Source organism: Tiliqua scincoides, chromosome 5, assembly GCF_035046505.1.
Source record: "Tiliqua scincoides isolate rTilSci1 chromosome 5, rTilSci1.hap2, whole genome shotgun sequence".
Lineage (NCBI taxonomy): Eukaryota > Metazoa > Chordata > Lepidosauria > Squamata > Scincidae > Tiliqua > Tiliqua scincoides.
This window is the reverse complement of record NC_089825.1, coordinates 76,736,363-76,961,690: the sequence shown is the minus strand read 5'-3', so window position 1 is coordinate 76,961,690 and position 225,328 is coordinate 76,736,363. Positions and strand designations below refer to the sequence as shown.

At 45.1% G+C, this 225,328-nt stretch overlaps 11 protein-coding genes and 2 pseudogenes across 15 annotated transcripts; 4 read left to right on the top strand and 9 right to left on the bottom strand.

Moving 5' to 3' along the window:
* Positions 1 to 337: 337 nt before the first annotated feature.
* Positions 338 to 9,459, bottom strand: LOC136651861 (amine oxidase [copper-containing] 3-like). Of its 2 annotated transcripts, XM_066628584.1 has the most exons (5): positions 8,841 to 8,996; positions 7,818 to 7,980; positions 3,459 to 3,744; positions 2,227 to 2,356; positions 338 to 728 (listed from the first exon to the last, which is right to left on the bottom strand). In XM_066628584.1, exons 1-5 carry the CDS (start codon positions 8,892 to 8,894, stop codon positions 444 to 446), a joined length of 918 nt encoding a protein of 305 aa, XP_066484681.1. In that variant the 5' UTR covers positions 8,895 to 8,996; the 3' UTR covers positions 338 to 443. The 2 variants fall into 2 exon arrangements, with proteins under 2 accessions (XP_066484681.1, XP_066484680.1); XM_066628583.1 differs by having other exon boundaries at positions 7,818 to 9,459.
* LOC136655055 (5S ribosomal RNA) lies at positions 7,523 to 7,642 on the top strand (annotated as a pseudogene).
* Positions 9,460 to 11,409: 1,950 nt separating the features above from the next.
* LOC136651402 (amine oxidase [copper-containing] 3-like) lies at positions 11,410 to 26,779 on the bottom strand. 2 transcript variants are annotated; one of them, XM_066627749.1, is made up of 5 exons: positions 25,178 to 26,779; positions 17,268 to 17,553; positions 16,916 to 17,045; positions 11,836 to 12,147; positions 11,410 to 11,605 (listed from the first exon to the last, which is right to left on the bottom strand). In XM_066627749.1, the coding sequence occupies exons 1-4, from the start codon at positions 26,748 to 26,750 to the stop codon at positions 11,863 to 11,865; spliced, it is 2,274 nt and encodes a 757-aa protein (XP_066483846.1). In that variant the 5' UTR covers positions 26,751 to 26,779; the 3' UTR covers positions 11,410 to 11,605; positions 11,836 to 11,862. The 2 variants fall into 2 exon arrangements, with proteins under 2 accessions (XP_066483846.1, XP_066483845.1); XM_066627748.1 differs by having other exon boundaries at positions 11,410 to 12,147.
* Positions 26,780 to 28,699: 1,920 nt separating this feature from the next.
* On the bottom strand, positions 28,700 to 31,243 carry LOC136652289 (amine oxidase [copper-containing] 3 pseudogene; annotated as a pseudogene).
* Positions 31,244 to 45,988: 14,745 nt separating this feature from the next.
* On the bottom strand, positions 45,989 to 60,887 carry PSME3 (proteasome activator subunit 3). The gene is made up of 11 exons (XM_066628852.1): positions 60,706 to 60,887; positions 54,830 to 54,862; positions 54,480 to 54,542; positions 54,195 to 54,299; positions 53,922 to 53,970; positions 52,093 to 52,205; positions 51,302 to 51,370; positions 50,187 to 50,254; positions 49,984 to 50,038; positions 48,901 to 48,987; positions 45,989 to 47,497 (listed from the first exon to the last, which is right to left on the bottom strand). Exons 1-11 carry the CDS (start codon positions 60,745 to 60,747, stop codon positions 47,417 to 47,419), a joined length of 765 nt encoding a protein of 254 aa, XP_066484949.1. The 5' UTR covers positions 60,748 to 60,887; the 3' UTR covers positions 45,989 to 47,416.
* A 4,456-nt stretch (positions 60,888 to 65,343) lies between these two features.
* Positions 65,344 to 80,712, top strand: BECN1 (beclin 1). Its single transcript, XM_066626871.1, has 12 exons — positions 65,344 to 65,551; positions 66,451 to 66,579; positions 66,880 to 66,947; positions 67,663 to 67,721; positions 68,681 to 68,771; positions 68,988 to 69,124; positions 69,441 to 69,635; positions 71,544 to 71,690; positions 72,556 to 72,705; positions 72,802 to 72,862; positions 73,962 to 74,104; positions 75,398 to 80,712. The coding sequence occupies exons 2-12, from the start codon at positions 66,453 to 66,455 to the stop codon at positions 75,564 to 75,566; spliced, it is 1,347 nt and encodes a 448-aa protein (XP_066482968.1). The 5' UTR covers positions 65,344 to 65,551; positions 66,451 to 66,452; the 3' UTR covers positions 75,567 to 80,712.
* CNTD1 (cyclin N-terminal domain containing 1) lies at positions 76,018 to 86,330 on the bottom strand. Of its 3 annotated transcripts, none has more exons than XM_066626873.1 (8): positions 86,231 to 86,330; positions 84,422 to 84,603; positions 84,257 to 84,332; positions 82,660 to 82,816; positions 82,117 to 82,279; positions 79,344 to 79,488; positions 77,286 to 77,382; positions 76,018 to 76,565 (listed from the first exon to the last, which is right to left on the bottom strand). In XM_066626873.1, exons 2-8 carry the CDS (start codon positions 84,591 to 84,593, stop codon positions 76,458 to 76,460), a joined length of 918 nt encoding a protein of 305 aa, XP_066482970.1. In that variant the 5' UTR covers positions 84,594 to 84,603; positions 86,231 to 86,330; the 3' UTR covers positions 76,018 to 76,457. The 3 variants fall into 3 exon arrangements, with proteins under 3 accessions (XP_066482970.1, XP_066482969.1, XP_066482971.1); XM_066626872.1 differs by lacking the exon at positions 86,231 to 86,330 and adding an exon at positions 86,142 to 86,193; XM_066626874.1 differs by lacking the exon at positions 86,231 to 86,330 and adding an exon at positions 85,461 to 85,544.
* Positions 85,922 to 89,881, top strand: COA3 (cytochrome c oxidase assembly factor 3). Its single transcript, XM_066629217.1, has 3 exons — positions 85,922 to 86,020; positions 86,130 to 86,562; positions 89,529 to 89,881. The coding sequence occupies exons 1-3, from the start codon at positions 85,922 to 85,924 to the stop codon at positions 89,636 to 89,638; spliced, it is 642 nt and encodes a 213-aa protein (XP_066485314.1). The 3' UTR covers positions 89,639 to 89,881.
* Positions 89,882 to 93,880: 3,999 nt separating this feature from the next.
* WNK4 (WNK lysine deficient protein kinase 4) lies at positions 93,881 to 128,967 on the bottom strand. The gene is made up of 20 exons (XM_066629215.1): positions 128,446 to 128,967; positions 113,378 to 113,550; positions 112,531 to 112,751; positions 112,069 to 112,226; positions 110,458 to 110,546; positions 109,258 to 109,477; positions 108,204 to 108,537; positions 107,375 to 107,484; positions 107,190 to 107,254; positions 106,610 to 106,751; positions 104,117 to 104,233; positions 103,853 to 104,029; positions 103,110 to 103,167; positions 102,458 to 102,610; positions 100,252 to 100,745; positions 99,800 to 99,899; positions 98,424 to 98,724; positions 98,111 to 98,316; positions 95,434 to 95,531; positions 93,881 to 94,802 (listed from the first exon to the last, which is right to left on the bottom strand). Exons 1-20 carry the CDS (start codon positions 128,965 to 128,967, stop codon positions 94,800 to 94,802), a joined length of 3,741 nt encoding a protein of 1,246 aa, XP_066485312.1. The 3' UTR covers positions 93,881 to 94,799.
* A 20,087-nt stretch (positions 128,968 to 149,054) lies between these two features.
* On the bottom strand, positions 149,055 to 156,848 carry VPS25 (vacuolar protein sorting 25 homolog). The gene is made up of 6 exons (XM_066628033.1): positions 156,734 to 156,848; positions 153,844 to 153,989; positions 152,907 to 152,960; positions 151,967 to 152,055; positions 151,400 to 151,475; positions 149,055 to 149,599 (listed from the first exon to the last, which is right to left on the bottom strand). The coding sequence occupies exons 1-6, from the start codon at positions 156,781 to 156,783 to the stop codon at positions 149,487 to 149,489; spliced, it is 528 nt and encodes a 175-aa protein (XP_066484130.1). The 5' UTR covers positions 156,784 to 156,848; the 3' UTR covers positions 149,055 to 149,486.
* A 6,821-nt stretch (positions 156,849 to 163,669) lies between these two features.
* Positions 163,670 to 172,157, bottom strand: RAMP2 (receptor activity modifying protein 2). Its single transcript, XM_066631187.1, has 4 exons — positions 171,987 to 172,157; positions 169,045 to 169,170; positions 166,863 to 166,965; positions 163,670 to 165,842 (listed from the first exon to the last, which is right to left on the bottom strand). Exons 1-4 carry the CDS (start codon positions 172,033 to 172,035, stop codon positions 165,590 to 165,592), a joined length of 531 nt encoding a protein of 176 aa, XP_066487284.1. The 5' UTR covers positions 172,036 to 172,157; the 3' UTR covers positions 163,670 to 165,589.
* A 15,358-nt stretch (positions 172,158 to 187,515) lies between these two features.
* Positions 187,516 to 197,360, bottom strand: LOC136652286 (receptor activity-modifying protein 1-like). The gene is made up of 5 exons (XM_066629214.1): positions 197,349 to 197,360; positions 191,550 to 191,628; positions 190,345 to 190,371; positions 189,334 to 189,475; positions 187,516 to 187,753 (listed from the first exon to the last, which is right to left on the bottom strand). The coding sequence occupies exons 1-5, from the start codon at positions 197,358 to 197,360 to the stop codon at positions 187,516 to 187,518; spliced, it is 498 nt and encodes a 165-aa protein (XP_066485311.1).
* A 417-nt stretch (positions 197,361 to 197,777) lies between these two features.
* On the top strand, positions 197,778 to 221,295 carry EZH1 (enhancer of zeste 1 polycomb repressive complex 2 subunit). The gene is made up of 20 exons (XM_066630967.1): positions 197,778 to 197,839; positions 199,466 to 199,586; positions 200,129 to 200,257; positions 200,960 to 201,079; positions 203,442 to 203,562; positions 203,846 to 204,019; positions 205,449 to 205,551; positions 206,205 to 206,368; positions 207,645 to 207,736; positions 210,957 to 211,140; positions 211,925 to 212,121; positions 212,258 to 212,349; positions 212,739 to 212,779; positions 213,236 to 213,361; positions 213,502 to 213,680; positions 214,521 to 214,616; positions 215,355 to 215,436; positions 215,631 to 215,711; positions 217,527 to 217,611; positions 217,764 to 221,295. The coding sequence occupies exons 1-20, from the start codon at positions 197,778 to 197,780 to the stop codon at positions 217,822 to 217,824; spliced, it is 2,310 nt and encodes a 769-aa protein (XP_066487064.1). The 3' UTR covers positions 217,825 to 221,295.
* The last annotated feature ends 4,033 nt before the right edge of the window (positions 221,296 to 225,328 follow it).

The window sequence follows — 225,328 nt, the reverse complement described above, 5'->3', positions numbered from 1 at the left end:
CAGCTCCCCCATCAATTGCCTCTTCCCCCCCCCCCTCAATCACTCAGTAAACCACAGGGATGCCTACCAGGCAATGGGAGGGAGGAGCAGCCAGCCTAGTGGATGGAGCTTTCCATCATACTGCCATAGCAGTAGTACAAAGAAGGATTCTCCTGCATCTCTTGCCAGTTTCTGGGCAGACAGACAGAAAGGTAGCTAGCCCGTGTGCATGCATATCAAGGAAAGGCATAGGGCTTGTGCCTGAGAGTGCCCAGAAAGCTGATACTGGACATGACTGAGAGAGCAGAAATAGGTAAGGGAGCAGACAAAGAATGGATAACACGCAGCACTGGGGGAATTCCGGTCAAGCACAGCTTGATCTCAGCAATATCATCATTCAGCTAAAACTGGTGAGTCATATTTGGGCAAACTGAAAAGGGTTGACATGCAGCCTCTCCTTCTAGTTAGGGACCTGTCAAATTATGGAAACCACTATAAGTGAAGGGAGAGAGGTTAGGGGAACATGAGGCAGCCTCTTGGAAGCAGGCAGCACGGTTGATATTGCATTTGTTTGCATCTTGGTCAGCTGTGAAGTAGACGGCATCTGGGGAGTTGACTGAGGGGTCAGAGTCAAAGTAGTTGTAGGGCCGAAGAAAAAAGCCCACGCCATTGCCGACTGTCACAGTGTTGGGGATGTCCTCTGCATGTGGCACATGTAAGAAGCCAACTGAGATCCAGGCCACAAGATCCTGAGGTGGGGCAGAAGATGAAGCAACAGAAAACAAAGAGAAAACAGACATGTCAGTCACAAAGTGAAAAAGGCATCCTATCTTGTCATGAGTGCAACTTGCCTTGATAATAAAGGTGTGGAAGATGGCCCCAGCACACTCAAGTTCACAGTATGCTTAACTCCAGATGTGTCCATTGCACTTGGTGGGTCAGCTGAGAACTAACTGCATGTAAATGACACTCAACCAATCCTGATGGTCTGCAACCATATTGTGGCTCATGAATACACCAGACTTTGCACTGGTGCACAATTAACTCTGGGCATATGACAGCAAGAGAGCATTGGAGCCCAGTGAATTTGCGCAGGTTCCTGGAATGAAACGGAATGGTGTCTCCATGCCTCAGAAAAGTGTGCTGTCCCTGCTTCCTACACTACAAAATAGATCAATACCTCAAAAACAACAGTCTTGTGGCACCTTAAAGGCTAGCATTTTTTTTCAGCATGTGGATCACAGTTGACTCCACTAATGTCCACAGATTAACTTGGCTACAACTTTGGAGGCTCAGTACTACAGCAGATAATGCAAATGCAGTACTATTTCACCTCTCCTGTTTCTTTGTCTTCTAATATTTTTAACCTATCCTCGTACCCCTCAAGTCTCATGGGCAGCATACAAAAAAAGCATCAACAATTAAACTATCTAAAACAACCATTCAATTCACATTAAGGGCAGCAATAAAACCAACCAGTACAAAAGGAAACCAGTCAGATTCCAAGCACTTTCTGAAACAGGGTGTTAGCTTCCTAAAACCATGGAGGGCCTGATTCTGGGAAGCCACTAAGGCAAAGAGTTTGGCATGCACAAAGCCATCACCAAAAGACTCTGCTCCTTAAAAATGAAATAACTAACCCCTAACAGCAACAACAACCCAAGCAGAGCATTTTCAGTAGGTTTAAGTTACATCTGGGAGAGGGGATGCCCTGGACTCAGGTTATTTTGATTGTTATCACTATTCCTGGCCTCTGCTTCCTGGGCAGCCCCCTCTATCCTTCCTTTCAGACACTTTCTCTCTGGAGACAACACAGGAAACCCTTTGCCATCTCCAACTGACCATTGTCCCTCCTTTGTAGCTGCCAACCACTATTCAATGGATTTGGAGTGTTTGGTTCTTGCTTTCCAGTTGGCTCAACCATTTCCCAGCTTTCGCCTCCTAGGCAGCCCTTCCTTGGCTAGTTCACCTGACATGTTGGGCAATGTTGCAACTACTATGGATTCCTTCTTGCTCCCTCTGCCTCTCCAACATGTACAGCAGTTGGGAGCTGGGTCACCCCATATGGTTGTGCAGATTGTGCATCACGTCTAAGGGGGCACCATTCTGACATCTGAATGGAGGGAAGGTGGAGGATGCAGGTGGAACGTCACTTCTGGCAGGGAGAAAGAACTGCCCTTTTCTACAGTGAACAAAGGCATTGCATGGGCTAAGAGCAGTCCTGATTGAGAGTATCTCAGCGCTCACCTCACTGGTGATAGTCTCGTTGTTTATAAAGTCGGCAAAGACCACCAAGGGATCCCAAGGATCATTCTGATTATAGATACAGGTGCTGGTCGGTTCTTCCTCTTTCCGCTTGGTGACAGCCAGCTTGTACCTGGAGAATACAGGCAATGAAGGAGATGGAAAAGAGCATGAACATGTGGGGGAGAAACATAGCAGGATCAACATACTATTCTTAAATTATACAGGTATGTCCTGCATTCCTGCTGCTTTATGCTCTGACTCTCCAGTGACATGTAGTGCAATCCTATCTTGCGCTGGAACAGGCAGACCAGGAAGCCTGCACTGTATCCAGTGCAAGATAGGGGCCCAAAGAAACTCTTCCCCTTACCCCCAGGTAAGCCGCCGCAGCTCCAATGGAACTCCTCGGACTTTTGCCACCTCAGGAGATGGCATAAGTCTGAGAAGAGCGGAGAGGCTTGCAGCCACTCTGCACTGCTCAGGAATGGGGGCTAGAAACTGGCATATCTGCCAGGTCCCAGCCCTGCCTCCCACTCCCCGCCCTCCCCTGGGACCGCCCTCCCCGATCCTGAAACGCTTCCCTCCTGCCTCCTCCCCACCCACCCCAGACCCTTATGTTGATCAAGCTTGGCCAACACAACCCTCCCCATTAGAGTCAGCGTGGATCCGCGGGCCAGTGCACGTCCCTGCACCGGCCCAGTCAACTCTAGAGGAGGCGCAAACATGCTTTAAGGGCCAGCTCTAGGGACTTGGGCAGGCCCAAGGCGCACTTAGGATTGCACCCTTATTTTATAGCAGGGGTGGGTCAAACTGTGGCTCATGAACCACGTGCAGCTCTTTGACATATAATGTGCAGCTTTCTGAAATACGCAGATCAAGTTTCCTTTTGCATAATAATTAATATAAAAAGTAAACAAGACATTTTCAAGCTTTATAATTATTTACTGGGTATAAATTGAGAGTCCACTGGACTAAAACACGTTTTAGTTTTGCTTGTACAGTATGGATTAAAACACAAGTTTAATGTTCAAGATGAGTAAATATATTTAAGAATTTAAATGCTTCTTAAATACTGTATTGTAGCTCTCAAACATCTGAAGTTCATCATACGTAGCTCTTAAATTAAGCACATTTGGACACCCTGTCCTGTAGCAAGGTAGTCCCCATCTCCCTCTCCCCAGCAGCCATCCCTGAAATCAGACATTTCTGAGCACAGGATCACAGAAGCCACTTACCTGCCCCAACTGACAGACCTCTCCATGGTGCTAGCTTCGGGTAGGTGCTCGCCTGCAAAGCTGACAATCTGGATGCGATAGCTACGTTTGTGACCCCAGTGGTTCTCACGGCTGGTGGTAAAGTGCAGGTACCGAGGAACTTTGTCATCAAGTAGAAAGGCAGCTTTTTCCTCCTTGTCCAGGAGTTGCCTTGTGAGCACTGGCCGCTGGATTTGGTGCTCTGGGCTCCAAGGGGCCTGCACAGACTCATATGTCATATCAAGAGCTTCCAAGGAGTTCTTGGTTCCTAACAAAAGCAAAGACTGAAAGAATGTGCTCTCCTGGTACAGCCCCTCACCTAAGCAAATAAATTCTTACATCTCCTAGGAGAAACACCAAAACACTTACCTTGTACCTGAGAGATGTAGGTTGAAGTTCCACATCTCTGCCACTGACGTGCCATGTGATTTTTCACAGGTCAGCATCTCTCAAGCCCTCTTCAGATATTATAGCAACTGTGGACATTGTCTGTGTTTACAGCCAGACAGAGCATGCCCTGCCACTAGGCCAGCATGCTCCATAGCCATGCTCCCACTCTCGCTAGGTAGAGCAGAACATGCTGGTGTGGGATTGGTGTGTGCTGGCATGCTCCTGTTTTGCTGTGACTATGAATCATATCCATGGTTACCAGAACTTCTGAAGAGGGTTCTCCTCTGGAAAATGGGAATAATGGTGGCCCACTCACAGGCTTCTTGCAATATCTCATCTTAGGGACCACCTTCCTCCTTATGTTTCATTGCCAACATCGAAATGTGCCAAGAAAGAGAGCACCTAGAGAGGCCTTTGCAGTGGCTGCCCACAAGCTGCAGAACTCCCTCTTGCCAAAACTGCAGTGCTTAACATTTGTCAGACTCAGGATCACTATTTCGGTTTGCTTGTTCTTCTGTGGGCAGCCTCATATCCTTGCCTTAGACGGAGGCACCATGAGGGTGACTGAATCACCACAGTCCTCCCCACTCAAGCTTTACCATTCTCACTGTGCTTTGTTTCATAGCAATTCCAGAGAGTATTTCATTGTACTGGAGAGAAACTGAGGAACCAGAGTGTGTGTGACTTACATAGGATGGTACAATGAGTTGAAGGCAGAGGTGAAGCTTAAGTGCAGGTTTCCTATTTCATCTAAGGACTCTCCAATGGGGCACACCAACCTCACAGAATAAAGTGAGCCAAGCATTATGATGCCATACTGAAATGTACTATAGTAGCGATATAGTGGTGACTATATAGTGGTGGTACCTTTTTTTTTTTTTACTACCTTGGTCCATCTTTCTGCTATTTGTCAAGGGGTCACATGGATTGTTAATCCAGAAGGGCTTCTGGGTATTTGAGCAAAGGAATGCTCCAAATCAGTGGCATCTCCTAATTTCCACAAACAAGTAACAGATTAAGATTACTGTACATACTGGGGACTGAGCCAGAGTGGTAGGAAGCATGTCTGCCTCTGAAGAGTTTTTTTTTGTGCTGTGGAAGTGAATCCAGAAAACACAGTTATTTAAAGATCCCTGTGGCATAACTGTCTGCTTCTCAGCAGAGCCTCTGTTGTGAGAAAGGAGCATTACGAGTCCCCAGAATTTACAAGCTGTTGTTTTCCCTTGCCCAACATCTTGGGTCTCTCTGGCTCTTTGCTAGCAGTGCCAGATGTGTGTGTGTGTTTTTTTTTTCCTTTTCAATGGAAAATAATTCCCCCTTATTTTTATATCTCACAGTCCTGGGGCATCCCCTGCAATGCTGGTTAGATTCACTTGCTTGAGTCATCTGAAGGAGGCAGCTTTCTGCAATGCACTTTCTTGGCCCTGAATGCCTGCTTGTGGCACACTGGAGCCTGCGCTGTGTGGGATGACCTGTGGGAGCAGTGCTGAAAGCAGGCAAATAGGTAAACATCATGGGGTTTCTAACAACACACATAAATCTCTTTTCCTATTTGCCTTGAGATGGTGGAGTGTATTGTATGAATATTGGATTCTTTCAGGCAATTTCTGCTAATACAATATATGTCTCTTCTTATTTCAAACAGTACAGCCCAAAGTGGGACTTAAGCAGGGCTTTCAGGGATCAGGTCTGGGAGGGAAATTGTGCCAGTATTTCTTCCCAGCCCTCTCTAGAGTATGTAGCCTTCTTATTTGCTGTCTCGCCTGGTGATATTGTGGTTCACAATGCTTGGTTCATGTCTGGGGCCAGGGAGCAGCTTGCTCAGCAAGCCCAGGACCAGATACATGCTAGGAGGGGCTGGGAAGGCCTCAGCTAGGCAGGACAGGGGCTATCAGCGAGTTGAGCAGAGTGCACCCGCCCACACTGCAGGTACCTGCAGAAGCCTGCCTGTTCGCTGGAAGAGGAGGAATAGGACCCAGAAAGTGGCCAGGCAAGGAGGGTGGAACCAGGAAGGGGAGGAGGGACCAGCCAATGCCAGGAGAATATGGATTGGGCTAGGGATCAGAAGGCTGACCGAAAGGGGCTGGGAGGCTGGAGAAGGCCCTAAGGCTGAGGAGGTATAGGGTGATTCTGTCAACCCTCCCTTTGCTCTGAGGCCCAGGGGAAGAAAAGGAAGACATGCCAGTTGGGTGTGGCCAGGGATGCCCTACATAGACTGCTGAGCCTTTATCAGCAGGAACCCCAGTGGCAGGCAAAACCCCAGGATTCTCCCCCCCCCCCCCCGTCTCAGGTCTCCTGACAGTTCCAAAATACAGATCTCAGCAACTCATGATGCTCACTCCAAATACAATCATCAATTTGTCTCTGGCTCAAATTTTAAGCCAAATGAAATAAATAATGAATGATTCCCTACCCCCCTCCAGATCCTGTTTGGTTCATACCCCATTTTGCTCTTGATTACATCATTAGAGGTTCAACTGGCAGAATGGGCAGCAAAATGGCAGATGCGCTTCAATGTCAGTAAGTGTAAAGTCATGCACATTGGGGCAAAAAATCAAAACTTTAGATATAGGCTGATGGGTTCTGAGCTGTCTGTGACAGATCAGGAGAGAGATCTTGGGGTGGTGGTGGACAGGTCGATGAAAGTGTCGACCCAATGTGCGGCGGCAGTGAAGAAGGCCAATTCTATGCTTGGGATCATTAGGAAGGGTATTGAGAACAAAACGGCAAATATAATGCCGTTGTACAAATCGATGGTAAGGCCACACCTGGAGTATTGTGTCCAGTTCTGGTCGCCGCATCTCAAAAAAGACATAGTGGAAATGGAAAAGGTGCAAAAGAGAGCGACTAAGATGATTACGGGGCTGGGGCACCTTCCTTATGAGGAAAGGCTACGGCGTTTGGGCCTCTTCAGCCTAGAAAAGAGACGCTTGAGGGGGGACATGATTGAGACATACAAAATTATGCAGGGGATGGACAGAGTGGATAGGGAGATGCTCTTTACACTCTCACATAATACCAGAACCAGGGGACATCCACTAAAATTGAGTGTTGGGCGGGTTAGGACAGACAAAAGAAAATATTTCTTTACTCAGCGCGTGGTCGGTCTGTGGAATTCCTTGCCACAGGATGTGGTGCTGGCGTCTAGCCTAGACGCCTTTAAAAGGGGATTGGATGAGTTTCTGGAGGAAAAATCCATTATGGGGTACAAGCCATGATGTGTATGCGCAACCTCCTGATTTTAGGAATGGGTTAAGTCAGAATGCCAGATGTAGGGGAGAGCACCAGGATGAGGTCTCTTGTTATCTGGTGTGCTCCCTGGGGCATTTGGTGGGCCGCTGTGAGATACAGGAAGCTGGACTAGATGGGCCTATGGCCTGATCCAGTGGGGCTGTTCTTATGTTCTTATGTTCTTAAGTCCCATTTGGCTTATAATTTGAAGCTCACAATAAGCCAAACTATTTTCTAAGTTTTGGATTGCAAGCCCAGTTACAAGCCTGACCAGGGGAACATTACCCTATTCTTAGGTTCACACACCCACCTCCCACACACACCTTATCATCTACTAGGCCTGGGCTTACTTATATGTCAAATCCTACAAAAAGTCTGAATATAAAAATAAATAACGTTCATACAAATCCCAACATTTATTGAAATCTGATAGCAACTGTTACCCTGCATGTGCCTGATCTCGTTTGATCTTGGAAGCTAAGCAGGGTCAGGCCTGGTTAGTACTTGGATGGGAGACCACCTGGGAATACTGGGTGCTGTAGGCTTATACCATAGTCTTTCGAGACTGAAGGTTGCCAAACAACCATTATTGAAATCGAGAATGTGGTTCCCTGGGGCAGAGTTTTAGACCTGGAGAGGGAAGCTGGATGCCATAGTACCTCCATTAATGGGGACTAGGATTTCCATAGAGTGAAGCATTTTGGTAGCGCAAGAACCTACCTCCAACATCCAAGTCGACTTTGTAGTTGATGAGATGGTTGTGCATAGTTCCGAGTGTGTGTTCTCCAACCCTGTGTCCAAAGGCAGACCCCTCTGCCTTATCCATGAGGAATGAGGAACTGATGTATCCAGTGGCGTGGACCTTGACTTCCATAGCACCATTCTGATAGAACACAAAATCCCAAACATAGTCATAGTTGATGAGGGTGGAAACAGCTCTTAGAACCAGAGCATATTTGGCTAACCCCCCATAGTAGGAAGAGCCGATGATAGAAAAATGGCGACGCAGAGGCACACCCATGTCATATTCAAAGATGCAGAAAGAGTTCTTGCTCAGTCTGGGGGTGTCAGAATCTATCAAGTAGTGTCGGTCCACATAGGTGGCTGTGTAGGGGCAATCCACACCCCGAACCAGTTCGTAGGCAAACTTCCCAATGCCCAAGCTGCCATCCATGTACCTGGTCACCATCCCTCCAGGGCAATTGGAGCCATAAGTGGCAAGGGCTTCCTGCAGACTCAACTCATAGGCAATCCTCTCCTTGCCAAATCGGATGTCAAAGAGACGTGGCCCTGAGTACACATTCATCCCAAAAGCAAACGACCACATCTGGTAGACAACTTCATTGCCCTTGACACTGTAGCGCATCCCCTTGGGCTCGAACTGCAGAGGACCTGCAGGAGCAGGAGGTCCAGAAGGCTTCATGGAAACAACATCCTGATCATCCTCCTCCAGCCGGATGCTCTTTACTCTGACCTCTTTCACACGCCCGTCTCTGAACTCCCTTTCCAGCTGTGCCATGTCCTGATAATACTGGCCATTGTAGAACACTTTCTCCACCCTCCATTCGGAGAGATGCAGACTGCTGTGATTCACCAGCACCTCCAAGCCAATGGGGTGGACATAATACCCACTGCCAACCACGTTCTGGTACAGGACAAACCAGGTGGCTCTGTCACCAGACTCAAACCCACGGGGGGCTGTAGTTAGGGTAGCCAAGTTAGTCCCGTTTGCAACATACTCACAACAGTCTTTGAGAAAGGTGGGGGCACTGGCAAACGCCCGGAAAATGAATGCATCAATGTCCATGTATTCCCTGTCAGTTACCGGTCTGCTGTGATATGGCACCTTTCTGCGAAACCTCTTCAGTGTATAGTCCTGATGGCTTGTTGGGTTTGGGAGAGGACCTACTACGTATTCTGTGACATTTGGTTCCAACTCGTTTCCAAAGTATACCACAGCCAATGCCTGCCGAGGGGGCTGACTCCTTCTATGATCAAGGAACTTCAGTGCCTCTGCTTTAGTGGGAAGGTGCACATCCAGAGAGTAAATGCAGTTATCTGATGGCTTTGCATGGAATGCATCTTCCAGGTGCACACCAAGGTTGCTCTTAAGATATTTCACCACTTGGATAATCTCTTCTGCTGTCAGGTCAGCAAAGATCTTCCTCTGATCACCGTTCAGGCTTTCAGGGGGGTGTGACGGTTCCGAGGAGACACAGCTAGTGACTTTTTCCTTTTTTGTCAGCAAGACGCAAATCAATGCAAAAACTGTGGCTAAAGCCAACACTAGGAGAATGACCACCGTTTTCATGTTCATGTCAGGAGTGGCGAAGGCAGCAACAGCACATCCCAACAGCCCAGTTGTTATTTCCTTGCCTCAAATGGCCAAGGTGGGAGGGAGCTTTCAGATTTTGGGGAGGGACCTCAGCTAGGAATGCTTGAGGGTTCAAACAAGGGACCATAAAAGGCAGCCTCTCTCTCTTTCCCTCTCTCTGTGCCTACCCTGCTATGTCTGCTTTTGCCAAGCTGCAAGCTCCTTTTTGCAGAGTGACAGACCAAAAGTTTCTTTGGGGAAAAGACTGCATTCAATCCCAGAGAAAAAATGCAACATGCAGACAGAGCAGAGACCCTTGGTGAGGATGCTGTTGGAAGGGGTTTCCGGCCAGATGCTGTAACCTGATCTCTCACTAGCTGAAGATGGAGAAAACAGTGGTGCCTGCTCACTAGAAACAGGAAAAAATGTCCCTTCTTGATGCTGATATTATCTCCCCCTTGTTCACCCTCAGAAATGGAGATTTACTGTCACTCAACCCTTAAGAATTTGTGGGAGTTCACTTCTGAGGTAGCTCTCCCATGATGAGGGTGGCATGTTTAATTTGCCTTGGGCTTGACAATGTAGGTGTCTATGTCAGAGGCAGTGGAGGAGGAATGTTTTGGAACAAAGTCAGTTTCCTAACCACCTTGAGTTGCTCCCCAGAAAACAGACAGGAGTAAGAAATATCTGAAGGCATTTTGCTGTTACTTACACAGGAAGTGTAACAGTGGTTACCAGTCAATCTAGAAGAGGCAGAAGCGATGCTGGGAGGACAACAAACAGCTGTTTCTGATATTAGGTTCAAAATTAAAACAGATGTATCCCTCGCAATCCGGGACACATGAGAGATATCCCACAGATCCAATGCCCTAAAGTGCTATTGTCTGGCCACACAGCATATAATGCTGTTGCCAGGAAGTGTTACTTGTCAGGAATTTACATCCCTTACAGGCTGCCTGTTCCTGGATTGTATCAGGGCCAGAGGTGACTACACTGAAGTACAAGTCTGGAGAGGATACTTTTCAGCTTGGGATCCACAAGATCTGTTGCCTATGTTGAAAACTGGGGCCTGAAACTGCATCCCGCAGCTCTGTTGACCATGCAAAAGCAGATAGCCTAACCCCAGGGATTGGTACTAGACCTGGTCAGTCATCCCGCCAGCCTGAGAGAAAGGTCTTCCGTGCTCCAGCTCCTGGGTCCAACAGTAAGGCCAAGCAGGTCCACCATCAGCCTAACCACCTTGTGATGAACCCAGAAGTGGTCACTGCCTCCAGTTGCACTGGCTGAGGTTCACTCCAGCAGGCTTTTTTTGGGTAAGCCGCCAGGGTCAATTGGGCTGGCCATAGGATTGAGCGGTTCCTGTCCACTAGGAGAGGCAGCGGGAGAGGCGGTGAGCCTGGCAGATGGTATGGGACAGTTCTCAGAGGCCCCAGATAAGACCTCCCTACAGTTCATTAAAATCTTAGACTGGATCACCCTTTGTTAGCAGACAGGGATCCCTTCTACCCACCCTAGGCGTTCCTTACCTCAGCTGGCCTCAGGGTGTGACTCTCTGTGAGGTCTGTCACATCCTCATTCTATGAGAGGCTTGAGGGGACATTGCTCAGTGATCATGAGCCCCCTGTTTTCTGCTGCCATGGTATATGATGGGCGGTGGCAAGTGGATGGGGGCAGCATACGAACAGCCAGCGATACAGCAAAGTTCATGGGTGTGTGTGTGTATGTGGGGCTAGCTGGGCAGGCCTTCAAAACATGTGCCTTCAAACATTTTTCAAGTTGGACAACCCATATGATACATGGGGGAGGAGACATGCCTGGATGCTGACTCAGCTTATGACTGGACAGATTATTCAACTGCCATGCCAATGCAATACTGGAAGAAAGTCAGTCTCACGCCACAAGTGAGGTGCTGTAACCTATTTTGAAGCACTATGCCTGCCATCATTACCCTTTGCTTCAGGTATAATGTCAGATTGCATGCAAGAAACCAAACACATACATCTTCTCTTCAAATGTATTTTGGGTTTATATCAGTTTATAGCTTCCCCCAAAGAATCCTGGGGATTGTAGTATGGTGACAGTGCTAGGAATTCTTTGTTCAAGATCCCCAACCCCTCCTCGCAGAATTACAGTCCACAGAGTTCCAAAGGGTTAAGCCAGTTTGTCCATGGCACAGATATACGCATTAAGATCTCTAGAAAAGAAGAGACATATATGAGCAGTTATGGGAAACAGATTGGTGGGAAACTGCAGCCGAGGTTCATCTGAGCCTAGAGAAAATACAATTTTCCTACAAATATGTACAATGCCGACAAGCAAAGTTTAAGATTTGGTTTTAAAAGATACTGAATAAAAAGCTCTCAGTATTACCTGCCCTCATTATACACAGATTTCATACTGAGCTCACCCCACAATTCAAATCACCTGCAGTTACCATACGTCCAGAAGGTTTCAAAGTCTTGTCAGATTTTGGAAACCCTCAAATGTGAAAGGTGGAAAGTTAGGCAAACATGCAGCTCTTTTGGGCAGGCACGCCATGTGGTTGACAGCACAGGACGTTGGGTCTTGCTCACTGGTGAAGAAAACACCATCAGGGGAATAGATGGAGGGATCGTCATCAAAATAGTTGTAGGGTCTCAGAAGGAAGCCAACTGCATTTCCCAGTGTCACAGTGTTGGGGATATCTTCAGCATGTGGAATGTGCAGGAAGCCAGTGGTGATCCAAGCAACCAGGTCCTGGTGAAGGGAAAGGAATAGGATTATACCATTGGTTATTATGCCATTGGTATGAGATAAGGAGAGTTTAGGGGCAGATTCCTTGAAGCTGAGCCGGTGGCCTGCAGCAAATGTTGAAAGTGCACCCTCCGTATTCAGTATACCCTGAAAAGCGATGGGAGATTATCTCAGTGAATGTAGGGGCAGTTGGTTACTACAAAGCCAACTCTTCGTTCAGATCTAACCCATCTGATATATCCATGGGAAATTCACCTGGAACGAGTGGAAGCAGAAACCAATTCTCCTGGACTGTCAAAAGTTATCAAGCTAGTTTTTAAGAAATTGTTTGAATTTGGAGAGAGTCGAACTGAGCTTTGCTTGGCAACTCACTTAACCTGTCTGCCAGCTGCTGCATTTCTATATTCAACCCATACATGTGTAAATAGGCACAAAAGCATCAGAAGGTTCTAGTTCTCTTTCCTTCAAAAGAAACTGGTCCTGTACAGGATTCCTGAATTACCTGTCACTTGAGAAGAGTGAATACAAAGCATTATAGACTCTTAACAATTGCCAAAATGAAGTTGAAAGAGTTGGGAACTACAACTGGAGAGGCCAAAGTTGGGATAGAACTGCTAGAAGACAAACAAAGTCAAAAGAAAGTAGCCCTGGAGTATACCAAATGAACATAAGAACATAAGAACATAAGAACAGCCCCACTGGATCAGGCCATAGGCCCATCTAGTCCAGCTTCCTGTATCTCACAGCGGCCCACCAAATGCCCCAGGGAGCACACCAGATAACAAGAGACCTCGTCCTGGTGCTCTCCCCTACATCTGGCATTCTGACTTAACCCATTCCTAAAATCAGGAGGTTGCGCATACACATCATGGCTTGTACCCCATAATGGATTTTTCTTCCAGAAACTTGTCCAATCCCCTTTTAAAGGCGTCTAGGCTAGACGCCAGCACCACATCCTGTGGCAAGGAGTTCCACAGACTGACCACGCGCTGAGTAAAGAAATATTTTCTTTTGTCTGTCCTAACCCGCCCAACACTCAATTTTAGTGGATGTCCCCTGGTTCTGGTATTATGTGAGAGTGTAAAGAGCATCTCCCTATCCACTCTGTCCATCCCCTGCATAATTTTGTATGTCTCAATCATGTCCCCCCTCAAGCGTCTCTTTTCTAGGCTGAAGAGGCCCAAACGCCGTAGCCTTTCCTCATAAGGAAGGTGCCCCAGCGCCGTAATCATCTTAGTCGCTCTCTTTTGCACCTTTTCCATTTCCACTATGTCTTTTTTGAGATGCTGCGACCAGAACTGGACACAATACTCCAGGTGTGGCCTTACCATCGATTTGTACAACGGCATTATAATATTAGCCGTTTTGTTCTCAATACCCTTCCTAATGATCCCAAGCATAGAATTGGCCTTCTTCACTGCCGCCGCACATTGGGTCGACACTTTCATCGACCTGTCCACCACCACCCCAAGATCTCTCTCCTGATCTGTCACAGACAGCTCAGAACCCATCAGCCTATATCTAAAGTTTTGATTTTTTGCCCCAGTGTGCATGACTTTACACTTACTGACATTGAAGTGCATCTGCCATTTTGCTGCCCATTCTGCCAGTCTGGAGAGATCCTTCTGGAGCTCCTCACAATCACTTCTGGTCTTTACCACTCGGAAAAGTTTGGTGTCGTCTGCAAACTTAGCCACTTCACTGCTCAACCCTGTCTCCAGGTCATTTATGAAGAGGTTGAAAAGCACCGGTCCCAGGACAGATCCTTGGGGCACACCACTTTTCACCTCTCTCCATTGTGAAAATTGCCCATTGACACCCACTCGCTGCTTCCTGGCCTCCAACCAGTTCTCAATCCACGAGAGGACCTGTCCTCTAATTCCCTGACTGTGGAGTTTTTTCAGTAGCCTTTGGTGAGGGACCGTGTCAAACGCCTTCTGAAAGTCCAGATATATAATGTCCACGGGTTCTCCCACATCCACATGCCTGTTGACCTTTTCAAAGAACATTTCAAAGAACATTTCAAAGAATGCATTTCAAAGAAATGCATAAACATTACAAGAAAGGAGATGTTCTAGGAAAAGAAGATGCCGTGTCACATCTGAAAAGTTGTTGACAGGAAGAAATCGTGCCTTTTGGGAGGAAGGATTTGGCTCATAGCCTGGGCCAGGTTTTTTGCTATTAGTGTAGCTTTGAAAATATGTACACATGAGGAGGGGAACTGTTCCTCTGATTCCACACCCACGTCCTTTGACAGAACATTTTCAAGAATTTCCAAGAATTTCAGGCTGCTGCATTCTGACCATTGGCTCAGCTTACATCACAGATCCCAGGGAGAAGGCAGGAAGGGGGAGGGGTGGGCACCACTACCTCTTTTTGCATTCAGTAAGAATTTTATTAAATATTAAGATATAGAACAGAGCTTTCTTACACACTTGCAGCGGAGAAAAAGTCCACACCTCTATAGACATCTGTAAATTCTCTGCTCTCTGTTTAACTAAAACTGACAACATTTAAGGAAGTGAATTCTCCAGAATGCAGTACAGTATTAGGGAACCACCAACTCCACCTCCATCCCACCTCCCAGAAAGATAATCGTTTTAAGGCTGGGGTGTTTCAAAATAAATACTCTGACAAGCCATTTTGGAAACCAGACCTGAACTCTTATCTCTCAAGTCGGTTTAAAATACTGATCTGCTTTACAACAAACCATGGAGCTGTGCCATGCTGACTATTTAGCGTGAAAGTTGTTTGTGTTATAAACCCTGGAAATATTGGGAAACTTTGTGGAAGGATTTCAGACTGGGCCGCTGTGAGGCAGAGAAAATGTTTCCTGAGTACCATGAAACAAAAACGTACATGGACAGATATAACCGGTTAAACTGTCATTATGGTTATTTGTGGACCAAGCTTTTCCCACCATCATAGTCTGGAGATTTTTCCTGTAAGATGAACATGTTCATACTCTAGGCATGTTTGGCCTGTGTACTGTGAGAAAGTGCACAAGACACACACACAGCGCTTTAGAAACAAAGTAAAAATGCATTAATCCTGTAAAGAGATCAACTCCTTGCAGGAAAAATGTGAGGTGTGATCCTAAGAAGCAGCAAAGCAGGCAGCAGAAAAGTAAGTGGAAGGCTAGCTAAAACCTTTGGCTTAATATAGCTAAGACTCTGGTTCAAGTCCCAACTGCAATATTCGATTAACCTCATTAATCATGTCTCTCCTAAGAGAAGGATGGCTTTACTTCAGAGGATGAGAACAGCATGTGGAAAATGTGAACTCAGCTCACAGGCATTGCACACAAGGTAAGAAAAATGTTTCAGGGCAGTTTCTACATCCACTCTTGCTGAGGCAATGCAAAAGTAGGAGCAATGGATGTCGTTGCACAGGAGAATTAGCAGGCAGAATCGGGAAGGTTTGGAAGTCATTTGGAATCCCTTTCAAATGCCCCCTAGGAGTACATTAAAAAGGTATTTTCCTCAATCAAGCTTGTTTCCAGCTTTGGAATTCAATTGAGACAGGGTGACCAGACATCCTCTTTTTCCAGGACATGTCCTCTTTTTTAGCTTCGTGTCCTGGAAAAGAACATAAATGTTCTCTTTTCCCTGTGAGCAGGCAGTGCAGAGCCTTCTTGTAATTAATAAATTATATGTAATAAATTATCTGTAATAGAGTTAAAATTTAATAATAAGTAATATAGTGTTTAAATTAACCACATGAAATCAATATACAGGTTGAGCCTCATTATTCATGTGGGTTCCATTCCAAGCACTCACATGGATGGCAAAAAATGCACTGTAGCAAATCAGTTTAAAAAACAAAGTTTCTTTGCTCAGGTGATTTAAAAACAGCCTTGCTGACTTTTGTGATGTAAGATAAGAGTTATTAAGAAGACAATCTATCAATAAGTCCTCTTCCAAGTGCTTCACTCAGTCCCTTCCTTCACCAATGCAAAGTGAAGAATCACCTTTCTTTCACGTGCTCAGGGGGAAGGGAGGGGTCGCCTGGAGAGAGAAGGATTGATGGATGGTCAGCCAGCTGCCCTCTCTCTTTCTCTCTCATTAAGGGGGCTACTGTTAAAGGACTGTTCAGTTTTTTAAAAATGATTTTAAAGGGGTGCATATTTCCCCTTCTCCAGGGATTAGCACATTCCTTCTCATTTGCAGGGGCCATTTGTGTTGAGTCAAATCTGTGTATAAAAAGTCTGTACAAGTGTTTTCAGTTTTTATTTTATCATGTCCTACATTTTTCTTGGATGTCCTACATTTTGGGGTGCATTGTCCTCTTCTGCGGTTATGACATCTGGTCACCCTGAGCTGAAGAAGGGAAAAGGTTCCAAAATGGCATGGGGTGGGTATTTGTAGGACAAAAAATTGACTGCAGGGATGCATGTACTGATTCTGGAAGTATGCTCCTACCCCCATTCCTGCAATCATGTTAGCCATCAAACACAGTTTTGGAAATCACATGCTGTCCTAACGTGCATATTTACTCTTTAAAGCTGTAGAAGGTGCCCATGAATTCTTTCGCTGTTGCATTACCAATGCTAACCTAATGTAAGCAAAGAGCTGCAAGATGTGACAAGAAAAAAATAGAAGTGCCTGGCATTCAATTCCAGGTTGGGGTCCACACCCTGCCCAATAGCAACATCTTCTTGATTTCTCTGTGGGTTTTGGGTGAAGCACCAGTACCCTACAGATTGAAGCACCTACTGGTGAAGCACAAGTATCCTAAGGAGCACCAGTACTCCACAGAGATCACGACTCACCTCATTGACAATGGACTCATTATTTATAAAGTCAGCAAAGGCAACTGAAGGTGTCCATGGGTCATTCTGGTTATAGATGCTGGTGCTGAACGGTTCCTCCTCTTTCCGCTTGGTGACAGCCAACTTGTACCTTAAAAACAGAGCAAATAAAGATACAACCATCATTCAAGATTATGAAGCATTCCTAAAGATTGCAGTGACTTGCCTGATTGAATGAATGGATACACCCAAGATAACATCTGGAGAGATACTGAGAGCAATGGGCATACAGACCAAAGACATGATGAAGGTCCCTCCTATAACACACAACATCGCCAACCTTAGTTTCAGTGTCTAGAAATTCATCACTTACCGGCCCCAGCTGATGGCTCGCTCCATTGGATCTGTCTCTGGTAGGTGGTCCCCAGAAAAGCTGATTGACTGGATCCGATAGCCACGATTATGACCCCATTTGTTTTTGCTTTGGGCTGCAAAATATACATATCTGGGCATGTCATCATGAATTCGGAAGGCGGCCTTGTCCTCTGTATCCAAGACTTTTTTCACCAGTTTCATCCGGCTGATCTCATGCTCTGGGTTCCAGGGAGCCTTCACTGTCTCAAACATCATGTCATTGGCTTCCAGAGAATTTTGCACACCTAGAAAAGAAAACAAAAAAACAAGATTACCAATATTAAGCTGTGTTTTCAAGCTAGTTAATAGTTGGCAACCTTCAGTCTCGAAAGACTATGGTATCGCGCTCTTAATAGGTATTGCGCTTAATCGCGCTCTTAATAGGTATCGCGCTTGATCGGTATCGCGCTTAATAGGTATCTCACTTAATCACGCTCTTAATAGGTATTGCGCTTAATAGGTATCACGTTCTTAATAGGTAGTATTAAGCTAGTTAATACTACCCCTGCTAACTGGGTAAGAGGCACTTTTTCAAGTGGGTGCTCCTCTTTTTAGCAGGGGGAGAGTAAATGGCCTGCCTCACTCCAACAGTATCTTTTCTAGTGGCTGCCTCCTGCTGTTCTTTTGCATTTTTTTTAGATGCAATGGGACAGAGCTATTAGTTATTTGATTTTTCTCTGAAAACCACTTTGTGAACTTTTTTGTTGAAAAGCGGTATATAAATACTGCTATTATTATTAATAATTAATAATTAATTAAGCTTTCTCTTCCCTGAAACACCAAGCCTGGAATAACTTCACCTGTGTGGAAAACACAAATGAAATTCCAGGCTTGGTGTTTCAGGGAAGAGAAAGCTTAATTTGTTGGCTCTCTTTTTCACAAAATTGCCCTTTCTTCAGGGAGCTCAGTGTGTTTTACAAGACTCCTCCCCCCCCCTTTTATCCTGACAGCCACCATATGGGGTAAGTTCGACTGAGAGATAGTAACTGGTCCCAGGTCATCAAGTAAGCTTCATGACTGAGCAGGGATTTGAACCCCGGTGTTACCAGATCTAATTCAGCACCCTAATACACCACACTGTCTTTCTCATCATCTGTCTACCACATATTCAGGAAATTGGCAAGAATCCAGGACAACCTAGCAGGAATGAAAGCTTAAAAGCAGGAAGGGGTGCCCAGTAAAGAGGGAGCCTATAATTCCAGCTCCCATGGAGACCAGCACTGAGTTGAGAGGACTGTTGGTGCCACCCCTCCCCAACCTGCTCAGAGTCGGCTTGAGATCTGTATGCCCCAAGGGAAGGAAAGAAGAAGAGGTGCACCAACCAGAGGGAGCCTATAACACTAGGCCAATAACACTAGCATCCCATTGCCAGCACTGGCCTGGGAGTTTTTATTTGATTGTGTTGTGCAAGGGAGTGGCAACATAATATAGGATATCTTGGGTGCTCCCTGAGGAATCTGGTGGGCCACAGTGAGATACAGGAAGCTGAACTAAATGGGCACTGGGCCTAATCCAGTAGTGCTCTTCTTGTGTACTTATGTGTTCGGTGAACATTTTATAAGCCACCTTGGCATTTGGCAAGGGAAAAGCAGGGCATAATTCCTTTAAACAAACAAACAAACAAACAAACAAACATACAAACAAATAAACAAATAACTTGAGTAAGATTCCCCTATGAGAGTCAAATGAAAGTGGATTTACTCTTTTGTAAAGAAATTGTCACAAAAAGCTGAAGGCATTTTAACATTACTGAAAGTTAAGAGAAATGTCACACTTTTGCAGTGGTCAAACTGCGTAGGTGCACACTCCTTGTCAGGCTGCCAAGGAAGACTTCAAGTTGTTATTCATCAAAAATCTCCGAGTGGACATGCTGCATGAGTCATAGGCAAGCTCTTGCTTCCCAGAATTCTCTTGAGTCCAGAATTAGAGGAATTCTACAAACAGCTATAATAATGGTTATCAAAACCAGATCTTTAAAGACAAGAATGTTTGCAAGGCTCTGTGATGAGACAGGAACAGAACACACTTCTTTATGGTTTTACTGCAAATCCCTGGTTGTCTCAGGGAAATGTTTTAACACATGTGTCTATGTTGAATGAACTGTTCCAGTGGAGGTCAGTCTTGGCAGTCAGCGGCAGACTACCCCCCAGCCCTGTGCCCCAGGGCAAAGGTCCATGATGGCACCCCCCCTGTGGGATGTCATTGTCCCCCTGCATGCAAATCCACCCCCCTCTACTTACCTGGAGCTCACAGAGCCCCATGTGACTCCAGGTCGCATCAGGAAAGCCTCTCTGAGGTTCCCCGATGTTTTAAACTGTGCTTCTGGAAAACCAGAAGCATAGTTTCCGACCCTGTAGGGAACCTCAGAGAAGCTTCCACGGGGTCCTAAAGGTGCGCGAGGCTTTGTGCATGGGGCATTTGCCCCATAGAATGAATGGGAGGTCCGCCACTGTTGGCAGTCCTCATGTATTTGTCAACACTGTTTTCATCCTGAAGTTGGGATGTTTAAGTGATTTCAGAGAAGCCAAACAGTCTTAACACTTCTCTTAAACCTTGGGAGAGCAACATTCTTCAGTTCAGTGACAAACTAAAATCCTTTCTTGGGGGGGGGGGGAATTGAATTGTGGGAGAGGAAAATGGGAACTGGAAGTGTAGACCTATTTCTTGGTTTGAAACATCTTATTGCAAGCAGTGACACACAAATTACAGGAGATGTGAAAATTGTGTCTTGCATCACCTTACTTTCCTGAAGTTCCTTGAGAACTACTTTCCTGATCTGGATATGACAGCTTATGATTGCATTAGGGCTTCTTTCGATGTTGAGATTAAGGGTGACATTTTCAATATACTGTATGTACTCGCGTATAAGTCAAAAATCAAAGCCTTAAAATTGATCTTGAAAGCATGGGTCGACTTATACACAGGTCAATAGGTGGGTGGGGCTTCTTAGAGCAGCTGCCTGATGAGGTGGGAGTGGAGCTGTGCTGAGATGCAGGACGCAGGGGTGGTGGTGAAAGGATCAAGTTTACTTAACAGTAATTATTCAGAGGCAGTAATGACAACAACAAAAATAGCTATTGGGCAGCCCAATTCTGAGCTCCCATGGCATGCAGCTTCGGTGGCACCAAAAACAGCTGCCGCCAGATCCTGTGTGCCATGGGCTACAGCAGGCAGCACCACGGGAGAAGGGGACGAAAGTAAGGGAAATAGCCCCACAATGGGGCTACTCAATTTACCACCGACCAAAAGGTCGGCAGTGAGATAAAAGTGTTCGTGTAGGAGCCCTACACAAACAGACAGAATCCCATGGAGCTCTGCTCGACCAAACCCACCTCCCTCCCACCCTCCTGTGTGTTCTGCAACCTCTGAAAATCCAGTTCCTAACATTGTCTCCCCTTGAATTTTGGATCAGTATGCAAGCCAAGTACTTGTATAAAGAATTAAGTGACAAAGCTATCAGAAATGCATTGCTTTCACAACTTATTTATGCAGCGCTTTCAAGCAGTTGCAGCCATAAAAAACAAATCCAGATCCAAAAATCAATGTGGTGAGTGAAATTAGAAGTGACCGTTTTGAAAATGAAGCCTAGTTTTAAAAAATTATGCCCTAAGAAACAAGCCCACCCATCTCATTAAAACTATGGTCAGTTTGATATTTAATACTATTTTTTTAATAGATGATTTGCAATAGTGAGTGGTAATGACATTCTTAATTTTAAAACTGTTTTGTGACAAATATATTGTGCTTTAAACAGAAACACTGAAACAGCAGTGAATTTGATAGATGTTATAATAAGGGGATTTCTGACAAATATAACTCATTTAACAGGCAAAGGTATGTTTTATTTCTCTCCTACCAGCCTAAGTAATTAGAATGAAATCAATAACAGAAATATTGGGGGGGGGGTGGTCTCATAAAATGTATATATAATTTTTCAGAAGTCACAGTAACATCACGTCTGAGAACCCCTGCATTATGGCACAGCATTCACTGTCCCTTCAGTGCACCAAACACAGAATGCTAATATGACATTTGTAGAGGTGCTTGTTTCCAATGAGGAAGGTAGGATTACAGCCTTACAACCCATTCCTAAAGGCGACAGTACCACCACTTGGTGCAGCAGCATCAAAGTGGCTACTGCTGTTTCTTGCAGCCCCATGGCAGCTGCCTGCGATCTCCTAGGGGGAAGGGGACTTATTTTCTCTTGGGGGAAATAGCCCCAAGCTATTTTGTCAGCACAGACTCAAGAGACTCAGTTCAGGATCTGGTGGAGCAGAGTTCCACCTGTCTCACCCTCCTCCTGTTCCTACGACAAAACCCTGCCACCCCCCACCCTGGAAGGCCTCCCCCATAGCTCTTAACTAGCTCCAGGCAACATCTGGTCAGCGCTGGGCTCAGCGCCAACTGGGATATAATGGGATTACTTCCGAGTAGAATAAATGACACCATTTTCAAATACCTCTAGACATTAGCATTACAGAGCTCATGTGGACAAATTAAGAGTATTGGTGGTAAAATCTTACTAGTCAATGACAAGAACTGCCTTTCCACCAAGGTCTTCAAATGAAAAGGAGACTCCTTAACGATAAACCAGAAGGACAAAATCAAGAATACTTGGTATTATTTGAGACTGAATAAATTAAATCTAGTGTCAAAGCATAATTTTGTATAAATAGTTCAGATGATCGGAATTTTCTACTGAGGAAACTTTCACCACTTGCTAATGTCAAAGCAAGATCAGTTTTTTAAACCAGTGTTTCTCAACCAATGTACCACTGGTGATACTTGAGGTGGCATCTGGTGGTACTCACAGGACCCCTGGACATCTGCTGCCCAGCAGTGAGACCAGTAATGTGACACAACAAACAGCAATAGGAGGTGCGGCACGGCAGGCAAAGCTCCAAAGCATGCTTTTCCATGCTCAAACAAGCCCTCCCATTCACCCTGAGCCTCTTACTGGTGTTTGTCATGCTCATCTGGCCTCCCAACCCAGAAATAACTAGTGATGATGTCATTGCCAGTTACTTCCGGGGGTACTTTGAATAGGTGGACCATGTAAAGTGGTACAGCAGGGGACAAATATTGAGAATCACTGATTTAAACCATATTTTCACAAGTTCCAGCATAACAAACATACTCTGTTTTAGGCAGATGGTTTACAGCACAATGCTATACAGCAGCCATTTTCAACCACTCTGCCGTGGCACACTGGTGTGCCACAAATGGTCTGCAGGTGTGTCACAGGAGTTTGGGGGAGGGTCATTTACTAGCAGGGCCATTGAAGAATGTAAGCCCCCCACCAACTGCATGTGCCTTGTCAATTGTCAAAAAACCGATGGTGTGTCCTGACAGCTTTAGTACCTTGTCAGTATGCCATGAAACAAAAAGGCTGAAAATCACTGCTATACAGGTTTATTCAGAAGTAAGTCCCATTGTGTTCAGTGGAATTTATTCTCAGGAAAGTGTGTATAGGATTGAGACTGCATGCTGATTCTCCTCAGGACAGCAGCTAGATCAAAATGGCTCCCAGAGGAATCTATTTTTTATTCTAGAAGTTTTTCATTCATTAAGATAGAAGCACAGCACTTGCCTCAGTGAGGTCAAAGAAGAACCAACCCAAGAACTCCTAACCCTTGAGGTGGTGCACCAAACGCCACCACCTCTTAAGAACATAAGAACAGCTCCACTGGATCAGGCCATAGGCCTCTTACACAGTGACATGCCAATTGGTGCCACTCCTTGCTTGCCTTCTATGAATTTGAGAATAAGAGAGCAGAAGGGGAAAGTGTGGAGGAGACTAGAGTGCACTTCCTTTTCTGGTCCCTTTCCCTTCAGGCAGGTGATTGCAGGCAGCCTTGCCAACCTGCCATCTGTCATTCGTACCAACCTGCCATCTGAAGCAAATGCCTCGGTCAACCTCACGGTAACTAGCATTAGACAAACAGAACTGGCTGCCACGTTCCATATGAAGAATTCTGGAGCAAGGACACAAGCCTTTTGAAATGGCCATTTTACAATTCTGTTTCTACACCGTCCCTCAATGGCATTTCCAGAGCAAAATATTCACTGCTCTGCTGGGACACAAGCCTAGAAAGCCAACACAAACCCTTCTTACCCCACTGATGTAAAAGGCCTCTTTGGAGGCTCCTTGTACCAGCCCATTCTTGTTTTTCCACTCGTAGGATCCTGCAGAGTTGCACATTCTTTCCACACCTCAGTAGCACATTTTGGGGACACAGTAAGCTGGCCCTCCTCCCTTGACCCCCTCCTGCTTCTGTTGTGGTCTGTCAAATCTGGACACATGCCTTTCAGCACCCAACACCTGCAGTCGCCACACTGCAGGTCTCAAAAAGGTGGATTTTCTCTGATAATAAACATGAAACGTTAAGCATGGGAACAATACAATGGATGTTGATGTCATCATGTGAACCCTCCTTAAAGGGTTAGTGAACAAAATGCTACAATCCCAGAGTAGACACCATGTCTGAAATGCACCCAAAGTCTCAAGCCAGGGACAGCTGCTATGTGCTGTCAAGCCACTGTTGCTGCAGGAGAAATTCCCCAAGGGCTTCTGACCAGATCACTTAGCAAGAACAAGTCTATGTTAGGACCACTTTATGGAGCCATTGGGTTGGCTACTCTGTTCTGACCTACTTCCTTTAGAACTACCTGAAGCCCCATTTTGGTGTGAAGGCGGAGCTCCCAACACTCATTTCTTTTTCCAAAAAAAAAAAAAAACAGCCATGGGGGGACCAATTTGGATGGGTACATAGACACTGGGGTTGGTATTGCTGTAATAGTGCCCCCTTCTGGCAAAGAGACACTTTGCCCCTCAATACTTCATCTCCCAGGAGTCCAAGACCTCCTGGCGCCTAATGCCAAATACTGCCCCCACCCTTACCTGGGAATGTGTCAGCCTTTGTTCTTCCCTCCCCCTGAATTTGAAAAGCAACAGAGGGACAGAGCAGAAGAGCAGGATGGAGGAGTTGTTCTAGCCCACCACTCTCCTCTCCACCACACTTTCTCTAACAGAGATAAGTGGGTGCCCTCCATCAATCTGCTGCCAAAGGTGACAATTTCTGCCAGCCTCATGGATGGGCCAGCCCTGTCACCACCCCAGGGCAAACAGTGGTTGGTTCCACCTGCAGCCTGAAATCCTATTCAAAGGGTGGAAGAGGATACCATTCATATAAGCAGATGACCACCTGGTGGAACAATCCCACTTTTGGGCTTCCCACACCCTTGGTTCAGAGATCACTCCACCTGCAAACAGCTCATCTCAAATGTATTTTATGCCTCTTAAACCTTCAGTAGCCTGGGTGACATGCAGGAGGGGATGGCAGAGCAGAGGGATAAAACAGGGCTGCATATATACTGTTACCTGTCAACAGTAAATTCAGTTGTAGTATAATCTCAACTTTTTTTCTTTATTTTTTAAAGCAGGTTTCAAGTCCTCATGACATAGGTACAAAAGCAAGGGCAGAATATAAGTTTACAAATCTGTAGCACAAATATTTTAAATACTAAATATTTGAGGGTATAAATATTATATACTACTAGGCTATAAGTACTTGAACTAGTACAAATAGTGCAAGACTGGAAAACAATAGGAGTGCAGCAAAGTCTCCGAGGGTGGCAGGGAGCTCTAATGCCCTACTTGATTCAGTACCCTTTTCCTTTACTCTGTCTCCCTGTTGTGTTAGCCATCTAAATACATTTCCCTTTTCCAGGGACTCATACATGAAGAGCAGGATAGGGTAGGTGAGACTTACAGGACAACAGAGGCATAGACAAAGCTCCCAAAGAGAAGCAGTATCAGAAAGGGGTGCAGAGCTCCACTGATGAGCTATGACACCCCCAGGTACTTACCTCCCACATCCACATCCACTTTGTAATTGATGAAGTGGGTATGAATGGTCCCAAGGGTGTGATCTGCAACCCTATTGCCATAATACAGCCCATCGCCATAAAAGAAAGATGAGGTTATGTATCCGGTGGCTCGAACTTTACTTTCAATGGCACCATTGGGATGGAAAAGAAAATCCCAGATGTAGTCATAGTTGCCCATAGTGGCCACAGAACGAAAGACCAGTGCAGAGCTGGACAGACCCCCATAGTACAGGGACTGAAGGTTGGAGTAATGGCGCCGAAAAGGGGCCTCCACATTCTGTTCAAATACACAGATGGAGTTCTTCTGCACCTCTGGTGTCAAGCTTTCAATTAAATAAGAGGCATCAAGGTAGGTGGCGGAGTAGGGGCAGTCAACTCCCCGGACCAGCGAATACATGTACCTTCCAATGCCAAAACTTGCGTCCTGATATCGGGTCGACATCCCGCCAGGGCAATTGGAGCCATAGACAGACATTGCATCCTGCACACTCAGTTCATAAACAATCCTTTGGTCCTTGAATCGGATATCATAGATCTGCGGCCCCCTATTCACATCCATCCTGAAGGCAAAGCTCCAGGAGGAAGAGACAACCTGGTTGTTTCTCACACTGTAGCGTGGCCCACAAGGCTCATAGTACAGAGGGGGATTCGATTCCAGGGTGGGACCCTTTGGACTCAGTGATGAAAACTTTCCATCAGATGAGACTTTCTTGACTTTTGCCACACGCACACGTTTCTGTACAAACTCCTTTTCCAGCTCTGCCAAGCCATTGTAATACTGGCCATTGTAGAATACCTTAGGCACCTTCCAGTTAGAGATGTCCAAAGACCTGTGGTCTACCAACACCTCCAGTCCCACTGGATGCAGGAAGAAGCCCTTGACATTCTGGAACAAGGAAAACCAAGTGGCACGATCTCCAGACTGGAACCCTCGAGGGGCTGATGTGAGACCCGCAAAGTTGCTCCCGTTATGCCCAAAGACCTGGTTCAGGAAAGTAGGTGCTTCAAGAAATTTCTCCTCAATTAGGAACTTCCCAATTTGTTCATATTCATTGCCTATCACAAGCCTCCCAAAGTAGGATAGCTTTCTTCCATATTTCTGCACTGTCACATCCCGGTGATATGTCAGTGCAGGGAGGGGGCCCACCACATACTCTGTGATATTTGGATCCGACTGGCTTCCAAAGTACACCACAGCCAGTGCTTGTCGAGGGGGCTGTGGCCCTCCGTGATCAAGGAATTTCAGCACTTCTTCTTTGGGGGGAACTGCCACATCCAAGTAATAAATGCAGTTGTCAGAAGGGCTGGCATGATAAGCATCTACTAAGGTCACCCCCAGGTGGGTCTGGAGATACTTCATCACCAAGACTATCTCTTCTTGTGACAAGTCGGCAAAGATCAGACTCTTGTAGCTGTGTTTTCCACTCAGGAAAGCCTGTGATTCAGCACTGCAATGGGTAAACTTCTCCCTCGGAATCAGCAGGACACACACCAAGACAAAAATTGTTGCTAGAGCAAGCACCAGCAGAACAAGGAGGGTTTTCAGGTTCATCACTGCAACAGATGGGTCCTGAAGCTCCAACAGCTTTTCTCTCAATGCAGTTCCTCAGTGGCAATTAACGAAGCTATTAGTGTTACACAAGACACGTTACTCCACAAATATGACAAGGCTGGGTAGAGGCCAAAAAAGAAGAGGCCTGGAGTCCATGGGGAACAAGAGCAGCTGGTTCATCCCAAATAAAAACATCTGGAGACTCTCCATGGCAGCTACAGTCCATGCTGATAGTTGAGTCCATCCAGCTTCCAGATGGAACCTTTTATGATCAGTAAATTGGGGGGGGGGGGGAGAGCAGGCAGATGGCTGGTGTCAAGTTGAGCACTTAATTCCAACCCATTCTGGAGAACTCCTTGAACTTCTTCCCATATTGCCTTTTCTAGTTTCTGGAAATGCTCTTATCTCCTCCCCCCAAATAAATTAATGGGTCCTGGAAATGAACCTTTGCCTTAGATGGAGTGGGCTGAAAGCGTGTGGTGAAGGTGAACAGGACCCCTTCATCCAAATGACTGAATCTTGGTTGTATCATACGGAGCTGGTCAGGCAATCAGTACAGCTTCATAATCACAATCTTTGTAGCCTGCACACCTCCAGAAAAGCTTAACCTGGGACACGAATTACACCTGGTAATGAGACAATGAGTTGGGACGAAGACACCAGAACCTCACTGAGTTTTGCTCACATCTGTTTACCGGTTGCGTCTGCTCACCTGACCCTGATCAATGGGAGGACTTGGGGCTGAGCTACACTTTACCTTACCTTCTTACCTTACTGTGTCCCTAATGGGAAAAGCAGGGATCCTGTTTCCACCAGTGGTATCTCTCAGGTATGGCAGGTAGGGTGTGTGCCCTGGGTGCCACGTGAAGGGGAGCGCCACTAAGCAGTTCTATTTAAGTCAAGCAAGTAGAGGCTCTCATTGAGCTCCAAAACGAGGGGAAAGGGGGCGACAGCCAGACCACAAGGCCACCAAAACACGAGAAGGTGACCCAGAGAACGGCAGCCAGACCGCAAGGCTCACAAGGCTGCTGCTGCCAGCGCCTCCTTAGGAGAGAAGAACCTGGAAGTGACGTTCTCAGGAGAGGAGAACCCAGAGGGACATTGATGTTCTGCACCCACCCCAAGTGCCATGGCCTCTAGCCATTAGATCCCACTGAAACTCCTAACGCCTGCATTGAGAGATGGTGGGTTTTTATTCAAACACTTGCAAAGATATTTGTGCACTGCTGACCTCCCCTTCTGGAACCTCAAGGCCAGCAAAGGAATTACAACAAAATGCAGTATGCAAGTCCAGCTAGGAAAAAGTATATGCAGCCTGCATCCAGGTTTTGTTTCATTTGCCTCTGTTTCCAAGCCTCCGGGTTCCTGTTTCTGAGTACTTGAACCTTGTCCTAATTTCCCTTTTAATAAACTAATTTTCTATTTAAAACTTCTGCACTTGATTCCAGTCAGAACAGAGCAGAGAGCTATCACAGGTGGGCCACTGTGAGATACCAGAAGGTGGATTTCCTGTATCCAGCTTCCTGTATGGGTCCTTGGCCTGATGCAGCAGGGCTCTTCTAATGAAGAGTACACAGATAGCTGGTTAACTCATCAGTGGGAGCTAATTGTTAGGAGATGCTTTCCTAATAGTATATCATGCACACTTGTAGATAGGAAATCTATCAGAAATCAGAGAAGGTGATACACACAAACTCCAGCTGAAGGGAGAGATCAGGGAAGGGGTGTGTACGTCCTGTGATTTGCCACCATTGGCACCTGCTTATATATAAGCAAAAATTACAAAAACTGTCTCCAGTATATTACTTCCCCTTTAAAAAGAAACTAAACCCAAAAGTGCTGCCACTAGAACTTTTTACTGCTCAGAGACCTGGAGATAAAACATAAAACTAGTATTAGCAGCAGGACTGGGTTTTCTTGGAGAGAAACTGAGCTGGTGTGATTGCCTGTCACTCCTTGGGGGACATGGGGAAGTGCGCAACAATATGGTTCTAGATCAGAGAAAATGGGTCAAGTCTGGCCATCAAAAGAAACTGACTACAATTGGGAAGACCATTTTAAGTGGGAAAATGGCAGGAAGGGAAGAGTTAATCTTCCTCCTGTCCTGCTCAAACTGCAGATAGCTTTCATTTCTGAAAAACTCAGAGATGAATTCATGCATCTTCCATACATAACATCTAGATTGGTCTTCAGAACACTAGATGCATCTTCCCTCTCAAAAGGAAGCCTGGCCTTGTAGACATGCTGACAACCAAAGCTGCTTACCCCTTAGCCACCAGATGGCAGTGTCTACTAGGTGAAAGAAAGCATTTTCATTAACACTGGGACACTCATAACAAAGCCAGTTTGAGAGACAGGAGGGATGTCCTCTAGCATGCAAACTGCAGTTGGGCTGATGGATCATTCTGTAGGGAGGCTCAGCACTATTATAATAGCTTCAACACACACACATACACAGGGAGAGAGAGAGAAAATGGAGTACAGGGACACCAATGAAGACATCACATCTGGTTGCAGTGGAAACAGGGTATTCTGGGCAATTGTGCTAATATTTGACAAAAAAAGAAAATATCTGTATATATACCTGGCTATTTTCTCAGTCTCTGCTTCAGACATGTGGCAAGACATGGAATATCTTAAGCAGAGATTCAGACTATCCATTGATGCAGATGTCTGGAGGGACATAAGAACCATTGACTGCCAACCATCGGGGAAACATTCTTATCAAGAAGGAAGGATGGCACTCTTGCTTTTTCCATTAAGCTCAATGACACTGACTATGGATAGGTGGTACTCTAAAGCTTCCATTACAGAGAACATATGTTATGGCCTTGCAAAGAAGCAAGATACAGAGAAAAGCAGCACCCAGAGGGTTGTGACTCTACCTGCTGCAGGCAGGAAGGCAGACTACACAAGCACTTACCACCAATGTCCAGGTCCACCTTGTAGCCAATGAAGTGGGTGTGGATTGTCCCCAGGGTGTGGTCGCCCACCCGATTTCCATAATTGAGCCCATCACCATACAGGAAAGATGTGCTTATATAACCGCTAGCTCGAACTTTACTTTCCAAGGCTCCATTCGGATAGAATACGAAGTCCCAAACATAGTCATAGTTGCCCACCGTGGTCACAGAGCGCAAGACCAGTGCAGTGCCAGACAGTCCCCCATAGTAGAGGGAACGAAGGTTGGAGTAGTGACGCCGAAGTGGAGCCCCCACGTCCTGCTCAAAGACACAGAGGCCATCGCGGATCACCAGGGGCTTTTCCATTTGCGCTACAGAGTGAACATCAAGATAGGAAGCAGAATAAGGGCAGTCGACGCCTCGGACCAGAGGGGATGTGAGCCTTCCAATTCCAAAGCTCCCATCCATGTACCGGATTGACATCGCTCCAGGGCTGTTGGAGCCATAGACAGACATGGTGTCTTGCACACTGAGCTCATAGACAATCCTTTGACCTTTGAACCTGATATCAAATAGTTGTGGCCCCCTGCTCACATCCATCCTAAAGGCAAAGCTCCAAGAGGAAGAGACAACCTGATTGTTTCTCACACTGTAACGTCTTCCATGAGGCTCATACTGCAAAGGGCCCACCCTGGGAGCATCCTCCCTGGGCTTCATGGAAGAAAAGTTTCCATCAGCAGCAACCCTCCTGATGGACTCCACATGCACACGCCCTGCTGAAAATTCTCTCTCCAGCTCTGCCAAGTCCCTGTAGTACTGGCCATTGTAGAACACTTTCTTCAGAGTCCAGCGGGAGATATCCAGGCTGCTATGATCCAACAGTACTTCTAGCCCAACAGGGTGCAAAAAGAAACCAGTTACATTCTGGAAGAGGACTAGCCAAGTGGCACGGTCCCCGGACTTTAATCCCCGGGGTGATGTGGTCAGTATTGCTAGGTTGGTCCCGTCAAAATTCAACACCTTCTGCATGAAGGTCGGGGCTGTGGGGAACACGGCACTGAGCAAAACGTGCGCCATCTGCTTGTACTCAGCATCCAGTGGGGGCCTGCGATAATAGGGCACCTGCCCTCCATATTTTTGCATGGTTACGTCCCGGTGATACACTGGCTCTGGGAGGGGGCCCACCACATACTCGGTGACATTTGGATCCAGCTGATTTCCAAAATACACCACTGCCAGTGCTTGCCGAGGTGGACGGCTTCCTCCATGATCCAGGAAGGCCAAAGCCTCTGCTTTGGGTGGCAACTGCAAGTCAATCAAATAAACGCAATTATCAGAAGGACTGGCATGAGATGCATCTACCAAGCCTGTCCCAAGATGAGTCTTTAGGTATTGCATCACCTGGACCATCTCCTCTTGGGTTAGATCAGCAAAGACCCAGCTCTGTTCGGTGTGCAGATACTCCAGGGAGCCTTCTGACTGGGAGTCACAACCAGCAGGCTTTCCACCTCTAATCAACAAGACGCAAACCAAAGCAAAAATTGCAACCAAGGCTAGAAGGAACATAACCAGAAGAGTTTTCAGGTTCATATTTGCAACAGTAGAGGCAGGGAAGCATGAAGAAGCCCAGCAGTGGCAATCCTGTTCTAAACAGCTTCTTTGAACTGTGACCAGCAGGATCAGAGACAGTGAAGACAAAAAATTGAAGGAGGAGCTCAGGGGCTTTGCAGGGGCTCTGCAAAGGCAGGGAGGACTGTTTTGCTTTATGTGACTTTCCGGAGACAGAGGCAGCCCTGAGATGTAGCTACTGGTGACTCAGACACATCACACACAATTCGGTCTTGCTCCTGCCTACTTGTTCAGTCCAGCCAACTTCCTGAAGATGTTTGCAAGTTCAGGGCAATGCAGATACTGGAGGCTCTGACAGGTTCAGTATGCCTGGATTCTGCATGGCAAGGCATGTGGAGTTGCTCTGTGCTCACAATACAACTTCAGTCCTTCATTAAGGGCGCAATCCTAACCAACTTTCCAACACTGGCTGTGCCAGTGGGGCATGTGCTGCGTCCTGCAGTTGGGGGGCAGTCACGGAGAACTCCTCAAGGTAAGGCAATGTTTGTTCCCTTACCTCAGTTGCATTGCCCTTAACTTGGTGCTGGAAAATTGGTGAGGATTGTGCCCTAAAAGACTTACATTGGCCTCTGTCCCATAGAAGATCCAACGGAATCCAGCATTTAAAAGAATCAGTCAAGGTCAATACAAAACTAGCTTAAGACAGATACTTTTGGTTTAGCACAGCAGCTAAGCTGCTAGTCTGCCCCAGTTCAAATCTTGCCTCTGCCCCAAACTCGCTTGTCTTCAGCCTTAGACAAGCTGCTCCCTCTAAGCCTCAACACCCCAGTTGCAATAGGGACATAGTACATTGAGAGCAAGATGATTCACAATTGCTAGACAAATGTTAAGTACTTTTATTTTTTAAAATTGCATCCAAACTACATGCACGCCATTGACTGGATCTTGTCTTGCCAAAAAACAAGACACCGCAAGATGTCCCATGTTTTATTCCAAACCTTGAGTCATAACTCCCACCATCACCACATCTGGTTAATGCACATGCATGAAGTGCAACCTCCTCCTGACCCACTTCTTCCTGAAAACTGGGGTATGCTTTGCCAGTCCTTACTTTTTATAAGAAATATCAAATTGTGGGTAGGGGTAAGGAAGTGTTGCTTTGCAGAAAGGGAAGCACAAGTGCAGCGGTCCCTGTTCATTGCCTTCCGAGCAAGAGACCTCTCCCAGCGACCCCCACTTGACAACTGAAGACAAGGCCCCAGATTGAGATGCACACACCTGCATTCCCATAGCTCTACACATTGCCTTGGCATGAGCACAGGACTAGACATCACACTGCAGGAAATCCAACTGTGTTCTAGTTGGTAAAATGTGCTTGTAAGTGGGGCACTTTCCTTCTTCCCTCAGCATCTCCCGGGCACACGTGAGGGCACACGCCAGCTAGCTGCCCCTGTACTGGACCTTCAAATCCACAGCAGGAAGCCTTCAGACAATCTGTGCCTGTCCCAGCTAAGGAAAGAAAAACACGAACACACCCAGGCAGCAGGGGCACTGCCTGGGAATTTCCACGTCTGTTTCCAGCCTGCTCCGTTCTGGTTTCCTGAAACCTCTCCCCTGCAGTGAATACACTCTTTCTTTCTCCTTTCAGGGACTGATCCTCCTCAGATGGCCCCATGTGACCTGACTCCATTTGGGACCACATCCATTCCTCTTCCTAGCAAACTCCTTTGCTGAATAGGCATTGGTCCCAGCAAAGGCTTGCCACATCAGCATCATCTACTGGAAAGGATTCCTTTAAATAAATAAAAAAACTTTTCTAAGCTGCTCCCGCTTGCCCAATGTAAAACATCATCATAGGCGACATGAGAGACTGAGAAGTGGTGTCTTAGACCCAAATCCTAACCCACTTTCCAGCACTGGCACAGCTGTGCCAACAGGACATACACTGCATCCTGCAGTTGGGTAGCACTCACGGAGGCCTCCTCAAAGTAAGGGAATGTTTGTTCTCTTACTTCAGAGTTGCATTGCCCTCATGTCGATGCTGGAAAGATTGCATCCTTAGTTAAGTCTTTTATTAATTCCTTAGATTGTTATAATACCCAGAACCTAAAGTCTTAAGCTACAATCCTATTCACACTTTCCTGGGAGCAGGTCCCACTGAACATAAGGGGACTTCCTTCTGAAATGGCATGCATAAGACTGCGCTGTTAATGTAGGTAACACTTTAAAATTCAAGCATATACTAAAATAACAAACTTGTTCCAAAAAACAAAAAAGGTCAACTACTAGAAAATCATTAAAAGAAACCCTAGTGATCTCTGCTTACCCAAGGTAAGGCTGTGCATCATTTCCAGAAGATACGCTGGCCTGAGCTGTGTCAAATTAAATGAATGCTCACTTGCATTTTTACAGATAAAACTGGAAAGCAGCTCTTGTTCTGCAAGAACAAGAAGAAGGATCTCTCCAGACTGGCAGAATGGGCAATAAAATGGCAGATGCGCTTCAATGTCAGTAAGTGTAAAGTCATGCACATTGGAGCAAAAAAATCAAAACTTTACATATAGGCTGATGGGTTCTGAGCTGTCTGTGACAGATCAGGAGAGAGATCTTGGGGTGGTGGTGGACAGGTCGATGAAAGTGTCGACCCAATGTGCGGCGGCAGTGAAGAAGGCCATTTCTATGCTTGGGATCATTAGAAAAGGTATTGAGAACAAAACGGCTAATATTATAATGCCATTGTACAAATCTATGGTAATACCTGGAGTATTTTGTCCAGTTCTGGTCGCCGCATCTCGAAAAGGATATAGTGGAAATGGAAAAGGTGATTGCTGGGCTGGGGCACCTTCCTTATGAGGAAAGGCTATGGTGTTTGGGCCTCTTCAGTCTAGAAAGGAGACACCTGAGGGGGGACATGATTGAGACATACAAAATTATGCAGGAGATGGACAGAGTGGATAGAGAGATGCTCTTTACACTCTCACATTACACCAGAACCAGGGGACATCCACTAAAACTGAGTGTTGGGAGAGTTAGAACAGACAAAAGAAAATATTTCTTTACTCAGCATGTGGTTGGTCTGTGGAACCCCTTTCCACAGGATGTGGTGATGGCATCTGGCCTGGACGCCTTTAAAAGGGGATTGGACAAGTTTCTGGAGGAAAAATCCATTACGGGTTACAAGCCATGATGTGCATGTGCAACCTCCTGATTTTAGAAATGGGCTATGTCAGAATGCCAGATGCAAGGGAGGGCACCAGGATGAGGTCTCTTGTTATCTGGTGTGCTCCCTGGGGCATTTGGTGGGCTGCTGTGAGATACAGGAAGCTGGACTAGATGGGCCTATGGCCCGATCCAGTGGGACTGTTCTTACGTTCTTAAGAACCAGCTATGGGGGCCCCTTCTGATCCCGACTGGAACCGTGGGATGCTTTTCCCTCATGCTGTTTTTGTGCTGAACAGATGCTTGGGAAGGAAACAGCAGCTTGTGGGGGAGATTTTCTGCAAGAAAACAGCATAAAGGGAAAGTAGTCCTTCCTGGTTTTTGGTGAAATAAGAGGCACTTTTGGGTTCAACCATGCTTGTTAAAAATGCAAGGAAGTGCACTTCTAGTTTGCCCCTTAGGAAAAGGGAGTTCCAAGAAGCTATTATTCCAAGGATGGCTTTCTATGTGCTGGATGGAGGATACCACAAAGACTGCTTTCAACTGAAGCATCATGGTGAGACATAGCCAGAGAAGGTGTTGGCAGTTTTGCTCCCTACATGATATGGGATCTAAGCTATTTAAGGTTTAGAATCAGCACTTGAAATGCTAGAAACAGCCCATGCAGGTACTGAACCTTTGGTGCAATAATCTCTTCCTGACCCATCCATTTGCAGATGGGAAGCTACAGTATATTCTGTACAAGCTGAACAATCAAGGACAGATGATGCACAGTTCACAAATGGCTGGTTGACTCATCAGTGGGAGCCAATTGTTAGGAGGTGGTTTTCTAATAGCGAAAGCTTGGAAAGCACAAGAGCTCTGCAGCCAAGACAATTATTGCACTATGAAGGGAAACATCTGGAGAAATGGAAGAGCCTATGAGTTTCTCTCAGAAAAAAAACCTGTAATAAACCATTTTAAATAAAAAGCAGTTTATGGTCAGTCTGCCTATGTAAACTGCCTTGATTCTACATGACTCAAGTCTTCGAGAAAAGTGTAATAAATAAATAATGTAATAAAGAATCGCTTAATATAAGTGTATCATGTAAGCACATAGATGGGAACCCTATCAGGCATTTTTCAGGGCACATTACAGAACACTGGGAGTGGGATCATCAATCTATGTAGCACAAGGGTTGTTTCTTTTCTGCTTGAGGCCATGAGAGTCAGAACTGTTTGGCCTGAACGAACCAGGGTGCCTTAACCCCCCCTCCCCCAACCCGTTCTGACCTGCCTGTGCAGAAGTACCTCAGGACATTGGCCCGTCATAACTGCTTTGATATAAATTGTACAAAATTTTATGACTGAAATGCGAGGATGAAAACTGACAGATTGCCTGGTGAAAGCAGAATCATTTTGAGACCTCACCATTGCAGGCTGGGGGACAATTATGTTTTTAAAAAATAAAGTATTTTATTTATTTAAAATAAATTTTATTTTAATATATTTTAAAAATATGTTTTAAAGCCCTTTACGGCTCGGGTCCGGGGTATTTGAGGGACCGCCTCCTTCCCTACAATCCTGCCCGTGCTCTTAGATCATCTGGGGGGGCCCTTTTGACTGTGTTGTAAGCCACCTTGTGTGCCCGTTGGGCAAAAAGGCGGGGTATAAATTAATAAAATAATAAATAATAATAATAAATCATTTTTTTCATGCAATTTTGATAAATTTGATTAACAGCACAGCTTTGTTTACAAAAATTGTGGTTGAAATAAAGGACTAAGTAAACACATCGCTGAGTGAAGTGCAGATGGAAATATCAGGGGAGTATGTAAAACTCCACCACCACCCTTTTTTCTGTTGATTTTGGCTCAGAGACTTGAGACTCAGCTCAAGAATTCTGAGCAAGGATTTGACGTGAGAGGGGTTAGGGGCTTGAATACAACACTGCCTTCATGTGACATCACACTCTGACATCATAGCCCCTTAGTGCAAATGTCAGTTGGTCAGAACATTGTGCTCCCCAGACCAGAAAGACCAGACCAGAAAGTCTTGCTTGGTTTACTCTAACTTTGCATTATTCATCTTTACTACTACAAAAAGATTGCATTAGTGAGACAAAGAGGGAGGAATGAAGAGAGCATTAGTGATCTTATTGGTTATTATAGCATGTTAGTAATGATGTATGTTCTAATGATCAGCAGAGACTGTGAATTTTGGCAGTGATCTTATTCTTCCTGTCTATACTGATTGAAAGATGATAACATATTGAAAGATCCAGGAAGGATTTGGTAATGGCTTCTACATTCTGAATCTCTCAGACACTTCAGGCAATCTTACTTCAGGTAAGTTGCAAGGGGAGAGTTATCTGAAAAGTGATGCTCGGGACCAGATTAAATGCTTCAAGACGGCCAACATTTTCCTTTGTGGGCAAAATCCCACCACATAAGGCATGGCGGTGGTAAAGGAAGCATCTCTTCTGTGCTGGGTTCTCCACATTCTTGAGCAGTGAGAAGATTCAGTGCCAAATCTGCTCTCACTCCATTTCATTTGGAGGGGAGAGCACAGGAGATGCTCTGGCATTTCAGTTATATTTGCTTTATCCACAAATCCTGTATGTACCTGAAAGGAAGATGAAGGGTTTTTTTTCCAGCAGTTTACCACCAGAATGGGGGGGGGCGCACAGTAAGTGCTCCAGTTCTGCTACCATCTCCACAAAGAGAGGCCCCAATGATAGGATGGTAGTTACTTGGCCTGCCAGTGCTAGGACCACAAGGAATCATACACTGGCCTCAAGGCCAATAAAGGACAAAGCCTCACCAAGCCGCTTTCACATGCTCCTTGTTTTGCTCTGAAGACTGCTGAAAGCATCTTCCTTTGCTGTAAACACTGGAAGCTGAAATCAAAACCTTTTCATCTCTCAAAGGGCATTTTGGGGGTGGAAAGGTCAAGGTGAATCTGGCTGTTTCCTTTGTCCCTAATTTATTAGGACTCTCTTGTATGCTTTTCTTTACAAGGCTTATTTGTCTTGCTTTATTTATTGCTCAGGAGTTGGGAAATATTGGTTTTGAGAGGGGCAACAGAGGAGCATTTAATTTCCCCTACTCCTGAGCATCTAAGAATCAGCTGTTCATCTGCACCAGGGAATCTATGGAAGAAACTTCACTGCAGATCTAACCACTTGTTGGTGTTTAGAACCCAGAGGTCCCAGTCAAGGTTTCCAGACTTGAGTAGCCTTCCTGCTATGGAATAGGGATAAGGAATACACAGTTGGATTGCCCTATCAATGGAAAACAGTTTTTTAATACTACAACTGTAATGCCTATGTATCTCAAACTGCAATAAATTCAACAAAAGTTTATTTTCAGAGTCTACTGGCCACTACAACGTCTCTATACTATCAATTTTTGGAAAATTATTTTGGAAAAAAACAGATTCTTTAATCAGTTTTTGGAAAATTATTCCTATTAACTCTGTATTACACCAAACACTGATACTTGTATTCTTTTGAACTATTTGCCTATGTCACAGAGATTAACTGAAGAACAGTGGAAATGGACTCTTTGTGCCTTTACCATATGTAAAAGATTTATATTGCAGTATGGGAAGTATCCCCCTTACTATTACATAATGGATTGAGGATGTTCTAACCTTATTCATATTTGAACTTATGTCATATAGACACCAACTGTAGATAGATACAGCTTTCGATATCTGGCAGTCTTGCTTGGAAATTTATATGTAGATTGCTTTTTACTAGCTTTTTTTTAGCTTTTATGCATTCTTATAATATGTATTTTCCCCTTTTCCTTTCCCTTCTTTTGTGTTTTGGATTCTCTTTCTATACACTTATCCACTCATAAAAGGAGAAAAAAAAATAATCCACTTGTCCTGCTCCTACTGCAGTCTCAGAGACAGTTTTTGTTTCTGAAAAATGTGAAGATAAATTCATGTATCTTCCACATACAGTATAAGGTCTTGTTTGGCCTTCAGATCATCAGATGCATCTTCCATCTCAAAAGGAACCTTGGCATTTTTATATAGACACATTCATACACAAATCTGCAACAAGAAGGCTTGGCCACCAGATGGCAGTGTCTACTACATAAAAGAAAGCCATTTTCATCAATATAGGGAGTTGGGAAATAGACCTCTATATGCCCATAAAGAGGTCAGTTTCAGAGACAGGAGGGCTGTCTTCTATGATCCAAATTTCCGTTTGTCTGATGGATCAATAAAACCAACCATCATTCTGTAGGAAGGCCCATAGCCGCTACTGCAGTCTAAAAAAAAAAAATTAAGACAACAATGACGTTACCTCTGATTGCAATGAAAGTAAGGTATTCTGGACAATTATTCTAATGTACATTTGGGCTAATATCTTGGCAAAAAAGAAAATACACAGATGTCCTATGAGAGAGAGAGAGAGAAATGAATAGAGACGATGAAAAGCTTAGCAGACATCCAGACTATTCACTCCTGCAGATGACTGGACGGCAGTGGCGCCACTAGCAGGGTGTGGGGGGTGCGGGGGGTGCGGGCTGCACCGGGTGACACGCACTAGGGGGTGACGCACCATCTGCTTGTACTCAGCATCCAGTGGGGGCCTGCGATATTAGGTCACCTACCCACAAATTTTTGGAGTGAAGCAATAGTCACAGCCAACTATTTGCAAAACACCCACTAAAGGTGTTTTAGACAGCAACACTCCTTTTGAGCTGTGGCATGGCAGAGCACCAGACATGAAGCATCTTCGTGTGTTCTGCTGCAAAGTCTATACTTATGTTCCAAAGGAGAAAAGGTCCAAGCTAGACCTCGAAGAAGGTCTCCTCATAGGATATGCTCCAGGCACAAAAGGTTACAAAGTTATGGACATGCACACCGGAAAGGTGCCACTAGGCATGGTCTATACTTTGCTGAGAATGAGAGAGCTGACAAAGGTAAAAGGTTCATTGATGGGAACTCGTGTATGCACCAGTTTACCATAACAGCATACCAGGACCCTCATCGCCAGAGTCTGAGACCAGTGCAGCAGCAGAAGGGGAGACTGATGGGGAAGAGGAATTGTCAGAGCCAGAATATGCCACAGGAGCAGACCAGGTTCCAGCAGAACCCAGACGTTCATCCCAAGAGAAACAAAGGCATACCACCTTCACCATTTGGACTGACCTAGCTTGCAAGGTCGTTGCCAGAACACGAACCAGAATCCTGAGAAGAAGTGGAAGCAATGCCTGCAGACGAATCAAGTAAGTGGAAAAGAGCTGCACAAGAAATGCACTACACAAAAACAAAACATGGAAATTAACCAAGTAAAAAGGCGATAGAATGCAAATGGGTCTTTAAGGCCAAAACAAATGCACAAGGGCAAGTAGAGCGCTACAAAGCAAGACTAGTAGCCAAAGTTACTCCCAGAAATATGGAGAAGATTTTGATGAGGTTTTCACACCCGTAGTGAAACACACTACTATAAGACTGCTCCTGAGCATAGCTGCTTCAAGGAAAATATGTGTATGCCATTTGGATGTTAAAGCTGCATTTCTCCACAGAGAAATTAAAGAGGAGTTTTATATGAAACAACCACCAGGTTTCACAGACAGCAAGAAAGCTCACCTTGTATGCAAGCTTCAGAGGGGCTGTGTGGCTTAAGGCAATCAGCCAAAGCTTGGAATGAAAAACTGGACCAGATGTTGACACAACAACACTTCACACAAGGTGCAGCAGACCAGTGTCTGTACAAAAAACAAAAGGACTGAAGATGAACATATCTCTTGGTTTATGTAGATAACTTGCTATGTTTTTATGAGAGGGAACAAGACTACAGAGACATAGTAAATCACCTGAACAAAGAGGTGGAAATTAAGGAGCTAGGAGATGTCACATTACTTGGGTATGCAAGTGGACAGAGAGGAAGATGGAAGTTTTCTTCTCAGCCAGAAAACAAAGATTTTGGACTTGTTGGAGTCACTAGGACTCAAAGATGCACACCCAACAGCTACAACAATAGAGACCAACTTTCTTAAACAAAAAGATGAAAGTGAACCTCTCCCAAACAATACACAATACAGAGAAGCAGTAGGCCGGTTGCTTTACCTGTCCAACACAACCAGGCCAGACATTACTACTGCTGTAGGGATTTTGAGCAGGAAAACAAATTCTCCCACAAAATGGGACTGACTTGGAGTTAAAAGGGTTGCAAGATACCTAAAAGGTACCCTAGACTTCAGACTGAAGTTGCCAGCCAGTGAAAAGCCTCAATTAGTAGTCTACACTGACTCAGACTGGGGAGAAGACAGAGCTGACCGAAAGTTAACCAGTGGACATTTGGCTCTGTATGGGGGTGGAGCAATCAGCTGGGCAAGCAGGAAACAAACCTCTGTTGCTCTTTCTTCCACAGAGGCCAAGTACATATCTGCATCAGAAACTTGCAGAGAAATAATGTGGCTTTGTCAATTGTTAAGTGATTTGGGCACAGATGAACAAAAGCCAATCCAAGTGTTTGAAGACAACCAGAGTTGTATCAGATTAGCACAATCAGAAAGCCCAAATGCACGCACAAAGCACATAGATATCAGAAATCACTTTGTGCATGATATGATCAAGAAAGGATGGACTACTGTCCAACCCAAGAAATGATAGCAGACATCCTGACTAAGCCACTAGCAAGAGATAAATTCCAGAGTCTACGAGAAAGTATGAATCATGCATCCGGAGTTGAAAAGGGGTGTTAGAGTTGGTGCAACTCTGTCTGCTGTCCAGAAGGGATCAAGCTATGGCCCACTGACTGACCTTTCTGCCTGTTCTCTCTGTGATCCTTGAGGGGTGTGGCCCTAACCCTTTATGCTTCCCTTCTCCTCTGAGCACTTCCTCTTGTCCTCTGACCACCAACCTATTAAGATGGCGCACACCAGGGCTCTGATGCCCAGGCCATCTTGTGTACAAGGCATGCAGGGCGAGGCAGCTCTAGGGCCTTGCTATCTCTAAGTAATAGCTGAACCTCTGATCCTAATCAGATGCTGTAAATATACACTCAATGGAACTGTAAGTAAATAACTTCTTTTCGCAACTGTAACAAGCCATTGCCTGTCTTTTTTATTGATTAGCAGTCAGCCGGGTGAGGGAGGTTCCCTGGGGTGATGCCCAAAAAAGGGGGGGGGGGTCTGCTGCTTAAGCTACTCTGCTTCCCCCCAAAGAGGAAACTATTTTTAATTTCCTCCAACACACACATCACCTGTTCCTGGTTGCTAGGTAGTATACTTCAGGGAGGGGGCTTTTCCCTCTGGTCACCATGGAACAAGACCATTTAGAACAAGAGCTGAACAGCCACAGCAGCAGCATCTGAGACCTGAGGTGTGGACATTTTCAGTCCTTTATCAGTTACCATTGCATTTTAAAAAAAAAAATGTTACTTGTGTCACATCAGCTGCCTTGTCACATTACTACTGGTGTCCAGTGGTAATGTGCAACATACACATTACACATACATCAGCCAATGTCGTCCTAGGTGTGTGAGCATCTGAAAAAATAAACCCTGTCAACAGCAAAGCATATAACTACCTAACTACAGAGCAACACCACACACTACGCTGGCCATGCTGCAGCAGCTGGCATGTTCAAACAAACATTTGCACCTGAATCCTCGGTCAAAACAGAAAGTCCAGCTTCAAACAAAGAGGAAAATGTTTAAGGTGAAGCTTGAACACAAAACTCTATGCAACTACAAAACACAATGCCAAAGATTACATAACATGTAGTCTGAGTGAAGCAAGAGGAAAGACAGATAATGGGTGGGATCTGTGAGAACACAAAGACAAAACCATGCAGTCACCAGAAATTTATTTACTTTCACTGAAGAGGATGTACAACTGTCCAACAGACCAGGTGACGGAGAACAACAATTAAATGGACAGAGAAACTGTAACAGCAACTCCGAACTACAGTATCTTGTAAAAAGTGATAAATTTTAAAGTGCTGGAAATTTGTCATAACCCCCAATTGCATTTAGATTTTAAAAATTCAACTTTAAAATTTCTTCAGTTGAGTTGCTTTTTCCTGCCACTTCTTTCTTCTTATAAAGTTTATTTCATTTAAAGATCTAGCTCATTTGATCCCAATCTCTTGGAGTAGCTTGCCATAGCATTAAAGCAAATATAAAAATTGAAAAATAAGATTTAAAAAATTCCAAATATAAAAATTTTTTTTGCAGTGCTAGCCTATGCACATTTAGTCAGTCATCCAACTGTGTTCAAAAGGACTTACTCCCAGATAAATCTCCATAGAAGTGTAGACATAATGCAAGATGAGCTACACACCACCTCTCCCTTGGGAAAGATGAACAATGCCCTTAGGCAAATATCTCAGTTTGCTTCCTGCTGAGCCTCATGTTTTTTCATTGTTAAAGTCCTTGAAAAAAATTCCAAAAGGCAACATCTGAGTGTGATTGCCGATATCACCGCTTCTGCTGTAGGAGAGGTCCCAGAGCTCTGCTACCCCTTCACTACACCCTTGATCTCTGCTACTCCTTCACCACACCCTTGATTGTGAGTCCCAGTGGCAGCATTTCTCACCAAAAGACCACACATAATTTAAAAGATAAAAATAAAAGCAATCTCATCCAAGAGAGGCTTCCACCAAGCACTTAAAAGATAATGGACTCAGTGGAGTTTATGTGAAATAGGAACTCGTGTTTATGTTATGCTGAAGAATTCGTTTGAAGAGATGGTGGGGATGTATTCTCCTACCTTGGTTACTTTAAGCTCACAGAGGGAGCAAGGACTAGGATAAAATCCAACAAGAAATTTCAAGCACGGATACAGAACTGTACAGTCTATGTAATAAATTTATGTTAGTATAACTAAAGTCATCTGAGCCTAATTCTGGATTCAATTCCCTGTTTAGCATATTATTGAAACTTTGCAAATCCAAGGGGAAATGATGGTTCTAGGAATACAGTAGTCAGGAAGACAGAACAGACATTTAGAGGCTGGATTTGGGAAACTGAATAATGTATGTGGCCTTTTATACCAACCATTAGCAAGAAGTCCACGCTAATGAAGTGATTACGATGGAAATCACAGATCTTTTATAGACAAGGTTTAGCTGCCATTAGTCCTTTAGTCCCTGCCATGTTTCCACTTGCTTGCTGAAAATGATCATCTTATTTTGCAGCATAAGTAAAGCTAAACCAGCTTTTGCTCACTACATGCAGTCTAGCAGCAGCCCATCAGAACTCAGCAGGTTCTCCAGCTCACCTGACCTAGGAAAAGTCTCCCGACAGGCATTCACCAAAGACAAGAAATGCTCGGCAAACCTGTGCTCTTTCATTACCTTCTTTGTTACCTGGTGTCTCTTGTTCACTCAGTTGCCATCCAAGAAACACTGTTGGAACAATTTCACGTACAGGAAGTGGTAACTTCCCAGCTCCTTTAATATGGCATATCACTAGCAACACAAGAAAGTCTCTTGCAATAGCTGAGTATACAACAACATAAGAGGGTCATACAAAAGTGTGTGCTCAGGATAGGGAAGGATGTTTGCGCTGTAGAGCTTTTCATGCCTCTGTGAAGTCAAGTTGGGGTTAATAGAGTCCCTATGAGCTGTAACAGCAGATCACAAACTGATGGGGGGGCCTAATCCAGTTCAGGTTATTTCTCCTCAAATGACTTCTGGGGTACTTGGACTTCATGGTCTTTCACACATTGTAGGGATCACCACAGCAGAGGGTTCTTCCGGATGCAGAAAGAACAAGATTCAGATCTCAACAGCTATCATTTTGAGACTATGGCTCAGATTGGGTCTTCCAGGGCAATACAACTGAAGCATGCTGGTCTGAGCACCAAAGTGGGTTTCATTCTTCTGGTACAACAGTAGCCCCAAACAGCTGCTGGGTTCGTTCCTATATACCCAGGCTTCAATATTCAGAAAGGGGTCCCTGACCCCTCCCTGCAATGCAAGGTTTTGTTGAGTCAATGGACCCAGCAAGCATCTTGGGCAGCCACAATAGGAAGTTGCCTTCATGTCAATAATTATAAAAAATTGCTGTGGTCACTTGATCAATTTGATGGCATGTCAGGTGACTTATTTTTAGCTACAGGCAAGGGTGTTGATGGGGGAAAAGGGGGGGTATGCAAATTCTCAGTACTTTCAGTCCAGTAAAGATACTGTATAGGCATCTACTGTGGGTTTTGGAGACAGACACATCGGTATTGCTGCACAGAAAACATATACAATGCACACAAGTTTGTACACACACACACAATTCACTTCCATTTTTCCCTTCTGTCCAATTCTAAAGGGCCTAATACAGGGTTTGGTCAAGGCACTGCAGGAATCTCAGCACAGAGAATTGACTCAGCAAAGGCTTCACTTGCTTTCAGCCAATAAGGGCACCATAGAAGCCAAGAACTGTCACCTTATGATCTGCATCAGGATAAACATAACAGTCTATGGTCTAGAACTGGGCTCCCTGCTAACTTTTCAGATGGAGCCGTACCTCAATGAGGGGTTTTTTAAAGCATGTTCTCTTTTGTATTTAGCAGAAGGAGAGCAACTGCTCATTCTTCCCAGCAGTGTCTTTTCCAGTGACTGGCTGCTGGAGTGTCCCTTGTGTCTTTTTTTTTTTTTTTTAAGATTGGTCCCAAAGAGGCTCACATTCTCCCATTTATTTTGCTATGTAAACTGCTCGTGAACTTTTGTATTGAAAAGCAATATACAAATAGTCTTAATCATAACAGCAGCATCAGGGAGCAGAGGAGGTGTCAGACCGCTCTGAAATTTGAACACAGAACATGTTAGTGAAGGCTGTGGCACAGTACAACTGCAGGGACTAATGCAAGAGAGAAATTTCCTTCTTAAAAACAGCTCTCTTCAGGACCTAACAGGTACCTGCAATTCTGAGACACAGCTCCGCAGCATCCATGACATAATACAGTGGACCCCTGCTTTAAAATGGTAATCCATTCTAGCGACATCACTGTGCTGTAAAAATATTGAATGTGAATGCCATGGCACACTGTTTTTTAGTAATTCATTCCAAGACTCCAGAAGTGGAAGATTGTGCCTCAGAATTAAGCTACAGTATTTCCTTCCCTAAAAAGTGATTGGAAAGGTGCCTACTGTGTTCTTTAGGGGCTGTTTGGACCATGGGCTTATACTAAAATGGATTGGGGCACATCATATCCAGTATTAATGCTGAGGTATCTTGCTTATGTAATGAGATGTTACCTTGTCCTTAAAAGCTGAGGTTTCAGATTCATTCTCTTGCATCCCAAGTGCCTCAAACAGCAAAGAATCAACCAGAGATGTTAAATAGTGGTTCAAGGAGCACCAGTTGGGATAGAGTCTCAAAAGAATATGTAATCCATGCCCTTTCATCACTGCAGACAGGGTTCACTAACACTGCACATTTCTCACCTCTTCTCACAGTTATACCCAAGAGCACATCACTCTAAAATGATCAGGAGGAGGAACCTAGGGTGAATGAAGTCCCAACATTATCATTCAGTGCTGCTACTGAAGAACAGGGCTAGGCAAAATCCACATAGATTGCAGATAAGACAGGACAGGAGACAGAGCAGTAGGCAAGACCATGGTGGCCAGCCCACTCATATGCATGGTGACTGCCAAGGATGAATTCAAAGTACCTATTACTTTTAATTTGTCGACATAGTAAAAGTTGTACATACTTTCAATGTGGCAAGGAAATATGAACAATCCAACAAAGCAGCCAATACAAAGAAACACATGGGGTGGGGAGGAGAGGAGAGGGCTGCTTTTGGGTAGCAGCTACAACAAGGGCAGCTGTGAAAGAGTCTTTACTCCAGGGAAGACCAAGGCTTGCCCAGTTACAAATGACAATGACACAAAGGCGTTTGCAGAGAGCACAGGGAAGATGAGCTTCCTGTGCCCTTAAGGAGCGGGCAGAGAGGAGGATTTGTAAAAGCAACCAAGGAAAGGGGAGAGGAGCCAAGAAACGCCATTCTGCCTGCCACTGTTTTTACAAATCTAGCACCACTAACGAGACTACGGCACAAGAGGAATATACAGATTAAGAGTAAAATGTCAAGGGAAAAATGCAGCATCTCAGTTAACTGGCAACCCCCTCCCACTCCCCCAAAATACCATTAAAAAGTCAAGCCATCACAGGGCACCAAACCCCGATTAATTTCTGGAGGGGCCCCTTTTGACCAATTGCTTGGCTTGTTTAGAGGGGTGGGGGACAGACAGAAATAAGACAATGACCTTGTGCCTTCAGTGCTTGATCAGTCATGCTGCTGTTAGCCAAACCGATTCTGCCAGGCCAACTGCCTGAGCAGGCCTGCCTTGTGCCAGCCCAACATCCAGGGTGCGCCCATTGCACTCTAATGTTGCATCAGGGTTCCCTGTCAGATGGACGAGCGCCACGACCAAGAGGAGGACTACAGACACAGAGAACTCTGGAAGAGATTAATGTGGATTCCAAACAATGAACTGGAAGTGAGCCTAATAGAAGAATTGTGAGTGAGAGGGGAGGGACTTTCAGTGGCATTAAAATTTGCTGGATAGGTTGCAAGGATGGATGTGGACAGCCATGTGAAATGAAAACGGCACTCGTTTCCCCCCAAAATGTATTTTCAAAGGGAAGACTCTGAAAAGTGGGTAGAGCTAATAATCAAACTAATCAACTCTCAGCAACACTTGAGGCTGCTCTTGACAGAGTCAAGGGAAACATTTACTTAAGAGGGAGTGTTCTTCTGGGTTGCTCGAGAGTAGGGGCAATCAGAACTGTTGGCATTAGGGTTCTTGCTGGAGTAGGTTGGCTACTCATCCTGTTTCACCTAGGCAGGAAGAGCAGCTCTGCCCCATGCCTTCCAGTTGACACACACGGGGGCAAATCCCAAGACCCAAATAAAAACCAACCAGAGAGAGATAGGAGAGAGTTTCTTTAGACTTTTAACTAAAAAGTGTGGCCAGGACTGTTTCCAGCCAGCTTCCCCATCTCGATAGTCACATAACAAACTGAGGCAAAGACTGTCTTGAGCCTACTGAACAGTTCATAAGTTCAGAGTGTCGACACGCTCAGTAGAGGGTCTCTGCATTGCTGCTTCGGGGTCGCTTGATCTTCTCAATGTTCTTTAGGATCATATCATGCAGAGTCACCTGATGGAAGAAGTGGGGTGGGTGGGTGATTAGTCTCTTGTCACTCAAGGAGTTGGCTTGCTAACCTATCCCTCCACACCAGGGGTGCCCAAACCCCGGCCCTGGGGCCACTTGCGGCCCTTGAGGACTCCCAATGCGGCCCTCAAGGAGCTCCTAGTCTCCAATGAGCCTCTGGCCCTCCGTAAATTTGTTGGAGCCTGCACTGGCCCAACGCAACTGCTCTCAGCAGTCTGACCTCTTGCTTCCTCCACTGCTTGCTGTTTCACATCTGTGATGCACTAGCGACAGCAAAGGAATGGCCAGCCTTGCTTTGTGCAAGGCCTTTTATAGGCCTTGAGCTATTGCAAAACCTTCTTTCATTCATACAAGTTCATCTTTAACATATTCATTTATGTAAACTTATGTAAATTTATTCAAATTTTAAATGTCAATTAATTCTCCCCCCCCCCGGCCCCTGACACAGTGTCAGAGGGATGATGTGGCCCTCCTGCCAAAAACTTTGGACACCCCTGCTCCACACCCTAGCAAAGGAGAGAACTGATCTTGCCTAGTCAACACCCAGCATGTTACACTGCATCTTGTACTTCATTTGGGGCACATCCATATTGATTAAACTGGGTCATTTGTCAGGGGTTTTCCCCCAAAAGGACCCTAAGAAGCTACAGATTTTGGAAAATGTTAAAATTTATCCGGTACACACTTCTAGCCCCTCTTAAGGCCTACAATTCATCAGGGTTGTTTGCCAAAGAACTACAACAGTTAAGAGAGTGGTTTACATCTGAAATGGAGTTCTTACCTTGGGGTGATCATGATCAACAAAGATCACCATATTCACCGGTCCACTCCTATACTCCACATGGACAATACCCACAGCACCATCAGCATGCTAACAGACTTAGAGTCCTTCTCCTCAGTTTATAGAGTCAATCTCTTTTAGCAAATTTCACATCAGCCACTGACACCCACCTACTTGCCCGACAAGCCTGGTTTATCTTTGACTCTGAATTGTCACCTGCCTTCTTTCAATAAGGGGTCACAGTAGCAGCAATTCTCTCATGTGATCAAGAAAAGGAAGGCACCTGCCTCTTCTTCCCTCCCACTTCCTTTGTTTCTCCCCTTACCCTCCCGTTATAGAAGAACCCCACTGCATGTTCATGGTTCATCTGTTGGCATTTGCAGGTCAGAAGCAACAGCTGGGATGAACAGTTTCTAGCCTACATGAAGAGCAGTAGTAACTGTCCTCCTGGGTCTTAAGGGGTCAAGAGATGCAGCACACAAAACCAGATCAGTCCATGCAGCCCTTCCAGTTGGAAGCAGCAGCAAAGAGGAAGCAGTCAGTAAGCAAGCCTGGAAGGACAAGCAGTGGAGAGGGAGGCTGTCAGATGTATCTAAGATTGACTTACATATTGATTTCTCAGCTCTGAAATGATAAGTCGCAGGCTGATGTATTCCTTTTCATCCATCTCAGTCACTGTGCGCCGGTAATCCTCCTATAGAGACAGTCATTAAGCCAAAATTGCTTTGCCACCACTGAGTACTAAAGGGGCATGACTGAGGGGGCCCATTCCATCTCAAAACATCTTCTCAGGTTTCCTGGGTTATGGCACCAGTATACCTAGCCCTGCAGAAGGACCTTAACAGTGGAGAACCAGTTGACAGACCAGACTGTGCACACCCCTCAGGAACAAAGAACCTGAGGAAAAGATGTTCTTAAATGTAGATACATCAGTTAGTTCAGACTATTGTTCGTAGGTTGTTAACCAGAGTCATGCCGTGATGGAGGTATGAAGACTCTGCTTCTACGCCAACTTGGCTGGCTATTGGTTTGCATTGCCCAATATAATTTAGGTGATGATCATGACCAAAGCATAAACAGTTTGGGATCAGGATATCTTTAAGGACCACTTCTGTCCACCTTTGGGGGACAACATCCACCAGAAAGATACATTTAGATGTAATCTGGTGAGTGGGTGCCTTCCATCATGTTGTAAGATCTGTTCGTCCAGTCAAATATTTGGTTTGCCAGCTCTGATCTACTCTCTCCAGTTATTTTACTGTGATTCAGCTACTACTTTCCCTGTTTGGTTTTTCTTTTATTACTGGATTTTTATTTTGCTTTGCTTTGATACTTTTTAAACCAAAGAAGCCACATCAAATGTTTTAACAAATATGAAAAATAAGCATTTCTGAAACTTCAGCATAACAATATTTCCTACTGATAAGTAGTGTTCCCTTATAAGTTGCATGGCAATGCAGCGCAGAGCTCAGCCACAATGCATTACATCATTGCTAAGAGTTCAGGTATGGTGTAATAACACCGTTGCAATGCTGCACACAGAAGAAGGGGTCTGCACATTAGTGCATACCCCTTGGAAGGAATATAACCACTAAGTAAATTCAGGAACCCTCTTTGGTGCTAATAATGTTATTAAAAGGTCATCATTCAAAACCTATTTAGCAACTGAATACCTAAACTCAGCACTTACCACATGGGGATATTTTGCTATTTTAGAAACCAGCTTTGCTCGTGTGATGTAGTATCTGAAACAAAAGCAGAGGGGTAGGTTTAGTAGTTCCATGGAGGTATAAGTGAGCCCATATGCCAGAGAGGTACACTTCTCTCAGGAAACAGCCAGCCAATCGCAGAAGAATCTCATTTTGAAAGGCAGCATCTTGAAAAAGCACCCACCTAGAGATCTGATCCAAGTACGATGCTGCTTCACTCTCCACAGTACGGAGCTCAGCCACAGTCTCTTCCTGCAAGGGAGGAAGTCAGCAGTCAAGCATTAAGAGAAGAACCTCCAAGTCTCTGGTGTCCCTGCATGTACTCAACTATTCAGTGACTGCACAAGACATTCTCTTTGGGCGCTGAAGAGCCTCTACCTGAACCTCAAATAGTCATAAATAACCATTCAACTGGGCCCAACTAAAACACCATACAAAAGCTAAAAGATCTAGGACAGAGAGGTATGCCAGGAAGCAGCTTCCTAAAACTGCAAACTTACAAACTCTCATCTGGGAGCAAGTCCCATTGAACTAAGTGAAACCTCTGAGCAGACACACAGGATTGTGCTGTAAGATGAAGCCAAGTGCCATAGAAACTCCAGGGAACAGTTCCATAGGAACAGTCTGATCCCAAAACACAATTTTGCATTTCTATACAAGGGAAGCTCTCCCCTCTCCCATGGGGAGAAACCAAACCACTGATAGAGATTTTAAAGGGTAACCTAACTTCTCTTCAGTTGAGGAAAATAACTGAAAATAGGAGCCAAGAAAAGGACTGGTCTTTATGTCATTATGTCAAAGTGACCTGCACAAAGAACATGCACGTCATAGCTTTCCCAAGAAGGAAAATTCCACACTCTTGTGTAACCAGAGTTGTGGGCCGGGAACTATTTGTAATGCAGGGCAAAGTGACTTCCTAATTAGGGCTGGAAACATGCACCAAACTGTCAATATGCCCTATAAAGAAGTGGAAGTGACATCACATGTATCACATGGGTATCACATGGGTGACTTGTTTGTTTCAAGGTATAATACCTTGAATTACTGTTATTACTGTTGTTATTATTATTATTAAGTGAGAGGTTCTGGGTGTGGTTCTCGGAGAAACCAAGAAGGAACAGGGAGGTTAACTTCTGTATCCAACTGAATCAGTAAAACTGTATATAGCTGTAAATAAAAGCCTCAAAATTGCTTTTAAAAGGCTCTGTGACTGTTTAGCATTGCGTCAGAGAAAGAATCCCGAAATCTTTCCATCACCCCTTCCCCCAGAAGCTCATAAAAGCCCACTTGAAGATTTACCTGAATAGAAACACCAAAGTTGTTGCCATCTTCTATCCTTGGAATCAGCAGCTGCACCCACATTTTGACCTGCATAGCAGAAGGCAGCAAATGAAGAGGCAACACTGCTTTTTAATAAATCAGAACATCTGGCATGCTGCTCTGTGTACAGCATCTAGTTTCTCTAAAGAAGGTCTGGACAGAGGGCACAACTTGCTCTGGAACTAAATAGGGAACTCATTCCTAGGCTTCCCCATCTCAATCCAATCCTGGCCCAGTTCTAACTGAGGTGGTAAACCTATGGCCTGGCCATACCAATTTGGACCATGGGTGGGGCTCACATGACCAAATGCTCTTCCATTCAAACAAGTTCCCACTGCACTAGCAATTCAGGGAGAAGGGATCTGGCCTAGTCTTTTCCTTGGCCTGCTAGTTTCCTATAGCTAGGAATGTACTTTGTATAGAGGTGTTTTCAGGCACGTGAACCTCCACCTGAAGTGCTGCAGCCAAGTGTCTGAAGTGCTGCAGCCCAAATACAGGTTGCCCACCTCAGTGAGAACTAGGCCACCATCTGCAGCAATACAGTGGACCTATCAAAGTTCTTGGTAGCAAGACTCAAGATTCTTGCAAGGAGAGACACAAAGCCATAGGAAAGCGAACAGCCTTCCTCCCAAAGAAGGGCTTCCATGCAGGATCTATCATCTCGTTCGACCCAGGGAATGAACATCGTGCTGGATTTTGACTCAAACCCCATGCCAGGCAATTAATCTGCAAACCAAAGCGGAAGGAGGGGGAGGCAGACCAGCGCTCACCGTGTTGCATTTCTCAATCAGCAGCCGGATCTCAGGTTTCACCTTCTCAATGATGTCCACTAGCTGTTGGTTGCTCTTCAGCATCCCATTAGGCATGACAAAGACTTTGGTACCTGGTGCCATGAGAAGAGATTAGTCACCAAGCTGTCACCCCCATGCAAGCAACCTGAGAATCTAAACTCTCTTTTCCTACCCTGGAAAGGCTTATCCCTCCAGGGGTTTCTCTAGCCTGCATTTTAAAGTCAGTATTGTAGGGTTTCCTTTCCCCATAAGAAAAGCCTGTGCCCTTAAACAGTTGCCAGCAAGTGCAGCTGGTTGCGTCAGTGCTGCTGTAGGGATCTGAAAGCTGCACTTGCCAAGCATCCCTTTTCTGTACAACTATTAAAGGTTATGGGGATCCTGGTGGGAACACGTTTTATTCTTTCAGTTAATACTATCAATTTTGTCCACATAATGCCAGATATAAGCAAGCTCCAAAGGTTACTAAAGTTTTATGTTATATTTCCCTTTTTGTTCACACACTCTCTCTCTCTCTCTCTCTCTCTCTCTCTCTCTCTCTCATTAGAAACACTGGCCCAGTACAGATATTACAGAGAATCATGGTTCCCACAATGTCCCCAAGCTTCAGGCTTAAGGAGAAAACCTGCCCCCCTTGTGTGCAAGAAGATACAGGTGTCCATTTCTGATGCTGGTTTCAGCAAGTCAGGATTTGCTGTGATGGCCAGACCTGGCAAGTCATATCTCATCATCACTTCTTGGCTTTTTCAAACTCTGTAGAGCAAGCCAGATTTGCTAGATTTGTACACCATGGTGAAATCATGGCTTGTTTTAAGCCAGGACTGGAAGCAAAAACCTTCTTCTCTTTGTAAGCAAAAGGGAGGGGGAGATGTGGCAAATAGGACCAGTCAACCTAACTGGGAAGCATACATGTGTATGTAACATGGCGCTGGCCTACCTCAGTCAACTAATACAACCCACCATTATTGATCTTAGTAGTTTCCATCAGACAGATTTAACCGTGAATGTGTATTGGGTATGCCAATGTGACTGGTACTGGGCTCTGTCAGACCTAAGGGCCCAGCCTTCTGCTAAGTTTTGGTCACGCTGTCCACTTATCAAGTGCACCCATCCAATCGTATCCAAGGGGTGGTCTTGGGGGCTAAGTTGGTATTTCCTGCTGCTGGAGCAGGCAGAATTCTTCCCTTTGTTGGATAGCTTTGACCTGCCCAGGAGACACTCAGGAGGGCACAGGTAGGTCAAGTCCATTGGCTACATCTGTTATTCCCGCTCCCCCATCACATACACCCCAGTCACTGCACAAGGAGCCATTAGAATCTCACTAATTGTCCTGGAACACAAGAACCCCAGACCTGGGGCACTGCATGGAACCAGGATTAAAACCATGGCTCTGTACAACATCTGAACTGGGTCAGAGTATCTAACCCTCAGCAAGAGCAAGTAAAGATTAAAACTACGAGTTATGCCACAATCAATGCATTTCTTTGGGAAAACTAGAGTCACAAGAAACTCTCTCAGCATGAGCCCTATGCAAGGTTTGGGAATTCCCCTTACCACCATTGAAGAGTTATAATATCTATCAGCATGTAATACCACACAGAGATCTAGCTCTGTCTTTTGGCAGAATGGTAAGAGCTGGAGTATCTCAAGGGGATCATTCCAAATCCTAAGGAGTCAACTATGTCGTGATCTGACAAGACACAAGACAAGAAACTTTGCACATTTGAATAAATTAAGACAAAACCACCATCTCTCAAACCTGTGTGTCAGTGCAGAAGCACTGTGAAGGAAGCAGAAATTTGGGAGCTTACCCTGGAAGGTCTCTTCACAGTCTTCCAGCTTTCTCTTTTTCATATTGGGCTGAGAAAACAAAAACCAGAAATGCTACCAGTGCATTCTGAGCATATGTACAGATTCTCACAAGCCACTGGGGGTAAAGGGGGAGGAGACCAGGATCTATGCAAAGCAGATTCTCTTCTCCCAGCTTCCAAGCTACTTTCTTTTTCTCCACAGCCTGCCAGTCACAGGAAGTAGCATGCTGTCTTAATCACGCATTTTATATTACACCCAGTGAACAATCTTACCCCATCCAGTCCATCATGGCTATTTGTCAGCAGGATTGGATCAGGGACAGGGAGATTCATATCTGAGTGAATTTGTGTGAGATCATGAATGTTCAGAATGGGATCCTAGGGAAAAAACCAAAGCAGAAGGGATCTGTGGTGTGATTCAAACAGAAAACAACAAATTCAACCTTACACCATTTCAAATTCAATTAATGGCTACAGTCTTTTACCACCTGCCATAGCCAAAGCCACTCATAGGATTCAAGATTGCCCAGTGAAGGGCAGCAGGTCCTCAGCTCTTACCTTAAGGAATGCATCAAGTTCTAAAAGCTTCTTAGGAAAAAAACTTGCCACCAGATCTTCAGCCTGAAGAAGAAAGACCAGCTAGATGTAATGCATGAATTACCATTAAGAACATACACATAGATTCACCAAAAATGAGACTAAGATCCAGGTTCTATATGAACCAGAGAGCAGATGAAAATCCCCTCCAAGATAGTCTACAGCCAGGGCATCAGTCTAAGGAGAACAGCTCCTGGTAACCTCTCTCTCTGACCAGAACTGTAGCTCTGAGAAGCATTAAGGGGCCCTCAGCAGAAACCCTCTTAGAATAAGCATTAGTTAAAGATGATGGGGATGACTCTGACACTTACTTCACTTGTGATCCTCTCCCTGAAAGAATCTACCTGCAAGAGAGAAGAGAAATGGCTTAGAACAGCAGGTTCACACTAGGTAAGATACAGAGGCTCAGCCATAAGTAGAGCTGTACAGTGCAGTTTTGTATAACACACCTGATATTGAGCATCAGAATTGTACCACCATTTGGGTCACAAAAGTATGCAAAGCCAAAAAGCAGTTTCATATTTATTTGGTTAGCTACCTTCCAAATGCTTAAGAAACTGATAATCTCAGTTAGCAGCCATTAATGAACCACAGGGCTGGAAAAATCTTGTCCCTTAGCCATCTAAACAGTCAGATGCTGCCAAGTCAAGAATCTGCAATCTCTTTTCCCTTCCTGGATTAAACCCCTTTTTCAAATTCAGTATTGCAGCTCACCTTCACCACATAATGCTGCTGCAGTGACAAGTATCAAAGGTTAGGGATTTTTGCATATGAACATAAAAAGCTCCCTTACCCTAAATCAGACAATTGATCTATGTGGCCAGTGATTCTCATAGTGAAGGGCTTTTTCAGTTCTGCTACCTAAGATCCTTTTAACTGCGGAAGATAGGAACTGAACCCAGAGCTTTCTGAACACAAAGCATATGCTACGCACCAGCAGGCCTTGTCTGCACTCCAAAAAGACACTTTCCCTTCTGCCTTCTCTCCCTTCAATACACACTCAAACCCCAAGAATCTGACCCAAAGGGAAATCCAGATACCCAACAACTAGCTTCTCACATTTTGATGGAAGCACTTTTCAAACATATTTTTCCAGTCTCATCGTTAAGTCACCATCCCCACACAAAGACAATCTCAAGCAGCCCCAGGCACTCAAGTGCACAGGAGGTTAGAAACTGAGGAATTCAAGCAAAAAAAAATCTTTTTATTCGCCATGTTCCTATTTGGGGGATGCGCACAGCTGCAGAATACAGCAGGAGGAGGAGCTGGCCAGAAATCTAGGTTTTGCCTTTGCCTTGATCCAACCAAAGAGAATTGTGAGTGTAACACTTGCCAAACAAGATGGAAAATAGGGAAACATGCAAATGTGCATTTGAGGACAGAAGTGATCTAGCACTGCACTTTCTAGCACTGAAAGCAATTTAGCAAGGAAAATGCAGTGATTTCCTTGTGGTGATCTGGAGAGTTCATGGCACAGGTGAGAGCTAAATTGGGGATTTCCCAATTCAGAAACCCAGCCTCAGAGCTACTAAACTTCACTTACACGAGCTTTTACATTCTATTGTGATTGCAAGCAGTCTTGCAGGTCCATCAGTTATAATGGCTGATGTCCAGCTCTATCTTTCCTTATTCTCTTCCCTGTTTCCAACTGGTTTAGAGTTATTTTTCTCTGGATGCCGAATGATCTCCGAGTCAGTAAAGGTTGTCTCTGAACCTTGATTTTCACTCCATTTCAGTTAGCAACACCACTCTTCAGTCTTTTCAACAAGTCAAGAGTTCAGCTTCATCTATGATCTTCTTTCTTTGTTGCTTCAATTAGTTCCCCATATAAGACACCTTTTAGCAGTCTTCCTTGTCCTCTATTTTGCTTCTTACATTTTTCTCTCTGCTGTATTTCTACATGCTTCCACCATCATCATACTTTTATTTGCATAATAGACATACAATACACACATAAGTGTGTGCGTGCGTAATGAAATAAAAACAGTTTAAAAAAGAACACCTTAACCTTCCTTTACATTTGCTTTTAACTGCCTCCTCCTTCTCTTATAACTGAATTCAAGAGAGATGCCACTTTCACAGAGATATCTTCATTATTCACTGAAAGGATAAAGGATAAACTGCATTTTTTCCCCAGAGTCAGCCCAATCCACCCTCCTATCAAGAAGACCCTCAAGAAAAGCTGAATGGAGATCCTTATGAAAGGAATAAGATCATGTGTTGTAACGATTCTACCACACCTAAGGAGCAAATACATGTTCTTGCCTCCACAGGAATTCCTCTGAATCTACCATACAGCACCTCAGAGCGCATAGCATTACTACTTGCAAGGAGAAGACTTTATGCTAGTTAGGGCTTTTTAAAAAGTAGAAGTATTTAGCCATGTGCCCGCAGCTAACCAGGAGATGCAGATGGAACAGTGAGCAAAACTTATTAGCAGCACTCAGCAAATCTTACTGTTCAACATCTAGAAGTCTGTATTCAATCAGATGGTAAGCTTGTTCCAATTTGAAAAAGCCATCAATATCTAAATCAAGGCCTAGATTTAATTTTCCATTCAAAAAAGAGCATCTCCCTGGGAGGCTCTGGTTCTCGTAGAAGAAGAAGCAGGCTATTCAGACCAGAGTTATAATGCATTTTAAGCCAATATTTGAGAAATCTTAACCAAACCATTAACTGAAGTAGACCTGCATGAAGGCAGAGCACTGCATAAGGTACACAATCTGGCATACCAAGGATTTTGCATAGAAACATACTCTGGATCCGCTCCAAGGAGCAATCCCAAGCACTCATCCAAATTGGAACTCCATATAGAACTTGGGGAATAACTTTAGCTCTGAATACCTCTAGGGCTGCTTGAACATAAGAATTACCTCCATTATTGTTTCCATTATAGCTTCCAATATTGTTTCTTTTGACTTCTTTAATCTTTACACTGCTTCACAATCTGGCACTTGTGATCTCTCTTTGTTGCTTTCTCTTTAGTTTCCTCCTTGGTTTTTCTGTTCATTAAAAACCAACATCTACCGTAACTGCTGCTATCTTGTACTATTTTCCATTTGCATGTGTTCCCTTGCACCGTCCTGGACAGGTGGAACAACCTCCCCTTAGATGTTTGTTTCTGGCCTACCATAAGAAATTACTAAAAACTCATCTGTTTTTTCTTGCACATCCTGCTTAATGTTCTGTTTGATTATCTTCTGTTACTGTATTTGATTCTTAACATTAAAAAAATCTCTTTGGCCTTCTTTTAGTCTCCCCCACATCGTACAAAATTTCCCCTTTCTCCTCTTGTATGTTAGATTGTGGGCCTATAGGCAGGGATCTGTTCATTTTACTTTTTAACAATGGCTAGCATATTTTAGGCACTAATAGGAAGACAGCCCTGCCTGGAAGCTGACAGGAGTTCACTGTCCTGGTGCATTTTCCATCATCTTTCACCTGAAATTACAAGTTCAAGCTTTTATTGCTTTCACCTAATAAAAGTGATGATGAATTCAATTGACCCTTAGCCCCCTTCACTAATTTGATGCAACACACAAAGAGTGCTGGACTGTAAAGTAATTAGATTTAGTTTCTACCTAAAGAACAGCCAATAGACACACAATTTGAACATTTTGTCCAGCATTTGTAAATTTGTCAAGTTCTGCTATATGGTGAATATTCATATGCCTTTATACTCACAGCAGTGAGGATATGACTTGCCACTGGTGGCCAACTGAATACTAAACTAAAAAGCTGAGTTATTATTTAATATTCGTTTGGGAACAAAATGAGGCCAATGACTGTTTTTAAATCAGAAAGAAATGGACAATGTTCTAGTACCAAAATAGCATTCTTGTCTGAGAGTACCCAAGTACTGTGTGCACAACAACAACCTGCCATTACTGGTATTTTATGCCACACTTCTGTATCTAAATACAGTACTTTAAAATTCTTATTCATCATCGTAACAAAAAGACAAGATAAGCTGTTTCCATTTTACAGATGGTGAATTGTGCCCGAGGCCACCATTGATGTTCATAGCAGCTGAGATGTACTTGGCATCTTAGATCTCAGACACAGTACTTTCATTACACTGGCTCTGCCATCAGGAAATTTGTATTGTTGCAGAATATATTAAACTGGGTTAAGGACAAAGACAACGTAAAGAGGGGAGTGGGGCATTAGGGAAGGAACCCAAAGATTAGGGTTGTAGTTCTATGCATACTCACACTTACCTGGGAGTAAATCCCATTGAACTCAATGTGACTTACTTCTGCGCAGACTTGCATAAGATTGTGCTGTAAAAGATATAGGAAGCACAGATGTCTGTGCTACAGAATTTTGAAGAATTCTGTGGCTAATGTTGATGTGTTGTCTAAGCAGGCACTACAACTACATATTTGCACTTTCTCCTTAGCTAGAGTGCTTAACCCATTTCTGCCCAGCCCAAAGGGTACACATTTGATTCCTGTTGCATATATGCAACGTTGGGCAGAAATGTTAACCACTTCTAATTTCCAAGAATTGAGATTCCTGCCAGATTTGTGATTCCATCACTGTTACCAGATATCTGCATGCAACTTCCTTTTTGTCTGAATGTTTTAATGTTGTTTGCAAGTAGAACTAAAAAGTCCCTAAAACAATACAGCACTTAAGACTACTGCACAAGATTGTCAAGACGCTACTCATTAGGTACATAATATATTACAGCACCAGACAAAAAGATGTCTCTGCTCTAAGAAGATTGCAATATCAAGTTTAACAGACAGAATACAGTGAAGAGGAATGACAAGAATGTGAGCAAATGAAGGAGCTATGCAAGGGCTTGATAGAGAAAGTGGGACTAGATAGTGTGTGTGTGAGATGGGGTGGTGGTATTCATTACCAGTTTTCAATTTCCTTAAATAGCTGCAGCCCTTAGTAACCTGTATACACAAGTTGCAGAAGAATCCACAACTCTTCTTACCCTTAGGAAACGGCAAATGTATTTCTTTATCCACACAGATGAGAGGAAAACAGGCAAATGTATTTCTTTATGAGAGGAAAACAATCAGACTGGGCAGGAAGATGGAGTGAGAGGCAAGGTCAAGTTTCTTTTTCCAAATCCAGATAGAAGGCAGGCTATGTTTCAGCGGGGGGGAGCACAGGATGAGGCAAGACTGGGGGGGGAGAGAAATATGATTGGGTGGGAAGGTGGAGAATGGGGTCTCTGTTTGCTTTCTTCCAAATAAATTTTAAAAATGAAGAAAAAAGCTACGATTAGACTGGATTCAAAATACAAAGCCATGTTGTTTTATACCAAATTAAAAAAAGCAAAAAAGTACAACTGGGTGGGAAGGTGGAGACAGGGTTGAATCCCCCTCCCCCCAAAAAATTCTAATTTAAATAATCACTGGTGACAGGGCATTTAAACATAAAACCCTGAAAGCTGAAAAAGTTGTCTAGCTCCTAAATTTTTCAGCTGGATCATAGATTCAAAGCAAATTAAGTTCTGCCTTAGAAAATAACCCAATTTACAACATCATGAGTAGAACAGAAAAATATTTAGGTCTACACTCACAATTTCACAAAACAGAATTCCATTGCCTCAATGAAACAAGTCTGATCTAAACCCTGCTCTTCTGTCATCCCCCCTCCCTCAAATATCAAGCCAGAGGCAAGAATGTGCAACTTTTGAGGTCAAATATGCCCGATTATAAAAATGACACAATAGCTCTGTGGTTCCCAAACTTTTTAGAGGCCCTAGAGGTCGCTGCCTGTTTTATAAATGCCAAGGTGTGTGCTCCCCTCCCCACATGACAGCTTGATGCCCATAGCCTAATCTCCCCTACCCTGCGCATGGGTGGTGGGTGCTTGGGTGCCTCCCGCGGCGACGGCGCTTTCCAAAGGACTCCGGTGGGGAGGCTCTGCCTCACCTGCCTCCCAACCCACCCCACGGCCCTGACTTCAACGGTCTGAGGCGCTGCCCTCCCCTCACTTGCAGGTGGACCCAAACAAGGCCAGTAACACCGCCCTGTCCTGAGGCACCTGGCCGAGCACTCCCAGAGGGCCTAGCAACCTGGACCCCTGTTCCCGCTCAGCTGGCGCACCCCCTTAACGCCCACCCCATGAACGGTTGGCCCTGTGGGGGCGGCACCCTGCACATGCTCAGAGGCACGCCGGCGGCAGAAGGACTCCTTGGCCCACCCACCCCTGCCCGTACCTTGATCTTCACTTCCGGGTCCACCTTGAGCAGGGAGGCCATAGCGAGGGAGCGGATACCCTTAGCCAGATCCGTCTCTTTCTCTCCCTCGCTCGCGACCACCCGAGCCAGCCACCGGCTTCGCCGCCGCCGGATGTGACGACATAAAGTGCCGCCGCCCTCCCCCGACCAATCAGCGAACAGGCTTTCGGGCAACGTGATTTCCCCCTTGTGACTCTATCGTCTGCCCCTCGTGGATGACAAAGGCGCATGCGCCGACTGAGGAACTTCCGGGATGCGTGGGCGGGGCTTATGAAACGCTGAAGCCAATCAGCGTGGAGCTGAGAAAGAGCAGTGCTGTGTATCTCCTGCTGGGCTTGCAATGACTTGGGTCTTTGTGTGCTGTGAGAAGAAGGGGTGCAGGCAAGAGGGGCTCTGGGTGGTAGGCAGTTCTTTAGGCTCCTAGTAGGTGCTTTGGGGCACAGACCTAACCAGGTCTACTCAGAAGTAACTCTTATTTGGTTCAATGGGGCTTACTCTCAGGAAAGTGTGGTTAGAATTGCAGCCTCACAGCCCAATCCTATCCACACTTTCCTGGGAGTAAGCCCCACTGACTGTGATAGGACTTACTTCTGAGTAGACCTGTGTAGGATTGGGCTCTGAGGCTGCACTGTTTTTCACACTTTCCTGGGAGTAAGCCCCACTGACTGTAATGGGACTTACTTTTGAGTAGACATGCATAGGAATGGGCTGTCAGTGAGGGCTGAAGCAAGGGAACAAACATTCCCTTACCTTGAGCAGGACTCCATGACTGCCCCCCTCTGCAGGATGCAGCACATACCCAGTTGGCATGACTGCATCTGTGCTGGAAAGTTGGACAGGGTCAGGCCCTTAGGCTGCAGTCCTGTCCACATCTACATGGAAGTAAGCCCCATTGACCAGAATGGCATTCAGTTCTGAGTAGACAAGCATAGGATTGGGCTCTTCTGAGTGAACAGGCTTCTTTATTTTATTTATGGCCCAAATCCTAACCAACTTTCCAGCACTGGTATAGCTGTGCCAATGGGGCATGTGCTGCATCCTGCTGTTGGCGGGCAGTCATGGAGGTCTCCTCAAGGTACAGGAATGTTTGTTCACTTCCCTCAGAGTTGCACTGCCCTGACCTTGATGTGGGAAAGTTGGTTAAGGATTGCCCCTAAGAAAACTATATCCTGTCTTTCCCCTGCCAAAGCAAATGCCCAAGGTAAGAACATAAGAACAGCCCCACTGGATCAGGCCATAGGCCCATCTAGTCCAGCTTCCTGTATCTCACAGCGGCCCACCAAATGCCCCAGGGAGCACACCAGATAACAAGAGACCTTATCCTGGTGCCCTCCCTTGCATCTGGCATTCTGACATAACCCATTTCTAAAATCAGGAGGTTGCGCATACACATCATGGCTTGTACCCCATAATGGATTTTTCCTCCAGAAACTTGTCCAATCCCCTTTTAAAGGCATCTAGGCTAGACGCCATCACCACATCCTGTGGTGAGTTCCACAGACCGACCACACGCTGAGTAAAGAAATATTTTCTTTTGTCTGTCCTAACCCGCCCAACACTCAATTTTTGTGGATGTCCCCTGGTTCTGGTATTATGTGAGAGTGTAAAGAGCATCTCCCTATCCACTCTGTCCATCCCCTGCATAATTTTGTATGTCTTAATCATGTCCCCCCTCAGGCGTCTCTTTTCTAGGCTGAAGAGGCCCAAACGCCGTAGCCTTTCCTCATAAGGAAGGTGCCCCAGCCCCGTAATCATCTTAGTCGCTCTCTTTTGCACCTTTTCCATTTCCACTATGTCTTTTTTGAGATGCGGCGACCAGAACTGGACACAATACTCCAGGTGTGGCCTTACCATAGATTTGTACAACGGCATTATAATATTAGCTGTTTTGTTCTCAATACCTTTTCTAATGATTCCAAGCATAGAATTGGCCTTCTTCACTGCTGCCGCACATTGGGTCGACACTTTCATCGACCTGTCCACCACCACCCCAAGGTGACTGACAAAGCTTTATATAATAAAGTACAAACTATCACGTAAAAAGAGAAACATCAAAGAAGGCATTTAAGGCCCAATCCTATCCAACTTTCCAGTGCTGATGCAGCTGTGCCACTGGGGCATGTACTGTATCCTGTGGTGGGGAGGCATTTACAGAAGTCTCCTTAAGATATGAGAACATTTGTTCCCTTACCGTGGGGCTGCATTGCAGCTGCACCAGTGCTGGAAAATTGGATAGGATTGGGCCCTGTGACTGCTACCCCACCACAGGATGCAGTGCATGCCTCGTTGGGATAGCTGCATTGGTGCTTGAAAGTTGGATAGGGCCCTTAAATATTAATTTTAACATTTCATGGTGAAACATAAACCAAACCAGAGCAAAATTTGAGCAGGGAACAGATTAGTCCAGGGAAGCAGTCAAGTCACAGCAGTATTTCAGAGGCACAGAGGTTGGGCTGTATAGCACTATTTGACAATCCTGGTTTCTTTATAAAAATGATAATATACTTCAGGGGTGCTCATACTTTTTTAGCTCAAGAGCTACTTTGAAACCCAGCAAGGCCCGGAGATCTACCAGAGTTTTTTTTTTACAATGTTCGCGCCATCATAACATATAACATTTATGTGTACAATGTATGTTGGTGTACCTTGAGCCCCACTGAGTATAACAGGACTTACTCCTGAGTAGACATGCCTAGGATTAGGCTGTGAGGCTGCAATCCTAACCACACTTACCTGGGAGTAAGCCCCATTGAGTACAATAGGCCTTACTCCCAGCATTTCCTCCCAGAGGCACCTGAAGGGGGGGTCAGCACTCCGCGATCTACTCATTTTGCCTCGCGATCCACCTATTGAGCACCCCTGATATACTTGGTTGTGAGTCTCCAGTAAGGCAGAATTTCACTGATGAGACTGATCATCAAACAATCCAAATTAGGTAGGTGCTGTTTTACATTCAGGAAGTACGTGTTAAGCTGCTATCCTATACACTCCAACCTGAGAGTTAGCCCCTTGGAACTTAATGAGGCTTACTTCTGGGTAGACATGCATAGGGTTGCACTGTTAGAAATGCACACAGAGGTCCTGTGACACAGAGCTTGACAAAATCAGTGTTTTTCCTCCACCCTTTAATTATGTTTTCCTGAACCTTTGCAAATGAGTTCTGTTCTAGTACTTGTTCTGAAAAGCTGATCTGCTGTGTTGAATATTCCCAATAAAACAGAGAAGGTGACAGTTGGTGCAGAGGATGGTCAGTCAGTTCTAGAGGCTAAGTAAGCCTCCCATTCTCTCTTAAGGTTACCTGAGAGTAAGTCCCATTTTGCTCAGTGAGGCCTACTCTTCAGTAGACAGGCATGCATAAGATTGGGTGGTTAGTCCTTTTGAATGGGATGGGGCTTTCTTCCCAGTAAGCATGAGCAAAGATAGAGCTGAATCAGTTTGGAGGTCTTTTATTATTATTATTATTATTAACAGTATTTATATATCGCTTTTCAACAAAAAGTTCACAAAGCGGTTTACAGAGAAAAATCAAATAACTAATGGCTCCCTGTCCCAAAAGGGCTCACAATCTAAAAAGCACTGGATACTTCTACTGCTATTACAAGTAATTGATTATTTCTTCCCCTCCTCCAAGGTCTACCCAGCTACTTTCATTTGCCAACAGGTGGTTGATTAGTCTGCCTTCAGACATCTATACCAAGATCCTTAAAAGAGATTGGTCAGAAGATCTAAATTAACTGCATAGGACAGGTTAAGAACAAAAGCTCCTTCTGCACAGCTATGAGCTGCCCAGGATTGTCATCTGAGAGATAACAAAATGATGTCTCCAGGTATAAAAAGCTGTTAAAAGGTTTTTTTAGCATTCCACAGGCTCCTGTTCATGATCCTTGAAGGAGTCTGGCATAAAATTTTTGCTACAGTATTTATCCAATAAAACCTAAGTTAAATCAGCAACATAGTGCAGTAAATAAATGGACAAAGCACCTCAAAAACACAACACAGTGACATTATAAGAATTCTAAATTTTTACAAAGCCTAGGCCAAATTAGACAAATTAGACACTTTTGCATTGAAGTGTCATTTGCAGCAGCACAATCCTATGCATGTTCGCTCAGAAGTCTCACAGCCCCATCCTATGTATGTCTACTCAGAAGTAAGTCCCATTAGAGTCAATGGGGCTTACTCCCAGGAAAGTGTGGATAGGATTGGGCTGTCACTCTATTCAGTGGGGCTCACTTTAAGGTATAGGAAGCAGTGGTGTAGCTAAAAGGGGGGAAGGGGTGGGACAGCTTGCACACTGCGGTGAGGTTCCCTGCCAAACTTAGTGCTTTGCCCCCCCAGCCCCCCACTGGTAGGAAGGATTAGGGCACAATCCTATGCAGGTCTACTTAGAGTAAGTCCTATTGTGTTTGGTGGAGCTTGCTCTCAGGAAAGTGTGGATAGGATTGCAGCCTTACACATGTAAGGATGAATAAACATTCTCTGCAAGGGAGGTGTGGAGTAGGCATGTGCTTCCCTGCAAAGGGGGGTAGGCCCCGCGGTTGCTGTGGAGACGAGGAAGGCGGTGCCTGCCCTTGCCCCGCCCTTCGGGCTAGTGACGTCAGGGGCTGGGTTCTCCCCGGAAGAGAAAGCTGTTCTGCGAACTGATAGACTGGAACGGGGGGGGGGGTAGCTTTGAAGTGGACAGAAGACAAGAGGCTTGCTGGAGCCGGACCCTGGCGAAGCAGAGGAAGAACCGCCCCAGCAATGAGCATCCTTCGCTGGACTGACTTCTTGGGAAGCTTCCTCTAAATTGATTGCTCCCCTTCCTTGGAGAGGCTCGTACCTGGTGAGGGAGGGAGGCTTTCCTGCTATGAATTGGACCTGGCTTCTCTTGGTCCAGAGTGTCTGCTGCTCTAGGGGGTCCTTACAGCCCACTCCTGAGGAGGTCTACTCAGAAGTAAGCCCCATTATGTTCAGTGGGGCTTACTCTCAGGAAAGTGTGCATAGGATTGTAGCCTTACTCCCTGGGAGCTGTGCATGGAGTGTCAGGCATGGGGTGCCCCCTTCCCTCCCCTGGCTCTCAGCTAAATCTGCACTGAGAGGGAGACACAAAGCCATCCACCAAGGTGGCATTCCTTTCTAGACATACTTGCTAGGAAACAGGTTCTATTGAACTTAATGCAAGGAGATCTGGCTGGGCTTGGAGGGTAAGGCTGCAGTCCTGTCCACACTTACCTGGCAGTAAGCCCCACTGACTATAAGAGGACTTACTTCTGAATAGACATGCATGGGATTGGGCTCTAAGCCAGGGGTGGGCAAACTTTCAACTTCAGGAATCCTGGATCTTTAACAATTGTGTAGGAGAGAGAATTTTGGCAGGTGCAGCTTGTCACCTGTGAGATGACAAGCTGCACCTGCCCAAATTCCATTTCCTATATCATTGTTAAAGGTCCAGGATCCCTACAGCTGAAAGTTTGCCCACCCCTGCTCTAAGCCACTTCTAAGACTGGTGTTTTATTTATTTGAAATAGCAAGACCTTGTTTATTTTCCATGGTTAGTTTTTTTTTCACCCTTGCCCTTCCTTACATTTGTCTGCTTTATGTGATGTCTTGGCTGGGACTTCAGTGGGGCTGCAGCTTGGAACATCAAACTCAAACCATAAAGTATTTTTTTAAATAAACCTAGAGCTTGCTGGAAGGTGGATAAACAGCTTCTAGGCTCACTGTTCTCTCTTCTCCCCACAGGTATGGATGGGTCAAAGTCGCCTGCCTGCACCATGCAGGTCAGCTTTGTTTGCCAGCGCTGCAGCCAGCCCCTTAAACTGGACACATCTTTCAAGGTCCTTGACAAAGTCACCATTCAAGAGTTGACAGGTAAAGAGGTGGGAAAGAAAGTGAAGTGGAGCACGGGTAGTTGAAGGTAGATGCCAACTGAGGAGAATCCCAGTGAAATGTAGGGTTATCATGAAGAGCTTAAGACACTAGGCCTGAGCCACAGAGTCTGTTGTCATTGTTGGGAACATGGAAGTAATCATTTAAAAGGAAAGTACATTTGTGCAGGTGAGAGTGCCCATTTATTGTTATCAAGTAACAGGTCCCATGTATAGAAGCCCAAAACATTAGTACAGCAGTCCTCTGGGTTTTTGTTCAGTCACTGTTTGTCTTTTTGTGTAGCCCCTCTACTTACTACTGCTCCAGCAAAACCAGGGGATGCACAGGAGGAAGAAACCACTTTGACAGAGGTAAAAAGTTTGGATCTGAGTCTTAAAATAAAGCTTGGGCAGCCACAAGCCCCAAATAAGAAATGTTTCCTTCTGGGCATGCAGTTTGCCAGACCTACTACTGTTGGTCTGCCCTGTGACACATAACTGCATGCAGGGAGACTGGCAAAATGGTTTATGGGCAGATATACTTCATGCGCTCATTTGCAATACCAGGTGAAGGGCATGATGAATGACAGACTGTTTGAGTGTTGATGATACTCTCCCAGGTGCAGCCCAGCCATGAGACCAGCTGAATCCTTTGGTGGGCTGGGGAAGGTGGCAAGCTGGCAGGGAGTGTGCATGTTTCCTTGGCCTGCCTACCAGGTCCGGCTGGCTGACCCATTCTTTGCTTGTGCAATGTCCTCCTGAGCATGGAATGGGTGGGGCTTTATCTGCTCCTCCATCAGTTCCATTGCCACTGTGATCTTTTACTGAGCACTCACAGAAGAGTCATGGAGAAGAGAGCCAGAGTCATTTATCACCATCTTTCTTAGGTGGAGAGCTGCTCCTGGAATTCTTCCTGTCAGCCATGTTATAAAAAGTGGCAGCTGAGGAGAATAAGGATGGTGATGCTTTCACTGGTGGGGGCAGTGGATCAATGCTGTTTTGGGTGGTGGATCTGATTGGGTTACCCCTGTACCCTCCCTTTAGTGAGGACCCATGAAAACATGCTGGTGCTGAATTTCTTTTCCAGGAAGTGTTTGCTGAAAATCGTCAGGATGGTGTGTCTCGAAGATTCATCCCTCCAGCCAGGTATTGACTAGCAGTTATGTTCCTCACCCTGCACATTTGCAGTATATGACCTTTTCAGGAGTCACAAACTTTATCATAGCCTCCAACAGTGAAGCAGCAGAGCACTGATCGGGACGATTGCATTCTGATCTCCCATGCTCCCATTCTGATATGTACTCATGTCCAGCTGTTAGGTGCTGTGAGTTTTGCGTGTTCCTGCTATTGGGGAAGAAAATGAGAAACTCCTTGAGTTCTAATCTCTGCTCACAGGAAAGAAAGTGCTTCTCCCACCCCCACTTCTAAGCACAGACTTTAGTTTTGAGCTTGCTTTGTATATGATGCTATATTTCACCAGCTTCATACCTGCAGAGGGAACTCCTGAACTTGGGCTGATCTCATAGAGTTTGAAGGGACCAGAGGCCACTGCATCTAACTTTCACTGCTGTGACCCAGTATCCTCCATTGATCACCTGTGCCACAAGATGTGCATTTGTAGCAGTTTTGACCATGGTTTGCTACAAGAAATGGATGTACTGTAAGACTTGCTTATGAAGCAATTTCTCTAAATGTCTTGCATAAGGAAACAAGATCCAAATTGTCTTATCCTTTTCCATCAATCTTAATGGACATAGGAAGCTTCTGTTCCTTTAAGTGACTGTTCTGGGTGGTGCATTCCCAGTTCCTTTAAAAAAAAAGTAGTCTGCCCAAGAATAGAATAATATTTTCTGCAGTAGGCTGTGATTCCCAGATTGAAAATGGTCATGTTCTGTTAGCTCAGTTTTGGGCAAAGCCCAGGAAGATGAACCTTTGCTCACTCCCTTCCCATCTTGGATATGGGAACAACCCTGTTCTGTTGTAAGAACATATGCTGTGCAAGAGTGACCTGCACTGACTGAGAGTCTAAACTTTCCATAAAAGTTTTACCTTTTTGGTAAGTTTGTGGGATGCATCACATAGTAAAACCCTTCTGTGTCTTTCAGAATGATGTCAACAGAAAGTGCCAACAGCTTCACATTGATTGGAGAGGCCTCTGATGGAGGCACTATGGAAAATCTCAGCAGAAGACTTAAGGCAAGCTGTCCCTTACACTCAAATGCCTTGTACCTATGTCAGGGAAATGTTGGAAACCTTTGAGCGTTCAGAAATACATAATTCTGAGTTTGGTTTGTTTTACCAACAAGCCATGAGAAAACAACAGTTTTGCTAGATGGGGGTTTGTATTACTAATGTCATAAACAATTGGGTTTTTCTCTGTTTTCTTTCTAAAACCAATATCTTTGCCTTCAGGTTACAGGGGACCTGTTTGATATTATGTCTGGTCAAACAGATGTGGATCATCCTCTTTGTGAAGAATGTACTGACACACTCCTGGACCAGCTGGACACACAGCTGAACATCACAGAGAATGAATGTCAGAACTACAAGTGAGTGAGGGCAGAGTTCAGGGGCCCTTCAAGGGAGCCTAATGTCTAGTGGCCTCGTGATTAAAGAAGGAAAAAGAATGCTGCTTCCATTATCCAGAGACCATTTGCCAGTGAAGAAGACAGTGTATGATCCACGTGCAGACATGTTGTAAAAGTGCAAAATCTCAGCTTCTGTTTTTAAAGTAAAGCAAATTTCTACTCTTTGACTACAGAAGTGTGAATTTGAATCAGTGCTGCATGGTTCTGACTTGTGGTAGGGCTTCAGTGTAAAACACAGATTCTTTCCTAAACACTTCTGTATGGGCTTTACCTACAGGCGATGTCTAGAAATCCTGGAACAAATGAATGAAGATGATACGGAGAAGCTGCACCTGGAGCTGAAGGAGTTTGCCCTTGAGGAGGAGAGGCTGATTGAGAAACTGGAGGAGGTGGAGCAGAAGCGCAAGACAATGGCTGACAACTTTGAGAAGGTCAAGGCTGAGGCAGAACGGTTGGATCAAGAGGAAGCTGAGTGGGTGCCATGTCTTGCAAACATTAGCATGGTCAACAACTTGCCTTTTCCTAGCTGAATCTGTTGCTAAACCTCTCATCTGTGTTCTCATCTTCTCTTGGGTTGTGTTTTGCTAGCTTCTCTCTGGTGGCCTTTGCTCTCTTATTCCTCTCCCCCACATCATCTTCTGTACATGTGCATCTGCTAAAAATATATTTCCCTCTTCTTAAATCTCTCCACAGGCCTGTTCCATAAGAACAGCCCCACTGGATCAGGCCATAGGCCCATCTAGTCCAGCTTCCTGTATCTCACAGTGGCCCCAGGGAGCACACCAGATAACAAGAGACCTGCAACCTGGTGCCCTCCCTTGCCTCTGACATAGCCCATTTCTAAAATCAGGAGGTTGCACATATGCATCATGGCTTGTAACGTGTAATGGATTTTTCCTCCAGAAACTTGTCCAATCCCCTTTTAAAGGTGTCCAGGCCAGATGCCATCAGCACATCCTGTGGCAAGGAGTTCCATAGACCAACCACATGCTGAGTAAAGAAATATTTTCTTTTGTCTGTCCCAACACTCAATTTTAGTGGATGTCCCCTGGTTCTGGTGTTATGTGAGAGTGTAAAGAGCATCTTTCTATCCACTTTATCCTTCCCATGCATAATTTTTTATGTCTCAATCCTGTCCCCCCTCAGGCGTCTCTTTTCTAGGCTGAAGAGGCCCAAACAATGTAGCCTTTCCTCATAAGGAAGGTGCCCCAGCCCAGTAATCATCTTAATCGCTCTCTTTTGCACCTTTTCCATTTCCACTATATCCTTTTTGAGATGTGGCGACCAGAACTGGACAGAATACTCTAGGTGTGGCCTTACCATCAATTTGTACAACGGCATTATAATATGAGCTGTTTTGTTCTCAATACCTTTTCTAATGATTCCAAGCATAGAATTGGCCTTCTTCACTGCCACCGCACATTTAGTCCACACTTTCATTGACCTGTCCACCACCACCCCAAGATCTCTCTCCTGATCTGTCACAGACAGCTCAGAACCCATTAGCCTATATGTGAAGTTTTGATTTTTTGCCCCAATGTGCATGACTTTACACTTACTGACATTGAAGCGCATCTGCTATTTTGCTGTCCATTCTGCCAGTTTGGAGAGATTCTTCTGGAGCTCCTCACAATCACTTCTGGTCTTCACCACTCAGAAAAGTTTGGTGTCATCTGCAAACTTAGCCACCTCACTGCTCAACCCTGTTTCCAGGTCATTTATGAAGAGGTAGAAAAGCACTGGTCCCAGGACAGATCCTTAGGCACACAGCTTTTCACCTCTCTCCATTGTGAAAATTGCCCATTTCCTGGTCTTCAACCAGTTCTCAATCCATGAGAGGACCTGCCCTCTAATTCCTTCCATTTAAGTCCTCCCCGACTACTAAACTTGGGTTTTTCACTTCATTCCTCTCCTTCAGACTTTATGCTCACTTTCTTGCACTCTATATCAGCTTCTGCCTGTGGAGTAACCCCATTTATGCCAAGGCCTTGCCACTAAGGCCCTAGTGAATCACATAATGACTCGGGAGTTATCTGGAAAAAGAAGAGAAATATTGTAATTTGTGGTTCTCAAATAGATGACCCCCCCCCTTTATGTTGTGTATGTCTCTTTCAGACTGTTTTGTGCAATTGGTCAAGATCCTTCCCGGGTCTGTGCTTAATTTTACACCTCAAAATCTCCCCCTACTTTTATGATCTCTAAATTCACTCCTCAAAATCTGGGCCCCTCTACTCTCCTTAGAGCGTATTCTTTTGTTCTCTAAGGAAATATTGTCTTTCTGTGTGCAGCATGCTGCTGGTCTCAATTTTGTACAGTACTTTGGGGAGAGTGTGCTGTTTGTGGATGGCTAACCTTTTTGTCTCTCTATTGCCCCCTGGAGGTACCAGAAAGAGTACAGTGAGTTCAAGCGGCAACAACTGGAACTAGATGATGAGCTGAAAAGTGTTGATAATCAAATGCGTTATGCCCAAATGCAGCTGGACAAGCTTAAGAAAACCAATGTGTTTAATGCCACCTTCCATATCTGGTAAGACAGGGAGGTTGTGTGGGGGCGAGGGGAGGGGGAAGACAGGATGTGTAGCAGAACCCAGCCGAGGAAGAAGCCAGCCTGCCTTGAAAAGTCTATGTTTGCACTTGTATCAGCCTTATTTGGCCATGCAGGCTTTCTCTCTCCCCCTTTCTCTGAGTATTCTGAAAGGTTTTCTGCTTAGTATTAGGGGGAAGTGACAGCTCTGCTTAAGCAACACTTTATGTTGCCCCAGCATCTGCTTTTTGCTTTCTGAGTAGCTGCTGCCATTAAGCATGTACCAGATTCATAGTGAACAAGGGTTGAATTGAAGGAGCTGTTCCTGGATGACATTCTGGTTACTTGTTTTGTGACAATTCCGGGCATTCTTTCCCTGTTTTCTCCATTTCTAAGACTATCGCTAAGATGACAAGCCTTCAGCCCTTCCCAAGTTACTTGACATGGATTGTAAGCTCTTTGGCCAGGGGTTTTGTCCAATACCAAGTATACTCTTGGCATTGAAGCATTTTGTAATAGTTTGGTAGCAAGCCTGATCTGAGCATTCTCCAAGAGCAGGTAGACTTTGTCTTGAAAGCTACAGCATGTCTCATCCATATTATTTAGCCAAAAAAGCACCAGAGCTGGCAGATCTGGTGCAAGTAGTAAGGGATGAAAGAGGATCAGAACAGCTCGGCATTCTGTGGGTAAACAGATGCTGTTCCTAAAAGTCATGGCTGATGTCTCATAAAGGTTCCATTTGTTCCTGGTGTGTGTGTGTGTGTGTGTGTGTGTGTGTGTTAAGAAGCTGCACGAAGAACCTGATGAGATCTCACTACCATTCCTGCCCTCAGTGGGACTGATTGATGGGCCTCTCCTTTTTGTACAGGCATAGTGGACAGTTTGGCACAATAAACAACTTCCGCCTGGGTCGCCTCCCTAGTGTCCCTGTAGAATGGAATGAGATCAATGCAGCCTGGGGGCAGACTGTGCTGCTTCTCCATGCCCTTGCCAACAAAATGGGCCTGATCTTTCAAAGGTAGGAGAAAGGACCCCAGTCACCTCTTTCCCTTTTTGACCACTGGGCTTCCATGAGCAGCAAGACTAATGAACTTCTTGTTTTTGTTTCTTTCAGATACCGTCTCATCCCTTATGGAAACCATTCTTATTTAGAGTCTCTCACAGACAAATCCAAGGTAAGAACTTTGATTTCTTTATATCCAGGCTGCCTAGAATCCCATTATATAATGGACTTCTAGAGTGCTCATTTCAAGGCTTGGAAGGAGTCCTAATATTGAAAACGCATGCACCAAAAAATCTGACCCATTTAAAAGGATAACCCTAAAATAATAACAAAGGTCTTGCAGGTGCTTCTGATTCTAGCACAGACTCTGGTGATCCTCCAAAGAAAACGGAAGAATTCCTCCATCTAAGGCAGCTGCATCTATTGTCTGAAATAATGTGCAACAAATAAAAGAAAATAGTCCTAACCAAAGGCTATATAACTGAAACCAATATAAGAGTCACGGTAAGACTTGACCGTGTCTGAGATACTGTTATAACTGAACAGTATAACTCAACAAATGTACATCAAGAACAGAGTTGACTTGTAGTTTCAGTTTGTGTGATTGATGCATACCTTTTCTTGTTCAGGTTGAATAACTTGTTTGTGTATATATCCAAAATAGTATAAAAGAACATTCTTGGTGAATCTAAGATTGTGATAGACTCCCTTCCATGTAGGAGTAAGTTGAAAATGTTTGAACGGAGGACTTTGGAACAATTCAGGTTTATTTTCCCAAATTCAGTTTGTGGCTCTGGATACAGCAGACTCTGACATTTGTTTGTATTTTAGATTATCTAGACAGTTAGTGATCTCAGAAGCTCAGCAGGGTCAGGCCTTGTTAGTACTTGGATGGGAGACCGCCTGGGAATACCGGGTGCTGTAGGCTTATACCATAGTCTTTCGAGACTAAGGTTGCCAACCATTTTAGTGATAGTTAAGCCTTTTTCTCTAAAATAATATTAAGGACAAAGAGTTTAAGAAAAAACTATAAAGTCACAGTCTGTCCACACTACAGTAAACCACGTTTTACCTAGTTGGGTCCTGCTGCACCAGACTCAATTGGGGATCTGTAGTGGCAGAATGGTACAGAGTGGACCACACTATTGGGGTGCATATGTGTCACTGAGCAGTGATGCTCAATATCAATTGAAAAGACAAAATAGATCTGAAAGTTATCAGGCAGCTACAGAACAATCTTTTGTTTTTGTATCAACATTTGTGTCTTCAAGGAACTGCCCCTTTACTGTTCAGGAGGCTTGCGATTTTTCTGGGACAACAAGTTTGATCATGCCATGGTGGCGTTCCTGGACTGTGTGCAGCAGTTCAAAGAGGAAGTGGAAAAGGGCGAGACCCGCTTCTGTTTGCCTTACAGGTAAAAAGTCACTTTTTCAGAAAACTGGGGGAGAGAGAGAGAGAAACCACTGTGTTTCAATAGTAGTCATCCACTGAAACTGGAGTAAATTCAGGAAAAACCAAAATCTACAGTGTATATTTTTTCACACCAAACACAATTTACTGAAGGGTTTAATTAACCCTTGTGTTTGTAATGACCCTTGGCGTGCATCCCTAAAAAATGGAATGGAACACTGTTGTGAGTGTATTGATGAATATTGGGTCTAATCGGTGACAGCAAAACCACCATGCTGAGCAGCAGCATCACACTCTGGTTTGCCAGATTGTGAGGATCAGTGTAGGAGGTGACTGTCATCAGTTTGCTGCCCTTGTCAATTGACCTTGTTGGGCACTGTTGGAACCAGTGCTGGAGTAGACATTCCTTTCATATATCTGAAGAAAAGTATTCTTAGGATCTTCCAGTACTCTGGTCTCTGAGGAGTGTGTTATATTTTCGCAGGACAGGATAGGAATAGTCTAGCAGCACCTATAGAGTACAGTGCATTTCTTGCTTTTTACCAGATGGGTTTTTTCATTCAGTTCACATGTCTCCTGGGCTTTTCTGCTAGCAACACACTCCCATTTGTCCTAAGCAGAGCTGTGCCCAGACCAAAACTTATCACAGCATCCAGTATGACTGTACACAGCTTGTAATTAATGGTTCACTTCAGTTAAAAAAAACCTGCCCTGTCCTGCTTGACTTTTTTCCTCCACTGTACAATAACTATGCCATGAAGGCCCCTCTAACTATATGGTTGGGTTTCTATGTTAAATAGCTTATAGACAACTGGTTTCTACCACTGAAATATTCTGCTGCTCATAGTAAATATTCTGCTGCTCATCTAGTAATGTCCTCCCTCTCACCCTACTTTATCCTGCTTTGAAAATTATCCACTGTCTCAGCAGAATCCCTAGAAATGTCACTAGGCAGTTTGTGAGATACTTCTATTAAAGCAAACACATCTTTGCTTGGAATTCTCTACTATTGGAACAAGTGGCCTGTGAAGTTGTCTAGCTTTGCCTTCTAGTTAAGCTTATTTGGTGAAGGTGATGCTGGTGAAGTGCTGTGGCAGAAATGGGAAGAACAGGCCTGGGTCTCAAAAGGAGGTTTTGCACAAAATATGCCTGTAACATGTATCTTACAGTTAACAAGTTTAGAACATTAAGGAATGGAGAAACTTAAAACCTTGAGAATCTTCTAGATGGAAATGTGATGGTGCTCTCAGGTTAGTTGCCAGCAATTTCTAACAGAATCTGTATTTCTCCAATACAGAATGGATGTGGAGAAGGGCAAGATTGAAGACACAGGTGGAAGTGGTGGGTCCTACTCCATTAAGACACAGTTTAACTCAGAAGAGCAGTGGACAAAAGCCCTCAAGTTCATGCTGACGAACCTGAAGTGGGGCCTAGCCTGGGTCTCATCCCAGTTCTATAATAAATGATTGTGGCAAAGGCGAAGAACTCCTTCCAGCAACTTGTCTGCAGTTTTTCAAGGATGCCAAAAGCCGGGTTTTTCCTGTTACAATGGCACATCACTTATATAAGACTAAAAAAATCTGCAAGGCACTTTATTTTTAAATGTCATTGCCAAGTAGAATGAAGAAAAATGGCTGCATAGAATGGTTTGATATCTGTGCGAGGACCTAGCATGCTGCTGTGCCTGTGGTGGTGGGAGGGGTGGAGCAACTGCGCACAAGGCCGTGTCATAGGCTCCCTAAAACAGGAAAAAGGGAGCTGCTTTAAATATCTAAAGAGTTTTCGGACACATCAATGGTAGTGATGGACTCAACTTAGATGTGTGGTAATTAGTGTTGGCAGTTTTATTACTGCATAAAGCTTCACTGGAAAACACAAAAAATAAAGCCAGTTTGTATTCTGGAAGAACACAGCATCTTTAATCATTATGGACAGACATGGAAGCATTAAATAGGTCCTTGTTCATAAATGAGTTCATTTGCTGCTATTGAGACTTCAGCCTCTGCAGTCTTCAGAAGAAACACCTTCTCAAGTACACACCTGCTCCAGCACTTGTCCTAAGAAGTCATGCTCATCACAATCATTGTGGCCATGCAAGGTAGCACTGCAAGTAGATTTGAGCTGCTAGCTGTGACCCACAGAATAGCACCAATCTGGCAGAGGTGCTTTTCCTTTGGTAAAATGTTTATTGTCTTTCTGAGGGATAAGGTATAACAAAACAAAAACGTGCAAGATTCTTGTTAACATTTCAACTACAACTGGGGATCTTGCTTTTTGGGAGCCTGTATGCATGTGACAGACATGGTGTCTGATGGGCATTGCCGTTGGCTGAAACGTGTGTGGGGAGGACAGAGGTTCTAGCGATCATCCACTGTACTACCAATGCTGTGCTTCAGGATTGCATAGACTGCTTCAACAATGCTCTGTAGACTGATACTTGTGGTGTTGCTCAGGTTCTCCATAACCTTTCAAAATAAGTATGGTGTGGTTAAGACACAGTATTGGAATAGACAGTTCCTGCAAAAGGGGGGGGGAGGTGCCTTACTGTAATGCTTCCTTTAGCTCTATTTTGCTACAGCACTCTACATCCTGGCTGTGATTGGCAGCTAGTGTAGACAATGGGAACAGTGCATTCAGGGTAGTACTTAGCCAATCACTGCCAGGTACCTGCCTAAATGTTCAACAATGTCTGTTCCATGCACTGTTCCATGCAATGCTTGACTTCTGGGAATATATTCCCCCTCCCACTGCTTGCTGGAGGCATGACTATATCGCAGTGTTTCTCAGCCAGTGGTACTCATATCACTGGGGATACTTGAGGTGTGGTGTCTGGTGGTGCTCGTGGGATGCCCAGACCCCTGTCCCCTGGCAGTGAGACCAGCAACGCAATGTGACAGTGGTAGGACACTCAGCTTTTTACAGGCTCAAAAGAACCCTCCGATCTGCCCTGAGTCTCTTACTGGTGTTTGTTGTGCCACATTTGGCCTCCCACTCTGGAAGTGTCTGGAGATGCCATCAAAGTCGGTTACTTCCTGTGGTACTTCCAGTAGGTGGACCATAGGTGGACCAGTAGGTGGGGGACAAATGTTGAGAAATGCTGCTGTATCAAGTTTTGTCCCATGACTTATTAAGCTGCCTACAGCCTGTTGAAACAATAGCCCTAAGCAGAGCTCCAATGTATGTACCTTATTCCAGCCATCGGGGTCCAGCAGGAAAGAGCTTGCACCAATTATTCCCACAGCTAGTAGCATGAGATCTTCCTTTACTGTCACAAACTTGGCTCTATGCAATTGAAACAAGGTGAGAGACTTAGCTTCACATTCTAGCAGCAGTAGAAAAAGTACAGTAGTTATGTTTAAGTGTAAAACTATATGGACATCAAAAGTGATTGGTGTCAAATCAACTTTGCTTTTTCCCTAAGTTTATATTCTCTGGGCTGTTGTCTGCAACAGATACTGACATTTGTTTACAAGCTATTAGGATGCTTGTAGTAGCCAGCAAGGATTGTTACCAAAACAACTCATCCAAATAAGTGGATATAGTCCAGCTGACAAGAGAGCGCCAGTGTGCTTAACTATTTTTGTTACTCACAACATGGCAACATCCGTCTTCTGTCCAAATGTCTAGCTAATATTCTTCGCAAACAATCTCTGTGCCCTCAGCCAAGAATGCAGTTTGTAAGCTTCATGTTCTAAAGAATTGGAACCATCAAGGATCATCTCAAAGTCTAAACGGAAGAAGTGTTTCTCCATTGTGTATAAGACTGCAACATAACCCTAGGGGGCTTTATGTTCTGTTAGCTGAAAAGTATATAGTTATCCACAAGAGAGGTGAAAGACTTTGTTTCAGTGGCCCATATGCACCTCTAATGTTTGTGCAGCAAAATCCCAGTGGTCTCACGGGCAAGGAGAAAAGTCTTTTCCCAGCTGTATTATAGTTTGATAAGTGCTATAAAAATGCAATATACTTGCAACAGAAGCAGTTTTCCTTTTAGAACCATCCACATCTTTTGCAAACAGTCACATTTGTATAATATAAACTGATCATGTGGACAAGACCCTAGAAGAGAGTTTTGGATCAAATAAAATGATTCAAAGTACAGTATATTCTCCAAGTAAGATATTGGCTCTTTCCTGTAAGCAGTACTGACTGGTCCTGCAGCAGAGAGATCTCATATACACGTCTTGCTGGCAAAATATTTTTGAACTGGTCAATTATTTAAGGCATTCAAAACAAGACCACTAACAACTTTTTGGAACAAGTCTCAGCAAAATGAATGGTGTCATTTCATTACCTAAGGGCACAATCCTAACCCGTTAGGTCAGTGCTTTCCAGCACTGACATAAGGGCAATGCAGCTCTGAGTAACCAACATTCCCTTACTTTGAGGAGAGCTCTGAGTAACACCCAACTGCAGGATGCAGCACATGGCACTGCTGGAAAGCAATGACATAAGAGGTTAGAATTACACCCTAAGGCTGTTTTTCTTTCTTTTTTTTGCCTGACCATTTTTTAGTTTGTATCAATCAATGTGTTCTGTGTTGCATTTTACTTGGGCATGGATTGTAATTTCACAGGGCAGGCTCTAGTATTATAAGAATGGGCAACCTCTCACCCTTAAAGTGTATTCTACAGTGACCCCCCTCTCTACAATGTTTCCCCCCCTTAGTTACTGTGGTAACTAAGAGCCTAATCCTATGCATGTCTATTCAGAAGTAAGCACCATTACAGTGAAAGGGGCTTACCCCAAGAAAGTGAGGATAGGATACCTGGCTACACCAATAGCAAATAGTTTTATCCCAGGTTAGAGGCCATCATGTACCCCAACTCTATCAATTGCCAAATTCAAGTTAACCCATTTATGCTCAGCCCACAGGTGTAGACATTTGGTCCCTGTTGCATATAGGCAATGTTGGGTAGGAATGGCTTAAAGAATTCATTTCACTAAGACCTATGCCTAATGTACTACTGCTGAATTTCATGATATGATCTCGTTTGAAGCCAGATTCCATCCTGTCTATTGCTTACAAAGGGATCTCTGTTAAACTGTGTTTTAAGGGGAAGTGACTCAGAGTTTCTTGCTCTGAAAAGTGCTTTCTTTGTTTTGTGCTGCTTTGGCACACATGCTTGAATCTAGAAGTCTTCAGTGCTGCATCCAGTCACCTACCCCCCCCCCCCAAGCCAGGTTATTGGTCCTCCTTATAGCATTAATACATTTCTAGCTTGGCGCTTTCCTGAACTTACAGTTGGAGCTTGGTTGGAGATGGATTGTCAATGGAAGCCTTCAGCAAAGTATCATAGATGCTACTTCGTAAGAGATATGTTAAACATAACAGATGCCTGCACATTTGGTGTAGCTGTTTTGTGGGCAGCAAGTAGCCATTATACCCTAATTGTGAGAAAGAAGGCATCAGAAGTGCTGCAAGGATAGTAACTAGGTTTTTATAGCTTGGTTTCCCTTTGGATCACTTGACCTATCTGAGATGCATTCGGATCTGTTGCCCCTCCTCCTCTTGCATCTTTATTTTCTACATGGTCAAAGTATTGTAGAATCTGTTTCCTCTATATCAGTGGTTCTCATACATTTAGCACTGGGACCCACTTTTTAGAATAAGAATTGGTCAGGACCCACCAGAAGTGATGTCATGACCGGAAGTGACATCAAGCAGGAAAACTTTTAACAATCCTAGGCTGCAATCCTACCCACACTTACCCAGGAGTAAGACACATTTATTATCATTGTTAAAAGAATATACATAGTAGCTTGTTAAAAATACAGGTCTGTCACATTTTCCCAGATACAGTCACATACCATGGCAGCATCAAGTCTAATATATGATAAATAAAATTGGTTTGCATCTAGTGCATCCTGACCCACAGTTTGAGAAACACTGTTCTATATAACATGTTATCAAATAATTAAAACAAAACACACAACTCCTTGAAGAAGAATAATTTACAAGAGGAAAGACTAGTGAGGTAAAACATATTTTAAAATGCTGAAATGAACAACAAATTCCAAAGGGTTGTAAAGTTAGCTATTGCAACAAAAACATTTGTTACACTAAGGGCCCAATCCTATCCAACTTTCCAATGCTGATGTAGCCATGTCAATGAGGCATGTGCCACATCCTGTAGTGGGAGGGCAGTCACAGAGACCTCCTTAAGGGACCTCCCTTACCTCAGAGCTGCATTGTGACTGCGTTGGCACTGGAATGGTGGATAGGTTTAGGTCCTAAATCTGTTCATCTTTAAGATGTCACAAGACTCAAATGATTCTTATGAGCAGTGTTTCTTTAGCAGTTAAGCAATCCCAGGTGACAGCAACAGAATAAGACAAACAATGCATGTTAATCAAGTAGTTGTTTCACTGAATCAAGATGTCTTTTGTCCAATTTGCTTGTCAAACCACACAGAATAAACAGATTATCACAGACACATCTCATTTTTCTAGTTCTCCAAACAAAAAAATACCTTGGAAACATATTGGCAAGCACGCTCCAGTGCTCAAAGAAGGGGGCCCATAGCCCAATTATCATGATGACTAATTTTTACCCCTACTCAGTGGTTCTCAAACTTTTCAGAGACTCTAGCTGCTGCCTGATTTATAAATGCTAAGGGTTTTATTTATTATATTAATATAATATATTATATTATAAATATTATATTATAAATATATTATATTAAATTATATAATTATATATTATATTTATATTTATAATATAAAGGCTGATTTATTATATGCTAATGTAGCTATAATAGTGACTGGGCAGCAGTGCTCACCCCCAAGTAGCAGCTTGTTTAACCCCTGATGCACATAGCCTAACCCAGTGGTACTCAAACTTTTCCAGCCCATGGCTCCCTTGACCCCTGTGGCTGTTGGCCATGACTCCCCATCATGTTCCTAAGGGCTGGAAGTGACATCATTAAACAGGAAGTAGCCAGAAATATTTACTAGATTAATATTAATTATATTAATCAGATCTGTATAAAATAAATAAATATCAATTAAATGCAGATATTAAAATACATTATTAATACACAGCAATATAAATGCTTTATAAATGATCAGCTGCTGATCACTGTTGGAGACAGGATGCTGGAATAGGTAGATTTTGTCTGGTCCAGTAGGACTCTTTTTTTTTTTTTAAACTTTGTAAGCATACCAATAGAATTTTTTTATCAAATGAAGTTTGTGAACAACCAGTCTGACCAACATTACACACACCCCCTGTGGACCCCAATCTAACTAGTCATTTCTCCCGTTCTCCTTGGATAGGATTGAACCCTTTATTAATTTAATGTAATTAAATTTTTCCAGCAACTGGGAAAAACAAAAATAAACCATGAAAATATATCAGAGCTGATAAGGGTTTGGTTAGGATGCTGATTTGTCTTCTATACTAGGAGATGCACAGCTGAATCCTATGCATGTCTACTCAGAAGTAAGTCCCATTAGAGTCAATGGGGCTTACTCCCAAGAAAGTGGATAGGATTGGGCTGGCAGTCATTTCATCAATGGCTGATAAGTATTCCCTTCAAATAGCAAGATTCATCACTTTAAAAATACAGCCTCTCCTCTGCAGTTAAACCACAAGATTAATAAATCGCTTTAAAAACTGTTCCCTTTTTCTGCTCTTGGCCAAGTGTGTGCTTGTCTCCCCCCCCCCCCCCCCACTGCATGGAAACAACTTAAATAGCCCTGGTGACTGGTAAAATAGGAAGCATTTTATTTGGGGAGTGAGAGGAAAGTGGGAAAGTTTGGAGATCAGAAGGGGGGAGTGGAAGAGAGAGGGGGTTGAAAAGAGAGATTTCACTTTAGGTGGTGTGACAACCTGCGCCTCCCCAGGGAGCCACGCCTCACAGTTTGAATAACACTGGCCTAACCTATTATGTCAGTTTTGCAAACCACCAAAAATTGGATCATGACCCACTGAAGGATCTTGGACCCACAGTTTGAGAACTGCTGTCCTAAATCAAAGCTTGGCCAACAGTAAACCTTATTTCTGGGCCTTACCTAGAACTTCCAGGAGCATCTCAACATAAGCAAAAGGGGCTGGAACATTTATCTGGAAATGCAAAGCCTTCAGAATAGCCAATTCTGATTCCAGTAATTCCTCTGTGGTATAAGAGAAACCCAAAGACTGCAGAAATTTCAAAACCATGTTGTTGTTAACAATCTGTGTAGAGAAAGAGAATGACAAGTGGATGTTACTCTCAAATTTGTTTGCCCGCAAACCACTGTCATGGTCTTCTGTTGAAGATGTTGTTGCTTGTCCATTTAACATTTTTAAAAACACAGTATATTACATTACAATAATATGTTGCTATAATGTATGATTGAATCCAAAAGTGTCTTCTTAAGTATTTACCATTCTAAAAATTTATTTACAAGACAATATTGCTTTGCTTTACATTGCAAGTGATAACTTCCATTTTCATTTACTGGGCAGTTTCCCCCAAATAAGCCAAAAGGTGGATTTCAGCATCCCCTAGCACAGATAATGTCTTGACTTGCATAAAAATTGTACAGAAGGCTTGAGGCCTTAACCTTCCTTACACTGTAATGGAATGAGAGTTTGCTGGCAAGCTGGATGCAAGAGACTAGACGCAGCACATACGTGCCCTCGATTTGCTGTTTCAGTAAGACCCAGCTGCTGTCTTCACTCTTTGCTCTGGTGGAATTACAGAACTCTTCAGTAAGTGTGAGCATGAATCTAAAATGACAAAAAGAGTTGCCTAGAGGAGATGAAGTAGGGCTAGTAGTACCTACAGAAACTGCTTCCTGCTTACAGTGGTCAGCATCAGCGCAGCTAGCTTATGTCCATTTCAAAGAGCAGAAGGGCTCCTGAAATGAAAATCACATAGTGCACAATAAAGATACCTCACAAAGCCAATGTGCAGAAGAGCCAAAAGTCCATGATAGCCTAATCAACCTTTGACCTGCTGCCTCAGAAGCTATCACCTGCCCCATGTTTGTGTTTCTAGACCAGACTCCACCTCCTCTTTTTGTCTCTGCCATAGGTTTTTCTGGATAGACATGCAAAAGGTGAGTTGAACCAGAGTCAGCAATCCTCTTGCTGGGTTTGAACCTGGCTTGTTTGGTTCCCAGTTTGGGTCTCTGTGTAAGTGAGCTACCAGCTTTCCTGTTGGAGTGTAGTTGGGACTCCTATTGTGGCTTTTTCCAATTTCTCCTGTCCTATTGGACAGGAGGACAAAGGGATTCAAGCTCTGAGTGCTGGTACTCTAGCCTACTTTCTATTCCCTTGCTGCCTGTGACACTGTAGCTCCTGCAGTGGGAGGTAGGAGGTGCTGGCACATCCTTCTGTCAGTTGGATTGTGGCCATGCTGATGTCATGTGGGTGACTCCACACTGTCAATTGATTCCTTCTATGCTCTACCCATGTGGGGTCACTGATGGCATGCTATCTCATGATTAGTACATGCTGGAAGTGTGGCCATATGAGCTGGGAGAGTAACTGACAGAATTGTACTTCTCTAGGGTTTTTGAAGCTCTTCTTTGCTTGTCCCCCTTTGCGCTGACTACTACAAGATACAGACTACAGGTAAGTCAGTATAGCTAGACCAATGGCTTGAGTACAGGTTGAGCCTCATTATTCCCTTGGATTCCTTCCAAGCACTCATGTGGATCAACTTAAAAAACAAAGTCTCTTTCCTCTGGTGATTTAAAAACAGCCTTGCTGATGTAAGGTAAGAGTCATTAAGAAGACAATCCCTCAATCAGTCCTCCTCCAAAGGCGCTTCACTCAGTCCCTCCCTTCACTAATGCAAAGTGATCATCTTTCTTTCACTTTCTTTCACTTCCCCCCTTGCTCAGGGGGAAGGGAGGGGTTGCCTGGAGAGAGGATTGATGGATTGTCAGCCAGCTGCCCTCTCTCTTTAACCTGGCTATTCTTAAAGGACTATTCAGTTTTTTAAACTGATTTTAAAGGGATGCATTTTTTCCCTTCTCCAGGGATCAGCACATTCCTTCTCATTTGCAATGGCCATTCATGTTGAGTCAAATCTGTGTATAAAAAATCTGTGTATAACAAGGCTGGACCTGTATAGGATTGTACTGTTAGTAGTATCTAGGATAGATTATGCTGCTGGACCCTAAAGTCATTGTCACTCCAGGAGAGAGAACAAAGCAATACCTTTCAAATATTTCTATTGCTTGATATCTTGCAGACTCAGTCAGGCTCCATTTTTCAGACACAAGAAACACAAATTCTGGTGAAAAGATAAAAAATAGGCAGAGAATTGAGAATCGTACCTGAAGATTCTCAAGATTCAAAGAACTTGCTAAGTTTACTTCTCACCCACTATCTGTGTCTCCTTAAAGCAGCCAGCCTCATCACTCAGCTCACTCAAATACTGTTCATTCTCCCTGGCCATATGAAGCAAAGCGTCTTGGATAACCCCAGCAGTCATCGCTCCAAAGACAGGCTCTGAAGAGTGGTATTTCTTTGCTGCCAGTGCAGGTGACCCCATCTCAAAAGTTCTGAATAAGAGACAATTGGCATAATTCCTATGTTTAGATCCCATCACAATAAGGGACCCACTTGATTTTTAAAAGTAATTGCACAGTATGTTGTTTAGCTGAAGTTCTTTTTCCACTTCTCACCATCAGCCTCTTTACCTTCTCCCTCTTTTACCCCTCCACCCACCCATCCTGGGGCAATGCCAATCCACCAGTATCAATGGACAGTGTAAATGCCAGGTCATTGGGAACTGTGGGGAAAGCCTTGCTCTTGGGTCACCCCATGACACTCTCTATCCACTTGTAATGGTGCATTGGGTGCTACCACCACCACTATTCTTGGGAGGGTGAGGATTTGACTTGGTCAGCAGGTCCTCTGAAGTGGGCTCCTAGCTTGTGCCAGACCCTAATACAGCCTTGTCATTAAAACAAAGCATATCACCAATAGGACTGCCAACTCAAATTGAAGCTATTCTTGGATATTCCCCCCCCCCCTTATACTGTGTGAAAAATTTCTGAGCGCCTGCCAGAATTTCTTGGATTGCTGTCAGGAGTGAACTGGAGACTGCTGGTCAACCCTGGATGGTTGACAAACCTACCAATAGCACCACCAGCTGCAGCTTTTATCAAAGCAGCCATTTTCAACCACTATGCCATGAGTGGTCCACAGGTGTGCCACAGGAATTTGAGGGAAGGTCATTCATTAGTAGGGCCAATAGGGGATGTGAGCTCCCACTGTCAGTAGGGTGTGCCTTGCCAATTGTCAAAAACTTGATGGTGTGCCTTGAGAATTTTAATGCCTGGTCAATGTGCCATGAGGTGAAAAAGGTTCAAAATCCCTGCATCAAAGAGAGAGTGCAAAAGTCTGGAAACAGCACCTGTTAAATCAATGTCTCAACCCAGCTGTGCCTCTCAACCCAGCTGTGGAAGATGTCGGCGCCCTTGCAGTCTTATGTGCACTGACTTGGAAGTAAGACCCCTTGAGCCCAGGGGATCTTACTTCTGAGTAGACACACACCGGCTTGGCCTCCTGCTACTCTCAGGACAGTGCAATCTTAAATCCGTTGATTAAGAACTAAGGTTGCAATTCTATGCACACTTTCCTGGGAGTAAGTCCCATTGACTATAATGGGACTTACTTCTGAGTAGACAGGCTTGGGCTCTGAGGCTGCAATCCTATGCAAACTTTCCCAAGAGTAAGTCCCATTGACTATAATGGGACTTACGCCTGAGTAGATAGGCATAGGATTGCGCTCTGCGGCTGCCATCTACCCCTACTTTCCTGGGAGTAAACCCCGTTGACTCCAATGGGACTTACTTCTGAGTAGACAGGCACAGGATGGGGCTCTTAGTGGGTGAGTTCAGCGAGCCTGAGAGCCCGCTCTGTGCGTGTCTGCTCAGAATAAGTCCCATTAATGTCAGCCGGGCTTGCTCCCAGGTACCTGCAGCCTGCCTCCCTGCCCAAGAAGCGGGCGAGGCGCCTGGGCTGAGGCGAGCGCCCCCCCCACCCCCTGCCGAGTTCCTCTGCCGCGCTCTGCGGCACACAGAGCTCCACAGACACTTTCGGGGATGACGAGAACCCGCAGAGCCGTCTGAAGCGGCCGCCCGCCTTCCTCGCCCTCGTCCAAAATGGCGGCCGGAGCGTCACCTCTGGCGGGCCGCGCGCCTTCCCGAAGAAGGCCGAGGCCAGACGGGCGCCCTCAACCAAGATGGCGGCTCCCGCCTCAGCGGCTCTCAGGCGCTGCGCCGTCCCTGAAGGAGGGGCCGGGAGAGCGCCGGGAGAGAAGATGTCGGCGCCCGTGCAAGGAGGAGGCTCCCCGCAGGGCCCGCCCGCGAGCGTCAGGAGGCGCTGGGAGATGGCGCGGGCCGGGGCTCCCGCAGGGCTCGCCTCCAACCCCGGCGTGGACGTGGCCCGGCGGGGGCTGAAGGTGCGCAACACGTTCACGGCCCTGGCCATCGGCGCCGTCGTCCTCGGCATCTGTATCCTTCCCACGTCGGGAGCGGGCGGGGTTCGGCGCGGTCCTGGGCCTGTCCGCTCAGAAGCAAGTCCCATTGGAGTCAGTGGGCCTACTCCCAGGAAAGTGTGGATAGATAGGGCTGCAGCCTCAGAGCCCAATCCTGTGCATGCCTACTCAGAAGCAAGGCCCATTAGAGTCAGTGGGGCTTACTCCCAGGTAAGCGTGGATAGGATTGCAGCCTCAGAGCCCAATCCTGTACATGCCTACTCAAAAGTAAGTCCCATTGTAGTCAATGGGGCTTACTCCCAGGAAAGTGTAGATAGGACTGCAGCCTTAGATCCCAATCCTGTGCATGCCTACTCAGAAGTAAGTCCCATTAAAGTCAATGAGGCTTACTGCCAGGTAAGTGTGGATAGGATTGCAGCCTCACTCCCACCAAAGTGCTTCCAAACGAAGCGATAGGAAGCACTTAGGATTCCAAATGGGGCCCAGAGCCAAACCCTGGGACAAATTCTTTGGGCGGAAATAACCATGGGGTGAGACAGGTGGGTGCCTTAAGTGCTGGCCATGGATGTTGGGGGGGGGGGGTCTCAGAAGTGCCCAAGCACTTGAGTTTCCTGGGAAACAGCCTCTGAAGACCAAATCTGGGTGATCAAAAATTGGTGACCTTCACCAATACAATGATATGCCTGAAGTCAGTGAGAAAAAATAAGGATAAAAGTGGGTGGGGACAGCTTTTCTCGTTTTATAGTGCTCTCTTCCTTCTTACTCCATGTGAAGTGCCTGCCTCAAACTGAAAGGGGTGGCCTCAGAGCAGCTTTCCCCTCGGCTTAAGGAAGTGATTTTCAACCTTTTTAATCTCACAGCACACTGATGAGACATTAAAATTGTCAAGGCACACCATCCATTTTTTGACAACTGTCAAGGCATATGGTACTGACAGCAGGGGCTCGCATCCCCTAGTGGCCCTACTAACCAATGATTCTCCCCCAAATTCTTGTAGCCCACCTGCAGACTATCCATGGTGCACCAGTGTGCCATGGCACAGTGGTTGAAAATTGCTGGTTTAAGGGAACTGAGGGAGGGAATTGTACCAGTGGTATTCAAACTGGGGCATCGTGATGCCCCAGCCTGTGGGTCCTGGCCTCTGCCCCCTTAAGGGGTGGGGGCAGCCAGGAGACAGGGAGAAGGCAGTGGTGCGATCCGCAGGATCGTGCCTCTCAGGGGGGCTGCAGGGGCTTGGGTGCACTTGCCCAAGCCTCCTGGAGCCTCCCAAGAGTGCGGGGAGCTCTGTACAACCTTCGGCAGGGCTCCTCAGGTCAGAAAAAGTGAAAGCAGAGCGATCACACCCCGCTCCGCAAAGCCAGAAGCAGAGCATGATTTCTCCACTTTCCCTTCTGACCGGGCTGCAGGGACTGGGGTGCACCCTCCAGTCTCTGCAGCAGCCATCCCTGTGTGCGGGGAGCCCTGCGCGAGCGCCTGCAGGGCTCCCCAGGTCAGGGAAAGGGAGAGTGGGGCTATCGCGCTCTGCTTTTGCGGAGGCAGAGCAGATCACTCCACTCTCCCTTTCCCTGACCTGGGGCGCCCTGCAGGCGCTCACGCAGGGCTCCCCGCACACAGGGATGGCTGCTGCAGGGACTGATGAGTGCATCCCAGTCCCTGCAGCCCCCTGAGCGACACAATCCTGGGGATTGTGTCGCTGCCTTCCCTCTGCCCCTGCTGCCTCCGCCCTGCCTCCAAACTGTGGGTCGTGACCTGATTGTTGGTGGGTCCTGAAACTGACAAGTGGATCACTGGCAAAGAAAATGTTTTAAGCCCTATGGAAAGTGAAACTGAACCACGTGTGCGTCTACTCTCAAGTAGGAAAACGTGCCTTGTTTCTTATCCAAGGACAGATGAAGGGGAACACAAAGCCTCCAAAATGGTCCTAATCCAGGGGTGTCTAAACTTTTTGGCAGGAGGGCCAAAGAGTGTCAGAGAGACAATGTGTTGGGGGCCAGGAATAAAAAGAATTAATTTACATTTCAAATTTGAATACATTTACATAAATGAATATATTAGAGATGGAACTCTAGATGGAATGAAGATCTTGCAATAGCTCAAGGCCTATAAAAGGCCTTGCACAAAGCAAGGCCAACCTTTCTTTCGCTGCCACTGCTGCATCACAGATGTGAAACAGCAAGCAGTGGAGGGCGCCCTCGTCCCACAGCTCACGTGAGAGGTCGAGCAGTTGGCCATCAAGCTGAGAGCAGTTGCATTAGGCCAGCGTGGGCTCCAGCAATTCTCTGGAGGGCCAGAGGCTCATTGGAGACTGGGAGCTCCTTTAGGGCCAGATTGAGAGTCCTTGAGGGCCGCAAGTGGCCCCAGGGCTGGGGTTTGGGCACCCCTGTCCTAATCCAGTGAACATGGAGCTCAACAAACACTCCAAAAGTGATACCCCCCTCCATCTTTTTTTATTATTATTAAAGGATAAAAACAGAGACTTTGAGCTGCTGGTAAAGTGATTTTTTTTTTTAAGGCTGATAAAGCTAGGTGCATCCTGATAGAGTGTCATTTTTAAAAGTGGGTCCCAGTGCTAAAAAGTTTGGAAACCACTCAAAAGAAGTGACCAAAAGTGACCAAAAGAAGAAAGCAGGCAAGGTTGGACTTTGTTTTTCCAGGCTAATTCTCTCTGCCTACTTTGAGTCTGAGGCTGTCTGGGAAACAAGGTGCTAGGTCTTTCTCTTTCAGATCAGCACTGCCCTCTGCTGTGAATGCACATCTTCTATAATTGAAGTTTACCCATGCTCAGAACAGAAGGGGGGATGGATTTGAAAAGACAACAACTTATTTATCTGATTATATGACCTCTTCTATTCTCCCCACTCCCTTGTTCTTTGCATCCAAGTCAGGGCTTGGATTCTTCCTCCTGTTGCTTGGGGATGACCAAGAGGTTCCCTTGGGAGCAAGTGAATTTCATAACTGTTTTCCTGAGCCTCCAATGTACAGATGGCTACACCTTTTATTCTGTCTCTCAAGAGCGCTTCCTGGATGAGTTAGAACTGGAGGCCAAAGTTGTGCGGGCGCAAGCAGCAAAGACTTCTGTAGACCGAGGCTGACATAATATGGGACACAAACGAGCTGCCACTGCCTGAACTCTCTTCCCTGGATTCCATCTCTCATCCCCAACTGAGGACCAGTTGGCACAATCCCCAGGGGCATTTATGCCCTCCTTTTGCACTATGGGAGCCTGCAACTGCTTTTTTTGTTGAATCATTTCCCATGGCTTAATATGCAAATGCCATGTAATCATTTCATTTATTTAATATGAAATGTCAATTAAAAAGTTCTGTGAAGGATAATTCTTTGCGTACAAGAAGGTGCATTTTTAAGTGTAGCACATAAATGGTTTGGAGTGGAAAGTAGGCAGGAGTATAGTTGTTAAATGAGATCTTCTGCAAAGATGTGACCTCTGGCTATTAAAGACATTGAGTTAACGAAAAGGACAGTGGGTGTTAATGCTATCTTTGAGTTGTAGAGGTGACACCCTCACACTTACCTGGTTGTAAGTTCCTCATATACATCACTTTACAAAAATGTGTAGCCCCATCATTATATTTATGTGACAATAGGACTGTTAAAGAACCCTAAACCAGAGTAAACTTTCATTCTTAAGATCAATTAGAAACAATTCCTACATTCTCATTCTCTTCTTCCCCAAATTTAGTTGTTTTTCTGTACTCTGTATATGCAAGTTTTAATTTTGGAGATAGGTTAATTTGGGGTAAGTGTAACTTGGTTGCCAATTACATTAATGAAATTGGCACACAATTAAAATGTAAAGTAGTGTTGGCTTGATCCTGAACAAGCTGCTTACCCGTGCTGCAGACTGCTGTGTGCAGCAAAGTGATGGAGGTGAAGCTGGGGACTCCACTTTTACTGGGTAAGAAGAAAATGTGGACTAAGCACCAGTAAGTCTATGCTTACTGTGCAGGTTTATTCATTCAGCTTTAGGTAGTAAGAACGATCTGCAAGGTGGATGTTTGAATGAGTAGAGGTGCTTGAAAAGACAGACGTTCATTAGGCCTATCCTATTTTGAACAATGCAAGGCCAAGTCATCATGATTTAAGTACCTTCTAGCATCTTAAAATACCGTGCACACCGATCAGAATGATCACTTAAGATACAAAAATTCACTTGCACCATTACTTGCTGTATTCCATGGAATAAAAGATGCAATACTTGTTGAAATCTGCTTTTGTTTTGGCACTAGCAATTAAGGGCTCAATCAAATCCAACTTTCCAGTGCCTATGCAGCTGCGAAGTAAGGGAACACACCTTGAGGAGACCTCCATGACTACCCTTCCACTGCAGGATGCAGTGCACGCTCCATTGGTGTGGCTGCATCAGCACTGGAAGGTTGGTAGGATTGGGCCCTTAGTCTTTTGTGGCTTTTGAATGGTCTGAAATATGCCAGTTGCATGTCACTTTCAGCTAGCTTTGTGGGTGTTGCTTTGCTGTTTACATCTAACAGCTCATAAGTGATCCTGATTCTTGACATTGAAGACAGAAAGCCCTTCTTCAAAGCAAGTCTGTGCTAGCTGGAACTTGAGGAAGTTGGAAAGATACATGGCATTTTGATGCATTTTATGGCCAGCTTGATGAATCTGCCTTGCTCTGCAATTTAAAAAAGTGGAAAGAGCACACTCTACCTCCTCTAGCAAAAATCCTGTGAGTTCACTTTCCAGCAGAAGCTTCAGCTAAACTTGCAAACATTTGACTTGTTTCAGGGTAGTATCTTTCATGTGTTCTGTCTTCACAGCTGTATTGTTACCATTATTGTCTGTCTTCCATAAATGCTATTTGAGGCAAGTAAATCATTTATAGCAGCAGCTGGCCAAAGGCCAGATAAGGCATCTGTCAAACACACATTTCCCTAAGAGGCTTAAGGGAGGAAAGGGAATTTTCCATTTGGTTCAAGCTGGCATATATTGTCTGCAATCCAAGCTTTTAACAGTATGAGATTACAGGCCCTTTCCACCTACAAAACCTTTCCACCTCACACAAAAGGTGAAACCCTAATTTCAACACTGGAACAATTTAAGTAGTAGTATCTTAACCTATTTCCACTGACTGTCCAAGAAATATGAAGTTGATACAGAACAGAAATATCTTCTTTGAAGTGCCACTTGTTTTAGCTCTCCCATTATCTCTGAACTGTCTTTAGTTCAATTATTCCTACTATAGGGTTTTTGTTGTTGTTGTTGCTAATGAAAGTCCTATAATCTAATAAAACAAGAACTTTGCTTTATAAGGAAAATTAAGATGCTTACAGATTCATGCAATGTAAGACTGCAATCCTATACATACTTACTTGGGAGCAAGTTATATTAATGAGGCTTCTGAGCAGAGATGCATAGGATTGCATTGTAAAGAGCATAGAAATGTAATACATCCACTTACCATCTTCATCATGACAGCACTAAACATGTCCTACAGTCTCACATATTGTGCTCATACCTTTCACCTCCATACATCCACATTTTCTCTCAATTATTTTTCTCTGTAGTCAGAAGTTTAGAACACTCTGGGGTATTAGGCACCCAGCAATTGACATGCTATGCTTTCATTTTGGTTACCAATGCCTTAAAGTAGTAGGCAGAGAGTGGGAAGCAAGATTGATAGAGGATTGCATGGAGACTAAGTTGTAAGTGAAGATTACATACAAGACTGTAGAGTGAATTAACTGCATGATGTGGAAGCTAATGTGGTACCTTAACTTGCAGTTCCTGTGCTTGTTGGTGCATGAATGAATTTCTAAGTCAGAAGCAGAATGGGTTTTTTTAAAATACAAGATTGTTCTCAGTGGTTGTAATTTTTCTTTTTTAAAAGAATCCTAGAATTGTGAGCCCTCTCAGGTGTATGTGGAAAACTTAATTTTGGATTAAGCTGGTAATAGTTTGGATAATACTCTATAACAAAACCTCTGGAAGGAATGCCATTTTCATTATCCCCGAATTACTATCACCTTCATTGATTGGACAATGGTTCCAGAGAGGTAGTGGCATATGATGTTCTCCACTGTTGTCCCCACATTGTCCCAGAGAGGGACTAAAACTGAGGTACAGTGATTTATGGCAATCCTGAAAAGCAGAATGCTGTTACCTCAGGCTACAGACCAAGTGAAGCCACAGAGTTGGTCACTCAAGGAAGTGATCTACACACAACTTATAGGGCCAAGCTACACACAACTCAAGTCACAATATGGATCATGTAGCCAAATAATTATACATTTCACTGAGAATACAGAGACCAGGATGACCTGATCAATGTGAATTTTCTCTCACGTGCAAAAAGCATCCTTACACATGCAGCATTACTCACTCATGTTCACACTCTACATACCTTCCCTTTCCTAACTATGGCTCTGCAAGCCTGCCTGTGGTAGTGACAGCCATTTTACTTTGGAACAGCAGGCTCTACCAGAGAACAGTCCATTGCCAAATCAGGCATCTGCTGGACATGCACTGGCCAGTACTTCCCCTCCACAGCCCCATTTATGCTTTCAGAATTTGTTTGATATACATTGTGTGATCGTGCCCTTATGCTAGTTCCTTCTTAAAATGGGGGGGTCCTGAAACCTAGTCTTTGTTTTATGACAAATAAGGTAAAACAAAAACCTGGACAAATTATCTATACAGCTGCTTGTCACAGCAACATAATACACCAAGTGCTGACATAGCAAAGTGTCCAAGAGACAGCTATGGTCAGAAAGATCCCAGTCTGAATCTTGCTGAGCTGTTAACACACTATGGGCCCAATTCTATCTAATTTTTCAGCACTGATGCAGCTGTGCCAACATGGTGTGCACTGCATCCTGCAGTGCAAATGAAGTCAGAGAGGCCTCCTCAATGTAAGGGAACTTTTGTTCCCTTACCTCAGGGCTGCATTGGTGCTGGAAAGTTGGGTAGGATTGGGCCCTGTGTGGCTTTAGGAAAGACATGAACTCTCAGTCTTGGTCCTCCAAGAACAATATGGAGATGATGATAACCTTGCTTTCGTGGTTATGGTAAGGATTACAACACAGTCGTGTTCATGATATGTTCTGAAAATTCTGAAGTACTAATGGAAATGTTAAATATTATGCATTAATTTAGTTTTTCTCACATTTGTGCATACTGTAGTGATCTGAAGAGCAGTATGTAATATTGAAGATATTTGTAATTCCATAAAATGTCTATCTCAACCCACATGTAGGACCACAGAGATTCTCTCTTTGAAATATTTCCTTCTTTCTTGGAGTTGCTAGGTTTACATTAATTAAAAAAAAAAATATAAACACACCCCAATGGAGTGGATGTTTTCCCTCCAAAACCCATCTTTATATAAAAAGGAGCAATGCAAATCATCATATACATGGGTGAAAGCATCATGGTGTCATTCCAAAGTGCGGAGTCCCATGCAGGTAAAGGGATGGGCCCCAAGCAGTTCATATCCCAAATCAGGCAAAGTTTAAAGAAAGTGCAAAAGGAAACCCTAAAGAAGGTTTAGTGTCATCATTGTCAGTAGCTGCAGCCTGGAGGCCTAAGGCAAGGGAAGCAAGGAGAGGCCCAATCCCTTTAATACTGAGGCACAAATTCTGATTGCTGCTCCCTTAAGGCAGCTGCTAAACAAGTTCTGAGGGCTTTGGCCTTGGGGGGGGGGGGCTTTGTTAATTAAGCCATGCAAGGCACCGAACAGCAGACCACACTGGTGTGGGCCAGGCCTTGACCCCTCCTAGCTTTCCAGCGACATGGGACAAATAGCTCTAAATTGGCTTGGAGCATCAGGACCCTAGTCCATAGCACAGGGGGTCCTATAGGACAGAGGATGCCCTGCTTCTATTACAGGAGCACTCTGAGTGATGGTAACAGCAATGAAGGCACACAACTGCACAAGAGGCATCTCCAAACAATATAGTCTTGGCTTCTTTGTGTGGATCCACAGTTTATGCGGAGAAGTGTCGCTTTGGGCTGGTACCATCCTTGATTGCTCAGTGTGGATGTCTTTACCCAGGGACTGCTTCACTATTCCGAGGTCTGTTCCTTTCACTCTGACCACTCTACCACATTGGTTGGTGGCTGTAGCTGGCCTTACAGCTGGCATACAAGGCAGATGCTGCACCTGCATCCCAGCAAGGAAACCCTTGGTAGTAGGAGGGCCTGTGGCCATTTTCTTCCATCCTTAGACGGTGGGCGGCAGGCTGAGGTAGTCCACAGTAGAGTCTACGGGCTGTATGGCTACTGCAGAAACATGAAAGAGAACACATTAGGCTTGACAACAACCAATGGGAAGGGATAAATAGTTCAATAGTAGAGTGGATGCCTTGCATGCAGAAAGTCATAGGTTCAATTCCTGGCCTCTCTAGTTAAAGGATCTGGGGTCAATAGAGAAAAACCTCAACCTATGATGCTGGAGGTCTAGCCCTGTTAGATTGTTTCATATGGCTGAATGCCTGGAAATTCCATGCATAAAACTTACCTAACAAACCTACTGTTGGGGCATGACTTGGGCACAGCACACTGGTGCAGCAGGTTACACCCTCCTCTAGCAGAGCAGCACTTGACAAGTGATGTCCACATATTACTTCTCAAATACTCAGCTAGCCTGCAGGTTCTGTGCACAAGCTGCCTGAGAGCCTATTCAGTTCAGGAAGGGCTTTTAGTTTTAAACTTATATGCAGACTGACCACATTTGAGAACAGAATATAGAGAAATATTCTGAGCACCTCTTGGGGTGCAAGCACTACCTTTTCACCTAAGAAAAAGCAGGCCAAAACAGTTGCGCTGGCCCTTGCCTGCTCAACATGGGCAAAGTCCAGTCTCTGGCTGAAGGTGCACAATCACTTGTCATCCTGCCCAGGCCATGTCTCACCATGCATCCAATATCGCTGGCAAATGTCACGCCCTTGCCCTGTCGCTGCTCCTGGGAGGTGCTGCTGCTGCCACTGACAGAATTCCTTCTCATGATCCCTGCAGGGGCAGAGGTTGGTGTGATTGAAGGGGGTGATTCAAAGAGGACTAAAACAGCAGTACAATTACACTTATAGATGCAAAGGTATAAGGAAAAACAGCAGAGCACTACAGGATTGTATGTGTTGTCTCCATAATGTGAAGCTGCCCATAATACAGCACAGAGGAAATGTAAGCAAAATATTCAGGTTATTTCAAGAAAATGAGAATTCAAATACCTGTGTAAGTTTCTATTCCCTGACTGTAAAGTGTAAAAACCTCCCGCAGGTTTTTATGAAGAGGAAACCAGTAAAGCAAGTCACACATTTGAAGTAGTTGCAAAATGTTAAAATGGAGTTAAAACACTGAACTTCAAAAATGGGCTTCTCAAGGGGTAGCACATGACCGCAAACACACCTCAGTCTGGCAATGAAGGAAAAACCAGCTGTTGTCAAGGAGCTGTTTACAATACGAAAACCAAAAGGGGTTTGGTCTATTAAAACCAAGCACAGATCTTCTCTCTCTGACTTTATGACATTGTAAAAAAAAAAAATACAGATGGGCAAGGCATGACACGAAATGATAGTTTCTTTCAGGAAATACATGCTTGTTTTTTCAAGCAACTACTTGTGATGTAAACCAAACCCCGGCCCTGGGGCTACTTGCAGCCCTCGAAGCCTCTCAATGCAGCCCTCAGGGAGCCCCCAGTCTGCAATGAGCCTCTGGCCCTCCGGAGATTCGTTGGAGCCCGCACTGGCCCAATGCAACTGCTCTCAGCATGAAGGTGACTGACCTCTTGCATGAGTTGTGAGATGAGGGCTTCCTCCACTGCTTGCTGTTTCACGTCTGTGATGCAGTAGCAGCAGCAGAGGAAAGGCCAGCCTTGCTTTGTGCAAGACCTATTATTATTATTATTATTATTATTATTATTATTATTATTATTATTATTATTAACAGTATTTATATACCGCTTTTCAACTAAAAGCTCACAAAGCGGTTTACAGTGAAAAATCAAATAACTAAATGGCCTTGAGCTATTTTAAGACCTTCATTCATTCATATAAGTTCATCTTTAATATATTCATTTATGTAAACTTATGTAAATTTATTCAAATTTTAAATGTAAATTAATTTTTTTTTCCCCTGGCCCCTGGCATAGTGTCAGAGGGATGATGTGGCCCTCATGCTAAAAACTTTGGACACCCCTGATATAGACTGATAAGAGAGGCAAGCTGCTGTGATTGTTCTTGCCATCAAAGCTGCACAGCAGGCTGACCCTACACTGCAAATTAGAGGCAATTTCTGAGATAACAGATACCCACAGGGCTCCAGCTGTGGTATCTGGAGAAGCCAGTGTTTCTCTGCCATTCATTAAAGGCAGTGTCCTTCAAACCTTTGAGTCATGACCCCAATGGGGTCGCAAAATCAACTGGTTTTCAAATTCTGCTAACTCCCCAGAAGTATCTCAGACTGAGGACTTAGTACAGTTCAAAAATAAGAAAAACAGGCCAAAAAATAAGGGGAAAAACAGGACAGTCATCACAGTGAGTGTTGAGATTTACATATGGATGCTGACTGTCTCAGTTAATTTTATGACTACCTAGATATATAGTATGTACCAAGGATCCCACTGAGTGAGGTATGTATGGGGTGCCTGGAGGACAAAATGGGGGCAATGGGGATAGTGGGTGGGTGGATCAGGCCCCCGAAGGGGGACAGAATTGGCTGTGGGTCTTCAGTCATTCAAAATGCCATTAAAGGGTCAATTCAAGTGACGATTTTGATATACAGGTCCAGCCTTATTATACACAGATTTGACTCAACACGAATCGCCACTGCAAATGAGAAGGAATGTGCAGATCCCTGGAGAAGGGGAAAAATGCATCCCTCTAAAATCAGTTTAAAAAACTGAACAGTCCTTTAACAATAGCCTCCTTAATGAGAGAGAGCGAGAGTAGCTGGCTGACAATCCATCAATCCTTCTCTCTCCAGGTAACCCCTCCCTTCCCCCTGAGCAAGGGGGGAAGTGAAAGAAAGTGAAAGAAAGGTGATCACTTTGCATAAGTGAAGGGAGGGACTGACTGAAGCGCCTTTCTAAGGCTTGGAGGAGGACTGATTGATGGACTGTCTTCTTAATGATTCTTATCTTAGATCACAAAGGTCAGCAAGGATGTTTTTAAATCACTGGAGCAAAGAAACTTGTTTTTTAAATTGATTTGCTATAGTGCGTTTTTTGCCATTCATGTGAGTGCTTAGAACAGAACCCAGGCAAATAATGAGGCTCAACCTGTAATGGTGATTTTTAACCAGTGTGCCATGGGAGCTTGGGGGAGGGTCATTTATTGGCAGAGTCATTGGGGGATGTGAGCTCCCTACCAGCAGCACAGTGAGGCCTGTCAATTGTCAACAAACTGATGATATAGCCTGACAATTTTAGCACTTTGTTAGTGTGCTGTGGGATGAAAAAAGTTGAAATTGCTGCTCTAAAAGTATTATTTGCAGGGCTTGCATTACACACCAGGTGCTGCCTCAAGGCCATGGATTCTGCTCTTCACATCTGGTTCTGGGGGACGCAAGACAGATGTGAGGCAGCAGCTCACCTTGCGGCTGTACCGAGTCTAGGCGTTGCAGACTGCTGCGTCGCAAAAAGGGATTGAAGCTGCCCTTGGAGAGGCGGCGCTGGCGGCTGGAAAGCATGGCAGCAGGCGACACAATCCCAGCAGGTGGCACCTTGCCCAAGCGGGTATAGAGTTCCTCTATCTCCTGCTTCTGCCGGGCCTGGAGTGCTTCTACTTCAGAGAGGTGCCTGAGAGGAAGTGAGAGAGAGGAGGGAAGTGGGTTGTCAGTCAGGGATGGCATAAGGGGGGGGGGGGAAGAGCCTTCAACCCTTTGGCCCGCAGAAACAATGCTCACTTCTGCCGTAAGAGCTGCAGCTCCCCCCAGACACCATCATCCTCAGCACTGTCAGAGTCATCACTGCTTGCGTAGGAGGTGCTGTGCATCCAAATGGAGGTGATGAGCGAGGCCTCCCCTTCCCCTACTCCTTCTGTTACAGGGGTGGTGCCGTTCTCCACTTCTTGGACTGGTGTCTCACCCGGAGACTCGCTGTCAGATTCTGAAGTGCTGGGAGAGCTGGGCCCAGCGCCCTTTTTTTCAGGAGGCTCATCCCGTGTCAGTGTCACTTGGAAGCGTCCCAGGATTTGCGGCTTGGGCTCTATTAGTATTTTTTTTTTAAAAGACAACCAGGTTAATTGTGAGACTGAGAAGAAACAAGGGGGTTTGTGGGCAAAGAAAGTTGAAGAACCAAAGCTTAGGACGTGAACATTTATTTTCCTTAAACCCAGGCAGTCCAGTCCTGAGCTGCCCAACACGCGGCAGCAGCACCAAAAATGGCTGCCAATGCATCCAGTGCGCCCCAGGCAGCTGCTGCCGCCTCCTCAAGAGAAGGGGACTTTCGCAGCCCTGCAATGGGGCTACTACAGTGACTCAAGGGTCAACATAGTATGAAGAGCTTCTGCGTCGGGCAGATGACCCAACACGGAGGCTCAGGATTCTGTCGAGCAAAGTTCCACCGGTCCCGCCTCCCTCCCACCCTGCTCCCTTCCCCAGCATGCCTCCTCCCTGCCCTCCCTCCATCTCCGCTTCACCCTGGAGCACCTTCTCCCCACCTCCCCCCCTGCCCCCACCTACCTCTCCGCTGCCCAGCAGTCTGCATGACTGCCGAGCAGTGGAGATCCAGTGCTGCGCTGGGCTAGTTCCAGCGCTGAGGGCCACAAATGTGCCTTACAACATGTTTGCAACAGAGCATGCCAGCAGTGAGCTGGCGCGCACTGTATAGGGCCCCTTAGGGCCCAATCCTTTCCAATTTTCCAGTGCCGGTGCTACTGTGCCTATGGGGTATACATTGCTTTCTGTGTTGGGGACAGAATTGGGCCCTCTGTCATTTAACACTCAACCTCTACTTTTTTCTGGAATATATACCAAGCGCATACTGAATGGCATTGTCTAATGGGAAGTGCTTGGAAGTCACAAATCTGTGCCCTGAAACCTTGTGTCCTTTATTTCAAGTGGGTGATATCTGGCTGTAAACTACTAAAAGGTGAAAAATTGCAATAAAAATTACACAGTTTCTAGGATGCAGAGAACACTTTTCAGGCTTGGGAGTGGGACTCAGTGGTGACTACAGGCATTGCTACAAGCCTTCAAAGCAGTTGTGTATCCCACTGCACAGCCACATATATGTATTTTTCTGGCCGCTAACCCTTGAGTCTGTCCACATCGTTCCTCACCTTCATTGATGGGTGAGAATTGGGTTGGAGGGTAATCTGGAATGGGTGAACTTGACACCATTTGCTGCAACCTAGGCTGGAGAGAGGCAGGAGGCGCCTGCTAAGAGAGAGAGAGATGGATCAGTGCATTTATCTTTGGTCATTTATAACTGTAAACTGTTTAAACTAGTGGTTCTCAAACTGGTGGGTTGCAACCCACCAGTTCGTGTAAAGGTTCTGCTCCCTTTTCCAAAAAGCTTCCATTTGCAAAGCATTTGCAGACTAAGAGAGGTGAGCGATGGAGATAATTTGAGAACAAGAGATAAGTGAAACCGTGGATATGGGACTTGCGGATATGGGGGGGGCACCTGTATTTCAAGACAGGATTGAGGCTGGGAAGGTAGCAAGGCAATAATCTTCTCTCCCCCCCTCCCCCACAACACAGACATAAACTCAATTGCAGTCAAACCTACCATGCTGTTCTCAAGGCTCCCAGTGGTTGGACTGCTTGGGGATAGCTGACCTCCTGGAGATAGTGGTGGCTCAAATATCCCATTTGAAATATAAGTCTGGGCTGGCTTGATGGGAGATGCCACCTCAGGGTAGACAAAATGTGTAGTAGTTGGACTAGGTGGACAGAACACTGGTGACTGTGGGACAGGTGAGGTATAGAGTGGCCCAGTCTGGGCAGGGACAACAGACACTGCTGGCAGGAGAGACTGGGCCACACTCATCACAGCCAGTGAAAAGACATTGGCAAGAGAAAGCAGTGGGGAAGTGGTAGAGGTCCAGAGGGGGATAGGTGGGATGTGGACAGCAGTGCTGACAGGTGGGGCAGTGGGTGGGGGAGCGGGCACTGAGGGAAGGAGAGGACTCGGTGGGGGGACTGGTTGGGGGATAGGGAGAAGGTACGGTGCTGACACCATGTGGTAAGAGGGCCAAGTCTGTACAGGCATCCTGGGAATACCTGAAAAAAGAAATGCAAAGTGATCAGCAAATAGGTGGCTAGAAGGGGTTGAAGAGGTAAACTCCACCCCCTGGTTATATTACAAAACACGATGGCATGAAAGCTGAGCCTGATTGTATTCCACCGCTGTAACTGCCCAGTAAGCTCCATCTCCAAAGCAATATTGTGGGTGGTCTATGCCCTGTCCTCTTCCCAAATTGCAACAAAGCAAAATAAAAAATACTGTGGCAGGATAATGTGCATCTAGGAGAATGAGAGAGAGAGAGAGAGAGAGAGAGAGAGAGAGAGAGCTCAATCCAACAACTTCCTGTGTAGTGGTGCAGCGGCACCAGTGTGGTGCCCACTGAATCTCTTTTGGCCTCCTTGGGGTAAGGGAACATTTGTTCCCTAGCCCCAAGGAAAGCCCATGCTGGCCCACTGGGTCTACTTGAACTTTCACCAGCTCCACAGCTGGAGCAAGTGTGGACGTTGGTTGGGGGATTAAGGGCGCAATCCTGAGGTACCCATGGGCCACTGCAAGTCACTTGCGCAGACCCAGGAGGGTTGCAAACGTGCCATAAGGTGCTGTTTACGCCTCCTTGGGAGGAAGCTGGGCTCGCGCTCAGAGATAAGCCGGCCTGTGGAGGCTGACACAAGCCTCTGCGCCAACTTCCTCAGTGAGGCTTGCGTCGGCCCAGCTGGGCTGACGCAAGCCTCTGGGGTGGGTGGGGAGGAGGTGGGACGGAGGCGTGGGAGCAGGAGGCAGGGCTGGGATCCCACACTTATGCTGGATCCAACCCTTGTTCCCAGGGAATTTGGAGCAACGTGAAGCCGCTCTGCTCTCCTTGAACTTGTGCCACCTCAGGAGGTGGTGCAAGTCCGAGAAGACCCATTGGAGCAAAGGCGCCTTACCTGGAGGTAAGGGGAAAAGTTTCCCTTGCCTCTGGCTGAGCCACCTTGGGCCCCCTATCCTGCGCTGGATACAGCGCAAGCCTCTTGGCCTGCCTGTTCCATCACAGGGTAGGATTGTGCCCTGAGGCTGGTAAGGGGGTTAGAATGTCAGTATGTGTCACTGCTGCCGATACTACCCCAGTCCTGATCCACCCTGCCCTATCTCCCCCCTGTTCCTCCTCTTTTCCAATCCATTCTGCCCCCTCCCCATGTTCCTCCAACCCCCTGCATAAACACACCAGGACCAGTGGGCATCCCTGGTCCTCTGGCATACAGACCTGGCCACTTGCTACTTGCCGCAGCGGTCAGGCTGCACTGAATGGCTTGTCACCTTTTGAGACAGCCTTAAAGGGCCTTATGCCACCATAACAAGTGTTCTGGTGGCACTTGGAATTAGGACATTACTCTGCTTATGGAAATTCTAAGTTTTCAAAAAAATTATACTATTTTAGAAGGAGTGGAATGGGGAGGGAAGAGAAATTATAAATTTGTCAGTAGTGCGATCCCACCACCGCATGTCCCAAACCACTAGAGAAATTCTGCCCAAAATCAGGAAAGCGAAAAGCCTGCTCACAAAAAAGCCTAAACATTTTAGGGTGTCAGATTTGGTAGTTAACACCAAACATGCACACAGCCCTTCTCCAGACCTATCCCAGTTCTGTCACTCACTTTCAGCAGGCACTGGATGGAAGACCTTCAGAAAAGCAGGAATACTTTGATTCCCCATTTGCTGCATGCCTGGGCAATTTGTTACAAATGGGAAGAGCTAGAAACATCAATACCTGTAGATGCTGTTGAAACTGGAGGAAACCCAAAGGCTTGGGTGCTTGGTGGGGGAACCATGGGGCTAAAGGGTTCATTTTCAGAGGTGGCACCCACCGACGATGTTTGGACAGGAGACATTACAGACTGTCCAGGGCTGGAGCAGCCAAGATCTGAAACAAATGGAGTGTTCAAGCCTGGTGCATATATTCATAATCACTTCCTGCTTCCTCTTAATTTGTACACCATAATGGTTGATTCCCCCCCCCCCCCCCCCACACACACACACCTTTTCTAGCCTAACTTCTTGCTGATATGCTAGTTTTTTGACATGGGAAAACATTCCCTCCCTTGAATGCTAAAGTGATAGAGTCCCAAGAGAAATTGCAATTCTTTAAAAGGATAAATCAGCTGTAAAATAGATTAGAATCCCCACCATCTGTATGTGTGTATTTGAAATGGTGGGAAAAATTCACCCTTTCATCATTCTGATGGGGGGTTTGACAGAACTAAAAGGCAAACATCTGGATCCCTTGCCCCTCTCCCTTTATCCCATTCAACTGGACTACTACACTGATTGATTATCCCTGGTGAAAATGAGCAGTTGCATGCTGTTGTGAACCAGTGTGCATACATACTAATCTGGCATAAGGAAGGCATTTGATGACATACCGCTAAGAGAGGAGGACGAAGAGATGGAACGTGAGAGGCCTTGTAGTGGCAGTTCACCCTAAAATAAGACAGAAAAAATATTTTCATTGGGCAGGGAAGAATGTACTCTCCACTCTCCAAACCATGACACATGAAAGAAAGGCACACCTACATACAGGACTAGTTTGCTAGCAGCAGAGTTTAATTTGAGCTAAGATTTAAATCTGGGATGTGTGAAATTATTTTAAAAGCACACTGCTGAACATGTGTAAAGTGCCACTTCCTTTTCAGTGAGGGACCACAATGAACCTTCCTTGGAGAGGGGAAAAGTGGGATACAAATTTCAAATAAATAAAAAGAAATAACTCTATGTTTATGGTTGCTTAATAGGATTGGTATGTGTGGCTTTCAGGCAAACATGCGCTCTGATCCTCTTCTTTGTGGAAATGACAATCATGACAAAAGTGGAACTAACATTTCAGAGCTTAGGGACAGGAGGATCAGGGTGAGTGTGAGAAGCAGAAGGCCATCAGAAGGGGGGGGCTTATGTTCAAAGCACTGTCACTGTGCAACCTTCAATGGGCCAGGGAGGTGGGGGAAGGGAGTGTAAACCACTATCTAGTTAAATAAAACCTGACAAAGCACTTTAGGCGTGTGCCTAAAATGCATTTTGGACTCAGGCCCAGGTTAAGTATCAATATAGTGGTTCAGAAATCTCAAGAGATCACTGTTTGGCTGCCTATCCCAATTCCTCTCAGACTCACTGAGACTCCATCAGCAGCCAAAGTAGGGGGCACGCTCTGCACTTGAGGGCTGCCCAGAGGTCCCTGGTTTTTGTTCCGCTCATCTTTGCTTAGAAAGGTCTCCACACGCTGGACAATATCACGGATTCTCCTGATGAATCCATCTTGTTCAGATTTCAGGATGAACTCCCTGGCAACCTGGAGAGACCAGGAAGACAGTGAGGCAAAAACAGCATTAAGGTTAACCCCACACATCCAAACTGAGTAAAAAACCCATGTTCTCACCATGACAGCTGCAATTTCCTCAGGGCTGTCTCCATCCAAGTCAAATTTGAAGGTTACCATCTTGTTATTATATGTTTGTAGTTGACATTCAACCACCCGGTCATTCTGGTCTGAGATCTGCACACATGAGGGGTTGACATTAGGATTGCAAACTGATCCATGCCTGGGGTGTCAGCTGATGGTATAGTTTTAAAATCAAGAAACCAGATTTGGAGAAACCAGGTGTATGTGCTACTACTGTGTACCCCAGTGGTTCCCAAACTGTGGGTCATGACAGCTGACAAAGTGCTAAAATAAAGGTGCAGGCCGGTGCCAGCTGTGCTAAAAATAAAGTTATGGTGCTAAAAATAAAGTTGTAGACCAGCACCAGCAGAACCGCAGAGCATTCTGGGGTGCTACCCAGCAACCACAAGGCATTCTGGGGTGCTAAAAAGATTGGGAAGCACTGGTTTACATAGTAGTGTAATAAATACATCAGGTTCCAAATACATGTTTGTGAAAGTATGCAGTTGCTATAATACGGGAACGGCACCACATATAATTACAAAAACACCAAGTTCTAGCACTTAACTGTGTCAGTTCTTAATGGAACAAGATTGTTTTGAAAGCAGTCCCTGAAGTATATTAGTCTTCAGACAGGCACAAATGTAACCATTAGAAGCCGTTGTTTCAAAAAGACAAATTAGTTCCACCCACAGACCATTTTACTTAAGAAAAGGAGAATTTCTAGAATATTTACAAAGGCAAACTCCAGGTTCTCATGCTTGCAAGTCAGGTGTCAATCTTACATGATACACTTAAGAGTTTCAGTTTAAAGAAAACAATATGTTTCTGAAAGGATTACGGCTGAAATCTTATGCACACTTACCTGGGAGTAGGTCCCATTGAGTGGGACTTAGTAAACATGCATAGGATTGCACTATTAGGTGCTTTCCAACACTGACATAAGGGCAATGAAGCTCCAAGGTAAGGGAACAAACATTCTCTTACTTTGAGGAGGCCTCCGTGAGTGACACCCAACTGCAGGATGCATCACATGTCCCATTAGTACTGCTATGTCAGTGCAATGTCAGTGCTGGAAAGCACTAACATAAGGGGTTAGGATTGCGCCCTTAGTTACTCTCCTGTCCTGTCCCTGTGATTCTGGAAAAAGGGAAAAAGTTCTGATACTGTACCCCCACCCATGGAGTCTTTGAAGATGGGGGAGGTTTGGCTGTTGCTCATTGCTAATGAGATATATTAGAGCCAAACTAGAAAAGAAGCTATGTGCATCAGTGAGGGGCTTGTTTTAGGTGGAAAACAGCAGTGTCCTAGAGTCCTGATTCAGACTGGGACTGTGCTAGGGAGCTATGGGGTGTTCTGCCCTTAAATTTTCCTGTCAGATAATGTCAAATAATTTTCCTGTCAAATTATTTGCTACTATGGCATTTTCAAGAAGGATATTCATTGGGAAAATGGTATGGGGATAAACATCATCCCTGGCCTTCATGCCACAGTTCAAATCCAGGTTGGGATCCCACACAACTGCTATTCGATAACTCAAAGAAGCTCCTGACTAGGTGATGATGCACTGAATGGCCCATCCAATCTGGTCACTAGCCTGATACTTTGTCCAATACCCAGTAGGTGGGGACAGCACAGCTATAGCTCTTGTTGTAATAGAAGGAAACATATGTTAAATGCTGGGAAACATATGCTAAATATAATATTACCCTGACTGATTTGGTAACCCAACATTCTTTTAAGCAACTGCACACAGTCCTGACTCTCCATGGGATTTGTGTGCTTTACATGGCTGTGTGGTATATTCTGTTTGGAAACAAAAATAGTATACAAGCAAAATAGCATGAGAGGGCTGAACTTAGCCACAATTAGGGGAAATGGGCACAAGCAAGCTAGAGGAAGACGTTTGCCAGACAAAAAGGGCAATCAGTACTGTGACACATTCCACCAGAAATAGCAATGTTATGGTTGCTATTTAAGAACATTTAACAGACAATGTGAAAGGTGGTGGTTTATTGCTTAAAAAAAATTGTTCTGTACTTGAGTGAAGATGGAATTGAAGGATGGAAGGGAACGGAATTTACAGTAAAGCCCTAAATTGCTGGGGTGAGACTACCTAAAATTATCATGTCCTCCTCTACGATCCTTATAGTCTATTGGGTGAAGAAGAGTCCTTGCAAGTCCATTCTTCATCTAAGGCTGCAATCCTCTACAATACTTTCCTGGGAGTAAGTCAAGAAGAGCATAATGGAACTTACTTCTGAGTAGACATTCATTAAATTGCATTGTAAGGCATGACGGGTGGGAATGCATGAGAGGGTCTTTTTGTGATGGGTGCCCCTGCATGGGCTATTTGCCCTAGGGGAAAAAACTTCCATTGGCTCCAATTTTTCCCCCAGGATAAGTAGCAAGCTCTGCAATTGGACCCTCCGTAGCTGCAGCTTGACTTAAAGCCAGGCCAAGGCATAACTGAAAAAAAATAGCACTCACATTCGTGATGCGTAGACGAGATCGGGCACGGCGACGCAGAAGCTTTCCAGGCCCCCTCTTGGCCAAGGGCTTCACTCTACGTTCACCTGTAGAGAGACCCTCGTAGCCATCGCTCAAGCCAGATGCCACATCTGATGTGTAACTGTTTGCCAGTGACCAAAGCAAGAAGTGAAACTTTAGCAAACACAGCCAGTCTGGCCACATCACAAAATACCTCTCGTCTTATTGCCTGTCTGTGCTGCCCTTTTGCTTAGGCAACAAAGAATTACTTTAGTTTAACAAATGTTACTCCTGCTCAGAGAGAGGAGAGGGAAAGAGTCTGGATTCATCTTTAAGAAGGAGGGTAGAGTGTCCCATCATATTCATTCTACCCTATCCCAGTGAAATGACAGGATATCCTCACAAGAGTTAAACAAACATGAACAAACAAACATAAAAATTCCAGGGTGTGAGCACTGTAGGGAATGGAATGGGGGTGTGGGTGGGAGAATAATAAAGTGCTTGCAAACAGCACACATTCCTGAATAACCCCAAGCCTGCAGAAAAGCCCTCAGCAGCTATCCAGCTACACCATTCTTACCTGTCCACAGGGGAGGAGAAGTCACTGGTGGAGACTGAGACTGGGTTATGGCTCACAGCAATGCTCTGTGGATGTAAAGAACAATCCAAATAAAGTTACAAGGCCAATTCTAGCCTTCCCCAACTCCAAATGTATGTGCCTCTTTCAATATGGCTGTCTGTACAAGGGATAGCACTGCCACTCACTGAAGCAAAGGAATGCTCAAGGGTGGTTGCTGGGATGAGGAGACTCTGAGGCACATTGGGAAACTCCACAAATCCAGAGGAACTCAGGTATCCATCAGTTTCACAGTCAGCTACGAAAAAAGACAGAAAAAGGATGGATGTAAAAGATCCATTTTAAAAGATCAGGAGACTTGATGTCCAATTTGATGGCCCCACAACCTGCCCAGCTCACTGATAACTTTGTCCCAGCATCTCAGCAAAGGTAAAACATGGAAGTTCACTTGGGATCAGCTTGAAAAAGTGGCAAAAAATTTCTCTGGTAGTCATGATTATTTGATCTGCTTTCACTAGCCATGAAGAAAGTCAAGCACCAAATGTCCACATCTGAGCTGGAAGTCGTGCTCAGATAGCCCTCTGGTTTCTGAATTTTCATCAGATGTTGCCCTCAAATTTTGTAGCTTTACCTCCACAGTTTTCTTCAAAAAATTTTCTTCAAAAAAAATTCAAGCTGAGTACTCAGGATACTCAAATCTACTGTCAACCCAAATTTCACAATATTGCAATATGACTGTGAACACAGGAAACACATACAGCCTGGCTCATGGCAAATTATTGCCATGGCAAAGTATTGCTCATGGCAAAGCAGCCCCCGACCCCCGTATCTGTAGACTTGGTTCCAGTTATCTGCAGTTCCCAAATTCCTCCGGTCACCTCCTGTTGCCTCCATCACTCATAACTCATCAGTTTCACGTAGGGCAGTGGGAACAAATCCCCCACAGAAACAAGGGGGACCTTGGTACTATGCTAAGATGGAGGGAAGTTTCTCAGGAGAGAGAGCTATTACACATACACGTGGCAGAAGAATAGCCATGCCGGTACAAAAAGGGTTGGTGCTGGTCAACCTCAGGCTCCTCTGGTTCTGGGGGAAAGGTTGGACCAAGCGCTGAGTCCCCAGATCCAGGCGTAGCAGGTGCAGATAGCTGAGCTGGGCTGAGAAGCGGAGGGGAATCCAGCTCCAACATGCGCAAGATATCTGGAGATGATGTTGATGCCTGTTCATGCCGTTTCTGCTCCTCTTGAGCCCGCCTTGCCTTTTCACGCTGGCGTTTGATGGCCAGCACACGCTCACGGACTGCTTTGGCCACCAGCTTATAGTCTGCCTCACATACAAAGCCCAAGACCACCTGTGGGAGAAGGGGGTAGAAAAGACGGAGATTAGAAAGGAATGTTGGGCAAGTTTGTGCACCTTGTCTGGTCAAGCACAAGGCCACCTGAGCACACTCAGGCAGCCAGCTTCACAGCACAGAGAGGTACTAGAACCCTCAAAGCCAAGACCTGTGTTATCTTTTCTCTTTATTGATCAAGATTTGCAGAAGAAAAGCCTGTTGAATTAGAAGTTCACCTAGTACAGCATTCAGTTTTCCACAGTGACCTACCAGCAACTTCTGGGAAGCCTAGAAGCAGGAGAGAAGACTCCCCTGTAACTGGCATTCAGGGGCATAATGCCCCTGAACCTGCAGCTAAGGCATAGCCAACATGACTTAGAAGCCATTGATAGATCCATTTTCCATCAGAGTGTCCAATTCCCTTTTAAAACCATCCAAGCCAGTAGCCCATCACTGCATCTTGCACCCCCTAAATTCCATTATACACTCTGTGTGAAATTAATAAGGTGGTCTGTGCTTCTTTTTGTCTGTCCTAAGTACCCCACCAATCAGGTTCACTTACTGACTTCAGGTTCTAGTTATCAGGCTCCCTTGAGCCTTGGCACTTTCCATTTTTCCAATTAATCTACCACCCTTCCCCCACTTCCCTGTCCACAAGCTTCTTCAAATTCCTAAGCACCCTGCAGTCCTCCTCACCCATCTCCCAACCCCACTCCAGTAAATCATAGAAAGATGTACCATTTCCTGGGCAACCTCCTCAGCCACGTCCTTATAGAGCTCAAAACGAAACTCCAGGGCATTGTTGTCCTTGTACTTCCCATGCAGCTTTTTGGTGTCATCCATCCGAAGCCAAAGCTTCAGGTTGGACTTCACTCCATCATCCTCTTCAGCCAGCTCCACATGGACTCCCGTGTCCTCCTGGAAGAAGGAGTGATCTAAAAGATCCTGGATGGTGTATCTATAAGGAGAGCAGGCAGAATGATTAGAAATCAGACTGCAGAACTAAGGTAAGAGGGTGATAGAGAGTGAACCCTATCAGATCCAAGGGGGTGTATTGCCTGGGAAACTGATTAGTACACAGGCACAGAAGTGCTCCCATTGCACGGATGTGCTTATTAAAATTTTGCTTCCTAAAATCCTCTTCAGAGATAAGCAAATATATTCATGAATATCTGATGTATGTGATTTTCTATGAGGCTGTGATTTAAAATAACAAATCTGAACTATTGTGGAATTTGCCTTCTATTCTAGTTTTTTTTAAGTTATTGATGCTGCCCCCTTGCTTTTCCCCAACAATCTCAGTCTTCCTATTAAACTTTCTAGCCCCTAAGGCAGTGGTTCCCAAACTGTGAGCTGTGGCTCCCTCGGGAGGCACAGAAACCAGCCAGGAGAGCAGAGAAACTCTCTTGGAAAACCCACTGCCCTGTACAATGTATAGGATTGTAGCCCTAATGGAGAGTGGCAGCCAATGGCCCAGTAGGTCAAGGGAGCTGCCAGTCGAAAAAGTTTGGGAACCACTGCCCTAGGGTGATGGCAGAAGTTCATAAGCAATTAATATTGAAAATGTAATCACCTAAAAGTAAAAGTGATGTGTGTAATTAAAAAAAAGCAAAGAGACAAAGAGCAAAGGGTATGTGTCATACCCTTCTCTGAAGCATGACATAACAAATAAGGATGCCGGGATAGGGTTTCCAATTGTCAGGGTCAGGCTTCTATATTCCCTTCTCCCACTCCACATGTGGCTCCTAGTTCCTACCCCATACCAACTCAAGGCTTTTTTTGTCTTTTTGCCAAAATATTCTGGAATTTTAAGAAAAGAAGAATCTAAACATTGAAAATCTGAATAAATTATGCAAAATATATTACCTGCATAATTTACTCCAAAGTGCACAGCTGTAGCAGACTTCAGGCCATGCTAGAGGCTGTGCTGTGCCCTACCTCTCATTCTTGTTCATCCGGATGCAGCCCTCAATGATCTCCTTCAGTTCAGGCACCTTCACCTTGTAGAAACTGTTGGGCTTCATGCCCTGTGACAAGAAGTGACAGAGGGGCTGGCTCAGACAGGGCCAGGGAGTGGGAGGTGGGCAGAAACTGGGGCAGCTGGGGGCTTGCAAGCTCACTGTTCCCCAGGAAAAACCCTTGGTCTACAGACACCCCAGCAGCCCAGCCCTAAAGAAAAGATGTATTGGTTGTGTTTTCACATCCTTCTCTGCTACCCATCAGTAGGGCTTTAACTGAGACAGACTGAGAGCCAGAACTGTTTTGAATAACAGGAGCATGTGCATTTTTACCTCTACTACTGACTAAGCATGGATGATCCAGTCATCTGGATATAAGGAATAGGATCACTAAGTAGGAAACTATGAGTTCTAGGCAAACTTGATTCTTTGCAACACCTCTATTGTTATAACAAAACCAAAGTGCTAAAATACACAGTGCCCAAACACACCCACGCTGGCAGCCTACCAGGAAGATTTGAAACACGACTGTGATTATTCCACAGCAAACCAGCAGAGTACTTGTCATATAACATTTTCTAGCCTCTTAAAACAAAGAAAAACATGAGTGTCTGGTGCTTATGGTGTTGGAGAACAGCTTGCAACAGTGAGAAAGGTTGTAAGTTAAGGCCAAAGATATGTCAAATGCGTCATCACCTAGTTTGCTTTAGAAGTTGTATGGAAGCCCAATCTGGGTTGGGCTTAGAGGTAAGAGATTTTTAATTCTTATTTCAATGCTGTCTTCTTGCTCAAAATTTTCCTTAAACTTGTCACTTGTTTTAATAACACCTTGGGGAATTGATAGCAGATGAGAGGAGGTAACCAGGTAAGCTGCAAGGTGTAAAGGGTTAAACCCCCCCACCCACCCATGTTGTAGTCCTGATACACACACAGGTTCCTATATTTTTATTTGAAAGTAACTTCCAAATTAGAGGATGATAAATTTAGGGCGCAACCCTAACCCATGTTCTCACACTGACATAAGGGCAATGCAACTTCGAGGTAAGGGAACAAACATTGCTTTACCTTGAGGAGGTCTCCATGACTGCCCCCCAACTGCCGGATGCAGCACATGCCGCACTGGCACAGCTATGTCAGTGCTGAAAAGTTGGTTAGGATTGCGCCCTTAATGTCATATCTAAGTTGGCCAAATTTGGGTTGGATAAGGCTCCTTTCCCAACAGTTGTATCTATGTGGGATTCAGCAACAACCTGACATACTCCTGTGGCTATTTTTCATTGGCCCTCAAAGCCTACCGCAAAATTCATATCCTTTCTCCTTCTAAACTCAGAGAAACAACAAACAATTCCAGATACTGGAACATTGCATTATGCAAGTACGTGCAAGTTTGTGTAAACATCCCCCAGCACATAGGAGTGTGGAGAGGCATTCTTTGTGGCTGCTCCTTATCTGTGCAACTCCCACCCTTACACAACATTACAGCCCCCCCCCCCTTTATGACAAATGACAACACTGGAAGGGATGGAGCCACAACTGGTAAGAGAAAGGGGTCAGCCCAAGCTTCCTGTGAAAATAGGGGTGGTGCTCTCACCGAGGTGACTTTGCGATAGATCTGAGCTGCATTCTGGCATTCCGAGTAGGGGTACTCTGAGGTTGCCATCTCCAGCATGCACATGCCAAAGGCATAAACATCTACAGCTTCGTCATACTTCTCCTCATACATCTCTGGAGCCATGAATTCTGGTGTTCCTGGGAGAGGGGAAAGGAAGGGCTTTAAGCCAAGACTTTAGCAAAACATACTGTATAACTATCAACCACCAGTTCCTCCCACTACTCCCTTGACCTGCAATAGGTTCCGCTAATGACGTAGTGTAGACATTCCATTACGCACATCACAGTATGCAAACAGGCTTCCAAGAATTTCCAGGTCACACTTTAAGGTGCAGGTTTCAGCAATAAAGAGCTAGAGCCCAGCATGCCCCCTAAGATTATCAGTATTTAATGCCTCCACAACAGTATTTCCATTCAACCCACTCTCAATCCATCAAAGTACCTATGACACTCTTGGCAAATGATGCACGCTTCAGCGTGGCCAGACCAAGATCCCCGATTTTGACTGAGCCAGTGGGACCCGTGATGAAGACATTGTCACACTTCAGATCACGGTGGATGATTGGGGGAGAGCGCGTGTGCAGGAAATGCAGCCCCCGCAGGATCTGCCTACTCCAGCGCTGGAGCACCTTCAGCTTCATCTCCTTGAAGCGTTTCAGGTATCTATAAAAAGAGGGTGGCGTCAGACTCAGGCCACTCTACAATAACCACCAGATGTAGGTCCCACCATTGAGGAACAGGACAAAGTAAGGGTTTGGATCCCATAACATGATTCTAAGAAATACCTCTTTGCTGCCTTGAATTATTTTCTATTACAGACTGTTCCAACAATAGATGCGAAAAATGATCAACCCAGATTCCATGCCCGCTGCTGGCACTCACTGTGCCAAACCTACAGCTAAGATATAGGATGCCACTACCTCCCCTTGCAGAAATCAAGAAGCAAAACGGTTTCTGCATTGGACTTTAAAGGTGCAGCTTTAACTGAGTGACAAATGCCCTGTTCTCTTTCCAAGTTCTGCTGTCAGGCCATCAGGTAGAAATCAACAGAACATCCCTGCTGAAATGTCAGAAAGGAGGAAGTGGGTTATTCCCACTTGCAAGATTAGGCTAGGCCGTCCCCTTTCCATATGAGGACTTGGGGCTCAAGGGTACTGCTACCATTATCCAATCCAACACTAAGGGCCTAGTAACACATGACAGATTACTACACATTGTTGTTTGGAGACAATAGTTATGGGGGCCCCACTTTCTTCTAACCACCATTACCCAGTGGGTTCCATACTCACGTTTTGAGGGTGCCAGATGTCATGAGTTCTGTGACCAGCACAATGCAGACCTGCCCTTTGACAGAAGATTTCCATGAATCATAGAAGCGGACTATATTAGGGTGCTGGAGTCCTTTTAGCATTTCCACCTCCTCACTGAAGCGCTGTCTCTCCACTTTGGACAGTTTCCGTGTCTAAAAAGAGAGAGGAAGAAGAAGGAAGCATAAGAGCCACGCAACCATCTTTAACATAGCCAAATTCACACAAATCTAGTGAGCTTTTAAAATTCAAATCTGAAATGTCAAAACCTAAAAAGCCTCAATTTTCATTTCAAAAGATAAGTTTTGAGGGGTTATTTTAATAACCCTTTAACACTTACAAAATTTAAGACACTCTTGTTACCCCAGTTTTGCACAGTGCCTCACCACTGCATGTAAGCAGCCCCTCTCACTCCCCTGCAAAGCCTCTGGGTTGCTAGAGGAAAATGGAGGTGATGCCTCCGTTTTGCTCTAGTGACCCAGAATGGCCCCAAAGGGGAGGGGAGGGGTTGCTTGCATGCTATAGTGAGGCACTGTGCAAAACTTAGTGCTTTGCACCCCCTCTAGTTATGCTACTAGTGCTACCTTTCAAAGAATTATAGCCAGTTTTTCTTTTGTTTTACATGTTTTACATCAAGTAGCTTTCACTAATTATGGTCTGTTTAAAAATTCTGCATTTCTATTAGTGGAAGAGAACTCAAATGAGGAGAATTTAATAAATGCTCCCCCTACGTTTCGTTCATAACTGACAACAACTGACAACAAACTGACAACAACTTCTTCAAGGCAGACACAGCCTTACCCATCTCATGGGCACACCAATCTTTTCTTCCTATTCACTGAGAATGAACTGATGGAAACTGGGGGGGAGGGGGGAACAGGAGAAGGAACAGAGATTTAGGCCTGATCTATAAATGCAGCTGAATCATGAGGTGGAATACTGAGGAGCTAGAATGGACTGCACCATTCCAGCCTGCAGGTAGGAGATTACATTTTTTAAAATGTTCCTTCATTTTAGAGACTCCATGCAAATAGAAAACCAGCACAGAAGGGACAAAGCTGAGCTGGAACATTACTTGCTCCTTGTCTATTTGCGGGGAGCTGTTTTACTTGGAGGAGTACCTTTAAGTAGTATACTCATTTACCATTCCAAGTGCCACACTCCATTCTGCCACCTCATTACTGTCTCATTCTGCTGCATATGTAGACCCTGGTTTAGGGCCAAACCAGATGTGATAATGGACATGAACATTAAACATTTTGGAAATAACAGCTGGTCACTTCTAGATTGAAACTACAGCATGGGGAAAAGGAAGGTAACTCCTACCCTCCGTGCTGCTTTTGCAGTGAAAACTGCCATTTGTCAGACAGGAAAAATACACATCCACACATTAGTAATGCCCCCTAGCGGTAATTATAGGTTATTGTATGCTGGCTGCACTTTAAACAAATAGTAAAAAATAATACGTATTGTCCCTTAATTCTTATTGCTTCAGGTTACTCCTGCTATGTATTTAGGTTATTTTTTTATTGAAAGCTACTGATTTATGCATTTTAAACATGTTGTGCTCTTCATAATCAGCCATTACCCAAATATGCATTTTAACTTCTTTTCTGATCTGCACTATATTTTATACTTGCTGCTAATTTTAGTTTTAATTGCTCTCTGTTGTAATTACAACATTACATTGTTGTAACGTGCCTTGGAAATTCAGTATTGAATGATTTGGGGAGAGGAAGGAACAAGCCTATTACAATTATGGACAGGGGAGATAAGATGTTGGGGATCAATCTGGTCAAGTGAGAGGAAGGGGGGTGTCAGACATTTAACACCTATCTCTCTTCCCAGTCTTTCTCTCAGTAACATAGGGCTTCATGGGGGGAGGGCTCATTTTATTCTGTAGCAGGCTGCCATATATTCAGAGCTTGTCACAAGAGCATGTGTGTTGGACAGAGAGCGTGTCGGCCTCCTGGGATCTGGCACTGCCTGGTTTATACCAACCTTCCTTCCAAGTACCAGAATTGCAGTCCCTGAGGGAACACTGGTCGTTTCAACCATTTTTAAAAAAAAAAAGGCAGGGAAAGATGCACTCTCCAACAGATCCAACCATCACGTTTATTGCCTTTTTTGGGGAGGGGGGGGTCCCTGATTAATTCACAGCCTAATCCTAACTTGCGCTGGAACAGGCAGGCCTGCACTGTATCCAGTGAAGTTTGGGGCCGAAAGCAGCACAGCCTGAAAAAAGGGGAATTGCTTCTCCTTACCCTGTGCTGCACTGCAGTAGACCCAATGAGTCTACTCAGATCTGAGCCACCTCTCAAACGCTGCTGCCCGGGAACAGGGTTCAGGATTTGGCATAACCGCTGGATCCTGGCTCTGCCTCCCACTCCCCACCTGTCCGCCCCCAGGAACACCTTTAGCCTGCCCTTCCCTGCCCCAGAACGCCTCCCTCCAACCTCCTCCCTGCCCTCACCACACTCCCCCTAACCCCTGTGCTGGCCAAGCTCAGCTGGCACAACTCATCCTGTCCCCGTGGGAAGTCTGTTGCACGCCTGTGCGCTGGCCCAACTCCCAGGAGAGTGGTGCAAAAGTGATCAACGGCACTTTTGTGACACTCTTGGGCTGGAGCAAGGGACTTGCACCGGCCCATGTCCCTGTTACAACTGCATCCTCACTTCCAATTGTAGAGAAGGGGAGCTAGAGGGGTGCTTCAGCCCAATTTCCTCTAAGTTTGATTCCATGAATGTCAGCTGCAAAAAGGATGAATGCAGCTTTTCACAGCCAAAGAGCAAAACAGCACCGTAAAATGTCCTTCCCAGCTGCTCCATCATCACCACGTTCTTACACATCTCCAGCAATGAGCCTCCCCAAGTTGTGCTAGCTCCCTCTCAGTTCTGACAGACAGCAGTGAACAAGGCCAAGAGGTATATAGTCCAGGGACAGGGAAGAACTAATCAAATGCCAAGTCACTGACTTCATTTTGCAGCTCTTGGAAGGGGAGTGAATTCTAGGAAGCCTAAGGAGGGGTGATGAGCCAGGTGCCTGACTTCATTTTGCAGCCACTGAAGGTGAGCCCCCAGCAGCAATGCCTTGGGAAGGATGTGGGTTTGGGGTGGTGGTGGTAATGGCCTAGCCAACCTCCATAACCCTCCTCACTCGCACACCATGTTCTCTCTAATTGCTGCTGCCTCGTGTGGTGCAGCTGGCCTCTCTCTGAAATAGGTGCACCGAGGGGGGAGGGGGAGGCAGCTATTCGTGAAGGGCAATGGCAAGGATCCAGTTCTCTCTCCTGCCAAGCCAGAATTGGACCCCAGCTGGGCAGGTGCCAAAACCACTGCCGCCACCGAGCTTGCTGCTCCAGCCGGTTGCCGCTGGAACAGAGGAGGCCATTTGACTTGGAGGAACTGGCTGTGAAAAGAAGCCTCCTAAAGTGAATGTGAGAGTACGTGTGCCTGAGAGAGCAAGCGGGAATACGAGCATTGCAAACAAACACAGCAGCTCATGCCTCCCACCATCCCAAAATGAGCTCAGCAGGAAAAATGAACTCGATGTATTTAAAAGTGGCAATTTTCCGAGGGAGCTGATGTCTGCGGTGGCCAGGTGCCCTCCTGTTGAGCCACGCTGCCTCCACGTGCCTGTGGGAACCGCCTCGCTTCCCCATTGGCCAGGACCTCTGTGGTGGAGTTGGGGGTGGATCATATTTTTACACTTCGGGGTGTTTATGAAGGCTTGCTACAGATGCAGCTGTGTGCTGTCAGCCACTGTGAAAGCTTCATTGTGCACAACCCGGAAAGGGGAGGGGGAAGAGACACAGGCCAGAATGACTTCAGAAACCGAGCATTTAGAGCAAAAAGAGCCCCTGCAGGTTGCACAAGGCATGATCGCTGCTGAGGGGCAAATTTGCCACAGAAAACTTGCTCTGTGAGCTTGATGGTGGTTGCCTTGAACCACCAGAAGGACCTCATTCTCTCTCTCCTCCCCCCCCCCCCGGAGCCCTTTTTTATTAGGTCCAGTTGACTCTACTGTGCCTGGAATGTGCTATAGAAAAAGCCAGAGCTTGCTTCGGAAGTCTGATTTTGTGTCTGCACACCAATGTGAATTTAGAACACCTCCAGGCTCGCACTTCCAAATAAGGGGCTCCAATGAGCTCAGTGTAATGGAAGTAATGTTTACCTTACAGCAAGCAGCGCCAGGACTCAAGCCAGCCAGGAAGCAATATCATCTAACCTGGAAACACTGCTTGCTAAGCCCAGATGTATGAAGAATAAGTTCTAGTGACCAAGCCGAGAGGGAAAACTTTCTGCTGCTCTAAGACAATGTTTCTCAACATTTGTCCCCTGCCATACCACTTCGCATGGTCTACCTACTAGAAGTACCACCAGAAGTAACTGGCGATGATGTCATCATCAGTTACTTCTGGGTTGGGAGGCCAGATATGTTGCAATAAACACTAGTGGCTCAAGGTGGACAGGAGGGTTTTTTTGATGCATGCTTTTGAGCTCTGCCTGCCAAGCCAAACCTTCTACTGCTGTTTATTGCGAGTCACTGGTCTTGCTGGTGGGTGGCTGGTGTCCAGGGGTCCCACAAGTACCATCAGACACCACCTCAAGTACCACTGGTGGTACCCGTACCAATGGTTGAGAAACCCTGCTCTAAGACACTCTTGAGCACATAGGCTGGTCTCCAGCAAGAAAAACAGATTTTGGTGTGAAGCCTCAGCTCAAAGAAAGGAAGGATGGAAGGAACTTCCAATCTCTAATTTGAACTAGGGCTCAACACTGGAACATGAGAGCCTCTGGCCTTGAGCAAAGTGCTCTTCTTTCACCACAGCCTTCCTTCACACATCTGGAATGGGGGTAACAGACTCCCGGCCAGAGGTGGCAGCTTCTGTGTCACACTGTGCCCTGGAACTCACCTACCACAGTAAACTAAAGAAGTAAACAAACCAGTAAATAAAGTAAACTAAAATGAAGTAAACTAACCAGTATCCCGCTACCAGACAAACTTGCCAGAATCTATTAGATTAGATTGTAATCTCTTCTTAAAGGGAACAACTAATTGTTTTCTGATGTCATTCAGATTCCTATGATTTGTGATTCATGAGTCTAGCCAGTCCCATCTTAGGCCACTTGCCCCTTGGAAGGAAGGTGTGGAGCAGACGACCCAGACATGTGGGTCCCCTAGCCTTGGAGATCTATTCCTTTAAGGTGTCCAAGATTTCCCAAGCAATCCTGTTTAACCAGGGCAGAGGGCAGGTCACACAAAGGCATGGGTGGGAATGGGCTGTGATTTTTTTTTACTCAGTTCAGAGCTTGCTTTGGTTCAAAATCAGACTGCCCTCTGCTTTGTAACGTGAATCAGCGGACGTGCCTGCTCTCCCCCTCCCTCAAACCTTTGCCCTATTTGTATGCTGCCCTGAAATCCCAGGGGCCATATTCTAGCTGTGGCAACCAATGTGAGAAGCAGCACAGTCTTAGACATATCTGCTCAGAAGTAAGTCCCATTGTGTGCAATTAGGCTTACATCAGGAAAGTGTGTACTGTATAGGATGCAGACTAAGGCTCATTTTCCACAAGGCTGTGCTAGGCCTCTCCATCTTCTTTTGACTCAAAGAACTAGTTTGGCATGCAGTGCCTGCTCCCATCTAAGAAGGTTCCTGGTCTCCCCTCCTACCCCCAGAAAGTCACGTACCCCATCATCAACCACACACAAACGAAGATACCACGTGGATCCTGCTTCTAAATTTATGCCAGCTCCAGAGCCCCAACCAGAAGCTGACTTATTGTCTCCCTAGCCTATTAGTGGTTCCCTAGGGCCTCAGGCAGACAGCCTTTCCCAACTTGCTGCTTGAAATATTTTTAACTTGAGATGCAAGCGACTGAACCTGAGCATGTTGTACATGCAATGCATGTGCTCTGGCATGAGCTACTGACCTTGCCCAAATCTGCTGCCTGGGAGTTGCTCGAACTGGCAGGCATCTTAGAAGTAGTATCTGTCAGCTCTGGGATGAGATCACTTTGGGCTCTCTTTCAGGATCACCTACTCCAACAAGGCAGGATTCACTAGGATTCATCAGTCATCCAAGCTGCTGACAAAGCAGCTATCCTCCATACCCCCGTGCAAGGGACTGGCATCGTTGTGCCTTCCCATGCCCACAGCACTCTCAATCTGCAAAATGCTCTACAATCTTTCCTGTGCCTTGCCCTCACAGCCACCCAGTGTCACAGACCCTATTGCAGTATTTTCATTTTACAGTCTGGCAGAATCAAACCACTTTGAGAAAGTGACTTATCTGAGGCTGCCACAGAGGCACCAGCTCCCATTCTCTTTCTTGAGGACCATGTTGACTTTCAGGGGCCCCACTGTTCCCCCAATTTCTCTCACACTTCCTCCTTGCAAACTCCCCATTTCCTTCTGAGCACACAGAAACAGACAACACATGAACAGCCTCTTAAACTCAAGGACCCTGGGGATGGGAGGTTACAGCATGACCCCACAGACCTTAAAACCGAGCTGGAGACCTTAAAACAGAGCCCCCATTCAGCCAGGGCACTGGGTGCAAAGAACAGCTGCCTGGAGAGCCAACACTCTTGCCTGGCACTGTCCCAATGCTTTTTGCTGCAACCCTGGGTAATGCGATACCCACCAAGTTTTAAGGGGAAGGGTGGGTGAAAGATCAATCAGGCTTAGACAGGATGAAGAATGCCAGGCCTAGGAGACTCCCTCCTTGAGTGACACCCTCAACATACAGCACACATACAGTTATCCTTCCCAGCCAAGTTCTAGCAGGCCTTGAGAGAGCTGCACTTTTCAAAAGAAGGCGCAGAAAAGATTCCAAGAAGGATAAATGGAATTAAGTGGGATTTGCTCATAGATTAATTTTGAGCTCAGATGAGAGCCCATCCCCCAAACCTATCTGGAGTGCTAGGGCTCAGCCCTGGATGACTGACATGAAGTACTAACATATACCAAAGTGATCATGTGCGAAGTCCTGCCCTCTCCACTAAAGCACTCAAATTAAAACATTGGTTTGGGAAGGGCAGGCTTTCCATTGCTGGAATCAACTCTGAGGCAAACACAAAGCCCAGAAAATTGAGCTTTGAAAACTGAATTACAGTAACTACTGTCTATACCTCATCCATACAATCTCACCTCACCTTCTCCTGCGTGAGGTGAAGCCTACACTGGAATTAAGGCAGAACTACATACAGAATGGCTAGAGGTTAGAAAATAAAAGGAACTGTAGCCAGAAACAAGCTAGACAGAAATTCCAGATCCAGGGGAGGAGGACTGTGTGTCTCCATATGAGTGGTCCCAATTGCCCAATACAGTACATAGGTGCCTGTGCTCTCCTTTCCTGTGTCTCAATGCAACATCAAGGACATACAATAGCATTTCAGGTACAGAAATTTTCCCATTCCTTGGAGAATCCCCTAAGCATGAGTCTCTGGAGTACAGGAGCATGTAACCCCAAATATTATGCTATGGTGTCAGATAAGAAACTACCATTGCCACCTGACCTGGTATGTGATTCTGTGCCGGGGCTGAAAAAATCTTGGTGTCCAGGTTTTTGTGCTGGCAGCTATGAATTTTGACCTCAGTTCCAGTCCTCCACAAGAGTGGCATCCAGTGGTGTACCTAGGGTAGCTGGCATCCAGGGCAGGTTGTTCTAAACCACAGGTAGACCCAGCCTCCACCCTGAGATCCCCAGGGGAGGACCAGTCTACTGGCTGCTCAGTGGCACATTTGACATGTCAGGTGGATTTGATGCCCGGAGCGAACTGCCTCACCCCACTCTTAGTATGCTACTGGTGGCACCTAAAATAGTCACCCTTGCATTTATGACTCTGAAATGCTCATTCTGTCCTGTTGATACTGATCACCAAACTCTGCATCTTGACTCTGTTCCCCTTTCTCTAAAGAACCCCAAAGGGTCACCCAGTTCCCACTGGCCCCTCTGCCCTTCACAGCTTAAAAGAAAATCAGCATCTAAATATTTATATTTGTTTATCTGTTAGACACTCCAGATTCTACTTGCCACCTCTCTCCCCGCACCCCATCCTAAAGAAGACCATCTAATAAAACCTTGTTTGAAACTCACATCTGGGAAACAGAAATAGACCTAAGTAGAACTTTTGGATGGGGAGGCTGGGCTTGAAGGGCACAAACTAAGCCAGTACCTACAGCTCAGGTTTGAGGTTTGCTAACCACAGATGTTTTAAAAGGTAACATAATGAACAACTGCAGGAGAAAATAGGACACGGCTATTTTTTTTAAAGAGAACAAGTGACATAAAATCCCGTGTTCATGCAATAGCCAGATCCCTAGCACAAGAACTGCTTTAAGAACAGGCTTTGGAAAGCTTGATAAATGTTCCTTATTTTTAGCTGTCCCCCTAAAAAGCATCTGCAAACTGAAGGGCAATGCTAGAGATGGAAGAAGAGCCACAGTCTGGCATCAATCTTTCTGTGTGAATGCTTTTCACTGGTTCCCAGCCCCAGGACAACTTATAATGTAAAGGCTGCCAACTAACAGCACTCTGGGCCAAATCAGACCTGTTGAGCAGTGCAGGTTGACCCTGCCACCCACCTGTCTTTTTCTCCCCTCTTTCTCAATGCCCTGAGTGGATCTCAAGGAATGGAAGGAAGAAACATTGCTTCAACAAGGTCTTCGTGGTTTTCTTCCTCTGGTGGAAGGCCCTGACACCCTCTCGAAAAACCCCCCAAAGTCAAGGGTCTTCTGGAGCAGCTTTCCAAGGAGCATCAGCCAGGTGGCAAAATCAGCTCTCATAGTAATTTTACTATGTATTAGTCTGGACTGCCCTAGATCCATGTCTGTGTCTCACCCATGTCCCCATAGCTCTGTGGGAGCTTTAGCATTTGCATATACAAGAATCTCAGGTTGTAGGCTAGCAAAGATCTTCCTTCCACTCAGACAATACTGCCCTAGATAGGACCAATGGTCTGACTCTGTACAAGAGTTCGTATGTTTATCTCAAACCTAATCAGACAGTGCTGAGAGGGGCTTATAGATATTAACACAAGGAAGGCAGGAGAGAAAGGGAATGGAAGCAGGAATAAATTAGGAAAATATATGCAGTTGTTTCAGTACAGAATGAGGACTAAGGGGTTGTGTCCTCCTACATACACTCATCAAAGCCCCTGTCATGGGTAACAGGCCTACGGCAGTAATCATAGAATGTGGGAAGAGAGCATAAATGTCCAAACAGTCCCAAAACAAGAGCCTAAAGAACAGGTAGTTCCCCTCCCCCAGTCATCCTGCACTCTACCCAGCCTACAGCCACTGAGATCTAGCCACATCTAGGGCAGTGCCCACCCCAGCAACTTCAGAGGAACCATCCCTATTTGCAAATAAGGACTTGGACCCTGCTGAGGCCACAGGGGATAGAGGTGGACTTTAGACAGCAATAAATCCCACCTGCAAGATGTGGAAGAAGCTTTATTGTCCTCTGACCCTGAACAGTCCGGCTGGAACCCCTAGGCTAAAAATGCAGATCTCAGGACATGTGCAAGACATACACCAAAGACATGCAGTAGCACATATGGGCCACTGAAAGAAGTATGTGTATAGCAGAGTGCCTTTCTATTATTCTTGTGACTGGTAGAAAGAAATCACAGCAAAGGAAAGGAAGGCAGCACATGGACTCCAGAATTCCCACCAGAATTTAAAGTATCATATCTCTCTCTCTCTCTCTCTCTCTCTCTCTCTCTCTCTCTCTCTCTCTCTCTGGAACCCAGAAGAATTGCCCAGTTCCCAACTAGTAAACTACCAAGGATTTTACAATCACAATAGAGTAAAAACACAAAAAAAGAGTCCTATGGCATCTAAAGATTACCCCACTTTATGTCATCATAAATGTGTTGAAGCCCACTTATCAGATGCAGGATGTGTCCTCCTGAGTTGGCTGATAAATATATGAGTATATAGAAGGGAAGAAAATATAAAAGTGGACTCCAAAGGCAAAAAAAAAAAAAAAAAATGCAAGAGGTCCAGGGTCCATTCCTATCCAATTTTCCAGCCATAACAAGGCAGCATGCACTGCATCCTGCAATGGGGAGGCAGTCACAGAGGCCTCCTCAAGGTAAGGGAATGAGCTGCTGAATGATCCACTGATGGTGAGCCTAATATTATTAGGCTCTTTAGGATGCAATCCTGACCATCACTTAGGCTGATGCAAATCCTTTGCACCGGCCCAGGAGTGTTGCAAAAGTGCCATAAAGCACTTTTGCATCACTCTTCTGGGAGATAGGCTGGCACACAGATGTGTGCCAGCCTCCCCATGCTGTCATGGGCCCCAGGGAGAGAGTGGGTTGCATCAGCTGAGCTCAGCTGATGCAGGGGTCTGGGGGTGTGTGCAGCGGGTGAGGAGGAGGCAGGAGGGAGGGGTTTCAGGGCAGAGGAAGGGCGGGTGGCAGGGGGGACCATGGGTAGCTGGGTGGGACCGTGGGCAGGAGAGTGGGGAGCAGGAGGCGGGGCCAGGACCCAGTGGTTACACCGGATCCTGCCCCCATTCCCAGGCAGCCCAGGGTAGTCTTGGGCTGCTCAGATTTGCGCCAACTTGTCAGATGGCACAGATCTGAGTAGACCCATTGGGGCTGTTGCAGCGCGAAACATTTCCCCTTGCAGTCAGTCCCAAACTTGTGCTGGATACAGCGCAAGCCCACTGGTCTGCCTGTTTCCAGTGCAAGTTAGGATTGGGATATTAATAATATAGGCTGAGTGGACACAGGACAGAGCTAGAATCTGGACGTTGCAGGGCTTTGTCCATCTCATGCCTCCATCAGACATCATTATGTGTGAGTCCCCATTCTGGATTAGCAGTCTGTCTGCAAGTGAGGTCAAATTTATGAGAGAAGTATCATTGTCTAGGATGGACTGTGGATAACGGATATACCTTCCTGCAGTTTTAGGTGGGAGCTTTAGATGACAAGAAGTGATGTTCTGTCATTCTAGGTTACTTCCAGGTTTGGCCTAAAACAGTCTAACTTCTAACCTAAAACACAGGTAACAATATTACAGACCATTATAATATCAGTCACGCTATCTGGGGCTCACTCATTTGCTCATCCTTCAACAGGGTATATGCCTTGTCTTTTACTGTCTGCATAGGATGAAGTGGTTAGACCATATGCAAAAGAATAAATGAACAGGAATCTAGCTTTTTAAAAAAGGCAAAATTCAGAAAATAGAGGGAGAACATCTCAGTCTTTCAGGATATTCTGCTGATAAGAAGACTCTTGTCCACAAAGGTTGTGACACAATAAAACTGTTTGTCCTTAAGGTGCTGAAGGACTTAGGACTCTGTTACTTGCTCTGTAAAAGAGTAAAATGGGTTAGCCTCTGAAACTGAGGCCACAATGGAAAGGCCTCAAACCCCCCAGCCCATCCCCACCACAAAACGCAAAGATGAGTAGATAACAAACGTTCTGGGAAAATAACATCCATAATGTATTGTATAAAATTATTCTACTGTTCAAACAATTAACATATGAATGAGGTGAAGAGAGGTTTCCAGAGCCCACTGAATGACAATCAATGCTGGTCACCCAGCAGAATAAACAGAATGAAACTATTATTAATATATTTTCAAAATGTCAGCCTTAGTTTTGCCTCATTTGTTCTGACCCACTATATAAGCAAGCACACAGACTTCAAGTTTGGCCTTTCGCCATGATATCAAGAAGACTTGCTCAAACTGCAGCCAACACCCTTGTTCTTCCACATTCTCATCAGATTTTTGAGTATACCATATTTTTATTTTTAGATAGACTGATAATAGCTGTCACTTGCAAGCTCCACCTCACTGACCACTGAGAGAGCTGTTGGGATGCCATGTAATGTTTGCAAACATTCTATCCGCTGATACCTGATGGTATCAGCAAAAGCATATTGAGAAATCCTGCAGCAACTCTGAGGAAAGGTAAAGGAAAATTTGGTTGGGACAAACCTCATATGGGATCTAGAAACAGGAGAGGCTGTGTTCCGTTGCTAGAAATGGACCGGGAAATGGTCCAGGGCAAGGAGAAAGACTGAACACTGAGAAAAGGAGTGGAAAAGAGACCTACGAAATAAAAAACAGGCAAGGGATTGAGAATGGCTCAGTAGCTGAGAAGCAGATTTATTAACCTAAAGGAAGAGCGGGTGGAGCCAAAAATCTGATGGAAAGAGGAAGTAGAAGGGAGGAAAAATGGGATGGAGGAAAACTGAGAACACTGTACTAAGAACTGAAGAAAAGGAGGAGGCTGTGTTATCTTGGTAGAGATTGGACAGGCAACATTTTGGAGACTGGAAGAATGTGAACCAAGAAGTCAAGGAGGAAGCAAAAAGAATTTCATCTCCTGAGTTTCACTAGCCAGCCTGATCTGTGATTGCTATATCTAGTGGATTGCAGTTGTTGATACAAATGACCAATGTGAAGAGTGCACCCTTGTTTAAATCATGTTTAGGTCTTAGGAAGCACTCTGAAAGCCCAAGTGATGGAAGACACAATGTTTAGTTCAATAATTGGTGACTGCCCTACTAGACTGAAGGAAAGGACATATAGGGCAGAGAAAATGAATCTTCATTCAATGCCAAAGTATGCAAGCTTTCAAATTTCACAGAATACATTCCATCATGCAGAATACCATTTTAAACTACAGAAAAACTATGTTTGAAACGCTGAGGCCCCGCAAAGAGCTGCAAAAAAAGTTTAAAATTCCCAAGTGCTTGGGACAAGCAAGTACCTGGGATTTTTCTATCTCTAAATCTCTGAAAGAACCTTTACTCCCTATCCTCAGAGAAAACTTTTTCTAGCTCTTAATCTCTGAAAGAACCTTTATTCCCTATTCTCAGAGAAAACTTTTTCTAGCTCTAAATCTCTGAAAGATCCTTTACTCCTTATCCTCAGAGAAAACTTTTCAAAACACTCTCCTTGTAAAAAATGTCTTACTTTTTTGGACCAGTTTTGGAAACAAAAGAAAAGTCCGTCACCATTTCCAACACCTGTTCCAACCCCAAACACAGGCGCATCTCCCCGAGCACTGAGGGAAACAATAGGAATCTGTCTGCTTGTACACCTTTACAGCACATGACTAATTTCATTGTGCCAAGAAAGTCACATTGAACTCTGCTGAATTTAATCCTTCTGGCAAAAGGAGCCAGCAGAAAAGCAGCTGGCAGCCCAATACCTTTCCCCTCCCCTCAATGCCAGTTAATGCCAAGCCCTGCAAGGACCAGCCCTGATGTACTGGCAAAACACAGGTGATCGCCAACTCTTCACTCTGCCCATTTATGTCAATCTATAGGCAAGGGGAATTGTGCCAATGAGCACACCCACTCAAAACCATCCTACCGGGAACACTGAAGGGAATGATCTAGTCAGACCCCAAAAAGGGAAAATTTGTGCTCAGATTCAGCTCAAGCCTATGCACAAACCAGGGCTCAGTCCTGGGGGGGAGAGACAAAACAGGTGTGTCTCTGAGCACATGCAGAGTGCAGTTCCTTTGAGACTGACTCATCCTATCTTGTCCTCAAGCATCTGGGAACTGAGCACACACCTTCTGAAACTGACAGGGCATGACATACGGGCAGGCTTCAGTCCCAACATCTCTCTTTTCAATAAATTAAGACTTTGGGTGCCTTGTGGGATCAAATGCGAGATGAAGCCAGTTTCCAAAGTTACAAAAGACTACCAAGTTGGGGCTGTCTTTGGCCAATACCATACCACACAGAGGAGGAACCACACATAGAGCTTTCCTCCCCTGCCTCTTCAATAATATATCTGGAGGGAGAAGGCAAAGACCATGCGTGGTTGCACCACTTCCAGAACAGCCCCAAAGAGAACAAAACTAGTGTAGTGGATGCCTACACACCAGGAGGCTGCAACCCATCTAGCAGCAGTGCCTCCTCTCCATGTCCAAAACCTGCATGAGCTGGTTCTACAGCTCTCCTCAGAGAAGCCTAACTAAACCCCTACCAACAGCCACCCCTCAATGGATTGCAGGGAAGGAATGTTACTGGATTGGTGTCTCCCCTGCCCTCCCCCAAAGCCAGCCATGGCATTGACCCCAGTTCACCCCAGCACCTCACCGAAATCTTGCATGTGCTCTCTATGTTCATCACTCTCCTCCCCCAACAGATAAGTAACACCCACCATAACTACGCACTCCAGCCCTAGCTAGGCAGCTCTCTGTTGCCTCTCTCCTCACCTCCCATCAGGGCTCTCTGGCATCTCGAATTTGCCCTCTTCCCTTATATCTCCCTTTCAGCTCTGCTAAAAGATGTGTACAGTAATACTAATGTTTAACACCACAACCTTCTTCCTCACACCCTATTTGTGCGCCCCCACCTTTCTCAGGTGATTGTCCTCCAGTGTTTTAACTCCTAAAAAGAAAGGTGCTGGGGCTCGGGCACTTTCTGAAGCCACACTCTGTGCCCCCCAAAAGCACTTCTTCACCCAACCTTTGAGGCTGCAGCCCCTAACAGAAAGCCACTCTGCATATGATCAGAGGAGCTCTTTAGTACTCCCTTCACCTGCCCCACGGAATGCATTACCTTGCAGGTAGAGCTGTAGCTAGAGGGGGGCCAGGGTGGGCATTGCCCACCCTGAGCCAGCAGTTTGCCCACCCTTGCTTTATGGGTCTTTGATGTTTCTCCATACTTATCCTTTAATTTTGCACACAACTCTGTACACTGTACACTGTATATCAGTGTACACAACTGATATAATTGCCCACCCTGAAAAAAATAGTCACCCACCCACCTCTAGAGTCCTGACTGCAGGCCTGGTTGCAGGTGACAGATTCCAAGGACTGAGCCTGGCACAAAGTGTGGCCAGTGGTGGTCCATCAGGTCCTGCAATTCTACTCAAGGAGGGGCAACCTAGAGCACTCTCTTGCTCTACCCCCCCCAAACTTATTCCCACTTCCAAACTTGCAAACTACCCCCCACCTACACTGGCACCTGGGTTCGTCGCTCCAAGGCTACACCTGTTGCATTGCTGCCTGCCATGCAGATGCTGCAGCGCCCTGGAAGCCCCGCTCACCCACCTGCAGCTCGCACCAGGCCACCTCGACGGTGGTCTCGGTGTCCAGCCCTTTGTAGACGGTCTTGAAGGAGCCGCGGCCGATCTCGATGTCGAACTTGAGGAAGCGGCCGTCGGGGGAGGTGGCCACTGCGCGGGTCTCGGCTTCCTCGTTCTCCTCCTGCTCCCAGTGGTCCCGCTCGTGGCGGTTCTCGGCGGGCGAGGAGAGCGGCGGCGGCGGGCCGCCGGCCTCGGGGGGGCTCTCGCTGCCCCCGGATCCCGTGGTCGCAGCAGCCTGGGGAGGCTGGGTGCTCCCTCCCGCCACCATCGCCTCCGGGGCGCCTTCGAAGCCCCGCAGCAGCCCCAGCTCGCCCGAGCTCATGCGGCTGATCTGGTAGGCTGACCCGCGGCGGCCGGAGGGTCTGCACCCTCGGGGACGCGCAGGCTCCTCATCCAGGTCGCAGCCGGCCAAGTCCACCCCCTCGGGCTGCTGGGCCATCAGGGCTCCGGCGCCGGGGCCCGCAGCGGGCGCCCGCAGCGCTAACATGGGACGGCTGGGCAGGCGGGAGAGAAGGGACGGGGCGCCGGTGCGAGTGGCCAGCCCGCGAGCCGGGCAGCGGCTCTGTGCAGCCGCGGAGGAGGCGGCGGCACCGCCCCCTCCAGGCACAGTCCCACGCCTGCTGCCGCGCCGCGTCCCTCCTTCTGCTGCGCGGCATGTGCAGCCCGTCTCGCAGCAGCGCCCCCCTCCTCCCGCCCCCGAGGTAACCCCGGGGCACCGCCAGAAACTGACACCCCGCCCCCGCTCGCCACCTCCAGCCGCACATCAATAAACAAGAGGCGCAGACGCCGCGCAGGCTTCGCCTCCCCGTTCACTCATCCGCGGCCAAGCGAGAGGTCCGGGGCGTCTCCTGGTCTCCTAGTTGGAGACGAGCAGTTTCCAAGCCTTTAGCTTAGAACGGCCTCTCAGTTCGCATAGCGCCTGGAGGATGCAACGCACAGCCCCCTATAGGCGGCGGAAGCTGAGTCACTCCTGCTGCCTCCTGTACAGCGCCTGGCGCTCTGCTGATGCAACCAGAAGCGTGGAATGGCTCCAAGTTAAATGACACTTTTCTGTAGGTCTGGATGTTGGGCCCAATCCTCTCCAACTTTCCAGCAGCCCCCAGGCAAGGGAACAAATGTTTCCATACCTTGAGGAGGCCCCTGTGACCGCCCCACCACCGCAGGATGCAGCGCACACCCCATTGGCACAGCTGCACTGGCAATGGAATATTGGATAGGATGGGGCCTGTTATTCCCAACCTTTCTTGCAGGCTCAGGATGGATGGGCTCCAAATGGCTTTACATTCAATTTATTGCAGTTTGTCCCCTTTGAACCATGGGGACAGCAGGCAGGCACGGATCCAGTGTTTGTGTTTGGGGCAGGGGGCCATGATCACTACCAACTGCAGAGCCCAGGTCAACTAAGCAGGTATACATGGGCTCCCTCTTTAATTAATGGCCTCAATGGCCAAGATTCACTGGGCAGGTAGCCTGGGTTCCCGCATGGACTTGGAGCCCAGATCTACCAGCTGGGAAGACCTGGGCTCCTGCTTGAACTTTGAGCCATTGGCTGACATGGGAGCCCAGGTCTACCCAGCTGTCTGGATTTGGAGTCCAGATCTACTGGCTGGGTAGACCTGGACCAGCCAACCTCACTGGTACCCTGCCCAATGGACGTTCTTCTGGCACCCAATTTTGCTCCCCACCCAGTGGACGCCCTTTCCTGCTGGGCTGGCAGACAGTTTGGGCAGGCCACGCACCCATGGCCCCCCCTTGGATCCACTCTTGACAGCAGGGCACATTGGTCACCCATCCTGGCTGAGCAGACTGTGCTTGAGTCACGCAGGCCCACAGGGTCAAGCTTGAGTTAGAGAGTCTATTTCCAGTTCTGAGAAAGGGAAGCCACAAATATCTCTACTTTGGAAATGGGAAACTGAGGCTGAATGGCCCTAACTTGCCCCAAGGCCACTTGTTCAGGAAGCTGAAGTGATGCAATGGTTAGTGTTGCAGCAAGCCAAAAGCTGCAGTCCTACACACACACAGCTGGGAGTAAAACCCTTTGAAGCCTATGGATTATTTGCAGATGTTTACTTCCAATATTTACATGGAAGTCACACATAGAGAAGATTGGGCATGACACTGTTCTAAGCTCTTTGAAAGAAGGGTGGTATATGTAACATTGCAGTCAGTCAGCTGAAGAAGAGTCATGTGACTTGGAGGGCCAATAGAAACCCTGTTGGCCCTTTAAAAGAACTATCCAAGGTTTGGCTTCCCAGTTTGAGCAATTTGTTTGTCAGGCCAGGCTGAAAAGCATCTTCTCTCAGAAACAAATTGCTCAGACTGGGAAGCCAAGCCCAGGATAGCTCTTATGTAGGGCCACAGGGCCCCTATGTCCTCCCCAGATCACCTGCCATGCCGCATCACACCTATCTTTGCCTGCTCTTGAACCTAACCATCAGCCTCTTTGGACCCTGCTATTGACACTGACCCTGCTGGGCTCTGACAAAAAGTTAGATACTGAATTTATTTTCAAACTTTGCATTTGTGTAATAATATCTGTTTAAAAACCCATGATATTTGTTTTAGTGTTCCTATGAAAGACCTATGGTGGAAACACACTGGGTAGGGCTGGCCCATCCATGAGGCCAACTGAAGCGGTCACCTCAGGTAGCAGATTAGATGGCGCAACACATCTTTGTCTGCATATTGGCCTCCATGCTTCTCCTTCAACTTCCTGGATTGGAACAGGAAAAGGACAGTAGAGAGCAAGAGAAAATGTGGAGAGGAGGAAAGTGTGGAGCTAGAATATTAGGAGTGGGAAGAGTATGGGCAGGCACATTATTGGGTAAGGGGAGCAGCATTTGGCATGCTGCCTCAGGTGTCACGAGGATGGCCCTGGCCCTGATACTGGCCATTCTTCCTTAAATAAATGGCTGCTTTTCAGCACCAGCTTGAGGATGTGTCTTCCTTTACTCTTCTGTTTTCTGGTGCTACCTTTCTTCCCCACCCACCCCCATCCCCACCCTTGCCATTCTTACCTGCTTGTCTACAGTGCACATATACTCTCTTTATGGCTCACTGGATTGCATTTTGTTGATCTGGGGGAGGAGGCTGGAGTGCAGAGAGTTAAACTAGAGTCCCTTTAAATACCTGAATAGTTCTTGCTCCAAAGTCCAGGCTCAACTGAAGCTGGAAAGCCTATTACCTGTAAGAGGAGAATAATGGAGAAAGAGAGAGAATATGGAGACCTGGTTCTGATTTCCAGCCTTGCCACTGACCCAACAAATGTCCTTAGGAAAATCATGGAGCATAAGAAGTCAAGGGCATGTAACAGTCCACTTCTTTCTGGGCACTCACCCAGGTCTTGGTTATAGAGTCTGGCTGTCTGGGCAGGGGGAAATAGAAATTTGGCTGGGCAGGAAATCATCAACGATACAGGGCTGAAAGAGCAAGAATAAAGACAAGGAAAGTGTTGGACTAGAAATGTATCTGGCTTAGGCAAGAGGGCAAAGAGATAGATATTGCATAGAAGCATACTTTAGCTGAAACAGTGTACTGCATCGGCCAAAAAACTTGTGGAGAAGCAAATGGAACTCCATTATAGGAGGAAATATTTTGATGGATTCCATGTCTGTCTTCCTCCAGATAAATTCTTTGTTTAATCCAAAATTCTTCTCTGCACCACCACCCAAGTCTCCAGTTTGAAGGATCCATATGAATTGATGGACACTGGATGAATGTAAGGTAGTGGGAATGGAGAGGAGTAGGGTTGCCAACTTTTCTGGAGTCTCTAGAAATCAGCATCCATATCCAAAAGAATGACTACTGAATGCAAACCTGGGATTTTAATGGACTCACAATCTAAATAAAGATGCAGAAGAGACTCCAGCAACAGCCAATGGAAAAGATGTCATGCTGGGGTGAAGAGGGACAGTTGCTCTTCTCCTGATAAATATAAAAGGACATCACTTTAAAAAGTGCTTCTTTGTCCAGGTAGCAGGGGTAGCACTCTGCCCTTATTCATACAAACCATGGTTTGCAAACTGTATTCAGTCCAGGATTTCACATCCTGGTTTGCAGTTAATTCTTAATCATGGTTTAGGTATTCAGACATAATGGTTGATGATGATTAAGAAAAACAAACCAAGTCCTATCAACCTCTGTTATCCAGCACTGTGTTAAATGCCTAGGTTCTTTTACAATGGAAAGGAATGACGCACAATACATGCCAAGGTGCCAAACGGATCATAATCCACAGCTTTAAAAGCATCACATATGCTGTGAGGTGACAGTCTCTGTTTGTTTCCCAGAAGCAACAAGTGCTTTTCCCACCCTGCTTGTCACTCGCGGCCATTGCTGGTTCCAAACAAAAAGGCAAGTGGCACCCCTCGCAGGGCAGGAGTGAATCATAACTGTTTCTGAACTGTAACAGTGGGCCTTTTTGGCATCAGGGCAAGCAACAAGAGGTTCTTGTCTTCATTTCTTGTCTTCAAACCTTTCTCAGTTTAATAGCCTGCTGAAACTATTTACACAAAATACACAGTGACTGAGGCTGTGATTATTTTTTTTTTCTTTCCCCTAAGGTCAAATTGTTTCTGTTCCATGATAAGAGAAAGAAGGGAGGCAAGAGGCAGCTCCGTGCTGCATGCCGTGTTCTGTCCTAACTTTCCACACTCCAGGGCAGGAGGCACAGTTCCTTCGTTTCCCATTTGCTGGTGGGTGTGGATCCATGTGCAGCCAAGGTGAGACAGAGTAAGTTGAGAGTTTCATTGGGAAATAAAACTGACAGAGGTGTTTGGACTTGAAATTGCCCCAACAGTTATACGTAATACCTTATATACGACCTGGGAATTGTACTTGAAACTGATATGTGCATGATGCTAGCCTTGATGGCTGGCATCAGAAGGAATGCACTCTGCTCATACTCGGAAGAACTTGTGTTTGAGAACTGAGCCCTGGCATTGAAAACAGGTTTTAGCATCAGAGCTCTGGCTCAAGCTAAATCCCTACTATCTGGGCAAAGAGGCACTTTTGAAACTGATGGCTCTCTTATATTTAGCAAAGGGGAGAGCAACTGTCCCTGTTTGTCCTAGCACCACCTTGTCCTTTTTTAGACTGTGAGCCTCTTTGGGACAAGGAAGCATCCTCTAATAATTCCTTTTGTTATGTAAACTGCTCTGAGAACGTTTATGTTGAAAAGTGAAAATGAATATTTAAGTAATCATAACTCCTGAACAAATCTCACTGAAATTTAGGAGGATGGCCTGGGAGCTCTTAACATTTCAAAGTTCTAACTTTTTTTGCTCCACTCTCTGGGGTTTCTGCTGTTATGATTTTGGACAAACTGGGCAAACCAAGTACTTCTTTAAACCAACTAGCGTTCCAAATGCTGGTGCAAGCTTTTAAGGAAGAATCCTGTATGACTCACAGCTTGGTTCCTGCCTTTTAAGCACTAGGTGATCCAAATGAAATGAACTGTCTGTCATCACAAAAGCAGGTTATGAGTTTCATTGGAACTTTTGTCATACTGTGCAAATCATCACATTGAAGACTTGTTTGTTTCTGCCCAGTTTGAACCCAGATTGTTGGGGGCTTTTTGTTCTGTGCTTCTTGTTCTCAGTTTTTATTCATTATCTGTGTGACTCTGTAGATCAAGAGAAGATCATATTCTCCAACCAGGATCCACAGCAAGGCAAACCACATGACAAGGAGTTCTACAGATTCACATGGCCCTCTGTAGAAGGACTATCTCTTCCAAGCCCAAGTCCAGTCCAGAACAATTTGAAATTGCTTTCTATTTCTGTCTTTTTCTTTTGGGCCAAAATGTGACACAGTGTTATCAGTATTAGATACAGTTTTATGCCTAGCCTCTCTGTGCAATATCTTACGACCAGATTTTTTTTTTTTTTTTTTTGCAATCAAGTTGGATTACTGAGAATCTCCCCCCCACAAAAAAAAATCATCATTCACCTGCTTTATTCCACTTCTTATGTTAGCTTCCTCTACTTTGATTCCCTTTCTTGTTCATTATGATTTGACTCTCATCAGAGATTGTACTTATTTTCACAAATGAAACCCATGGCTTTTTGTTTGTTTTTCAAAATTGTTCTGGGTCTCAAACTTACCTGAATGCTCTGCTTGACTTGGAAATTATTTAATCCGAGATGTATGGACCTTGGCTATGGTTACTCAGGAGCAAAAGAAGTATACATATTATATACACAGTCAGTGTCAGATTCCCCGTCTTTATTTTCCTAAACTCTGTTTCTTTAACAATTATATGGCAGGCAGATAATCAACAGGTTTTTCCTAATAAGAAAATTCAGTCATGGAGAAAGATAACCTGACCTGTTGAATGACTCCACATTATTCAGCTTTTAAAACACAGTGAAAAAAAAGGTTGACAGCTCTTTTCATGATAATGGACAGGTTTGGAATACTAGGAATCTAGGCACATCTCAACAAGATGCATATATAGCAGAATGCAACAATTGGCCATGTGAGCTAAACCAACAACCACCAATTGGTGAATTCACAGAGAAAAATTATCTGAACAAGAACCATTTATCATGTGAATGAATAGTCCTCCAAGACTTACTTCCAGTCTCTAGAACACAAAAAATAGGATGAACAAAGGCCCCCTGAGCTTCTATAGGGCAGTTCCCATCACTGCCAAGCTGTCAAGTAACTACAGCTCATTCAATTCACAAATTCAAATATGTCACAAATTCAGAGGAGAGCTTCCAGGCAGATTGAAGCCTCAGCATTCCTCTGTGTCAAAATGAACCCCTGAATCTTGTCCAACATGACCATTACTCTTCTCTAGCCTCAAAATGATTACCTAAAAGAAAAGAAAACAGCACATGCAGTACCAGTAGAAAATATGCTTTGTGCAACAGATAATGGACAATGAATTGAGTCTTGTGGCTTCTTGGGACATTTACAACAGGTTATAACATCCCACTGAGCTCTTGAATGTTTGGGGGTCAAGCCTTTAATCCATTGAAACTACTATTTTTTTTTCCATCTTTAACTAGCCATTCTTGCTGTCTAGCTGAGAAGTTCTCTCTTACACCTAGTGAAGAATTCTGTGTACTTTGAAAGTCCATACTCCTAACACCAACAGTGGATGGTCCAAATCCAAAAGATCAGTGGTTTTCAGATTGTGCTCTTGGGAGCCTTGTAGCTCCCCAACAGATTTTCAAGGGGTTCTCAGTGAAAAGATAATTGATGCCCATAAAATTTTCTGAAAGATAACTTACCTACCATGATTACAGTGATGAGATGAGTGCTGCAGACAAGTGTTGTTTTTCCCCCCACAGTGAAGGGGAGGGGACAGGTGTGAACCTAGTGTGACCCCTACAATATACTTCAATATGCCATGAAGGGCGATTCCACAGAAGATCTGCAGAGGTTCATCAGCAGAACAGCAACCTAAGAAAATGAAGATCTCAGTCCCAGATCTCCCATAGTTTTAAATCTTTGCAACTGGCAGCCTCAGAAGAGCTAATTTGGAGTGGAATCATGACACTGGGACATGTGGGTGTGTGTAGCCCTTTTCCCCAGCACCATTTTACAAGGAAGATTGCTTCCTCCTCCTGATGCTGTAATTTCCCCCCTTACAGGAAACCTGCATGCACAGCATGTGCAATGTACATGTAAGTTTCCCCTATTATGGCAAAAAGCAGTTTTAAAGGGCAATTTTCACCAGGCATTGGTGATACTGGAAAAGGGTTGATCCTGTCCCTCAGTATTATGGTTCTGATCAGAATGCTCAGATCACTTCCCACTGCACTTGCCAAAATGTAGAGAGACAAGACATCCCACAATACATCTCTGATATCTCATGTAGCCCATAATTAATATAGAAAGTGTTGCTTCAAAATAGAAAGTTTGCAAAACACTGTCTTAATCTGTTTTGAATTCCCAGCCATACTTTTTTCTTTCTCCCTCTCCTTCTTTGGGAGATGAAGCCAGATCCCCACAGGCAGAACACGTTCCTTCTCTTCCTGCTGCTGTTCAGGTGATCAAACCACAAAACCTGTAAATCTGTTTGAGATGCAGAGGCAGCCTGAAGGCAGTGGGCCCAGCCCATGGGAGAGGAGAGGGCCTCTTTGCTTGCTTGGATAGGACTGGAACTATGATGTCAGATGCGATGAGCACTGATAGCCCCATCTTTCATGTTGGAGGTATGGGAAAGGCTGTAGAGCACCTGTTTTGCTTGCAGGAGGTTTCTCATTCAGTTCCTGCTGTACCCAGTTAGGGCTAGGAAAGACCCTCTCTGAAACCCAGAAGAGCTGTTGCCAGGCTGTGTAGGCAATACTGAATGCTGAATACTGAATGCTGGTTGATGACCTGACCAAGTATAAGATAGCCGTATGTGTTTACTGTCTGTCTCTGTTTGATTTGTACAACTACCTCCCTCCCCCATTACTGGTGCTTAGTAGTTCTAAAAAGACATCACAAACTCTGGCTAGGATGCCCAGTCTCTTCATCCCTGGATTGTGGTTACTAACCAATGAAGGAAGCATATATTCTGTACGAGCTCATTCATTCTGAGCACTGAAAGAGATCCTGGGGTTCAATTGTAGTAAACCCTAACCAGGCATGAGCCTGCAAATGGCGACACTTAATTATGTCTCTTTTAATAAGAAATCAGGATTTCCTAATTCAGGGTCATGCCCAATTAACTGGGAGAGTCACACATGACGAGGAATTCATCAGCCAGCAACAGGCATTTATCACGGCTACAATGGAGCTGGCGGAAAATGCAATGTCACCTTCAATTCCTGTCCCTGTTGCATAGTAGGGCTTCTCTTCCTGCTGCAGACCTTGGTGACTCAGCGTTTTGACCTAATTCACAGCTTCCGATTAATTTACATTTCTAGCACCCTGACCTGGTGACAGGAAAACTGGGATCCATGGGGTCAGAGCACTGAGATAGCAAAGAATTCAAACAGGTTTATACCAGAAAGCACACTCATGAGGATATTCCCTATTAAAGCAATGCAAAATTACTTCATGAAATGAACACATTCGGAGGACTTCAGTGTTGTGAGAGATTCATATTTAAAAGACGTTCTGAAATTACTTTGAGTTTGAACTGAATATTGCCAGATTCAGTTACCTGTGTATCTCATCATTAGGGGCTGGGGGAAAGGCCACTGTATTTTAACTCCAAGGTGCAATTTTTCTGCCAGCTTTGAACACACACTGGAAGGAAAAGTCGGTTTTAAACAGTTCTGTTTGGTTTTCAATCAAAGGTATGACAAGAAAAAAGGGAGCCAGCCAGCACATCTGTCTATGCAGCCTGCAGGGCACCAGGCCTCTTCTAGAATTTGGCTTGTTGTCAATTCCACCAGTTAGGGGAGGAGCACATTTAAATTTATGGCAACAGCTTCAGTTCATTTCCACATGCATTCATCACATTTTTGCAGATCAACCTTAAAATGCACTGTCTCACACATTAGGGGGGGGGGCTAGGTAGGGTGACCTCTGGTTGGACCCCCTCCTACCTGGATGGGCCTTCCTCCCCTTATTATAGCAATGGGCATGTGTTTCTTGCATTCCCAGTGGGCTAGCAGTAGCAGTAACAGAATTCTAGCTGGTGGATGCTGCCTGCCATGTTCCACACACCCCAGGGGGGCTTAGGAGTTGCAGGGACCCAATGCAAAACATTTTTGCAGGGAGCCCACCCCTCTGGGGGTCCCCTACTCATCAGGATGAGGGGCAGCAGCAAGGCATCCGGCAGTGGTGTTACCTCCAACTGTTTCAGTGACTGTGATTTCAAGCCAATCAGACACAAGGGCAGGTGGGAGGGCCATCCAGCAGCAATGCTCTCCTTGCCGTGCTCTCCTTTGGATGCCTCCAAATGGAAGATTCCATGCCCGAATGTCAGCAAGGTGCTGGATGCGGCTGTTGGTGCTGCACTGGCTGCCCAGTACAAAGCCCCTCCAGGTGCAGGGCCCAATTTGACCAAATTGATCAAATGCCTGAAGACCAACCCTGCCTCCCCTCATGCCCCACATAGCATGTCAGGAAGCAGGTGTAAAAACATGTCAGGAAGCAGGTGTTGCTGCTACTGCTGCTGCAAACTTGCTGGGAATGAAAGAAAAACCTACACCCACTGTCACAGTAAAGTGGGGGTTTCATCCTGTTGCTGGTTGGATCCAATTATCCTCTGAGGACATGGACAGGCATCAGCACTGGGTCTGTAGAGTGCTGGGCCCTTAGTAGCTTTCCAAGGATATGTTGTGTTGACCGTGGCTGTAGCCATGTGCCACTTGGCTATGCAGTGGTCTGCATGTGCAGCACAAAATTGCCTCATATGTTTGCCTCGCATGACAATCTACATTCAGGTTTCTTGGTAATTCTTCCCTGCAGAAGTGTAACCCATGAAAAGTCTCTAAGTGAAAAGCAAGATGCTTAGAACTTTTGGAATCATCTGAGTATTGTAACTTGTTATAGACCTGAATAACTCCCATGACTAGGCTGTGCCTTGGAAGAGTGAGGTAACAACAACAACAACAACAACAGTATTTATATACTCAACAAAAGTTCTCAACAAAAAATTTTTTCCCAAAATTTTTCAAAATTGTTTTGTTGAACAAAAGTTCAACAAAATATACTCTCAACAAAAGTTCACAAAGCAGTAACATAAGTGACATGCTTGGACCCATGTAATCTTTGAAGTTAAGGAAGGCTGTGACACAACTAGAAACAAACTGGTTTACTGAAGTAGAAGTTTCATGCATTTCAGGTGCTGGCTCTTGAAAGTTTGCCTCATAAGTTTCTCGTGAAGACACCACAAACCTGCTTTGTCTCCTGGGGAACTTAGATCTGCTCTTCTTCAATGTCACATTTGACGTGTTTTGGGGATGTCCGTGCTGATTCCAAACCAGCTCCAAATTGGTTTTCTTGGCTACCAGTCTCCCAGCATTCCTCTCACTTCTAACTGGTAGAAACAAGTATTGAGCCTTTCATACATGAGGAAGTCCTAAGCAGACAATGGCACACAGGGTTCTTCCCAGCTCCTCAATGGCAAGGTGCAAGCAGCACACCCTCAAATGAATGGGCTAAAATGACTTCCAGTCATTAGGCCCAGAGTGAAACTGAAGAACTTCAAAGCTACCTTTTCTCCCCTCCCTCAGAGGGTGTGCTTCTCCCGATAACAACATTTATCTCTCCCCCCTGGCCCCTCCATGCTCCTCCTTGCAGTTTAATCAGTGTCCCCAGCTGCAGCTATGACCTCAGAGAATGGAAGACTCCCCATCGGGCTAGATGAGACCTGCTGCATTGTTTTGCTGCCCCCTTGGTGGAAAAGGGCCAATGCTTCAGATGTCTCGGGAAAGAGTAGAGAATGAAAGAAGCCAGGTTTGATGGAGAAGCAACGACTTTACCCCAAAGGCTGTGAGGTCCTTTGCCAAAGCACCACCCTGATTAAACAAGCTTTCATCTCAACGCTAGAGGGGGAGATACGGTTTGCAGTAGGAATCACACCTGTTTCCCTATCCAAAGGCTTCAATTTATGTCCCCCTTTTGAAGTGGTTTACAGCAGAGTAAGCAAAATAATTGAAGATAGGACTATCAATCCTATGTATGACAAAAATAGGCTAAAAACAGCTATTGTGCAATGTCACCTGCCTGGTAGCCATTGAATGTGATGTCATGCAGAGAGATATGAATAGCTCTGTTGTGTTATGCTGTGCCCAGGTACAGGGAGGAACAGAAGTGCGCCGGCTAGTCACACACCTGAGCACTGACGCATTCTGTCGCCGTTCCCCAGCTTCCCACAGGTCCAATGTTTGTCTGAGGAGGACAATGCCTGACCCAGGAATATTTCCTTCCTGCAATTTGGGATTTTGATTTGCAAGCTTTCCCAATCATAGAGTTCCATGCTCCTTCAGATTCATGCTTGGACAGCAGTGGGGTCCTGGCTATGGGGGGGGGCATGGCTAGCCAGCACACTTCTGTTCCTAACAACTGAATGGAGTGGGTGGGGGGGGGAGGGTCAGCAATGTAATTTTGGCAAACAGTGCTGGTTTCGTAGGTAAGTATGACAGGTTTGTATGCTGTTGGCCAGAGGGAAGGCAAAGGAGCAGCAAGAAGCATGAATGATTCAGCAATGGAGCAGTGTGGTTCTCTGATGAGTATTCCTTAACACGTTTTGAATCCCAGTCCTCTTCCAAGGTGCAGCACGCATGTTATGTGCCCCCATTCACCCAGCCATTTCACCCTCCCAACAATCCTGTGAGATACATAAAGCTGAGAGGTGGTGGCTAGCCCAGGGACATCCAGTGAGCATCATGGCTAGCCAGGGGCTTGAATGTGGGCCTCCTGATCCAAGTCTGGCATGCTAGCCATTACACAACACTGGCTTCCCCCCACCACTAAGAAGGGAAAGTATTGTCTGGTTAAAGAGGGAGGGAGGGTCACCAACCAATAGGAGGTGGTGGATTTGGATGAGAAGAAAGGAACTTTGTGGAAATCTGAAATCAGGAGAGGGTGAGGCTGAATGGAAAAAAAGGTGGTTGATCTGGCACTGGCCCAGAGCCCCCTTATCTCATCCCCATCAACCATTTCCTCGTGAGGCAGGTGGTTTAATTAAGAATCAGTCTCAGTTAAAAAGAGCAAGGGCAGATGGAGAAGGTGATTTTTGCAGGAATGTGAAGCCCAGAGGCTGAGGGACCAGGGTGTGTGAGAAAGACACACAAGCACCTTGAGTGCAGGTTAAAGATTTACCATTCAAGGTCAATGGGACATAGAAGGGGAGAAACCCTGCCTGGGTGGAGGAAAGGTAAGAAGAGCCACCTCAGATTGGTCTCACTGTAGAATAGTTCATGAGGATGGAAAGAGGAACAGGATCTATGGGGAGAGCAGGGCTTAACTGAAGCCAGGGCTCCAAAGTGCTTAGTCCCAGAACCCATTTTCAATCCTGGGGCTCAGGTGAGGCATATGAGAAGAAAAAAAAGAATATGCATCTGAGCATGTACAGAGTTTTATTTCACAAAGGTCCAAGCCTAAGTCTTCTTTTCAATGCAAGAGCTCAGCCCATGTGAAATAAAGCATACCCCTAAGTGTGGACAGGATGCCTGTCCTTCACTGCTGAGAAACTACAACTAGCAGGGCTTCTGAGAGGAATTTTGTCAGGAGGTACAAAGTCTTTTGGGCCCCTTTGCAAAGGGGGAGGGGTGAAACAGAGCAGGGGAGGGTGGTGACAGGTGAGCAGAATGGAGGCAGGAAGGGGTAAAACAGGGTGGGGGAGTGGAGACAGCTGTAGAGTCCTTACAGCCCAGGTTTACCCATCCATGTGGCATTGACAGCTAGATACAGTAATATGGAAAAGCAAACATGCTCCTAAGTCTCTCTAAAATCTTTTCAATATAGAAAATCTTGCAGAAAATTAGCTTTGTATTTAGACTCACACTAGAGTGGATGGTGTCCTGCGCATACCAAAACTTGTTTCTGCAGCAGCTGTAGTCTTGCAGCTGTGTCCCTGAGCTCCTATCCACTCCTTCATGGTAAGCAGATCCACAAACCAGAGTGACTGTAATGGACCAGTTTCCTCCCAGATTTGATACTGAAGGTGTGTCTTGTATACATTCCTTGGCCCAGCATATATGGCTTGCCAGTAGCTGCAGCCACATGCTCATGTTAGTGTCCCCATCATCCCATGCAAGTAACAATCTGAGTAGATAGGAAAATGTAAGATTCCAGAAAATTTCTGGGCCCCATCCTTTGGCTCCTGGGCCCCCTTTTTGATCCTGGGATCAGATACATATTACCCGCTTTACCTCCCCCCCCCCCCAGGCTCTGACAACTAGCCTCCATGTATTAGGGGTAAGCTGTGCATAGCGGAAAACATGAAAGGCAGCCAATCACTTAAGAAATAGAAGAATGAAGCACAGCAGGAGAGGGAAGGAAACCCAGGTGAAGCCAGAGAGAACAAAAGGGTGAAGTAGGGAATGGACTCTTTTATGGGGTTTAGTTGAACGGAATCATTAATATGCTCCCATTGTTTATGTGATTTTAAATATTATTGTACAAATCACCTTGGCAAAGCAGTGTGCAAGTTTCTTAGATAAATAAGACAGGTACTTCCCTTTGTAGCCAGAACAAGTTCAGGATAGTTTAACAGAGTATTTTGCAACAGGCCTCCTAGAATAAGAAAAAGATACTGTGTGTCATTTTTAACAGATAGAGATCAGCAGTATCTATGTACTGAACCTTAACTACAGAAGTCAGACTCTACACAGGTAAGGTTTGTTAAAAGGGATTTATACAGCTCCCTGTCAGGGTTGTTATGCAAGTCTAAGGAGAGTTTTTCCTAACCCTGGGGACTGGGGAGAGCATGGGCTGTATTTAAGGGGACAGTGCAGAGCTAATTCACTACACCTGAATACAACACAGCTCCTCTGCAAACAGGTTACATCTTATTGGCACTGTTTCTGCTCACAAACTTGTATCGGGAAGTGTCCTAATCTTTCTAAAGCAAAGCACTCTATGCTTTCCATATGTGAAGTGCACAGTGCCTGTACTTGCATTCAGACACTCTTTCTCCTGGGCAGATGATACATCAAAGGGCCTTTTGAAGTTCAGTCTTCTGAATGCTGCACTGAAGGTGGTGACTTTGCTGCTGTTTCCATCTAGTCTGATCTGCAAGTATTCCAAATGGGCATCAGGAATACTGATACAATTGCCACCACCAGTCTGTGAAAGGTATCATCAAATGTGGGCAGATGGAAATCAGGGATGGTCCATCTATGAGGCCAACTGAGAGCGCAATCCTAACCCCTAGTGCTTTCCAACACTGACATAAGGGCAATGAAGCTCCAAGGTAAGGGAACAAACATTTCCTTACTTTGAGGAGGCCTCTGTGAGTGACACCTAACTGCAGGATGCAGCACATGTCCCATTGGTACTGCTATGCGGTAAGCATAGACATAAGCACTGGAAAGCACTGACATAAGGAGTTAGGATTGCACCCTCATTCAGGCACCTCCAGCATTAACTTGGCAGAGGGTGGCTACTTCAATCTCCCCATTCACATCCACAGCACGTCCTACTCCCACTCCCTGGATTGGAAAGAGGGGGGTGGAGCTGACAAGTTCTCATATGGATACATATCTTTCTGGTATCAGTGCATTCATTTATTTTGCTTTGTAACCAATGAGCTGACCCATTCTGAGGGCTCTTCAGTCTTCTTGGTTATGCCTAGCTGCCCCATGCACTGACATTTCTTCTTGGTTTGTTAGAATGCATGACTGGTGCTGCATTCATAATTAGCTTGATCTTGGAGCATCTTGGCAAACATGCCCTTATGCAAGCTCCCTTGTGATGCTCTTTGGTTTGCCAATTGATTCTACTGTCATGAAGATTTTTAGCAGATTTGAGGGGCCCTCTAAACTCAGGTACTGTACTAATGAGTAAGCCCCAGTGGACTTAGTGAGACTCATTTCTGAGTAAAAAAGGACAGGGCTGCACCATTAGTGACTGTAGAGCCTACAAGTCCCAATACTGATGTAGGTGTTATATATGGCATAGAGCTCTAGAGCAGGAGTATCAAACATAAGGCCCAGAGTCTGGATGCGGCCATTGAGCTCTCCCAGCACCACCATCAGCTGCTCTCAGCTGCTGAGGTATCACTGCTGCAAGGGCAGCCTGCATGATAATTGGGCTCTCTCATATCTTGAAAATATGATAAAGGTTTGGGTATTTACTCTTCAGTCGTTTGCAGCTAATCAATGTGAAAATGCTTATTTTTGGTCATGACCTGCTTGATAGCATCACTTCCTGTTTAATGACATCACCTCCAGCCCTCAGCAAGCATAATGAATGCTATTCAGCCCATTATATGAAATGAGTTTGATACCCTTAGTCTCGAAAAGCATTTCTCAAACTGAGAGTTGGGACCTACTTGGTGGGTTGTGAGCCAATTTCCGTTGGGTCCCCATTCATTTCAATATTGTATTTTTAATATATCAGACCCAATGCTCCCATGGTATGTGACTGCATTTGGGGAAATGTTACAGACCTGTACTTTTAACAAGCTACTATGTATATTCTTTTAACAATGATAGTAAATGGGACTTACTCCTGGGTAAGTGTGGGTAGGGTTGTTAAAAAGTTTCCTGCTTGATGATGTCACTTCTGGTCATGACATCACTTTCGGTGGGTTCTGACAGATTCTTATTCCAAAAAGTGGATCCGGGTGCTAAATGTGTGAGACCCAGGGATTCTAGATGCTAGATTCTAGCATTTTTTTTGAAACTTCATTAGACAGTGTACACCAAGGTTGACCCCCCATGTCCTACTAGTTTTCTTTATAGATACAATGTCAGTTTCATGGGCTACATAGTCTTTTGTATCCTCTCTCAAGGATGCAGTTCACTTGTGCTTAATATCATCAGTCTTAAGTCTACAGTATATTGATGTCTCCTTGGGTCCTAAGGAATGGTGGCAAATCCTTCCTTTGTCCAAAATCCTTATTATATATTGTGGCTATATACTTATTACAGTGTTGCATCAGAGTCACTGACTACTTTTTTGGGGGGGAGGGGATCTTCCTCCACCATATGCCTTTTCCTTGTCCACCTGTTTGCATGGCATACTCTTGCAAAGTAGCTTACTCTTTGGCATTACATGCATATCTGCCCTAGTACTGGGCTTTTATCTTGCATATTATAATGTGGATTTCCCCACATTATATAACCCACACAGAGCAAAAAATAGTCTCTTTTGGGAGAGCAGTTTTAAATCCAGAAAACCTTTGCTAAGGTTTCAGCTGACTTCCTGGACTGTTTGCTCCAGGGAAGTGTATGGTCTGTACTTTTACAAACTAGAACTTTGAAAAAGATTGGCAGAAACCAATACTCTCCTAAGGAGTGACCTGCAAAGAGGTCAGCGACTGCCATCTAGATTGATACACAGGGAAAATGACTGATTTAGGTGTTAAGATGTACCTTGGTAATATAAATATGGAGCATTTATAAAAATTGCCCCCAAGGCTACTTTACCATTAATCTTGACCTTTATTCTAGCAATTATAAGAAGGAAAAAAAGGCTACAGAGATAGTTCTCTGTAGGCTGCAGTATGCTTCAGCTAATGAAAGTGTTCTTATTGTTCCTGTCTGCCTCATTTCCCCTGGAACCCACCCACTGCAGAAATCCCTATCCTTTGGATCAGGGCATATTAGAAAACAAGTGGCTTTGGGAGCCGCAGAACACACATGTGACTTTAGTCCTGCAAAAACCAGCTACTTACACCTACTCCAATACTTCCAGTTTCAAATCCATAGGAGACTATTTCTTGCAAGTGGTCGATGCAGAAGCTATTTCTACTCCAATACCATGCATTTGTTCAACCAGGAACACAGAATTTAAGGCTCCACACAGGTTTTGGTAACTGGACTTGCTTATACTGTTTTCTGGCAGGGATCTTAGGGTTGACTTGAAGGAGAATTTCTCCTAATGCCAAAAGAAGAGAATGGAGTGAAGAGGTGGGATGATACTTAAGGTGACAATGCACTGTGCCTGAATACAATGTCAGAGTGATGTGTAAGTAGTACAGAAGATACTGAAGAGGGTTCAAAAAAATGGTAAGCTGTAATGGGGAAAATTGGGCAATGCTTTCTGGAGAAAAATTTAAATCTGAGCCCAGACTAGTACAATGAAAAGTACCATATTTATGATTGCTTAATAGGCTACAAATTGCAGCTTGCTGGCCATTTGTGTATTTTCAAACAAATTAGTTGAGAGCTAAGAAGGTTAGGGAAACAGGGCCTGCCTTAGGAACTGCAGGGCCCAATTGTAAACTTTTATAGGGCTTCAGGTTCACAGCCATGGTCTGTAAAATTTTAGAGATATAAATAGAATGTATTCTAGACTTTATATCTCTATGGTACAATGGAAAGTAATAAAAATGCATGGTTAAAGAGTGCGTGTAAGTTAATGAACCAAATGGATCTAAGCACATTTTAATATAAAATTGCATACAAGGCTATCATAAATTACCCCAGCGTGGGGGCCCTTAGGCATGGGGCCCAATTGGGTGCAATTAGTCCAAGTGGCTTAAAGCCGGCCCTGTAGGGAAAGATGAATGGAGGATATGAGGAAAAGAGAGGCCCAGCATTGAGGCAGAAAGAGCAAATGAAGAGTGAACAAATTAGAGAGGCCCTTGCAGGTAAGGAATTGGGAGCCAATTAGAGTGCAAGTTCAAAAAGGCAGTGGAAAATATGACTTTCACAGCAACATGAACAAACCTGCCAAGTGACTTAGCTGCTGCATGTCACTAATCAACGACTTAAGACCGTAGCAACAGACACTCCCAGACAACGAATGGAAGGTCAAGAAGGTATAAGCTGAATCAATCAAGAAGGCATACAGCTGGGAACCTCACAAGTTTAGAAAAATAAGATTGTACATAGAAGGATTTGGGTTGAGTGTTTCTAGTCCTATAACCTCAAGAGGATACACAGCAGAAATGACTTGCTAAGACAAGGGTCTCCAAACTTTTTGGCCAGAGGGCCGCATCAAATGTCTGGCAGTTTTGAGGGCCGAAAAAATTTAAATATAAATTTTATATAAATAAATTAGAGATGGAACTTAGATGTGTGAATAAATGCATGAATGGGCTCATTCATTCAACCTCTCTGGCCCTTATAACACCCTCCAGCTGCAACCAGAGCACAGTTCCAGTCATGTTCAGCAAAGTGGGCCAGGGGCTTTCAGGGGACAAGAGGCTGGCCGCGGGCCGAATAGAGGCTCGCTGTGCGCCGCATCTGGCCCCCGGGCCAGGGTTTGGAGACCCCTGTGCTAAGAGATTTTGCTACAGAGAACACTGGCTCCCCCTGCAGGCCAAATGATAGCAGAGCACCTCAAAATTCTGATAGTCCTATCCTGTATGTTTAAGATGTTTGAAACCAGTTCAATAAGCATTTTCTTCTCTATATCCAAATGTGCATGCATCTGTCAAGTGAGGGTAACACATCATGGTCTGTAGTTTGCAAAAACTTAAGCCACAATACATGCTGTAATCTTCCAGAAACCTTGATCCTCTTTGTTGAAGCAGTTATTCATCAGCAGTAGACTGGCTTTGAAACACAGCTTTCTTGTGAGCAGGGGCTGAAAGGAAGACCAAAGCTACCTGACAAAGAGGTCAGTTCAGGTGGAGCCAAATAGCTCCCTTTTCCTGATAGGAGGCTCATCTTACTGGGGAGAGGGCAGATTTGACCCCCACACCCCAGCTATATCCCCTTTAATTGCTCCCCTTTAATTTTGTCTATATATGGGAATGGCTGCCCGTTTGCATACTGCCTACTTAGAAGGAAAAACAACTGGAAACAGAAGTGGCTCATGCAGTTTAAGAACTGTTCAACTTGCTTCCCTGACCCCCAAACCATACCAACTTTGCTAATTATCATATATTACTTTGAAGGCTCTTTAGTATGCATGTTGTGCAAAGTCCAATTGCCTTTAGCAAAACTGCCAGCAAGTATGCAAGTTAACATTTTCTGCAACCTGCAAGCTCTAAAAACATGGCTGACAACCCCCCCCCAAAAAAAAACTTTTAAAATTTTAAAAATTTCGCAACTCAGTCCTATTCAATTTCAGCACCAATACAGCTGCAGTGCAGCCCCAAAGCAAAGGAACAAATTTTCCCTTACCTTGAGGAGGTACCATGACTGCCTCTCACACTGCAAGATGCAGAGCATGGCCCCTTGGCTACAGCTGCATCAGTGCTGGAAAGCTGGATAGGATTCAGCCCGATCCTATCCACTTACTGAAAAAAGGGGCAGAATTCAAGGCAAAACTCAGTCTTGGAAGATGGATTTAGCCTGAATTACAGGGCACATATTGACTTCTGGGTAATGAAGAACTCCTTTTCCAAAAGGGTCAGACAGGGTAAACAACTGTAGAAAAGAATCAATTACTAGCTGCCAAGAGAGCAGTAAACAACTCCTGATGATATTGGACAGCACAGCTGCTCCAGCAAGGGGCAAAACTTGACCATCTCTAATGTGGAGCCAACATGGGAATAGGAAAATAAGTCTTGTTGGTGATGAATAGGGGTGAAGGGACTGAACTTTTAAGTCTGTTGTAAGTTGCCTTGGTTACAAGGGGAAAGGTAGGGTAGAAATATCTTAAACAAATAAGGTCCAAATCCTAACCAACATTCCAGCACTAGCATAGCTGTACCAATGGGACCTATGGGGCATCCCGGAATTGGGTGGCAGTTACTGAGGCCTTCACAAAGCAAGGGGATTATTTGTTCCCTTATGTCAGTGCTGGAAAGTGGGTTAGGATTGCACCCTAAATAACAAATACACTGCAAAATTGGGGTTTTCCTGGTCCAAATCTGATCTCTGCCATGAATTCTCACTAGGTGGCCTTAGGCAGGTTTCAGCCTCAGCTCCCCATGTGGGGATAATACTTACTTGCCTTGGAAAGTTGTCATACGGATTACATCAAGATAATACATGTAAAGCTCTTTGAATGCTTGAAGATGCAATGCAAATGCTTATCATTTTCACCACCACCATCATTAAATTAACCCAGGGGAAAACAGGCTCGCACAGAGAAGGCAGCACACAGGACTATTCTTGTAAATAATGTAGGGTTTAATTTTGCCCAAAGTTCCCAGTATCCCATTCTGCTGTGCATAGCACAAGTCTAAGTGATCACCTGCCCCACTGGAGGGGAGGGGGGAACTGTATTTTGATCCCAAAATTGTAGCTTGTAGCTGCAAACAGCAGGGTCTGGGGTATGTCCTGCACTTGGAAGGCCAAATCCAAAGAGCCAAAATTTGCTTCACGTCAGCAGGGCCCAGTGGACATTATAGTCCCCCATAAATCTATTCAGAGCATCTTGAATACCACAACCCCTCAAAAAGTGACAGAAGCAGCAGAGAGGAGAAACCATCAAGACAGCTTTTTGTTGTTTCAGCCTTCAACACAAGGTCATACAGAAGCTCTTCCACCAGAAGAAGCTTTTGTCTAGTCAGACCAGAAAGCCGGAGCAAAATCTTCATTAAAAGAACTTGACGCCTCGCCCGTCATCTAGGGTGATGATTTCAGCCTTATGTTCCTGTTGTAAAGCCTGTAAGGCACGGAGCAGCATGGATTCTTCCAAACCATGGAACTCTAAGAGAGGACGAAGCACAGTCTTGGTTAAACAGAACAACCACCACATGTATAAACCTCACCCCACCCCATGAGGCAGCACAAAATTTTAATAGGAGCAGCAAGCAACATAGGAAGCAACGTACACAACTGCATAGGCCGGAATTAACTTTAAAACAAGAGCATGATCACAGTAAACATTATCAACATGGCTGTGTGCATTTCAGGATTATGCATGGAAGGAATGGGTACTTGATCTTGATAATCTCAGCCTCCATTCCTAAGAACATAAAAGCAGCCCCGCTGGATCAGGCCAAAGGCCCATCTAGTCCAGCTTTTTGTATCTCACAGTGGGCCACCAAATGCCCCAGGGAGCACACCAGATAACAAGAGACCTGCATCCTGGTGCCCTCCTGAAATAAAGCAAATTTCCTAGTTCTTAACACTGCCAAGAAAGGCTTGAAAGTATAAGAGCAATGCTCACAGGAATTTCTTGAAGTCTATATCTTGCATAGCTAACTCTTTGCCAAGGCAGACAAAACATTCATTTTCACAGTGAAAAACATTTTGCGATGTGCAGGTTGCACAGGGCATTTACAGAGCTGGTTATAAAGTGTTTGGCCCCATCTCATTAAAAAGTCGCTTTCCAAACTTAAGACTGTCCCATTCCCACTCGGCTCTAAAAAACAGAATGTCAACTGCCAGCCATGTCCTTCAAAAGTCCTAAGATTTGTTTTACTATGCAGAATTGCCAGTTTTCCCGCTGTGAATGGCAGAGTCCTGATTTTTCTCCCGTTTTGAAACTGGATCTCCTAGTTTTCTTTTTATGGTGGAAACTCATTCCGTTTACAGTGAAAACTTTACACACTCATCCTCACTGAAGTTTTCCAAACAATTTTTTTTTTGCAATTAAGAGATCAAAAGCTGAATTTGTGAAGTAGTTTGAAATATAACAATAGGTGGAGCTGCTATATCTGCAGATTTTCCATCTGTGGATCTGACTCAATGTGGGTCCCCCAGACTCGTGTTAAATCAGTCTCAGCCTCACCTGAGCCCTATGGAGAAGGGCTTTTTCAAGCAGCATGCGTCCGCCCACTACCTTTGCAGGCTTCAGAATGGCTGTTTCTGGCCAAAAAACACTACTTTCAGTTTCCTAAGGGAAACCATAAGTGACATTTTTATTCCAGATAAGACATTCTGAGATCCAGGGAAGTCCCTGGAGGGCAGCAGGCGGACATGCACTGACTCTGCAGGCTTCCGAAAGCCCTCTGGAGGAGACTACAGCACAGCTCCAAACCCCTTCGGAGGGCTTATGGGGCTGAAAATCACTGATTTGATTATTCATGATTTTGGGTAACCACTGGGTGGGGGTCTGAGAACAGATTCCTTGTGGATACTGAAGCCCCACCTGTAAGTCCTTATGCAAGATAATTGGCAGTTGGTGTTACAAACTGTTCTGTACTGATGTAGCAAGTTCAGCTCTTGAAATCTGGGAGAATTAAAGGTCAAGGCAAGGAACCTAAATCTCCTATTTTGGACTTCCAAACATTGACAAGAATGCCATGAATAAAAGAGGCAAATTTGATGCTTAAAATGGTGCTGTATTCCCAAGGATCTGAAATCAGTAGAAAACCCATCCCATTTCAAGAGCAATTGTGTGTGTTTTTTTTCCTTTCTGGGATACTCTCCCAGTTGTTTTCTTGGTAGGGCGACAAGAGCAAACAAGGAATCTGTATTCAGCATGGGATTGAGCAGAGGCCATGAAGGCTCACAACCACTGTCTAATGTGCAATTCAACCACTGTCTAATACGCAAGATTACCTTCATTCTCTGTGTCATCCCCATTGGAAAGCTCATACAGTGTGAAAACAGAGTTGGTCAGTCCATTCTTTGACACCTGGGAACAGGAGAATGAGGAATTTAGTGAAATGTAGAACTCATGAACTTAACTGAACTGGATTAAAATAAAAACACATCTTACAGCATTTTGAAGCATAGACTTCCCACTTCTGGAAACATTTGTCACAATTCAAGGTTCAAGTTCAACAATGCTATTTTATTGGAACAACATTTGCAAAATCTAAGTTATCACTAGGTTCAGGCCTGTGGGTAATTTTGTGCTTCAACAAGCACATAATTTAATACTGGGTATGGAAATCAATATCCTGGGAATCTCAAACTGTCAAAAAAAAAAAAAAAAACCAGTAAGTTGCAAGCTCCTGAGGCAGCAAAACCGAAGCTTCACCAGTGCCTACTGGAAAGGGAAAGAGAAGCTGAGCCAAGATATCTTCCATGACATAGGCCAGAGGTTTGTAGGAACAGAATTAAATATGCCTCATAAACTTAGCCAATAAAGGAACATGCACAACATCTTAGTTTGCCTCTTACCCACTGATAGATGAGCTTGCCCCATTCTTCTGGTCGTCGCCACATGACCAGGAAGCTGGATTTGTTCTTGTCAAGCCATTCAAGGTTCCCTGGAATGAAGTGCAAACAAATTGTAACATTAAGGCCTGCTGAGACATGCACAACACACACTGAATCTCTTAAGTGCATGGAGCTGACTCCTTTACTCCAGCAGACTGGCTGTCTTCTTAGCTGACTATGCATACACCCAAATTAAGAATGCCATCCTAATCACACTTACTTGGAAATAACTCTAGTGGAATTTACTTTCAAATAAATGGGTTTAGGACTCGGGGGTGTGTCACCTTCAGGTTTGAAGGATCTCCTACCTATATAAACTATCTGGCACAGCACCATGCATTGCACTCAGCAGTAGCCTTTCTGACAAAACAAAAAGGGGGAGGAGGGATGATTCCTCACTCCCATAATATGGGTTTATATTAAATGATTAAAAGTGCAAACTGATGCTAAAGGAACTTGCAGCTAGAAAAACATGTTTATGCTTTATTTCAGAATATGGACAAAACAGGATGGCTCCTGCTAATGGATATCCAATCTCATATTCTGCAAATAAGTCTATTTGAAATCAGTGTCTTTTACACCTCAAAAAGTCAAAACATGATCTTGAGCTCTCAGAATTTTGTTGCTATTTCAAAACCATGCCATCTTATCACAGTAAACATTACTGATCTGTTGTTTTCTTCCTCTGCACACCCCACCTTAGGATAAAAAGAACATTCAGTTTTATTGGTGGAAATTCCATTTACTGCCTCATACCTTCTTCTCCAAAAAAGGTGCTTTTATTTCCAAGACCAGATCAAAGATATGCTGAACAATATTACCTGACAGGCATTTCAAACTGAGAACAAGAATAAACAGCAAATACAAAGGTATCTTGAAATCAGCCCAAAACATAACTCACCTTTTTTCCTGAGTTCCTCTAACACAACAAGGATAGACTCCAATGGAAACTTTCCTGTTTCACAGTTAAGAAACCGGTGACTGGGCACAGGATGGAAAAGTGGTTTAGAGAAACACAAACTGGATAACTCATGCAACCCAACACAAATAAAGGAATTCAAAATATTAAAGCATAACATTCTAGATCCCCAAGGACGTGAGTTCTTCATATTTCTGATTCAGCAGTTACCTCAACTAAGGGATTCCCAAACTGGGGTGTCCTCAGGATTGTGCTGCTGATGTTACAATTTGTTTACACTTCATTCTAGAGAATCTTGAATAGCTTGAATGACTCCTGCGCTGGCTCCTGGTAAGTAAAAAAAAATCCCATCCTATCCGAACTCCTCCACAAGAAGAACAGTATTCTGTGTACCTGAAATGTATTTTGCCCTATGTAACTGTACCAGTTAGCCCAATAGTAATGGCTGTCTGAGCCCCTCTGGTTTCAATAGGACCAACTTATCTAGGACATCCTCTCAACCTCCACACCTACTACAAAACAGAAAGGAGACATTTCAAAGAGATACTCTCCTCACATTGGCAAAAACAAAAAATGTTTGGGACACTAAAGCTTGGCTTCTGCTCAGTAAAGCTAAAAAGTCTAAAACTAAATAAACATGTTGTTCCAGTGCAATAAAAGGGCAGAAGTATCGATGTGGAAAAAAGCTTTTTTTAAAAGACAAATCTGTTCAGTGCCCAGCTTCTTCTCTTTCTGCATGTGCAGCAACGGCCAGGTCAGTGGCACAACAAGCCATCAGTTGCTATACTGTGTCCTGCTTTCAGCCTGAACTGTTCTCACATGACAGCACCTGGCTTGTTAACCTTAAGGAATCAGCAACATTCCCTTGCTGGTGCACCAGAACAAGTCAAGCAGTCCCACACTAGGAGAGGAAGGATACGCTGCAGTTTCCGGTTGTTAAACAGCGGGCTCTCCTGGGCCTCCAGGACTGTCATGGTGTAGAGCTTGTTGACACGACAGTACGAAAGTACCAAAGAACACCAAGCAGTCAGCTGCTTCTGCCTTGTGTCCACATTGGGCTGCAACCTAAAGGCAACCACAGGACAGGTTCAGTTCAGTGGAATGATCAGCCTGACACAGATACCCCTTTACTCTATGCCATTTAAGATTTCACAAACCAGAATAAAGGAACAGACATTTACAGGATCACCAAGACCAATCTCCTGCCAGCAGCAACAAACCTACCTTTTGTCCCACAGATGTTTGCCTCATCTCTAGTGGTGGGCACCACTGGCTGCAAGACTAGAGAAGGCCCTACAAAAATATCAAATTCTTCCTTGCTGCCTCATGGGTAGCTTCTGCATAAACTATTCCAACTTCTTGGTTCAGTGATGGTTTCCACAGCCTCCAGTAGCACAACCAGCACCAGCCTTCCAGAAAGTTCCCTCCCTTTCAAATTCAGTCTAAATGCACAATCCTATACAGTACTTGAGTGTATATAGGATTACAGTTAAATCTTTTGGTCTGCAGTTCGAGCGCATTCCTTATTTTCCTATCCACATCAGACAGGAAGGGATCCTCATCCACCTCAATTTTAACTTTTTCATATGTATGAAAGATGTTGTCCAATCTCCTCTCCTCTAGGGTAAACACACCCGCCTCCTTCAGTCACTTGTTGTAGGATAGGTCTCTAGAGTCTGCCTCAAATAATTTGTTGCTTTGTTTATTCTTTGCATCAATGATTGTCAACTTCATCAGCCTCAATGGCTAGATCAGAGGTATGTAAAATAAAACACAGGGACCGAATCCGGCCTGTGAAAGTCTCTAATCCAGCCCTCCAATTGCTCGCTGCCTATGGCTAACAATCCAACATCCCAAGTCTCCTCTCTACTTTTGATACTCAATTAAGTCCTTCCCTCTTCCTGACTTTTTGCCCAGATACTAGGCAAAAAGTCAGGAAAGTTACTCTTTCTTCAATGAAAAATACAAACATCAATTGAAGCCTTAAGTTCTCCCCTCATTTCCTACTTTTACCAGTTTGTCTTGAATGGACATTCTGCTGGTCTTAACTCTCCATAGGCCCCCTCCCAATCACTCCTAGCAATTCTGGTTACCACCTCCTTGCTATTGTCCTTTTCACATCCTCAGCATTTCAGTTCATTCCTTGCCAAATTCAAACATGTCATCCACAGTTAATCCATTCCAAAGTCATATTTCTTCTCTCTGCACAACATTGCAAAATACTGTCCCTTCCTCTCAGTCCTCTAAAACTCTGGTTCATGCTCTGGCCATCTCCAGCCTTGACTACCACGATGTTTTCTCCGCCCTTCCTTTCCTTTCCCTTTCCTTTCCAGTATTCAGCATTCTGTTGTCAAAATCACTCACCACTCCTGCAACTCATGAGATGGCAGCTCTCCATCTCTTTCCATGTCTAGCAAAAACACCTTGCCTCCTCTATTATATCCTTTCTCTTGGTCTCTCACTCTTTATCACTATCACACCCTTGCTGTCCACTTTGCCTGAAATATCTCAAAACTGTCCTTGAAATCCATCTGTTCCACAAAGCCTTTGGCTTAAATCAGTGTTTCTCAACCAGTGGTGCCTGAGGTGGGTTCTGGTGGTACTTGTGGAAGCCCTGGATATCTGCTGCTCAGCATTAAGACCAGCTAATGTGATGCAACAAACACTGGTAAGAGGTTTGGCTCAGTGGGCAGAGCTCCAAAGCATGCTTTTCACATGCTTAAAAAGCTCTCCTGTCCACCCTGAGCCCCTTAGTGGTGTTTGTCAAGTTGCAGCTGGCATCTCAACCCAGAAGTAACTGGCCATGACATCATCATTAATTACTTCCAGTGGTACTTCCAATAGGTGGACCATGCAAAGTGGTACAGCAGAACAGGGGACAAATGTTGAGAAATGCTGGTGTAAACCCTTCCTTGGTCCCAAGTGACCATAACCAGGTTTTAAGTACATGTTAACTTAATGATTATGCTTATCTCCCCCATCCCCTTGTTTCTATAGGTTGATACCAATGTAATAAAATAGCTACAGCCAGGAAGGTCACACATTAGATTCTGCATGCAAATGTGTTCCCAGAGAGGGTTAAGGGCAGAGCAATCACACACAGAGAGAAAACTAATCATACAAACCACCTGCCCACATTGCTATTCTTGTTCCTCCAAGATAAATGTTACTAGTTTCAGAAACACTTTCTGATTCAAACAGTAGCCCAACTACAGGGACTTGGGGTGAGTGGGGAGGCAGGTAAGGCAGAGCCTCCCTGCCAGAGTCCTTCAAAAAGTGCCACCACTGTGGGAGGTGCTCAAGTACACTCAACCCATGCATGGTGGCTGGGGAGGCAGGAGAGGCAGAGCCTCCCCACTGGAGTCTTTCAAAAAGCACTGCCACCATGTGAGGCACCCACAACCCACACACGGAGTGAGGGCTGAAGGAGTGCAAAGCACAGACCGTGTGGGTTGTGGGTGCCTCCCACGGTGGTGGTGCTTTCTGAAGGACTCCGGTGGAGAGGCTCTGCCTCACCTGCCTCCCCACCCACCCCGTCCTGTCCTGTCCTGTCCTGTCCTGGTCCGATGCCTGCTTGCCCCACTTTCTGCGGGAGCAAAAGCAAGCCCCCCTCAGAGAGCTGCCAGGGACTGTTCTACCAAGAGCAGGCGGGGGAAGCAGCCACGGGACCCCGAAGCAGCCATGCAACTGCGAGGCGGAGAACGCAGAGCCGCCCGCGCCGTCCTTGGGGCGGCGGGGGGTCTGGGGGCTCCAGGGGCAGGAGGGGGCCTGGCTGCGCGCGCACCGGTCGAGGGTGTCCCGGGACTCACGTGAAGAAGGGCGGGAAACTGTACTGCCAGGGCCACTCGAAGCTCATCATCGCCTCCGGGGCAGGACGGAACTTCCGCCTCCGAGCACCAACTTCTCGTCCGTCTCGCAACTACTTCCACAGCCCTCCCCGGTCGCCCCACCCGAAGGTTCCGAGGAGATCCCAGCCCGCGCGGACTTAGACCTACGCGGCGATAGACTCACTCCTCCACCCGACTTCCGGGTCATCACGTCTGTCTTTCCTGGGGCCAAACCACAGCACGTCTGTGGGCAGAGCAAGGAAGAAGAAGCGCTCTGTGGGCTCCCCCCTTCGGGAATGCACTGGCTGCAGTCCTCTCCACACTTTCCTGGGAGGAAGCCCCATTGACTGTAATGGGACCTACTTCTGAGTAGACATGCATAGGATTGGGCTGATGTCAATGAAGCTGTGGAGTTTGTTCCATCTCAGAGCTAACAGCTGTCTGAATTGAAACCTGAGCGGTGTTTTGTGTGAGGATTGGAACAAGAAAGAAACAACTGACTGAAAGTGACCAGGAACAGGGAGGGAGGGTAATCACCACAGCATCAGGAGCATCATTTAGACTCCTTGAGGCTCAAACTGTGCCTTTTGGGGGGAACGATGTGCCAGTGAGTGAGAAGTTGATTGTAGCAGTGCAGGGACATGTGGTGGGTGGTGAGGCAGTGCCTCCCCACCAGAGTCCTTCAAAAAGCACCGCTGCCATGTGAGGCGCCCAACCCACGTGCTCTGCTGTCTCCCTCCCTCATGCTCTGTGCGTGGGTTGTGGGTGCTTGGGTGCCTCACATGGCAACAGTGCTCTTCGAAGGACTCTGGTGGGGAGGCACTGCCTCCCCACCCACCACATGTCGCTCCTACTCACAGGGAAAAGGAGGACATTTAAGTTATTTTCCAGGACACGAGGCTACGAAAGAGGACATATCCTGGGGAAAAAGGATGTCTGGTCCCCCTGCTCGCTCAGCACTAACACTCCAATGAAATTAACCAGGGGCTACTACAGTGCACAGTTGTCATCAGTCACTTTCCCTAAGCCTAAGCCCCACAGTTCTGCGCTATGAAATAACAGCATTGGACTACATTTGCAGGCAATTATTTTCAATGTGAAGTCATTTTTTTTTCCAAATGCACACTGATCAAATAAAAGAAGACCTGAACTAGAAGTAGCATGAATGCCTGTATTTGCCTGTATAAGGATTGATTTCTCATTGGTTTCCTATGGTTGGTTCTGTGGTGGGGGAGTAGGCAAGGGGAAAAAGGAACTGGGAAGTCTCAACTTCGGGCAAAGGACCTGACAGAGTCCCTAGAACAAAAGGTGCATCTTCCTCCCCATAGAGACAGAACAAACCAAGGTACGCACGGCTGTCACTTTCTTGTGCTGTTGGGACAGCACTGAAAGGATGGCCAGAGCAGAGTGAATGAAGACTCTGCCCTCAGGGCCAAATCCTATCCAGTTTTCCAGTGCCGGTGCAGCTGTGCCACTGCGGCATGCACTGCATCCTGTGGTGGGGAGGCAGTCACAGAGGCCTCCTCAAGTTATGGGAACATATGTTCCCTTACCCTGGGGCTGCATTGCAACTGCACCGGTAATGGAAAGTTGGATAGCATTGGCCCCCAGACTTGACGGCAGAGCCCCATTCGACTTGGAATGAGGAAGACACCTTGGGTGGCCTTCAGAGAGAAAGGCAGATTACAAATCCAATCAATCAATCAGATGTGTGAGCAAGGAAATGTGTCTACTAGATGTTGGCCAAGGAAATGGTTGCTCTGGAGCAGGGGTGGGCAAACGTTCAACTTAAGGGATCCTGGACTTTAACAATTGTGTAGGAGAGAGAATTTCAGCAGGTGCAGCTTGTCACCTGTGAGATGACAGGTGCAGCTGCACCTGATGAAATTCTCTCTTCTATACAATTGTTAAAGGTCCAGGATCCCTACAGTTGAAAGTATGAGTTTCCACTAAAATTGAGTGTTGGGAGGGTTAGGACAGACAAAAGAAAATATTTCTTTACTCAGCGTGTGGTTGGTCTGTGGAACTCCTTGCCACAGGATGTGGTGATGGCGTCTAGCCTGGACTCCTTTAAAAGGGGATTGGACAAGTTTCTGGAGGAAAAATTCATTATGGGTTACAAGTCATGATGTGTATGTGCAACCTCCTGATTTTAGAAATGGGCTATGTCAGAATGCCAATGCAAGGGAGGGCACCAGGATGAAGGTCACTTGTTATCTGGTGTGCTCCCTGGGGCATTTGGTGGGCCGCTGTGAGATACAGGAAGCTGGACTAGATATGGCCTGATCCAGTGGGGCTGTTCTTATGTTTTCCCACCCCTGCTCTGGAGGTTATAGGTCAAGAATTGCCTTTAGGACATAGTGGGCCCCTGAGGGAAACTGGACTGCCATGCCACATCAGAACTACGCATCCCAGCCTGCAACACGTGCACACTACTTCGGCCTGAGAGCCCCAGTTGGAGTGTGGGGTATGCTGGGGAGATGTAGTTTTGAGCGTTTGGAGAGCTTGTGACACAAAAAGTAGCCTTCTAGAACTAATTGTTGGTTGCATCCAGCAGGGCTCGCCTCATGCTAGGAAAACATTTGCTCTGTGCTGTTTGGGAATAGTGCAGAGGTTACTTACCAGGACCTTTAGGGGTACTTGAAGAATTGAATAGTGGCAGAAAAGGGCAGGTCTGTATCAGAATGCCTTGGGGGGCTGGCAAGGCAGGAAGGAAGGCAGCTAGCTGGTTGCAAAAGCCCCACCAGCTGGGCCATCAATTGGTTCATTATCAGATATGGGTCAGCAGATGAGAACATATACATTTGAAATAACAGCAGCTACATTGAGCCATTTCTGCGCAACATTGCATATACGCACCAGGGATCAAATGTGTACGCCTGTGGGCTGGGTCAAAAAGGGTTAATTGCAAACAGTTTGCTAATATGAGGGGTACAATTTATGGAAATGGGCTGCCAAGGGGTACGCAAGTGAAAAAAGGTTGGGAACCACTAGAATAGTGTGTATCAATGGAATATGTCTGAGCGAGCCTCAGCATTGAGCCCCTGGTTTAGTAGCTATGCTTTCTGTAAATTGCAAACACTGCCAGGCAGCTGTTCTGGTTTGGATGGCCAGAAGAGATTTGAAGGATTCTGTTGCTGGTGTTAAACTGCACTCGTTGCAAAATGCCCTGTCACACCTCCCTGCCTTCCCATAAAGTGGATTGTGAGCGATTCTGAACAGTCATAATACGTGAGTTTCCTCACAAGGCAAGGTTGCTGTGAACAAGTGAGTCCAGTGCTTTGTGTGGAGCAGTGGCAGTCCTGGGCTTTTCCCCACCCCGAACCACCACCCTGTTTGCTGCTCCCTGCCCCATAGCCAGATGTAATTGCAGTGAAGATGTCACCGAAGTTGCTTTGAGAATCACGCCAAGAGTTCAAGCCTCTCCCAGCATGATTCTGCACCACTCTAGGCTGTTCCCCTTCCTCTCCTCCAAGGACAGGAAAGACACAACCCAGAGCAGTGTGAAATTTCGCCAGGAGTCTCCTGGTGTGCTGCCGCTGGGCCATCCCCTCCTTTATAGGAGGAGAGGAGGGGGTGCCTAGAGCTGTAGCACACTGGGAGTTGTGACTCCTGGCACACTGCCTTTCAAGGCTACCCCTTTCCTCCCCTCCTATAAAGGAAGGGGGACTGCCCAGAATGGCCCAGAATTGAGGCTGAAGAGGCAGCAACTGTCAGCCTCTCTGGCCACGATTCTGGGCTGCCCCCTCCTTCATCAGAAGAAGAGCTTTTTCTTTTAAAGGTAAAAAAGCTAGTGGAGCTGCCAGTTTCTTTCTCTTAAAAAAAAAAAAAAAAGAGCCGTGGGGGGCAAGGCTGGCGGGGGCACCCCCACAGGCATGGCACCTTGGGCATTTGCCCTGTTGGCCCCCCAGGTACGCCACTGATGTGGAGCTCTTACATCGGGGTGTAATAGAAGTCAGTGGGAACAGCCTCAGTGATTTAACAAGAACTGGATTGTGCTGCTCCTGGCTCATGAGACCCCCATGCAAGTGAATTTTATTGTCTGATGTAAGTTCCCTGGGGAGCCTTCTGGATCAGAAGGTGTGACAGAAATCAAATAAATGTTTATTACTAATATGTATTCATTTAAAATGTTTGTATCTTGCATTTCTACTATCAAATCTTCATCAACAACAATAGATAAAAACAGACTAATCAACAATAAATAAAATCCAAGCGAAATAGCTAATAAGGAAAAAAAACACATCATCCCTCAGGTGTTCACATACTTAAAACAGTTGGGAGTTGGCACCTAAAAGACACTAAAGATGGTGCCATATAACGTTTCCAGTGCAGGTGATCTACAAGTGGGGTCTAACCACAGAAAAGTTCACCACCCACCTAACTCCTTGAAATCATATGCACCTAGACTAGAGCAAAGTCTAAGAAGCTGGTCTTACTGTACAGTTTTATGCATCTACTAAGAAGTAAATCCAATTGATTCTGATGAGACTTACTCCCAGGTAAGTGTGCACAGATTGCAGCTTTAGAGAACAGGCAGGTTCATATGCAGGGCCAACTGAAGACATTCAAACACTTGAGGTGGTATGCCAAAAGCCATCCCTCTTCCTCTCTGTCCTTTTCCTGTCCAGTCCAGGGAATAGAAGGAGAAGCAGCTGAGGCATATAGGTGGACAGAGAAGAGCACCCACCAATCTGTTTTCTGATGTAACTGCCTCAGTTGACCTCATGGGTGGGTTGATCCTGTTCATATGGTATAATTCATATGCTACAGTAATGTATATCAAATCTTTGAATGAACTACTGTTCCATTGCCCAAGATTATTTTTATCTGAATAGTTGTAAGGGCTACTTTATAGGTGACATTCCAATCCATATACTTTCAGCAAAACTTCACATCTTAGATGATGGCTTTTCCTGATGGAGTATACATCCATAAGTGAGCTTAAGTAACAGAAGGTGGCCCATAAGATGTGTTCCTATGTTGTAATTGATGGTTTCTAATTACTGATCTTTCTCTGTGTACAAAAGATTATCCCATTTTATTTTCATAACAACAGCATACAAAAGCTCTGAAATTAGGGCTGCAAACCTGTACACACTTACTTGCGAGACATTGAAGACACTGGGAGTTAGTTACTTCTCAGTAAGCATGTATAAGTTGGCACTGCACAACTTGCAGGTGTGATTCTTTACCGCTGTTTAAAAACCCTACTTTACAGGGCTGTTGTGAGAATAAAATTAGTTAATCCTTTGAAAATTACCTTGTGTTCCTTTGAGGAAGGGTGGACTTCTGCAGTGATGCCCTGCCATATAACGCCAAAGGGAGAGAGAGAGAGAAAAAAGATTGTTCTGTGGTGGCAAGTGAGGTGGGATTGGCTGAAGACATGCACACACTCCAAACTTTATTTAACAGTAAACATTATGAGAATGCTACAGGAAACCACTATAAGGGAGAAAATATGTGTGAGTGGACTGGTTCTGAATATACTTCACTTTTGGCACTAGAGGGCACTATTACTTTCCCTAGTCCTATCTCTGCCTATCAGTATATGCATAGTGGCAGGAAAACTGAAGTGGCTATTCTAGGATTTGTCCTTCCAACATAACTGCACAGTTGACACTTGTGTAGGGAATTGAGACACCTTTCTTCCATGTCACTTCTGGTGGAGGGTTGTTGCATTTTCCCCACACTCAAATGGTGTCATTTTGTTGCTGAGAAAAAGTCACGATTCCCAGTTAATGTGTTCCTTGCACCGTGTTGCAATGAATGTGTTTGTACAAGTTGCTATCATCATAAGTTGGCAAGTTCCTATAATAACTGACACAATTCCCCACAGAACTGTATACACGCCTTTGGTGTGCCTTCTTTCATATTGCCATTCTTTATCTGGTCCTTGCTCCTTTTTGTCTGCAGGCATTTCTGTGTGGATCCCTGCGGTGCTAGTGGGAGTGAAGCACAACCCCTGACCCCTCCAGGGTTGCCTCACAATGAACTGCCAGTCTAGTTTCCCTCAACAGCCATACTGCTGGGAAATATTTGAGCTGATATTGGTCCATGCCCCTGGGAGGAAGGAAGGAAGGAAGGAATGAACCTCCCATCCGGTGGAAAACTTGGAAACAAAAGGGAGACGGGAGGGAGGGGAGACAGCTTCAGGATGTATGTTCTTTCCTGCATCCAAGCCACTAATTATCATAAGAACATGGAGACACTAAGTGGAAATATTTGTGATGTAATTAGCAATGAGTGAGACAACCCCACTGCCTGCTTTATGAAGCTTAGTTTTCAGAATGTTTAACAAGCACACGCCCTTGGAAGCTGGTTGTATTTTAATTTTGTTTGCAGGTTTGGGGTTTTGCTTTCAGTACTTTGGTAGCTGTGCGTTCTGCCTTGTGTGACTCCTGCATAGGGAAACACATTCAGCCAAATTTTAAATGGAGGTGCCAACAGCAGGACAGCTGTCTCCCTGCATTAAGGGCATCTGCCACATTGAGGCCTTTTGGTGTTGCTATAACACTGCTTTTCCACAATCACCTGAAAGTAGAATTAAAACAGTGGCTCCCCATTATACTTACCAGCAACATGTACTGTACTATATTATCTAGCAATGCCTATCCCTCTGGCCAAGAACTTTCTGCAAGAAATTCCTTGCAGCAAATGGCATCTGAAACATTAATTAGGAGCTTAATCTTCATAAAACATGAGCAGGAATAAAACATGAAAGGAAATCAATAATTAATGCCTCCCCCTTGCAGGGAACTGACTAAACCAATGTGCAATGAAGGAGCCATTCATCAGTAATGCCACAATTGTGCTGAACAGGAAACAGAGAAAGGGGTAGATGCTGCTAATTAAAGATACAATAGCACAGAAAAACCTCAACAGCACTTTTCCAGTCTATACAGGATAGGCTGACTGTAATTTTGAACAGTAATTTAAATTGTATTTGTAAAATAGCGAGAACAACACAGAAAACATGGAATGCAGTGGCTATCAACAATATCATCTCAATTCCCCCCTAGAAACTGGGTCAGCAATTCCAGGTGAAATTGCTAGTGTGAAAACAACAATTGTGACAGAAGTTATTTGAAAGACTATCAGACAATGGCTAACATTGGTTGCCCTTTTCTGCACGCTGTTCATTATTTTATCAATTTCTATCATGTTCCCTCTTGGCCAAGACTGGCCCAGTGATGAGGCTGGTTGAAGTGCTCACTTCAAGTGGTGAATGGGAAATGAGTGACAAAATAATGAGAGGTGCCTTGCCCTGAATCTGCCTGCCAACTCCCTCCAGCCGTCGCCCCTCACCAAGCCACTTCAATCATCTCCCTAATTATCTTTCCATTTACTGACAGTGAGCGGGAAGAGGGTCAGAGCAACAGCAGCCCACTTCTTCTGGGGGGGGGAGGAGCTGCCATCACCGCCACCTCTTTGTCCACCATGCTGCTTAGAGAAGGGTGGACAAGGAGAGGTGGAGCACAGTGATCCAGAGCCTGTTCCTTATCTTCCATTCTCGTACCACCTCCTTCCTCCATGTGGTCCTGTTTGAAGTAAACAGGATGACTGGAGTGTATTTCAAACAAGACTGGACAGAGGAAAGAGGCAGTCATGAAGCTGAAGGCAAGAGGCTCTGGAATGCCAAACTCCACCTTGTCCTTGCCCATCTGCCTGCTTTCCTAAGGAGGGGCATAAGCAAGCACAAATTTGTTTTTAGAGTGGGGTGCATACTAGCAGGGCAACAAATCTTCCTCAATTCACATGAAAAATCTACTTGGGTTGCTCACACTCTTGGTTATCTATTTTCTAAAGCCCCATCCTGCTAAGACTTTCAAGGAAGGCCTTTCATCTTCTTAATCCATTTACCAAGCCTTGCCTGCACTTTCTCTAATCTTATAATGCCCTTTAAGAAATAGAGTGAGAAGAAGTGCATTTTATGAAACCACAACCAGGTTAGGGGCAACTTAGCTATTTTCATCTCACACAAGCTGGTTCTGACACCTTATGGACTTTTGCAATTGATGAAGCAAAAAGGATATAGAAAATTAATTGCAAGGGCAAGGGCTAGGGTAGTGCAAGGGGCAGTTGGGCTGGTAGAGAAGGAGGCAGCCACCAGTTTGCAAAGGGAAATTCAAATCCATTTGGGACTGGCTGTGCTTGTCCAGAAAAGAAACGTGCTAGAAACTCTATCCTAATAAACAAGGAGGAAGGAAACAGCTGCCTGACTCCATATCCTGTATAGAAAGACACAGCTTTATTAGTGGTGCTTCTGTAGTCAATAGACACCTCCTGCATTCACATAGCCACAAAGCCCTGGGAGAGTATGGGTAGACGGAAATGATACCAACCTGTAGAGAGAGACAATTATGCCAGCACTCTGCTGCTGAGATGTACAATTGGGTCACACACATATAATCTTATTAACTGTCATGGCTGCTTCCCAGAGAACTCTGGAAACCAACCTACAAGAAGTTGAGGGAATTCTCACCAAGAATTGTAAGCGATTTCATAGCATTACAGTTTCCAGAATGGTTTCAGAATGAGCTATGACAATTAAACCCCTTTCAAACTGGTTTCTGGTTGCTATGTAAATATGCCTACATTTACTTCTGTAATGGAGGTTCAGCTTGGTTCAGCCTTTGCCACTATTTTAACCCCAATAGTTTTAGCACTGACAGTATCTTCTCCTGTGTAGCGGTACATCCCTGACTGTATCCCCTGTGTTGTGAATGGGTAGGGGCCAACCCCAGAGCAGCCATGAGATGAGGACTGTAACAATGTTGGAAGATGATACGCAACGAGAGCTCATTGAGCGTCATGCTGCTATGTGAGAGCCAGAATTCATGATTGCATCTCACCCTTACTCTTGCACACCACAAGTGTGACCAAGAAAGGGATGAGGCAGATGGGGGTTAAGATGAGAGTCAGCAAAACATTCTCAGGGGGGTCCAGAAGAAGCCGTTGCTCAAAAGTGCAGTTGAAGAAGTATAAGCGGTGGCTGAAGAAAATGTACTCCTCGGCCAAGGCATTCGGGTAGCCATACTTCAGAATATCTGCAGACCCTTCCAGACAGTATCTCAGGTTTCTGTATGGCCTGTGGGGTTGGTTGAGAGAGAAAGAGACATAGGGAGAAAGACAGAAGTAGGAACATTAGATGTAAACTAGTCACACAGGAGTGTTGGCCAGATGCAAGGGAGGGCACCAGGATGTAGGTCTCTTGTTGTCTTGTGTGCTCCTTGAGGCATCTGGTGAACCATTGTGGGATATACAGGAAGCTAGACTAGATGGTCCTTTGGCCTGATCCAGCGGGGGCTCTTCTTATCTTTTAAGTTCAGCCCTCAGAGAAACCAAAGACTTCAAGTCAGTGGTTTTCAACAACTTTCTGTTTTTAACAACCTTTGCACATTGCAGAAGCTTGAGAGTAGGCACACACTCCATTCATATGAAGTGCTGGCTAGTCCTTGCACTTACTGTGACCTTACTGTAAACCCCCTCCAAAAACTGAGAAAGTTCCTTAGGACACACCCCAAATTTTCTTGTACCTGCACATTGCAGGGGATTAATAGTGGAGGGCAGACTGTCTTTCAAAGAAGTTTGTCTGTCATTACAGATCTTCTAAGTGAGAAGCTCCTAATAACTTAATGAGGGACACCAGCATTCACTCTGGAAGGAACAAAATTTGAAATTCACTGACTCAGATGAAGTCAGTGAAATTCACTGACTCAATGCCACATGCAGATTTGATATCAATCATTTGGAGAGAAATTGTCCTAAATTACATGTGCATGCACAAATTTGAATTTATACTCTCGCAATTCAAAGAAAAATAACACTTCCAAATAGAAATGATTTTGTTTAGAAGTGTTTGAACTGTTTGTAAAGTATTGATTTTGATAAAATAATACATTGTTGCCTTGCACATTTTATTAAAGAATCTCAAATTTTGTTGACCCAAATTCAAATTTGTAAATTTTAAAATTTGAGCATCACAATTCAGAATATTCAAAATATTGTCACATTTTAAATTCATACAAAATATGGATCAACTTTAACGTAAACCCCATGATGTCACCCACTCCTCTCCTTATGTTCAGTAAGCTTAACCCTTAAGTACCTGTGGATGGCCCTCCAGTGACACCATTTTGTGCTGCTGACACTGGCCATCTGATGCTCAAATATCCTCCAACATAGTCCTGCAAAATCTTCATAATCAGAAGCTAGAAAGGAAAGGAAAGGAAAGGTGAGGTGTAATGCCCTTCAGGTGTGTATGGGGAGGAGAGGAGCCCCCTGACCCTCAGTACAGTAGAATATAGGAGGAGCAAGTACTGGAATGAGGGTTTAGACATGCATCAACAAGACAAGACCAGTGGGCTACAGAACTGGTATGACATGCCCCTGACACAGATAGAGAGGATGCATGCTAGTGCATATCCACATCTCTATTCCTCAGCATTTCTGCAGGATGGCATGAACAGATCCTTCTGCATATCATATCTGTCTTATTTTTAGATTTGCATCTCACTTTTTGACTGGAGCCCCTAAAGCAACTTGCAATAATAGGTATTAAAAAAAAGTCAAGCTTCGGAGTTTCTCAAAATATGAACCATAACACACTGCAAGTACAAGAACATGGGGTGAAAATCCCAAATGTCAGCATTATTGCTCTCAGTTTTTTTTCTTTACAGAAAAATTTGTTTGTTTTTTTAAGAAACAAAAGAATAACGAGAGAAAAACAGTTATTAAAGATTCACCTACCCATAGAAACAGAAATTGACAAGGAACCATTTACACAGAGCATTTTCAAGGGCAGTGACTCACTAATCTAGGTAGGATCAACCTAAGCAATAGAGTAAGCTGAACCTGCAAAGTGGAAAGATCTAATTTTAAAGGCACAGAAGCCATGAAACACCCTAAGAACACTTTGTCCATGATGGACAGCAACTGTAGGCCCAATCCGAACCAGCGCACACTGGCTTACCACCAGCACACACTGTCGCAAACATGCTGAAAGGCATGTTTGTGGGCCCTCAGTGCTGGCGGGGTGCCAGAGCTAGCCCAGTGCCAGTTGGTGCTGTGTTAATGCCAGCGAAAGGCCGATGATTCACTGCTCAGCAGTCACGCGGATTGCTGGGCAGCAGAGAGGAAGGTGGGGGAGGGAGGTGTGCCGAGGGAGGGAGTGGGGCTGAAGGGAGGTGGAATTGCTCCACAGAATCCTAAGCCTCCGTGTCGAGTCACCAGCCTGACCCAGAGGCTCTTGATTCTACACTGACCCTTGGGTCGCTGTAGAATTGAGTAGTCCCATTGTGGGGCTACTCACCTTACCCAGGGTGAGAGGATGAATGTCCCCTTCTCCCGAGGAGCCGCCGGTGCTGCCTGGTTAGCACTTTGGATGCAGCAGCAGCCATCTTCAGTGCTGCTGCAGCCCCACGCTCCTGGCAGCATAGTTACTTAGGGCGCAATCCTAACCAATTTTCCAGCACTGAGGTAAGGGCAATGCAACTCTGAGGTAAGGGAACAAACATACCTTACCTTGAGGAAGCCTCTGTGATTGCCCCCCCCAACTGCAGAATGCAGCACATGCCCCACTGGCACAGCTGTGCCAGTGCTGGAAAGTTGGTTAGGATTGTGCCCTTTTTTTTTTTTTTTTTTAAACTGTCACAAATCCAGTTTGGGGGGGAAAAAAATAAAACAGAGAGGAATACCAAAAACACTAGAAGTGAACCATGTAGAAATGATGTGATGTGGATGATCCGTAAAAGTGAGTGTACAAAGGATGATAACTGCAGAGATAAAACTAGCATAGAAGCATCTAGCATTTGGGAAACTGTCTTTTAAGCTACTTACCTGGAAGCAGAATGGGCTCAGGACTTCCTGATGCCTGAGGCAACGTTGAATGCTGCCCCCCCTTCCTCAGTGATGTGCCAGCCTCTGCTCTTCCCACTGTCCAATGTTCTAGCTCAGTACTTTCCTCCCCTCCACATTTCTTCTTCCTATCTGTCCCCTTCATCTTTTGCTCCAGCCTCTCCAGCGGTGTTCCAGAAGCACATGGCATTGTGCGCTGCCAAAGTGCTGTTTGCAACTGCTGTAAGGCAGGTACTGCTGCAAGAATGCTAGTTTTGCCAACTGTGAAGCTGTTGTTCCCCCACCAATGGATGTGCCATGATATGTGGATGTATGGATCTGGCAGTGCTCTTTCAGGATGGAGAGGGAGGTGTACTTTGCTCAGTTGCAACATTCTGCCTGGTTCAAGCAATACAACACAACTGCAATACAACTGCCTTCTTCTCAGAACTCACCAACCGTCGTGTTTTCTTGTTTTTCACCTTCCTGGTCCAGAGTTGACTTATTTGATGCTGCTTGAGAGATATTGACATGCCAGGGAGTCACTGTGGTGCCAGAATGAGCATCAAGCTCATGAGCCACTGTAGGTCAGAGAAAACAGAAGGGATGCAAGAATGTTTTGAAGAAAGCATACCACTGATTAGAGATACAGAGTTTTGGAACAGTCAACTTGGAACCACTGTACGAGGAGTCAAGGCAGAGCATGTCTGCCCTTCTGATTAAAAATTTGAAATGCCACCAAGAGGATGGGGTGCGGAGCAGTTTAGAAGGGCAATATGGAGTAGAGAACCAGATACAGAGTTAAGCAAACCTCCACCAATCCACACCCATTGTTGAGCTCCTAATTTATCTTCTTCCTAAACTGCTTTTCTTTAAAAAGAACAGCATTGGATCGCTGATGCTTAACCACTCCAATGTGACCAGCACATGCATTTCCTCTGTGACTGTGGTACAGAGACATACCCAAGGAAATTTTACCTGAAAGGACTTACAGCCCAGTCTTAACCAACTTTCCAACACCAAAATAGCAGTGACAACAGGGTGTGTGCTCTATTCTGCTGTATGGGAACATTTGTTCCCTTATCTCGGGGACTGCACTGCGGCTGCCTTAGTGCTGGACAGTTGGTTAGAATTCTGCAGTTAATTAATGGTTTCTTATCACACAAGATATGCCTATTGGTTACTGAATCGTTCGAACCAGGAGCCATGTTTGCCGTATTGTGGTGTTGTATATTGTTTGAGTAGCTACTCAACCGGTAAACAAAGAACTACTACTTCAACCTACTCTTTGTAAACAAAGAACTACAAAGAACTTCAACCTACTCATTGAACCATGTGATTTCTAAGAGTGGGGAATTCAGGAGCTCTGGTGACTCCCCCCTCAGTACTCAATCACATCTGCTGAAACTTGATTAACACCATGGGTTATAAAAAACCGGATCATGCACCCCATTTGTGCATTTGCCCAGGTCCAATATTGGAAGTATCTGATGCTGTGCAGGGACTCACTTGCCCACTTTGCTGCAAGTGTGCACTTCAGGAACAGGACCCTGAAATAAAATCAGTATGCAGAGAAGTGAAAGTAGAGAAGTTGGGTCAGGGGTTTTATTTGCCACTTGCAATTTAACATCTTTGCTAATCTTTCTCCCTCACCACTTTTCTCCTTTGCTAGTGATTGGTGCCTTGTTTTTATCCCTTGTATTTTCACCATTGTGTTGATTTTTCAGACTTTTAATAAACTTCTTTTTGCTCTTTACCTGCTTGCTCTCAGTTCACTCCAGAGGGAGAATGGGCTCAGGACTTCCTGATGCCTGAGGCAACGTTGAATGCTGCCCCCCCTTCCTCAGTGATGTGCCAGCCTCTGCTCTTCCCACTGTCCAATGTTCTAGCTCAGTACTTTCCTCCCCTCCACATTTCTTCTTCCTATCTGTCCCCTTCATCTTTTGCTCCAGCCTCTCCAGCGGTGTTCCAGAAGCACATGGCATTGTGCGCTGCCAAAGTGCTGTTTGCAACTCCATATTACACTACTGATTAGTTTTAAGGAGACTCCTGGATTTTGTAGCTCTCTGTTAAGTTGGGAAGGAGGCTTTCCCAAGGCAGCCAGCCTTCTTCTTAGGCTTTCTAGCTTTGAGGTTGTAAATTAGCCTTTCCCCCCAGACTCCAATCCCAGGTTGTGCAGTACAAAAGGGTAAAGCAGGGAACAGAGAGGAGGGTGTCTGCTCTTTCCTTACAGGATGGTCCCTGGTTCTAAGATTGTGAAAAAGGAAGGAAAACTTGTCTCTTTCTCTACTGTCTTCACATTATGCATATATTTAATAGTCTCATTTGGGACTTAATTCTGAATCACCCTCCCCCCCCTGCTAAAAAGTCCCAAACATTATAGCCATTCCATGTAAGGAATCCTTGTAAAGATCAGTGATCATTTTGGCTGTCTTCGTTTGCACCTTTTCCAGCTTTATAATATCCTTCCTGAGATGGTCACCAGAACTGTACACAGTTTTCCAAGTGCAGCACCATAGATTTATATAGGGGTATAACAATATTAGTATAGTAGCAGTCACATTCTCAATTCTTTTCCTAATGACCCCTAGCATGGAATTTGTCTTTTTCATAGCTGCCACACACAGGGTTGGTACTTTATTGAGCTATTCACCATGATCTCAAGATCTCTTTCCTGGTTCATCACTGACTTTGCCCATTCACCCAGCCTGGAGAGTTCTTTGGAAGCACAGCACAATCTGCCTTGGTTTTTCACATCCTGAATAGTTTGGTAGCATCTATGAACCTAGCCACATCACTGTTTATTCCTAACTCCAGATCATTTATGTACAAGTGAAAATACCCCAATCCTAATACAGCCCTCAAGGTTTTATATCCAAAAACTGTGGCTTCACTGAAGAGTGGCCACTTGCAAAAGGGAATTTGGCAAGGAGAGGGGGTTGCTTTTCAGAGAAATACCCCCAAAGCTGGATTGGGGTGAAAGAGGACATCTTGGAGCTTAATGTTACTTTGACTGGCTCCACTGGCTTGTCATGCACAGATAGTAAGGAAAACGATAAGAAAAAAGTCCTTGCAGATAGTGGGAGAGCAGGGGAAAATAATGCAGAGGAAGGAATGGAAGGTGAGGGTGAAAGTACAGAGGTTTGAAGGCAGAACCAGAACAAAAAAGTTCCATTGCACAGCAGTAAGAAACAATGAAAGAGAAAGTCCTGAGTTGAGCTTCGATACAAGCCTTCCCTAAAGGGTCACCAATCTGCCTATCGCAAACAACCTGTACGAGACAAGGGCCATTTCCAGTCTCCACAGCCAGGAGAACCAAAGACACTACAAGCTGACCAGCAAAAGCTGCCCCACAGCTATCCCTTCCCAACCACATTGCCCCTGAAGAACTACTGACCTGTAAGGACCAGCAGGAGCAGCTGCAAGGGCAGATGTTGGCTGTCCATCTTTGTCCACCCTGCCACCCTGAACACAGCTGTCCGTTCCCTCCTGTCCGGCTTGAGAATTGAATTGGAATAACAGGAAGCGCCTCCTTTCCTCTGACAGGGCTGGTAGTGAGAGTGCAGCAGACATTTGAAAAATGAGATTTAGGAGCGAGTTCTGCTCCCGGGGGCCCCACTTCAGCAAAGCCCAAGTCTCCTCCCTTGCTCCCACACCCATTCGGAGGCACTGGGACCTCCATAACCCCCAGGCAGCCGCTTCAGGTCAGCCTGCCTGCCTGCCTGGCAGCAATAAAGAACTGTTCACAGCACTTCAACTTTACAAGGCCTGGTGTGCCTCAGCTTGGCAACTCCTGTTTCAGTTCTGTCTCTCTGGTTGCGAAATCCAAGACACAGCTCATGTGGGCAATCAGGGGCAGGGGGGAAGAGAGGGACTGCCAGCCACTGGACCCCAAGCAAAAAATCTGTCACATGGGACACACACAGTCCTGTGGGGCTGCCCAGCCAACTGACCTCCGCCCCCTGCACAACGCATCTCCCTCATGCTTGATCAAGAGTTAACATGTTCTGTAAAAAAATGCTTCATGCAAAGCGCTTCAAAACACCTCATTAGTGAACAGCAATAAAACAGAAGGATGAACAGTCAACAGAGCCAGGCACCTCCTAGAGAGAGAAATCGACCCAATTAGGCAGAGTAAAGCGAATAAGCTAAGGTGATAACATTCTACACTGTTCCATTTGAGACTACAGGTGTGAGTGGGGCCAACACAACAACATACTGCCTACAGTAAAACCAGCACATCAGGGAGAGGTCTGCCCTCTAACTTTCACCCAATGTACTCATTTGCTATATTCAGTGAAGGCTTTTTTTGTATGGGAAAGCACTCTATTGTCCCACCCCTGCATTCTGAAGTGGAACACCCCAGAATTCTCTTGCCTTATGCTGTGCAATGTGTACACCAGGTCTTCAGCCTGGTCTTCATCTCATGTCACAGAATGTAGGCGCTGAGGTAGAGCGAACTGCAGTGCTTTAGGCTTTAGGTGGCAGAAAATATTTTTTTTAAAATGCTCCCCTATCTTAAAAACTCCCTGAAACTAGAAAGCCAGTTCATCAGGTAAAGAGCTGGGATAGAACCAACCCTCCTCCCATGTTGTGCTAGTTTTCTGTTTGCAGGCAGGTTTGTTTGGGTTTCTTTTACACAGAGTTCTCAAAACCAAAATCACTAGCTTCAGTCAGAAGTGGTGCAGTTCATTCACTTCAGTATCCTAACATTTTATTCTCCTGAATGTCTGGACCAGGCATTATTATTCCCTAGAACACAGGAATCTGATCTTTTCATATATGTTTTCAATGTTCATCTATCTCATGTCACTGTGCTGATAAATGGCCACTGAACATGACCTACATTACCATTTCAGTATAGAAATGTGTTCACAGTATTGATTGAGAATGCTCTTACCAGCACCCTGCAAAGCAAGTTAATTCACCCGATGAAGATAAAGGAGTAAGGTTTAGCTCACAGAACCCAGCCTGCCAGTCACAAAGCCAGCTTACTATCTGTGGGACCGACTGATTCACAGAAGAGTATGTGAGAGAGGGTCATTGGAGAGGGCCCTTTTGCAGGTGCCACCACCAGTGGAGATTAGGGGGTGGCAGCAAAGAGTAGGGACTTCTCCATGGTGGCACCAATTCTATGGCATTCCTACCCTCTTAGCTTATGAACCACTCCTTCCTTAGAGGCTTTCTGGCAGGAACTATTCATTTTACACTCACCTTCTGAGTTTAGGGCTTTTTAAAATAGGGGATTTGTGCTTAGTTTTATGGGCTACCTTTTATTGTTTTGCTGTTTTATACTGGTTTTTTTTTTATATTACTCTTGACTTTTAATGAATGTTTAGGTTGTTTACTGTTTGTAGGACATTTTAATGTTTCTAGATATATACCTGTATTTGATAACTCTCTGTAAACTGGTAGAAATATGTAAGTAAGTAAGTAAATAAATAATTGGTGTCACATAAGATCTAGGGAGGATTGAAGTTGTGGAATCACCAGCACACAGCAGCTTTTAAATAACTGACAGCCCAATCCTATGCATGTCTGCTCAGAAGTAAGTCCCATTAGAGTCAATGGGGCTTACTCCCAGGAAAGTGTGGATAGGATTGGGCTATCAACCATTTAATACTTACTGGAAAACAGGAAAAGCCTAATTTATAAATCATAGAATCATAGAGTTGGAAGGGACCTACAAGGTCATCTAGTCCAACCCCCTACCTATAGCAAGAAGTCCTCCTGAGCATCTCCAGCAGGTACTTGTCAAGCCTCTACTTGAAGATCTCCAATGAGGAAGAATCCACTACCTCCCTTAGCAATCTGTCCCACTGGCGAACTGCACTTACTGTCAGGAATTTTTTCCTGATGTTCAGTCAGAATCTCTTCTCTTGCAATCTGTAGCCATTCCATCTAGTTCTATTCTCAGAGACAGGTGAGAACAAATTTTTCCCTTCTTCCATATGACAGCCCTTCAGGTATTTGAAGAGCCCTATCATATCCCCTCTCAGCCTTCTCTTCTCAGTACCAAGTTCCCTCAACCTTTCCTCACAGGGCTTGTTTCCCAGTCCTCTGATCATCCTCATCCCTCTCCTCTGAACCTGCTTATAAAAACCAAACACAGATTTTTTAAAAGCATAACCTTATGAATGTCTACTCAGAAGTAAATCCAACTGTATTCAGTGATGCTTACTCCCAGGAAAACCTAAGCACAGTTCATTTGCAGGCTGTCTCTAATTCATCATACATCTGGGCCTAAGACACTCCTGAGGAGATTAGACAGGCTGAAACATTCACACAGGCATCTGCTGTAAAACAAACCATTCCCTTCCCTTCTCTCACATGCCTCTCACATCCTGAGGCTGCCAGGGTTTTGCTCTTAAAGAGGCATTACACAACAGGGACAGGGTGACCAGATGTCCTCTTTTTCCAGGACACATCTTTTTTTAGCCTTGTGTCCTGGAAAAGAACTTAAGTGTCCTCCTTTTCTCTGTGAGCAGCCAGCACTTAGCCTTCTTGTAATTAACAATATGTGTAATAAATTATATAAAATATAATTTTAAACTAAATAATAAGTAATTATAGTGTTTAAATTAACCACACAAAATCAATACATAAGTGTTTTTAGCTTTTATTTTGTCATGTCCTATATTTTTCTAGGACATCCTACATTTTGGGATGTTTTGTGGTTATGACATCTGGTTGCCCTGAACAGTGGACTTTCATAAAACACCATTTTTTCCTCTTGGGGTAGTTAAGTAGTAACTTGAACATATGAATATGCCTTATTATACTGAGTTGGACCATGGCTAAATTAAACCCAGTTCTTATTTCAATTAGACATGGTAGATTTCTCAGGCAGAGGTCTTTCCTAACCCCTGCTACCTGACACCCTGACTGAACAATGGCCTTGTCACAATTGTGCCAGTTCTTCTGCGTGGCCTTACAGCTCCGAATAAGCATTGCAAAGTGGAAGGATGACATACTCATTGCCTTTTTACAGGTGGAGGAGTTAAACTGCAACTTAAAATGGTTTCAGTATGGGATATGTCTGTTCCATTTCAACAACCTGCATAATACATGGTGGCCACTTTGTTCTATGATGAAGAGCTGCATTCAAGCCCTTAGGCTGGTTTGGCTTTGCACCGTAGTTAATTGCTAAAATGACAAGGAAAGGCGCAGAGCATCAAGCCTGCCTGAAATTCAGATCTTCTAACTAACCCCCCATCTCCAAATGTATGGAGTTACCAGCATTAATTCATGGTGAAAAGAAACTAGCTGTTACATGCTCAGAGGCGCCCTCCTCATCAAGCTGCATCATAAAGTGGGAAGCTGAAGACTGACACACTGGAAACTAGTTCTCAGGCTGATCCTTAGCCTTGGACATCACTCACTCCCAACCTTCCTTCCCCCCCCCCCCAACACAATTACACAAAGCTATTTACCAAGATAACTTTCTAAGGGCCCAATCCTATCCAACTTTCCAGCTCCAGTGTAGCCATAATGTAGCCCCTTCAGTAGGGGAATTCATATTCCCATACCTTGAGGAGGCCCAAGTGATGCACCTCAGGATGCAGTGCACACCCCACTGGCACAACTGCACCAGCACTGGAAAATTGGATAGGATTGGGCCCTAAGGCTGCAATCCTGTAACACTTTCCTGGGAGTAAGTCTCATTGACTGCAATAGGACTTAGTTCTGAGTAGACATGCATAGGATTGTGAGAAAAGTCACTCTGCATATCTGACAAGCTATACCAAGGAATCTGTGCTGTGTCCCATTGCAGTCTCTTTGGGTAGCAAAGGGTATGCTTTCCATATAGTGTCTGAATAGCAAGAGTTTTTGCAGATGTCCTCAGTGCCTAGGGTTACCATATACAAAGGGGGGAACAGAGTGCCTTTATCTTTAACCATTGTATAGAACAGGGGTGCCCAAACCCCGGCCCTGGGGCCACATGTGGCCCTTGAGGCCTCTCAATGTGGCCCCCAGGGAGCCACCAGTCTTCAATGAGCCTCTGGCCCTCCAGAGATTTGTTGGAGCCCACACTGGCCCGACGCAACTGCTCTCAGCATGAGGGCGACTGTTTGACCTCTTGTGTGAGCTGTGGGATGAGGGCTTCCTCCACTGCTTGCTGTTTCATGTCAGTGATGCAGCAGCAAGGAAAGGCCAACCTTGCTTTGTGCAAGGCCTTTTATAGGTCTTGAGATATTGCAAGACCTTCATTCATTCATTCATTCATATAAGTTCATCTTTAATATATTCATTTATGTAAACTTGTGTAAATTTATTCAAATTTTAAATGTAAATTTCCCCCCGGCCCCCGACACAGTGTCAGAGAGATGATGTGGCCCTCCTGCCAAAAACTTTGGACACCCCTGGTATAGAAGAAGGAATTTTGGCAGGTGCAGCTCAACATAGAAGGGTTTAAAAAGCTGCACCTGCAAAAATGCCCCCCTTCTATATAGTGGTTAAAGGTATATCTGTCTCCCTTTATATCTGGTAACCCTATCAGGGCCTCTCCCCCTGCATCTTTCAAACTCTCTTGTTCATTCCAGAGATTTAGTGAAACAAATGAAGTAACAGCAGAGCCAATTGCATTTAGGGTGGCCAGGTTGGACACTGACCAAGTTGGGACACTTGATGCTGAACAGAGAACCAACTCCTGAACCATCAGTATTGTCAGCAGTGCCAAATCTGCCATCAGAGGATAGGCAAGGACGCCATGGGTAAAAGGACTACCCCAGGGCCTCCAACACTGACCAGAAGCAATTTAACAGCACAACCCTCCATACACCTATTCAGAAGTCCCGCATTCAGTGGGGACATACTCCCAGGAAGTGTATACAGGATTGGTCTTAAGGTCCAAACATATCCAACTTTCAGCTGAAAGTGAAATGGAGCTGAAATGCAGCCAGGAAGTAAAGGAACAAATATTCCTTTACCTTGAGGATGGTTCCATGACTTCACCCGCCATCTCAGGATGCAGCACACAACCCATTGGCGTGGCTGCATCAGTGCTGGGAAATCAGATAAAATTGGGCCCTTAGTCTGTTTCATTTGGGCAAGTTTTTAGTGACTTGGGGATGAGCAGGTTGCGGGGGACGGATGGACACAGCAGGGAGATATTTTTCTAGCAAACTTCTTGATTCTTCTAGAACAGTGGTTCCCAAACTTTTTCGCATCGGGATCTACCTGAAAAAAAGTTTCACTTTACCAGCCATTAAAGCCTCTGTGGCTATAATGGTGATTGGCAGCAGTGCTCCCCCCAAGTAGCAGGTTGTTTAACCCTTGATGCACATCGCCTAATCCGTCAGTTTCACAAACTGTTTCAAAAATTGGGTCATGACCCACTGGTCATGACCCACTGGTGGGCCACAGATCCACAGTTCTGGAACCACTGATGTAGGATAATTTATTGTTTTGCTTTCTTGTTTCTAATGTTGTTACTGACTCTTAAGCTTTGGGGAATATGGTGGGCTAAGAGTCAAAACAAAGACACGAATAATACAATGAACTACACAATCCCTAGCATCATTTAGCATCATCTCCCCCTCCCCCACCAGATGCCTCTTGTCCTCCACACTCTGAAAACTGCAGAAATACTTTACAGCCACCTCTGGGTTAGCCTGCACCAAATACCTCCACTTAACAGATGCAGAACTGAGGGACAAGAGAGCACCTTGTTCCAAGTCTACATAACAAATTTTCTGCAGAGTCAGGTTTTAGACCCAAGCTTTACAGATCTGGCCAGAGCTTTACCTGTTATACCATGCTGGGTCTTAGCCACCAACCAGCCTGCTTACTATCCTAGTTGGGGCCTCTCTGAGCAAGATGCAAAATCAGTCCTTTGGGATGAGGATTACACCAGGCAATTTTTGGACAAATTCAAAGAGCGATCCAGGCAAAACCAGACCCTGCCCAGGTCTCTTGGAGCCCAGCTCCATCAAGCAGCAGTTGTTTTTTTCTTTTTCTTTTTTCCTGCCAGCTGCCAGCTCCTTCCCTTCTCCCCTCCCACATGTGTGTAATTTATGAGACAAAAACCACCCAGCAAGAATGCTCTCCACCCTCATCACTCAAAGCTTTATGCTTTTGCAGGGAGAGACTAATTTTCCTTGGATTGTGAAAGCTGGCCACTCTCTCCCTTCCTCCCTCTTTGTCCCCCACATATGGAATGGATCACAGGCTGGATGGAGTCCAGGCCTGTCAGCACTTTTGATGCGGCTTGCTGAGGTCACAATGGCTGGATCTGAGCCTTTGGTGAAACAGCCTGTGTGCAGTCACTTTCGACAAACACACCCACTGAAGTCAGAGAAGCTTTGGCATTTGAGGGGACTGACCAGCTCCAGCCAGCCATTCTTGGCAGGCACAGCTGGATCAGCAGAAGCTCACCTCCTTCTGACAGTGTTGCCTGCCTGCTTTGTTCTAAGCAACAATTGGGGGAAATCAGGAAATAAATTGTGAACAGACTTGGGCACAGATCTGCTGGACTTTTGGCTGCTGAGGTGGTGGTGTTTGAAATAATTAATTTAGCAACGAGAGCCAAGAACATATCTAACACGAACCACCCTCTCTCCTTACTTGAGCTAAGGAACCCAATCTTAGACCTGGGACATGTAAACTACCAAAGAGAAAGAAGGCTGTGCTAATTCACAAAGATACAATACATACATAGTAGGAACTCACAGAAGATGCAAGAGTGTTTGTTTTACATAACCATGCAATAAAATTCTCCCAACACATACTGAACATCCTGACAGCAAGTGCTTTGCATTGCAGTACATAAGTGAGTGTGTTAGATCCTTTCCACTTGATGAAGAGCTGTTCATAAGAACAGCCCCACTGGATCAGGCCATAGGCCCATCTAGTCCAGCTTCCTGTATCTCACAGCAGCCCACCAAATGCCCCAGGGAGCACACCAGATAACAAGAGACCTTCATCCTGGTGCCCTTCCTTGCATGTTCACAATGGTTGGGATAATTTTATTGCATTGGTGTATGAAGTTAACACTCTTGCGCTTTATGATACAACACTCTCAGAGCAATCTTTGTGATGAGCTTTTACACTGGTATTCTTTGTATATGTCCATTGCTGGCAAGGAAGCAGAGGAGCATTAGAGTATGTGCAGATTACCTTGTACTCACTACTAAGTAACCACAGTCCACCCCCATGTAACTGGAATAGCAGTGTTTTCAGGTAAGTAGGAATAGCAGAGTAGGTCAGTTCAGGTAAGTAGGATTAACCTGAAATGTTAAACTGCTCTGAGTTACTTTTGCCATGTTCCCTAGTTTTGCCAAGGTTCTCCTGCTCTTGTAAATCCTCTTACAACCATAGTGCATGTTAAAACTATTGTGATGTCTCCATTGCTGGATGTCATTCAATTGTAGGGAGTATTTTGAAACCATAAGAAATGGTCTGGATAAGTTATGTGCTGAGCTTTCATGCTGGCAGCCAGATCACAGAGAACCCTGGTGATTTGCTATCACACCTTGTAAACGGAAAACATCCCTTTAAAAAATGCATTATGCCAGCAGAGCAAACTATCAGACATCTCCCAAAGTTATCCTTAAGTAGGATTATTGAAAAAGGTTTCCTGATATTTGCTAAGGTTCAAAAATATAATTACAAAATGAACTGAACTTTCTCTAAATGGATGGAACTCTGATAGATGTGTTGCATTGCAAGAAAATGGACAGGCAGTCCAATCCTAACTTCTAGCACCCATGCAGCTGAGCCAAGGGGGCATTCACTGCATGCTGCACTGAGTGGTAGTCATGGAGGGCTCCTCAAGGTAAGGGAATGTTTGTTCCCTTATCTCAAGCCTGCACTGAGGCTGCATCAGCACTGTAAAGTTGGTTAGGATTGGGCTGAGAAATTCTAATTGACATCAACAGTTGGCCAATCCAGTGGCACCCGTGGGCCTTGCAGGGGTGGCACCACTGTACCTGCCATGCCACTGCCACCTCCACCAGCCACACCATCTCTGCCTGCTCTCCAGAGGTCAGGCAAAGCTTTTTTTGAGTTTCAGGACTGCTCGGAAAGCCTTCTGAGGCTTCCGATGCAGTCTTAAGCAGTACTTCCGGTTTTCCAGAAGCCTCAGAAGGCTTTCCGAGCGGTCCTGAATTCTGTTTGAGGCTTTGTTGCGCTGGGTAGGTATCTGTGTGGGGGGCGGTGTGATATGGGGAGGCAGCATCACGGACCTGCGCCCCAGGGCACAACGGGGCAGGTCTGTAACTCAGAAAATCTTCTTATTAAGAATATCTCTCATCCACGCCTTTGGACAGTGCTGATAGATTATTAAGAAACCAAACAGGCTTTCCTTATGTGCCGCAAAAGACCAACCCAAAAGTGGATGTGACCAAAGCTGAGGAAAGGGGGATAGAATATACCACCCGGCCAAGGAAACAATGTTTTGGCTGGCTGTCCCCTGGCATGCTTCATTGGGGAACTATGCACCCTGAAGTCTGGATCTTGACTTTTCTGGAGCAGTGAAAGCCACTAATTGCCTGAGTTCCTTGTTTAGAATAAGGCAGACTGTAACACTAGGAAAGGGTTAAAGTGGTATTTTGTGACACTCAGCTTGCCTACGTGTCTAAAGGGAATATTGTAATTGCTGCTGGTAACTCCCTTGAAGGAAACTAAGCCATCATCTGCTTGTAAAGATAATTTATTTAGCTGCCTATGTGTTTTTTGAAAAAAACTGACCTTTTCTCTCTACTCTGAATCTTTCAGTGGGAAAGCAGTCATTGTTTTAACTCTGATCTAAGATCTATAACACCATTATCCAAATAACAGGCATAGTACTCACAACACAATCTAGGCATGTCTGTTCAGAAGTAAGCCCTACTAAGTTCAATGGAACTTTCTCCCAGGTCAGTGTGTAGAACACGGCAGTCTTAATTGACAAACATGATTAGACACAAAAGCCATAAGGAGGGAGCTTCCAAGTAAAATCTTTGCTGAATGAGAATTACCAATGAGAGCAACCAAAATGATTACTGGGCTGGGGCACCTTCCCTATGAGGAAAGGCTACAGCGTGTGGGCCTCTTCAGTCTAGAAAAGAGGCGCCTAAGGGGGGACATGACTGAGACATAGAAAATCATGCAGGGGATGGACAGTGTGGAAAGAGAGATGTTCTTTTCCCTCTCACATAACACCAGAACCAGGGGACATCCATGAAAGTTGAGTGTTGGGAGAGTTGGGACAGACAGAAGAAAATATTTCTTTACCCAGCGTGTAATTAGTTTGTGGAACTCTTTGCCACAGGAAGTAGTGATGGCATCTTGCCTGGATGCCTTTAAGAGGGGACTGGACAAATTTCTGGAGGGAAAGTTCATTACAGGTTACAAGTCGTAGTAGGTGTGTGCAAGCTCTTGGTTTTAGAGGCAGGCTGCCTCTGATTGCCAGATGTAGGGGAGGGCACTGGGACACAGATTGTGTCTGTTGTCTTGTGTGCTCCCTGGGGCATTTGGTGGGCCTTTGGCCTGATCCAGCAGGGCTCTTCTCATGTTCTTATGTGTGAAGATGCTGCATTGGTAGGTCCTAGATGCCTACCTTTGTTATCATGGTCATTGCCAAATAACTATTTGGGGTTTGTTTTTGTTTTTTGTCAGAGCATTTGCTAATGTTTGACATTTTTACTCATTATATATCATTTCCCAGTTTAAGCATAGCATTTTCTTTGTAATTGTCATATTTCTCTTTCGTTCTGAATTATATCATGCTGATTACAAAAAAGATCCAAGTAAAATGGATTCATTCATTTAAGCTTCAGTCATTCATTTATAAAACTGACTCTTTTCAAAATGTGATTCTTCCACACAAAAATGTATAAAATATACAGTTGGCCCTCGTATGGAAATGTTTGGAGACCTCTGCACTATATGAAGGACTGTGTGGGATCACCATTTTATAGCTATCCTATATCGCTTTACCCTAATTCCAGCTGTCTCTGGACAGTTTGGGGTTGCAGAGGGAAAGACAGTGCATGCCTACAGGCACTCATCTTTTAAAATTAATGTTTACAACTAAACAACCTGAAGGAAACAGCAAAACAATTGACTAAAGTGGAGAAACCAGAGAGTAAGGAGGAAGAGCCCCATTGGAAGTCATGAAGTTGAAGTAGCCCTTGTTGCAAGCTGAAATCCATCTGGTTTGGCCAACCCAATCATGAGCAAACCCTATACTCCATGTTGTCGCAAAGTATAGTACAGAGTTAGAGACTTTCCCATCATGCCATGCAATATCCTTTGGGTCCCATTCCCCCCCCCCCTAACATTCCACCTGATGAGATTTTTTATGAACTTGGAGGGTTTGCTTGTGATTCTGTGACACTTGTTCTAATGGAAGTTTTTACATTACTGTTGCTTTTTGTTTGTTTTTAACAGACCAGAACAGCTATCAGCAATCTTTCTCCTTTGCCTTCAGGTTGCAGATATTATTAGCTCTCTGAGGAGGTAACAACTGATTGGAATGTGTTTTTCTCCTTCATCCAGATGCAAAGATAAATATCCACATTTATCTTGTTTATACATTACGGTCCCCTGCACTATGCCCAAAGGCTCTCTTAATTACTTCACACATATGCACTCCATTTAAGAGAGCCATGGAATGAAAGGGTACACAAATCCATCTGCTTATTACCTATAAACCCCACAGTCTGGATTCAGGGCAACTCTGCTTGAGTGCTGTGCTTGTATATTTGTAAGCAAATGCTGCAAAATGCCACAAGCCTGCAGGGCTTGCTTCCACAGGAAACCAAACCCAATAGTGCTGCCCCAGACAATCTCACAGCACAGGAAAGTTGAGAACACACAACAAAATTGTTGAGCAAGATGAGAAAAACCCAAGGCTGCACACTGGGATGATCTTAGCTTGGAATAGGGGAGATGTTAGGCAGATCCAGTTAGGTTAGGCTTCTGCTTGATGCAGAGAGATCTCAGGTTGTGCCAAATGCATCAGACACTGAGATATGGAGTTCTGCTTCCTCCAAAATGCACGCAAGTATCCACATCTGTCTCCAGTGCTAATCAAAACATACATATCCTATGTGAGTCAGGGAACAGAAGTAAGAAAAATTTGGTAGCTTTGTACAGTATTTGCAAAGCAGGAGTTTAATTTTAGGTTAGTGTACCAAAGTCAATAACCATTCAACTGGGTAGTGCCATGTAGTGTTGATTCCACCATAGTGAAAGACTCAACAGCACGTGGTAGGAGTCATTTTCCTCATTATTGAATAATGAATTGATATTCATTGAATGAATTGAATGAATGAATTGATTATTCATTGAATGATATTGAATTGAATTGAATTGATATTCATTGAATGAATTGATTGAATGAATTGATTATTGAATATGAATTGATATAATTGAATATTGAATAATGAATAATTGAATAAATAACCCAGCATCTCAAATTAAAATTGCACATTGCTGTGCTGCTCCATTTGAAAAATCCCAAAGCAAGAGTAGGATACAACCCTTGCCAGACCAGCTAAAAAGTAGGTCCCTAGTCCAACTGATCTGCCACCTGAACTAGGGAAGATTGGTCACCCTGCCAGCTTACTCTTCCTTTTAAAAACACACGTGCCTGTGCACACCCCCCCCCCACAGATGCCATCGCCACCTCTACATCATTGATACAACTTGGAGGTTTGGGGTATTTTGAAAAAAGGAAGGGGGACATGATTGATACTTATAAAATTATGCATGATGTGAATAGAGATGCTCTCTCCCCTCTCTCACAATAGTAGAATAATCCCATGGGATGGACTTGCAGGAGATCTAGGAGGAATACAGAGAGGCAACATTTCACACGGCACATAATTAGCCTGTGGAATTTGTTGCCACAAGATGTGATGACTACAAACTTTGATGGCTTCAAAATGGGATTGGACAGATTGACAAACAGGTCTACCATTGGCTGCTAGTCATGATGGCAATGCTCTACTGCCATTCAGCAGCATATGCTATGAATACCAGTTGCAGGGCAACTGCAGGAGAGCAGTATGTGGAAGTACACTCTTTTTTGTGGACTTCCAAGAAGCTGCTGCGGGCCATTGTTTTCCCCAGAGAACAACAGCCTTGACTGAAACCTTGTTTCCCCACTGGATTTAGTTCACACCTACTCGTTGGTTCATTGTGAGAAACTGGGTGCTGGACAAGATGGGCCTTTGGCCTGATCCAGAAGGTTTTTCTGATGTTCTGAAGATCATATGAGACCTGTTGCAGCCAGACACAAACAGCTTTAGAACAGATCAAGCATAACTGTGCAGGTGCTGCTTATTTCCTCACCTCATGTGCAAAGGAAAGGAGGGAGCACATACTAGTAACCATTTATCCTAATGTTATGTCTACACCAGGGGTGTATCTGCCCTAGGGCAAGTGCCCTGGGTGCCACTCGGATGGGGTGCCAGCATATATGTTCCAGTCGCTTCCCCAGTCAGGAAGCGATTGGAGTGCATTTGCCGTCTCAGCAACTGGTTGGGTGATTTTGCCTAACTTAGGAAATGATTGGAGCACATGTGTGCTCTCAGCAGTGGTTAGGCCACCACTGAGAGTGTGCATGCACTCCATTTGCTTCCGGAGTCAGGAAGTGATTGGAGCGCCTTCCGCCTGGGCACTCACAGTGGCGGTTAAGATGATTTTGCCCCAGCTGCCACTGTGAGTGCCCACAACCTTAAGCTGCTTCCTGACTCAGAAAGCAGTTGGAGAATTCAGAAAGTGTGATGCCAGTAAAGGTATCTGATCTAATCTGAATTCAGAAAGTGACATCACATGACCTAATGACATTGCTGCCCCAGGTGCCACAGGCCCTGGGTACACCTCTGGTTTGAAACCACCCAGTACCTCCTGATCCTTGAGAGAAGCTGTCACAAACAAGCACCCTTTCCCTGAAGAAACACCCTTTCTCCCCTCCTAAATAACAAGTATTCTGTTACACTGAGGCAACCTAAGAACCTGTCACAGTATCCATTCTGTCCAGAGCTCTAGGTTGTGTATCACAGGTAGCATCCTCTCTCTGATGTACTGTACATTGGAGTCCCATTATTATCTGTTTTCCCTGGAGAACAATACCCTTGACTGAAACCTGCTTGGCTCCCCACTGGATTTAGTTCACACCTGATTGCAAGGGAGGGCACCAGGATGCAGGTCTCTTGTTGTCTTGTGTGCTCCCTGAGGCATTTGGTGGGCCACTGTGCGAAACAGGAAGCTGGACTAGATGGGCCTATGTGGCCTGATCCAACAGGGCTGTTTTTATGTTCTTATGTTCTGAGCATTGGTTCAGTTTGTTCACCTGACTCAGGAGCCCAAAATGTGAATACCCGTTAATTCCAACCAGCCTATTAGAGCTGGGGTGGTGGGGAGACTACTATCCTCAAAATGGAATTTTAAAAAAGAGCTGACCAGCTATGCTAAAGAGGAAAATGTGCAAGGTGTGTTGTCAGATGCCAGCCAAGTCATGATAAAAGCTGTGATGCAGTCCATCCAGGACAGGGTTAATTCCTAAGATCTTTCTCTCCAGTGACAGGAGGATGCTAATTATAAGTGGATTTCTTTCAGTCAGAGAAAGTCTTAAGTTGAATCTGTTTTTACTTTATTTTGAAGGTTGTCTTTTGATTCCAAGTATAAAATTTGTCTGTTTATCCCTTATTCCTGTTTACTAACAATAAACTTGTTCCTGGGTTTGGATTAAAATAAACTGCCTGGTTCTGTAACCTGAAGGGCAATCTGCCTCAAGTTTCTGTAGCCCTCCTCAGCCAGGCACTACTCAGGAAAAGCTTGAGGGTGTGATGTGAAACAAAGCCAGTGTACTCAATAGGTCAACACACTCTTTCTTCTCCCTCCTCAGCATGCGGACTCGGTAGATAGACAGTTCAGACCCCTGGGTAGAAGATTTGCTTTGTGGCCTCATGTGTTGCTGGTGGTAGCAAAAAGAGTACCAGTAGTGGCGTAGCAAGTGCGGGACGGGGGGCCTGCCCTAGGTACCAGGCAGGAAGGGGTGCCATGTGAGACCCAGCTAAGATGGCAGCAGCAGCAGCCATGGTCACAAGTATGTAGAGGCTGCTGAGTCTGCTCACATTTTGGAGGTTTTATGATCTGGCTGCCACTCTTGTTCCTTCTCCTTTGGAGGCTCAACAAGAGCCAGGTCACAGTTGCCACTGCCTCCTCCTCTTGGAGAATCTGTCACAATGTCACCACCCTGGGTGCCTCTGCCTCCAGCAATACCTTTGAGTACTGGACACATGTTTGGCAGTGGCCAGTTGTATGACAAAGCATGTTGATGTGGTCCAAGGATGGGAAAAGCAAAAGTGAGTGTGATCCTTCTCAGTGTTCCCGTGGAGATCACCATACAAGCGCTACCATTTAGACTCCACAGTGCTGACTCCACCAGAAGTCTTGAAAAGGTGACTGACTATATTGCTTTAACACAACCATATACAAGGAAGTAGCCTTGCATCAGCTCCATCACACCACCAACTCAGCAATCCTGACAAGTCTCACCCTCACTTTTAGCCCAGTTTTAGTTCCTTTTGCAGGGCTGGCCCATCCATGAGGGCCACTGACACTGTTGCCTCAGGCAGATTTGTGGGGGGTACCCATCTCTGTCTGCCTACTCGCTTCCACTGCTCCTCCTTCCCCTTCCACTCCTTAGATTGGAAAAGGAAGAGGGGACAGAGAGGAAGAAATGTGGGAGGAAACTGCTGAGTTACAGCATTGGAGAGTGGGAAGAGTAGAGGGTGGCACATCATTGGGTGAACCATACTGCCTCAGGCATCAGAAAGTGTTGGGCTGGCCCTGTCCCCACTACGTTTCTTGACTAGGAGTCCAAGAGTCTTGCTCTGCCACGCCCCCCCTGCTCACTCCCCACTTCTCAACACTGAGGCATGGTTCCGCTTCTGATTGTTGTCTGCAGCAGGGCGGCTTGCAGTGCAGGTTCAGACCTTGCGAAGGGTGAGGACAATGCAGAGAGGCATCAAGCAGACAGGCAGGGCAGCCAAGGCTATGCCCATTCCTTTAGGCAACTGGTGGTCAGTGGCATCAGTGGGTAGAGTGCAGTTGGCAAAGTATTCAGCGTGAATTCTCACAAAGAAGACATCTAGGATGGGGCTGGACAAGGGGCAGCCCATGCCTTCAGCCAGCAGCCCGGTACAGAGGGCAAGCTCACCATACATGCTGCAAAAGGAGAAATGGAACAGTGGTGAGGGATGTGAAGAGCTAACAGTGCACGTGCAGCCTACTGTGCTTGCTGGGAGCTGCTTACAAGCAGAAGAAAGGGGCCAGAGAGATCACTGATAGAAAACTCACTGCAATGTGCTTAGCAAGGCTGTTTTTAGAGATGCTGACTGTCACAGTTCTAGTCTGACTCCCAAAATGGAGAAAAAGAGGAACTTGAATGGGGAGCTGTACTCATAAGGGGGGACACACTGACTTGCAACATCAAAATGTATTGTAGTTAGAAAAAGAACATCAAGGAAAAGAAGAATTGTGAGATAACATCTTTTCATCTCTACATAAAAAGCGTTGAACTTGTTAATTGTATTTGTTAAAAACTTGTATTGGTATTTGTTAAATACAAATTGTATTTGTTAATTGTTAAAAGTGCACTCTTTTGCACATCTACTCACAAGTAGCTCCCAAGGAATTCAATGGGACTTATTCCCAGGTAAGTATGCCTAGGATTGCAGCCTAACTACCTAAAAGGCTAAGGTGGATGATACATAACTATTAACTGCAATGAAACTGCAGCGGGGATCAAATTGTTAAAACACCTAGAGAGGAATGCCCTGTTTCCCCCCCCCAATTTTTTGCCTATTTGTCTATATTTTTGGACACTTTTAAACTCCCAGAAGCTCCTGTGTAGGTTTAGCAGCTAAAACCTGCTGAGGCATCATCTTGCAAGCAGCCTGTGTGTGGAAAACCCCATTATTCCTCAAGCATGTGCTGTTTGTGGATTCAGCTCCTCTTCCTGTTTGGACTGGCACCCCCCCCCCAGATTGGCATGCATTTAGTGAATGGGCAGCCATACCTTTCCATCTAGGTCAAGGGAGTGGTGTCCGTGCCACTGCGCATACCCCTTAGGCTGCTGTACGGCAGTTTGTCACCATTTTCAGACATGGCAATGACATCACATGTCATTGCCAGACTTCTGAGAATAACAAAACTGTGAGGAGCTCAGCTTTCCAGGGCTTTGAGCTGTGGCGACAGAAATTTTGCGCATGTGCTTGTATGCATGTGTGTACAGTTCAGCTTTCCAGGTCTGCAGTGCCAGAAATGTGTGTATGTATTTTTACACACACTCATTCACTCACTTTCTCTCTTTTAAAAAAAATCTGTCACAGTGGAAACAGAGCAGAAACCACTACAGAGGACACTAAAAAACAGCCTTGCACTTCAGCATATCTGAGTATGCCACAAGAGGTAGAATCTACAACTTGCATATAAATTATAATTTATATTTTATAATTATAATTTATGTTATAATCTAAGACTGAATTTGACTGAAATGCTCAGTTATCCTACAGAAACCCTCCTCCCAGCCCACACCATTGTCTTGCCCATCTAATAGGAACATTAGCAGTGTTCTCTATCTCTGGTGAGCTACAGTTTGTACAGTATTTTGAATTCCCCCCCCCCCCCCGTAATTGAGTTCTTTTGTATCTGTGTATACCTGAAAAAGAAATAAAGAGAGTTGAAAAGCAAAACTAAGATCCCTTTGAGATATCAGGAACCAGGCTTGCACCCCAGAAGTATACCTGCCAATCTTTTCCCAGAGACACCGATTACTCTCAGCTATAGACATGATGGCAGCGTGAAATCTGGGCCAGCAGTACAAGGCCATTGCATCATAGTAGAGATCTCTGCAGTAATTGACTTGGTCCTCCTCTTCAAAAGGCTCTAGTAGGGGAAGATAAAGTCAGCCCTACAAACACATACATTGATAGAGGGGTAGAAATGGAAGCAGAAAACTGTACTGTGACTATGGAGAGAGGACATGCCAAAATGGTTTGCTTTTGGTAGTTCCCTATTCTGAGACTCTGAATTCTCTATTCTGAGACTCTGAGCTGCAGATTTCTCCTTCTGATGATCAGCTTAGGAGTGTTATAGCCATCTTGTAGTACTGTACTTACTATTTTTAGTCTCTCCTGAATCTTTTGCTCATCCATTTCACCAGATGACCCTGAGTTTTAACATCATGAGGAGAAAAATTTCTATGTCCTTCACATTGTTCAAAATGTTATATTGCAACCTGCATGTACCCCAACTCCATTATGGAGAACTGTTAAGCAATGCATATGAAAGGTACATTAATAATGATGCTAAGAACATCACCTAAGTCCCTTGTAGGTGAAAATCAAATGATAGAGCCATACTGAGCTGAAGGAACACTCAGCTGCTTTCTGCTTCCTGTAACATGTCATGCGGTCTGAACTACATGTGTGCATTGTTGACAATGAGAGAGAAATCAAATATGCATTCTAGCCAATGTAGGTTTTACATTCACATTGTAGATGGAAGCCTCTTGTGTAATTAGTGTCACTTATGAAAAACACAAACCAAAATCTAAGAACCTGGGCAAGGCATAGTTGCAGGTGAGATAGGGACTGGACAGACAATTCATGTGTGTGCAACCTGTGCGTGCAGGTTTCATAAAAACAGAAGCCAATGCTAATATTAGATTTGGAACTGGGGATTTCTTCCAAAATTAGAGTTCGTGTTATGGAACTCTGAGTTGGGGGTAGGGGGAAGAGGAGATTATTGCTCACCTTCTTCATATGGATACAAGTAGGACACTGGGGGGAAAAAAAGGGTAGATGTTAGTGTAAAAACAACAGAGGAATAAATAATTGTGATGGGGCAGGACAGAGTCTCCACCTTTGTCTTTACTTTTTATTTAAGGGTAGGAACCTGCTAGACTTTTTATCTCCCTTGTACATACAGATTCTGCCCTCTGGCTACTGCTTCCAGAACTGACATAATTGAGAGAGAAGGAGGAAAATCAGCACACTTAATCTTGCCACTGTAGATCTGATCAAAGATGCATCAGACATCATAGTACTTTGCCTCCAAAAATAACCAGTCTGATGACTGCTCCCAAGAAACTTTACAGGCTCATGTGATGGAGGCTGCCCTGGCTTAAATTTAAATCCTGCTGAGGGATACAGGGGTGCACAGGTGGGAGAGCAGTCCTAACCAGAATGTGGTTTATATGACAGGTTCAAGTAATGGTACATGAAATAATAATGGGTGCTTCCAAGGACATGCAAGCTGTTTTTCTTTCACCACATGTCTGGAATTAGGAGAAATAATTTCCACATCACAAGGTGGAGTTTCCAATCAGTCTTAAGCTGTGACACATCCTTGAATTAGCCCCTGCCAATGTCTGGGATAGACATTCCTTGGGGATCTATTAAAACAAAAACCCCTCCTTGCTGGTGGCCACCAGAAGATCCAGGACAGTTTATAGAGGCTCATTACAGATTGTGCAACAGAGTTTTCACTTTTCTACATTCTGACATCAATCCAATGTTCTAGTTGACCCCAGATTTTAGTATTTTAAAAGAAAAAACATTACAGTAATTTCTGCTTTATTTGCTGTCTTCATGTTGATCAATGTAATTGTATGAAATGCCTCTGGATGTTCCTCAATAATCCCCCCCCCCTAAAAAAAGTGAAAAGTATCTAGTGTGCACTCTTTCCTTTTCTTGCTCCTAATCCTAAAACCTAAAGCAAACTGGACCTGGCACTCAAATTTGCCCCTCCCCCACAGTTTGGTGAAATACAGTGTCGAGGGAACCCTGGAAGAGGAAGACTGTGGTTCTGATCCCTGTTGCAACCCCTGCCCCACATGCTATGTTAATTGGAAAACAATCTTTCATTAAAGGTGAAAATCAAAGTGATGGTGATGTGCATGTTCAGCACAGGGCTACCCTTCACGTTCTCAGAACACAAGTGTGTGTTTTTCTCTTACTTTCATCTTCAAGGTCACTGTAGGTCAGAAGCATGCATCCTGGAGCAGACAAGAGAAGAGAAAGTTTAAAGCAGGAGAACTGCAAAACTCCAATCTTTTGACTTTTCTAATCTTCTGTGTTTTTTTCATTTTGGGGGTTGTTGCACTTATGGCATAAAAGGTGGGAAGGATTCTGTTTGTTAGGAAACAAATTAGAGGTGAGAAAAGAGGAACTTTGTTGGGGCTCCCCCAGACTGGACCCCATCAGTTCTGAATTTCTTTAGTTACTCCTTTCTTGCTTGTGTTTGTGCAGCTGCTGGGAAGGGAAGGGGGCTCCTTTGCTCCTCTTTGTTCACATTGCTTTGAAGTCAGTTGTGGTCACAGAAGGGGGGCTTCCTTGCCTTTCACTGTGCTCCACCTGTAACCCAGGCTAACAACACATGATCCCTCAAGTTAACCTGGAAGTATGCACTATCCACCAGGTGTCCACACAGAGAAGGGTGATTCTAAAGCAAACATTATTTTTGTTGTGCTGGTCAAAGAATGTCATTGTTTCCAGTGCTAAGAAACCCATAGCAAATTTACCGCTGCCAGCTAAAATAATCTGGGCTAAACGCTGGCAGATGTCAACCTTCCCCCCCAAATAACCAGAACACTAACTGTCAAATATTGCTTCAATCTAGGAAGACGCTAACTTCATACATTTGTATGAGAGAGAGGCTTACTGAGAAAGACTAATTTGTAGTAACTTGGGCCACATGTTTGCTGTACTGGAATCAAAACTAATTATTTTGTAGGTTTCCAATCATGCAGTTTCAATAATATACTGTACATACTTTTGTTTTTAATAAGTTCCAAGGGAAGGAAAGCAGTTTTAAGAAATCACAAAACATAAAGTCTTCTGAAAATATATTGCTTTTCTAGGCACTTATTTCTTTATCCAATAATACCCCCACCCTTCAGCCCCAAATAACAAACAGCAACCAGAAAACTAGCAACATTATTTCTATTTTTAAACATTATTAAAGATACTGAGAGTCAGAAATTTGACCAGTTGGGTGAAGCCAATGAAAAATTGAGTGAACTGAAATTTCTGTTCCACTCATCCAAACCCAGAAGTGCAAACCACTAGAGGAGATCATCCAGGGATTTGGTGTGAGGTGCCACCTATATGCAGATGACACACAACTTATCTCTCCTTGCTATCCTGCTCTGAGGAATTTGTGGAAGTCTTGGAACACTGTCTGAATGCCATTAGTGACTGGATGAAAGCCAATAAGCTGAAACTAAATCCTGAAAAGACAGACGTTCTCCTGATCAAGAAATCCTCAATGCAGGCACTGAATCATCTACCCACTTTGAACAGAGTAGATGATTTGCACTCCCTTTACAAAAACAAGTGTGCAGCTTAGGAGTTCTCTTGAACTCTCAGCTCTTCCTGGAAAATCAGGTAGCAGCAGTGCCTAGAAGTGCATTCACCCAGCTTAAGCTCGTGCACCAACTAAACTTGAGCTGTTTGGACCTGGCTATGGTGACTCGTGCTTTAGTAACCTAAAGATTGTACTACTGCAATACGCTATATATGGGACTACCTGCTAAAACAATTCAGAAACTGCAATTAATGCAGAATGTGGCAGCCCAAGTGGTTCAGGGGCCAGCTTCAGCAGCTACACTGGCTGCCGTATGCTTCCGGTCCCAATTCAATTGCTAGTTCTAACCTGTAAGGCCCTTCATGATATGGGTCCAGGCTACCTGATAGACTGTCTTCTTCCATACATTCCAGCCCGCCCTCTCAGGTCAACTGAAGGAGCTCTTCTACATGTGGAGCTCTTCTCACTTTTGTCCCAAGTGAGAGGGTGGCAACTTGGGGGCAAGCCTTTGCTGTGGTGGCACCACAACTATGGAATCCTCTCCCAAGGGAACTGAGAACAATTCCCTCTCTCTTGGCCTTTTGGCAAAGGCTGAAAACATCCCTGTTTCATCAGGCATTTGGTTGCTGAGTAGATTTTTGCCCTCTGTTTCTCCGATATACTGTGGTGACTTGACTGACTCCCTGGACTCATCGGTTCCCCATTGGCTCAATCAGTTCTTTTCTCTTTTACCCTTAAAAATTTTTTGCTCTGTTTTTGATATTGTTTTTCACCATGCAATCTTAAAATTAATGTTTTAATGCTTTGTTTAATTTTTTTTCTTACTTGTTGTGAGACTTTTACTGGACTATAAAGCTTTGTAAGCCCCCTTGGGCATTTGCTTTGGCATGGGAAAGGTGGGCTATAAAATTCTTAAATAAATAAATACTACCTCAGCTGACTAGAGGAAGTAGTCAGTCCTCTAAGGCTACAATCCTATACATGCTTTCCTGGGAGTAAACACTGAACACAGTGGGACTTACTTCAGAGTAGATATGCATATAATTGGCTGTTAGATTCCACTGGTAGCTTGTCCCTGTTCTCTCCCCCCCCCTTGCTGGCAAAGGGCCTTTTCAGACAATCAAAGAAGCCTAGATTCCCTTAGCATTAGGCTTACACTAGTCCTAATTCAGTGCTAATAGTATATTTCATCCTCACCCAATGGATGGGGGGGATAGCTTTGTTGCAGAGATAAGTTCATACTTTTCCAAGGGGGCTAAGAAATCACACCGCAAGGGAAAGCTGGCTTACCTTTGTGGAAAAGCAAAGCCAAGGTGAAATACAGGAGACAACACCAGGCAGGACGAAACATTCTCATCTCCACCCTTGAAGAGGAATTCAGCCTTTTTTCTCTCTTATCATGTGGATGACTGCAGCTCTTGATGTCTGAGACCCCTATGGCCCCCATGTTATCCCTACACACTTGGCAATGCTTCAGCCAATGGGAGTGAAATGTCACTCATTCCAATGTGGGTCTGATGAAACCAGGTCTAGTTGTTTGACATTTCATGACTGGGAAAGATAGAATCATTCACCACAATGAAAAAGCAAGTAAAGGTGTATGTGGTTTAATAAAAGAGAAATGATGGGAAGAGAGGCAAGCCCTTAATTCCTGATGTGCATGGATTGGCAGTAGTCATTCTGCACATACTCAGAGATAGTCTTATTGTTCATTTGTTGAACCCTGGGTCAGGGCCTAGGTGAGGGAGATAAAGGGGGTAATTTGTACCCAGGCCTAGGGTCAAAAAGGGGCCCAGGAGCCAAAGGAGGGGGCCCAGAAATTTTCTGGGTTCTTACATTTTCCTATCTACTCAGGCTTGTTGCCCGCATGGGATGCTGGGACACTATCATGAGCTTGTGGCTGCAGCTACGGACAAGCCATATATGCTGGGCTGAGGAATGCATACATGACACTCTTTAACACAGTGTCCAATCTGGGAGGAAACTGGCCTGTTATAGTCACTCTTTGGCTTGTGGCTCTGCTTACCATGAGGGAGTGTAGAGGAGCTCAGAGACACAGCTGCAGGACTACTGCTGCTGCACAAGTAAATTTTGGTATGCACAGGACACTTTCCATTCTAGTGTGAGCCTAATATAATGATGCTAATTTTCCTGCAATTATTTTCTATATTTAAAAGATTTTAGAGAGACTTAGGAGTGTGTTTGGTTTTCTGTATTACTGTATGTAGCTGCTGATGCCACATGAGTGGTTAGTCCTGGGCTCCAAAGACTTTTCCAGCTGTATCCACCCTCCTCCCACCGTTTCACCCCTTCTGCTCACGCGTCTCCACCCTCCCCCATTTTGTTTCACCCCTCCCCCTCTGCAAAGAAGAAGCTTTGTGCCCCTGATAAAATTCATCTCAGAGACCCTGCCTTGGGCATAGTTTGTGAAAAGTTTTATGGGACCCAAAGCAAACACGATTTTCCAACAGGAGAAATGTTATGTTGGAATCATGTTAGCCCTTGTAGTTCTTGAGCATGTCAGCCACAATCCAACACCAACAACCCTCTCCTGTACATGTCTACTCAAAAGTCAGTCCCACTGAATTCAATGGGACTTGCTTCCAGGACTGTAGCCTAGGTAAGGTGTGCATCAGTTCACTGTGGTTTAAGCATACCTATCACTGTACTGTGTTGGATTGTGGCTGATGTGTACTCAAGAGGCTCCTGCAGTCCTCCATTTGAAAGATACAGTACCTCTTCCTGTCTATTTAAAATGCAAAGATTTTACTCTCTGTAAAATGAAAAGCATGCTGAACATCTCTGCATACCCCCCACACTCAGGTAAATCAAGCCACTAATAAAAAGCACACATAGTTTTGAAGCCAATAAGATAACACCAAATTATATAAACACTGAGCAATGTGGGGTGAGGGAAAAGCACTGACCACACTTACGCAATTTCCCTAAATTCCCATTAGAGTTATATGAATTCAATTACATGGGAATTTGCTTGGCTGCTCTCCACTCCCAATCCAGCATGGCCAAGTCCCTGGGCCAGAGACAATGGTGGTTCATGTTTTTAATTCATAAGGCTGCAATCCTATATATAGTATACACTTCCCTAGGAGTAAGCCCCACTGACCACAATGGGCCTTACTTCTGAGTAGACATGTCTAGAATTGTGCTGTAAGAGGCCATGTGGAGGTGTTTCCTGTTGGCATTTGCATGTCAGGAGGCTTTTAAAAGATATTCAAGATACAAATCTCTCACCACAGGTTCATTTTGTAATGAAACAAGTTGGTCAAGAGACGCAAGTTTTTTTTTATTATGAAAAGCCCAGCTTGTCTTTCTCGCCTTCTCTTTTCCCCCATTATTTATTTATTTATTTGATTTGTAATCCACCTTACTCCCCAGAGGGCACACAAAGGCAGCTAACAACATTTAAAAGTCATAAAATACATAAAAACAACAATAAAACAGATAACAAAAAAACCAGCAAACTATTACAACCATTACAACAAAACAAACAACAACCATTAGGTGTAAATGGGTGCTTTATATTGAATTTCTAGGCTCAAGCCTTTCCTGGAAGTCACATGGAAATGCGTGGAAGTTCAGGCTGGAATGGGTTGCTCAGGGCCCAGTCCTATGCAACTTCCCAGTGCTGGTGCAGCCATGAGGAAAGGGAACAAATGTTCCCTTACCTGGAGGAGGCCTCAGTGGCATGGCTGCACCAGTTCTGGAAAATTGGATAGGATTTGGCCTTCAGGCAGTGGTGAGGAAAAGGCACTCTGAATATGCTCAGAAGATAGCTTCTTGATCGTCACACATCCTTGGACCAAGTCCTGCCATAGAAGATGGCTTTGAGGCAGGGATGTGGGTGGGTGGGGAGGCAGGTGAGGAAGTGCCTCCCCACCGGAGTCCTTTGAAAAGCACCATCGCTGTAGGAGGCACCCAAGCATCCAACACCAATGTGGGTGCTTAGGTGCCTCCATGGCAGCAGCGCTTTTCAAAGGACTCCAGTGGGGAGGCACTGCCTCACCCGCCTCCCCCCATCCCTGCTCTGAGGCAAGTGCTGTAGTGAGTCCTGGCTTAAACTAAGCCTTAAGTGTGCAAGAGAGCTTCCTTCAACAGTCCTCCAAGGGCCCAATCCTGCCCACTTTCCAGCACTGGTGCAGCCCCAAGGCAAAGGAACAACACCTTGAGGAGGCCCCCCTGACTGCTCCCCCCACCACCAGGATGCAGCACACACTCTGTTGGCATGGCTGCACCAGTGCTGGATAGGAGCGGGCCCCACAGAGCATTCTTTATAGGCTGTCACTGACAGTCCTCTACACCTCCGCCAGTGGTACCGTCCACACCCAGGCATTTAAATTGGGCTCCTGCAGAGGTTCGCATAATAGCAGCGTAGGTGTGGGGGGGAGCCTGTAGAGTTCTTAAAGGGACAGCTGTAGCGCTGTCCATTTACTAGCAGGGCCATATCCCGAGTGGTACGTTCCCGTATACGCCGTGGTTAGAGGCTGAGCTTCACGACGACGGGGCAGACGCAGCCTACTCCCGTAGAACACCCTGCAGTGGCTCGTTCTCGTTCCCGTTCATGTTACACTAATCCCCCCATCCTGCACAATGGTACGGTCCACCTGCCCCCACTAAGCATCGGTTACAAGAAACTCCGTCGTAATAGGGTTCTCTAGTCGTTACACGCGCGCGCGCTTCAACTGCCTCCTGATCGCTCCCCCCCTGCTATCGTCTCCGTTTGGCACGTTCCAAACGGAACGTTCAAGCTGTGGGCGTGGCTCTGGAGAGGGGTCTCTGCGGCAAAGGGGGCACGGCCTTGCGGAGCAGAGGAGGGCGGGGCTGGGAAGGGAGGGAGGGAGAATGACGAGCTGCTGTGCGCATGCGCACATCTGCCAGGGGTTCTACGATGTCTGTAGGTCACCTGAGTGCGATGTCTAAGGAGTGAGTGACGGGAAGTGGGCGGGGCCACTGGGGCCTTGAGGGAAGGCTTTGGGGTGAGGGGGGAGCACACTTATGGGGTGAAGGCTTGTGGGGAAGAGTGGCATTTATGATTTCGGGGGGGGGCACACCAGGGGTGGGTTGAGGTAGGGCTTCTTTCCCTGAGGAAGAGGAGGCATCTCTCAAAGTCTTGTGTGTGCAGGTGTGATGCTGAGGGGTGGTGGGCAGAGCCCCCCAGAAGTGGGGGGGTTGTTGTTATGGGTTCATCTGTGAGGGGTTTTTTCAAGTGGTTCCTGTATCTGTGGTGCAAATTCTGCTGAATGGGAAATGTCGGTGTGTCACTGTATAGACAAGAGTTCAGGGGCATGTGGTGGGTGGGGAGGCAGGTGAGGCAGAGCCTCCCCCCTGGAGTCCTTCGAAAGCACCGCTGCCGTGGGAGGCACCCAAGCACCCACAACCCACGCGCATTTCAAAGGACTCCAGCAGGGAGGCTCTGCCTCACCTGCCTCCCCACCCACCACACACCCCTGCCAGAGTTGGTATATTGTCTGTCCCCTTATTTCTGAAAGGTGGTATTGGAGATGGCCTGGGGGAAATGCATTACTGTTCCAGGTGATGTTTTAAAGCATCATTTGGATCAGTTATTCAAAATGTTATCCTAGGTAGATCCTAAGCTTTCATTACAAATGCAGTTCAGGGTGCTTAAGAAAATATCTGAGAGCTGCCAAATGTGTGGGTGGGTGGGTGGAGGAGGAGGCTTTTACAAGATTTCATCTGTCCTGTTGAGTGAGAAGAGATGGATGAAATATTTCCACTTCTGTCATTATCCTGGTAAGAGAGAATGAGGGACATCCTTGCTGACTCTTCACTGGAGTGAATGGGTCATGTCTAAAGCTATAGAAATTTTTGTTTGCACTCCCAGCCTTGACTTTCCTGTCTTTTGAAGTAGCATCTGATTCTCCAGTTCACTGTTGTATTGTGGGAGCAGGGGTACTCATGGCTGTCTTTTAAATGAGAGATCAGGGCTTTGCAGTTTGCTTGCTTGAAAGGAACTTTTGCATTGTCCTTTCAACAAGTGCCCACTACTTGCAAGACTCTCAAAGCAAAACTTGGTTTTGATTATATCTTAGAATCCTGGTGTACTTGGATTAAGCTACTGTAGAAATGTTGGTGACAGTGGTGCAAGATTAAATGAGTCTTGAGGCTTCATTCAGTGTATGATGAGGACTTAGCAAACACAAACTGACAAAGTGGTATTGGGTGTAGTACAGCAACTTAAGAATGTAAGATTTAATTTTAAAGGGATAAATGTTGGTGTGGTGTTTTTTGTAATGGTGGTGCAAATACAGGCTTAAAAGAGTAATGCCTGGTAAATTGTGGAAAACTAAAGGCAGTGCCAAGCAGGATATCAAGTGGTCATCCGGGCTTTTAAAATCCTTTGACATAATTCTTTTCCTATTCCCAAGAAGTGCAGAATAGCCGTACAAAACAAGTAAACATGCTTATTTGCATGAACAAGATGTATTAGGTACTCTTTCTTGCATAGAATTCACATATCCTGGCTATGGGTACAGTTCTTCAGTTAGTGTTATTCATACCATTTGTCTTGTGCTTGCTATCTTCCCACAGGAAAATGGAGATTCCAGCTGTGCCAACATCAAAATGCATTCTTTATTGGAAAAGGAAGGTCAAGTCAGAATATATGCGCCTTAGGCAGCTCAAGAGATTTCAGGCAAACATGGGAGCCAAGGTAACGATAGGTCCGCTAAGAGGTTTTTGGTAAGCCTTGCCTCTCAGAGTTTCTCGCAACAGTTTGAATTATATGGATAGCTATGTCCTTGAAAGAGTCCACAACGGGGGGGGGGGGAACCTGAGGAAAAGGAAATATTGAAAAAGTGAATCTTAAATGAGTTTAGGAAAAAACAGAACTTGCTTCTTGATGTGTGCAAGCGGGAAAGAGAAATGAGGCGATCTCTCAGTTGATCCAGTAGACGTGATGGTGCTTTGTTTGAGAAGTTGGTGTTACAACATCTATGTTGTGAAGGCCAGGAGTTGATGGCACAGAACCAACACAAAGCATGAAGATGTTGAAGATTTCTTGCTTGAAACTGCCTGCCTGCATAAGACTATTTATTTTTCTTTATCAGGGATGCAGGCTTAAGATCAACTTCCTGCTTGCTGAGTTCAAGGGGTCTCCATAGAACTGTCTTCCAGCTTGGTCCCAAGCTCTCTTGCCTCATATGAAAAGTGTTGGCAATAGAATTTTTTGTTTTCTCTCATTTTTTTCCCTAGGCTTTATTTGCATCTAACTATGCAAAGGTTCAAGAAAATATACAGACCCTGAATGAGGACTGGAAGAAGCTCAGAGTTCAGCCTATTCAGTCAATGAAGCTGGTTGGGGGACATCCTTTTCTCAAACAGGTATGCTAACTGAGCAACCCTTGGCCTCTGTGAATCTGTCAGTTATTTTAATGCCACATTGTAAAATGGGGCCTTCTGTGAGTTTGTAACTATACCCAGGAAGGAGGTTCTGTATGTTCTACTGTACTTTGTTTTGTATAGTCTAGTTGCTATAAGATGGCCTAGGGAAAGCTTAAGCAGTGTGGCATGTTTTCCTGGTCCACTGAGCATCTCACCTTTTGTTCTTAAAAAATTTAGTCTTCACAGAGATAGGGAAGCATTTGGAAGAAGGCTTGAATTAAAGTGTTTGTTTCCAGCTTCTCTTCTCACCTGGTGTTCCAGATGCTCTCACTCACTAGTACCTATGCCCCTTGAGCTGTATCTAGTTAGCATTCTATACAAGGACGAAATGAAAGGAAGATAATGTGTTTTTGTAAAAGCATCTTGGAAGTATTATGGAGTTAACTTGCACAATGCATATCTGCGTAAATCTAAGACTAGGACTGGTGTTATCACTTTTAATTGTGTGTGTATACCATTCTCGTATAGCTTTTTCACTCAACTTTGTGCACCATTGGTCGTATCTTAAAGGGGTTCCTTATGTAATCCCAGGCGCATAACTTTAGGAAGTGAGCATCATACTTGCCTGAAAATGTCCTGTTTTGGGAGGGCCATCCTGTGTATTCCTCTTTTCTTACAGACCAACTTCTGTTTCCATTCCAGTGCACAGTTGAGAGCATTTTTCCCAGTTTCACCACACAGACCTTGTTCATGAGGACTTTGAACACTGTGGCTCTGGTTCCTGTCATGTATTCTTGGTCTCCGCTCCAGCAGAATTTCATGGTAGGTGACCAGATGCTACTGTATATAATCCCTTGCCACTATTGACAGCTTGTACTGTACAGAAGTTGCTTTCTTTGAATCATAAGCAACATTTTCTCAGGCTTCGGTTTCCACTTAGAAGGTACCTGCACTATATAATAATAATAATAATAATAATAATAATAATAATATATTGCTTAGATGATCCTGAGATATGTTTTTTGCTCACTTTGCTTATACCTTATTTGCTGCTTCTACTCCTGAATCTGAAATGTTATACTTCCTCCCAGTTTGCAGGTTAGAGTTAGTGTGCTATATCTGGGGTGGGTGGGTGTGTTCTTAGCTGCGACCTTCTTAAAAAGCCCAATTCTGAATAAAAATGGGTAAAGCAGTTTAATTGTTCTAACTAGACCTGACTTTGACAATAGAGTAAGAGTCTTCAGACTAAAATAAGAACAGAGTTCAGAGTACAGGTGTGCGCCACTTAACATTGAGGATATGTTCTCTGATTCCCTTTGTTATGTAATAAGGTCATTAAGCAAACATTCAACATCGTGTAAACAGACTCTGCTGCAGCCATGGGAGACCTTACTGCATCATTAAGAGCCTCTTTGTTTTGCTTTGACCACCATCGTATATGCGGTCTGTCATTAAGTGGAAGGTTGTTAAGTGGCGCACACCTGTACTTAGTCTCATCTTTGGGTTGTTCTTCTTCATTTGATGGCAGGGAAGAAGCTTCCTACTCATTTTACCCTAGGATGTTTTCTGAGCCCAAGGCACCCTCTTCTTTGGAAAGAGGGTTAGTATAGAGTATGACAGCTTGACCAGCACTGCCAAAGAATATTCTAGTGGTGGAGGCTTGATAGGGGTGTTATCTCCCCCGCAGAATGCTTGGTGAAAGTCTGGAGAGTGCCAGTTCAATTCTGAGGAGGAATCCTCTGAATGCCTCATGGATGGTCAGCTAGTAGAAGCCTCTATCTTGCAGTCAACCAATTTTTCTTCTCTTCTGCTGGAGGAGGAAATGGGAAACGCTCATGGAGAAACTTGATTCTTATATCACTATTTCTTCTCTCTGCTAGTATCAACCCTCACATTTTTTACAGGGTCCCTCTTGAGCACCTCAGAAAACCTGGCTGCGGAAATGCGCTGTCAGCACTCTCCATTTCACACCTGTTGCCCACTTGTGAAATAATGAGGTTTTAAAATGATCATCATCTTGTAACTCAAAGTTCTTGCAGCCAAAAGGAGCAATTGAGAAAACTTCTCCTGTAGCCCTCACCCTGCCATGACCAAAGAAGGCCCCTCTTGTTTCACTTTAAAGAGATGGGTTGCATGACTGCTAGAAGAGGGAGTTGCATACCTTGTAGTTGTGGAGTATGTCATTGATGCATATTTTTAATCTATTAATTCTAGCTTTCTTCCTACTTTAAATTAACTAATCCAGAGGAAGGGAGGGTATAAACTTTTCTGTATAATGCTCCCCCCTACAGTAACAGAGTAGGAGATCTGAAAATACCTGTGGGCAGGTTGAGTCTTTTTCACCTGGAAGGGATAAAGCTCTACCTCAGAGGTGTCAAAGATAAAGCCTCCAGGCCAGACATGGCCTCTAGAAACTCTTTATCCAGTCCATGTAGTAATTGAGCTCTCCTAGCACTGCCCTTTCAGCAACGCTGCTTCAGATGAGGCTCTGGGAGGGAGAGATGGAAGGCAGCCCTGGAAGGCAAAGAACGCTGCAGAGGAAGGGGCAGACCAAGAAGGGGTGAGAGAGGGAGATGCTGCTGAGGACCTGGGAGAGCCAAATTATCACATGGGCCACCCTTTCAGCAGCACTGCTTCTGCCCTGGCAAAGCACCTCTCAGTTCACAGAGCATCTCTCAGCTGCTGAGCTGCGAAGTGATGCCTTGGCAGAAATAGCACTGCTGAAAGGATCGTCTGTGTGGTAATTGGGCTTTTCCTGCATGATAGTTGGGCTCTCCCATATCTTGAAAATATGATCAAGATTTGCATATTTTGTCTTGTCATTTGCAATTATTGAGTTCCTACTTGAGAACAAAGTGTCTGTTTGTGACCATCTACTTGACATCACTTCCTATTTAATGATGTCACTTCTGGCCCTCAGCAGGTGCTATGAATGCTATTCTGCCCAATGTATAAAATGGGTTTGATACCCCTGTTCTAGCGACTTGCATGGCCTTGTCCTCTGTGAGGAGTAGTAACTCATTCAGATTACCCTCCTGCAGTGATGGAAAGAGACCTGTTCCATGAGCCTGGGATAGGCTATATGTTCTACCTTTACCAGATCCTTATTGTGTGTAGGCTCTCCTGGAGAATGTACAAGTGACAGGTACTCTCTTCCTTCAAGCTGTTTCCCCTCTATTTGCAGGTGGAGGATGAGACCATTCTATGTAATATCCCTTATATGGGGGATGAAGTAAAAGAGGAGGATGAAACCTTCATTGAGGAACTCATTAATAACTATGATGGCAAAGTCCATGGAGAAGAAGGTAACTGGAGCACAGAGTCTTCTGCAGAAATGTAAGGTGTCCCTGCTATCCTCAGCTGTGGAGAGAAAGCACTCCCTCAATTCTTAGTGTTTCATTGACCTTTCAGACACAATCCTACTCCCATGGGTTGGATGTGGTTACCTTTTTGCTAGTGATGCAGTTCATACCAAACTTTGGGGAAAAGTACTACACAACACAACATCTCTACTCTTGAACTGATTTTTTTTTACGAAGTTAACAGAACATCCTGTTGATTTCCTGTTCATATAATTTTTCCTTTAAGAGATGCTCTCGAGTCCAGTTCTGATCAGTGATGCTGTGTTCTTGGAGCTAGTAGAGGCACTAAATCAGTATGAGGAAGAAGAAGAAGAAGGGCATGAAGTTATTGAGGGCAAACAGGAATCTGGAAAAGATGAGTTGCCTGTTACCCGAAAGAGGAAGCGACTTTCTATGGACAGTAAGTCTTTTTATCTATTCCCATCTTCCTTCCCTCTTTACCCCACCATGATGATACCATAACGTTGTAACTCTTTCTAGTCTTTCTCTTTCCTGTGATCATGAAGTAGTATGAATTGCAAAATAGAGGGGAAACTGCAATTGCAGTTCTGTACTAGATTTCTTGGCCCTATTTTCCTCCACCAGAGAAGATTAATTAAGAGGCTCTGTTTCATACAGATTGGAGGCTGCTTCGTAGCTAAGATTCACTGGTCCTGTACCATCCCACCTCAAAAATTATGGATCCTTAACAAAGTATCATGAGAATGAAGCCATTGAAGGCCCCCTTCTCTTTCCTTCAGTTTGGTATTGCTTTTTGTCACTGGCAGGGATGCTGCTGTTGATCTGAGAAGGAACCGGTAAAGGGTCATGTAAAGTGTTACACAGTCACTTCTGTGTAGTATTAATGTATTTTGCTATGTGGGAAGCTACTGTTGTGGCCTACGTATAGGTTACCTAATAATTCCTACATGGAAGGCACTATTTCTCTGTAGGATTCCTTGAGGACTTCCTCTGTCCTATGGCATTGCCTGTTCTTTTGTGCTTATATAAATACTGTATATCTTTACATCAGGGCTGGCCTTATCCATGAAGCAACCTGTAATCATTGTAAGGGGCAGTAACCTTACAGCCCTCTGGTCTGCTGTCCTCTCCAGTCCTTCTGCTCCAGTGAAGCTCCAATCCTCTTCCAGCTCTCTGAGAGCTTGTTCACAGCAAGAGGATCACAGCAGTAGCAGCTCACTTCTCCTTCCTCCAGTGTTGCTGCGGTTGTGATGGAAGATTCCACAGTTGCAGATAACTTTCTCACCCACCTGGTGCTTACAGAGCACCCAGGGAGATGCAATCTCAAGCCCACCTTCTCTTACCAGGAGCACTGTTCCATTTGAACCAGAAATGCTATGGAGGAAGAAGACTACATGCTGTGTTCCTGCTAAGTTAAGAGAAGGTTATGGGGGTACCTCTCTCTCCCCTCCTTATCCCCAGGGGGATTACTCACTCACATATCCTCACTGTAGGTAAGGAGAGTGGACAGATTGAAGGTGAGAGGGAACAAGCAGTAGGGTGGCCTAGGTTGCCTAACTTGTGTTTTGTGGTTTGCTCCATATTATCAACTGGGCTCTCCTTGCCTTCAAAGACCAGTTCTTGCTTGGAAGGGAACAAAGTGTCTTAGGCAAAAATCCTAACCAACTTTCCAGCACTGGCATAGCAGTGCCAATGGGACATGTGCTGCATCCTGCAGTTGGGTGGCATTCATGGAGGCCTCCTCAAAGTAAGGGAATCTTTGTTCCCTTACCTCAGAGCTCCATTGCCCCTATGCTGGTGTTGGAAAGTGAGTTAGAATTGCGCCCTTAGTTAAAGAATTGTCATATTTCTTTTCCTCTCTGATACAGGCAACAAAAAATGCTCCAAGAAGCACTTTCCGAATGATATGATCTTTACAGCTATTTCATCTATGTTTCCGGAGAATGGCTTTCCAGAGGATATGAAGGAGAGGTAAGGATGATCCACCACAAGCCCTATAATGCTTCCTTTTTTAGGTTGGGGAAAACATAGCATAAATTCTGAAGATCTGTAGCTGGAATGCTTTATTTGTCTACCTTAATTGCCCATGGGTTATGGCTATGGCCTTACAATGTATGCAAATTTACACACAGGTTGCACCATAATTTCTTTTCAGAAATGACCTGAAGTGTGTGTGTGGTGTTCCCTTACAGTGTGAGGCTTTTCTTGCTTGAGACTCCCTGAATGATACTGTAATCATCTTTGTATCATGCCGCTACTTCTTGTATTCTAAGATCTTCACTATATGGACTGGTCAATGAGGTTAGAATGATTTCTTGGGCCTTCCAATGGTAACTCCTCCGCAGTCTGCATTGATTGGGATTATGCAGATACCTACAGCTCCCTTGAAAGTATTCATTGGTATTGCTGGGCAGTTTCTTTTTTGTGGTCAGCAGTGAAAGTGGCATCTGGTTCTGGCCTGCAAACCATTAACATAGCAGGTTTTAAAAAAATATATTAACAATTTGCAGAGTGCCAGCTACTTTAATCTCATCCCTGATGTAAACGGTTGGTCCACTGGCTCCAAGAAATCTCCAGTTCTGGAAGGTCTGTGACTTTTCTGTCCTTTCACCCCCTTCCCACAGATACCGAGAACTGACGGAAGAGTCTGACCCAAATGTGCTCCCTCCACAGTGCACACCAAACATAGATGGGCCATGTGCCAAATCCGTTCAGCGTGAACAGGCCCTGCATTCCTTTCACACTCTGTTTTGCAGGCGCTGCTTCAAATATGACTGCTTCCTCCATCGTAAGTTCCCAATAAGACCCTTGCCCCAACCTTTTCCATCCCAGCTTTCAAGTGAGTGCCAGTGGCCACTGACTCTTCCAGGAAATGGCAACAAGTGATGAATGGACCACATGCTTTCATATACTTGGAAAGCTGTCCTTAGAGCTCTTAGCAGATTGTACCTTAACAACACAGCATTCCCCCCCCCCGCTGCATGTATTCTCTGAAGTTTACCTAGCATCCAAAGTGACGTAGAAAACTCATGTTTCACTATACAAAACAGTATAGCAGATCGATTTATATTCCTATTGACTAAGTTTTTTTCAGCACTATTAGTAACCTCTGATAGCCAGGCCCTGTTTGACTTAAGCCGTTTCTGGCCAATATTGCATATACGCAACAGGGACCAAATGTGTGCACCTGTCGGCCCGGCAAAAATGGGTTAAAGCAGAGGTTCTCAAACTTTGAGGGAACTTTACTCCCTCAGTAAGTTCTTGCGGGGGAGGGGCTAGGGCAGCGACACGATCCCCAGGATTGTGTCACTAAGGGGGGGTGAGGGGGGGTGCTTTGCACTTACTTCAAGAAGGCAGGGCTGCAGGAGGTGCGGGGAGCCCTGCACAGCCTTGCACGGTGCTCCCCGAGGCTTGGAATGTTCTCTAAAAGTAGGTGCAAAGCATCTCCTGCAAAACGGAAGTGCTTTGTGCCCGCTTTTAGCGAATGTTCCAAGCCTCAGAGAGCCTCGGAGAGCCCCTCACCCCCCTTAGTGTTGTGATCCTGCCTCCCTCCCCTTTCCCCGCCCCTTGAAGGGACGGGGGAAGCATTACACGAACTGGTGGGTCATGACCCACCAGTTTGAGAACCCCTGGTTTAAAGTTAATAACAGCACAGTCCCATGCATATCTACTTAGAAGCAAGTTCCATTGTGTTCATTGAGGCTTAGTCCCAGGTAAGTGTGCATAGGATTGTGGTCTACATGACATTTAATTTGTCCTGCAGATTACAAAAAGTTAGCAAGCTGTGCCTCAAGTCCTTTGGCTATTTCCCCTCCATTGTGTGCTTCTCATCCATGTCACCCTTGCAAGTTACAGTGTTGTGCTGGATTTGGGTTTGGTCAAATCTGACTAGAGTTGCCAAGTTCTCACAATAGTCATAACTGTCACTAGGTTTTAGGATTGCTTATTGTGTATGAAGAAAGGTGGTGGGGTGTGTGTGCATGCCTTACTGCTGAGGAATGAAGAAATATGCTATTTTAGTGGCTTCCCATTCTAATCCAAGCAAAGTTTCTTTTGTCTTTTAGCTTTTCATGCTACCCCCAACGTATATAAACGGAAGAACAGGGAGATCAAAATAGAAATGGAGCCCTGTGGACCAGACTGCTTCTTATGGTTGGTATGTTGAGTGGAAGGTTGAGGAGGGTTGTGCAGAAGGGGGTTATTGCATGTGAGAGACTTCGAACTGAAGAATTTAAGAGGGGCAGCTGTGTTAAGACTGTTAACAATAGCATGAAATGATGTAATGTAGCATTCATTCATTTGTACACCTTCCGTCTTCCTTGGAGCTCAGGGTGTTGTACATGATTCTTTCCCAACTTTTTTTTAATCCTGGCAACAGCCGTGTGAAGTAGGTAGACTAGAGAGAGCAACTGACTCAAGGTGACTCAGTAAACTTAATGGTTGTGTGAAGTTTGGAGCTGATCTTTCTGATTCAAGTTTCAACATCTTAACCATCACACCCACTTCATTAGATGCATGGTGTCCTCCCCAGTTGAAGCAGGCACATGTAAAGGAAAATTGTGAACTGTAGGTTTCAAGGCCATGAAATACAAGAGATAATATGTGATATTTCTCCTGCAATAGAGGAAGGCTTCTTCAAACAGAAAGTTTACTACTTCTACTTGCTTCTGAGAGATAGGATTATGCAAATTAGCATAAGAGCCATGGGAGGATCTGCCTTTGCTGTTCAGTTCCTGTCTTACTTCAGTGGATCAATACATGCATCACCCTATCCCTCCAAGTTCCCAGGGGACTTGTAGTATGCTCCACGGATGCTGTGATCACCACTACAGTCTTCAGCACAATTGTACCTCTGTCATAGTTCTGTAGAGGAGCCATGTGGACTTCCGTAACACCATTTAACTGTTGCTATAGACTTAGTACATATGTATTGGCAGATACTGCCTTTGGCAGGTAGATAATAATAATAATATAATATAATAATATACAGTATTTATATACCGCCTTTCTTGGTCTTTATTCAAGACTTTATTCAAGGCGGTTTACATAGGCAGGCTTATTAAATCCACGCAGGGATTTTTACAAATTGAAAGAAGGTTCTCTCTTTCAAGAACCACTACATTCAAGGTGTTACACTCCGATCTGGTTTGACATTCTGGCCTCCATCCTCCCACGCTCCGAGCAGATGGAACAGCTCAGCTGCAGCTTGTCAGCTGCTTCAAGGTCGCACGGTGCCGGTGGCCTCGAACTGGCGACCTTGTGGATGTTAATCTTCAGGCAAATGGAGGCTCTACCCTCTAGACCAGACCTCCTGCCCTCCTAGATTTGACAACAGGACCAAATCCTCCTAGATTTGACAACAGGTAATGCATGTCTAAACCAGAGAACAACCACCATTTCCCTCCTAGACTGGAGAAGCAGTTTTTGGAAATCCTGTCTGAGAATACCTTGTGACAATCAGCACAATCCTATTCATGTCTACTCAGAAGTACATTCAATTGTGTTCAGTGGAACTTACTAGCAGGAATGTATGTATAGGATTGCAGCCAAAGAAATATTGGCCTTGCTGTTGTAAGTTCTTGCGTCACAGTGGAAGGACAATACTCTACCAACCCTTAGGAGCATTTGTTCTTCCACTTCAACTTATTCATCAATCAAGTTTGCAAAGCTGCAAGAAGTAAAGGCATCAAGTGATATTCCTCTTCAGCTGTTTTAACTGTTGAGGGTAGCTCCTTGCATGACTCTTCAAGACCGACTGTGAAAATTGGCAGTCTGAAATAAGTAGGAAGATCAGCCCATCTGTTTGAAGATGCCATCTGCCAACTATGAAGAAAGAACTTATTGCAGGAAGTCCAACATTTTCTTTCTATGAAGAGTCCAACTGTATATTACATACACAATGACCATTCACAAAGTAATCAACAGTGATTTCATTCATCCTAGCTTTGCTATGCCAGTTCAACGTGTCATGGGAGAGGAAATCTTGACAACTATAATTAAACCTACCTACAAATTCTAGTGCAACTGTACATTCTACACTGTAGTCTCCTTTTGAAGTTCTTGTTGGAGCAGTGGCTTCAAGTTGGCAGCAGTGTGCCTAGCAGACTGAAAGCTTCTTTCATTGACTTCTGAATGATGTCATTTTTTGTTAGATTGTATTCTTTTTTTTCTTTGTGTGGGATTGACGTGTTCTATGTATACAGGAGACAGATATTGTTGACAGGTGATGTCATAGCATATTGGAGAATATGCACGTGAATGAGCTCTTCATGGAATGGCTGACTTCATTACAATTATTCATAATCCCATCTATTAATTGAACATGAAACACAATAAATGTTTTTGCTGCAGCACTATCAAGTAAGGAACACATACTGCTGCAAGGTTTAAAAAGACCTAATATAGGGAACTAAAAAGTCTAGACAAAAAAGGTCTTCCCTAGAAAGATGACAGAAAGACGGTAAGATTGGTGGCAGATGAATTGGTCTGGGTGAGCATACCACAACAGAAAAGGCCCTGTCTCTGATTACCACCTGCCTTGCTTCAAAAAGCAACTCTAAGGGCACAATCCTAACCCCAATCCTAACCCCAGTTTTCTAGCACTGACATAAGGGCAATGCAGCTTGGAGGTAAGGGAACAAACATCCCCTTAGAGGAGGTCTGCATGAGTAACACCTAACTGCAGGATACAGCACATGTCCCATTGGCACTGCTATGCCAGTGCTGGAAAGCACTGAGATAAGGGGTTAGGATTGCGCCCTAAAGCAGGTCACCAGGGATTATCTTAATATTCAGGCATGTTCGTGCTAGAGAAAGTAATCCTTCAGGTCCTTGGGTCCTAAACCATTAGGGATTTAAAGGTAAGAACTAGCACCTTGAATTGTGCTCAGAAATGGACCTGTAGACAGTGCGGTTGATTAAATACAGGTGTGATGTGAGCCTTTCACCTGGTTCCAGTTTAATAACTTATTAGGCTTCTTTCTGAGGAAGCAGCCTGACACAAGAAAATTTGCTGCGTCTTCTCTCCACTGATGTTTTTCCTCCATCTCCAGGAGGAAGTAAAGGCAAACGGTAGGGCAGTTCTTTGTTCCATACAACTATGGCAGTGGTTCCTAAACTTACCATGGCTGTGGCACCCTTTGACTATGGCACCATTGCATGGATTACGAATGAAATCTTGTGCGATCATGGCGTAGTGAGCCAGGAAGGCCACACAGTGCCCCTGTTGGTGTGCCATGGTGCACAGTTTTGGAACCGCTTAACTATGTTCAGTACTAAGAAGCCAAGCCTGGTCCAGGTCTTGAGTTGAAGGTTCCTCTTCACATCCTGAGGTCCTTCTGCTCTTTTATGTATCTCTAATTAAGCTTTGATTACAGGAGGGAGCCAAGGAATTTGCTGTGCTACACAACCCACGATCCAAGTGCTCTGGACGGCGCCGACGCAGACATGCCACAGTCAACGCTGGTACTTCCTCTAGTGCTTCAGCCTCCATGGGCACTGAAGCAAAAGAAGGTGATAGTGACAGAGACACGGGCAACGACTGGGCCTCTAGTTCCTCTGGTAAGAGAGGCACCCGTAATAGATCCTCTAGCTGTCTTGTGTAAAGGAGGTGGAAGGGAGTTGCTGGAATGGGATGTGGCATTCTTCTAGGTCAGTGGTCCCCACAGTGTGACCTCCACCAGTGAGTCGTGAAAATGACAAGCTGATAGCTGACAAGGAAAGTGTACTGAGCCCTATGGAAACTGAAATGGGGCAGCCATGGTACACTTCAAAGGTTATTGCAAGGCCACCAGAATAGTCCCAATCAGATGGACATGGAGCTCAACAGTGCTCCAGGAGGCAGTCATTCCCCCCCCCCCCAATAGTAAAAAGAATAAAAACAGAGGTTTTAGTTGCTGGTATAGTGAAACTTTTTTAAGGCTTGTAGAGCTTAGGTGGGTCTTGATAGAATGTTTTCAAAAGTGGATCCTGGTGCCAAAAAGTTTGGGAGCCACTGTTCTAGGTGAATTTGCAGATCTAAAGACAACAAAGTCTGCTTTTCAACTGGGGACTGTGTGTCTATCCAGAACTTAATTTGAGGCAAGACTTAGTTCAAGGCTCTTCCTTCAATATTCAGGTTGAACTTGGGGAGGGGGGCAGGTTCAGATAATGAACATGCCTGGGTATGTGCAGAATGCCTTTCTTTCACTACAGCTGTCCATTGTGCATCTGAGATTAAAGTAAAATCTGCTGGGCTACACACTGCAAACTCTTTGTTTTTTTTAGATGTGCTCTGGGGCAAAAGGGGCTCATGTTTTGTAGCCATGTTTCCAGATCCTTTCTTTTTGTTTTCTTGCTGCTCTAGAGGCAAACTCGCGTTGCCAGACCCCAACCAAGCAGAAGCTAAGCCCTGCATCCTCACAGCCCTTTATATCTGACATGCCACTGGAGCCTGTAGAATGGACAGGAGCTGAGGAATCCCTTTTTCGTGTTTTCCATGGAACTTACTTCAACAACTTCTGCTCAATTGCTCGGCTCCTGGGAACCAAGACTTGCAAGCAGGTGTGGATGCATCCTGGTTGGGGGGGGGGGGCTTGCTCACCTGTGAAGTCCAGCTCAGCACCACCACCTGTAGGATATGTGTGTGCATCTCCTCCCCCCAGAGCATCTTGAATGATCTGCATTTATCTTCTGACAGGTCTTTCAGTTTGCAGTGAAGGAGTCCCTGATAATGAAGCTGCCAATTAATGAGCTCTTGAATCCTTCCCAGAAGAAGAAAAGAAAGCACAGGTGTGCACCCAGGGAAGCATCCCTCCATGAGAATAGCTTATTTAAGCTACAGAATTTGGCTGTCCTTTCAAAGTTATGGATTGCAGGATTGATGGGGGTAAAGTGGAATTGCTCAAAGCATATGCAGCCATGGCCATTGCATTTCACTCTTTCATGTGCCTTAGAGAAAGGTGTTGGAGATCTGAGATGTGGTGACCTCTTACTTTGAATTTTGTTGAATTTGAATAGAACCTTACCATGTTGTTCCCCCATCTCCCAATGCCAACTTAGCTGTCCAGGAGGCTAAGGGGAGAAATTTTTGAACAGTAATATCTGGGACTCCCGGAGGATGTTCCTCCAGTATAAGAACTAAGACATTCTCTTGTCTCTTCCTCTTTCCCCAACAAAAGGCTCTGGGCTGCTCACTGCCGGAAGATCCAGCTTAAGAAAGGTATTGTATGTCTTCCCTCTCTGCCCCTCGTACTGGTTCTCCCACCCATCCTCAACCCTGGTTGGGGAACAAGAGTAGAGCCCATCTGAATCTTTTCCTGCACCTCCTGTGGCACTTCCATCTGCCTTGACATTTCCTTCAAGGGGCAGCATTTCAGCTGTTGCCTGAGCTCGCAACTCTGTCAAAGCTAGTACTATTGGAGTGAGAGCAAGCACTCCTTGGTAGTGCTGAGTGCTAGAAATCAAAATTCCCAAAGAGGAAAGTGTATTGCTAACATCTGGTGGCCTGATTAGTCCAAGCTGGCACTGCTTTCCTACTAATTTTTGCACTGACTGAAGCCTGGCATGCTCTGTGCATTAGACATGCTGTCCTCTGCTGGTGCCTTCGGGGGCTGCAGCCTGTTCAACACTACATTTTTGTAAGTTTCAGCCTTTTCTCCCCTCCCTTTCTGGACAGATAATTCATCCACCCAAGTGTACAACTACCAGCCCTGTGACCATCCGGACCATCCTTGTGACAGCTCCTGCCCTTGCATCATGACCCAGAACTTCTGTGAAAAGTTCTGCCAGTGCAATCCTGACTGTAAGGAACAAGTTGCTAGATCAAGTTTGCAAATTCTGGCACATGACTTTCTAGCAAGGGTGGGCACTTCCCTATCGTTGCATTTTTTTTCCTTGAGGTGTGTGGGTCTCTTTTAAAGTTGTCTCAATTTCTCCTTCAAGGTCAGAACCGTTTCCCTGGCTGCCGATGTAAGACACAGTGCAATACCAAGCAATGTCCATGCTACCTTGCTGTCCGTGAGTGTGACCCAGACCTTTGCCTGACTTGTGGGGCCTCAGAGCACTGGGACTCCAAGGTGGTGTCTTGCAAGAATTGCAGTATCCAGCGGGGTCTCAAGAAGGTGTGTTTCAGTCCACAAGGGGGAAGGGCAAAGAATAGGAGATTAGGTTTGTTGAATTTGGAGGTTGTGATTTGCTCCTGAGGAGGTGTGCGCCTGCTTAAGGGAACAGTGGGAAAAACTAAAAACTGGTGGTGGTGGTTGTACTGTGCATACTTCATTCTGCTTCTGCTAGCTGTGGGGGACACTTGTTACCAACACTTAACCCCAGTCTGATTAGTCCTTCAAAGTTTAAAAACGAGCACTTAGACTTATGTCTAAACAAAGTAATATATTCAGTGTACATAGCATAAAATTAGAGTACAGTATATGCTTTGTACACTGTATCTTAATTGGAGCTTTAGCAGCAGAGTTCTGAACTCCTTCAGAGCTGAAGCATCATCAGGATGCTGCTGATTCCCAGTTCTGTCACTTTCATTAGATCCTAAGGAGGCAAGGGAAGCCATGAACTGGTGCCCAAGAGCAGTGACAAATTGCATGTGGGCAAACCGATTATTTTGGAGGAAGTCTTGCTCAGCATCCTGCTTCCCTTGACTTCTGAGACTTCATGAAGCGTTGCTAAGCTCATCAGTATAACTATAAGTGATCTTGGGATTTTCTGCAGGGCTGCTGCAGACACATGGAACACATACTGTGTGCTTTAGTATTGTCTCATTTAGAGGTTTTTGAATAACTTGACATGTGTGTGGAATACTATGAGTAGAGGATACCTTCTTGTTGGGCCTAGAGATGTTATGTTTTGGTCCCTCTCATACTGGTGATTCTGTTGGGCAGCATGATCTGTTGCCTCTTTCCCAAGAGCTTAGGACAGACTGAAGCACTTTTCATCTCTCCCCTTCTTAGCATCTGCTCCTGGCACCATCAGATGTTGCTGGATGGGGAACCTTCATCAAAGAAGCAGTACAGAAGAATGAATTTATCTCTGAGTATTGTGGGGAGGTGAGTTGGTAGGCAGGATATACATGACTCAGGAGCTATAAATTCCTGTCAGCCCTAAGGGATCTAACTGGTTCCTTGTTTTACTTCCAAATGGAAATTTCTTGGCAACTCAACCTCATGAGCTTGTGGGCAAGACAAAGAGTGAAGGTCATCCTCCTTTCCCTCATGAGACAAAAGATTTGTTTAGTTATTTGACTTGTATGCTGCCTTCTCCCTGAAGGGTACCCAAGGTGGCTAACAATCAGTTAAAATACACAGACAATACAATACATAACTATCTAATACATATGTAAAACACTTATTAAAACTTATTAAAACTCAGTCACTGGCAAGCAGCAGCATAAAACAATAGGTCATGACTTATAAGACATTACACAAATTATTTTTTAAAAGCGTGAGCCAGTCTGCAGCCATCATACGCTACCAAAGGCTCTTTGAAATAAAATGTCTTCAGGTCTTGCTGGAAGGCTAATAATGAGGAAGCTGTTCTCAGCTTCCTCTGATCTGGCATTTGCAAGAAAACACCCATGTGTCTATACTTACGTTTATCTATAGATAGGGGTGTGTTCTTGCAGTTGTAGATCTATTTATTGTCTCAGATAAAGGAGGATGTCTGTATGTATGTGTCAGATTCCTTTGCAAAATCCTGGTATGGGATTCAGCCCTGTGACAACCCTGGCTGTTTGCTTTGACCTCCTTTCAACCATTAACTGGCTTTTGTTGCCTTTCTTTCCCCAGCTCATCTCTCAAGACGAGGCTGACCGCCGTGGGAAGGTCTATGACAAGTACATGTCCAGCTTCCTCTTCAACCTCAATAATGGTAAGTGGCTGCATAGGAAAAAGGGCTCTGGATTGGCTCAGTACCACAAGGTCAAATATTGGAAAGGGGAGGGGAAACAGCAGCGAGGGAGGGTGAAGAGGTTTCCCGAAACCTGGTCCATGATGATTTTGGAGAGGGTGTTGTATTATAATCCTTTCCAGCAGCTTCAGCTTTATTCTCTCTTTCTTGGACAGATTTCGTTGTGGACGCCACCCGCAAAGGCAACAAAATCCGTTTTGCAAACCACTCCGTCAATCCTAACTGTTATGCCAAAGGTGAGGCCCCTGAGCAAGACTGTCATTCTGTAGGAGCAGAGCCTACATCAGGAACTGTTGCTTCTAGGAAGGTCCCTTTTTGGGGTGGGAAAATAACCAAAGGCAGATGTGATAGCTATACATTTTAAGTAATGAAATCAATACATTCAGAACAATCAAAGGAAAGGTATAGCAAAACCCCTCAAATGTCACCATGTATTTTTGTCTTTAAATGTAGAATTTGGAAGTTGTTTTGCAGAATCCTTAAGCTAGTCATTTTATAGGTGACAGAATGGTAAACTTCAAACTAATTGCAACAAAAATATGTGATTTAATATTTGGCAAGAAATTCTAATCAAGAAATCCAAACTACCAAAATGAAAGACTGGTAAGTTCCCTTTTGGAATGCTATATTTAACTTTTACTCAGACATGGATTTAGAAACATGCACATAACTGACCCTCTGTTTATCTGATTCATTTAAAACGTATGCCAAGTTAAACAACATTTACCTGTTCCTGAGATGCTATCTTGAACAGTTTTATCTAGCTACCTGCCAAAGCACTGAGGAAATGATTGTCGCATGATCTCTGACAAAGTTTTTTTTTCCACTGTAGTTTTACAGAAGCTGCAGATGGCAAGAAGATGTATGAACATAAACTGAACTTTCCTCACTGCCTTCAATTTCACATACAGTTGGAGTGAATTGGTCTCACAGACAAGCCCCAGGCTTTTAGGAAGGAGAAAAAAATTGGTATACGTTATCAGGATTTGGCTACTAGTTAATCATACTTGAGGGTGCCTATTGTGCAAACCTGCTAATGTATGAAATAGGCAGTAGATTCCAAGATGCTTCTCCTAGATGTCCTGTGGAAAGTTTCACCACTTGTGCAACACTTACCTCATTGGTCACCTCAGGGACAATTCTGGGCCTCTCCCACATTGATTTTGGAACATTTTGTATATGTTTATCTGGGTATCTTTTTGAGCATTAAAAACTGCATATCATTTGTTGCAATTTGTTTGAGGTAATACTAAATGGCAGGCCCATTAGGATTTGTGGAGGATCAGGAAATAGACATTTGGAGCACTAATGCTCTGGGTACAGTGTCTTAGGGCTTTGAGGAAGAAACAAGGTTCTAGACCAGCCATTTTCAACCAGTGTGCCATGGCACACAGGTGTGCCATGAATGGTCTGCAGGTGTGCTGTGGGAGTTTGGGGGAGGGTCATTTATTAGTAGGACCAATAGGGGATGTGAGCCCACCCACCAACAGCATGGTGTGCCTTGTCAATTGTCAAAAAACTGATGGTGTGCGTTCAGTGGTGCCTTGACTATTTTAGTACCTTGTCAATGTGCCGCAAGACGAAAAAGGTTGAAAATCCCGGTTCTAGACAGTATAAAAATAACTACAAACCATAATCCAGTTTCTCAAACTTTTAGAAGTTGGCTTCTGGAGCCCACAGTTGGTCAGTGAAGAGCGTGGCTCCTAATGTAAAATCAAACAACTTGAGCAGAATGGCACGAATCCTAGCTTCCAGTTAAAGTGTGCACATTTCTAGTCTTTTTGAGTTTAAAAAAAACAACTTGGATATGCTGTAGTGATAATTAGTTACTGATCTCCCCCCCCCCCCCCCCGCTGATTTCATTTTCATACAAAAGCAAAGGTCTAAAATGTGCGGGTTTCTGAAACCCTCTTCCAAGTTATATAGCTCAGCAAGTGCCCTTGAAGTCGGGGTCATGAATCTTGATGTGAGCCTGGTGAGCCAAGGAAGAAGCTATCCTACTGATGGTGGAGTTGGTCAAATGATCTCATCTCTCTCTTGTTCCAACTCAGTGGTGATGGTGAATGGAGACCATCGTATTGGGATCTTTGCCAAGAGAGCAATCCAAGCAGGCGAGGAGCTCTTTTTTGATTACAGGCAAGTGTGTGGAATAGGGAAAGGAGGGTATGAGGGTCTGATCCTTGCTTTTTGAAAAGGTTTTGAGATGTTGCTCTGTGCAGGCATGGTGTTGTGTATATGTGTGTCCTTGAAGAACCTGTCTGTTCATAGTGGCTTTCCTTCTTCTGCAGGTACAGCCAGGCAGATGCACTCAAGTATGTTGGCATAGAAAGAGAGACTGACGTGATCTAACTGTAACCCTTTGTGCCCTACTCCCAGCCAGCATTACCACATCCTATCCATGCTGCTTCCCTCATTGCTATGTGTATTGTGAGAACTGCATTCCACTTGGATTCATCTTCAGAAAGAAAGAGAAGGAGAGGCCCACCTCTCCACAGTAATGATACTGCCATGGGGATCTAAACTCAACTGCTGATGGAGGACGTATGTGTATATGGACACACATATACATGATACCAAGCCTCAAAGAATCCCCTATTTAGCCCATCCTGTGAAGAATCGCCTTACAGGTGGAACACTGGGCTTTGGAACCTCTGTTGAACTTTTGTAAAGGTTTGGCTTGAAGTAGGCAAGGCATGCCTTTCTCTGACTGATTCCATTTTCTCTGCAGGCAGGGTAGGGAGAACACAAACAAAACTCCCATCTTCAGGGAAAGGTGAATGATGAAATGCTAGGCTGGGCAGCCATGGCTGAGTAGGGAGCAGGAGAAGAATAGTTGCACTTGTATGGGATATATAGTCTGGCAGAAGAGAGAGAATTCTGGTGGTGGATAATAAGGTGGGGTACAGAGTTGAATATGGGGGAATAATGCATTGTAGGGTGTACTGGTAAAGGAGTGTAAGGGATGAGGATGAAGCCTTTGGAGTTTCCCATAATTGTTCAACTACCTTTTGATGGCTACAGTAGACAGTAATGAGTCTTTTCTCTGCCCCAGACCAGATCTGTTTCTGACCTTTATCCCCCATTCTTATATGCAGAAATGGGAAGATGTACTAGGGAGTTCTTGAAGCTTAGTGGGAACATGAGTTGCTTTCAGTTCTGCGAGTCTGAAGCAAAGCCCTTTTCAGCAGTGCTAAAGGCCTCTGCAGAAATGGTGCTGCTTCTGTGTTGTGTATTGACCACAGTGTCTTAATTGCTGAAGAAGCTGCTGTTCTGAGAAATTTCTTTTGTTGATAAGCTTAATTCTGTGTTTACTGGTGAACAGGATGCTTGCTCCTTGGGGATAAGCCTACACAATTTTTTCTCCTCCAGCCTGATCTTGAGTCTTGCACTCTGTACTGCCAGCATTTGTTTAACACTCAGCTTCAGTTGCTCGGCTGGGGCTCAAATACTTGCTGGACAGCCTCTTCTCTTTTAAGCTTGCTCATTTTAATTTTTATTGGTTTTTAATTCCAAAGCACTTTTGAAGCTGGGGATGGCTTCCTGGTAGTGCATGTGGAGGGGTTGTTTGAAAATGTGCAAGTCCCAGCCCTTAAGGTTTCCATCCAACTGGAATAAGGAATTGCTAAATTTCCTTCCACTCACCTGCCCTCCAGGGGGAAAAAATATCAGAACTTTCATCCTAGCTATCCATGCACAAAACAAGCAATGGGCATGCACTTTAAAATTCCCTCTACCAAGGCTAGGGAGCTGGGCTCCCTTTAGACTGCAGGGAGTAGAAAGCTGGCTCCATGTCCAATCTGTGGATTATGAGTTGGAAACTGGCTTTCTCATAAGCTGAGACAAGAGTGGTTTTGCCACAAATCAGTATTAACACTGGTTTACTGCACTGTTGAGGGTTGTTTGCAAGGGCCAGTAATGGAGCAGTTCTTTGCAGCAAAGTAGATCAGTCTCCCTCGCTCCTAGGGTAATCTGACATAGCAGCTACTGTGTTAGTCGTGGAGGATGAAAAAAAGGATACAAGGCACATGGGATGTTTTGGTGTAAATGGTATGCAAAGTTTTTTGAGTTATACAGTAATCTTAGTTGGGGCATGTTGGAATGACGCCATACTACTCTTCCCACAAATAGCAAAATTGACCAGAGTCAGAAGGATGTTTAGTCACTTCAGATGAAGATAGCTGCCTGATGGTAAAACCTTTTACATTTCTCCTGGATAAAAATCATTAAGACTTTCTTATGGGCTAACCTCCTCTGAATCTGGAACATGTGACATATAGTCACACGTTACTGCTACCGAGTAATGCCATCTGGGATCCAGGAAGCTTCGAAATGAAGGTGTACAAGTGTTGGGTAGGGTGGTGGCTCTGGATTTCTCTGAGAAATTGACTATTGTCCCTACCCAAGACAGAACCATGTAGCAGCAGTCCCTTTTCGCTGTTACTTTCTCTCCCAGCAAATGAATACTTACGTTGGGAGCATCTATTGTATGTAATTCACCTACTGCATCCAGCTGGAGTGAGCATACTTACCCACTTTACATTTTGCTCTATTTTTCTAACAGTGTTATTTTAGTGTGAGAAAAAAGTGCCCTATAAATGCCAGTTTTCTAGTCCACCATCTTTACTACAGCATCAGGTTGTTGCATGAGCAGCCCTCCTCTCTCCTGCTACTGCTAACGCAGGGTATTCCTAAAAAGCAACCATGTTCATTTGTTGCAGGCAAAAGACCAAGTAACTGATTAATGATGCTGAAGTTTTCCTATTATCTATCTCCTTCCTTAAGATACATGGAATGGACTAGAATATATGCATGGGCTGGTAATTAAGAACAAAACTACCCTCTTTGCAGCACTGATCACAGGAATGCAGCACAGTTAAACAGGAAGCAATTTTTTTCTAGAGTGTATGGATAGGTTTCTCAGGGCTTACATAGTTCTGTGTAAGAACTATTGGTTACTAGCAGTGTTTTCTGTTGGAGAATTGCTGTTCTAATGAAAGGTGGGGTTAAAGAATGAGGGACGGTGTCTAGTTTATAGCTCTGGTTTTCACTTCTGGGAGCAGAGAAGTGTCAATACAAACGAGAGTTTAGAAAAGCAGCCTTTCCCTCAATGCCAAGTACTTGTAGCTGCCCTACACTGAGTAATCCACAAGGAGGGCAAGAGGGTTTCCCACATGGGCTGCATAATGTGCCCATAGTGTAGCAATAGAGGTAGGAAAAGAGGATGCTACTACATGACACATCCAATGGAATGAAGTGCCAAATAGGTTTTGATTGGGTGACTGTCTTTCTGAAAGCAGCTAAAATGGACACTAACTTGAGGCAATGCAAGCCTAATATTTTTGTTGGATACACCTCAGTAATGGGTGTTTTATCTGTTCATCTGCATTAACAAAACTAGCTTGACTGGTAGATGTATTGTTCTTGCAGCTCTGGAGTTCTTGACCCACATCCATCGTACATTATCCTCCCTTCCTTCTTGTAATGCAGGCCTGTATCGCTTGACACTTTAGAGGCACAGCAGAGAGCAGCGTTGCAATTGTGACTCTGCCATAGCTTTCAGGGAGTGGCAAAAGTAGGGCTTCTGACCTACAGCAAATGTTTGTGCCCTCTTTTTTTTTTTTTTTTTAAAGTTTGCCAGAATTGCTCTTCTGAGAAGGAAGAAAGAGCTGGAGAGCTTAAAGCCCCTGTTGTCTGGCCTCACCTTCCTCTGGGCTACTTGCTTTGTTCCTTTGACTATATGCTTTGCTGCTCAAAACTTACATGCACTTTATATTGTGGCTTGTAAAAGTTTTTTTGTCATAATAAATTGTAGTGACTGCATATTTCACTGACTACCTTATTTCAGGATTGTCATCAACTTTAAAGAATAAGCTGAACTGACCATTTGTTAACCTTCCCTCACCATTTTCATGACCTAGAAAAAGGGGGATGCAGGCCTGGCATCTGCCTCTTCAAAGCACAGTGCTACTATAGGAAGGGTACAGACACGGCAATCTGTAGCACAAGATTTGTGTTGGAGGACTGCATACCATCCCCAAAGGCAGTGAACCATTTCCTAGCCTAGCTTCAGCTGTGGCAGCCAATTTTTAACTATTGCAGTTTTCATTCCAGACTATTGATTCTTTGTACAGAAGGCAATGTCACTTTAGAGCAGGGCCTTAGCTGCAAAGTGTATTTCAACCTATCCTAAGCACACCCTCATTGATCACAGCATAGATGCAATTGTGCTGGTGGCTGCCTATTTAGACCATTTCACTCTTGCAGTAATTTGGAAATCAGCAGCTGCTTTCCAGTACTGCTTTCGCCTAACTACCCAAGAACACTTCATTAGGCTTGTTTCTCATCCCATATTTCCAGATCTGTCCTAGAAACAGTGTAGTAGGCCTCATGTTTTCTGAAGGCATACTGAAACTATACTCTATTCCAGTTTCTCAAACTGTGGTTCGGGACCCACTAGGTGGGTCGTGAGCCAATTTCAGGTGGGTCCCCAATCATTTCAATATTTTAATTTTAATATATTAGACTTGATGCTACCCTGGTATGTGACTGCATTTGGGGAAATGTTATAGACCAGGGGTGCCCAAACCCCAGCCCGGGGGCCACTTGCGGCCCTCGAGGCCTCTCAACGAGGCCCTCAGGAAGTCCCCAGTCTCCAATGAGACTCTGGCCCTCCAGAGATTTGTTGAAGCCTGCACTGGCCCAATGCAACTTCTCTCAGCGTGAGGGTGACTGTTTGACCTCTCGTGTGAGCTGTGGGATGAGAGCTCCCTTCACTGCTTGCTCTTTCACATCTGTGACGCAGCAGCGGCAGCAAAGGAAAGGCCAACCTTGCTTTGTACAAGGCCTTTTATAGGCATTGAGCTATTGCAAGACCTTCATTCATTCATATAAGTTCATCTTTAATATATTCATTTATGTAAACTCATGTAAATTTATTCAAATTTTAAATGTAAATTAATTCTTTTTTTTCCCTGGCCCCCGACACAGTGTCAGAGAGCTGATGTGGCCCTCTTGCCAAAAACTTTGGACACCCCTGTTATAGACCTATACTTTTAACAAGCTACTGCGTATATTCTTTTAACAATGATAGTAAATATCACTTCTGGGTAAGTGTGGGTAGGATTGCAGCCTAGGATGGTTAAAAATCTTCCTGCCTGATGATGGCACTTCTGGTCATGACATCACTTCTGGTGGGTCCTGAGAGATTTTCATTCTGTCCCAGTGGGTCCCAGTGCTAAATGTGTGAGAACCACTGCTCTACTCCATTGGTTCCCAACCCATGAGCCGCAGACCACCCTGCTAGGTGGTTCATGAGGTCTCAGGAGAAAAAATATGCTCTTAAAGAAAAAAAATCTTAGCATATTTCAGACGGCCTTACTAGTTAGCAGCTCCCCACCTTGGCTCAGCACCAGGAGAGAGGCTTTTCCTCCAAATCAGAGGTGCAGCTGCAATCACCTAAAGCATGACCTATCAGAGGGGGAGACCAGTCTCGGTGTGCATTCAGAAGCGGAGTGTCTCAGAGCCCAGTCCTATGCATGTCTACTCAGAAGTAAACTCCATTATAGTCAATGGGGCTTACTCCCAGGAAAGTGGGGATAGGATTGTACTTGGGGACTTCCAACTGTGAAAAGTGCCAGCATTGCCTCCTTTGTAATCCTGCTCAGTCTTGCTTAGAGGTGTTTCTTAGGAATGGGACCGTAGGGCAGCACAGCACGGGCTCTTTTTTGATTGGAAGTGCTAGCCTTGGGGGGGTGGGATCGCTACAGCCTCCTGGCACTGAAATGGGCTCCCTCCCCACTGCAAGTTCAGCAAACTTGGCTTTGCTGGAGTTCACTGTCACCAATCCAGGCTTTCCCCCTTCTTCCTCTTCCACCCTTTATATTGCCTCTTCTTTCCCTACTCCAAGTTTGGCAAATTTGGATGTGGTTCTGTTCACAGCTAAGTATGTACTGGCTATGCCCACTTACCCATTAGTAAGCCCAATTGAACACATTGGGACTTACTTCTGAGTAAACATGCATAGCACTGCACATGTGCTTCATCTTTGTGACCCTCATTGTGTTTGTTTTCCTCCTTTTATCTCATTAACTGTCCAAGCTTAGATTGGAAGATTGCAAGATGCTTATCACAGGAACCTGCTTTTTTTTTGCTTCTGTTGTTCTGAAAGTGCCTTTTATATTAACGTCATATAGTAACAGCAGCAGCTGTTCTTCTTGTGATTATGGAAAGTGATGCTGCAAGGATCTGGATGCAGAAAAAGGAGGACTGCCTGGTCTATATGTCAGAGATTGAAGAGCACTAATATCAACATTCTCCTTCCCTGAATGCTAGTTGCATTGTAGCATGCTTCTGAGTACTCGGGAAACGAAACAATCACATTAATAATTAATCTTCTCTTATTGCATATTTATTTTTTATGTGTGGGGATAGGGTTAATTAATTTATTAATTTTATTTATGGGGGTGGAGGGTTGCATGTGGTCCACGATCATTCCAATTCCTGCTTCAGTGGTCCCTGATCTCCTAAAGATTGGGAACAACTGCTCTATTCAATTCAAAAGTTCTCAAGCTGAGCCTTCTTTCATAGGCTTCCACTATGTTCTGAGTCATTTTAATCCAACACATACATCTTTTATACAAGTACCAGCATCTGAATGCCATGGAAAGATCCTATATGGAAATGATTCCAATCACTAAAACTATTCTGTGTGGCAGATGACATTTTTAAAAAGCTCTTCTTTACTATTTCTTCTTTACTACTTCTTTACTATTGAATGGTTACCCTTATTTTTGCCTGCAGCAAAAAGAGGGCAATTCTCCAAGCTTAAAGTTTAAATTAAAACCAAGCTTAGGCTGTTGGTTGGATTCTGAACAGTCTCAAGCAAGCAACCTCAACAATTGAAGCCTCTGGAAGCATCAGAAGTTGAGATGATGGGTAGAAATTTTAACTTCAGCTATCACTCACACAGCATAAACACCCATCCCCGGCACCTTGCAAAATTTGCATACACTATAAGCTTAAGTTGGAAGAAGAAATCAAGGCACACTTCTGATCATACTGACTTGCAGCACAATCCAATTTGAGACTTACTCCTAGAAAAGTGTGTATAGTATAATATTGCAGCCTTTGTGTGTCATCTGTATCCCACCTTACTCCCTCCAAGCACACCCAATGTAGCACCCCATCACAATCCATCACCCTGCCTTTTATTTAGGTATCCTTCACATTTTGTTCAACCAAACAGCTCTTTAGAAAAAATAAACTGCCCAGGTCAGGCCTAGGCTCTTAGATAAAATAAATACATTTGGCCCCTGCTGCTACAGTATCTTCTTACAATGCACAAGTGAACATTGAGCTTTCAAGGAGAGAAGGTAGTAGGAAGTTACTGGGAGCAAAGCTTCCTCCCCGGAAGTAGCAAACTACTGACCACAGACAACACATCACTTAACAGAACATCAGACATTTAACATTCTTCTGCTTTTGTGTTTTTATACAAACAGATATAATAAAAAAACTAGTTGCCTAATTCAGTAACCCACAACCAAAAAAAGGAAAGAAGGTAGAAAGAATGTAAAATTCTCGAAACCCTGATTTACGAAAGCAGCAAGTGGTAGCAAAGTGCGAGTGATTCTTCCATGCGCTGCAGCTGCACATATATACTGGCAGGCAGATACCTATTGCACATTGGTTTCTCTCAGGGCACACTATAATGTGCCTGGTCCTAAGTATGCTATACTGCATGGCTTGGCTAATGGCTTTTTTGCGCGAAGCAATTAAGCAGGAAGACTATGTGCTAGCGAGTCACACGTGAGAAGGCCAGTGTGGATTTTGCTTTTGTATTTCCCTTGTTCCT

Bases quoted from the DNA above. Each gene is read 5' to 3' on its own strand.
- LOC136651861 (XM_066628583.1), bottom strand. From the start codon at position 9,414: ATGAACATGAAAACGGTGGTCATTCTCCTAGTGTTGGCTTTAGCCACA. The intron at 3,745-7,817 runs GTAGGTTCTTGC...TGCTTTTGTTAG, and splicing joins AGTCGACTTGGATGTTGGAG to GAACCAAGAACTCCTTGGAA. The intron at 729-2,226 runs GTGAGCGCTGAG...GCCCCACCTCAG, and splicing joins ACGAGACTATCACCAGTGAG to GATCTTGTGGCCTGGATCTC.
- LOC136651402 (XM_066627748.1), bottom strand. From the start codon at position 26,750: ATGAACCTGAAAACCCTCCTTGTTCTGCTGGTGCTTGCTCTAGCAACA. The intron at 17,046-17,267 runs GTAAGTGATGAA...TCTGTTTTTAAG, and splicing joins CGAGCCATCAGCTGGGGCCG to GTACAAGTTGGCTGTCACCA. The intron at 12,148-16,915 runs GTGAGTCGTGAT...TCCCTTCACCAG, and splicing joins ATGAGTCCATTGTCAATGAG to GACCTGGTTGCTTGGATCAC.
- PSME3 (XM_066628852.1), bottom strand. From the start codon at position 60,747: ATGGCCTCCCTGCTCAAGGTGGACCCGGAAGTGAAGATCAAG. The intron at 50,039-50,186 runs GTGGGTGCTTTT...CTTTTGTTTCAG, and splicing joins TACTTGGATCAGATCTCTAG to ATACTACATCACACGAGCAA. The intron at 47,498-48,900 runs GTAAGTCAATCT...TTCTTCCATCAG, and splicing joins CAGAGCTGAGAAATCAATAT to GTGACTCTGCATGATATGAT.
- BECN1 (XM_066626871.1), top strand. From the start codon at position 66,453: ATGGATGGGTCAAAGTCGCCTGCCTGCACCATGCAGGTCAGCTTTGTT. The intron at 66,948-67,662 runs GTAAAAAGTTTG...TTTCTTTTCCAG, and splicing joins AAGAAACCACTTTGACAGAG to GAAGTGTTTGCTGAAAATCG. The intron at 68,772-68,987 runs GCAAGCTGTCCC...CTTTGCCTTCAG, and splicing joins ATCTCAGCAGAAGACTTAAG to GTTACAGGGGACCTGTTTGA.
- CNTD1 (XM_066626873.1), bottom strand. From the start codon at position 84,593: ATGGGGTCACCTGCACTGGCAGCAAAGAAATACCACTCTTCAGAGCCT. The intron at 82,817-84,256 runs GTATTGCTTTGT...TTGTCATTTTAG, and splicing joins GCAATAGAAATATTTGAAAG to ATTCATGCTCACACTTACTG. The intron at 79,489-82,116 runs GTAAGGCCCAGA...TCTCACAATTAG, and splicing joins GATGCTCCTGGAAGTTCTAG to GGTATAATGGCTACTTGCTG.
- COA3 (XM_066629217.1), top strand. From the start codon at position 85,922: ATGGGGCTCTTAGTGGGTGAGTTCAGCGAGCCTGAGAGCCCGCTCTGT. The intron at 86,021-86,129 runs GTACCTGCAGCC...TGCGGCACACAG, and splicing joins TCAGCCGGGCTTGCTCCCAG to AGCTCCACAGACACTTTCGG. The intron at 86,563-89,528 runs GTATCCTTCCCA...TCCAATGTACAG, and splicing joins CGCCGTCGTCCTCGGCATCT to ATGGCTACACCTTTTATTCT.
- WNK4 (XM_066629215.1), bottom strand. From the start codon at position 128,967: ATGTTAGCGCTGCGGGCGCCCGCTGCGGGCCCCGGCGCCGGAGCCCTG. The intron at 99,900-100,251 runs GTAGGTTTGACT...TCTCTCTCTTAG, and splicing joins GGAGCCTTGAGAACAGCATG to CAGGCGCCTCCTGCCTCTCT. The intron at 95,532-98,110 runs GTGAGCTGCTGC...CTGCCCCTGCAG, and splicing joins AGACTCGGTACAGCCGCAAG to GGATCATGAGAAGGAATTCT.
- VPS25 (XM_066628033.1), bottom strand. From the start codon at position 156,783: ATGATGAGCTTCGAGTGGCCCTGGCAGTACAGTTTCCCGCCCTTCTTC. The intron at 153,990-156,733 runs GTGAGTCCCGGG...GGTTGCCTTTAG, and splicing joins AGTTTCCCGCCCTTCTTCAC to GTTGCAGCCCAATGTGGACA. The intron at 149,600-151,399 runs GTAATCTTGCGT...GTCCTCTCTTAG, and splicing joins GGATGACACAGAGAATGAAG to AGTTCCATGGTTTGGAAGAA.
- RAMP2 (XM_066631187.1), bottom strand. From the start codon at position 172,035: ATGGACAGCCAACATCTGCCCTTGCAGCTGCTCCTGCTGGTCCTTACA. The intron at 169,171-171,986 runs GTCAGTAGTTCT...TCTGACCTACAG, and splicing joins GCTCCTGCTGGTCCTTACAG to TGGCTCATGAGCTTGATGCT. The intron at 166,966-169,044 runs GTGAGTTCTGAG...TTTCCTTTCTAG, and splicing joins ACAAGAAAACACGACGGTTG to CTTCTGATTATGAAGATTTT.
- LOC136652286 (XM_066629214.1), bottom strand. The intron at 189,476-190,344 runs GTGAGCAATAAT...TTCCCCTACTAG, and splicing joins CTTGTATCCATATGAAGAAG to AGCCTTTTGAAGAGGAGGAC. The intron at 187,754-189,333 runs GTATACTTCTGG...CTCCTTTTGCAG, and splicing joins CTCTGGGAAAAGATTGGCAG to CATGTATGGTGAGCTTGCCC.
- EZH1 (XM_066630967.1), top strand. From the start codon at position 197,778: ATGCGCACATCTGCCAGGGGTTCTACGATGTCTGTAGGTCACCTGAGT. The intron at 203,563-203,845 runs GTAACTGGAGCA...TTTTCCTTTAAG, and splicing joins CAAAGTCCATGGAGAAGAAG to AGATGCTCTCGAGTCCAGTT. The intron at 212,780-213,235 runs GTATTGTATGTC...CTTTCTGGACAG, and splicing joins GAAGATCCAGCTTAAGAAAG to ATAATTCATCCACCCAAGTG.